This window comes from Pelodiscus sinensis, chromosome 15 (assembly GCF_049634645.1).
Source record: "Pelodiscus sinensis isolate JC-2024 chromosome 15, ASM4963464v1, whole genome shotgun sequence".
Taxonomy (NCBI): Eukaryota; Metazoa; Chordata; order Testudines; family Trionychidae; genus Pelodiscus; species Pelodiscus sinensis.
In genome coordinates, this window is record NC_134725.1 from 11,629,172 (window position 1) to 11,917,529 (window position 288,358).

Consider the following 288,358-nt stretch of genomic DNA (forward strand, 5'->3'; position numbering starts at 1 on the left):
AGTGCTGCATTCAGGACGGGGATCTGGACAGTGCATAGCATCCAAAAAAGGAGCTTTTATTCCAGATTTGTCTGGGAGATGGACAGACGTAAGAACAGTGACTTTTGCATGTTAATGCAGGGAAGCAGGGAAGTGGGGAGAAGATAGAGGGTTCTCTGATTCTTGAGAGTCCATCATTGTCATGATTTGAATAGGGTTCTCTGTAGAGCCTGTGAGATGAATTTATCAATTGATCTACATATCACTTGCCATCTTCCAGCACAACTGGGTCCCACAGTGCCAGAAGGCACTGTTAGCTGTATGGATTTTCCTTTAAAGCCAAGTGCTCTAACACTGCAGACCTGCGCATGACATGCGTCTTCCATACGGTGTGATATTTTTTGTCTTCGCTTCCAGCACTGCAGGAGAGGTATTTATGTGTATTGTTCCTTTGTCATGACACTGAGGCCCAATCAGAACATGCAGAATTGCAGTATTTTCTACAAATCCCAGCTGCTACTTGCTCTAATTCTGTTTCCCATTCCTGCTGAAATCTTATCTGCACTCAACTCTAAGAATTGTTTCTGTTGTGTCAGAATGGAAGAGAGAGGGGATGGACTTTGAATGGTCAGATTAGCTATTTGACCAAAAATCTGATCTAGTATATTTGGGTATGTCTACACTACCCCGCGAGTTCGAAATAGCGGGGTAATGTATGCATACCGAACTTGCTAATGAAGCCCGGGATTTGAATTTCAGTGGAGGTTCTGGGGCGGCTGCACACCCTCAGGGGGCTAGGGGTCGACGTCGTCGCCCCAGGACCGATACCAGCGGGGACATCAGGGCAAGCCCCAATTTTGACGCCCTGTTTGAGAGTCCCGTACCAATCTCCCGCCCTGGCCCCCCATTTTTGCCCATGCCCTTTTTGCCCATGCATGGGCCATAATAACATCAGATGCCTGGGTTCTGAACATAGTAAATGGAGGCTATACTATCCCATTCCTAGGCCCACTGCCCTCAAAACCCTCTTCTCCGTCCTTAGTAAGGGACACCCCTCACGAACACATCCTGTGTCAGGAGGTGTCTGCGCTCCTCGAAAAAGGAGCAATAGAGAAGGTTCCTCCGCATCTGCGATGAAGGGGTTTTTACTCCCGTTATTTTGTTGTCCCCAGGCTGAAGGGAGGGGTCCACCCCATCTTGGACCTCCGAGATTTAAACAAGGCGGTCATAAAACACAGGTTCTGAATGGTGACTTTGTTCCTCGGTCATCCCAGTGCTACAATTAGGAGACTGGTACACGACTCTCGACCTCAAGGACGCGTACTTTCACGTGTCGATCAGACCCAGCCACAGGAGGTTCCTCAGGTTTATGGTGGGCCAATACCATTTTCAGTTTAAGGTGCTCCCTTTTGGATTATGTATGGCACCAAGGGTATTCACAAAATGCATGGCGGTGGTTGCTGCATATCTCTGCAAACAAGGGGTGCACGTGTTTCCGTACCTCGATGACTGGCTGATCTGAGGTCGCGCGTACGAGCAGGTAGAAGCTCACGTGGCACTCACAAGAGCCTTTTTCCTAAGGTTGGGACTCATGATAAATGTTGAGAAGTCATCCCTGACTCCCTCCCAACAGATAGAATTTGTGGGGGCCCTCCTCGATTCGAGGGTGGCAAGGACGTTCCTGCCCAAGAGCAGGTTCCTCTCCATAGTGGAGCTGATCTCGGGGTTAACTCGGTCCCTATCACGACCCCTCGGGTCTGCTCCAGGCTCCTGGGCCATATGGCGGCGTGTACGTACACGGTCCGCCATGCCAGATTGCGGATGAGACCCATGCAGACGTGGTTGGCGAAGGCCTTCAGCCAGTCCAGGGGTCTTTGGGACTCGATAATTACGGTGCCCAAAGAAATTCTGGACTCCCTCCTATGGTGGACCCAGGAATCCGTGGTACACAGTGGGGTTCCTTTCAATGCCCCTCCCCCCTCCCTGACGCTGGTCACCAATGCATTCGACCTGGGCTAGGGAGCACACCTGGAGCAGCACAGGACTCAAGGCCTCTGGTCCCCCTGTGAGCGAGCCCTACACATAAACGTCCGGGAATTGCGGGCGGTGAGGCGAGCCTGCGAAGCCTTCCTGCCAAGACTCGCCCACCGCTCGATCCTGGTTCGTATGGACAACACAGCGGTGGTCTTTTATCTCAACAAGCAGGGTGGGGCGCGATCACCTTCCCTCTGCAAAGAGGCCCTGCAACTTTGGCATTTGTGCATCACGCACGGTATCACACCTCAAGCGGAGTACCTCCCGGGGTGCAAAAACCTGCTAGCAGACACGCTGAGCAGATCCTTTGAAGCGCACAAGTGGACCCTCAAGAACTCTGCTCTCCACCAGGTTTTCCGCAGGTGGGGTTATCCCTGCCTAGACCTGTTCGCCTCGGCACGCAATGCCAAGTGCAGGAACTACTGTTCCCTGCTGGGGCTGGAGAAATATTCCCTGAGGGATGCCCTGACGACCGTGTGGCCAGAGGGCATTCTCTATGCTTTTCCCCCGTTTCCCCTAATTTCCAGGGTATTGACCAGGACGAGGACCTTTCGGTCCTCGATCATCCTCATAGCCCCCAGGTGGCCCAGACAGTTCTGGTTCCCCATCCTGGTGGACATGCTTATCCAGGACCCAATAGCACTCCCTCTAGTCCGGGATATGCTAACTCAACCCTGGGGAAAGGGGATCATGGTTCACCTGGATCTCTGGTCTCTCCACCTAACGGCATGGTTTATCCGTGGTTGAACCAACCAGAAAGGGAATGTTCCCAAGAGGTTCAGATGGTTCTCCTCAGTAGCAGGAAACCTCTACTAGACGGTCGTACGCTGCCAAGTGGCGGCGCTTCTCGTCTTGGGCGTCCCGGAGAGGAGTACACCCGTCCTCGGCTCCTATTCCAACTATTCTTGACTACCTTTTCCAGCTTCGGTCTAGTGGCCTATCTTTTTCTTCTATCAAAGTTCATGTGGCATCTCTCTCTGCCTTCCACATTGGTATGGCAGGAGTCTCCCTTTTTTCTAACCCAGTGGTTGAAAGGTTTCTTACTGGCCTGGAAAAGCTGTACCCCTCGGTGAGGGCCCCGCTTCCCACCTGGGACCTTAACGTGGTCCTCCACAGGCTTATGCTACCTCCCTTTGAACCGCTGGCCACGTGTTCCCTGCAGCACCTTTCATTGAAGGTTGCTTTCATCATGGCCATTACATCGGCTCGAAGGGTGTCGGAACTAAGGGCGCTAACTGTAGACCCGCCCTACCTTGTTTTTTCTCATAACAATGTAAGGCTATGGCCTCATCCAGCCTTCCTCCTGAAGGTGGTATCACCATTCCACCTGTCCCAGGAGATTTATCTCCCGTTTTTTTCCCAAAACCTCACGCCTCCTCTAAGGAGCGGGTGCTTCACTCACTGGACGCCAAGCGGGCGCTGGCGTTCTACATTGATAGGACCAAGCCGTTCCATAAATCACAATTGTTTATTGCGTTTGGGGACAGGGTGAAAGGGTCGCCTATTTCGACACAAAGGCTATCAAGATGGGTGGTGCAATGCATCATAGAATGTTATCAACTGGCTGGTAAAACCCCACCCAGGGTGAAGGTGCACACTACCAGGGCGCAGGCGTCCTCGGTGGCCTTTGGTGCCCAGGTACCAATCACAGAAATTTGCAGGGCAGCCACATGGTCTTCCCTTCACACGTTTGCAACACACTATGCGCTACCTCAGCAGGCCAGGGAGGATGCAAGGGTGGGCTCTGCAGTCCTCGAATCTGTGATGTGAATATGTAAATATATATACATCCGGTTGTCTTTGTTCTTAATATGTGCCTTATCAGTGTTGGATTGTTCAAATAAATCCGTTTATTGTTCACCTTCCTTCATGACTCTGGTGGTATGACTGCTCCGACCCCTCCTACGTGGGGTTAGCTTGGTAGTCACCTACTTCGAATGGACATAAGCAACCACTTGAAGAAGAAAAGGACGGTTACTTATCTGTAACTGTTCTTCGAGATGTGTTGCTCATGTCCATTCGACTCCCACCCTACCTCGTTCCATGAGGTGTACCGGTAGTTCGGAATAGGAAGCCTAGTCCGAACTACCTAGTTCAAGCCCCGTGTAGCCGCGCTGCACGGGGTTCGAACCAGCGGGGTTTTAAAAATGGCGGCTCCCCGCTTATGCTAATGAAGCCCGGGAAATTCAAATCCCAGGCTTCATTTGCAAGTGCGGTATGCCCGCTAGTTTGAACTAGGAGGGTAGTGTAGACATACCCTTTGTTATTCCCCATCAAGCACATGACACTCCTACTTCTCCTGAGAATTCTGGCTGCAGTAACTCTGGGAGGGACCTGGATCTGTTTTGGGAAACTGTGCTCCTCATCTAGGGAAATGCAGTTCATCTTTTCATCACTCAGTTCCCTGACAAGCTCAGAATCTTGCTAGATCTGTAGAGTGCTTATTTCAAGGTCTTGGCTTCTCTGTCCCACTGTACTACAAATATGTCTTATTATTTACTCTTTGTTTACTAAGGAAACAGCAGACAGGATACGATTCCTGCTCAACTTCAGCTAATTTTTACACTTACAGCTGCTGGCTAGGAAGTACAGCTGAGGATAAGGCATAAGGCAACGAGCAGCAAGCATGTTAAAGAGATAAGATAAGAGAGCAACCAAAGAGAAGAAACACAGTTTAGCTTGAAGTCCGTGGTTGCCTGAAAGAGTTGAAAAAGGATGTGGAATCTGCTTACTCATGCTAATCAAGTGAGACAGCAGCATAGTTTTACACTGCTGTGGTCTCTAAACACCAGCAGACAAGCAACCCCTAAATGCTGATTCTTCGACATATTTTTTTCACAGAAAAATGTCAAGATGTTAAACTTCAGCAATGGAAATTCCTTTGGAGAGGGATTTTAATATATGCCTATCTCCCTTAATTTAACCTTTCTGGTGTTTGCTTTACGGTTCCTTGCTATCATAAGCAACCCGGGTTTCAAAAGTGATAGAAATGTAGCTGTGTTAGTCTGGTGTAGCTGAAACAAAATACAGGACTATGAAGCACTTTAAAGAGCTACATAGTCCTGTATTTTGTTTCTGGTTTCAAAAGGACGTGGATAATTTTGCAATAAAATCAATAATGGGGTGGTGCGCAGGTAAAGATTCAGAAATCAAATCTCATGTTTAGGCCATAAACTGACCCAGAGAGGATTGAGAAGTGTCTAGCCAATCTGTGTAGTAGGGCTGTGAAAGGAAGGATGGGTTGTTGGCCTTCATGGAGAAAGTGGGAAACATCTGTATTTTAAAGAAAATAGAAAGTGTTTTCCCTTTGATATAAAGGATAGTACATGACCCTTTGAGCCCTATAGACCTGTCAAGATTGGTATGGATAATCCGTCAACTTGTGAACAGAGCTACCTTGACTGCGGCCTCACCAATGCTGAATAAAGAGGAATAATCACTTCTCTAGATCTGTTGGCAATGCTCCTACTAATACATCCAAATATGCTGTCAACTTTCTTGGCTACCAGGGCACACTGCTGACTCTCATACAGCTTCTCATCCACTGTAATCCCCAGGTCTTTGGTTATGGAGCCTAGTATGCCCTGTCCCTCAGAGTGTGTCTAGACCAGTGGTCCCCAACCTTTCATGGCTGCTGGGCACCCGGAGGCGGGGCTGCTCACACACCGCGCTTCCAGGGGTGGGGCCACCCACGCGCCTGGGGAAGGAGCCGCACATGCACCACATGCCCGGGGCCAGCACCATGCATGTGCCATGCACCGGGGACGGGGTCAGCCCACATGTTTTGGCGGGTGCACATAAATGCCCCGGTGGGCACCATGGTGCCCACGGGCACCACATTGGGGACCACTGGTCTAGACTACAGGGTTTTGTTGACAAAAGTCCACTTTTGTCAACAAAACTATACCTGCGTGTACACTACCACCGAGTTCTGTTGATATAACGTCGAAAGAACTTCATTCTACTAGGAATAATGCCTTTTGTAGACAGAGTTCTGCTGACAGAAGGCATTATTGCATCTACACTGCCCTTTGCATCTACACTCTCATGTTGACAAAGCAGCTTGCTTTGTCAACAGAACTGGCTGTAGTCTAGATGCTCTTTGACAACAAAACAAAGCCTCTGTTGACAAAAGCCTGTAGTCTAGATGTACCCTCAGGGTACAAGCAGCATGAAGAGACAGTTCCTCTTTGTTGAGGATTTTTATTCCCTCCTCCTTTCCCCCGCCCTTGTTGAGCTGCAAACTCTGTTGACAGGAGGAATTCACTTCTAAGGTTCTTCTTCATGGGGGAGGGGCTGAAAAATAAGCTACAACATGTATTGGTCTCTGCATTATTCCCTCTAGTCTGTCCAGTGTGGATGGGCCTTCTTCAGCATCCAAGATTTAATGCCTTCTGCTGAGACTTAGCACTGTCAGGGTACATCTACACTGCAGCGTTATTTCAGAATAACTGACATCATTTCAAAATAACAAAGTGCCTGTCTGTAATCTGTAGAACTCCTTGCCAGAGGAGGCTGTGAAGGCTAGGACTATAATAGAGTTTAAAGAGAAGCTAGATAATTTCATGGAGGTTAGGTCCATAAAAGGCTATTAGCCAGGGGATAAAATTGTGTCCTTGGCCTTTGTTTGTCAGAGGCTGGAGAGGGATGGCAGGAGACAAATGGCTTGATCATTGTCTTCGGTCCACCCTCTCTGGGGCACCTGGTGCTGGCCACTATAAGCAGACAGGATACTGGGCTAGATGGACCTTTGGTCTGACCCAGTACAGCCGTTCTTATGTTCTAACCCACACACCTCGTGTGGTTCACTGTCCCATGCAGTGGCACCTAGACCACAGCAACAGATAAGACCAAGAGACTTCTACAGCATGGGCTGAGAGCCAGCTGGCTTTTAGCTCAAAGGGCAGAGGCTTCTAAACTAAGCTCCAGAGTCCCAGGTTCAAATCCACTCACAGGTCTACACAGCAAGCCTTTATTTCGGAATAATGTCAAGATGAAGGATTTATTACTCCAACTCCTGTAACCCTCATTTCACAGGAGTAAGGGAAGTTCGACTTCCTGCTGTGTAGACAGCGCCAAAATCCGAGTTCAGCAAACACGCAACTATTGCCTTAGATTATGGGGTACAGTTGTTATAGAGGAGACTAATGCTGGCTGATGTTCACAAGCATCCTGCAGAGTCTAATCACATTCTTATCCTTCTGAAAGTGTTTCTTTATGACACAGAGCTAAGCTGCATGTCTGTCACTGTTCAGTGGACACAGAGGTGGCCTTCGCACCTGATCTGCCCAGCATCACAGGCAAAACAGCCTCACTCAAAAATACACCTCAAGCTGACATTATTATTGTAAGTAAAGTAGGTGCGGAAAGAATGCAGAATGAAAAGATGTGTGTTGTCTTAAGGTCTTTGTAATAAAAGCCACCGGCGCTTGAGGTGTTTTACGAAAACCCTATTATTCATAAGGCAGCTAACTGTGTGTATTTTTTGATAAGCCATTGGGCTAGTGCCATGCAATGGTGACATTGCTGGTGCAGCCATGATCTGGCACTGGATTTATTTTCTGGACAGAAAGAAGCAACAGCATGACCTGGTGTGTGATAGGGGAGAACTTTTTAACTGTCTGGGTGCATTAATGAGACACTGAAGGAAATGCCTTGAGGAATAAGGCATCTCTCCCCCGGTCAGGTACTGACATAAGTGAAATCAAACAGCAGTGTTTTGATTTTACTGCTGCAGTGAGACACCATAGAACTAAATCAAAGGCTCTATAACACCATTGACACCAGTGTGGATTTAATCCAACAGAATGGTGATTTAAACCAGGGCAGAGTTGGCATTTGATGTTACTGCTGGAATTTGTACTGAGTCATTTCTGGGTCCCACTCCAGGCCCCTTTTCTCATGAAACACAGCTCATTTGCTGGTTTTCCTGGTATCTGGGTGCCACATCACTGTCCTTTTATCCACATAAATAGTTCTTCCACAGATGCCTTTTGCATTGAGTCAAACTGGGCAGCCTCCCCCATTCCCATTTCTTGCCGTTTGTTTGTAGTGGAGCCAAATCTCCCTGTGGGTTATGGGAAGGAGGTTAAGCTGCAGTATAATCCTCAAGGGAGCGTCTACACTGCACCCGTGGCTCAAAATAAGCTGCACAATATGAGCTATGCCAAGTGTGTAGCTTATTTTGAGTTAATTTCAAAATAGAGCGCTATTCCGAAACATTCCTTAATCCTTGTGCAACCAGGTTTACAGGGACATTGGAATAGTGTGCCCATTATTTTGAAAGATATTTTGAAATAATGGATGCGCTGTCAAGACATGAAAAATGCTATTTAGGGATACTGAAGTATCCTGAAATAGCACTGCTGTCTAGGAGTACTCCAAGTGACTCGGGATTTAAAAAATATACTCTGGAGGACTTGGAAAACTTTAGAATGTGTGAAGGGAAATTTATCAATGTTAGGTTATAATGGTGCTCCTACTCAGTGTTCCCTCTCTCTTTTTTTTTCCATCCATGTGTAGAATAAATCTTGTTATGTGCACCAATGAAGGTGTGGATGTGCACCACCAGTAGAAACACAAAGTGCCAGCTGCGGTCACTCTGCTAATCAGCAGGGTGGCATTTGAATCTCTCCTGGGTGGTCACCAGCTTATAGGGAACACTACTGGTTTTGTGGCACTAAAGTTAGTGGCAGTATTAGTTTTCATTGCTGATTTAAGTCCTGCATGGTTTATGTGATTAGATATTGTTGATAAACATTTCTCATATATCCGAGTGGCACAGAGCTTAAGGCTCTCATTGAATGAATCACAATCTAACAGAGTACGCTTAGGCAAAAGTCCAACCAATCAATAGAATGAAGTCTTAGAGGAGGATAGCAACCACTGGGACAGGTGGCTTACATGGCTTAATCCGCCCTTAGCTCATGGTTCTTCCCACTAAATTCTGTGGCTTTAAAGTGCATATACCGAGGCCTTGAGATCACAGAGGGTAAGGAGTACAATAGAACAGCATCCAGACACTGGCCATGTCTCATGTCTTTACACGTAATCTTCCCACAAAAGACATTTACATGGAGAATGCCTAATGCTGTAATGGTCCCTTTATGGTGACAAAGTGATGCAAAGGGATCAGTAGCATAAAGAAGGCTGCAAGCCTTTTCCACTCTGAATTTTCCAGCCTGGGGTTGAAATAGGTCAGTTTGTGGTAAATTGGTACGTTGTCACTGTTGTCTTATGCTTCAGAATCTGAGATTTCACTTAAAGAAAAAAAAAAGTTCTACAGATGAGAAGAGTAAAGTTAAGTGTGAAAACACATCTGGTGTGCAAGCAAATGCCATCCTGTCCCCTTAAGCAATAGCTCTGAGCAGAGTGGACTGCGTCACCATTTCTCTCGCTCGGGGATCAAAGTCTGACAGCGTGCTTACCAGGCTAGTGGGCTTGGGTTTCATAAACTGGACTGTGTGTACTTCCAAGCCCCCTGAGGCTGAATGCAGCCCAAGCCCTTCCTTCTGGTGTCAAGGCACACACTTTGGTCAGGGTACGGCTTGTCTGGCTGGCACCCTCTTTCTGACTTTGGCTAGCACCCCACAGTCCAGCTGCCATAAATAACCTCCACCCCGGATCATTGGTAACCTCCAAGACACTCCAGTTGTTTCTATATCCCTTCCCCCAAGCTCCTACCTTGTGGGATTACAGTTTGTCACCTTTCCAGGTACATGGAATAGCTGAAGCACTTAGGTCACAGGCTTTGCAGAAGTCATCTTGAATCATTACTTTTTATTTTAGACATCACAAGAGAGTTACAGGGCCAGGCAAATCAATAAAACATTTTCCCATCCTTCCTGGCCTCCATTTCCTCACCACTCTGGACCATTCTTCAGTGCAGAGTCTTGTAAGGAAACTAGGATCCTACATCTCCTTCTGTGCATGGTGTTTCCTCTGTTGTCTATACTCAGCCATCTGGTCTTTTTTTGTCACCCTACAATGTGACTCAATGAGAAACTTTTTTATATCCTCCAGACCCTGTAAGTGACCTCCTCAGGTGATCCAAGTCCCCCACCAGCTGATTCCTTACTTATTTACCAACCCATTTGAGTGGACTAGTTTTTTCTGAGCATAATAAGTCATTCCAAAGTGCATCCATGTGAGCAGAGACCCGTCATGGTTTAACAGTGTCCTTTGTAAGCCTATCACTGCCCCCTGGGAATTTCAATCCAGCATGGAGGTAAAAAGACCACAGTGACAGATTTATACAGAGTTTCATGATCTCTGACAAAATTAAGATGTTGTGAAATGACATATTACCACATCTGTTAACACTGAAACTTAATGGTAGATTAAGAATTTCCTCTGGCTATTTCTCTGGTGGTCAACTATGGTACAGCACCTACCCAAATCTTGGAGACATCTACTCTCCCCCCTTCCCCTGTGACATGTTTATTAAAGCGAGATGAAAACAAAACAGTGATAAGAACTAAGAAGAGAGCAACACATTTTTCTTCTCCTTTGCTTGCAAATGAAGAAGCTTGGATTGATGTTGGTGTAATGCAGCTTTTTAATCCTGGGAAACAATTGAGCTCCAGATCAGGGAAGCTTCTGTGCATGAAGAAAAGTTGCCTATAGTTAAAGCCACAACTGAGAGAGAAATCTCTCTCTGTGCCTTACAAAGTAGGAACACTACATCTGTCCCACTGAAGTATGGTAAGACTTGCTTAATTTAATTGCTTTGCAGTCCTTGAATGCCATGTACTATATAAGTGCAAAGCAGTACTAATAAATGTGACTATTTCACATCCTCCCTGCAAGCATGCCTTGCCACAAGGGGTGAATGCAGAGTAATATGTTTTTCTTGTTAATATAATGTCTTCCACTGCAGCTCTCAATGAAGAAATAATGAGCTGTATTGTAGGTTTCTAATCCCAAGTGATAAAGTGTGTAGGTAACAAATTATCTCCCTGCTGTCCTAAACCAGGTCTCTCTAAAACTTGGAGGACTCTTGGACCCTGAGGAAGCCTGGAGCTCTATAGATGTATGTATTATAATTAGTGCCTCACGCTTCCTCAAGGTTTAAACCGATGCACTGTACATTCATCCGGCTGGCAGTGCTGTTAGCCAACACCTTAAAACTCTCTTCGCAGAGCTACTTGCTTGTCTGTTCTCTTTGAATGTTTATTATTTCATTTGTTTTGGTTATACAACTTCCACCACCACTTTTTAATATTCCTCTCACCCTCAACCCTAGCTTGGGTTAACTGGATTTTACTTAGGCTGTTTTGTCTTATTACTTTATACATTTAAAGGGATGGGTTCCTCCAACTCTATGCCAGAAGAGATTCAAGAACTTGCTGATAAGACTGGTTGTGAGTACTGCTCTGTGTTTAGTTTCTTTATTTCCAATGTTTGATTTTTAATAATTGCAAATGGCTTTAATGGGAAACTGGCAAGGTCTCGCTTTCTTGTCTACTGCATCTCCAATAGACAGCTGTTTCCGCAAGGTTCAGTAAGCGTGGAACTGATGAAGAATGTGGTTTAACTGCATAAGTGACTCTCACCCAGACTTTCAGTTGCTCTATGTTGTTGCATTTTACAGTGGCTTTCGAAACCTAGACAAGTGTTAGCAGCAAGATGACAGTGCGGGTTTGAACAGGAAGGTTGTGTAAGTGAACTCGAAACACAAATCTTGTTCCCTCTGCTTTTTCTTGCCTCTCAGCCCTTTTAAGGGATCAGTTAGTTTTGTGTACCTCTCGCAGCTGATTATGCGACGGATGGGTTCACGAGGACAGCTAAGAGCTGAAAAATTGGAGACACAACCTTGCAGTGCTTTAATAACAGCTAGTTCTTCAAACTCTCTGTACCTTGACATCTCTGGCTACAAAATGAAGATGTCCCAACCTCCCAGGAGTGTGGAACTCTGATCATGAATGTTCCTAAATTGTGATGAGCTCCTTAGATGATAAGTAAATGAAAACTACTATTGCTGCTCATTGATTGTTCCAGTGAGACACATCTGACCATGTGAGCAAGGCAGAAGTGGAAATGCCTAGTGATTATATAATTCCTGGGTGTCTCGCCTTTGCCACTTAAGTGTTGGGAGCATTCTAACATAGGGTCCTGCAGGGATTGGTTCTTGGCCCTATCTTATTTTATGTTTTTATCAATGCGAATCTAAAATGGTCACTGATAAAGTTTGCCCGTGACACAAAATTTGGGGGAGTGAAAAATAACGAAGAGGAGAACAGTACACATTTTAGTATGGCTAAATACAAACGTGTATCTCCAGAACAAAGCACGAAGGCCACACTTCCATGGTGAGGAGACCTGGCTTGGTAAGCAGTGATTCTGAAAAAGATTTAAAGGTTTAGTGGATAATTGCCTGAACATTAGTGGCCAGTGCAAAGCCGTGGCCAAAGGAGCAGTCCTGGGAGGTATAAATGGGAATCTTGAGCAGGAGCCAGGAGATTATTTTACATCAGGATTTGGCACTGATGTGACCACTGCTAGAATCCTCTATCCAGTTCTAATGCCCACAATTCAAGAGTGATGTTTGATAAATTGAAAGAGTTCAGAGAAGAGCCAGGAGAATGATTAATGGGTTAAAAAAACCACTTTCTGGTGACAAATGCAAACAGAAGGTGAAGGAGTGTCTGGAAGGTATAACACAATGCAAGGGCTGGAAACTGAAGCCAGACACATTCGGACCGGAAATAAGGGTCACATTTTAACGGTGAGTGAATTTAACATTTTGAACAATTTACCCAGGGTCATAGTGGAGTCCCCATCACTGATGACAGTGAAAGCAAGACTGGATTTTTTGGTAAAAGGTCTGCTCTAGGAATTTATTCTTAGGGCAAACATGCACTTGGTAGCAATCTCTGGTAAGCTTTTCCTAACTCTCCAACCCAGTGCTCTTGTAGGGGGTGAGGGTCTCTGTGATTATTGAATCAAAAGCAAGACTGTCAGTTCAAGTTCATCCCAGTGTACCAAAAGCCCCTCCCACTGTTCCCTAATCTCTGCAAAACCCAGCCTAAACCTCTATATGCAAGAGGGGGGGTTGGTACCTCTCTGGGATTGTACAGTCTCAGGGGCACTCACCTCACCCCACTGCCCTCCCCCCAGAGTTTTGGGTTCTGGAGGAGCTATGGTACTCTTCCCCTGTGGAGCAGAGCACAATCCTACACGCACTCGTCATAAGTTTAGAGTCATGATGATCCCAAAAGACAATTCATGGGGTTGCCATAACTACTGCAATGAACACACATGTGTTCTAGCTGCTAACCTGATCCTAAACAACTTGCATCCAGGAGCTTCAAAATTCATTTCTCAACTTCATCCCCTGCACCCAAAGCTCAGAGTTTTATTCTGGGCCTTTTCATAGAGGGACAAAGTGTAACGTTTGGATCTAGCAGTAGAGTCGGATTCTGAACACTGAAATGTTAAGATCTGGGATCTTACGATGAGCGAGTTGTTTCATTTTTAAAAGTGGGTATGTAATATTAATATAAAAAATCACTTATATGCATTTTGTAATTAATACATTTGGGGAAGAATAACGTAGCTGCTTTCTAGATTCAAAAGCTCTGTCTTTTAATGCTACTCTGACCTTTTAAAGGTTGTTGTTTTCCCTCTAGTTCACTATTTGTATGCTTAGACCTTATTAGAATTTTTAGTACAAAATATTCTTAAATAGAAACAAGACACACGCACATCCAAAAAACAGTAATAGCTCTGCATGTGATGAAGCATTTTGATTACAGAAAAATTAGCCTGCCCATAGCAAGCAAGACAGAAACAACAAATTAAGTAAAACCACATAGAGCCAATTAATTAAAATCAGTTAACGTGGAATAATTTAAACAGACAATCTTCCAGATTCTCATCCAGATGATTAAACTATTAAACGTATAGGTAGGAAGATAACCAGTTTGCATACGAGGGACCTGGTTAGCAGATGAATAAATTTTACTCTGATTTGGTGCCTCAAGAAAAGAAAATACTGTCTTATGGCTACAAAATCAAATTCATTACTGTAAATACTCACAGTTTCAAGAAAGTCACTGGAGTTATACCATCATGAAAGTGTTTCTTTATAACCAATGAGAGGTATATTCAAGGTACACAATATGATACAGATGCTTGCTCCAGAACTTTTTCCCTCTATCCTATATTCCTTAAGATAGAAGGATTTACGTTGCATGGTGTAAATCATCCCAACAGAATTGCCCAGAAAATTGATCTAAGCTAGAGAGAAACTTTCTATCAATAAAACCCTTTCATGGAAATTCAGCCTGGTTGATTTAGAGTATTGTGTCATGATGGTTTGAAATCAGATAAGTCAATCTTATCCTGCCAACAGTGCAGGTGACAGAACTAAATGACCTCTCAAAGTCTCTCCCAAGTCTACAAATCTATGGTTCTATGATCAGCTGAGTTTTGGAATCAGCTGAAATTGCTGCTTGTCGCTCAGTTTCATAACCGAGCATGAGTGTCTGTGCAGCTCCAGCACACAAATGCACCAATACTTAGATGTGGGTTTATTTTAAACGAACCAAAAGCAAAACTTGGGCAGTGGAGTGGTGTGATAAACTGTGTGAAGCACCCCCAAAGACAATGTTTGTATGACATACTCACCCTGCCTCCCACCTTGAGAATCGTAATTGATGAGTTTCCCTGCAGAGTCGTCTGGCACTTGAGTCCCTTCTGGGGATGTGCCACCAAGGATTTTTCATTTTGTTTTGGGGGTTTTAAGGTGAATGATTTGTTTGAGGTTTTGAGATGTCATTGGTTCATTCATTTGTGCTGCAGTTGCATCCTAAAGCTGACAGCAAGAAAGCGAGGGCACATGGGAAGTGTAAAATGCCAACGTGATTACAAGCAGCAGGTCATCTTGGGCTGATTCATTCCATAAAATAGAGCTAGGGAAAGTATTAGGTTATTTTCCTTACTATTCCTAGTGTTAGTTAATAATAGCCTATTGCCCAGCACAGTGACAATTTCACAGAGATATCACAAAAGGAATCAAAACACTCACAGATGACTTAACCAGTCATTTGGTTTTACTCTTGATTTACAATTTTTTTCAGTGCATAATTTCAAAGATAAAATATGCAGGGGGCAGTTTGTGTAGCAGCTAGCACAATGAGGGTGTGGCTTATGAGTAGGACTCCTAAATGCTACCACAATATAAATGGGATGAGCTGAGAAATACTCACCATACAGCTATCCTCATTGCCCTCATAGCCGTCTGTAATAATAAGCAAAATGCAGGACAATGTAGCACTTTAAAGACTAACAAGATGGTTTATTAGATGATGAGCTTTCGTGGGCCAGACCCACTTCCTCATCATCTAATAAACCATCTTGTTAGTCTTTAAAGTGCTACATTGTCCTGCATTTTGCTTCAACTACCCCAGACTAACACGGCTACATTTCTATCACTGTAATAATAAGAATTGGTATGATCTAGGGATTAATTAGGCATGCAAACACACACATGCACAAAGATCAGTTTCGGCATGAGTAGAAACCTAAATAATATTAACCCTCTGAAAGTGAATTTGAGTGCAATGTTCAAATAATTTGGATGAAAGGTTATAAATGCAACTGCAACCAGAAGTTAAGCAGCAATTAATTAGTTTTGGCATCAAAAATATGTTCCCAATTCTAATTCTATTGCTGTTTGGATCTACAAATCAATAGATCATAAATCTTCCATACCACTTCATTTTGCAAAGAGTCTTTCATTCAGATTATATCCTAAGATACTTTATGGCATGAATACAAGTTACAGAGTTGAATAATACCTAATGAAATAGGAAGGAGAGATGCAATGTCTAGACAAGGGAGAAAACATTTTTCTGGCCATCTAGGATTTGACACGAGGAGAATCAATGTGGTACAGAGAAGCAGGGCAGCTGTTCCAAGTGTAAGGAGTGGCATAGAAGCAGCATGCTCACCTCCTCTGTTGGGACTTGATAAAGGAAGAGGGCTGGGGAGGCTGCAGCAAACCCAGGATTAATTCTAGGCACTGACTGATTTTTGAGCATGCTTCACAGGTTCAAGTGACAAAGATATTGCACCTGCCCCAAAGAACTTGTCTCATGGATGCTTCATACTGCATCAAGGAAGAGCTGTAAACAGCCAAAAGGGAGAGGCAGTGTGGTCTAGCGTATAGAGCCCTAGGAGACCTAGTTTGTATTCCTGGCTCTGCCATGAGCCTGCTGCATGATTCTGGGCAATTTGCCTCTCCCCGCTTTGCTTCTTTTTTCCCTTCCACTGTCTGTCCTATCCCTCTAGAACAGGGCAGGGGTTGGCTTGTACTATGCACTTGTACTGTACTGCCTAGATCTGGACTGATGTTGCTCTAAAGAGGCTACTCTAAATGAAATAACAATGGCAAGAGCCAGCCTTTATTTTAAAAAAAAAAGCAGCTTGTAGCAGGCCAATCTGATATTGAGTTATTTACAGCCAGCTCCTTTGTGAATGCAGTCACCTGACCCTCTGAGGCTTGGGGTCTGTGAAGTGGATCCTACCTTCTTATCAGAGCCTCTTGGTAGGCTACATTTAGAGTGAGTGACTCTGGAATGCCAGCAGCCTACACTGTATTCTGTCTTTAAAATCAAAAGTTCCATGCCATGTTCCCATGAGATCCTATATTGAGGGCCCTCCATAGACTGCATTCTGCTCTGAGTCTGAGCATGCTTATTGCGTTTGCGTGTTCTAATATACTAATGGGCTTTAATGAGGGGCTAATCTGGCTGCCTGTTAAGTGCCTGTGCTTGCAGACAGGTGGGTATGTTGGCCTGGTTGATATCTCTCCCTTCTTTATCTATTAGATTAACATTTAAGAGAGAGAGAGGCTGGAGCCTTTGGTTTTTCTTGTTGTCTCAGTGTGCGTCTGACTCAACCCTCAGTAGCACCAAACAAGGAAGGGATGTTTGTAGAGTGAGGAAATATATTTTAAATTACTGTAGGAATTTTTTAAAATCAAAACAAATTATTGAAAAAGGATCAGCAGGTTGGATTCCACCTTGATAAGGTTCACATGGTAGTGGAAACATCAGATACACATGACAAAGCATGGTCCCTGGTGGGGATGTGGCCTCCAGGGTCTATCATTGATGCTGAAATGTCATTTCTAAGGCTGAGATGGTGGAGGAGAGGCAGCAGAACTAATTGTCTCATTGGGGCTGGGAGATCCAAATTCTCTCAGGGCTAACTTATGCACTTAGGACACTCAAGCTCAACCCTCCCATTGATTGCAATGGAGGCAGGATTGCTGGGTAGGCGGTGTGCTGAACCCACGGTATAGTTTCTAGGGAGTTTCTGGTGCTCTCCCAGGTGACAATAGAGCAGCTCTGATTTTAAAGGAGGTAAAGTCCAATCTAGCTTTCCAGCACTAGGTGGGAGGGGGATGCTGTGATCTGCACAGGGACATTGCCAATGCACATATGCAAGTCCTACAATGTCATGTGTTCATGGTGGGCCTCTTGCTGCCTTAATTCTCAGCGAGGCACGGGGGTCATGGAGAGGGAAGGAGCAGAGAATGTGGAGGTGTTTTACAGGCTCCCAAATCCAGTGGGCTGTGCCCACGAAATCTCATGATACCCTCTCCATGTTTTGTTAGTCTATAAAGTGCTACCAGACCATTTGCTTGCTGTTTTTTTTCTGTAACAGACTAACTCGACTACCCCCTGAAAATCAAGTGTGTGTTTTTTTTTTTTTTTAACATTTCACTTGCAGATTGAGATGTCCAGAGAAGCTGGCCATGTCAATCCCTCAAGACAGTCACTGACAGGCTAAGCATAGCAGCTAAGGCAGCACAGCCCAACTGGAGACCAGCTCCCATGGAGGAGGGAGACACTAGTGGTGTCGTGGGAACTGTTGGCGCATGTTGCTCTCAGCCATGCCTTGAGCACTGCTCTGAAGTGTGCAAAGGCTTATGCCAGTTAACCAGTCATTAGAAAGAAAGGTCCTCATAACCCAGCTGATCCTTTCCATCTCTCTGGGGCTAGAAGCATGGAAGAGAGTAGATTCATGGTGGGGCTGGGTGAAATGTGACAATTGCCCAAAGGGTTTTTAGGGTGTGAATGCCAAGGTGGAGGAGAGATGACAAAAATGGGCTCAGGGGGCCTCAGTTCAAACAAGACCATTTCAGGATGATCCCTGGAAGACTTTCCTAACAATGCAGCTGTCAGACCATAAAAGTCTCCCAAGGGCAGGGGTGAAAGGCACATCCCTGGAGCTGTGTGCAACTGGACTAGATAAGGCCCTTCTGTGAATATCCTAAGGCACCATCCTTCCGTGGCTGGAGGATGTTCCAGATGACTCAGCAGGTCTCTGACTCCATGAACTGGCATGTGACTGTCACTGATAGTCTTCTCTGGCCTTCACCCTCCAAAGCAGGGGTGGGGAACCTCCGGCCTATGGGCTGAGTCCGGCCCATCAAACAATTTAATCCGGCCCTCGGGGGGGGGGGGGGGGGGGGAGAGGGATCCAGCGGCCATGAAATGCTGCGGGCGGGGGATGGGGAAGTGGGAGTTTCCTGGGGCTGCTTTCAAAACTTCCCCCAGACTCTCCTGCAGTGGGGGGCCGGACACTTCTGGTTCCTCTCTTGCAGATGGGAGAGGCACGTAGGAGACCTCGCCAGATGGGGAAAGCGCCGCATGTTGGAGTTCCTGAGTAAAAAAGAGCGCCAGCCTTTCTCTGCTTATTGTTCCCGCCCCGCACCAGGCAACTCTGAAGGGCTGGAGCACTTAAGGAAGTGTGCAGGGACGGGGAAGGAAGTGGGAGGGGGAAATTCATCACTGGAGTGAGAGGGAAGGAAAGATCCTGAGTCCCTTGCCTGCATGGGGGAGGCCACAGCAGTGTCAGCATCCCCCCTCTCCCTTCCTTGCATAGGGTGGCCACACACTTCTCACTTTTGTCTGGCCCCTGACTGATACCTCAGTTGACCCAAAAAAGGTTCCCTATCCCTGCTCTAAAGCATGAGGATAGAGAGAGCACACATTGCTACCACTGCCCAGTCACTCACCCATGATCTCTTTGGGCCGGATACCTTTTCTCTTGCAAGCATAAGGAGGAAGGAGTTTTGCTGTAGACTTCAGTGGCAGAAGGATCAAGCGCTTAAGAAGCAGGTGGCAGGAACACAAACTATAATTTATTTGCTTGCCCCATGATTAAAGGGAAAAATCCTCTCAGAGTCCTTTTTTTTGCTCAACAACTTTGGTCTTCCCTCCCCCCTTCTTTTCCCTTCAACAGAATTTTTTCCTGGTATTTTTTTGGGAGAGAAGGGAAGCGAGAGTGGGGGGTTGGTATTTTTGTTTCAACCATGTGGCAACCCTAAGGGTCGGACCTCAAGGCCTAAGTCAGTGGCCAGCTGGTGTGCCGGGTAGAACTATGGGAACACACTTCTTTCCACACAGGGAAGGACCTGGCTTTGGCTGGAGGAGAAATCGCATCATTTATGGACAGGTAGTGCAGTCTGCTTACCAGACTGAAGCAAAATGCAGGACAATGTAGCTTACCAGACTGTGACTCATGCAGGCCAGAACTCCTGAGCCAAAATATTAAATCAACCACCTGAGAAGTTAAAGGCTTACCCTGCCCAGGTGGGAAGAGACAGCAGTGTTTAGTCATTGCCAGCTGTCTGTTCGGTGGCTTTTGTGAAATGAGTTGATGAGCTCAAAGCCTTTTTCCAGGGCACAGGTGTTCTTTTTACCAAACTCGCTGTCAGGACAGGTTCATCAGCTGCAGAGTGGGCAGAAGAAACCTGGGCTGGCCCGTGTTTCTGTAGAGCAGCATTTAATCCAGCACCTTTCAATGGTACAAACATTCACTTAGGCAAAAATAACACAGCCTTCATCCTCGGCCATGATTCCTCTCTCTCATGTGAATACAAACAATGAAATGGTACAGCTTAGGTTCCCCTCTTCTACAGTGCACATCCAGGCTGTCAGAGGAACATATTAGGAGGTAAGATGGTGTCACATAATGCCCAAGAAGTAGCCCATTCAGCTAAATCACAACTCAAGCCCCAAATTTACAATATTGGTACCTGGCTGCTCTGCTATATAGGTAATATGTCTCTGTGGCATTTGTAACACGTCCATCATTGTGGCATCTAGGCACCAAAGTCAAGTCACAATGTTGTACGAGTGTGACAGGTGCTGTTTCCCAGTGCACTGTCAAAGCCACTGCCACTTGCATCCTTGCTCTCTGGGGCTCCTCACCAACCTGCCCTGCAGGACCAGATTGCCTGGTCTTCCCCCAACATATCACAGAGCTTCCCATGCCCCTCAACCCCACAAAGGACAATGCACTTCCATTCTGGGAGAATGCAGTTCAAGGGCACAATGGCCAGGAATTGAATCCCCAGATGGAATCAGAACCCCAAATAAATCTCTTTCATTGTGTGAGAGTTTCACACATTGAAAGCTCATTCAGGTTAGCCCCCCTTTAAAAATGAAAGAGAATATGCACACTGATTGTTTCCCCCGGGTAACAATTATTTACTCTGGGCTTGCTAGTAAATAAAAGTATTTTTATTATGTACAAACTGTAGGAGTTTGGTTGCAAGTGAAAAAAGGCAGATCAAAGTAAGTGACAGAGTTAAAAGAAAAGAAAACGCATAACTAGTTCTAATATACTAGGGCTCATTGAAAATTTTCTGTAACATTGCTCTTATTACAGGCAAGCCTTCAAGTCAGAGATCTTTTATTCTGACTCAGGTCTCTGGCTCTCCTTTTGGGTATGTCTCTCCAGTCAAAGAAAAAAGAGACTGATAGCTTTTCAGACTTCCTTTTAGGATGGATCCTTTGTTTCTATACCCCTCCCCTTCCATGGAAAATTACCTGGTTAAACAGTATATCAGTATAAGTTGGTTTGGTCACCTGTCTTTCCAGGCCCACGCACTTCTCAAACTTCAGACAGAAAATCGGGCTGTTTACAGGCCATTAAGTTGATCATCCAGTCATTAAAGTTGCCAGAGTATTGGAAACACTCTTGATGGCTTTCATTTGCATATTTAAAGCCATAAACCATTCCATATCCCAACTTTATACACAAGAATGATACATGGGCAGCAGGTTTAAAACAAATAAAAGGAAGTTCTTCTTCACACAGTGCATATTCAATCTGTGGAACTCCTTGCCTAAGGAGGTTGTGAAGTCTAGGACTATAACAGGGTTTAAAAGAGAACTAGATAAATTCATGGAGAGTCAGTCCATTAATGGCTATTAGCCAGGATGGGTAAGGAATGGTGTCCCTAGCTTCTATTTGTCAGAGGGTGGAGATGGATGGTAGGATAGAGATTGCTTGATCATTACCTGTTCGGTTCATTCCTTCTGGGACACCTGGCATTGGCCACTGTTGGCAGACAGGATACTGGACTGGATGGACCTTTGGTCTGACACAGTATAGACATTCTTATGTTTTTATGTTATGTTCACCAAAATAGGATATACAGAACCAGCAGATTGTGACATTAAATCTGATGAAGTATTTTGTCCAAAGCACCTTCGCGTTGTGCATATTTGTATCCATAAGGCTATTTCATAAAGCATGGGGGTGAGAACTGTGCCAATGGGTGTCTGCTAAGTTATTATCATACTTCATCTCTTCTTCCAAAAGAAAATATGTAAGTCTCTGCTGCACATGATACAAAATAGGAGGGAGGTTAGAGAGCGGGAAGGTGGGTCTAGTTCAAGCTGAATGTCTATCTGCATTTGGCATATATAGAGTACAATTATAATGAAAAGCAAGGGCAGCAGATATTAGGTGGGGGAATGCCTATTACAGCTGTACTGGGGGGCAGAGGGTTGCTGCTCCTAGCACCCTCCCTCCCCCCGCACGCGCACACACATACACCATGCTCCAGGGTTGGGGAGGCTGGGATCATGTGCTTTTCTCCCTCCCCGGTGCTCTGGGGCTGGGGTCACATTCTGCACTGTCTGCTCTCCCCATGGAGCTGGAATGAACCCCCACGGTGCAGGGGGTGGGGCTTGGGCAGATGAGGTGGGGTAGGGGACAGCCTGGGGACATCAACGTGAAGTAACAGGTCAAACATGAGTTGTTTTTAGAGTTGGCCCTCAGTGTTACCTACACAAACCTGCAGCTTGCTAGTGGAGCCATGCAAGGGAAGTTGGTGGGCTCGTAGCAAGAAGAAAACAAAACCCCCTCAGCTTTTCATTTGCAAACAGAGCAGGTTTGATCTGGAATCAGTGAACATTGGCTGGGTAACTAGATGAAGCTATTTGCTAAGGAGGGACATTGTGACCAACTGACGAGGTCACTGGACATGGCCTCAGGAGACCTGGGTGCCATTCCTGGCTCTGCTATTGGCCTGCTGGGTGATCGTGGGCAGGTCACATCACCCCTCCCCCCCATGCCTCAGTTTCCCCATCTGTCAAATGCTGTTGATGAAACCTGACCTTTATAAAACACTTCAAGATTGACTGATGGAAACTCTGTCTAAGAGTGGCTGTTGAATTAGAGTCACTTTTCAGGACTGAATCACATTGGCCAGTCCCCATCGTCAGGCCCTTGAGAGGCCGAGGCTCAAGAGGAACTCTGCTTCCTCCCTACTTCGCTCAGGAGCTGTGTATATTCAGAGGCTGACTCCCTCCAGCAGGGCTACTCAATACATGGCTCGGCCTGTTAGTTTGCGGCCCACAGTGCAGTTTGGGTTTACACAGGGCTCAACACGCGGCCCACAGGTGGGATCCTTTGAACATGGCCTCACTGGGAACATGCTCTGTAACGGCGAGGCATCTCCCAGGCCGGATGAGCATTGAAAGATGCAAGCGGACAGGCTGTCTTGACAGACGGGTGCAGAGTGTTGGTATTTCTAACCTCCAGGAAGGAGGTGCAGGGAGCACCAGGGCATTGTGGGAAGTGCTTTGTATTCATGCCTCTCAGTAAGAAAGAAGCTCTTTGCATATATTTGCAGATATATTTACATGTGTATACAACCACACTTAGGTTGTAACCCTCGGCATGTTCCATGAGTATCACTGTGGCCCCCGGGTTTCCAAAGTGGAGTATTCCTGAGAGCACACTGGCGGGAGTGAAAGACAGGTTTCCTGCATTGCCCTAAGTCTTGTAACAGCTATTGGTGGAGCAATGTTACTGTCATGCAGAGGCTGCCTACCCTCTGACATTTGTAGGATAACTGCAGCTAATGTTGGCTAGGGAGAGGGCTCCCACTGGGAGCAGAGGAGGACAAGAAGGGAGGGGAATGTTTGGAAAGGAGTGTGAAGTTCTAGCCTGCATGGCTGAAAAGACATCCCTCGCCAGGAAAAGGTAAGTCTGAAGCGCATTCTCCATTGAGATACATAAATTGGAGCAGTAGTTGGTGTGTGGATTGAGGCAGCTGTGCGTGTAAATCAGAATAAAACAGAAAGTTTGGCCTCTGGAGGGGTCATCACCCTGGCTTATTGTTCCTTCCCTGGCTGTTTATGTATGTGCATTAGTTGGCAGAGAGGAGAGGGGGAAGTTTCTGAAAGTTATATTAGAAGCCAAATCTATGTAGGGTTGGCCCAGACCCAGGATAAGCCAGGCTCTGAGAACTCCACTGGGAAGTGGATTCCCACGACTACAGCTAGACCTAGAATGTCATCTCTCTGGGGCAAGGCTGTGTTTGTATTGCACTTGGCTTGGGTGCCACCAGACTTCAAATACTGCCTAGGATCAACGACAACACAATGGGAACAGACAGACCCATTTCCACTGACTGTCTTCACTGCTCTGCTGGGACTCGGAGCCAAAGGGATCTGGAGATGCAGAGAAGCGCCTTGTGGGATTTCCAAGGTACCTAGAGGCTTACCTGTGTCTTCAGGCACCCAAGTGCCTTTAAAACACCAGCCCTGGCTCTGTGAGCAGTGACCTTGTCTGCCTGTGGAGCAGGAGCCCTTAGAAGTGCCATTGGAACTCAGCTCCTGATGATGCCCGGATGCCTACATCAGCCTGACTTTGTGGGAAAGGCACTGCAATTCTTTTGAACCCAGTGTGGAGGGCAACTGGTCATCTGCCTAGTCAAAAGGAGCGCTGGGTCCCTCCTTGTGCTGCCAATGGCAGCATGTGGAGGAGACCTGGCTTTGGGAGACCCCCTTTTGTTTTGTACCAGGGGCAGATGAGTCACCTGGGAGGGAGTGGTGAGCCCATATTGCAGCACACATAGCCATGCCAGCTTTTCACTAGCATGTGAAATGGCTGTCTAATGACCACTGGTGGTCCCTAATGCACAATAGTAGCACTGGGCACTCATTCTGCCCTCCATCTGTGCATCCCAAAGTGCTCCACAACCCTCTTGAGGTGTTCCCTCCATTTTACGTATGTGCAAAGCCGCATTACAGTGAAGTTGCAACGTGCCCAAACTCAGGTTATGTCTACCCTACAGAGTTTTGTCAGAAAAAACAGACTTTTTTCCAATAAAACTTGAGGAATGTCCACACTGCAAGAAAATGGAAAGAACGGAGGGGGGGTTCTGGCATTGGTAATCCTCATTCTACAAGGAAGAAGCCTTTTTCTGAGAGAGCTCTTTTGCAAAAAGGCGTGTGGACAGGGAAGAGGGAGTTCTTTCGAAAGAAGAGGAAAGAGGAGAAAGCACAGGTGCCCTGGTGGCCACTCCATCTGTAGCAATCACAGCTTTTTCGATGCACTTTGGCTGTGTGGACTCTGTCTTTCGGAAGAAGTTTTCTCAGAAGATCTCTTCCGTAAAAAGCTTCTTCCTAAAGAAGCCTGCAGTCTAGACGTAGCCTCACTGGTTGAGCTGAGAACAGAACACACCTGTCCTACTTCCAAATTCCCCGTGCTAATCACAGATTTGCTCGGAGCATCGTGATGGCTGGGAGAGTTAGAGGTACCATTTCACTGCCAGGAAGGTTTTTTGTCACTCTTTGTACATTCCCTGGGCTGTATAAGGTTCTGGTTTAAAACCAAGTTCCAGATGCTTAAGACTTCCTGGCCCCATTGTTTCCATGGTAATGGTGATGTCATCAAGTGGCAATGTGAAAGGACAACAACTGATCACTAAGCTTTGCAAGCAATGTGTAGGAAAAAAGTTTCCAGTAATGTGCCACCCTTGAAGAGAAGTAAAGCATAAACCAGAGCAGGATTTTAAAAGTACTACATGGCCATGCTGGAGACCTAAGAGTAACAGGGCGAGTCCCACTTTAAGAACTAGAGAACTGAAATACAACAGAGTCCTGATCATTCAAACAGTTTGGCCAAACCCATCACATTTGGCCAAGGGCGCCAATAGACAAGGACACAAGCTACTAATTTCAAGGGGCCCAGATGTTGGCCATCTGGATGTGTGCAATGGGTGTGGTCACAGGAGTCCCCTTGGGAATTTTCCCCAGTGTGCTGAACATGCCACTGGTGCCCACCTTCTTGCTGTCTGGGGCTCCCCTCCACCGCGTCCTGCTGGGCCAGATCCTCTGGCCTCTCCAGACAAGGCACAGAGTTGGGGTTACTGCCCCCTGCAAAGCAATGCAGACACCGAACCACTTCAACTGTGGGTGGACACAGTTCTAGGGCTCAGCATACAGGAACCCAACCTCCAAAAGGGACCAAAAGCCCTCAAATAATCCATCTTTCTCTGCATAAATGTTTTACGCAGGAAAAACTTATCAGGTAAGCTACTTTTATCAATAAAACAGAGATAGGCATAGTGGTTGCTCCCTTCAGCTAACAATTATTTACACTGGGCCTGAAAGTAAACAAACGTGTTTTTATTAAGTGCAAACAATAGGATTTAAGTGGTTGTAAAACAGACAGATCAAATAAGTTACCAAATTAAAATGAAAAGAAAACACATAGCTAGTTCTAATTCACTAAAACTTATTGCATGCAAATTCTCACCTTGAAAAGCCGTTCATATTTCAGGCATAATCTTCACGTCAGAGACAAAAATCTTTTGCTCTGATTTGGGTTCTCAACCCTCTTTAGAGTCCTTTGTATCCTTTTAGGGTATTCCGGGCAATTTTGCAAGCCCTCTTAAACAAAGGGCTGATCACGTCCCATTGCTTAAATAGACTTTTCCCCAGGGTGGGAATCTTCTGACTTACATCCTCCCTTCCGTGGATAAATACCAGGTTCAAAATTATTCAGGTTATTCCTGAAAATAATTGGCATAGCAGCATTGCGCAAGAGAGTTTTTCTTGTGCAAGAAGAGGCAGTGTAGACAGCTCCTTCTGGTGCAAGAGCCTCTTCTGCAAAAATGGCAGTTTATTAGGTATGCAAATGAGGCTCAGCGATATTCCACGCGTAGCCTCATTTGCATATTTCTCATGCAAGAAGCCATGAGTGTAGACATAGCCCTAGTATGGTTACTGAGCAATGCAAGTGGTACCTAGACCACAGCAAAAGCTAACATCAAGAGACCTCTACCGCGTGGGCTGGAAGGCAGCTAGCTTTTAGCTCAGTGGGTAGAAGCTCCTATATTCTGCTTCAGAGGTCCTAGGTTCAAATCCACCCTGTGGTGGTTACACAAACAAAGCAGAAGGCTTCTTTTCCCACTGCTAATAATTGCTATCGTCAATATTTATGCAAGTTTGAAAAGTACCAGCCCATGACTGGTTTGAGTTCTGTAAATGTGAACATGAGTTTCTGGCAAAAGATCAGCGAGTGAAAAGAAAAGAACTTCCACCAAGACATTCAGAAGTCAACCAATCAGTGATCGGTCTTGCCAGAATTTATTGCTGGTTCGTATTAAGGCAATTTCCTCTTGCAGTAGGAGGGGAGCACTGCTAGAGCATTGAATCTGAAGTTTGTCCAAGGCTCTGTAAGACTTGCAGTGTGGTGTTGTGTAATTTGACTTCCTGCTCTTGCCTCAGCTTTCCCATCTATAAATTGGGGATAATTCCTACTTATTTTGTGGCATGTGTTTTTGTAAATCTCCTTGAAGTTTGCAGCCAAGTGGTGCTCTATGCCAGTGAATGGAATAGAGTTCACTCCCAGGCATGGAGTTTTTACTAAGGTGGTAGCATTAGTTGTAAGCTCCATATGGTTGGGGTAAACGTCAGAGTTTTTGTTCTCCCTGCATAAACCGCCCTAGGCCTTTCCCCACATAGTTAGTACGTGGCTCAGATAGTATTTCATATGTTCAAAGCAATTTACAAACATGCCCTTCGCACACCCTTCTGAGATAAGCAAGTAATGACACCTGATTTACGGCTGGGAAAACAGAACTGCAGAGAGGCTAAGTGACATGCCTACTGCCACAGAGGGAGCCAGTGGCAGTGCTGGAATAGACGCTTCGTCTCCTGAAACCAGTCCTGCGCTCTTTGCATGATTCTTTGCATGAATCTTCTCTGCTGCTTTCCAAATAATGTAGCACTAGCACAAGGGTGGGCAATAATTTTTGATGGGGGGGATGCCAAGATTTTGGAAAAGTGGCATTCTTCCAGGATATCAATGGAGGAATTCCAGGGTCTGGCCGGAAACTTGGGGTAAGGGATTGGGGTGCAGGAGGGAGAATGGGGTCTGGGAGGGTGTTTGGATGAAGGAGGCAGTTGTGTCCTAGGGCAAGAACTGGGATGCAGGGTTTTGGGATGTGACCTAGGGTAGGAAGGGACTGTGATCTGGGGCAGGGGACTGGGTGCCAGATCTGAGAGAGGATTTGGATGCAGGAGGGGGCAGAAGGTTTGGGTATGTGGGGGGGGACAGAGGGTTGGGGAAGGGAGGGGCTGGGATGCCAGAGGCAGGCTCTGACTAGGAGGCACTTACCAGCTGAAACCTAAGGCAGACTGTCTGCTGCAGGCTGCTCACTGCTCCATGTGGCTCTGCTCTGGGCATGGGAGGGAGGGATAGGGGTAAGGGGTCGAGGAGGAAGGGAGAAGGCTTCCTATACTGCCTGTGCACCTAGCAAAAATTCTCATCTCCCATGGGCCAGAAACTGAGAAATGGAAGCTAAGAGATTTTGCTGGGGGATGGGAACGGCATGAAAAGTCTCCCTCCTCAGCCATCTGGAATGGAGAACAGCTGGCTTTTTAAAGTGTGAGCTGTTCTGCCGCAAACCAGATCTGCCCCGCTGGCAGCCTCTTGCCCACCTCTGCTCTAATGGGCGACTTTTCCAGAAAGTCACCCGAGTTGTGACAGAGCTGAGTATCAAGCCTACTCCAATGTCTCCTCTTAAGGAAGTGACACATTCCCAGTACTCCATGGCACCAACATGCAACTTTCAGGAGAGCTGCTTGGAGCATTGAATCGTGTCTACATTAGGCTGCGTCTACACTAGAAGCGCTCCAGTAGCACAGCTGCAGCTTCACTACTGTAACACTGTACTGAAGACATTCATTCCAGTGAGGAGGGGGCTTTTCCACTGCAGTAGTAAAGCCACCCCCTGGAGATATGGCAGTTTCCCAAAGACTTTGTCCATTGCCCTAGCAGTGTCTTAGTTTGATTTAATTCTGTCTCTCAGGCTATGTCTACACTACCGCCTTTTGTCTGCAGAGACAATGCAAATGAAATACTCATTAGCATTTGTCGCACTGTCATTTGCATATTCTCTGCCAATGCTTTTTGCAGAAGAGGTTTTTGCGCAAATACAAACAGTGTAGACAGGGCCATTTTGCGCAAAAGAACCCTTTTGCACAAGATTCTGTAGACCTCCTTTTTTGAGGCTTAAGGGATCTTGAGCAAAAGGGGGGTTTTGTGCAAAACTTCCCCGTCTACACTGCTTATTTTTGTGCAAAAACCTCTTCTGCAAAAAGGTCACAGTGTAGACGTAGCCTCAGGGGCATGGAGTTTTTGAGTTCCTGTGTGATGTAGCAGAGTCAACCTAAATTTTAGGTGCAGAGCAGGCCAAGGTGTCTGTATCCATTTTTTTCCATCTATTGTCTCTCCTCACTTCATCTCTCTCATATCCTGGGCCTGGCACAGTTACAATTACACTCTCTACATTAGGTCCACAAGTTGAATATGAGTCAACAGTGTGATGCTGTTGCAAAAAAAGCAAATATGATTCTAGGTTGTATCAACAGGTGTGTTGTAAGCAAAACTCGTGAAGTCATTCTGCCGCTCTACTCTGCACTAGTTAGGCCTCAGCTGGAGTACTGTGTCCAGTTCTGGGCACCACATTTCAAGAAAGATGTGGAGAAATTGGAAAAGGTACAGAGAAGAGCGACAAGAATGATTAAAGGTCTAGAGAACATGACCTATGAAGCCAGGCTTCATGAACTGGGCTTGTTTAGTTTGGAAAAAGGAAGATTAAGGGGGGACATGATAGCGGTTTTCAAATATCTAAAAGGGTGTCACAAGGAGGAAGGAGAAAATTTGTTCCTCTTGGTTTCTGAGGACAGGACAAGGAGTAATGGGCTTAAAGTGCAGCAGGGGTGGTTTAGATTGGACATTAGGAAAAAATTCCTAACTGTCAGGGTGGTCAAATATTGGAATAAATTGCCAAGGGAGGTGGTGGAATCTCCCTCTCTGGAGATATTTAAGAACAGGTTAGATAGACATCTGTCAGGGATGGTGTAGACGGAGCTTGGTCCTGCCTTGAGGGCGGGGGGCTGGACTCGATGACCTCTTGAGGTCCCTTCCAGTCCTATGATTCTATGATTCTATGATTATTCTAAAGGTGCCACTCATGAACCTGGATGCACAAAGAGATTTTCACTTTTACTGGTGGAGATGCACTAGCTGTGCTTTCCTCTGGAGTAAGATTTTCACCTGACAGGCTTTCTACTGGACTGATCGTCTGCGATTCCCCTAGATGCAAACGCTAGATTAACACACCTTCCTGTGAACACAGCATGGGGCTTTCTTTGCAGCACCAAAAATATGACCCTTGCTAGGAGTGCGTGCAGCAGAGGGGAGCAGGGAAGGAATGGGGAATGGAGATGTTCTGAAAATACCCACTGGGCGTGCAGCAGCAGTTAAAAAAGCAAACGGAATGTTGGGAATCATTTAAAAAGGGATGGAGAGTATCTTATTGCCTCTGTATAAAACCACAGTACACCCACACCTTGAATACTGCATGCAGATGTGTTCACCTCATCTCAGAAAAGATATATTGGCATTGGAAAAGGTTCAGAACAAGGCAACAAAAATTATTGGGGTTTGGAATGGGTGCCATATAAAGAGAGATTAAAAAGACTGGGGCTTTTCAGCTTAGAAAAGAGGAGTCTAAGGAGAGATATGATAGAGGTCTATACAATCATGACAGGTATGGAGAAAGTAAATGTTATTTACTTTTTCTCAAAACACAAGAACTGGGGGGAAGGGAGGGAATATCACCAATGGAAACTAATAGGTAGCAATTTAAAACAAACAAAAGGAAGTTTTTCTCCATGCAGCATATAGTCAACCTGTGGAACTCCTTGCCAGAGGAGGTTGTGAAGACCAGGACTTTAACAGGGTGCAAGAAAGAACTAGATAGATTCATGCAGGTTAGGTTCATCAATGACTATTAGCTAGGCTAGGTAGGAATGGTATCCCTAGCCTCTATTTGTCAGGGGATGGAAATGAATGACAGAAAAGGGCTCACTTGATAATTACCTGTTCCTGTTCACTCCCTCTGGGGCATCTGGCATTATGCTCTGGGTGTGTGATGTGATAGAGATGTTCCAGGTGTATTCTCTCTTGTGGGAGCTTTCTCTGAAGGCAAAAAAATATGATTATTATCAACAGTCAGTAGCTGTAACAGGAATGAGATCCAGGAAATCTGCCCAGCCCCTTTTCAGTGCATCTGCAGGAGGTGAAAACGTCCTGCTGTGAGTGTCCTCCATGCTAGTGCTGTTTCCCCCAGGGAACGTCTGGCAGGGTCTAGGAGCCCTATGCTGAGACCCCACCTGGTTGGAAAGTTTCCGCTACTGGCAAAGCAGATGAGGCAGAAGAAGTTAGTGACAAATGATCTTTCTGTCTTCCTAGTCACTTTGGAACAAATTGAGCACCTGCATCGGCGATTCAAGCAGATAAGTGGGGACCAGCCAACAATCCGGTAAGATGCTTCCTCTGTCTTTATTCTTTCTTCATTGCCCTGGCTGGGTTGTTTATAAACTCAGACCTTTAGGGCACTGGTGCTCTTCCTGTCTCTCCCTCTGGAATTACAGAAAACTACCTAGCACCATCCGGAGCACCGCACAATACCATGCGTTACAGGTGACTGGTTTTTGGAACTGCCCAGAGACAGAAAGGGAGAGAGAAAATGGACGTAGTATGTCATAGCAGGAAAAGACCATATTTAACTCAGAAGGGAATGGATGCCACAACATAGGCCGTGTCCAGACTCAGGGGTTTTTTCGGGAAAAGTAGCCTTTTCCCGAAAAAACTTCCCCTGCGTCCAGACTCAAGCCGCGTTCTTTCGAAATTATTTTGAAAGAACGCGGCTTTTCTTTCGATGGCGGTAAACCTCGTTTCACGAGGAAGAACGCCTTCTTTCGAAAGTTCCTCTTTCGAAAGAAGGCGTTCTACAATGTAAAGAGGCCGTCTTCGAAAGAGAGCATCCAGACTCGCTGGGTGCTCTCTTTCGAAAAAGCGGATTTCCTCTATCGAAAGATCCGCCTGCAGTCTAGACGCAATCTTTCGAAAGAGGCTCTTTCGAAAGATGCTTTTGAAAGAGCCTCTTTCGAAAGAAGCCTGCAGTCTAGACATAGCCATAGAGCTGCTGGAGGAACCATCCCATTTTTGGAATTAGACTTTCAAACTAAGTTCCGGGCCTCTCTTTGGTCACTAAAGAACCAATGATATTTTTCACAAGTCACTGGTGTCCATGTTGCATCTTTCTTCCTGGAGTTAACTAAGTACTGCTTTCCGTTTCTGCTACCAATGTATTTACTCCTTTCTTATCTTGCAGTGTACTGTTGTTATATGCTGTTAAACATTAGTCTTGTTTCCAGAGGTGCCTGCATTCCTCAGCTATTAAAATATTACAACAAATTGAGTTGAAACAGTTTTCCCCCAGCATAAAATAGTGTTTTGTCTAAAATGAATATTTTAAAAAAAAGACTAGAAATAAAATGAAATGAAAATGTTCAGTTTTTACAAAAACTTTTTGGCTACATCTAGACTGGCATGATTTTCCGCAAATGCTTTTAACAGAAAACTTTTCCGTTAAAAGCATTTGTGGAAAAGAGCATCTAGATTGGCACGGACGCTTTTCCGCAAAAGCACTTTGCCAATCTAGACGCGCTTTTCCACAAAAAAGCCCCGATCACCATTTTCGCGATCGGGGCTTTTTTGCGGAAAACAAATCAGAGCTGTCTACACTGGCCCTTTTGTGCAAAAGCTTTGCACAAAAGGGACTTTTGCCCGAACGGGAGCAGAATAGTATTTCCGCAAGAAGCACTGATTTCAGACAGTAGGAAGTCAGTGCTTTTGCGGAAATTCAAGCAGCCAGTGTAGACAGCAGGCAAGTTTTTCCAGAAAAGTGGCTGATTTTCCAGAAAAACTTTCCAGTCTAGACACAGCCTTTTTGTGTGTGCCAAAAGTCCCAATTTTTTGAAAAAAAAAAAAAAAGTGGTAGTGGGTTTTTTTTTGTTTTTCTTTTTTGTTTTGTTTTGGTTTTTTGTGTGTATGGAAAAGCAAGAGGCTCTTGTTTTTCAGTTTTGTTTTTCAATCTGTAAGCTGATAGGAAATTTTGAACAAAAAAAAAGATGTTTATGTGCATGTGCTTTGAGACCAATGCGGCGGTCAGAATGCTTTGCGCGGGGTTTTGCGGCTGGCTCGTATACAATGGAGCCACTTTCTCAAAACAATGAATTATGATGACACTCCATCTCTGCTTGTGACCTCTCAGGATATAAAGAATGTCAAAGCAGTGAGCTGTGCCTATCCGAGAGGGTAGAAAAAGAACCAGGAGAGGTAACAATCAGAAATCTGGTCTCCACTTCCTGTTATTGCAAAAGGTTCTCCGAGTCCCTTAAGTGATCTTATCCAATGGGGACACTTTATGCTTATAACTTGACTGTCCCTGTTAATAAGCTGTGGCTCTGGCAGGCAATGGTGCTTCTGAGGAAGCTTGTTTTATACACATCCAGATGTTTATCTCTCAGCACAGCCACTTATCAAAAAGTGACTGTGCAAAACGCAGTGAGATGGGGGTACGAGGCTGAGCCAAGAGAAAAGATGTAGTGGCATAAAAGGACTCGTCTCACTCTGTTAAGCCTGAAAGGGCCCCCATTCATCCTGGATCACTGTGACTGCTCCTCTTAATGCAAGACCTGGCCAGGCGAGGAGGCTTAGAACAACGGACAATTTTTAGCCAATTGTTACTGTTTCAGGTGCCATAAACCTGAGATTATTTTGCAAATGAAGCAGCACAGAGGAACTCCTCATGCCTCTGAGAACTTGGTCTGCAGAATTCAGGTGGGGATTTGTGTGTGTGATCATTGGACCACGAGGCTGCAGAATGCTGGAGGGGAGACCCTACAGGGCCTTTTTCCCTCGCGTGCGGGACTGATGAGAGGAGTGATATGTGGGAGAAAGGGAGTTTAAGGAGTCTTCAGAAATTCTTCCCAGATGAGGGAAGAGCATAAGGAAGTATGGATTCTGCAGAGAGGCCCTACATGGATATAAGAAAAGGGAATCCCTCTCTCCACTCCAGACACAAGGCCTGCTTCCCCACTGCCTCCCAGTGGGGGGAACCACCTACACCTGAAGGAAGTGGGTATAAATTGTTATCACCAGGGCAACAGTGTGTCAGGTTCTGCTATCCAGCTTGTCTCGCCCCACATCCCCATTTGCCCAGGTGTAAATGACTCCGGGGGCTGCAAGGCAGTGAGAAGATCGGGCGCTGGATGTAGACCAGGGGTTCAAGATCATTCCTAAAGCTCTCAGCGTCTGGGCTCTAAAATGGCAGAGGAATTTGCTAGCAGCCCCATTCCCAGCTCTGGACACTGGCCCACTAAGCGCTGTGCCACGAAGTGGTGTGGCACGTGGGAGACTGATGGTATCGAGTGGGGAGGACCCTTCCGGAAGGAACATGCTGCCATCAGGATGTGGTGAGCGCACACGCAGGGATATTGGTGGGGAATCGCAAGCTACCCACTTAGGAACTGGGAGGTTGACTCCTAACCTGACTCTTTGATGAAGGTGAAGGTGGTGGAGGAGTCCCCAAAGCCAGTGCCTGAAACTCATCCCATGTCCCAGCTAGATCCCCACCTCATCGCATATCCCAGCTTTGTTCCCTTGTTCCAGAGTTTTGCTCAGCTAGCCATGAGATTCCCACCGGGTTCTTCAGGAGACGCACTGACTGCAGGGACAGGTCCTTGAGCCTGCTGTGTCTCCCTCCACGGGAGACTGGCCCTGCTCAGTAAAAGCTGCTCAATCGATAGCATGTTTTCCTGCGCTGATGCAATCTCTCAGTAACCAGCCACCCCGCGTTCTCCAGGGCGCCGTGATGAGTCAGCCCTACCTGCAAGAAGCCACAGGTCTGACCTTTCTGCCACTGCACAGTCAGCTGGAGACTCAGCTGTGACAAGGTGGCAGTGCTCTGTGGTACAAGCTGACTGTCAGGAAGGTGCTGCAGCAGACCACAGAGAGGCACAGAAACCTGCTTTGCATAATTTGCCTGTCACTCTCTCCCCATGTCTTCAAGATAGAAAACAAACCTCAGCGGCCATGATGACCAAGAAAATAAATATTGCACGATGCAAATATCTAACCCTCCGGGGGCTCCCCCTGCTCTAGCCTGGGGGGGCGTGCACCAGGCTCATTAAAACGAGTGTCCCTGAAGCAGAGCACGGTGCTGCGGATTGGCACGCGGTGACTCCTGCCTGAGAGGCCCAGCACTGCTTTGCTGTCACTTGGTTGTGCCAGATGACTTCTTCTGCTGGAGGGAGGTGCAGTCTGTGCCCCTGGAGCAAGTGACCCGTCATTGCTGATGCCCTGTGTGGCTCTGTCCCCCTACAGCCTCTTCCACAGTCCGGCTTAGGAACCCCCTCAACAAGCACTGAGGTGGGTTAGTAATCAGAGTGCCTGGGCTACCTGCACCTCTGGCCCTTCAGGCTCTTGTCCAGTGCAGTCCATCCCAGGTCCTAGCCTGCCATCTGGCACCAGGGGGAATAATGTGAGCATGACCTGGGTTGCAATCCCCTCTCCAAGGGTGATTAGCTCGGCAGCCCTGAGAGACGCAGACCCTGATGTGCTGTTCCCTCCGGGGCAGTGACAAACAGCCTCCGTGTGTGCAGAACAACAGCGCGTCTGAGAGAACTTATCCTGCGAGAGCTGCCTAGCTATTGGGTGTCTAACCACCTTCCATGAGGGACCAGCTCCCTACGGATCCTTCCTAAGAACATCTCCCTTGCACCTCCCTGGGGAGCCTCTGACAACTGATACTTTCCACCCTCCCCCACAATTTCTCCTCTTCAAATAGGGTTGCCAGATGGTTTAACCAAAAATACCGAACACCCTTCCCCCCCCCCCCAAAAAAAAAACACCAGGGAAAAAAATCTGTGGAGGCAGGAAAAAGTTGTTGAGAAAAAAAAAGGGACCCCAAGAGTTATTAAGCAAGCAAGCAAATAAATAAATAAAACATTAAAACAGCATGGCCCCTTTAAGTGCATGCAGAGTCAGAATATGGATAGGAAGAGGAGAGGTTGAGCACTAAGACCCAGAGAAGGCATTGCTTCCCCTTCCTCAGGTCTTTAGGCTTTTTGCTGGTGGCCATCTTTTTTTCTTGGTCGAGCCAGAAGGGAGCTTCCCTGCGGAACCAGGTAAGCAGGGGCACCAGAGGCTGAGCCCAGTTGTTGAGTATGTCATAGGGTTGCCAGGTGTCCAGTATTTTCCCCTCCTGGCAGGGAAAAAAACCAGAAAATACCGGACATTTTAGGTGGCCACTATTTTCTGAATTTTTTCACTGGACAGGAGGTGAAAATGCCGGACTGTCTGGATGAATACCGGACACCTGGAAACCCTACGCTCAGAAAAGTTTAGCAGAAAAGTTTTTCCGTTAAAAGCATTTGCGGAAAAGAGCATCTAGATTGGCACGGACGCTTTTCCGCAAAAGTACTTGCGGATGCATGGGCCTGTTAACTCCTGTCGTGCATGCGCCTCTCTGCCACCCGAGCACCGGAGCCACCTTTGGGACAGCCTTTTCTCCCTCCCCATGAAGCAGGGGGGTGACAACTGCAGGGGAATGCCAAGCACAAAGGGAAGCAGCACTTTCCTGGAAAGGCTGCTGCGCTCTAGTTTTACACCTTGGCTGCTTCAGCCATTGGTGCACACATGCAGATGCAGAAAGGAGGTAGTGGAGTTGGCAGAATTGCTCCCCCAAGCTCGGACCAATAAAAAGTCATGAGTCAGGCCCCCTAAAATCATGCGTTTAAGAAAAAGCACATGTTGGGTTCTTTTAATTGGCTTTCTGGGGTACAAGCATTTTTTGAGATGATGCTCTCCAGCTTTGCTCTGCAGTAAGGATTAGAAACTTTTTCAAAAGCTTTCCTGCATGATCACATGACTGCAGGAGCTGTGACTTTAAGCAAATAGCATGACCAAGAAATGCTGGGTTTGAGGTAGCGTTGCTTCCATAACACACAGTACTGATAAACATCCTTTGTACAACCCATGCTGTTGCCAGGGAGTGTAGAACTAGCATAAAGCCAAACAAAAGCTGAGTGAATGGGGAAAAGCAGCCAAATGCAGAAAGCAACAAAGCACAAGGGGCAACAGAACAAGAACTGAGCAATGCAGCATCAGTGAAAGTGCCAGTGAAAGACACTATTTCCTCCAATCCTTTCCCAAACAGACCACACGTAGCCTGGGTATTAACTCCTGGTAGGGTGGGAGGGTCTGCAGCTCTGCTAGGCTGATGCAGCTGGCTGCTGATGACGTTCTGCTCACATTGCAGGACAGGTTCACGATAAGATAACTAATCTGCGTGGCATGCTAGAATATGAGAGCAGTGCCTGGCACATGTTGGATAAATGCTCTGTTACCAGAGGGGTTAAAATAATGGAGCCTTCATCAGTGAGGCTTTGGGGTGGTGTTTTTTGTTTGTTTGTTTTTTGTTTTTGTACATTGCAAGCATTTCTTACAGCAACTAAGTGCAACGGTCAGGTCTGGCTGTCCCATTAGCACACAGCTGCCAGTGATTGGCAAGGTCCTCTTTCAGTTTTGTGAGTTGTGTTGCACCTGTGTGGTGGTGTTCTACCTGCCTTTGCTCTGCTGGTTAATTAGCACAAGCAAGCTGAGCCTGAGGCAGGGGTGAATCTGACGAAGCTGCGTTGCTTGGGCACTGGAAAATGGATAGTTTGTCGTAGTCTGTGACCAAATGGTCTTGTGCACTTCATGGAACCAGATTCACTTTCCTGACCCAGCCTCTGGTGCCTTGTCTCTGTTTTCCTTTCTGCTCAGATTCACCTGCATGTTGGTGTTGTCTCTGTTTTCTTTACAGCAAAGAGAGTTTTGACAGGATCCCCGACCTGGAGTTCAATCCAATTAGGTCAAAAATTGTTCGTGCCTTTTTCGACAAGAGGTAAGACAAGCATCTCTGGCCACACTGGCCAGGGGGTTGTGTGTGCATCGGGTGGGGGGGAGAGGGCGGGGTTGTGTGTATGACCTTTTTCATTTCATTTAAACTCTAACATCCTCAAATAGTACTGGAGAGAAAACACAAGGGCTGCGTCTAGATTGGCATGATTTTCCGGAAATGCTTTTAACGGAAACGTTTTCTGTTAAAAGCATTTTCAAAACAGAGCGTCTAGATTGGCACAGATGCTTTTCCACAAAAGCACTTTTTGCAGAAAAGCGTCCGTGCCAATCTAGACGCGTTTTTCCGCAAAAAAGCCCCGATCGCCATTTTCGCAATCGGGGCTTTTTTGAGGAAAACAAATCTGAGCTGTCTATACTGGCCTGAACGGGAGCAGAATAGTATTTCTGTAAGAAGCACTGATTTCTTATAGTAGGAAGTCAGTTTTTGCAGAAATTCAAGCGGCCAGTGTAGACAGCTGGCAAATTTTTCCGGAAAAGCGGCTGATTTTCCGGAAAAACTGGCCAGTCTAGACACAGCCAAGAAGGGCATCCTGGCTGAAGCCCTGGCCAACCTCAGTTTGGAGTATAGAATCCCACCAGATAAAGTCTTGGGGGGAAAAACCCCAAATGATCATGCCTAGATGCATCAGGAACATTTAGAGGCACGTGTGCAGTTTGGGGTCTGAGACAGCACTGTTAAAGTCCCAAAGGATCTGAAAAGGGCAGGGCAATTTGTCTGCATCTGAACCTAGTGCGTGAATAATTGACTGGATAGTTCTAGCCCACCAGCTGATACTCAAAACTGTTTCAGTCCCTTGGGAATTTCATTTTCAGTGTTACTAACCACTGGTTATGGGAGTGGCCCTACAGTAGCGCTTGCGACAATCAGGGTCCAGACAACACAGACCAAGAGCAGGGGATCTGAACACCAACCGATTGTACACAGTGTCACTGTATTATAGACATACATCCTGCATTATACACATACACCAAGTTGGGTTTTTTATGAAAGCCAGGGATGCACTGGTGATCGTTACCATTGTGAAATGTCTGTATTAACATGAAAGCAGGTTATCAATGTCCTTATATAAAGTCAGTAAACAGACATGGGGAGAAACAGGTTTTCTCCCAGACAGGAGGGAAGCATTATGGAATCAAGTCAAGGGAAGTTCTATGACCTATCAATCAGCAGGTAGCGGGGGTGGCAACACAGAGAGGAACAGCAGGAATTCAGGCCAACACTTGAAACAGAGACAACAGACATTGGGTAATAGAAAGAAAAGAGACTGGAAGAGACAAAGAAGCCTAGCACTGAGTTCAGGGGAGCCGACAGAATTGCCAAGCCCCTGGGCAAAGGGTGTGCGTTGGCCTAGTTTTGTGCTCTAGGAAGAGGCAAGGCTCTAGTAAAAAGGGGTGTGGCTGGGGGGAGCCGGTCCTTAGTGCTGCTGGACCGCACGGTGTCATTCCCTCCCACCCCCAACCCGCCCAGGGCTCTGGCCACCAGCAGTAGTGGTGGCAGTGGCCAGGAGCGCCAGGACATTTTGAATCGCAGGGTCTCGGGACAGCTGCCCCCTTTGCCTCCCCTGTTGGCAGGCCTGGCTGTGTTGAATCCAGCGTAAGAATGGGCTGAAGGACAATTGAGGTGAGAACACGGCGCGAGTGTGTCAAGTTCGCTTTTACTTTTAGAAGTGTCGTTCTGTTTCCCGTCATTGGTAGCCAGCTCCAGTCCCTCACCTGAGTGTCACTTCCATCTCAGTTCTTTGGGAAGGGATTTCATGCTGTTGCTGGGTCACCAGTGAGCCGAACGAACAGGCCAGTGCTGCGAACTGCTGCTGTATGGGAGTAGCAAATTTGAGAGTGCCGCAGCAAACGGGGTGAGTTCTGCGAGAGAGAAGTTCTCGGAGCCATTGGTGTCACCCTGTCAGGAGTATCCAGGCTGGGGAAAGCCAGGGTGATGTCATTCTTACAGATAGGCAGAACAGACAGCTGTGTGGGGGCATCACCAGGTCTTAATGTCCACCCACTCGCCTCTTCCTATCCCTGTCCTGTGAGGCTGTAGTTAATTTAAAACTGAAATAGCCAGCCAGAGCTATTAGCAGGCCATCCAACCTGTGAAAGAGCCAATCAAGTGGTACCCAAGCCATGTAACAGGCATCTGCCAACCCCAGGCATAACCCGTCAGTTTCTGATTTGACTGTGTTAGTGCAGGACCTTGGTTTAAAATCTGCTTCAAAAACGTCATTAGTGTGTTGCTGAAGATCATAAAATCACATCTCTTAAAAAATCCTCACTCCTGTCAGGCATTTACTTTAATAGGACTGTATAGGGCCCCATAAATCCTAAAGACAGCCCTGAGAGCAGCCTGCTGATGCTGGTGGTGTCAGAACTTGGGAGGGATGTGACATTTGGGGGTTTGCATCACCACCTGCTCTGAAACTCTGGGTGCCCATGCTGTGCTGCTGTGATTCCAAGCCTGGATCCCACTAATCAGCCAGCCTGCAAGCTACCAGGTCACATCCTGGCTTCCCCTGCCCAGGTCCTTTTTCCAGACTCCAACAGTCGGTCTTGGTAGTGGCCAGCCCTCTCCCGGCCCCATCACAGAAACTATTCTGCTCCTATTACTCCTTTACAAAGTCAATATATGCGGCAGTATATCAATGGACCTAGAGACTGGCAGACACCTGTATTTCAAGCACAGCACTGAATTATAAGTTTATTAAGCAGAAAAGCAATAGGTTTAAGTGATACCAGATTGAAGGAGTATGGATAGAAACAGTCCCAAACAGAAGTAAAAATATGCTGCTAATTCTAAAACTTAGTTTCTGTGAGCTACAGTCTTTGCCTAAGGAGATTTCTCGCCTGTATCTTGTTCCCAGAGATTTCAATCCCATAGGCCCATTTTTCTCAGAGGTACAAGAGCCCTAGCCTCTTTTATGGGCCCTCTAATGTACAGCTATGGGTCTCTCCCCATTCTTCTTGTCCAGTAACTCTTTGAAATATATTCTTTGCAAAGTAAACTCAAGCAAAACATCGCTCTCCTGCTGGAGCATAATTGCCCATACTGTCTTCTTGCTCACTTGATAGCTTTATTCATCTCCTCAATGTTTCTGCCTGACAAGCAAACGCCCGTTCTAAGGCAGACATGGCTTATGCATTTTTTGCCAAACACGTTTTAAGAACATAATTTTAGCACATATTTACACCCAAGCACAGTGATGATCAGTAAGGCTGTGTCTACACTGGCATGAATTTCCGGAACTGCTTAAAACGGAATACTATTCCGTTTTCAGTTTTTCCGGAAAAGGAGCGTCTACATTGGCAGGCTGCTTTTCCGGAAAAGGCCTTTTTCCGGAAAAGCGTCTGAGGCCAATGTAGACGCGCTTTTCCGGAAAAGAGCCCCGATCGCCATTTTCGCAATCGGGGCTTTTTTCCAGAAAAGACTACTGGGCTGTCTACACTGGCCCTTTTCCAGAACAGTGTTCCGGAATAAGGACTTATGCCCGAGCGGGAGCAGAATAGTTTTTCCGGAATAGCGGCTGATTTTGTACAGTAGAGCATCGTTGCTTTTCCATAAATTCAAGGGCCAGTGTAGACAGCTCGCAGCTTATTCCGGAAAAGCGGCTGATTTTCCGGAATAAGTGGCCCAGTGTAGACACAGCTTAAGTGATTAATATCCCAAGGATATATTTCATGACACCTTTTGGGTATCCAGTAAAACTTCAGAGTTATGAACACCACAGGAATGGAGGTTGTTTATAATAGGGATGTAATAGTCTAGTTGATTAACTGATTAACCGATAAGCAAAAGTGTATAGGTTAATGCTACAGAGAACACACATTTCCTCCCACTCCTTGCCAGTAAATTTTTAGCAGGCTAGCCAGCAGCCCAGCTCAGACCCAGCTTGTACCAGGTCCTGAACCTATCCCCATTGCAGCTCTGCATTTAAAGTGTATTAGGAGCCTGGCTCAGTTCCAGCTCACCCTGGGTCCAGGAGCTCAACCTCCCCGCCTCCAGACAGGGGCTGCCCAGGGACTACAGAATAGTTGACTAACTGATAAGAATTCATGAGGTTAATCCACTATTCAGTTAACCAATATTGAACATCCCTAAGTTTATAACTCTGAAATGTTCGTAACTCTGAACAAAACGTTATGGTTCTTTCCGAAATGTATCCTCCAAATGCAGCTTTGAAACTTTCACTATTGAGATGAAAAAAACTATGTTCCCTTTTTTTAAAGTAGTTTACATTTAACACTGTATTGTAGTGTATCCTCCCCCTCTCCCCCGTCTCTGCTGCTGCCTGATTGCAAAGTTTTGATCCAAGTTCTGGTCCAAATAAGGGGTGGGGTTGACTGATCCGTTTGTAACACTGGTGTTTGCAACTCTACTGTAGGACATGACAAGAGCGTGTTCAATGTAGTGAATATGTTGGGTCTGACGAGTGGCTAAGCAACCATCAACCTCGGTGTCACAGACATTTCGTGTTAGACTGGTCAAAGCACTAGAAATATAGTGCAGAAATCTAGTCCAGACCAGCTTGCACTGACCTGGGTGGCATGGATGGAGAAGGTGAGCTAATCTTCTTCTAGTATCAGAGGGGTCGCCATGTTAGTCTGGATCTGCAAAAGCGACAAGGAGTCATGTAGCACCTTATAGACTAACTGAAGTGTTGGAGCGTAAGCTTTCGTGGGCAAAGACCCACTTCGTCAGATGCTAATCTTCTTCTAATCACTCTTCTGCTATGGAAAGCCACTTGCTGGCTGAATCACTGCCAGTAGCTTCATGCCTGTCCTCTCTGACCTTGTCATCATCTCATGCTTCTGCAGGAACCTACGGCAGGCATCGGTTGGGCTAACTGACGAGATCAACTTTGAAGATTTCCTGACTATCATGTCCTATTTCAGGCCTATTGAGATGAATATGGATGAAGAGCAGCTGGATCACTTTCGGAAAGAGAAACTCAAATGTGAGACTTACCAGAAGTCCCCTGCTCAGGGCCCTCCCCTCACAGTTTTCCGGGTGGGCTGTACAGACACACCACTTCACCCAATGCTCTCTTTGTAGTAGGGTGCTGGGCTCCAGGATTGTGATTTGGAGATGTCAGCTCCTGGCGCTCATAACTGAGCTCTCTTGTTTCCTAGTTCTCTTTCACATGTACGACTCGGACAACGACGGGAAGATCACCCTGCATGAATACAGAAAAGTAATGTATCGTTCTCGCTTCCGCCTCACCCCAAAAGCCTTCCCCCCAAGCAGTGCCACGCCACCCCTAACTCTGGTCCGACTTGCTTCCTGCTCCCCGCTAGGTGGTAGAAGAGCTGCTGTCAGGGAACCCACATCTGGAAAAGGAGTCAGCGAGGTCAATTGCAGATGGTGCCATGATGGAGGCTGCCAGCATCTGTGTGGGACAAATGGTGGGCCCCTTTGGATGTCATAGGAGTGTGCAGCTGTTGTGCCATGTCTGTGTGTGCCCTGCAGGATAATCTGGTACTGCTCAATGGGAGAGTGTACTGCCCAGCTCCAGTTTGTTCAGCACCTATGCACCACTGACTGCACTCTGGGGATGATTTTGGGTGGAGCACTGCAGGACCTTATGTACATGGAGCTGCCACTGCATTCCCTCTCGCTGTCTGATTGCAGCTGGTTGCATATCTGCAAAATGAGTGCACACAAACCCTGCTGGAGGAGTAAATGTCCCAGCTCTAACCACTGTGTGTGTATAGACAGCTCGGTTAGGTCTCCATTGGCAAGATTTTGTGCAAATACTCTTTAACACAAGAGTTCTTGCATTAGAGTATTTGCGCAAGAGAGCGTGTATACTGGCATGTGCTTTTGCGCAAGAGCATCCGTGCCAGTGTAGATGCTCTCTTGCGCAATAAAGCTCTGATGGCCATTTTAGCCATAGGGCTTTCTTGCACAAGAAATTCATGTTGCCTGTCTACACTGGCCTCTTGCGCAAGAACAGTTGCACAAGAGGGCTTATTCCTGAACGGGCGCATCATAGTTCTTGCACAAGAAGCCCTGATTTCTTACATTAGAACGTCTGGGTCCTTGCGCAAAAACTCATGGCCAGTGTAGACAGGCAGCAAGTTTTTGTGCAAAAGCAATTGCTTTTGCGCAAAATCTTGCCAATGTAGACACAGCCCTTAGGTCCCATTCTGCTTGCACTTAAGTCCCATTGCAGCCTAGGGGGTTTGAAGGCTGGAACTTCCAAGGCTCCTTGGGCTAAGAGGTCCAGAGTCCTGAACACGAAGGAATTTGTTTCCTTCCACTGTCCTAATGAGTCAGCGCTTGGTGCCTGCTCCTTTGGCTTGGCTCAGCTTTTGCTTCTGACTGAGACTTCTCCCTGAGGCTGAGAAGCAGGTGATAGTGGCAGGCTCTGATCTTGGCGCCATCAGAATTGCATTGCTTGTTTGCTCAGAGAGTGATACCATGGCATTCCGGTGCCAATCTACGTCCCAGCAGCCTCAGCCCCCACAAGGCCAAGTGCCTGGGCGCTGGCCTTCTACTCTGTAACTTTTGCAGCTGCATTCCTTTCCTCTAGCTTGATTAGTCTCCAAGCTTCTCCCCCCACAAATATCAGCCCATGCCAAAAACTAACTGGTTACACTTGTTTTCCCTCCTCCCCCTGGTCTTATGCAATGACAATCCTTTGCACCCTAGCACTCAGAGGTAGCTAGGTATTATTCCTGTTTTATGGGGGGAAACTGAGGCACAAATGGAGGAAGAGCCAGGTCTTCTGACTGCCAAGCCCCCAGCCAGACACCCTGTCTCTTCCCAATCTTTTCAGTGCTATGAACAGAACTGGAGTGGCGTTAATTCTGTGTCTCTTCCCAAACCCTAGGAGCCAGACCAGGTGTACGAGGGAATCACTTTTGAAGACTTTCTGAAGGTTAGCAAAGACTTCTGTGTTGGTCCGACTAACTTTTGCAATGGGAGCCTGAATGGGGTGGGAAGAGCCCCTAGGGCTAAATCCAGCAGGCAAATTCATTCCCCAGACTTGTCTTGTGCAGCTGTTGTGTCCCAATCCATTTTGCGGTTGTTGTGACAGCAAACGTACTTGCACGCAGCACCTAATCCTTTTGCACTAATCATGCAGTTCTTCCCAAACTTTTTGGCATCACGCCCCCCTTTCTGATTTTTGAGCCACACCCCCCCACCCCCAAATAGCAGCAAAACTTGTTGAGCAAAAAAAAAGGGGGGGGGCAAAAAGGAACTTGATTGGGGGGGAGGGAGACTGGGACACCTTGCATCCCCCCTGGAATTTCTTCATGCCCCCCAGATGGACACACACCCCAGTTTGGGAACCCATGCACTAATGTGTCTATGGTTCCTGTGCAGGGCTGGCTACCAGTGACCTTGCAAAGGCCTCATTTACCCACTGCCACCTGTCCTTTTGTTAGTAGCAAAGCCACACTGCCCCCGGCTTTTCTCCCCTCCAGCCCCTGCCAGTAGCATAGTAACAGCTTCCAGCGTGCAACACAGGCACTGGCTGGGCAGGTTTCCCATGCGCTGTCTCCTGCCAGTTGCTCAGCGTTGTTCTGAAGGGCACACTTCTAAGAGTAGTTTGGTCTCCACGGCCACTTTGATCTGATGGAGGCTGTCAGCGAGGGGTGCCAGATGGGAGAGTGGTTTGTGTGATGTGGACCTACGCCCCACATGAATTCAGCAGAGACAATGAACCTGCTTCACCATAGAGCTGCCAGGTGGTAGCAACACGTAGCCATTACCAGCCCTGGCACCATCCGTGGGCATCAGCGCAGGTGTGAAACCGATCAGCTCACGGCAGAAGGAATGAAAAGGGCCCCCTGCCTCTCAGGAGTGCCAGCCAAGTACACTCCTGTTGCGAGCTCTACCAGCCCCCCCACCCGTTGCATTTAACTCTGCCTGTTCCAATTCCAGATGTGGCAGGGGATTGACATTGACACCAAGATGCACGTCCGCTTTCTAAACATGGAGCCTATTGCCCATTGTCACTGACCTTCGCCCATCCCAGAGCCACTGGACTGCAGGGAAAGGGGAGCAAAGCCGCGGGCAGAGGAGCAAGGCCGGTGACTACTAATGGCAGGTCCATGCTTTGGGTACCAGATGTCTGTCGTTTTGCTGCGGATGCATGTGTGATGAAATCCTGTGAGATCCCTATGTTCCCACAGGCACAGTGTTGTGCTGTGTAGAAAATGTCTGATTGCAGATTCCTTCGTATAATAAAATTCCCTTTTGTTTTGTACACCTGCCTGAGGAAATGTTACCACCCTTCAAAGTGGCCTGGAACTTGGAAGGGCAGTTTCTCTGTAACTGCCTGTTGCAGAGCAACCCGAGGCTAGCGGCAAGGAGGGGGCATAGGCAGCCATTGGCCTCAGCTAGAAAGCAGCTGCTGCTGTTTCCAGGCACACTGCAAATACAGTAAACTGCTCTCTCCTGCCCTCCTCTAGCCAAGGATAAGCGCAAGCACCAAGCGCAGGTGCGGCTGGGGAAAGGGGGAATGTGTTTTCCTCAGTTTGCAATTTTCGCACTGGTCATTGATAACAGCAGCCAAAAAACCCCAAACCAAGAAGGGACTCGTGCTTAATGTTATAGGAAAACAAGTTAGACTGGGTCTTTGGATCTGCAAGATAACAATGCACAGATGGGCAGGCCTCCCACGTTCAACCTCTGACTCATTATTCCCCACCCTCCCCAATACACCTCCCCTCCCCGAATTGATCATGTGCCTCTGACTCACCTGTCCTCTGCCCACTAACCAATGGGCTTCTGACTCCCACCAGCTGAGCCGTTTCAGACAGCCCCTCCCATCTTTTTGCACAATAGGCTCTTGGGGCAAGTAGCAGCTCTTGCAAAGCAGTTACACAGCGTCTAACCTAGGGAGTGGCCCGTATCTTTGTTGGCATTTCTAGGTGCAGTCACACTACAAATGATAAAACCCCATTTTAAGAAATAAAATCATCTGCCTTAAAAAGTTTCCTTTTCTTCTCAGTTGTACATTTCCACCTCTAATGTGGGGATGGAACAATGACCCATTTAAAATGTTACCAAATGTAGGATCCAGGAATTGAAATTTTCTACCAATGAAAGGGGCTAAGATCCAATAGCCACATGGATGGTCACTTATTCCTAGGCCTGGCAGATTAAAGCAAACTGAGACTATCTTGTTGGCTGATATTAATAATATATATCTTCCTTTGGCGATCTGATACCAATGTAGTCTGTAGTGGGCAAAATAGGGGCAAAAATACCATTTTTAGAAACTCCAGACTGTTTTTAAATAGCTTTTTCTGCAAAATATGTGGCATGAGCAATCTAGGTGGCATACGCAAAAATGTTCCTGTGCCACAAATGAGCAGGTCAGCCCTTGTCCCTCCCCCTGCCTTTGGAAGCCAGTAAATCATTAGGCTGGCACACAGCGTGTGGGTGTACTAGAAATGGTGTAGTACATGTCTCTGCCTTACGCAAGCATCCTTGGGCCCCGTTATGTTTGGTAAGAGAGATTTGCTCTCATTTAAAAATGAGCAAATGTGTGCTGGGAATCTTGAAAATACTTGAGAGCTTAAGAGCAAGTGCTGTCTGGGAGGGGAAGCTTCCTAATTCAGGAGCATCCATGGTGAGTGTCACATGTTATGTTACATCACTCCGGGGTGTAAACCCCTCACTCTCCCGCATCATGCCTCCCACCTCTCCCAAGTGATGCAGGTTTCGTGCTGTCCATACCAGTGGTGACACCAGACACACCCTGCTGAAATGGGATTTTAAACAGGCTCTAGGCAGCATGTGAATGTCCAGGAACCACATGGAGTTGGGGAAGATGAATGCACCATTTACAAGGCGAAAGATCTCTTGTCCTTAGGGCTTAGTACTGCTGCCATGAAGCTCAACCCTCTATCCCTTCCTCCTCTAGAGGTTCTAGAATGGTACAAACCAGTACTGTCCTGCAGTGCTAGCAGCCACCCCAAACAAGGTTCCCTCTAAGATGCAGGGCAGCACAGCCCCTCAGCTGCTTAATGAGCCCCACCCAGTCACGGGCTCAGGGCTCCATGGGGAGCTGCCTAGCTGAGGGAGAGGCACTTCCCCTTCAGCCACAGCTCCCTGCTGAGGACAAAGCAGCAAGAAACTGGGCTGGGAGAGATTCCCTGCTCTGTCCTTAGCAGGGCGCTGCTGCTGTCTCTGAGGGAGAAGTACCCTTCCCCCAGCCAGGCAGCTCTGCATAGAGCCCCAAGCCCCTGGCCTGGCAAGGCTGATTAAGCAGCTGTGGCCATCCTGCTGTGCAGCTTGCAGGGAACCTGGATGCCAAACCTCTGCCCTTCTTCTTGCCAGCCCTGCTGCATGGCTGGACTAATGCACAGGGCTAGCTCAGGGCACGAACAAGCTGCGCTTTACTCTGCTACCAGCCAAGCTCAGCCCCAAAATATCTTGCCTCTATATAGAACTGTGTAATAGCATTGCCTGGTGTCTGGTGTTTGACTCGCACTACCCGTCAAAAAGGGAACTTGGCAGCTCCAGTTTGCACTGCTGAGCTGTTAAGAGTTGGTGGGGTATGGGAGGCTGCCACTAGCAGACTCCCCACCTGGCTCCACATGGCTCTTAGAAATGACCACACCCCCTTCTGGCTCCTAGGCAGGATGGTCGGAGGGGCGGGAAATCATGCACTGCCCCTGTCCTGTGCGCCAACTGTGCAGCTGCCATTGGCCAGGAACGGCAGCACAGCGCCACCTGGTCACGCCTCTTGCTAAGAACATGTCACCACTTCTCAAGAGTCCTCCAACGTAAGTGCCGCCCAGATCCTGCTCCCCACATTCTCTTCCACACCTCAGTCCCCTGGCCCTGCCCTGAGCCCCCTCCACTTCCTAAACACTCTCCCAGAGCCTGCACGTCACACCCCAGGCCAGACCTTAGCTTTTCCCAGGGCTCACACCCTGCACGGCCGATGACCTATATGTGATCGAGCAGGGTTTCCATTTGTTCCTTGTCCTCTTCCTTTCCCAGTCCTTGAACCCTTCAGAAATGTCTGCTGTTTGCAAACCGGGGTGGACTAGCCCTGCAGAGGGAGAGGTGAGTTCAGCAGCATGGAAGGTGACGGAGTAGTACTCTTGACTAATACCCCAGCTCTTTTGCATGAAAAGCTGCTCAGTAGAGGCAAAATCCCACCTCTCTCTCTCTCTCCTTCAAGCCCCACTCTCCCAACAAGAAGGGAACACTTACACCAGGGAACAGGCAAGATCCCGTCAGGAGAGCAGGGTCACTTGATGCCACTATTTCCCTCTTGCAAGCTCCATCCTGCCCAATAATATGTATCTGTGCTTATGGTTGTATTTTATAAGGTGCACACAAGGGTGGGGTGGGAGAAAAAAGGACACACCTAGGGCTGATTTACTCTGGCAAGCTAGTTCAGCAATAAGCTGGAGTTAAGTTGACTTAACCCCAAAAATATAGTCCTTAGGGGTACGGAACAGCTGCCCTATGAGGAGTGATTAATAAGACTGGGACTTTTCAGCTTAGAAAGAAGACAACTAAGGGAGGATATGATAGAGATCTATAAAATCTCCCTCTCCCTCTGCAGAGCCAGTCCTCACTGCTCTCCTGACGGGATCTTGCTTGTTCCCTAGTGTAAGTGTTCCCTTCTTGTTGGGAGAGGGGGGCTTGAAGGAGAGAGGTGGGATTTTGCCTCTACTGAGCAGCTTGTGGTGTGAGTTCTGGGAGAAGCTTAGGACTGGGCAGGAGTGTGGAGTACCGGTTCTGGGAGGGTTTTTAGGGGTGTGAAGAAAGTACATTAGGAAGTTATTTACTCCTCATAACACTAGATCTGGTGGTGTGGGTGTCACCAAATGAAATTAACAGGCAGCAGGTTTAAAACAAACAAAAGAATTTTTCACACAATGCAGTCAACCTATGGGACCTTGGATGCTGTGACAGAACCAAGATGATAACAGGGTTCAAAAAAGAACCTAAGTTGACAGAGGATAAGTCCATCAATGGCTATTAGCTGGGGCGGTGGCCCTAGCCCTGCCTGCCAGAAGCTGGGAATGGGTGTCAGAGGAGAGATCATGCAATGATTCCCTGTTCAGTTCACTCGCTCTGGGGCACCTGGCATTAGCCACTGTTGGCAGACAGGGTCCTGGGCTAGATGGACCTTTGATGTGACCCGGTACGGCCGTTCTTATGTAAAGAGAAGGCAAGGGAGGAATTATTCTGTTGATATAGCTACTGACAATGTTGCCAAAGACAAGGATGCAAGGTTAAGGAGAGGCCGAGTGACTCAGCATGGCATAAGGTTGAGCAAAGGCACAGCAACCATTGTATTCTATGGGGGACAGAGGTAACATACTTGTGTGTTCATCTCCTATATATTTGAGAGTGAGAGTTCTTGCTTGTGTGTGTCTGTTCAAGAACTCCCCCTAAGAGGTAAGAGCTGGGATCACCAAATTCGATATACAGCTTCCTCTTGTCCTAACTTAAAGCGAGGTCAAGGTTAGAATAGAGGGACATCTAGACCAGTTAATGAATAGCCTAGTTATAGCAGAAATGTTCTTCGGTAGATTTCTATTACATGTATGAATGAAACCAGTTGCCCTGGCAGTAGACCACAGAGCAGAAGGAGAGAAGTTAGGCATCTTCAGAATGGAAGGGATTGTTAAGTTACACTGCAAAGATCAGAAATAACAAGGGCTTCTTGAAAACATAAAATGTATTTTATTGTGTGGTCTCCTTGACTGAGTTTTTCCCTACACATTTCCAGTAATACAATGTATTAGAGAAAAGTAACAGGGTTGCTACAACTCAACAACACACAGAAATTTACTTGGGGGTCATGGAAAACATCACAAACAAATACAATAAATAATTGTAAACGATGTCTTTTCTCAGGCAGGAGACGTTACTCTGGGACTAATGTTTATGTGCAGAGACAACACAAAGAGAAACCATTTCACAAAAAGTTTCTCAGCCTGCTCTATACAAAAAATTGTGCTGATTTAAATAAAGGTATAATTTTAAACCCATTTAGCTAAACCAGTGAAAATATGTAGACACTCTGAATCCACTTAAACATGATTTATGTTGGTTTAGCTTTGCACTCAGAAAAGTACAGATGTAAGCTAAATGAACTACCACCAGTTTTAAACTGATGGCAGTTACAACCATGCAGGATTTGGCGCCAGCTTAGCCAAATCAGTTTTTAAACCAAATTTAGTTAAATCAACACAGGCTCTCTCTGTAGACAATGCCTTAGCTCTAACTTCTCTTATTCAGGGTCAGACCCAGCAATCCTTTAGCATGTACAATTCTCAGAGGTCAACATAGGTTAATCACACAGAGAAGATGAATGACAGAATTTGTATAATCATTTAGTTTGCCAGCTATGTCCTCTCTGCTTTGCTAAATGGGGATGATCAGTCTCTAATATCATGTTACCTCAGTGATTTTACGAAGGTTCATAGAATTACTCTTAGAGACATCCAGAGAATCAAATCAACTTCAGATATATATAGGGAGGCAGTTCAATACAAGGCACTGTACAGCAGAGACCAGGGGAATGACAGCCTTTCCCAGTACTACATAGGGATTAGCCAACCTTAAAACCTTTAAGAAGGCAAATCCTTACAATAGTAAATATTTATGAACCTTTAATGTACAGGTCTGGACATTTTTCAAATTAAAACGTCTTTTAAAAGAATTCTGAAGTGTACGGCAAGCTTAGTTTCCATGCTGCTCCAGCCTGGACGAGAGCGAGTTGCCGCCTGTGAAAAGTATACTGCGCTTCGTTCAGCTGCAGATTGTTGGACATGCCCTCCAAAACACACAGGCTGTTATGCAGGAAAGAGATCTCAAGGTTGCGGCTCTCCAGTAGGCCTTCTCCCAGTTCTCGTTCCTTTCACTCAGGACAGCCAAGCATATGCACAGGTTTGAGCTTCTCTGTGCCCTTATGATCCTGTTGAGAAAGCATTCTCTCTCATTTTGCCACTCAGGGGTCTCCTTTCCCACACCTTGACACATCGATCTGCCATGAGGATAATCAGCACTCTTCCTATGACCAGTAGGAATTGGACCATTTCCCCAGGTTTAAGTCTCCCACTTATTCTTCAATCTCCACTGACTAGAGCAAAGGTCATTCTGGATTATCAGTATGTTCTAGTGGTACTTTTGGGGACAGCCTCAGCATCAGTTCATATACCTTCAGTTTTCAGCAAGAACCCAGCTCACTAATTATGCTGTATCAAATCAATGCAATCATAGTAATCCCTTTTTTGTGATTCCCTATTTCCTTTCTGCTCCATGTTGGTTCATAGTGGACTGGACCACAGAAAATCAATGAAAAACCATTCCTAAATTACCTAAATGTTGTCATAGGGGACAGCAAGGCCAATGTTGTAGTTGTAACCAATCACTTCATCATAGGAAGAACGGCAAATAGGAAGGACACTCTCTCGAACCAACTGGTCCACTGAGAATTCGTAGGCATAGATGATTCCTCGATGCCTAGGCCAAAAAGAAAAAGAGGACAATGTGCTATTCTGACTTGTGTTACAAGCAAAGTTAAATCTTTACCAACACAAAAGAAGTCTGTATCCAGTTTCCAGAAGCAGCCAACATTGGTTGTTTCAAGAAAGCAAATAAGGCTCAAATCATCATGAACATCTGTGCAATATTGTAGGTAGAAGGAAATCCCTTCCCGGCCTCTGAAAGATTAAATTTGTTTCACTTACTTTAGCAACACATAGATATAACAGTTACTTGCTCTAAAATGATCTTATTCGGAGACACAAAAAATCCCTATATTACAGCTTGGTACTTGTTATCAGAAAGGCAAAAGTGAACAAATATGTAAATGACAAGACCTTAGTTTAGGTGTCAGCGTTTTCTCTTAGGGAATAGAGGCCATGACTAACATTTAAAGCCAGGCAAGGAGAGCTGCATTCCCTATGCTGTTTCAGTGGCTTGTGTGTTCCCCTACTGAAGAGGGGACTTCTAAGTTCAGAGGCAAATAATGAGCACATTATTTCCCGATAACTTGGAAGATTTATCTGCTTTAAATGCTGCACATTTGTCTGGTTACTGGTTTGGCATCAAAACCTGGGTTTTTTTAACCGACATTTTCATAAGTGTCTCCACTCCTCTTTAAGACTGAGTGTTCAGGTGCAGAAATTTCTGTCCTCCAGAGCCAATTCACTCACCTACGGTGAGCTGTCAGGTCATCATCCATGATGCTGGCACCCCGAGGGTTCTTCTCATCTGGGATATTTGCTGTGATGAGGCTGTGAGTATTGAACCAGATATGACGGACGGGGTGTCTGGAAAATAAACAGGAGAAGTGGGTTAGAGAATCTACTTACACATGCCAGATACCTAAATGACTTAATCAGGAACCCAGAAATTGTTCTATTGAATTAGCCAATGATCCATGTGACCAGCTCCATGTCTTTATTCACAGCCTGAGAAACTAGACTTCCATTCTTCTAGGCCATGGGTTCCCAAACTGGGGGGGGGGGGGGGCCTGGAGGGGCGCGTGAAGAAATTCCATGGGGGCGTGAGGCAACACAGTCTCCCCTATCCCCATCAAGTTTTGCTGCCCCAGTCAGTTTTGCTGTTGGGGGTGTGTGTGTGGGGGGGAGGTTTCAAAAATCAAAAAGGGGGCATGATGTGGGTGGGTGGGTGGGTTTTTCAAAAATCAAAAAGGGCGTGATGCCGAAAAGTTTGGGAACCAATGCTCTAGGCAGTACCAGAGAACATCAGAGTTACAAACATCTCGGGAAGGGAGGTTGTTCGTAATACTGGACAAACATCCTGATCGTTCTTTCGAAAGTTTACATATGAACATTGTCTTAATACAACTTTGAAATTTTACTATACAGAATAAAAATTCTGCTTTCCTTTTATTTTTTATTAACTTATATTTAACACAGTACTGTACTATATTTGCTTCTTCGTGCATGTTTTTCTCAGATGCTGCCTGACTGTGTATTTCCAGTTCCAAATGAGGTGTGTGGTTGACTGGTCAGTTGGCAAATCTGGTGTTCCTAACCTTGAGATTCTATAGCAGGATGTTAAGAGGTGGATAACTGACTAATTCTATAGTCGATACAATTTGTATCAACTAAATGATTACTCATTAAGGGAAGGCGCCCTGACCCAGCTCATGCGGGGTCCAGGAGCTATCCCCCTGTGGCGGCTCTGCAGTTTAAATGTAATAGGAGCCAGGCATGCAGGCAGTCCAGCTCCTACTAAATTTAAACTGCAGAGCCATAGTGGGGGTAGGTCCCGGTCCAGCATGGGCTGGGACAGAGCCGGGACCGCTGCGGCTCTGCATTTTAAATGTAGTAAGAGCCGCCCAGCTGGGTGGGATCCAGTTTGCACCAGGTCCATCAGCCTCTGCACATGGCCAACCTGGGCTGCTGCAGACAGGGGCTGCTTCATGGCAGCCTTCCCTACCTCCTGCCCCCGCCCGCTGCTGCCTCTAATAGAGTGGGGGCAGACAGCATCATGGAGATAGTGCAGGGGGGAACCGTGTTTTAAGCCAGTTCCCCCTCATCATTGGCTCCTCTTTCCCCGCCCCCATGCTGCCTTTGATGCAGAAGCAGCCGGGGTAGGAGAGGCAAGCGAGCAGTTGACTCGACTACCCAATAGGCTTAGGCTTATTGGGTGATTGACTATTCAGCGACTCACTTTCATCCTTAGTGCGGAACCTAAGGTCCAGGGGCCGAATGTGGCTCCCAGTTTCCTTGGATCCGGTCCCTAAAGCTCGGGACCGTCCCCTAGCATTGTGGAGCCCATGCTGGCTCTCCAGCCTCCCCCCTTGCACGGGTAGAACACATAAAATCTACTAGCCTGGGCCCCCTTGGTTCTGTGTGTTAGGGGAGGGAATATGCCGAGTGTTTGTCTCTCTTAGTCCGGGGCCACATTAGTGAGGGGTGTTTTTTCTTTTGGGTTGTGGTTTTTTTTTTTTGCTTCTCAGTTGCGTGCAGCCCCCAACTGATTTTTCTGTAGGTTAGTGGCCCCGACCCAAAAAAGATTCCTCATCCTTATTCTACAGTACCTATTTAAATATGAAAATGCTGCCTTTAGCACCACCTAGTGGAGTATTGTTAGAACACAGACAGAATGGAGAGCACGTTGCAGGCATGGTTATGAAGCAGAACAAATGCTTATCTTCTCTGTGAATGCACTAACATCCAAGCTAACAGTATCCACTTTGTGTGTGACACTTCGGGTGGAATCATGTGTTGCGAACGTTTCAGTCCTCCACTGCATGACACAAAGCTGAAGTGTTCCCCTCATCATACCCTTCACTTGTGTAGTTCTAAGTATTGACCTCAGAACTCTTGTACCAAGGCAGGACTCTTTCAGTATGAAATGACCCCAGAGGATGATAAAATAGCTTATCTCATTGGCTGTGTGTTATGCCTCCTGTCATTGTCCAACCAAACAAATCATCTCCACTGCTTTCCCATCTGTGGGTTAGGACACAGATACCTGATAATGCCTTCCCTTTCAGAGAAGGCCTCTTGGCACTATTTATTTCAATTATCCTTTCTGGCTCATCCACAGGTTAATAATTTTATAACTGCTAAATCGAATGACTTCAGTCATATGCTGTGTTTCCTCCTCCACCCCAAAGGCCCATCACATACAAATCGTCCTCTTCTCTGACATATTCATTAAGTGTTGCCTTGGAAAATAATCAATACAATAATGTCCCTAATGCATCAGATGGATCACAATGAACTTAACAACTCATGGGGTCAAAGAGAAGGGAACCACCTGAAATTAATCAATGACCTTACTTGAACTCTCCAGACAGTAAATACCTTGTCTCATCCACCTGGGTCTTGAGAAAGGGTCATTAAAATTAGGACACTTCTCTTCACTTTATCACGAGATAATAGTAGGATATCACTCTCACACGTATTAAAGGGTAAACTGTGTCGTCTTTGCTTGGGCAGAACTTAAATCGAATGGGAACTTTGCCTGATAAGAACTGCTTAAGGAAGCTGTCAAGATATGGCCCATGCACCTAATGAGTCTTTCTTCGTTTCCAAAGTATTGTTCAAACGTTGTGTGCTTTCAGAATAAAACAGCTATAGATATGTAAATCTGTAGGTTTCTGCCTACATATTTTTTTTTCCTACCGGTATTACTAAAGTAGTGCAGAAGCATCAGTTTGGCCCTCTGATTATTGTCCTTTTAAAGGTATGGGAGTATGCTGGTGGATGCGTGTGTGCTTAAAGATGGAATAATCTCCGTAGTTGAATAACCCTTTTTAAATGAAGCTCTCCTTTTTGACCTCTCCAAGCCATAGCAGGTGCAAACAGTTAGCACAACAGTAAAACAGACAAGAGACTGGTAAGCCAAAACTACCCAAAAGTCAGGGTTTGTAAAGTGAGATTTGACAAAAGCTAATACAAAAGAAATATTACCCAAACTCAATACCGTACACCAGTATAAGATACCCCTGCTCTGTCCCCCTGAACCAACCTAACAAAAACATTTCCCTTTGATAGTGTTTTCAAGCAATACGTGGCAACATTGTCCTATGGCAAGGAAGCAAATGAAATTAACAATTTATTGTCTAGTCTTAGAAAAATGAAAAAAAAAAACCATGAAAAATCAAACTTATAAAATTACCTTCATTGCAGTAATGATGTGCTAGAAGTAACCTATTTAAAGGATTTTGGCCATTACACATTTGTATTTTTTCAGTGCTCCTTTAAATTAAATGAGCAACAATCCCTATGAAAATTGTGGAGAACCCTTACACACACGATTAACCATTTGGATTCCTCTTTAACTTAAGAGTCCAACTGAACAGACCGTAGATTCCACTTGAGACTGAAAACAAACAGAACTACTGTGCTGTCTGCAGCAACTTTAGGCATAGGATGTTCAGGACTAAAGTGAACACTTGCCAGCTCAGTCATTCCTACTGCCACTGGATGTGGTAATGCCCTGGCAGAAAAGCTCCCCGAGCAGCTGAAGTTACCTGGCATGCATTTCCCAGAGCTTGGTGCCCATCCGCTGATCCCACACGCAGACCAGACCCTCCTCTCCTCCACTGACAATTTTCCAGTCATCCATCTGCACAGCAGACACTCCTAAATGGTGGGCATAGAGTGAGCACAAAGATTTGCTTTTTCGGAGGTCGTATACCCTGACCCTGAACAAATGGAAAGCAAGAACAAAGAGGCAGCAGTTATACTCCCGTCTGCAGCTCCTGAGAAGTCAAACATTGTTTGGATTATATTAGGATATTGATTACAGTTACATTACCCTTACAAAACCAGAATACTTTTAAAGAGCCTGCAATTCATTGGCAAAGGCAGAAATCCAACAAAATCAGCAGCTAAAAACTTTCAGCTAATCTGACTGCTCTATTGGCTATATGCCATCTGAAGTCGTGTCTATACTATGAGCACTATATACCATAGCTATGATATGGTAAACTAAATTCCAATCAACCAGGCAAACAAGGCCTACTACTATATCTGTTTTCTAAAAGGCCTTTTGACATCTACACCAAGATGTGATTCTATTGGGAGTGTTAAGATTTCTTCATTTGAAAACTATGAACATTATATTAAACATGCACCTTACTGACCAATTATTATAATACAGATTAGATATTACTGTTGAGAATGGAGATTTGTCCCATCAGGATTACTTATTAATATAATATGAAACAGTAGTCAATGCATTCCTAACTTGGGCTACAAAAATTGCTAATGCTTGCCTAGCAGTTCTTCTGGCCTTGAAAATACCCCTCACAGCAATGAGAGCATCTAGCATGAAATTCTCTTCTATGTCATATTTAAAATTACTCCAGTTCAGTGTCACGTGACTGATGGAATCAGAAGTAGATCTTTTGTACGTCTTTTTGCCCCACTGGATTTTCCCAGTGCAATATCCACTGTCAGTTGAAAGATTTTCTATCAGGGTTCTTCCCAAATGTTTGGAACTTGGCTTCTTTGCATGCATTATATAAATATTACAATTAAATATATAGAGAATTTCAGTCCAGAGATGATCTGTGTGCCTTATGAACGGCTAACAATGCAGTGAATCATAAATGGAAATGTATTGGAAGGAAGTATTTCTACAGTGCTTGTTTCCCTGGTATCTAGGTATCTAAGCACTGTCCATAAAAATGTCAGGACAATACCAAAATGCAGCTAAAGGACATGGAACCAAATGTTACAAAGAAAAAAAATCAAAGGAATTGTAGGTTAACATGCACAAGCGTGATTATTAACACTGAACAAAGCCATAGATGAGCCTGCAAACGGCTGCCTTTTTAAAGAACCTTTGGACTAGATTTTAAAAAATGACTAGTGACGTTGGGTGCTCAATTCAAGACAACTTAAAAAACTCTGATTTTCAGAAAGTACTGAGCACCCAAATAAGCTACCCCTTCAATTTAGCACACCACAGGTCAAACATTCAGAGCAACAGAGCTTTTGATGAACAGCTGAGGTTGTAACTGCTAGATCAATTAACCAAAATAGTCCATGTTTTCTATCCAAGGCAGCGGTGGACCACCTGAGGCCCATGGGGGTTCTATGAGTAGCCCACAAGACATTTTGTTACCACTGCCCATGTGAAAGGTTGCCAGATTTCACTGGTTTCCATCTACATATGTTTTTTCCTACCATTGTTACTAAAGTGACACGCACATAGGATAAGGGCACATGAAGTGAGGCGTGTGCTGATTGAACACAATATTGACCGTAAGAGTTGTGTGCTTCCTCTGCATTCAAACAAAGCACTGCTACAGTTCAAATAGCAGACACTGAAAATTTTAAGCTTCTGTAATGTCCTGGGACCAATATGGCTACAAGAAGATAGCATACAGTATTTTTATGAGTCAATGTGTATGTTAAAGCTTCTTATTAATAAGGGATCATTATAATTATAATGGTCTTCAAACAGATTGTAAAACAGAAGAAAAGTTAATTTCTGTTTGGATACCATCCTGCCTGAGAGAGAAAAATTCTGTTACGGGCTCCAATTCAGGAAATGCAGCCACATGCTTAGGTGCATTCTTGAATAAGGATGCTCTTCTGAATCAGAACCTTGACAGATGACTGGAACATACAAGTGGGTAGAAGAGAGAAAAGTTTCAAATGCATCCAAGGGAAAAGCGTCAGTTAGAGAGGGGGAAACTTTTATCAAGTCTATTCTGAGATAAATAATTGAGTTTATCAGCCACTTCTTCCCTTACAGACAGTGAGAATGGAAGTCTTTGTGCAGGGGAAGGATTACTTATACCAATTAAAATCTGTCTCAGAGAACTCAGCTGAATTCAAATCTATATCACTGCCTGACATGCCTAAGAAAACATCAAATCCAGCATTACAGTAAAAAAATGGTGTGTTTTTAAAAAACTTAATATTTCAAGATAACCTGATAAATGTCAGAAATGGAACGGGCAAGCAGATTGAAGTCCAAATTGTATTATGTTCAATATTCATGATTTGATACTTGTGCTGTTCCAAAAAGCCCTCCCCACTTTTCCCTGTTCTAATGAAAACCACACCATAGGAGTTTGCAAATAACTCTATTCCAACAATTAAAACAAAAGAAGTCAGAACCATCCAAAGACTCCAACAGGGTAGCATCCATCTGACAGGCAAGAAAACATGCTGGAACAGAGATGGGAGTACACTGAGGATTTTTCTGTAGCAACACCTATGGCATAGCTCATCAGAACACTCACAGAGTGAAAACAGCTCCTAGCTTTCTCCCACTTCAACAGTGAGAAAGAGCCTCTGGTGTGCATTAGAACTTTGGATAAGGGTATAATATTGCAGAAACTCTCTTATTTACAGCACTCTTCCCATATTTGGCTGCAAGTGCCCTGTATGATAATTAAGGTTTCTCCTATTAGTAAGCACAGCTGGAAACGAAACTCTGACTGCATCCCAGTTGATACATCAGCAAGGATCCAGCTTTCAGGCACATTTCCCTCCTGCATGCCCTCAGAAAATTAAAAAGAACTCTTGAGTTGTTTACGTTTGTTTTAAAAAGAAAAGGCATTTTACACACCCGAGATGAAGCTCTAAATAACTGGAGTCTCAGCTATTGCAGACTGCCATTCCCCTCCAGGCTCTGCCATGACAGTTATGCTCAGTGGGAATGCCTCAATTTTATACTAGTCCAAATGAGGGGTATATGTCTTTGTCTCTGATATTTGATTGCTCCAGAAATAAACCTAGCCAGGTTTAGGAATAGATGTAAACCAGTATCTGCTCAGCTAGTTTTCCCACAATGGCAGGTACCAGATTCCCCTGATATTTAGTTTTCCAGTGTTATCCACCATTTTAGGCACCTTCAAGAAAAGCGACGTAGCTGCTGTGGAGCGTGTGCACTTCTCATTCTTGTAATGCTATTTGGTTCTCGTTATCTGCTACCAAAGTGCACTTAGTCTAAGTTCTTTGGCTCCTCTCAAAGGAATCACTCCTTTCCCCAATGGAAGGGAGTTAGGGGTTTCTGGTTTTGTTTTTAACAGGTGATGTTGAAAGGAGGACTTTCCCTATCACATAGAAACGTGGTCAAATCCTGAGAATGTCCATTTTAAATCCAGCAGTAGGCTCCTCCATTGGCCGTTATTATTTAACATTCATATTGTGAATGCCCCATTGCAAATACTTACCCTGCAAAAGCAATCTAGGGTTATGAGGTCCACTTGACAGAGATAGGGGTCCAGTTAAGAAAATACTATGCTGCTGCTAATACCCTCCAAACAAACCTTCAAAGTAATTTGACTTTTGGTGGTGGGTGGTCCTTTTTCACAGGCCCTATTTAACTGTTGAACCGCTGGATTTCTGCTTTCCAATTGAGTTCCAATCAGGCCCTTATACACCAAAAAAATGGGCTGAAAAATTCAGAATAAAAAGCTTTTCATAATGATATTCTAAGAGGAGAGGACTTGTGCATTTATTCTCATATAAGAGGCGCTGCTTTAAATGTCTTACATGAACAGCGATATCAGATGTGCCTGTGCTCTTCTGTCTGCACCTGGGCATACTAACACTTCATTATGCAAAAGAATAAAAACTACATCAGATTTCTTGGGATTCACAGGATCCTAGCATACCCAGGAGAAATTTATACCTGTTAATTTAAGAAAAAAATCTTAAGGATTCACGTAAGCTGCTTCTTGTATTTTCTTTGCTGACAAAGTAGGCAGTTTGCTTACATTGCCTCTTTGCCGAAAAGAAAAAAATAGTTTGACAAAATAATCATTTTTGCAAGCTGCTGCACTGGCAGGACAGAGGTCTGGGATTTGGCAATGGAAAGTATCCGCCTCACAATCTGATACCCACCACTGAACCAGACTACCACCTGCAGCCACATGCCCAGCACTTAGGGGAGGAGGGAAAGAGTGGGAGCCATTAGAGACTGGCCTCTTGCCATCCCACATCTCTTTGGTGCAGTGGAGTGACCCTGCAGATCACCAGCCAAAAAAGAAAACCTAAAAATTGGACTCAAAGGGTCTTTTTAAGCACTTTAATCCTTTCACACTGACTGTTCCCAGCGCGTCCGTTTCTGGCACCAGATATCATGCAGGGAAAATCCAACTTGCCAAGCCAAGGAGTTAAAGAGAAGGCTGTTAATCAGCTAAATAGAAGCTGGAATCTGTTCACATGAAAGTCTCTTTGCTGTCACCTGAGGGACTCTGCAGTGTTCCGAAATACACTCTTGACATCATTTGGCAGGCGGGCCCATCTCGTCCTACATGATTCATCCCCGAGGTTATTTTTTTAATATCAGAAAGTGAGCTTTTAAATGCCAAACTAATTTTGTGGGTGGTGATGGGGGGAAGTGGAAGATATTCCAAGTGGTCTCGCTGGGCTGTACACCAACTGTGTCCACCAAATGGCTTAAAAAGAAAGTCTTCCCATTGTGCTTTCAGAGACAAAGCAAAATGGCAGCCCCCGCCAACTATTACCTAACACTGTACTCCTGAAGTTTATGCAGGCCGTGTTTGCAGTATACGAGGGAGAACATAAGCCAGCAGGGAATGAGGGACAGAAAGTTAACTAACTCTAGATAAGGTATTGCTCTTGCTTTTACATACCTCCTGTCTTTATTGCCTGTAACAAGCATCCATGGAGGACAATTCTGGAGGTTGACACATGTGAAGTCACCCAATGAGCTGCCTAGCTTTGTTAAACACTGACCTGTTTCCAGGTTGTAGAGCAGTATCTGGCGGAAGGAAGGAAAAAATGCACAAGGTGAAATATAACAGGAGCAAGTTGAGTGCATTTTGCTGTTGCATAAACCAAATAATGGTCATTACCACTCAGATTTTATTCAAGAAATAGTTTACAGCCCTACTTTTCAACCATCCAGTATGTAATCAGGATATACAGATACCACTACTGAGGACAGCAGCAATAAAATGCATTTTGGGGTGGCAGACAACCAGACTGGCACTATAGTAGACAATCATGAATTAGGGACATGTAGCTTGAACATTAGCTCTGGGAAAGATTCAAATTCTGTATTTGCTCAGGGCATATTGAAGTCAATATTGAAAATTGAATCTTCTCATGAACAGACTTTGAATTGTATTTGAAATAGTACTGGAAACTAAGCAAATACGTTTTAAAAGTGTATCAAAGAAAGAACTGCAAGAGAAAGAGTCCATGAACTATGGCAAGGAGAACAATAAAGGAACATAATTTACTTGGATCTTGCAGGAATGCAGAAAACTCCTGCTTAGATGGTCAACTTAAATCACAATTCTGTCTGGTTTTTTTAACCTACAGCTCACTGTTACAAAGATTAGAAAAAGTATTTGTCCTATTTGTGTACTTTTTGCATTTGAAAACACTATTTTGATAGTCAGCTGTTCTGCTTCTCTGGTTCAATCAGCTTCAGCTGTTTATATGGAACCTTCCCATAGCAACAGGAGACAGAAATTTTGTCATGAACAGGAAAAACATGTTTATCAAACTATAAAAATTGGCAAGGAGGCCCAAATGCAGGTATAGAACTAAACATACATGTAAGTCATTCTGTGAAGTTAACTAGATTACAAATTCATCACAAATCTACATCTATATAATATTACGGTTGTACAGTTAATGTCAGGCAAAAGAAAAAAACAAAGGTTTCTATAGGAACAATAACATGACCATGTGGTATATGTGTAGTATTTTCAACTCCTATTTTTTCTTGCAATAGCCGGTGTTGATTAATATATGTTACATAATGACTTTAACAAACATATGTGAAACACAGGCAAGTTAACCCTGTTGTAACCTTATTAGCATTGTAACTTTCAAATTTTAACTGAGCAACCTTGATGTTGCATTAGCATCTTAAAAAAAGCTACCCGGATATAATGCAGATAAGCATTTGAACAGCTTTTACTAGCTTTTCAGTTCACACCCCACAAGAAGAGCTCCCCCTTTTTTTCCCTCAAGATAGTTTTCTGCAATGCTGAAGTATAGCAGTAGCACATCTTTTGTGAGGACTCTTTTGGCAACAGTCTCCCCTCCCCTTTTTTTAATAATGAAAGTTTAGAAAAAGTGAGGAATGTAACAAAAATTGCAGAAAAATTGCATTTTTTTACTTTCCTTCTGGCCCTGAGGAGAAGGCAATAGTGTTTGCAGGGCGAACTTTGCACCTTGTATCACTGCAATTTTTAGAGAGTGCCCTCATGCATACTGCCCTAGCAACAGCCAATGTGCTTGACCCAACCCTTTTCCCATCCAGCCCAAAACACGCATTATGGTGATGCCATAAAAAAGACAGAGCTTCATTAGATTCTACTAATATATCTTAGCAGCAACCAAGAAAGGACCCATACGTGATTTTTCTTCAATAGTATGCAATGTTTATCATTACTCAACCAATCACTCCCCAATTCTTGGTCCCAGACTGTCTTTGTAGTGAGGGTTGCTGAAATTCCCCAGACCCACTGATGTGGGGGGTGGGAGGGAGGGGAGGTGAATAGCTGCCCTGGGGCCCAGTGATTCAAAAGGGCTCCTGCATGCCAATACTACCACTACAGGAGAAGCAGCAGCTGCTGGAGCCCTGGGCCATTTAAATCGCGGCCAGGGAGGCGTTCTGGGCAACTCTGAGGACTGCTGGGTGCGATGGAGAAAGGACACGCTCCAGGCAGCACTGAGGGCTAGCTGCCTAAACCCGCTCCTCCCACGAGCATGGATCTGCCCCGCCCCACCATGCCCACACGCCCAGCAAGTCTACTGGCCCCTCTGAAATTACTCCATTAGCTTCCATCAACACATTATTGATGTACAGGTCTCAAAATTAAGCCATTTTTAGTGGGTATATATTTTTTTTAATTAATGGAGATTGCCTATCTCCTAGAACTGGAAGGGACCTTGAAAGGTCATTGAGTCCAGTCCCCTGCCTTCACAGCAGGACCAAGTACCACCCCTGACAAATATTTGCCCCAGCAAGGATTGAGCTCACAACCCTGGGTTTAGCAGGCCAATGCTCAAACCACTGCCTCCTCCCCCCAATCATCATCACAGAAGTCGTATCTTCTTCTTTGTCTCTCACAATCTGGCACCAACAAGGCTACAACAACAATGCAAACATCACTGGTATTTCAATATCTCACCACGGAAATGCATCCCTTTCTGAAGTAAAGCACAGCAACCAATCAGAACACTGCACACAACACAAGAGGAAAAGGCATTTTGGCCAATACATTGTGGTACAACCACTAAAACTGCAGAAAAAGCTAATAGGCATGCTTGGCGGATCAGACTTCTGTCTTGAAGGTCTCATTTTAAAGACACAGGCAATAATCTCTATTGAATTCACTTTATTTATCTTGAGACAGATTAGTGACTGAGTTAACCCTCTCACGATTCTTGTAGTTCCAGAGAAACTAGACCACACCCTTCTGCATGCACTTAGTCCCTGGAGAGAAGATAGTGCCTCTTGTTGTTCTTGAGGAATTCCCTGCGGCTGCTACTTTGAGAATCTATAAACTATTAATTCACCTAATAGATCTCAGCTCTAACCAACCCTGTCAACATAAATCTGGAACACAATTTCCAGATATGTTTCAATATGAACAGAAATGACGTCTATTAAAACTTGTTAATGTGCAGGCATATAAATACCTTACACTATTTTTTAAGCAAATACTGAACCCGCTGTCCTAATCGCAATCAAAACAATTTACAGTTCTGTAGTAATTGGGAAACGGCATTTTTAAATTAACATTCATTTCTTATTTAACTCACGTAGTTTACAGACTGCCAAATGCTTTAATCTTTTTATCTGTAGCAAAAATCTGGAATCACCCTTTCCATATTTATTGACAATAATGATAGGATAAATGTCTGTTTCTCTTTCCACTTTCTAATCTCCCCTCTTTATAGAGATTTGTGTATGTTACATACATATATTTTTCTGACTTACTGGCTCATTGTCTACAAAAAAACAATGGTGTTATTGGCACATATGCTCATCTTTTCCTTGCTGAGTATAAGATTTTAATTTTTTAAACCCATCTCATTCAGTTTTACTGTCTCAGTCTACCACGCTTCAAACCAGAATGCAATTTTATACCTGAATTAAAAATCCTTTTAAAAAGAGGGGTTATAGCTGAAATGACAACACAATTTTGAAGTTGTTGTAACACTTCTAGTGAGCTCTGCCATAACTCCCTAAAGTAACTAGGATTTTCTTTATAAAGGCCAAGGATAAAGAATGAAAATATCTTTTCACTGGGGAGTTAAAATAAGGCTCACCATGTTAAAGGGCAAACAAAATATAAGATTCTCTAGGAGGTTTATAATCTTATATTGCACACAACAAATGGATTATCCTTTTAAAAATAGATATACCGGTAATCCTATAATGGACACACAAGGCTAGTGACTTAATGGGTACAAATCTGGTAAAGGTAAGTGAACCAAAAGCTTCTGGGTGTGAAATGGGGTACCCTAAAGTAATATTCTAATGAGGTGTCCTTTTCTTCCACAACACTTTTGGGACAAGAGGGGTGAATGGCATTACATGTAAACAGATACTATTTATATATGTATAATGATCTAAAAATCCAAAATTTTCAAATGCAGAAGTCTAAGTTACTGGATGAGAATCAAGCGTTCTCCCAAAATGTTTAATAATTCAGCAAGTCAGAAGTATCCAAAGAATACCTTTACCATTACATTTAGTTAAAGACCACAGAGATTAGAAAACACATTATCCATCTCAGAGGCGATTCTTTCCATGTTACAAGTCCCTTAACGACCTTTACCATCTCTCCCTCGCGCGCTCTCTCTCCCTTTTAATAAGGCTGAGCAAATGGGACTTCATTTTATCTGACTGCCACAGACTAGCGATATTAATTATTCATGATCCTACTCTCTTTTGTTAAGGCACTGCATTAGACTAATTTCCCTTTCTGTTGCACGAGTCTGGCAAGTCCCAGCCTGTGGCCACTGTTCTCAGAGAGATGTGCTGAGAAACTGGCTTACAGACTTATTAGAAGGAAAGAGGGGAGGTAGGAGAAAAAGAGAATGGAAAACTTACTGTAGCTAGGAACCCTTAAATCAGCAGGTGTGTGGAAATTTTAAAAAACACAGTCCAAGAACCTAACAGAGAATTAACAGACCAAAAAAAAATTAATTTCTGTAGCTAGACCAACTTCGGCAGTGAGCTTTGTTAGATCTTATAGCTGACTAAAGTCCAGCATGGCATAAATTCTATGGATAAAACACTTCCAAAAAAAACCAAAACAAAACACCATCACCACCCAGGGGCTGAAGAAAATGGTGTTGATGGAACTCTTCCATGCACATCCAATATCCCAGCATGGTGCTTGGGGTACTGTGCTCTTGGAGATGCCTTTTTTGGATGGAACATAAAAACAGAGTCCCCAAGCACTTGTTATCAAAGAGCCTGCAGTACTTTTCACAAGAGCAGAGGTGTTCACCCCAGTGTCCTGGCTAAAAGCCAACTCAGGCAATTGCATTCTGAAATAGCTGGATTTGCTCTGCAGGGAGTTATGTTTTTCCTTCTTGCAATAAGTTGTCGTGTTTTATTGCCAGTAACACCCAAAGAAGGGTTCTCCTTTCAGCAATGGGTGAAATGATCTTTATACATATAAGAGGTGATGGATAAGTGTAAATAATTAGAATAAATAAAATAAGGAAAAGGTATAACAATGGTCAACAGTATACTCAAATCATTAGCCCCTTCAATACTGAACAACATACTGGGCACACATGTTCTTTGAGCATCTTAACTTTCCATTCATTTGAAAGAAGAGATCTTAGATTAAATGACACTTGGCACTTACAGAACTGTCCTCAGATCTCAAAGTGCTCTACACAAGACACATAATATTACCCTATTTCACCGAGTGGCAAACCAAAGACTAGAAAAAAATTATAAACTTGCCAAAGACACAAAAGGACTCAATGCCAGGGTCAGGAACAGAATATGCATCAATTTGTTTTCAGTTCTGTGGCCTATCTGCTGGATTATGCTGTACACATTGCCTATATCCACCAGTCTTCACACAGCAATAAGGAAGATCATGGAATTGCTATTCAGACATTGCTTCCTTTAATAAAAGAACAGAACTCGTGAAGATTTTTTTTTAATCCATGGGTCAAGGCACATTCCACCTACATCTCCTCTACACACAGTGGAAACAGCGCTCTCAGATAATTTTTTTTACATCTCATCATCAAATTAAGCTTAGCTTCTGGTGGATGCTACTGCAAGTTCTGAATTTTATTTATAAGAAACATGTGGGGAAAATATAAAAAGTTTATAAGCCTTAGGGGGACAGTTTGATGATGCAAACTGTTAAAATGTGTACTGTAAATACAACACAGTATAGCAACATAAGAAATGTGGCTATTGTCAAATGCAAGGTCAGCATATAGAGCCTTGTACACAGAAACAAGTGTATTAGCTCCATAAATTTAAAGATGAGCTAAGATTTAAGAAGAGCAGAGGAGGGAGAGAGAGTTAAAAAAAATCAGAAAGCGAACCAGAGATTAAAAAAAAAGAGTAAATCATACATCAAACAGCCAGTAAAAATAAATAAATAAATAAATATGCGGTTAATACACATGAATAATGGATGTTTGATTTAAAAGCAGTTTACTCCAATATGATGTAATTTTTGACAATTAGCCAGAGAGACGATTTTGCAAGTCTTTGCCAGATACAAGTAACTGTGCAGGACTGGTAACATAACCATGTCTGTAAGCATGTGGAAAATTGACTTTCCTGCCATCCCAAAGGTGACTTTACACTGGTAAACAAAAACTCTTATCTGAGGTGCACTTAGCTGTCCTCCCTAGCCCTAAGCAGGGCTCAAAGGGGCAGCTCAGAGAATCCATGAAAGTAATGTTAGGATTCATCTAAAAAGCCTGTGGTGTTCCCAGCAGTGCAAGAGTCAGGTCTCTCTCACAATGCTCTTTACAAATACTTATGGCCTGCTATATAAATTATCTATGAAGCTATATGCAAATGTAGGTTTATTTTTCCTTCTAAGTTTTTATTTGAATAGAATAAAAAAATACTCAAAGCTGATAGCAGTAAGTAGAGCTAGACATAGTACAGACAGGCAGTGTACAAGCTTCAGCAACACAATTCTGCCAATGCACCTGCAACCCCTGCTGTTCCAGTACTGGACTCTTCCTGAATAGGGCCTGCCAATCATCCAACATTGTGCCAAACTTGATGGGTCTGTGATGTGGACAGATGTCTGCTAAGGACTGGAACGAGGTCAACAAAACTCATTTAACTTGTGGCTGAAGACCGATGCACAAGTTCAGATAGCCAGAAGTGAAAAGATATTGTTTGCCCACTAAACCATCTACCACATAGGAAAAAACAACAACAGTGTTTTTTTTCTCTTCTGCCTGATAAGATTAGGATGGATAACATGAAGGCAAGTTGGTCCTCAAAATGGAATGAATTATTTGCCTGGCTTTGCAGATAATCTCCTTAAATATTCATGATGTATCCTAAGGGCAATATTTTCAAAACCTGAGATACTTGTCTAAGCATTGTGCCAAGTCTCAATGCAGGCATATAAAAAGTGGCTTGTCATTTTCATTAGGAAATCTAAGTAAACATATTTCCCTAATTTTTATTAAAAGTTGCAAAAATGCATGGCTCTTTCAAGTTGGTAAACAATTTACAAGTTTTCAATGGAAAATTATGAAGGCAAATTAAATTATTCTTGGGCAAGATACTGGTCAAATACTATAGTCTGTGTGATGAAGTTTTCTTGACTTAAGTCATTCATCTTAGTTATATCAAGATGTTATTAAAGGTTTGAATTAGAAAGATAATTACAAGGTTCCTTTTGGGATGAAAAGGAAGGAGAGACAATTATACATAGGAATCAATACTAAATAATAAAAAGCGCAATATTATTTTAATAGTGTTTTTCATCCCAAAAGTTACCTTAACATTTTACAAGATAAGGCCCGGCTTCTAAGCCGGCTCTCCCCAGCACCGGCTCCTGCTCCCCTTCCTTGCTACCTCTCTGTGATAGAGGCAGCAGGAGGAGGGGAGCAACTAGTCTAGGGACTAGTAAACTATTCAATAAGCTCATGCTTATCAGATAATCGACCAGTCGCTTACATCCCTACACAGTACTTCTAGAAAGCAATACATTCTGCATTGGCCTGTTAGTGTCAAAAGGTTCACTATTGAAAAAAAAATTAATACTGAGCATCTAATGGCCAAAAATACTCCCACAAAAATGACCGCCAGCTAATAATCAACAGTATACTGAACATGAAACAAAATATGATGCAACTTTTATACTGGAATGATGTAGCTATTAGAAATAGCACTGAAATTCACTACCAATATGTTTGAGATCTAAAGCTCTTCTAAAGACAGGCCATCAACTTGCGACTAAAGCAATCAACCAATGCAAAGTCCCTTCACGTCTGTGTGTGGGGAATAATTATCATAATAGACATTAGTAATTAATTTCCGGCGTGATGTCAGCTGGTGTAGCAATGCCAAGCAAGCCTCCTTGTCAAACCACACCCCAGCCGTCTGGACTACTTCAGTCACATCACCCTGATTAGGATGCGCACTGATGCACTGCTTAATACAATCTGCCATCAAATGCCAAATACTTCAGAACTAAATTAGGAAATATGTCCGAATCCACAGAATGATGCTAAAGACTGTAAGTGAATTTCTCTATACCTTTATTGGACACAAAGGCAATAGCCAATGTAATGGTCCTGAATGAGGCAATCCCATCTTCTAACCTCCCACCTCTGTGCAGAAAAATATTGGATTAGGATGGCAAAGGTATTAATAAAGACAGTACAGCCTCATAGCACCTCTCACCCCTGGAGGTATTTATAGCTCTTTCAGTATTTTGTGTGCGAAAGGGACTCTTAAAGGGAAATTAGATGCAGATTTACATCAAGGGTGGAACTATACAGAAAAGAAGCTGCCCTATTCTATTTGGTTGTCACATGGGGAAGCCTGATAGCACTGCACTTGTGCGCCACTTGCCACAGTTCCCATCCCAGCAACAACCCCTTTGTTCCATGCCTTACCTTTCCCCATCAGCCCCCTTCACCTCTTTCCTACTAGCTCATTACACACCTGAGCTGGAGCAAAGGAATTAAATTAATCAGTGGAAAATTTAGACAAGGAAAAGAACCCAGAAAGATTTCTTAGCAATGAGATCTATTAACAGAGGAACCCTTTCTCCCAGGGGAAGTGACAGAAACCCCATTGCCTGAGTCATTTAAAATGGAACTGGGCAAGGCACTGACTAGACACTAGGGCTACGTCTACACTGGCCCCTTTTCCGGAAGGGGCATGTTAATTTCAGCTATCGTAATAGGGAAATCCGCAGGGAATTTAAATATCCCCCGCGGCATTTAAATAAAAATGTCCGCCGCTTTTTTCCGGCTTTTAATAAGATCCTCCGGAAAAGGGCACTTTTTCCGGAGGATCGGGGCCAGTGTAGACGCTCTTTTCCGGCTTTTCTAAAAGCCGGAAAAAAGCGGCGGACATTTTTATTTAAATGCCGCGGGGGATATTTAAATCCCCCGCGGATTTCCCTATTACGATAGCTGAAATTAACATGCCCCTTCCGGAAAAGGGGCCAGTGTAGACGTAGCCTAGGGGTTGAGTGGGGAACCTTTTTTGGGTCAGGGGCCATTGACCCACAGAAAAATCAGTTGGGAGATACACACAAGAAAGAAACCAAAAAACCCACCCCCCAAAAACAAAACCCCATAACCCACACTGACCTGGCCCCGTAGTGAAAAGGGGGAAAACCCCTCAGAGACATGGCTCCCGAAGACAAAAAAAAATCATCTCACTCTCCTCAAGGTCCAGCCCCACGGGGGAAAGAGAGGGAGGGCACAGAGGCTCAGGGCTTACCCCTAGGGCTGGATTAACTCTCCTGGGAGCCTGGGACTAGTAGATTTTGTGGGCCTCCCTAGGCTTTAGGGGTGGGGCCAAAATATTAGAGATTCAGTGTTTGGGAGAGAGATGCGGTGGAGCAGGCTGCAGGAGCAGGGTGAGGCCTAGGGAGCAGGCTCAGGATAGCGGGGCAGGGTCTGGGCCAAAGGTAGGGTGCAGAAGCAGTGGGGGGGGGGGGGGCTATTTGGGCTTCTATTTGGCACAGTTCCTGGCAGAGGGCACAGGTGACTCCACACCATCCTGCACTTGCAGGCACTGCCCCCTACCACTCCCACTGGCCACGATTCCCAGCCAGTGGGAGCAACAGGGATGGAAGTTGCAAGTGAACACAGGGACAGAGCTTCTCCGTGCTGCTGTTCCCAGAGCCGCTTCCTCCCACCTGCTAGGCACAGACTGCAGGTTGGATGCAGCCTGTGGCTTGCCTTGATCCAGCTCGCCAGGCTTGGGGCTCCAACCATGCAGAGGAGGGTGGAGCACCAAGCCTTCCGGGCCAGACCAAGGCAAGCCACAGACCTACTAGAGGTTACCATCCTTGCAGTAGGCTACGTAAAGAATCCGTATGCTGCCAGTAAAGTGGAACTAATACCTAATATGCCTTTATAATCTGTAACATTTTTGCTATTCAGCCACAATGAATATATAAAAGCGGCAAGGAGTCCTGTGGCACCTTATAGACTAACTGAAGTTAGTCTATAAGGTGCCACAGGACTCCTCGCCGCTTTTGCAGATTCAGACTAACACGGCTACCCCTCTGATAATGAATATATAGTAGCTGAATGTTTCTAATGAAGTCATCAGCAGTAAATAATTTAAACATTTAATTGGTCTTCATGCAGTTTCAGGATTACTACTCCAGTGAGATAAATGAGTCGATTCACATTATTCAGAGCTAGGTATGTTAAATATTGGTTAATTGAATAGACGAGTAACCTCGTGAATTTTGATTGGTTAGTCAACTATTCTATAATGCCCATGGGTGGGGCCAGTAGCCCCTGTATCAGAGGCAGCAGTGCAGGTTGCCAGGCAGAAGCTGGTCCATGAGGGGAGCCAGTTTAAAAACCAACTCCCCTTGTGGACCAGCTGCCTGTCTCCCAGTGCTGCTGCCTCTGATGAAGAGGCAGACACTTGGGGTGGCAGCAGCCCCTGTCTAAGGGGGGTCTGAGCTCCTGGACCCAGTGCAAGCCAGAACTGAGCGAGGCTGCCTGGGCACATAGCTCCTAATACACTTTAAATGAAGAGCCACAGCAGGGGTAGGTTCTGGACCCAGAACGAGCCAGAACTGAGCCGGGCTGCTGGCCAGCCTGCTAAAAAATTTATGGGCAGGGGAGGAGGGAAATGCATGTGGTCTATAGCATTAACCAATAAGCTTCTGCTTATTGGTTAACCGACTACACTATCACATCCCAATTCAGAGCCATTGCTTTAGTCTGTCTACAGCTCCTAGAGCAATGTTTCTGAAAGTGCTCTGCGAAATCACTTTGAGAAATACATTAACTGGCCACCCCAGTTTGTTTATTTACTAGCGTCGCGGCCACGGAGCCTCATGCTCCCTTTGGCTCCATTTCGCTCTTTTCAGCCAAGGGGAACCGCGGGAAGTGGCAGTCCAGATCTGATTCATGTTTGGGAAAAACCACCACCAAAAGAACTAGAAGCTTTCCGCGCTGTCCCCCCTCCCCCAGTGAAAGTTTAAATTCTACAGTAAATTTTTGTATATACTATGCCCATTCTGCAACATAAAGTTGTGATGAGTATGTCCAATGGACCAATCAAGATGCTAGCTCAAGAAAAAAATAAATATTTTATGATGTAGCTAATGACATATGTCAATCTCAATGAAAAATTAAAAGCTTTGTGGAGTCATTGGTTTCACTGGGGAATTCAGCCCATTTGATCTCTAAAGCACTAGTACCATAGTTTTAAAAGATACAGAACTTGCCTGAGCTAGGGATGTAAAATCCCATTTAATCAGTCAGCTGGCTAAACATTATGTCTAACTGGTTAAACACTTAAATTGGGGCGGGCAGAGACATTGCTCATGGTAGGCGGTGAGGCTGCTCCAGCACCCTTCAGTTAACTGTAACTGGTAAGCATCACCTGGTAACCTTTTTAAGCATAGATTCAGTGCAATTGCAAAAACAGAATCTGTAGCTTACTGACTCTGCCATTGACAAAAGATCTTCTAAAGGTACCAGAATGCATTATAGAAGGCTTCAGACACACAAAGATGATTTATCTATCCCCCTAGCAACATCTCACAAGTCGTATAGGCTTGGAAGTAAAACTTATCTTAAATACTAAAGTGAAAAATAATAATCTCCAAGCGACTACACAAGCAGGGTGTAACTTGTTATTTAGGATGTCTCCAGTAGGTTTATTTTTTAAAGAAAACAATTCCACTTAGAGAACTGCAGCAGTAGAAGATTCAGAGTATCTCCTGCAAATACAGTACAGAAGCTAGTATGGAGCCGTTTGCCCAAGAGCATATCTGCAAACACAGCACTGCAGCTGTATGAATGCAGATGTGCCACTGTGGTTATCTGGTGAACACACTCTATGCCAACGGGAGACAGCTCTCCCATTGGCATAAAAGAACACCTGAGAGTAGCAGTAGCTATGTTAGTGGGAGAAACTCTCCCTACGAATTCCATGGACTGTGGAGCACTCTGGTAGTGTCTAGAAGATAATCCCAGGACATAGTATTTCCGGAAAGCAGTACTTTCTTCATTGGCCTGTTAGTGCAACAGTTCCCAACCACTGTCCGTGGACCTATGGCTGTCGGGTCATGGCTGCTCTGTGGGCTGGGGTATACCACCCTCACCCCGGCTGTTGGGAGAGGTGTGTCCTGCCCCGCCTCTCAGCCAACCAGTGCTGGGCGGGGATCGAATCTCCTCCCGGATGCGGAAGAGCACTTCCTTGAGTGGTGGAAGGGATCTTCCTGCCATGCAGAGAAATGCTCTTCCATGGCTGAAAGGAGACCCCGCATGGCCCTCCCGCTGAGCAGTGAACTGCTCTTCTGCTGCTGGGAGGAGACCCTACCCCTGCCCAGTGTTGGAGGGTTGGGAGGTAGGACAGAAGACACCTCTCCCAATAGCCACAGCAGGAGGAGAGGCGCTGGGAGGTGTACCCCAGCCTCAGCCCCCAGAGCCGTCGCCCTGCAAGCAGCAATGAGGTGAGGGGTACAGAGCAGTCTTTGAGGGCTCCAGGGGCAGGACTAGTTCTGGGGGGCTCTGGAGGTTGAGCTAGTAGTGGGGAGTGGCTATAAGGGCAGGGCTGACATAGCAGGGCTCTGGAGACAGGGCTAACATTGGGGGCTGGCACTGGGGAAGGCTCAGGGGGGTTGACTGCAGTGGGCCTCTGGAAACAGGAGGCTGCTACTGGGGGGTCTGGTGGTTGGGGGCTCTAAGGTGCAGGAGGCTGGTACAGAGGTATTTTCAGATGGGGAGGTGGCACTGGAGGACACTGGGGTCAGTGGCTGGCAGCGGGGGTAGTGGAGGAGTAGGAGGCTCTAGGGATTAGGGCTGGTACTGGGGTCTCTGGGGACTGGGCTTTTAGTGGACCGGTAACATTTTATTTGCATATTTGCATATTCATCATCATTTGAATAAAGAATACGCAAATGTGCAAATACAATGTTACAGATCAGACAAAAGTTTGTGAATGGGTTTGCCAGTCCCGCTATCAAAAAGGTTGGGAACCACTGTGTTCGTGTCAAAAGGTTCAATATTAAAAAACAAATTATTTAGGAGGCTGGTTTATTCTTACTTCAACCAACATACAGAACACCAACATAAACTGCAGAGTAGCTTAAATTACCAAAATACTGGCATTTCCTCATTTCTTGCTCACGGAAACAAATACTGAAAGGCTATGCAAGTCTCAGAGCACTGTGTTAAGAAACTGACCTCCCATTCCATCCACAGAAAGATAATAACAATAACAACAATTTATTATTATTAATTATTATTGCCTTTAACTGTAGAAAGGGACCTGAGTTTTCCTCCTTGAGGTTCTGACTCTAAGAACCACTCAATGCCAACTAGGAAAGAATTCAATGTTTTGTAACAGCAACTCCTAGCAAGTCTGATAAACTCATTACATCTAACACACTTGTCACAGTATTTATCTATAAAGACTGTCATGCGAGTAGGAATGTGAACAAGTAGTTGACTAGTCGATTAACTGAGAAGCCTAGGCTCATCGGTTAACTAGTTGACTACTTGCATTTCCCCCCGCCCTTGTTGCCCCTGTATCAGAAGCAGAGGGAGGAAAGGGGAGGATGGACAGACACGGGTAGCAGAAGCCAGTGCTGGGGGAAGCCTGCTTAAAAGCCGGTTCCCACCAGCACTGGCTCCATGGTGCCACCTGCCCCTCTGACAGAGACAGCAGTGCAGAGAGTTGTGGGAGGCAGCCGCAAAGCAGCCCCTGCCTGCAGCGGTCCCAGACTCACTGCAGGTAGAGACTGTTCTGGCAGCAGCCCCAGTCCGTGGGGGCCTGGGACCCCCCCGCAGACAGGGGCTGCTGCCGCAAAGCAGTCTCTGTCCATGGCAATGTCAATGCTAGCCATGGACAGAGGTTGCTTCGGGGCAGCCTCCCCAGCTCTCCCCCCAGCTACCTCTCTCCGTAGGGACCTTGGACACCCCATGGACAGGGACTGCTGCCACCCTTTGCTGCTGCTTCTGTTTTTAAACTAGCTCCCTTTGCAGACCAGCTCCCACCTGCAGCAGTGTGGGGCAGCAGGGGGCTCCCCGGGAGCAGGGGCCAGAGTGCACAGGCTGCAGGCCCTGCTCCAGGGGACTATACAATAGTCAACTAATCACTAAGAATTCATGTGGTTAGTTGACTATTCAATTAACCGATAGCTAACATTCTACATGCGAGAACTTAAATCAGGGTTCTCAAATCCCGGGCCAGAACAATTGCTCAATCTGGTCTGGAAGTTCCAGCAGGCTCTGGGGGCCTGTTTGTTACCATTCCCCAAGCCCTGCCACCCATTTCTCCGTCCTTCCCCTTCTTCCCCCGATGGCACCCTGTTCCCAGAAGATGTGACTTTGGGGATCACTTGGGGCTGCAGGGACGTGGCGCTGCACAGCAGCAGCAGTTGGGTCCCCGGCAGTGGCAGGATCTATAGGGAAGCAGAGAAAGGAAAACTGATGCCTTAATAAATGTTAGAGTTTAAGGTGTCATCAGTCTTCTTGTTGTTTTAGCAGCTTATTGCATCATTGCCACCATTTGGAATTACAAACTATGACTCATCTGTGTCTATATTTTACCTGCTTTAACCTCTCAATAATATTTCTTTTTCTTAGCTAATAAACCTTTAGCTAGTTTATGACTGAATTAGCTACCAACATAATCTTTAGTGTAAGATCTAGAATGCAATTTGATGTGGGTGAGGGACTGATTTCTTGGGACTTGGAGTAACCGGATAGTGACATAAGGTAACTTATACCAAAAAAATCACACTAAGTCCAGTTTTTGGGTGGTAAAATAGAATACACAGTCTAAGGGGATGACTGTGTGACACCATAGTAAAACAGGAGTTCACATTTGTCACTGGCTTAGTGAAATCTAATTATCGACCATGCCACCAGTTTGGGGTATCTGCCCTGTTTTCTGACAGTCTGACCAGAGGCAGGCATTAATAGTCACAGCTCCCTCCACAGACCGTGACAATACCAGTTCTGGTTCCACTCAATCTAAGTATCACTTACATCTTAATCTCTGTTAAAAAAAGCATTTGTTTTCACTACAAGTAGATTATAGTGCTGGACCAGTCAAGAGGTGAAAACACGGTTTTGTTGGGAGCAACTTACCTGCTAATTACTGTAAGTGTCCAGTGACAGGCTGGAAACTGCTGCAAGTGCTCTGAGGATATGAGGGTTAGAGTGTACCTAGCAATAGCACGTATCATGAAGGTGAGGTTTACAGAAACCTGTAAGTCTGTGCTGGTGAGGCCAGAAGCTGTTGGTTTCAGTGAGATGAACCACAGAAGACATAGACAAGGCTATGTCAAACATAGGATGTGTCTAACCTACACCCCTCTGCCAACAAAGGGATGTAGATTAGGCACATCACTATTGCAAATGAAGCAGGGATTTAAATATCCCACGCTTCATTTGAATAGAAATGGCCACCGCTTTTTGCCAATGCGGCACTTTGCTGGTAAAAAGCGGCAGTCTAGACGCGGATTGGTCAACAAGGAAGGCCTTTTCCGACCAATCCCTTATGCCTCAAGCAGCATTTCCCTCTAATTTTGTATGTCCATGTGGGGAATGAATTTTATTAGTGCACTAATACGGAGATGGAGCGCGAATAAACTGCCTAGAAAAGTTCTGGAATCTCCCTGCCTGCACCTCTCCCTCCCCCACTTGGCACTCAGAAAAGCCCACTGCAGGGCCATATGTGCATTTCTGAATGTTGAGAGCCCAGGGGAGGAGGCGAGAGGCTTCTCACACTGTCCCCACCCCACATAGCTCCCATTGGCCAGTTTCTGACCAAAAGCCACTGCCTGTTTGCAGGACAGGCAGCATGTGAAGTGCCCTTCCCCTCTTATGTCTCCCAGCTCACAGTGTTCAGTTCGCAGCAGCAAACATGGCCCCTGGAGCTGCTCTGAGCACATACGGGGGCATGGAAGGCAGGGACCCTGGCTAACGAGCCTGCGAGGCTCCTGGCTGAGAGCCACCCAGGTAAGATCTCCCAGCCAAAGCCTGCCTCTGGCACCCCAGTCCCTCCCCAACTCTCTGCCCATAGCGCATGTAACCCAAATTTTCTGCACCCCTGCTCCAGCCCCATACATCTTTCCAGACACTCACTGTATTCCCTCCTACACCTCTCCTCAGGTCACAACCCCCTCCCAGAGCTTTTACCCCAATTCATTGTCTCGTCAAAACCCAAATCCCTGCACACCGTCCTGCACTCAGTCACAACTCCCTTTCAGACCCTGCACTCCACTCCTCCTACACCGCTCCCACCAATCCAGAATCCTTTCCTGCACCCATATCCCTCCCAGACCCTGCTCCCCTGTCCCAGGTCAGAACCCAAACTCCTGCAACCACTACCCCAGGTCACACTCCCCTCCCAGACCCTGCACCCAAGTCTGCTATCCCAGGTCATAATCCCCTCCTTCCCGCAATCCCCTCCTTCCCAGATACCGCACCCCAATTCCTTACCCCCAAATCCCTTCTGCATCTAAATTCCGTCCCAGGCGTGAGCACCTCCTCCATTAATATAATGGAAGAATGCGGCCCTCAACCACTTGCCAAATAGTTGGGAGTGGCTCCCATCAAAAATTATTGCCCACCCCAATCTAGACTGTGCTTGATCCTGCGTTGAGTGCAGGGAACTTGATGATGTCTTGAGGATTCCTTCTAGTTCTAGAATTCTATGGTTTTATAAGGGACTCCAGGTACAGGCTTCCCTAGCAGAGATGGCTCCTCTCAGCTCTCTCACACCCAGCAGCTGCAGGCCAGATGAGGGGCACCATTCTGCCAGCCGTGGCAGCTCTGGTGGGGCTGCACTAGGCCAGGCAACAGGAGATGTGCGTCTCCCCCAGTGCGGCAGGTACATACTGGGGCCAGAGGAATGCACCTCTCCTTTGGCCGCAGCATGTCTATGCTGCGGCTCACAAGCAGAGGCAGCACTCTGTGCTGAAGAAGAGGCATCTCTCTGTGTGGCAACCTTGAGCCTCTGCACAGGGTTTATTAGTCAGCTATGTGGCTGTGCAGATTAGAAATAACTTAGACTCTGAGTACTCCGGGAAGCAACACTGAAATTTACTGTGATGTAGATATGTGAAAGTGTAACTGTGTATACAATTAAACCATGAGCCAGGGCCCATCAGTTAACGTTCATGGTTACACGCAGACTCCCAGTATGTGCGGGGAGCCATCTTCAAAGCCAGCTCCCTGTGTGCACTGGCTCCAGGGGAGCCACCTGCCCCCCACATAAATCCATGTAAAAACTGAAATTTTCAGTAGTTACACAATTACTTAATTAAATGCATTTTAAAATCCCAATCGTTCTGAAAGTTTGGAAGTTTGACTTCTACAACAGAACACTACTACATAATCTAAGGTTTTCAGAATACCTTGTTGGTCTCATTCAACAGCCAGCCAAAGCCTTTTACTCCAAAGGCTGCCTCGTTGGCAGATACATCTAGACATGTGACAGGCTGGCCATATACAGAATGGAGAACTTTGCCTGGCTCTTCTGCTTTTAAGATGTAGACGGTATCTTCAGCAGCTGCTATAGGCACTGGACTCCCAACATCTGGAACCAGATGGAGAAATTTGACCTACAATAGCACAAACATTTCTTAGGTTTTTTTACACAAGGCATAATCATATGCTAATTAGGGCTCTTTACAACACCCTTCATCATTCTAAGGCTTTCATAATCAGCACATTTATTAAAAGAGAAGAATTAATCCTTAAAGAATTATGGAAAATCAACTGGGAGAAAATGTAGACTACCTACTGGGGGTTGCCCTGTCTTTGGGGACAGCCAAGGAAACTTTGGAGAACATAAGAGGAAGGCAAAAATACTCCTTTTTCCTGCACCTGAGGAATTAAATAGACACAACTTTTACATTAATAAAAAATAAGCTTTTAATCGAGCTCAGCTGTAACGTTGCAAAAGACTATTAGGGTGATAGAAATTTCTTTGGACATATGATTAATCACATTAAAGTTTAGTCTTTAAAATCAGTATTGTCTGCCAGGGGCCCGTATCCGAGATGTTACGGAGGCATTGTCGAGGATTATCCGGCCCTCTGACTACTACCCCATGCTACTCATCCACATGGGCACAAATGATACTGCCAGGTGTGACACTGAGCGGATCAAGTGTGACTACAGGGCTTTGGGAGTACGGGTGAAGGAGTTTGGAGCGCAGGTGGTATTCTCTTCTATCCTTCCTGTCAAAGGTAGGGGCCCGGGCAGAGAGAGGTGCATCCTGGAGGTGAATGCCTGGCTGCGACGATGGTGTCACCAGGAGGGATTCGGCTTCCTTGATCACGGGGTGCTCTTCTAGGAAGGACTGCTTGGCGGAGATGGAGTTCACCTTTCCAGGAGCGGGAAGGCCTTGTTTGGACACAGACTGGCTAACCTTGTGAGGAGGGCTTTAAACTAGGTTCGACGGGGGCAGGTGAGCAAAGCCCACAGGTAAGTGCTGGACTGGGAGATGGGTTGGAAATGGGGGGGACTACGGCCTATAATGGCAAGGAGAAAGGAGGGTCAGGGCACAACAGGGAGGCAAGATCAAATCAGTATCTTAGATGCCTATATACAAATGCAAGAAGTATGGGTAATAAGCAGGAAGAACTGGAATTGCTAACCAATAAATACAACTATGATATCATTGGTATTACAGAAACCTGGTGGGATGGGACGCATGATTGGAATGTTGGTATGGAAGGGTACGGCTTGCTCAGGAAGGACAAACAGGGAGGAGGGGTTGCCTTGTATATTAAAAATGTACACACTTGGACTGAAGTGGAGATGAACGTAGGAGATAGCTGTGTAGAGAGTCTCTGGGTTAAGCTAAAAGGGGTAAAAAACGAGGGTGATATCATGCTAGGAGTCTACTACAGGCCACCTAGCCAGGTGGAAGAGGTGGATGAGGCCTTTTTTAAACAATTAACAAAACTATCCAAAGCCCAAGATTTGGTGGTGATGGGGGACTTCAACTATCCAGACATATGTTGGGAAACTAACACAGCGAGGCACAGGCTATCCAATAAGTTTCTGGACTGCATTGGAGACAACTTTCTGTTTCAGAAGGTTGAAAAAGCTACCAGAGGAGAAGCTGTTCTGGATTTGGTTTTAACAAATAGGGAGGAACTAGTTGAGAACTTGAAAGTGGAAGACAGTATAGGGGACAGTGATCACGAAATAATAGAGTTCATGATCTTAAGGAAAGGTAGAAAGGAGACCAGCACAATTGAGGTAATGGATTTCAGGAAGGCAGATTTTGATAAGCTCAGAGAACTTGTAGGTAAGGTCCCATGGGAAGCAAGACTGAAGGGAAAAACAACTGAGGAGAGTTGGAAGTATTTCAAAGGGACGTTGTTAAGGGCCCAAAAGCAAACAATTCCGCTGTGTAGGAAAGATAGAAAAAATGGCAAAAGACCAGCTTGGCTTAACAAGGAGATCTTGCATGATCTCAAAATAAAAAAGGAGTCTCATAAAAAATGGAAACTAGGACAACTAACAAAGGATGAATATAGGCAAGCAACACGGGAATGCAGGGGCAAGATTAGAAAGGCAAAGGCACAAAATGAGATCAAACTAGCTACAGGCATAAAGGGAAACAAGAAGACCTTTTATAAATACATTAAAAGCAAGAGGAAAACCAAGGACAGGGTAGGCCCACTGCTTAGTGAGGAGGGAGAAGCAGTAACAGGAAACTTGGAAATGGCGGAGATGCTCAATGACTTCTTTGTTTCGGTCTTCACCGAGAAGTCTGGAGGTGTGCCTAACGTAGTGAATACAAGCAGAGAGAGGGTAAGTTTAGAAGATAGGATACACAAAGAACAAGTTAAAAATCACTTAGGAAAGTTAGATGTCAGCAAGTCACCAGGTCCTGATGAAATGCATCCCAGGATACTCAAGGAGCTGATAGAGGAGCTATCTGAGCCTTTAGCTATGATCTTTGAAAAATCATGGCAGACAGGGGAGATTCCAGAAGACTGGAAAAGGGCAAATATTGTGCCCATCTATAAAAAGGGGAATAAGAACAACCCAGGAAACTACAGACCGGTCAGTTTAACGTCTGTCCCAGAGAAGATAATGGAGCAGGTAATTAAGGAAATCGTATGCAAACACTTGGAAGGTAATAAAGTGATAGGGAATAGCCAGCATGGGTTTGTGAAGAACAAGTCATGCCAAACTAATCTGATAGCTTTCTTTGATAAGATAACGAGCCTTGTGGATAAGGGAGAAGCGGTGGATGTCATATACCTAGACTTTAGTAAGGCATTTGATACGGTCTCGCATGATATTCTTATTGATAAACTAGGCAAATATAACTTAGATAGGGCCACGATAAGGTGGGTGCATAATTGGCTGGATAACCGTAGTCAGAGAGTTGTTGTTAACGGTTCTAAATCCTGCTGGAAAGGGATAACAAGTGGAGTTCCTCAAGGGTCTGTTTTGGGACCCATACTGTTCAATATCTTCATCAATGATGTAGATATTGGGATAGAGAGTACGCTTATTAAGTTTGCAGATGATACCAAACTAGGTGGGGTTGCGACTTCTTTGGAGGATAGGAACATAATTCAAAATGACCTTAGCAAGTTAGAGAAATGGTCAGAGGTAAACAGGATGAGGTTTAATAAAGAGAAATGCAAAGTGCTCCACTTAGGAAGGAACAATCAGTTCCATACATACAAGATGGGAAGCGACTGTCTAGGAAGGAGCATGGAGGAAAGGGATCTAGGGGTCATAGTGGACCACAAGTTGAATATGAGTCAACAGTGTGATGCTGTTGCAAAAAAAGCAAATATGATTCTAGGTTGTATCAACAGGTGTGTTGTAAGCAAAACTCGTGAAGTCATTCTGCCGCTCTACTCTGCACTAGTTAGGCCTCAGCTGGAGTACTGTGTCCAGTTCTGGGTGCCACATTTCAAGAAAGATGTGGAGAAATTGGAAAGGGTACAGAGAAGAGCGACAAGAATGATTAAAGGTTTAGAGAACATGACCTATGAAGCCAGGCTTCATGAACTGGGCTTGTTTAGTTTGGAAAAAAGAAGATTAAGGGGGGACATGATAGCGGTTTTCAAATATCTAAAAGGGTGTCACAAGGAGGAAGGAGAAAATTTGTTCCTCTTGGTTTCTGAGGACAGGACAAGAAGTAATGGGCTTAAAGTGCAGCAGGGGAGGTTTAGATTGGACATTAGGAAAAAATTCCTAACTGTCAGGATGGTCAAATATTGGAATAAATTGCCAAGGGAGGTGGTGGAATCTCCCTCTCTGGAGATATTTAAGAACAGGTTAGATAGACATCTGTCAGGGATGGTGTAGACGGAGCTTGGTCCTGCCTTGAGGGCGGGGGACTGGACTCGATGACCTCTTGAGGTCCCTTCCAGTCCTATTATTCTATGATTCTATGATTATGATTGTTTTATATGTAATCTTTCTGCTCCCATTATCCTTACTCACTGTTTCGTAAATCTTAACCTTCGATAATAAGCATATGCTTGGTGTTACTATAAATCCACCTCAGTATTGTGAGGTGACACTGAAGCTGACCTGAGTTGAATGGTAAGTCCACTGCTCCTCTGGGGACAGCTGACCTGATCCTGGACAGGACTCTCACAGCCAAAAGGAGAATGAATGAATGGCTAAAACTGAAGGTGGCAGGGAACTACCAATTAAGCACAAGCAAGGGGGTAAGAAGGCAAGGGGGTAAGAAGGTGACTCCTGATCCTGGGCACCTCAAGAACTATCTCTACATCTCCTTAACAGAGTCATTTTACAGATGGAGAAACTGAAGCACCAAGAGGTTATATAAAGTGATCTGCACAAGGGCATAATAAATCAGTGGAAGAGGCAGGATTAGCATCCAGGAGTCCTGACTTTCAGTTCTCTGCTAGAACCACTAAGAGACTACAGCAACATTTCTAGGTTAAACAAATGTGCTGGTGAAACTGCTGAGGGGTTCTCAAACCAGGGGTGGGGGGCAGGGAAATCACAGTCAGGTGTGAAGATCACAGCCACTCTGCTTTTGCCATACTGATAAATGGGAAAGAGGATTGCTGGGACTTTCAGTATGGAAAGGGTTGAGATAGATAATTTCATGCTGTGGTTTCTAATCCAACCCAACTGACAGGATCTCCAGCGTTTCTTTCAAATACCAGAAATTGGTATTACATACAGAGGAAGGGGAAAGAATACTGACAATGGATCTCCTTCCATGGAGGCACAGAAATAATCATGAGGGAGCACTTCAGAACAGGGTGATCCAGTTCCAATGCAGTTATTTCTTTGTTGTTTTCTAGTCAAATACTAAAACATGTAAAAATCATCAGCTTCATCAGTAGTTTAAGGATGTTTCCAGGTAGAAGATTATTAGGGTTTGATTCATCAGAGCTCTACAGTTATTCCATGTACATTTAGTTTTCTTGTATTTGTCAGAAATCAGAAGATTTATACTTTAATAAGCTCATTTCCTCCCTCGCCATTTAACAGACTTGGCCCATAATAAACTTTGGATTTTTTTTAAAAGATAAAATAGCCTCAGAACTCCATAGACAGAAGGTGTAAACTAAAGAAGCTGTGCAACCCGTTACAGCTTCACAAGTGACAGCATTAGCTAGCTTGTGATATCCTGCCTCAGAACTCATCAGCTAGTGTTGATCTGAAATTCTATGTGAGAAAACCTTGATCCATAAATGAGCCAACTTAGTTTAATGTTGACAAAAAATAATTAAAAAACAACAAAACCTCCCACACCATATGGGCTCAGCTTCATTTTCACTTGTGGTTTAGGCCAGGATTTCATCCTAGCTCTTCAGGGATGAAAGGCTCATGCATTAACTCACTACAATCCCAGCTACCTGTTAATGCTCTCACATAGCCAATGCAACATCCTTAAGGACATTGTAAGATTTCACTTGGCCAGGAAGATTAGAAGATCTGGAACACCTGGAACCAAACTGGCCAGCTGGAAAATACTCACCAATTTCTGGATTTCAAACTGTGCAGTAGTCTGCCAATATCCCCTGTCATCAGCGCTTTCCACCTTGATCTGGAAGCCAGATGCAGTTGCTATGGCTGCACCCTCCGAGCCAAGGGCCAAAGCCTGTATCCTTTGATTGTGCTGGTAATGATGGATGGGTTCACGCCCTATCATGAGACTCCAAACATTAACAGTGCCTGCATACAAAAGGCAAAACAAATGCTTCTGTTACCCTATTTAATACACAAAAATAGCATGAAGATAGCAGTGTCTGTGTATTAGTGAAAGGGCTGACACATGGGAGGCAGATCCCGGAGCACCTGCAGGACTACAGCCACGAGAACTCCAGCGCACTGCCAAATGGGCTCCAGTGTGGGTAATAGTTGTACTTTCCCTGAACAAGTCTTACATTCTGACTTCCAGAGAACATTGCCTTGACCCTGTTCCTCTTGATGCACTAGGAATGAAACAAACCATTTGCTAGAATACAAGGAGTTCTTAAAAAAAAAAAGTTGCAAATGATAAGACTTAACTTTTTATACTTACCCTCATTTAATGACAAGGAACCACTATGGAGATCCAGGTTAAATGCTTGAAGTGACCGCCCCCTTACATTCTCGCACTCTAAGTGTCTTTGTACAGATTTGGATTGTGCACAGGAAGGGAGATTCTGTGCCCTTCTGAAAGTGGAATCAAAGGCCTTATCCTAGCAGGACAGTTACATTTAGCTTGCAATCAACACTTTATTCCCAATCTTGATGTTTCAAAGAATGGGGGAAATGCTGAGATGATTATCACTTTTTGAAAGCTAAAGAGAACAGTACCCCTGGCTAGGGAAAAGGAATGTTACTCCTTTCAGTGGTTCAGATCAGTGGATAACAGGTTGGCAATTGCACTAGCTTGCTGCGTGACTCAAAAGAATTCCACTTAAAAAGGAGAATACATAAAGTCAAGCACTTTAATTTCAATTTACAAGCGTAAATTGGAGTTATTAGTGTATTACAGACCAGCAGGGCTGAACACACAAAGTGAGCTAGAGCTCACTTTTAAGCTACCCCTGAACTGAAACGGAGCAGCAGTTCTTCAGTATGACAGGATCAGAGCTAGAGAAGCCTTCCCTCTACTTGAGCATGGCCATTAATGATGAAATGATTAATGGTGGCTTCTACTTCAAAAGGAGACATAAAAGCTCTAACAAGCAGCTGTGGATGGGCACCCATGCCAGTTTGCAAACGCCTCGCCTGCGTCCCAAAGGAGGCAAAGCGAGAGTGTGGTAATGAAACTGCTCATAGTGGAAATGGTATCTAAATGAGTTTAAATTGATTTATGTTCCCTTTTGTAAAGATTATTCAGTATCTTGAAAGTGCTACCACTATAAAATAATGTAGACATTCCTTAAGGACTCTCCCTAATGGCACTCCTGCAGAATATTTATATTCCTTGTCATGGGAATGAGAACAATAATGGAGACCATTTTTGTTTTATTAGGGATGCATATTTAAATTAATCTGCTATTTGTCTAAACAGTTAGCCACCTCTGTTTGTGTGCACAAAGCCAAAACTGCAATTAGGCTTCCATTAAAAAAATAAGTCCCAACTAAAACTGTCCCAGTGGAGTCATAAGGGCTCAGAGCAGAACTTCCAAAATTACTTCTTAGCCTAATGGTAATTATGTTAATTTCCTGAAAGGTAAATAACTGCTGAACTGGTTTTGAGAAACAGAATGTTAGCACATCATACATGCACACCCATGTTTAAAACAAGTGAACAGGTTTCAATGAATGGTGTAGACTATTGTTTGTTCTGGGAGTTGTAGCTTATGCATCATGGAGGAGTAAGGCTTTCGTGATTTTTGGTTACCTTACTTGGTAATTGACTGCAGTCCGTATCTCCATACTGATACAACAGGGCTGAGATCTCATGAACTTTAGATCAGCTACTGAGTACACCAATATTGTGATTAGCCAAGTTTTCGAGAAAAAAAAGAGGCGCATATTTCTAAGTACGAGAACTGGATGCTTGGACTTAATCTGTTCATTTGTAAGCTCACTGGAATCAGTCCTGTGTTCATATTTTTTGGCCGAAAATTGTAATGGTGTCATGACAGGTCTCCTGCTCCATCAATGACCATTTGGCTACATGTATATACGCTCCTCTGTGTATTGTGTTGGCTTTGTGCAAGCAGTCAACACAGCAGACTGCAAGAGAGACCCCCAAAGACCACAAAATTAGATAAGGATCAAAGGCCCTTGGTTCATTGTACTGTCAAATGAAGTACAGTAGGAGTTGAGAATAGACTCTATCGAACTACAAACCAACCTTTTGCACCTCTATGAACAAAAACACAGAAACATTTGTCAGAGAAGAGTATAACCAGAAACACAAAGAATGAGTTCCTTCTCTCTTCACAAAAGAATTGTTTTGCAAAAACCATAGAGTTTAAGGCAAGACAACATGAAATACGCCCACCATAGAGAAGCTGGTTCTATCCCATGAATAAAATGGAGAATTCGAGGACTCAATGTTTTGGTTTCAGACTCTGAGAAGCAAAAACCATTTCATGAAAATGTTTATGGCAGATGGTATCCATTAAAAGCATCAAAGGGGCTCCGGTTATGAGATGCAATTATATATACATAGTATAAAAACAATCTCATTTAACTAATCTTTAACGTACATACCATTTTACCAAATATTTAAAAGACAAAACTCCCTTCCCTAAGGCACTTACATTCCGAGCCAGAAAAATAAAATGTGCAGAAAGCTGGTTCCTGTACAAGCGAGTACGCAGACATCATTGATAAGATCAGAGAATGAAGGTTTTGTGAAGATACGGGGTTCCAAGTTTGCTTTAAATTATCAAGCCAAGAATAGAAGATGACCGAGGCAGAAGTTTGAAGAATGAATGCACAAAATGGGGAGCAAGGGTTGATTAGTATTTTCTTTCATTATGAGTGAACTGAATATCATGTGCACACATGATGCGTGATGTTTGGAAAATATGTATAGGGCTTGCTTGGTTCCAGGGAACAGTTAGAAATGCCTCCATCAGGGGCACCAAAAGGTAAGGAGCATATAACCTCTAAAGCAGGGATTCTTTCACAGAACAAGCCAGTGAAGTGACACCCCTTCCTCCTTATACATTACTAGGGATGTTAAATTGAGATTGCCTAATAGACTATTCGATGCAATTCACATTGACTATTTGATTAGTTGTTAAGGGTGCCTCCACTTTCCTGACTGTTGCTACACTTCTAAGGCAGTCCCCCACTGGCCCCGAGCTCTCCACAGGGTTTCAAAGTGGCAGCGCCACATTGAGCCCAGTGTTAGCTGGGGACTCAGAGTTGCCAGCTGGCCCTGGGCTACATGCGGCATTTCAAAGGGGCAGACCCTGGATTTCACACGGCATTGCCTCTTTCAAACACTGCATGCGACCCAGGCAAGCTGGGCTATATGCGGCGTTACAAAGTGGCAGTGCCACATGGAGCCAGGGTCTAACCCTGGGCTTAATCGACTAGCATGTCGACTATCCGATATGCATTTGCTTATTGGATAGTTGACTAGTCATTCACATCCCTATACATTACCAACTTTTTTTTTTCTATTTAATGATATTATAAATGCTGGAGGAGAAGTGGGACTTGGGGGTGGAGGCTAACAGCTGGTGACCCCCCATGAAATAATCTACCAATCCCTGAGGGGTCATGACCTCCTCTAAAGCAGCATTGCTATGAAGCACAGAAATGGAAGTGCAGGTTCTTCCATTCCAAAACATCAGATAATGCATTAATTAATGGGCAAGTCAGCCTCTGCTTTATTCACTTACATTGTATTTGATGGGATAAAATGGGGGAAGAGTCGTTCTTACATTTGAAATGATCTCTGTTGAGATAATGCACATTGAAAAGAAATCTTTTTTAAATATTGAAGCATAGGATTTGTCAGTGTGGATGAGATCACTGATCTACCCAGTCTGTCTTCCTGCCTCCAGCAGCAGCTCATATTTCATTTCCACACAAAAAGCTTTGCTAAGGTGAAGTTAAGGTTGTAAGCATATAACCATGTATAAGCACATATTACACTTCTGAGATCATTAAGGTTTAAAAAGTAAAACCCCATCAAGTGTTAGAAATGCACAAAATGGTGAGTAAAAATGGCACTTGCACAACAAGCCAGAGTTACACCACAACTTTCTGCTCTCCGGTTGAGCTGTGATAGTGCAGTATTCTCAGACTACTGAGAAACTTGCATACTTGCTTTCCTTTTTGGCTTAAGGAGACAGATGTTTATTTGTATTGTCTAAGTGCAAGTAATCAGCTAACACCAAGATAGTGTAGCTGCTATCTGCAATATTACAATCATTGTACTTGCACTTCCTGATGATCACTTAGTATAAACATGCACTCCTTTACACTGTTTGTACAGTGCCTCACACAATGCAGCCCAGATTCAAGATCGAGGCCTTTACATGCTGATTTAGAATCAGACAATTATATAGGTTTTTTTCCCTGAGTAAGAGTTTGAGTGAGATGTTCCCCATTTAGCAATGGAAGCTTCCCACACAACTAGTATTATGTAGTTTCACATATATTTGTCTCTAGTGCCACATATGATGCTTTGCCACCATACTAACCTGAACTGTTTTTCACATCAGTACTCTAATTTCATGACATGGTAGGTCTGCATAGGCAGACAGGCAAAATCCTTATCTGCAAAGTATTACATTGTAATCATGTGTCTGTCTGAGCTTGTTTATGCCAGCAGAGCCCCCTAGTGGAGATGCAGCATAAGCTGACAAATTCTGCCGACATAGCTACACCATCCCCCCAAATGACATTAGCTAAGCTTACAAAAGCGCTCCGCTGTTGGCAGAGTTTTATCTTCACAAGGGGCTTTGCTGGCATAGCTATGTTGGCTACAGGGTGTGGGTTTTTTCCACAACCCTCACTGATATAGCTATGCCAGAAAAACTTTGTCATGTAAACTAAAACTGTACCAGTGTTTGTTGCATCTTCCTTTTAGTAGATAATCAAAATAGGGGATAACTGCCTACTACTGCTACCAGCTAATAGTTAACAATCGTTTAAGTGGAATTGGACTGTGATTCGAATCTAAAGATCCTGGGTTGAAACACTGCTGATGACTCATGTTGGGGGGTTTACTTCAAGAGTTCTTACTCATTACGACAGTACTGTTAGTTGTTGCCGTAAACCTTGTAGACCGAGACATAGACCAGTCTAAATGCACATTATCTGCAAGGAACAAGGTAAGAAAATCATTCCTATGATTCCATATTGGAACAGAGTGCCTGGACATCGTGGTGATAGGGATCTAATATCCTCTCACTCCAGCTTCAAAGCCACACAGTCATGTAAGACTACCAGAACCATCTTGATATACAGTGTTTGGTTTTTTGATGGGTGGGTGGGTGTAAAAGGGATGCAATAATGTACCCATTTAAATGCTTAACTGATAAGTATGAGCTTAATGGTTACATGCCGGCTCCTGGCCCCATGGGGTGGCAGCCAGCTCCCTAGAAGCAGAGCCAGGAGCTATGCCAGGAGCTAGTACATGCTGGGAGCTGACTTAAAAGCCAGATCTTGGGGCTCACCGACTTCTGTCCCACACTGCTGCCTCCGTACCACAGGCAGCAGTGTAGAGCAGCAGCTGGCTCCCCAGGAATGGGGTAGCAGGCGGCGTGCGCAGGGAGCTTGTCTTGCAGAGCCCGCAGCGCAGCCAGCTCCTTGGGAGGAGGTTCAGGAGATGGCTTCCGGCACATGCTGGCTGCCGGCCTGCTCCAGGGGAGCCAGGTGTGCTGTGGGCTCTCCAGGATAAGCTGTATGCTGCAGAGCCTGCAGCACGTAACCACTAAGATTTTTAATGGTTACACAGTTACCTAATCAACCACTGTTTAACATCCTTTGTGTGTAAATGCTCATGTTAATGTTAATGCTCCTCTATTCTGTTTAAAACCCCCAACTCCCACCTTTCCTATCCAGATCCAAGTTAGTTTAAATATAAAACTTCTCATTTTAGAATACTGTATTTTACTTTCAAAAGGAGAAAACAGGAAAATATATGAACAGATAACTCATGTCATGGTCTGGAATACTAACTGCACTATATATAAGTATGAAAATGGCTGAAATTATAGAGAAATAAACCTTTAACGAAACAGGATTTTTTTTAATTGAGACTTCAGGCCAGTTCTAACTTGCTGTCTTGCATCCTAGACTTTTGCCAATAACCACTCATAAGCGGTATTGATACACAGCAAGACTGGATATCATCTAGGAATCTATATAAATATCAAACACATCTGGAAAGTTGAGATTCTCATTTAGGCGCAGTGAATCAGGCATAGAACTAGGAGAAAGATAACTTGGATTCTCCTCCCAGCTCTGTGACTCACTGGTGTTAAATTATTCCTTAATTCCTTTCTCTCATTTGTAAAATGGACTGGTTATAATTACACTGACCCCTTTATTTGACAACTGCAAAATAGAAGTAACCTTAGCCAACTAGTTTTAGATCTTCAGTACAGAAAGCTTGAAATTTCAGTTGATTACAATTGATTAAAATGTGAGTCTTATTTTTAAAATTTAAAATCAAGTTTTATTTACATACTTTTCACCAATGAAGAGGAACAGTAAATTCACAGCAACATTTATCCAGGCATCCTTCTTCTTCAAGGCGTGTGAAAGCTACACTATTTAGTGTTGTCACTCTTTTGTGCCATGTTTTGAAACTTAGAAGAGTGCAACACATAGACCTGTTCACTAGAACACTCCAATGGTTCACTAGAACCACATCCGATACTGTAAATACAGGGTGGAAGGTGGATGAGGAAATGGCTCTGAGAATCTCTCTCACTCACCCTTTTGCTTACTGACATGCCAGGTTTTCAGTTCAAAAGCACTGCTGCTTCACTTCTTAATAACTGAGAATGCATATAAGTAAGGGCATTCTGACCACTGCAGAAGTCATTTTCATTTGTTCTACACTACCCTATGAAAAATACTATTATATACTGCTGATAAGGTTTCAAAATATTAACCTAAATGGCATGAACATTTTTTCCCTTCTATACCCACAGACACAAATGACAATTTAAGTCTTAAAAAGTGGTACAAAAAGGACGTTCTATTTTACACCACAGCAGTTTTCCAATTCAAAGTACGAGATTCTGGGGGAGAGGGCAGTTAAATTAGACTTTACTTCCCCAAAAGCCGTGGCTTATGGCCAAAGTCAGGCAAGCATGGAGCAGATGGAGTCCTGGCAAGGCTGCCACTGTCTCTGCATTAGCAGCATCTGCTCATTACCCAGAACCCTCGCCTGCTTTATCTAATGCTCCAGGAAAAGCATTTTGATTTGATTCATTTCAGCACGGTAACGTGCAACACAATTAGTGGTAAAATCAAACTGGAGGACGGCCAGTGCTGACAATAGGAAACAAGGCAGAAGAAATACGAGGCCAGTGGGTTGGAATTCAAAAACCACAACTGTGGATCAAGTTGCCAAATCCCACTGCCCCAGGTGTACATATAGTGTGCCTACTGGACATAGGGAGAGGAGGATGGAACTTACATTTCCTCTCCATACTGTTTTCCCATCTACCTCTCCTTGCATATGGTTCCTCTGTGGTAGATTCCCAAAGAATATCCCTATGGATGCATTCGCCAGGACTCACAATTAAACTTTTCTTCAGTGCAGTCACAGAGCAAGTTTACCATAGTACACAGGCACAAATCACTGATAGCATCCCTACAGGATGCACTCTTTTCTTGCTATTATATTTTATTCTTTAGGAAATGTTAGCAACTGCTGTATCGGCAGATGCTGAATGAGTAGAATCTGCCTTAGCGTTTCTGCAATCAGATGTCAAGGACATCAGTGCTTGAGCACTGTTCAACTGGGAGAAACTGATGTTCTCTCAATGAGTCTGCTAGCCATGGATTCTTTGCCTGATAACACCCTCTTCAACACTCCAGCAGATGGTTTCTGTATATTAGTTAAACTTACAAAAGGAAGAGAGCTGGAAAAATACAACAAGCAAAAGCACATACTAATTTAGGAAGTTTTTGTCATCTCTCTATATATTAAAAAAAGTTTTTCCTGCGGGACAACAGAGTGACTTGATCACATCAGTCTGCGTCCTGCTTGCCTCCTCCTTCTCTCCCCACTTCTCCCCTCCCAGACTGAGTCCAACCTTGCTGCTTCCCCTCGCCACTTGGAATTGCTATTTTAAATCAAGCCCCTTCTCCTTTCCTCCACCTCCACCCCATAGGGCTTTCAACACCAAGAAACATGTCACAGTAGGCAGCAGGCCCACATCACAGTCATGACAATCCAGGGGCGGCAGGGGAGCTATGTTGCTCAAGAAGCAGCCTGGGGACAGGCGCTAGGAGCAGTGGTCCCAGCCGGGTTTATATGTCAGCAGCAGCCTCTTGGAGGTTCCCCTGCCACCAGGCTCTTCGGGAGCTGGAGCACAGTGCCTGATTGCTCCAAGTCCAGCTGCCCCTGTGGAAACTCATGCCCACCTCAGCGGCTGCACTTCCTGAAGCAGCCAAAGCACTTCCGAGCCATCTGGGGGAATCGTCGCGCTAACCTGTCTGCTCCTTCCCTTCCACGCCCAGTGGCCAGATGGGTGGCCCTGGACTCTGCGGGCAGGGCTGAAGCGGTGAGCAGCACAGGTGGGACTGCACGGGGGAGCAGCTGGGTGAGCAGCCCCCTGCGCTGCTGCTTTCCCCCACCTCAACAGGCTGCAGTGCCCCAGAGCGCCATGTGCACACGGCACAACCTGTGTATCACTGCGCCCCACGCAGGGCATGTAGGCACCTCTGGGCCTCCCCATTCACCGGAGTTAGAGCCGGGCCTGGTGCATGCTGTGGGTGGGGGAGGTTAGAGTTGGGGGGAAGGAGAGAAAGGGCCAAGGCTGGTTGGGTGGGGGAAAAGAAGGAAAAAGGAGGGGCCTGGGCTGTTGCAGCGGGTGAAAGAGAAGGGGCCAGGCTGGCGCAGCAGGGGGAGGAGGAAGGAGGAGAGCCTGAGCTGGCATGGAAAGGGAGAAGGAAGGGGCCCGGGCTGGCACAGCTGCAGCCCAGCCCTCCCTGGTGGCTGGGGAGAGGAGCCGGGATTGCCTTACCGCCCACAAGAGGGAGGTTGGCAAACGCTATGAACAGGGACACAGCCCCCTAGTTTAGATAAAAAATAATTCTCTCCAGTAAACCGACAATATGTGCCCTGTCACTCATGACAGTAAACAACTTAAAAACAATTAAAAAGCAAGTGTGTATGGAAACTAAGCTATTTTGATTGAGGCTTTCAAATGTGAATAATTACTGACCTGACACAAAGTCCATTAAGTAATGCATCCAGGAGAGTTAAGACATATAGCTATACTCATGACAGTTACTTATTCTCACATTGAAACACACAATTCAACACAAGGACCATGAGACAAACAGATAATTAGACCTGTAGTCAAAGAAAGACCAAAACACAAACTAATATAAAAACAGAGAACGCTGCTCTTTTACCTGTTTGCACAAACTGGATAGAAAGCCAGAGATCAGCTCCCTTGTGCTATAATACCCAGTGACTTAACTACCCAAGCACAATGTACAGATGTTAATCACAACAGAATGGCTGTTGTTAGGAAATATACCATTAACATTTTCTGGTTACAACAAATGACAGAATTAATGCTGCAAAAGACAAATACTACAATCAAAATACTTTGTTTCAAAGCAGAGATTTGGTTTGTTTAAAAAAAATATGTACAGATTTGGTTTCTCTGTCATACTTTGTGTTTTTTCCCCATCTGCCAGCTGGTGACATTACAGTGCATCAAAATCAGCACTTATATCATAGCTCTGTAACTAACAGGTTTTGGTTCTGACCAGATGTGAGGAATGGGTCCTTCGCATGTCAAATCGTGACAAGTTACATGGAGAATGCAGATTATAATAGTAATTAGTTTTGCTTAGATTCCTAAAGCAGAATCCCAATTACTTGAATTGATCTTATTCATGATTCCATTTTTTCAATGACCTGTCACCATGCATCTCTGACCTACTCACTCTCTGCCTCAACTTCTGGCACATAGAAGAACATAATTTGTTGGACAAAAGTCAACATGGTTTCTGTAAAGGGAAATCATGTCTTACTAATCTATTAGAGTTCTTTGAAGGGGTTAACAAACATGCAGACAAGGGGGATCCAGTAGATATAGTATACTTAGATTTTCAGAAAGCCTTTGACAAGGTCTCTCACCAAAGGCTCTTGTGTAAATTACATTGCCATGGGATAAGAGGGATGGTCCTTTCTTGGACTGAGAACTAAAAGACAGGAAACAAAGGGTAGGAATAAATGGTAAATTTTCAGAATGGAGAGGGGTAACTAGTGGTATCCCCCAAGGGTCAGTCCTGGGACCAATCCTTTTCAACTTATTCATAAATGATCTGGACAAAGGGGTAAGCAGTGAGGTGGTAAAGTTTGCGGATGATACCAAACTGTTTAGGATAGTCAAGACAGAAGCAGACTGTGAGGGACTCCAAAAAAATCTCATCAAACTGAAGCAAAATGCAGGACAATGTAGCACTTTAAAGACTAACAAGATGGCTTATTAGATGATATATATGGTTGTGACTATTTTCTTTCACTATTTGATCTGAGGAAGTGGGTCTGGCCCACGAAAGCTCATCATCTAATAAGCCATCTTGTTAGTCTTTAAAGTGCTACATTGTACTGCATTTTGCTTCAGCTACCCCAGACTAACAGGGCTACATTTCTATCACTATTCATCAAACTGAGTGATTGGGCAACAAAATGGCAAATGAAATTTAATGTGGATAAGTGTAAAGTAATGCACATCGGGAAAAATAACCCCAACTATACGTACAGTATGATGGGGGCTAATTTGGCTATGGTGGGGGCAAATCAGGAAAGAGATCTTGCAGTTATCGTGGATAGTTCTCTGAAAACTTCGACCCTGTGTGCAGCGGCGGTCAAAAAGGCAAATAGGATGCTAGGAATTATTAAGAAAGGGATAGAAAATAAGACACAGAATATCTTACTACCCCTGTATAAAACTATAGTACGTCCACATCTTGAATATTGTGTACAGAATATATTGTGTACCTCAAAAAAGATATTTTGGCCTTGGAAAGGGTTCAGAAAAGGGCAACTAAAATGATTAGGGGTTTGGAATGGGTCCCATTTGAAGAGCGGTTAAAGCAACTGGGACTTCTCAGTTTAGAAAAGAGGAGACTGAGGGGGGATATGATACAGGTATATAAAATCCTGAGTGGTGTGGAGAGGGTGAATAAAGAAAAGTTATCTATTACTTCCCGTAATAGAAGAACTAGAGGACACTAAATGAAGTTAATGGGTAGCAGGTTTAAAACTAATAAAAGAAAGTTCTTCTTCACACAGCGTGTAGTCAACCTGTGGAACTCCTTGCCAGAGGAAGCTGTGAAGGCTAGGACCATAACAGAGTTTAAAGAAAAGATAGATAATTTCATGGAGGTTAGGTCCATAAAAGGCTATTAGCCAGGGGATAGAAATGGTGTCCCTGGCCTCTGTTTGTCAGAGATTGGAGAAGGATGGCAGGAGACAAATCATTGTCTTCGGTCCGCCCTCTCTGAGGCACCTGGTGCTGGCCACTGTCGGCAGACAGGCTACTGGGCTAGATGGACCTTTGATCTGACCCAGTACGGCCGTTCTTATGTTAACTCTATCTCACACACATCTGATAGATCCTAAGCAGGAAAAGATTATTAGGATTATAGTAGATTCCTAACGAAAACATAATTAGGCTTTTTTTTTCCAGATAAGAGTACGTGATAAAATAAGCAACTGGTATTGTTTACAAAAAGAAATTTTCCTTCTTCGCCACATACCATAGTCCAATACCAGTGAAAATTAAGGGACCAGTACAGGCAATATTCTTTACATACTCCCTAGATAGACTACACATAGGGTCTTATGAGAGACGATACAGAATTCTGATTAACCGGGTACTGAAAGTTTAGCCATATATCCATAAACATGCCTCAGGGTGCCCTAAGAAAAACAAGGCTGCTGAAGAATATTTTACAGCAAACAATTTATTTGCTTAAGACGGCTTGGTTGGATCACTGCCTGGCACTCAAACCCTGTGCAGCAGTTCCAGTAGGAATTACACATCAGTTTTAATGGGTGCTGTGTTCCAATGCTTTCTAATGCATTTAGGGTTATTGGCCAACTTCTTCACATAAAAGCAAGTGTGTGTGCAAGTGTGTGTGTATACAGAGGATTATAGATCCACAAAAAGCTGAGCACAGCTGCTTCATTTTTGTTAAGCTTTGTTTATCACAAAAAAAAGGGGGGGGGAGGAGAGTTGTGGGTTACTTACCGTCCTCATAAGCTGCTACAGCCAGAGAGCTGTTTATCCTCACAAAGGAGACATGTGGCTGAGGTCCAGGATCAGCAGAGCCATGCACTGGTTCCAGGATGGGGGCTGTGTAGTCCCAGGTGCGGGTGTCCCACAACCTCACATCTCCTGATGTATATCTGGAAGGGAAGAATATTATTAATTCAGAAAACGTTTGAAAAGATTTGGGAAAACAGAGCTGGGCGGAAAGGAAACAAAAAGAGTCCTAAAACCAAACCCCATAGGAATGGGACTCCCTCTGTTTAAGTTCATTGCATTGCAACATAACTAAGACATCTTAGATATAGGATCTGAGCCGCCTCTCACTTATTCTGATTAGATATTGGCATAAGTTCACTGATTTCAGTGGAGTTATTTCCAATTCATACTACTGTTATATATAGAAACTGGTCAATTAAGTCTTTCAAACAGTCTAGAAATTAAAGTGATCCCAATGTAGTTATAGAAAAATGCTAAAACAACATATAACTTTCTAGAAAGGGTGTAAGGCGAGATGAATCAGTGCTCATTACATTACACCACGCATGGTGAAACCTATATTGTAGTTTATGTATCAATCCTCCTTTGTCCTTAAGACCTGCCTTTACTGCAAGGGTCATGTACAGACATTTTTAATCAACAGCAATATTTTCACATGCACAGATGACAGACAGTGAAAACTAATGCTTTTGGTAGGCACAAGCTTTCCAATGTCTCATCCATGCATCAAAGTTGACTGAGTCAAGTCCCTGAAGACTAATTGATTTGTTCATACAATAAAGTCACGGCTTTAGATTCAAAGCAGTGCTGCCTTCACACGGAAAGCTCTTTTGCTGGAACATGTGGCAATCTCTAGTTTTACTCCACTTAAGAAGATAAAAAACCAAAACAAGCCTCTCAGATTACAAGAGCTGTACCTAATAGATCAATTAAGGCCACAAAGATGAGAGTAGCACAGAACCTGACTTACAGGGTATGTTTTAAGGCACCAACAATAAAATTGGGGGAAGGGAGAGAGTAAAGAATGTTGTATGCAGAGTGGAACAGTCTGCAAAAAGAATGACACACCAGCTCCCTTACTATTTGTCAAAGAGGAATATCAGTCTGAAATGGAAAAAATAAAGCTATGGTGCACAGCAGTGGCTAGTATGAAATCACAGTGGGACAGGCAACAATAAAAACTTTAAACCAGTTTCTTTATCTCTTTTTCCATAATGCTTAGAAGCACACAGTGTTTTATAAATAAAAGACAAACCCCTTTCTCGTTAATTTTGACATTCGCCATAACATTTGAAGAACAGTTTCTTTTATAACAACATTTTTCATTAAACTGAAAGCTTCTCAGGGCACAGGACTAGTTTTCTTCTTGTTTATAAAGTGTATAACACACTTTTCCTGCTACATAAGTTAATAAATACTAATTGTAAATGAAAGGAAGGATGGTCCTGTGGTTAAAGCACTGGCCACGACTACACTAGCACTTATGTTAGCATATCACTCCAGAAGCTAGCGCTTTAAGAGATGCATGCTAGTGCTGGCAGCATTGAGCAGTAGAGTATTTACCTCCACGCTTAACAGAAGGAAAAACAATAACATCTTCTTCCTGCACAAATGCATATTTGTTGGCATTTATTCAGATGTGGGAATGTAAATAAAAAGTGCAGGAGTCTGGAATGGAAGGCCGAAAGGTTTGAGCAAAATTAGGAGGAAAAAAAACAGATTTTTTTTTATTTCTATAAGCACTAAACTTAACTTCTCTGTATAGCATGCAAGATAATCACTCTGGGTCTTGAACCATGCTACTACACAAGAGGATAAAAACGATTGGTGTTGGATTCCTTAACAGTGAATTCTAGAACAAAAATAAGCTTTAACTTTATTCTAAAGGACAATACAGTCTCAATGTTAGCAACTTAAACATTGTTGAAGTACTAGAAGAAAAGGAAAGCAGATTTTCTACTTAAAGCAATTAATTTTTACATCAAGGGATTTGTTGCACAAGGCAAAACTTCATGTTCTTGTGGCTGTTTTGCCTACCAGAGGTTGGCTCAGCAGAAAGACATGCTGAACAATACATAAACTGCTCCTAGATGAAAGATTAATGCCAACATTCCAATTAAAGACTCTCCCACCAACCTCAGTAATTTTTAGAGTTCTCATGCAAATTTTCTTCTGATGACTTATATTAAACTGAGAGAATCACAAAATGAAGTAATTTATACACAGACGAGGTACAGAAACTCTTAAGACTATTCACATTGGCTTCTCTTGCTGGAAGGATATAACAATGGGGTTCTGCAGGGGTCTGTTTTGGGACAGGTTCTGTTCAACAGCTTCACCAATCATTTAGATCAGTGGTCCCTAACCTTTTGGGGCTGCCGGGCACCCAGGGGTGGGGCCGCTCACGAGCCGCATGCCCAGAGCCGCCCATGTGCCACGTGCCCAGGGCCGGCACCATGCATGTACCACGCGCCCAAGGCAGGAGCCACCCATGCACCACGTGCCCGAGGCACGGGCTGCCCATGCGCTACACGCCAGAGGCCAGCACTGTGCATGTGCTGTGCACCAAGGGCAGAGGGCACCCATGCGCCATGTGGGGTCGGCCCAGATCATTCCGCACGTGCATGTAAATGCCCCGGCGGATGCCATGGCGCCAGCAGGCACCACATTGGGGACTACTGATTTAGATGATGGCATAGAGAGTACATTTATTAAGTTTGTAGATGATACCAAGCTGGGAGGGATTGCAAGTGTTTTGGAATTTAGGGTCAAAATTCAAAATAATCTGGACAAACTAGAGAAATGGTCTGAGGTAAACAGGATGAAGTTTAATAAGAACAAATGCAAAGTACTCCACTTAGGAAGGAACAATCAGTTTCCCACATATAGAATGGGAAGCGATTGTCTAAGAAGGAGCACGAGTGAAAGAGATTCAGGGGTCATAGTGGATGACAAGCTAAACATGAGTCAACAGTGTGATACTGTTGTAAAAATAAAAGCAAACATGATTCTGGGATGCATTAACATGAGTGTTATGAGCAAGATACAAGAAGTCATTCTTCCGCTCTACTCTGTGCTGATTAGGCCTCAATTGGAGTGTTGTGATCAGTTTGGGCACCACATTTCAAGAAAGATGTGAAGAAATTGGAGAAGGTCAAGAGAAGATCAACAAAATTTATTAAAGGACTAGAGAACATAAGCTACGAGGGAAGACTGAAAGAATTCTGCATGTTTAGTTCCAGACCAGATATTCTTTACTTACTCTCTGTGGTCTTGTTGAAACTTCTAAGGACCCTTTCTCTGGCTAATTCTCAGCCAAGCCTAGTATTCTACAAGAACACACCTCCTGTGCCACAATCTGCTACTTTACCAACAGTGGTGAGAAAGCCTTTGCTTCTGAAACTCCTGCTATCCCCCTTACCTACCTCATCACTTACCACCTCTAAAAGCAATCTTTTTTTGACATAACCATATTATTTATTCTAATACAATTTTTGGTAAGGCTATTGCATAATTCTGAAAAGCAGCCTGTAATACACCTTGAAGGAAGTCACAAAATCAGAACCACATCGAGTTAATTTGCTTATGTTAATTAAACCTATTTTTAATCCTACAGTGAACATGTGATATTTAGCATATTCTTTACATCAAAATACTTCACAAAATTAATTAATTCTTGAAACACTCATTGAGGCAGATAAGGATTATGATCCATATTTTATAGACGTGAAAATAGAGCCAGAGAAGTTAAGGCTCAGATTTGTAAAGATATTTAGGATTGGTGTGATCAGCACTGTAATGCCTAATTAAAAGGAGCCTAAATCTTATTTTCAAGAAAAAATTAGGTATTCAGAAGTCTAAATTCTATTTAATCTCTTTTGAAAATGGGATTTAGGCTCCTAAATCAGTTAGGCATTGTGACAATCAGTGCAGCAAAGCCTAAATACTTTGAAAACTCTAGGTCTGTCTAGCCCATGGCTAAAAGTGTTACAGTCAAAGCTGAATGCACACTACAAATGAGCCTTTTAAAAATCTGTTTACTTATGGAGATAATTTAACTGCATTTACTAGTAGTATCTTTACCAGAAGGTAAGCAATATCTTCCTTAAACTCTTTTATGATGTTGAAAGTGGAAGACAGGTGCTTAGGAAAAACAAACTGTGGCCTGCTTTAGCAGGTACTCCATGCTGACTCAGCAGTGGGCAGTGAAATGCAGCACACGTGGAAGAACACAAAAGTGTGGGAGTTGGACACTGTTCTAATGAAGAGGTACTGAAGAAGCAGACAATTTCATAAGCACAAAAACTGGGAAACTGGACAAAAACAAAATCAGATCTGAAAAAGCTTAACTATATCGGATAGCAAGAGCCAGAACAAATTTGGGGAAGGGGGAGGAAGACTGATCTCTCTCCAGAGCCCCAGATGTCTTTATGGTTACCTAATGACAATTACCTTCAACCAATTAAGACACTGCTATCACAGTTGCATTGTTAGTAAGCCTTTGGCCCTCAGTGTTTATGGCTGTCTAATTAGTGTTTGTGCAAAGTAAAACTGCAACAAATACATAAGCTAACAAATACAAAAAAGATAAACTGTTACCAGGAGCATTTTCAAAACAGTAGTGAAATTGTTCATTCCGTCCATTTGCAACTGTGCAGACAAACTGTTTCCTTCTTAATGTTCTCAGTACTGGCAGGACAGATTTTCACTCCAAACAAATAGGTCATATGGGCCATTACTTCTTTTCTATTTTTCTAGGATATTGGGATAGCTCCTTGATTTGGGCTACCCCAACTACATCATACCACAGCACCTAGCTAACCTTGAATGGTTTAATACCACAGACCTCAGATATGCAGGCTCACAATTAAATTTAGTATTCTCATAATTCCTCTAAAGAATATGTAACAAGAAAAAAGGGGGAAAAATGCCTCGCACTTAGGTTTAATTTCCAGAAGGCAAAGTCTGTTCAGTTTCCAGATACCTGTGGTGATCAACAAAACAAAAAAAACCCAACAACTTTGTTTCAGGCAGTCAATGACCATCTGTTAATACTCAAAAGATCTGATTATGAAATCCTTATTAAGTCACAACTCCTACTGAAGTCAGTGGGAATTTTGCTCAAGTAATGATCCACAGTCATAGCACAGAGTTTAAACAGTGCCTGTTGATAAGCAAATTAAATAATAATGAGCACTTTGTACGGTCATGCTGCACTGAACAGCTCAAATCTTTCATCTTTATTCTTCTAACAGTAATTAACCAGTCCTTCACGAAGTTAATGAAGGTGCCTAGTCAGTGGGTTCTGGCATAGCGTTGTTTATTTGGGGGGAGTGAGGGAAGGTTTATTTGAGAACAAAATGCAGTTAAACATGCAAAACCAGTCCACAAAATCCATAGCCTCACTTATTCAAACCACATACATCTTATCACTCATATCTCAGGTATTTATATGGTACCAATACCATAGTAGCTGAGTGACTCATAGTCTTTAATGCATTTATCGTCAATTCCTGTGAAATATGGCAGTGCTATCAAACCCATTTTACAGATAGAAAAATTAGACATACATAGACTAAAGTGCTTGTCCAATGTGCAAGATAATGACCTTCTGCAATGCCCATGTTACAAGGTGACAGATTATATATTCAGTTCCGAATACCTCATCAAAATTATGACATATTCGGAGTCCATCAAAAAGCAACACACACAGAGTGATTAAACAGATTCCATGGCCTTTGTCTATATTGATATAGGACCCTCAAATCTTCACTGCTATCAGAAACAGTGCAAGCTATAGCACAGGCATAGCTTGGGTCTGAGTACCAGTGTCTTCTGACCCTGCATAGAGTAAGGTTAGATGACAGAGGGATAACAGTGCCCAACCCTTACCTATGGTCCAGCTTCCTCTAAAGCAGTTATTTGTGAATATTAATTTGTCACAGTTTATGACACATTTAAAGACAGAAAGCTTGGTTCAATAATGACTTAAGAGGAAAGAGAGCAAAACTGAGCTACAAATATAAAAATATAAATGACGCAAACCCAAGGGGAGGGGAAGGAATTATTTATGAGGGGACAAAAGTATAAGTAGAATATGATGAAAATAAGAAAAAGAAATTTAAGCTTAATTTCAGGAAAGGAGAATGATGGATGTTCCATCACTTAAAAGAACAGTAGACAAATGTAAAAGGTGGAGGGAGAGATAAAGCACATGGAACAAACCTTGCAACTGGTAAAAGAATAAGTTGAATTATCGTTTTCATTTTTAATGTCCACAATTCCATCCCACACTTAGTTTTGAGTGGCTTGTTGTTATTCAAAACAGATGTCTCAGTTTACAGCCAAAAAGTAAATATGGATCATTTTGGCGTTGGAGTGTGTGCGACTTTGTACCCAGCAAAATAATTGTGGGCATCACTTTACTCCAATCCCTAGGAAACAAGGTCTAATAGCACTCAATGATGTGCTGTTGGGGAAGGCATGTAGTTCTTTTGTTGAGAATCTATACTGAATGTAACAAAATAACATTTCAAAAGAGCATGCAGAAATATTTACAAAAGCTACAGATATTAAACAACTTTTCTATTCATTTATTAAGTGCACACAGCTGATATTCCATGGCAGTCGGAACAAAGAATTCAACAGCATCCAGAACATTTCTTGTTCAAAGTGAGTAACCTGCCCTTAAAAAAATATTTCACAGCAAATTTAATTTTAACATTTTATTATAATTCCTCCTTTAAATCCAAGGCAAAACATGATTTTTTATAAGGTAGTTGGTTTCTATAACACTCAAGTTTTCCACTGTGATATAATCTTTGGTTGGTATAAATAAGAAAATACCCAAACAACCAAATTAATTAATAGTGCTGGACTGTGACTGTCACGTAACTGGCATTCACCTCTTCCACAGCATCACTGCACAGGGCTACTGGTACATATGCATAATAGTTTCCAAAGGGGACAAAAAAACAATGCAAGAAACACACAATAATTGCTCAGACTTTAGGTTGGGATAGGGGAGAAATGACAGCTCCATTTAAGAAGATACAAAGTAATGTTCTTACATCAGCAAGATACGCAAATTTCAACAAAAAGTGAAAAAGAGAAAGTGCGAATTTAACTTTAATATTTATAACAATCAAGAAGGCATAAGGATATTATAATTTTACTAGGGGGCTGTGCCCCCTGCTCGCTATGCTTGCCAACCACCCTCTCCCTGGGGGTAGATGTGTGGCCGGAGGAAGGTGGTAGGAGAAGACTGGGGGTGCAGGGAGGGTGCAAGAGACGGGGAGGGGCAGAAGCAGGCTGGAGGGTTCTAGGTCTTGGTGGACAGGGTAAGGGGCCTGAGGGTACAAGGTCTCAGCAGTGTGGTAAGGGGGCTGGGAGTGTGGGATCTTAGCCAAGGGGTTGTGAGAGGGGGTTGGGAGTACAGCGTCTTGGCCAAGGGTGTGTGTGATGGGGTTAGGAGTGTAGGGAGGTGGGAGATCTTGTGGCACCTGGCCTACCCCACTCCCTGCAAGGGGAGAGGCCTCCCAGCTCCCAGACTCCCCTCCCACAAAGGGGGAGGGGGCAGTTTGCATAGCTCCGCATGCTAGAGTACTGGGAAGGGAGGAGGTAGAGTAGCTAAGGGCATAGGGAGGGGCTGTGGGATGCAGTGTGACATGACAACATCATTCTGTCATCCCACAGGAAAAGTTTTTCTATGCAGCGAGAAAGAGAAAATGAAATATATGAATTTGCTTATTTTATTAAATTTAATTTTAAAGCAAGGTAAACTAAGCTAGTCCAGCAGAAAATTGGTCTTTACAAAGTGTTGAGAATTTAGGAGTATTACACATCATTGCAGCTCAAAACAGCCATGCCCTCCTAGAAACCTGATGAAAAGCTTTGTGTAAACCAATAGCTTAATGGTCAGACAAAATGAAGGGGGAGCTTTTACAAAGGGCAAGTCTCAGGTTTCTCTTGCCAGTTTCACCTGAAAGAATCTTTTTCAGTAGGTGGAGGTTAAGTGAACACACTTGTAATCTGAACTCTCTCACATGTTTTGTAATTCTATCTGAACTCGTGATGTCATTTGTTTTCTACTCACTGAAAGCTGACCTGCAAAAGGAAACAATATTAAGCTTAGGCTTTTTTTTTTTTTTTTTTTTTAATAATGAGCAATATGCACTTGAAAGCTTTTTTTGTCTATTAAATGTCTCCTTTCTTGTTTGTGTTTTTGCATTCAGTCCCCACTCCATATGAAAAAGAAGTGCCAAAATGGCTTACAAGAGTAGAGAGTGAAAAGTGGGTAATTAAAAAAGTAAAGGATTTTAATGTGACCGTTTAGAACTTTTGTTTGTTAAAAAGTATTCAAATTTAATGACGAAATATTTTGGGGAAACATCTGTGAAATGTTTTCAAACATTTCTGTCCCTTCAGTTAAGGTGCGAAAGCTACCGATATTAAGGATGTAAAAGTGTAAACATGTACACGGTTAACCAGTAAGTGTAAACATGTACATCGGTTAATGTGCACAGTTACAGGCAGCTCACCTATGCTACTGCCTCTATCATAGGCAGCAGCGCAGAGGGGATGGAGCAGGCGGGAGCCAGTGTATGCAAAGAGCTGGCTTTTAAGCTGGCTCCCCACAAGCACTGGCTCCCAGGGAGCTGCCTCCCATCCTGCTGTACAGAGGCATCAACGCGGGATGGAAGGCATGCCTCACCCCACATGTATGTGTAGCCTCTGAAAATTTCAGATGTTACATGTTTACTTAAATAAGCACATTTTAACATACTTAGCTCTCAGAATGCTTATCGAGTATCTACAGAACCTTACAGCAAAACCAAGAATCAGAGCAGATAAGAGAAAAAACCCAAGAGTTTTAAACACAACAAACAAGTTAGGAGGTGAGGCAGAATGTCATGCAGGAACAAGACATAGAAATAGCCAACTCAGGCTACAGTTTATGTTTACTGCTCATAACTAAAAATAAAGAACAACTCCAGGATATTGAGTGGCCTTTGGACACTGACCCCCAGCTTGTGCTGTGGGTAACGCAGTGACTCAACATGTCACACCCTTAGTTAAACTTTGTGGCACACAATGTGAAGTAATGTCTAATTCTCCACACATAAATATGCGCTGCAACAAGATAACTTTTCTACCACCCCTTCTCTCATACAAAGAAATTTAAAACAGAGGGATCATCCCTTCATTTCCCAGTGATTGAGTGCTGTTTATGGACATTTTACTTGATGCACAGCATTTTCAAAAATATGTACAATAGCAGTAAATGCTATGCCAAATAAAGTACTATTTCCAAAAAACCACATTCTATCAGGCTACACAGAGAGAGAGAAAAATCCTTAAGGGGAAGATCACAGATTTTTGTTTATTGTTGGGTTTGTGGTTTTGCAAGGGAAAGAGATGAAGCAGACTTGCAGCAAAGTAAGTGTTAGCATAGATGTGAAAGTTGAAAGAAGCCTCCAACACAGTTCAAGAATGTCTTCCTCTAAGAACCCCACATACAGTCTATCAGGCAGCAATGAAACAACTGCTGTTGTATTACCAGAGCAGTGCTCTGTGATACTGGCAGGATAGTCTACCTAGAAATAACCCATTGTTCTAATGAATGCCAAATGACTTGTTAAGCAGGACTTTGACTATTTGTGTTTTGGGGATTCACTGTGCTAGCAAAATGGGTGTGATTAACAACTGACTGCAACGCCTGTCAGGTAAAGCCCTATCACAGCCATGGTCCATTATAAATGTCACAATTTCTTTTAAATCTGAAATTTCACTGTGTTTTAATTGTAGGGGTCCTGACCCAATAAGGTCTTGAGGGTATTTGGTGTTGCGGTATAGCTGTCCTTACCTCTGGACTGCTGCTGGTGGAAACACTGCCTTCGGAGTTGGGCAGCTGAAGAGCAGTGGCTGTTGGCCAGGAGCCCAGCTCTGAAAACAGAGATGCTGCCAGCAGCAATGCAGAAGTAGGGATTGCATTGTACGGTCACCCTTATTTCTCCACTACTTCTGGTGTGGCACTACTACTTCCGAGCTAGATGCCCAGCCAACAGCCACTATTCTGTTGCTACTTAGGTGTAAAGGTAGCACAGTAAGGGTGACAAGAATATAATCCTCCTAAATAGTGATGTGAGGTGAGAATATTCTCTGGAGAATATTCTCCAAGAACGAGAATATTCTGAGAATATTCTACAAAGATTATTTCTCGAGAATTTGAGAATTTTCTAATTTTTCATTTCCTCTTGACATAATACATTATATTCAACTTTTAGAACACTCTGAATGTTAAAAAGCTTTCTGATCATTCAAGATAGTTTGAGAGCATTATAGAACGTTCCAGAATGTTATGGAACTTTCTAGAACATTCACAAGTCAGGAATTCTGACTGTTATGGAACTTTCTGGAAGCATCACAAAAAGTATATAAAGAGGCAATAACACATTTATTCTCTTTTGTGAAAGATGTAATTGTGTTTTCATCAGTATGAAAAGAAAAACTAAGCCTTGAAGTGATGTGTGGATTATTTCCTTCATAAAACAGTTAAAGACAAAGTGGTATATGAATGTAAGTACTACAAGGCTGAGTACATCAGAAATGCGACAAGGATGAGAAAGCTTATTTCCAATTGTTTGAAGACTCCTGCTTACATCAAGGAAAAGGCAACAAAATTCTCAGAGTCCAGAAGCAGATCACCTCAATCATCAACTACATCAACATCTATAGAACACTGTGATAGTGCTAGTGAATTTATATCACCACCTGACACATCTAGTTCAGCTAAGGTGTGTCATTCTATAAGTTGCTACTGTGATTCTATGAATGAAACTGAAAACAAAGTTTTGGATGAATTTTTTGCACGAGCTATATTTTCCATCGGGATTGCCACTTTCACTGGTTGAAAACGAAGATTGGATTACTTTCATGCAAAAATTAAGACCATTTACAAGATGCCATCCAGGTACACACTTTCTAACACACCTTTGGAAGCTGAATATCAACGTGTTAATGCTATTATAAAAACAAAAATTGCTGAAGCCTCTTCTCTTGCACTGCAGTGTAATGCCTGGAGCAACCAAATAAATGAATGTTATAAATTTTATTATAGCAACACCCCAACCAGTGTTTTACAAGACAGTGGCAACCAATGTTGAACGCCATACTGCTGAGTATATGGCATTCCGTATGGAAGAAATAATGACAAATAGGCACTGAAAAATGTGGTGCCGTTGTCATGGATAATGCTGCAGCAATGGTGACATCTTTATCAATGGTTAACGAAAAATACAATCACATTGCTATGTACACTTGTGCTGTTCATACACTAAATTTGTTAATTGGTGACATCAATAACTTAAAATCTGTTCAAGAAACTGAAGCTACCTGTAAAACTATTGTGAAGGAAATTAAATTGCAAGTTTTACGAGCTCATTTTACTGCATTTCAAAAAGAGAAAAAAAATCAAACTTGTGCACTTAAATTGCCAATTAAAACTAGGTGGGGTTCCATTTTATATTGTTTGAAAAGCTTATTGAAATAAAAAATATGTTTTAAAATGCCTTGCTGTCCATGAAGATTTACAGACTTAACTGAGCAAACGTACTAGGAATTCAATCCTGGATGAAGATATATTTTGAGTACGGGTCCAAAAACTGCATGCACTGATAAGTCCTGTTGTTAAATGGATTACACTGCTTGAATCTGACCAGCCAAAAATGAGCAAAATTCCTGAATGTTTCAGGGAATTAAGCAATCATTTTGATAGGCTATTTCCCAAAAGTCCACTTACCAACTAAGAAAAAGAGGAAGTGATGAAAAGTTTTGAAAAAAGAAAAGATATGGATCTAAAACACATTCACTATGCTGCAAATATTCTAGATCCAAAATTCGATGGTGAATGCCTTACTAGAAATGAAAAAATACAAGTAAATGAATTCATCGATAACTTAGCCACAAGAATGTATGGCACTGATCACTCAGCAAAAGTCATTGCAGAGCTTGCAGAGTATTGTGTTAAAGAAGAGTTTTTTTGAAATATCATATGTAACAAAATCAGCTGACTCAGTAGATGCAGTAACATGGTGGAAAGGTATTTGCTATGGATCAAAATTAGGGAAAGCAGTGATCAACATATTAAATATTCCACCAACAACAGCAGCAACTGAAAGAAGTTTCAGTACTTACAGACTCAGTATCATTCATAATGCAAAAAAAAACAAGTTAATACAAGAAAGGGCAGGCAAGCAGACATTCATAGCCCATAATATAAAGCTTCTTAAAAACCCAAATGATGCTCCGTTGAAATCCTCAAGAGAAAAAAGGAAACAGAACCAGAGAAATGAGGAAGAAGAAATTGATGATGCTGAAGAGAAAGAAGTCGAAGAAGAGGATATGTATGAGGAAGAAGAAGAGATAGAAATATATGGGTCAGATTCAGAAAGTGCAGATTCTGATTAGACTTGTATTTAATCCAGAAAGTTAAAAATCTTTGTACCCTGCAACAGAAGATTAGTAATAAAAGTTCTAATAATTTAAACCTCTGTCTTTTTTTCTTTACTTTCCCAAATTTTCATTTTAATAATTGGAAACTTTCATGATTCTTGAAGTTTTATTAAAGAAAGACATTATTATAATTAGTAAAATTCTTTAAAACCTATTGAACAAGTATTTAAGAGAAAACTCTCAAAAATTCTCGCAGTGGAGAATATTCTCAAGAACATTCTTGAGAATATTCTCTGAAAGTTTATTCCCGAGAATTAACATCACTACTCCTAAAATTACCTAGTAATGCCTCCCCACTGCAACTCTCTTTTAGATCAGGATGTCCAATTTAAGAAATGCTGATCTCCAATGTGAAATCTCTGTAGCAGGGGTGGCCAACTTATTTAACAGAGAGCCAAAACAGCGGCAGAAAAATGCAAAGAGCCACACCAAAATTATCAACCCCCCCCCCCCCAAAAAAAGCCCCCTGAACAGAATTGTCAAGCAAATGACTTTTTTTAAACTTTTTAAAAAGAAGGTTGCCCCTTTAAGATGGCCGCCATCTTGGATACCATTTTTAAAACCCCGCAGCTCTGACCCGGTAAGCACAGGAAAGCTGGGGGGGAGCTGATGAGGGTCGGGAGCCATTTGGGGGGGAGCGCGCAGGAGCCACTTTGCGAGCTGCACTTTTGGGGGGCAAGATCCGCATGGGACTCGTGAGCCGCAGGTTGGCCATGGCAGCTGGGTAGCATTGGGTAAAAGCACACACAAAACCAGATTTCATGGGAGAAAGCCAGATTACATGGACCATGATGCATTTTTCATGTTTGTGAATTTGTTAGGGCTCTACTAATAGGTTATGTCAATGGTAGCAAAAGAGATTACTCTGAACGGTATACGTTAGCTTAGATGATTGTGATGGATATTTCTGGAATACTATACTGATGGAAGGAAAAACTGCTGTAGAACTCAGCTGTACTACACATAACTATTGCATAACAGATTATGTATTGAAAATTAATGTATTCAGAAATAGTGAAATATTTTCCATGCCAATTTATAAGAGGCACTTATACAGATAAGCTACTGCTTAGTCCAGTTTTGACCTTTACATGTTAATAAAAACGCCAATTATGTTTGCTAGAGACATTGGGAGTGGGTAGAAGGCCAGTGTTTCTTTAAGTGGATCCTTTGAGACACGTAACTGTAGAAAGGCTGGTGTGTACAACATTGATTGGGAGTGAGGTAACCACAAACATCACTGTCTCAAATGAAAAGGAATTCAAGGCCTGACCCAGAAAACAAGCATCGTAACCACTAGATAAAATTTTAATGATAAACACAAGATGCTCCACACATAGGCCAACCTGAATGATCTGATGTCAAAGCCATAAATGCAATGTCCTTTTAGAAAGAAGAAATCTGAGCAGCCACCTTTGACTCACAGCTCAAGCTGCACTTTATCAGTCCTTGATATTCTGCCATTTTCTGGCTTAGGCCTTAGCAGCAAGAAAGAGAGAATGGGGAAGATGGAGATAAACTATGGGTTCCCAATCCCCATACAGGAACAAGTTGCAATCTGTTCATGTTTTGCTTCTTTATACAAGGCGGGTAACAAACAATGTCTCAACCTATTTGGTTCCAGATGACTGCATACTCCTGAACTAGTTTAGACAGGTTAACCATAAAATTTGCATAATACAGTTCAGAATAAAAGTGGTAAGTCACCCTCTTAGAATTATTTGTCTTTCACTTGTTCAAGTTCCCTTTCAGACAAGTTTAGAAATCCATTCTAGCAAGTGAAAGAGATGAAGCAGAGCCATAAAATGACTCTATAACAGTTAGCACGCTAAGTGCCACTGTTTTCAAAACAGTAAAATATTGATTAAAATGCCACTCGTTGCAGTTTTAAGATTACAAAAGTAATAGTTAATGTCCCAATCTTGTGGAAAGTTATGCACAAGCTGAACTTTAGGTACATGGTGAGTTTCATTGACTTCACATGTGTAAAGTTAAGCATAAGTCTTTACAAGGCTGTAAAAGATTACTGATATTTACATCCAGAAGTAAACTGACTTCTGTTAACCTCTGCTATTAAATTACTCATTCACTACTAGGATGCAACAGCTAAATATTGATCACTAGATTCATTATAGTTTTATGACTTATAAATCTGAAAGATGTGATGCCATTAACCACAATACTATTAAAGGTTTTTTGAGGGGTTTTTTAATGTTTGGAATCCAATAACCACCTATTTCAATTAAAGCAGTATATTTCAATAATTCTGTTCATCATGTGACATAAGATATTTTCTTATATATCTAGCAGCTTGTATGTTCTAGCTACTCTTTTTTTAGGTTCTTCTTGCTTTTATTCCTATTATTTCTAAAGACAGTGGTGTCTAAGCTTGACTCTTTCATTAACAGAAGTTGGTTCAATGAAGATATTCATACTACCTTATCCACCTGGTCTGTCTAAATAAACACCAAAATGGAAACACGGATAATAAAAAAGAAAAAAAATCTGAAATTACCAATATACCAGGCCAAAGTCCTTCTGAAATAAAGTATTTTAAAACTCAGATGGAAGGAACGAGGAACTGCAGACTCCACACAGACAGACAGACAGACAAACACACACACACGCACACGCACACACACACAAAATTTAAAAGAGCAGGAGAGCATAAAAGGCAAGATACTTAGGAAAGAAAGCCATAGACAGGAAGCTGAAGACACTGAACAAATGGCAAACATAATTATAGGTTGTGAAAGCAGTACCAATGGTCTCATTTAAAAAACAACTATTCTTAAAAACAGCAGGACAGTTTTAGGATGGTATGATATTTTGTGCTATCTTGAAAGAATCAGGACTTGAATGTCACTGGTAGAATGCCAGCTGCATCTTCTCTTTTGAAAAATTGTGTTAGGTATATGGAATACACTTGTGAATGTGGCCAGTTACAGGAATATTTTCTGGGAGCTTACCAAAGAAAAGTGAATTACAAGTAAAAATAAACAAAGAAAACGAAGAAACAAATGTATTAAAATATGTTTTAATATCCTAAATGGTTGTTAGTAATATATGTAAGAAAAGTGAATTAAGTATGATTTCACCTAATAGTGTCCTCTTACCGCTGTTCCTTATAGCCTTGTAGAAGATTACAAAGTTTCTTTAGAAGGCTAAAATACATGTACAGCCCAGTCCCCCTGAACTCTTACTGAATTTTGGACTTACATTTTGCTGCAATACTCACTGATTTCTGGGGCACTCTAATGCAGAATTTTAAGAAAACTGCAACAGCTTCAGAAAAATTAAGAAGTGAGATTATATGTGAAACAGATTGCTACAATCAGGACATTAGGCATTTTTATTTTGAAATTAAAAATCTTCTGGTCTCAACATTGTCAGTTTTCTATGTGCAGCAGATAATTACACAATGTATAAATGCAGTGTAAATGTTACTAAGGAATGAATGAGAAAAAGAGAATCTGGATATTTTGGCAGCTGTACAGTAGTCAACTGTGGCTTCAGGCACCCAAAAAATTCTATTCGAGACCGATATAAATACACTATATCCTGAAGTAAAGCCAAGGAGTACACTGTACAAGTTACTGGGTGCAAAGATGTGTCACGTTCTAGACTGATATACTGCAAACCTGTTTTTCAGCTATATGCCAGAGCAGAACTGCTGTAACTATACCAGCTGCTATTGCTCAAGGCAGCTAAGGCAGTCCAGAACTGACCCAACTTAGGGACACCCTAAATCCATTCAGCTTCCTCCAGCGCCTTCCCTATATAACAGTAGCATAGGGTGGCAAATATGCTAATCTAGAGGATCCTCCATACAGTGGGGAATGGAAGAGTGTGAAATCTTCCCATTGCCTGTGGCTTTATGGTCAGAATCCACCAGTGTTGCTGTGCAGAGCAGCCACAATGCACCCTGAGTTCTGACCCGGATAGTTGCTACTGCTACAATGAAATGGTTAAAACTGGTATTGTACAGTTTCAAAGCTAACTGGCTGACAAGAATATGCACAAGTCAGGCCTCTGAGAATTGTTTTTCAGGTGATTTGCAGATGAATATAACTATGTCAGTTTACACACAGTTTCTGTTGCTTAGGGTTGCAAGGTTGTGCCTTACAACCAGGCACTTAATAAAAAAAAAAGCAAAAACTTTGTAACACACTAGCCCAACAAGAAGCTGGTTCACAGGAAATTCTGCAACTGTGGGATCACAGAACACATTGGAGCACAGCCCCTTTGCTAGTAAACTGAAAACCACGGAAGTAACTGCAACAGCAAAAAAATAGACATCCTGTCATTAAATAAAAATTGCTGGAGTTAAAAAAGAAGAAAAAAGTAAGGAAGTTTAAGAAAAGGAATGGGATACAAAAGGGAACATGCAAATAGAAACCAAGTAGGGAGGGTTTTTAATTTATGAAAGAAAAAAAGTAGAAGTAGAAAGTAAGTGTTTGGGTAACATCCCCTTTCACTCGTTTCCTTTTGATTTAGATATCACCTCTCTCACACAGCCATACGATTCGAAGATATTTCGTTGCTCCGTACCGAAGAATCTGGTATGTGGGGAAGTGTTTCCTCTAAAATTTTCCAACCATGAGCGGAGAGAGTTTTGTCTTGTGTGCCAACAAGGAGGGCATGTGTGCTTGTTTGGGTGGGTGCTATTGTGGCACCCACCAGCAACGTGACTACCCGAGAGATTCTCCCAGATAGTGCCCTCCAACACCTCATGGGAAGAGGGTGAGACATGCCCCCCTCCCCAGGGAGCACTGCTCCCCAGGTAGCCTGTGTGCAGGGCAGAGGAGGCCCCGGGCTACCACTCAGAGGGCTGGCTGAGAGTCCCCACCTGGGGCAGATGGAAGCTGCTGCCAGCACCCAGGGTTTGCAGGGAGTGAGGTGCTGTTGGTGGAGCAACAACATGTGTGAAGGGAGTTGTGGGGAGAGAGTTGGGGACGGGGGCTCTGAGGGAAGAAGGAAAGGTGCAGGAGGGGGAGAAACGGAGATGCATGGGGCCCCAGCCCCAGGAGCCGCTGAACCGCAGCCCAGCTCCAGCCCTGGGGAAGGGCTGGACCTGGCCCCAGGAGCAGCCCGGCCACTGGGACAGACCTGGCCACCCACGATGCAGCAGGCCCTGGCCAGGCCCCCAACACACGGCCTCATGGCAGGCCTCCAATCACCAAACCAGGGCCCCAACTGCCAGGGCATACCCCAACCCACACCTTCCCCCCCATGTGCCCGCAGCAGGCCCTGACCCCCGGAGTAGGCCCTGGCTCCCCACTGGGATAGGGCCTCACCACCACCACGCAGCCAGTGCCAGCCTCCCGAGCAAGCTCCAGCCGTCAGAGCAGGCCCCGATCTCCTCACCATGCAACTAGAGCAGGCCCCAACTGGCCCTCACCACATGGCCTCAGCACAGAACCCAGCCTCCGGACCAGGCCCTGGTCCCCCTCCCAACTACATGGCCACAACAGGCCACAGCTCTCCCACTAAGCGGCCCCGGTTGCCAGAGGAAGCCCCATCTCCCCTGATAGCACCCCCCACCACAAAGTCTCCTCCAGCCCCGCCCGCCAGAGCAGCCACCTGCCGCACCACTCACCTTCCAGCAAACTCTGCAAAGGAGGGGCTGGAGTTACAGGTGACAACTTTCCACTGGGCAAGGGGGGTGCTCACTGTTCCACCCCCAGCTCTGCCCTAGGCGCTGTCCCCCTCCACCCTTTCTCCCCCTAGGTTCCTGCCACTTCCTACCCTCTCCAGTGAGCCTGTTACACCCATGCTTCCCCCCTCCCGTGTCTCCCACTGAGAAAGAGCTGATCCCAGCGGGCAGGAGAAAAAGGAGAAGAAGGCACTGACCAGTGGGGCTGCCAGTGGGCAGGATGTGCTGAGAGCAGTGGTAGGGAGATGATCAGGGCTGGTGACATAACGGTTGCTCTTCGGCAATGTACATTGGTAAATTCTGGCTCTCTCAGGTTTAGAATCATAGAATCACAGAATACTAGGACTGGAAGGGACCTCGAGAGGTCATCGAGTCCAGTCCCCTGCCCTCCTAGCAGGACCCAGTACTGTCTCCATCCCTGATAGACATTTATCTAACCTACTCTTAAATATCTCCAGAGATGGGGATTCCACAACCTCCCTGGGCAATTTATTCCAGTGTTTGACTACCCTGATAGTTAGGAACTTTTTCCTAATGTCCAACCTAAACCTCCCTTGCTGCAGTTTAAGCCCACTGCTTCTTGTTCTATCCTCACAGGCCAAGATGAACAAGTTTTCTCCCTCCTCCTTACAGTTATCATGTCCACCCTCAATCTTCTCTTTTCCAAACTAAACAAACCCAATTTTTTCAGCCTTCCTTCATAGGTCACGTTTTCTAGACCTTTAATCATTCTTGTTGCTCTTCTCTGGACCCTCTCCAGTTTCTCCACATCCTTCTTGAAATGTGGTGCCCAGAACTGGACACAATACTCCAACTGAGGCCTAACCAGCGTAGAGTAGAGTGGAAGAATGATTTCTCGTGTCTTGCTCATAACACACCTGTTCATGCATCCCAGAATCATGTTTGCTTTTTTTGCAACAGCATCACACTGCTGACTCATATTCAGCTTGTGGTCCACTATAACCCCTAGATCCCTTTATGCCATACTCTTTCCTAGACAGTCGCTTCCCATTCTGTATGTGTGAAACTGATTGTTACTTCCTAAGTGGAGCTCTTTGCATTTGCCTTTATTAAACTTCATTCTGTTTACCTCAGACCATTTCTCCAACTTGCCCAGATCATTTTGAATTATGACCCTATCCTCCAGAGAAGTTGCAACCCCTCCCAGCTTGGTATCTTCTGCAAACTTAGGTTGGCCACCCCTGTACTATTGTGACTTCTTCTAAAAGGACAATAATTACAAAATCTGCAAAATATAACTAGTTTCAATTTAAAATCATACATCCATTGGAATACTCAGGGTAATGCAATCAGCAAGTCTGGGATGAGCTAAGAGTCAAAAACACTTTTTCAGTACCATAGAGATGAATAATAGCAGACCAAACAGAGGTGGCAATAAAGCTGGAAGAACTGAATATAAATGGAATTCCTGAAAACTAAATATTTAGGTCTGCATCTTAAATAAGGTCACATCACAACCCTGTAGTGCTTCCAGATGTAAACAAAAATAGTCCCCCTGGAATACTCTTACTATAGGAAACACAACCATCTCTCCTGTAATTCAGGAAGAGTCGTTTTGGGGGAAATAACAAATATTGAAACGTTTTCCTGGAGGTCTGTTTGGCTCTTTACACACTCTAGGTGCTACTGCAATATAAATAATAGTTTTATCTAATCAAAAGCTCCTTACGTGTGTACAAAAATTACAATGAAATTAGAAAACCTTTCAATTGAAGTATTGCAACGACCGTTTCAAAACAGAAACAGCAATAACAAGAAGGTAAGTTCTTTACTCCATCAATATCCTGGCTCTTGCTAAATCATGTTGCTTCTTCCTCTTGAATATTAAGATGTCCGTCCTTTCTTTTAATTTCAATCTGTTTGTTTCTGTCCTCTACTCAAAACCCGGTCCCTGTGTTAGTAACAGTAACGCCTTCCTCTCTCATCTTCCACTTTTCATAAATCTCTGTGCCAACATTTATTCCAAAAATAACTGCTGCATTTATAGGGTTGCCAGGTGTCTGATATTGACCCAGACAGTTCAGTATTTTTGCCTTCTGTCCGGTAAAAAAAATCAGAAAATACTGGACACCTAAAATGTCCAGTATTTTCTGATCTTTTTTTCCCCACCAGGAGGCAAAAATACCAGACACCTGGCAACCCTACACACACTCAGCAACCGAGCCCAGTCCCCGCCCCCTCCCCAGGCCCCTGCACTCCCTCCCAGACCCCCCACTTACCTGGTTCTGCAGGGAAGATGCCTTCTGGCTCCGATCAAGAAAACAAGAAGGCTGCTGGCAAAAAGCCTAAAGCCTCTTCTTAAAGGGGCCATGCTGTTTAATGCTGTTTTATTTTTTTTAGCTTAACTGTTGGGGGTCCTCCCCTTTATTTTTGCTCAATAACTTCAGTCTTCCCCTTTTTCTTTCCTCAACAGAATTTTTTCCCCAATGGTTTTTTTTTTTGGGGGGGGGGGGAGGGGAAGGTGGGGGGGTCAGTATTTTTTGGTTAAACCATCTGGCAACCCTATGCATTTATCTTCCGGTTAAACTATATGTTTAATTAATTGGTTTACTGGCCTGCTGCATCTTGTAGCCAGCTGGGACCGCAGGAGCAGTCCCTTGCCCATTGTGCAGTGGGTTCTACCAGGCTGGAGTAGCTCCCAACCCTAAGAGGGCTGCATCAGGTAAAGCCTGCCACACCATGCCACAGGCGAGGGGCTGCTCCAGCTAAGCCAGGCACCAGTTAACTACTTACTCTAGTATTCATGCTGGTAAGGTAACTGGGTAATCAATTACCCTTTTATATTGCTATCTTGAATCCAATCACCTTTTTTACTATGTCCAGGTAAACATTTGTTCCCACCCTCACAGCCTTACACATCCTTAAATCTGTCTGTCTTGTACATACTAAAAAGTCGCCCTATAACAGGGGTGGGTAAGTCAGCCTCCACTGGCCGGATGCAGTTCACCAAGCCAGTCGATCCAGCCCACAGCTACCCTGCCAGACCTCCACCCCCAAGCCAACCAAGACCTGGGGACGAGGGATCTGGTGGTTCTCTCTAAGTACTGGGGGCGGGGCCAAAGACTTCACAAGCTCCCCTGTCTCCAGGCCAATCAGAGTCTGTGGGCAGGAGAGCACAGGAAGCCTCCTGGCCCTGCCCCTCCTGTGTAAGGCCCCACTCCTTCTAGGGCGGGTGAATGACCACTTCAGAAATTTGTGAAGTGGCTCCCCTTCAAAAATTATTGCCCACCCTTGCCCTAGAGCATCTGCTTTAGAGGCTCATGCTGCTTTTACTAGTTTAACTACATCTATTTAAAAGCGGTCAACTTTTCTAGAACAGAAGTAGTTTTACGTGCCTCTTTTTCCCAACACTTCTCCTAGACTTCTCTCTTTACTCCTTTCTTCATTTCCTTCTCTTAGTAATGGGTACTTGTTTTTATTATTATTGACTATCATGCATCCTGCTGTACATGAAAGTCTCCTACACTTACTGTCTCTCCTTAAAACCCAAAAATCTTTCAGACGCCATTCACATGTGTAATCTCCTTCCATTTTTCTTCTTTCATTTGTGGTCCCATAGTGTCTCATATTTGAGCTTTCCAACATGGGGAAGGATGGGGGTGAACTGGATTTGGGGAAGGTGGCAATGGTGTAGCTGCACTAGTGTAATTGCAATGCACTAGTGTAAAAAGTAGCCTGAAGGAAAACTGCACTGATGTAAAAAAATAGGGATGCTGATGGGTAACCGCTAACCTGGTAAGTGTGCTTACTGGATAACAGTTACCCAGTACTCAGGGAGCAGGCCACCACCCATGGTCCATTGCACATGGAGAGCTGCTCCAGTATTGCCGGGCTCCTGCCTTCCAGCTTATGTCAGAAGCACCTGGGCTGGAGCTGCCCACCCCGGTATAATCAATTAACTAGTTAAAATTTAGGTTTAACTGGTTAACTAATAAAATGGGATTTTACATCCCAGGTAAAAATGATTTTTGGTGCAGCTTACCTCCAAGTCACTTTTTATGTACACATTTGCAACTTGTCGATGCTATGTGTTCATATTGATGCAACTACAAACAAAACCAAAAATAGCAAAAGCAAAGCCTTAGTCAATCTTATCTGTCTCAGACTGCCAACAATCTTTCATCCTGGTGACAGTACATCTTAACAGGAAAAGAGCTGCTGCTGGAAAACATAACTCCTCTCTACTATGTCTGTCTGGATTTACTAGTGTATCAATCAAAATACAGCATGCAAGAAGTCACAATAAGAAAGACTACACAAACATTAAACAATTCCATACTTACCCAGCAATGACAACTCCGTCACAGGAATGAACATCACACAAAACTTTACCCAACTCGTATTGCAGCTGGCTCACAGCACCGATGCGGTTCTGCATAGAAATACAGGGACACGCTATTTTTCCTTTAATAGGCTCATCTAACACCAGATTCTCCTGGAAGCACACACCCTCCTACGTTTTTTATTGGTCAAGATTTCATTTTAATGGCCATTAGAGGAAATAATATCCATCCACTATTTGCCGATCCCCTGTGCGTTTCAGAGTCTCTACTTCCCCATGTGTTCCCTTGATAAGAAGAATGACATTGATTTACTATGCAAGAAATAACCTGTAGAAGTCTACATGCATCTCCCACTCATCAAATTACAAGGTGACTTGGGATGGGCTGGAAAAGGGGATAGAATTACCTGCACAGACTAATTCCAGTGGGGACTCTTCTCAAAAGCAACAACTGAAAAACCTGGACTTTAAGTGGTGATTACATAGGGCGTAGAAGCTATGGTCCAGAGTCAGAGCACATTTTCAAAGTGAAAGCAAAACAGGCAAGCAAGAGGGCACATTAAACCCTGCACTGCCTTCACTATCTTATTGGCAAAAAAGGCAGCAGTCAGAGGTTCACTTTTCACTAAGGCTGTGTCTACACTGGCGCGATCTTGCGCCATAGTGACCGCTCTTGCGCAAAAACTTGCTACCTGTCTACACTGGGCGTGTGTTCTTGTGCAAGTAAACTGATGTTCTACTGTATGAAATCAGGGCTTCTTGCGCAAGAACTATGATGCTCCCGCTCAGGAATAAGCCCTTTTGCGCAACTGTTCTTGCACAAGAGGCCAGTGTAGACAGGCAACATTAATTTCTTGCGCAAGAAATCCCTATGGTTAAAATGGCTATCAGAGCTTTCTTGCACAAGAGAGCGTCTACAGTGGCGTGGATGCTCTACGCTGGCATGTGCTCTTGCGCAAAAGCATCCACGCCAGTGTGGACGTTCTCTTGCACAACTACTTTAATGCAAGAACTCTTGCGCTAAAGAGTTTTTGTGAAAGATCACACCAGTGTAGACGTAGCCTAACAGTAGAACAACTGATTTGATTGTGTTACATGGTCATCACTAGGTACTGTTTTAAAAAATCCTTTCATTTTACCTTCCAATTGGTTCTTAAAGTCCGCTCTTTGGCACGGCAATCTTGAAGGGCAAGTTTCCAGCAGGAACAATCAGAGATGCTGGCATCAGGCAGGTACCCTTCCTGTTGGCACAGTCTGAACCACAGCACTTCATCTTCTGCAAGTATTTTCCATGTCTTGCTCACCTAAAAGCAGACAAAAAATGAAATATATACCAGATTAGGAAATTATCCAGGCCCAACTGTCATCCAAATTCAATGCATTTATTTTGCTCTACCTCTGTGATAACATGCCCTTTTAGAATTTGAGGGGGAAAAAGGAGGTAGTATTTTTAAAGATTCAACATAAATTCATATTCAAAATTGCATTTGCACATTTATAGGATAAAGATAATTCTGATGCAAGCATCATCCCTTTAAAGTCTTGCTGACAATGATTGATTAGTAAGGTGACAGCAGTGAGATATAAAATACTGAATTACAGATTGCATCAATAAGAATGAAGTATTAAGCAAAAAATTGTAAGTAGCCTCAAGTTGCTGTCTATTTCAAACAGAAATGTTTCACCACAATTAACTGCATCTAGAACTTCCATTTTAAACAATTCAATAAAATGCTTTGAGTGGTGATTCTACAATTTTTGCATGAAAGAGAACAGCAAAATACAAGTGAAATATCTCCACGTGAGAGATGCGATCGCCAATGAAATCAGTGATAAGCCACACACTGATTAAGAAACATAAATGCAACCTGAAGGTTGCACTATATTTTAGTGAGTTATAATCAAATGTCTAGAGCCTATTTTCAATCCTAAATTGTATCTCATGTCTAAGTGTCATTTAACAAGTAACCCAGAATTTATTGCATCCAGTTCATTTACACATGTCACGGCCAATCATTAAATATGCCAGATAAAAACTAGAAAATCCAGACTGAAAATAGAAACGCTTTACAGAAATGCAGTTATATTTTTGCTCATGGGAATCAAACAACTAGAAATATCAAACAAGACAATGATCTAGGTTACAGTTATTCTCTTAGAAGTGAGGAAACGTGCACTGTTTCTTCTCTGGCTATACATGTCTTAAAACAACAATAACAAGAGCTTCACAAAAGCTTTTGTTAGTCTTTAAGGTACCATACAACTTCATAGACTTCAATGGCCATCATCATGTCCATCCTAAAGGAACACGGCCATGCAGCTCTGGAGAAACAAAATGATGCCAAAACTTAAAACTGTTCTAACCCAGTAGGGAATCACCTTTCAATTCCAGTTATTTGAAAGTAATACAAATCTACACACTGTTGCCTAGACAAAGACAAAAGTTACCATTTTTTGCTGGCACAACAAAAAAGCAGCTGTTCTGCGGGAGTTAAAACTCTGGGCAAACATGGTGGATAGGAAACAAACCTCTCTGTCTCTTTAGCTGGAACTCATTTTTGCTGACATTAATGAGGCAGGTTTGTGCACAAATGGAGAAGTAAACAAAACAAAACCATGCCAACTTCTGCCCTGCTACCATTATATTGAAGAAAAAAAAATTAAGTGTTGCCAAAATGGATAACATTTGCTGAGACATTTCCAATTTTAAGTTTAAGTTGGTTTTAAGTAGTAAAAAAAAATTAAAACTGTAATAAACGATATCTAACATAACCTTTCCTTAATGCACCAAAACTGGCATGACAATCCCTAGTAAAAGCCCCACTGAGCGAGCCTCAGCTGCAAGAAGTCTCTAATAAAAGTGTCTCAAGCATTTCACTTCACAACACTACTGTGAGCTGCAGCATTAAAAACCATCTATTGGCTTGAAATCAGCTTTATTAGCTCGGCTTGAGTTAGAAATTCAGGTGAGGCCTTGGGAGCCAAAAAATCATGGCTTTATTTGTGTACATGTACACACATTCACAAACTGCTTGCTAAAGGCTAGTCAAAGAGCTCAGTCAAAACACTCAAAATTCTCATTAAAAATTAAACTAGGACCATAATTATTTTCCAAGTTTCTTTATGTAAATCTCCAAAGTTTTTCATCAATAAAATCTTGCAGGGTTTTCCCTGTATCTAGAAACTATTTTTTTTATTTAACCTTTTATGTCACCATTATCTTTTTATCACGTTACATCAGACTATATCAGAGAAAATTCAGTTTCCCCTCAGCTCCACACAGGAGCATCACTACATCTTTCTTACACACAAATGTGCATGAAAGCGGTGTTCATGAATTTCGAATTTTCACCTAATTTAAAGCCATCTGCAGTGTTTAATAAAACCTACAGTTCTCTTTCCATTAGATTCCAGACTTCTGTCTTGACTGAACAAAATTCAGTTGAACACTTTATCCATCCCTTTTAAGTTTTATCTCTTCCACAACCACACTGCACAAAGCCATTACAAAGCTACCTCCCAAGGACTTCAACGGAAAAGTATAGGCTGCAATGTGGTGCAAAATTTAGCCTAAATTTAAATGCTAATATGGTAATTTCATCAAGAGCTATTGAGACTGATTTTGTTAATAACAAAAGAGTTATCAGTTCTTTTCAAACACCAAGTTCAGGAAATCTCTATACATCTGCTTTTCCACTTTCTCTCTCATCCTCCTGACTCGCTTGAGTTTAGCTCATTGAATGTAAGGAAACAGGTTAAGTCTCATGCTCCATGCTTCAGAACTGTACTGTACTTGAAAAAGCTGAGACAATACCAAACCATGTGTGTCTTTTAAAATAGATCTTAAAAGCATTATTAAATAACTCAAGGTAGATCTCAATTATTCAGGTTAATAACTCTACTGGTAACATAACCATGCAACTGAAAATTCTTGTCTCAAAGGACAATTCATTCTTGAAATACAAGACTCAGCTCCTCCAGTGACAGCCTTAAAATTAGATTAGTGGTTCTAAGTCACTCTGAAGATGAAAAGCATGACGTTAGGTGATAAACATACTTAGATCAAATGACTCACCAACATATTTACAAACAGAACTCAATCCCACTCTAGCTATAGCTTTTAATATACCTCACATAGGAGCATTTCCACCTCAAAATGCAAGTGTTGAATGCTGTCTTATTAATAACTATAAAACATTTAAATAGTACCAAAAATTCACACAACATTTTACCAAACACAGACAAGATACATTGATCCCACTAGTTTCAGGCAATGACTTCCCTTTGCAGGATCAGGAAATGAGTTACGTTACTCTCACACATCTGTAGGATCAGGCCCTCCATATTATACTTATTAAAAAAAACTGTTTACAATTCTTGACACATGCACAGCTCACCAAGGGCCTCATTCTTCTCATTCCTATTCACTATCAGTATTAAGAGAAACAAGCACGTTTAGTGACTTCTCAAAATGCAACTGCCATCAATGGTACCAGAAAAGAACAGCTAGAATACTAGAACCGAAAGGAACCTCGAGGTCATCAAATCCAGTCCCCTACCCGCAGCTGTGCAGCATATAACAATATGGATATTTCAGATGGCCAATGAAACCATAGGAGTTCAAGGAATTGATGACACCATTAATTTACTTGATGCACATGACCTTATAGTGTCTAAAATACCATACAGACACCTTTCCCTTTCATAGCATTAGTTTGAAGAAATCAAAGAGCAGCTGTAGGCAAGAAAGGAGGATGGTGAGGGAGGGGGGAATCACGATAAAATTAAAGTTCTTCCAAGCAGTCTGTGGTGTGATTAAATCTCAAAGAGACTCAGCAGTCAGGCTACTTTACTGTTAGTCAGTTACCAATTTGGCATAAAGAACTAAGCAAAGAGGTTTTCTCCAAAGGCACTTGCATAGTTCATGATGCCAATTCCACTAACTGGCCCAATTTTACTAAAATCCCAAGACACCTTAATAAAGAAAATCTTCCTACAAAACCCTATAAAGCAGCAGGGCATTCCATTTAAGAGGGTGGAGATTTTCTTTTAGAACACAATTATGAAGAAAAAAATGAAAACAATATTTATTTGTATTGGTTTGCTTTTTACTTGAACACTTAAAGAAGCCAGTTCTGCACTAACGCACTAGATATTCCTCATTTTGAATCCTTTGAAAAATATTGGGCCTTTGCTCATCTGTTAGCCACTGTATAATATCCTCTGTATTTTTCAAACGATACTTTGCACATCTCACTTTTAACTTCTGCCTAAAAATGGGCTTTGATTTTTTTTTAAAGAAAGATCTGATAAAAAGTAGCCTTTTGGTAGCTAATACTACCACATGCTACTATGCTGCAAAGTAAATAGTTTATGACAGCACAAAAATTAGTCTGGTCTTCTTGAAAACCACTCTGAAAGGCTGCCCTGATCCATTTTTATAGGATGGCTGACAAATAGGACCAGATGTGAAAGTTTCGTGGCCTTCTACAAAGCACGTCAGCACAAAGTAATGAGACAGAAACTTTTTGAAGTAGAACTCTTGAAAGAGGAAATCTTTTTCTACTATGGTTACTTTTTTGCTGTTTTTAAGTGACACAAATTTTTAAACAACAGCTATCCATATATGCCTAATATCTTAGATTATTAAAACTGAAAAAAGATTAAAATGTAAAATTTAATCATTCATGCTGGTTACAAATAGTTACCATTTAGTTCAGCTAATCAATTTTATATGTTGGCTGATGAGTAATAATATGATGTTTTACTGTTGCAAACAGGACTACTCATTGTTTTTAAAGTTACAGACTAACACAGTTATCCACCCCTCTCAGACTTTAGAGGATGTTTAAGTCCACCCCCAAAACACTGCTTTTATTGGATTGTTTTTATTGACATTTATGACAACAATCCTAAATGCCACGTCCCAAAACATCTGACAGTATCCATGTAATAAACTGGCAATGAATGCCTGAAACATTGCACCCTGTTAACGTTCCCCATGCTAACTGGCATTTGCTAAGTGGGTTCTGGTGATTCAGTGAAGCAGGTGACACATTGTTCAATCTATATGGACAGGAGGGCAACAGGGCTCCCTGGAGAGAGAGGATCAAGGGCGTGGACTGAACAGTCTGTGAGTACAAACCCAAGAGGGGAGCCCAAGGTAACTTTATGCAGTATTAGCCTTAAATTTCCATGTTAACAATACCAAATCTCAAGTCAGAGATGAGTGTGAGCTACTGTATACATACAGTATGAGAGGTCCTCAAGAATAGACTGATAACACCTCTTAATAATTCCTCAAAGGAACAGGATGAATTTGAAAAAAAAATCTTCACCCTAGGTTAGCTTACTAAACTACCAGAAGTGACAGAATTGTTAAGATTCCATTTTTCACTATCTTATTTGTCTACTTTCTACGTATCTTGAGAAAAATCAATTTTTCAATCAGTTCCACTTCCAGGTTCTCAGTGCTGCATTGTTTGTGTTTCAAACACTGCAGGAAATGTTCATTTGTTTATAAACAACTATACTGACTGGAATTGAAAATCCAAGCAAACATTTCTTTTGCTCTTACATTTTCATGCTATCAAACCTTCAACATTTTGGTTCAGCATACACAGAAGCAAACCATTAATCAAGTCTAATGAATACTTTTTTCAATTTTCAGCTTTTGAACTATATTTTAATACGTAAAGAATTATAAATTAAGTCTGTGATAGAGGAAAATGTCATTTAGGGCTACTGCACAGTGTAGTAGTTGAAATGCATCACAGTGAGCACCCATGCTGATCTTACATGGAATGAGACAAGAAAATCTTGGCTAGTACTTACCTGAGCACATCTGCCCAGCTCAGTCCTTCCCAGGTACTGAAAAATGTTTAATGCCAATTCATAAGGTAGCTGGATATCAAAGAAAGGAACCTCATTTATCTCATTCTGAGAAGAAAAAGGAAAATAAATTAAGTCTTTTTGTAATGCAGGAATAAATTGCACATTGTAAGTAGCAAGGCAGTAATAGTCTTATAGTAAAATCAAGAAGAGATCATAAGAACTCTTGGTGATCTAGCTAAAATCAGGCAGACATTCTATGCTCTTCCACCCTACAACTCTACTATACCAGAATGCCAGGCTGTCACTCCTACATGAAGGTGCAGAGCTATTCTCATCCTAACAGTCAGATCAGGCAAGTCACATTAGTTCCATTTGGGAACCTCTCTCCCAGACTAGAGAGACCTAAGGCCTATCTAGATGATTCATGAGGAGTTTCTAATCACAAAAAAGGATTATAAACATGAAGAAAACACAAATTTTAGCTTTCCCGAGCAACACTTCTTTTTTGTACTCAGATGGTTATACTGGTTGCAAAGAGAAGGCCAATGAGAAACATTTTCCTTGTCAATTGTTAATGCTCAGAAATTAGAGTTTTTCAAGTCTTTTATCTGATTATACAGGCTGCACTTCCCTTGTCCAGCACCCTCAGGACCTGACCAGTCCTGAACAAGGGAGGGAGGTTTACCAGACCTCTGCGCCGGGGGATGCCAGTTGGGTTCCGCTCCCTACCTCCGGAGTTGCTGGCAGCCGACCCCTAGGACACTAGACTGCATCAACAGCTGCAAGAGGTTCTCTGGCACAGAGGCTCTCTGCTCCAGCAAATCCATGGTCCTACTGGACTACAGATGTTGCCAGACCAGAGTCTCCCAGGCCAGAAAGGTTCAACCTATAGTTGAATAAGCATGAAGTAACACGGCCATGAAGATATACAAGATTCATGCACACTCATTTTAACATCAAAATCTAAAACAAAAACCAGAAGGATCTTGAAGACAAGTTTCTAACAAAAAAAAATTCAAAATTTCAGTCATAAGCGTAAAATGAATGCACTTGAAAAGAATATACCCTCAACACTTTCATTCACTGAGGTTTTAACTACAGTGTGTAAAAATGTAGCGTTCTAATATCTTGATTCACTTAATAGATCAAAATGAAATTATACTCTATGGCAGAGATTTTTCAATCTATTTCTTTCTGAACCCACCCTCTCTCCTCCCATTATGCTATAAAAACTCCATGGCACACTTGCGTTATAACTGTTTTTCTGCATATAAAAGATTGGGCAGCCATCAGGGAGTAGTAAACAGTATTCCCTCTAATTTTTCCCACCCCGGAACAGAATGGATTTTCTTATGTGCACCAATGTGGTTTGTTGTGTGACATATCACTTGCATATTGGCACACATAATAAAATTAATGTGGCAAGAGATTCTGGGCATGAGAGGGGGCTCAGGCTTAGGAAAGAAGGCTGAGTATAGGGGCATGAGGGCTCAGGCTAAGGGAGCAGGTTCTAGGGTGGGTCTAGAGTTGAGGGGCTTAGGGCTAGGACAGAGGTTTGGGGTACAAGCGCTCTGGCTGAAGGTGCGGGCTCTGGGGCAAGGTTTGGGATGAGGGGTTTGGAATGCAGAAAGGAAACTCCAGGTTTGGGGAGAGGATCAGGGCAAGACACAGAGATGCAGGAAGGGTACTGGCTCGGGGCTGAGGTACAGGAGGGGAGTACAGGTTCCAGGCTGGGGGAGGGGAGTGGGCTTTGGGTACTCAGGGCTGGAGGAAATAAGGTGGGGCAAAGATCTGGAGCTCAGACTAATCTTGGTAGCTCCCTGCTGTGGATGGTGAGGAGTGGCCTCTTTCTCTTAGCCAGAAAAATTTGGTATTGCAGCCAGCACGGAAGAGCTGCAGCCCTGAGCCCCTGCTTGGCCATGCAGCTTAGGGGGAAACTTAGGTTACTGAATTATGAAGGGGTAATTTTACAATGTAATGTTGCACTGAGATCTGCAGCTAAAGCAAGATTAAATTCCCTTATATCCAATCACAACTCTCAGCTTCAGTCTTCATGCTTAACTTACAAGCAGATCATAACTGAAATTTTCAGACACTTTTCATATCATAATAATGGCAATCTTGGCAAATCTGTAATATTCAAGAAAATCTATTATTTCTAAAATTTTGCTCTTCAATTTTTTTTGTTTCTATAATACTTACATACCAAACATCAAGAGTCTCATACATCTTTGTTACATCTCTCACATAAAATAATTATTGAAATTTAACTAACAAAATGAATCCCATTTATTCATTATCTCTGCCAAAGTCAAGCATATTCTGATTCTTCAGCTTTGTCTGCTCTCCAGTACTGCTGCTGCAGTGCACAGCTTGCCTTACCTACCACCTCTACTTGATCACTCCCATCATTGCCAATACCTCATTTAAGTTTATGCCCTCTGCAGCCCGATAAAGGAAATGCAGAACAAAAAAAAATAGTAAAATGGGCAACGTTGAGCTTACTTCAGACAAATGCTTCCTACTTTCCAGCCCAATAAAACCAAATTTCAGTACAGACAAAAAATGTCTAGGTCTAAAGCAGTGTTCCCTGTAAGCTGTGCACTTGGACAGCCATTCAGGAGAGATTCAAATGCCGTCCACTGATTAGCAGAGCACTCTCAGCCAGTAGCATGTGTTTCTACTGATGGTGCACATCTGCATCTGCTTTGGGGCACATAAAACTTATTCCATACCTGGATAAAAAAATAGAGAGAACTTTGATATTATGTGCATATTTATGGTCACACTGTAGCATCAGAGTCAAAGCACAGATAGTGACTTAATTACTGGAAAACAAAAAAAAATTCCATTTCCAGTGACAAATAGCAGAACTTGCTAACTCCTAATATCGGATGCCAAGCAGAATGCATGTTCAATGGTACAAACGGTCAAAATCCCCAATTAATTTGTCAGTAGGAGAGTGCTCAGCATAGCACATGAAGCAAAACCGATAAAGGAACAATATTATATTAAATCAGCACTGGTCTGTCTAAAAGTCTATTGGAATGAATCCAAAACTCTAATACTATCATCCCCTCTGAGAGGGATTTGCACTCTTGTGTGCTAATGGAGCACTAATTCTGTAAACAGATTAATGTGTGTCTAGCTGTCAGAAGTATAATTTGCTTTTTTATTTTTATTTTTTTAAGGAAAGAATAATTAGTCATAGCTAAGTTAGTAAGCAGCAAAGGCTTTCCCCCGATTTCTCTCAGACTGTAAAATAAAATCTCTAATGCAGTGAGAGAACACAAGAAGAACGTACCTAAATAGCTTTTAACTTGTTCAGAATAGTAATTAGCACTACTTTCAAATTAACTGCTTCATTTATACAATTAATATTGGTTTCTTTGGTGAAAGGAATGCTAATCCACTGAGATACAATTTAACAAAATATTCGTCTAGGCAAACTAATTAAGTAGCCACTATCTTGAGATAAAAGATTAGATTTTATTTAACAGAAAAAAGTTCATCTGCAACCTCTTCATAACACTGAAGAGCAAACACTTTGGTGTCAAAGAAAAACTGTTATAAAAAGACCATGTATTTAGAAACCAAGGTAAAATAGGCTTAGAGTAATTAAAAACTCAATAGTTACAATCTAAAGTATTTACATATAAACCTTCCTAATCCCATAACAGAGAAATTGTTCAAGTATAAAGGAGTGTAAATAATGGTAACTCCTGTTGAAGGCAGCCATGTATAGTTTTGGTTTAAAAGCAGTCCCTGTCATTAGTCAAGTGCTTCTATGATTCCTGGAGTACATAAACCTTCAGAAAGAGGTTGTTGTGGTGTTGTTTTTTTTTTAAAGAACACATAATTCCCATGTGACTCGAATCTTGATCTAGGGTATTAAGTCAGTTTTGAGTAAAAAAAAAAATCTTTCACCTTTTTGGGTGAAGGTTCAAAAGAGAGTTTTTCTTGTTATCATTCTTCCTTTTCCTCATCAACTATAGAAGCAACATCATGACCATGGGGGTTATTTCAGGACCTACTTAAAAAATTTAGGCCTTGATTTTACAAATGTACTCATGCAGGGTTCCAATAAAGTCAATGGAATATTAACAAAGATATAAAGGGCCACTTGTATCATGCACAGCTCCAACTAAATGACAGTGACTGGAGGTGACATTTTTGTTTAAGTGCATCCTATCACATATTCTTACCAGTTTCATGAAGCTGAACATATTTTAACATTTAAGATTAAAAACTGAAAATAAACTTGCTCAGACTTTTGATAACAAAACTGCCAACATGCAACACCAGACTCAGCAGATCCAGTCTGTAGTCCTATTTAACTACAGATTTCTCAACTGACAAACTATCCTTCACACAAACTAATCCAAAACCATGAAGGAGAAAAACAGAAGTGTACAATTCTACTTCTGTGAATTACTTATTTCTGAAGGCAGCAGCAGGTCCAGAACGGAGTTACTTTGTGTGCTAGAGGCAAACTTAAAATACATAGCAGGCCTTTTATGAAGTCACAAGGTGCCTCAAAAAACTACAAGCTACTTTTGAATTGGTGTTATCCCATGAAATGTTACAAGAGCTTCTCACACCGAAAGAAAGAGAAAACCCTCTTATCGTCTACCCAGGAGCAGCCTGGCCCACATTATGCCATGAGAGCTGCGCTTTGTGGTTGGCACAGGAAGCAGAAGAAATGCGAAGGAAGGAGCCGGGACTGCTCCAGCAAAAGCCAGCGCAGAATGTGCAAGAGGCCCCTGGCACCGCACTCTGCACACAACCCCGGGACAGGACAAAGTACCCAGCCCCTGCTGAAACCCCAAGAGAGGAGCGAGGGGAGGAGGGGGGGGTATTGGAAGGAGAAGCTCGACGGGATCACGGGGGAGCGGGGAGCAAGGCGGCCGGTGCTGTGGTCTGCACCTGGCCGGCGAGCACAGAGCGGGGGCGAAGCCATGGAGGGTGGGGCAATGAGAAGCGGGGCGAACGGGGGGGGGCGCAGAGAGCCCAGGAGCTGGGGGGAGATGCAGCGGCGGAAAGGGGGGCAGGGCGGTGCGGCGGACCGGCAAGAGAAGCCCCCCCCCCCCCGTTGCCGGGAGGGGGGGGTCCCGTACCAGGTCCCGGATGAGCTGCCCCAGCAGGTCGTTGTCTCCCCCGGGCTCGGCGGCGGGCTGGGCCGGCGGCGGGGGGGCCGGGCGGGGGTGGCGGTGGCGGCGGCTCCGGGCCCCGGGGGCCTTCCCGTCCAGCAAGCTGCGGGCCAGCGCGAAGTACCCGGCCCCTCGCCGCCCCCCCTCGCCGCCGCCCTCCTGGGGCGCGGCCAGCGGGACCCCCCCGCAGCTGCTCCAGCCGGAAACGGGCTCCCGGCGGCTCGGGCCGCTCCCGGGCTCCCCCGCCCGCCGCCGCTTCCTCCCCGGGCGGGCCCCGGCCAGCTCGGCCCGCCAGCGGCGGCGGAAGAGCTCCAGCTCGCTCGGCCCGGCGGCCATCACGGCCCGGGCCTGTCCCGGCAACCCCGGCACGCGGGATTCCCGGCCGGGCGGGAAACCGCGGCCGCCGCCACTCGGTTCCGCCGCACAAAGGTTCCTACCCTGCTCTCGCCGCTGCCCTGCGCGCGCCTGCAGGGCCAATCCCCTCCCCCACCGCCGCCCAGGCTGGGCCCCCTGCGTGCGGGCTGCGCTCAAGCGCCTGTCATATTCGCGGCGCATTGCTTGCCCCGGGAAGTCCTTGCTTTGTTCCACTAGCCCCGGTCCTGCCTGGCCCTGGGACACCCTGGCGCTCCGATGAGTACACACAGGTGCTTGCAGGATCCGTGCATGGGGAGCTTGCGCTTGCAAATTTGGCCCACCGCAGGCAGACCCATGCCCTGGGAAGCCCCTGCTTGCAAGGGTGCGGGCTCCACCTTGCACGTCCTATGGGTGCGGGGAGTGTGCATGTATTATCTCTTTGTCATGCCCCGCAGCAAAATGAGGTCCTGGCCCCAGGCAACTGTGCCAGCGTGAGTGAATGAATAGATCAATATGCTTGCAATAGGGGGACTGCTTGTCTCGTGTCTTGAGAGACAATGCTTATTCCTGCTCTTTGTCTCTCCCGCCCTATTATCAAGTTATTACAAGAGAGTCTTCGTCCCATGTTTCCGGAATAGCCATGACCCTTCGGTCATGCATTATATTCAAATAAGCCCATTATAATATTGATTTTTTTTTTTTTTTTTACCAGAGGAGCCAGTGCTAGGCAGAGCACCAGGAAGAAGTGTAGGTCGGTGGCCGTGGGGGTCTTTCAGGACACATCATGCCCAAATAGCCATGATGGCAAAGAACCCAGTTCCAAATGCAATTGGCCAGAACACCGCTCTTCATTCTGTTGGACACAGATGAGGCCGTGGTGATGGATGCATTCATGATTTCCAGCCTTGATTATTACAACTCATTATCTCTAGGACTGAAGCCACACATCCTGAAAAAACTCCAAATGATACAAACAGCAGCCTGCATGTTTAGCAACACAGGATGCGGGGAGCACATTACCTCTTTTCTGCCCTCTGAATTAGTTCCCTACTGAATATTAGAGCGCAGCTCAAACTCACTGCCCTCATATCCAAAACACTGCATGGGATTGGCTCCCAACTACCTGAGATACTCCTCTCCCTCCATGCTCATGGCGATCTCCTTCAGACAGCTGCACCCTATCGGAACAATAAAATCATCGCCCACGCAAGGCAGATTCCTCAGTGCAGGAGAAAGGGTCTATCTGAATGTCCTGACAATGACCATCAGTCTCACCACTTCCAGAACTAAATGGAAAACTGGTTTCTTCATCTTAGTTTTTCTGCACTTTCTTCTCCCTCTGCACGTCCACATGTGAACATAGAACAGTAAACGAATACAGATGAGATTGTTCCTAGTTCTAATTTTACATAACGGAGAAGCATTCATGTACTTCAAGGATGGGAGGGGGGACGACTCTCTAAGTCCCTACATAGAATCTTAGTGTGCTAAAATGCATTTGGAAGCCCGTGCAATAGCTGAAACCGTGGTGTAATGTACTCCTGCTAACCACCGATCCTCAGAGTTCTTCCAAATGAGCTCGGAGGGTAGCCTGCACATTGCCATAAGGGGGACAAATTCTCTGCTGGTGTAAATGGATGCAGCTGCACTGACTTCATTGGAATTTCCCTTCGTTTATATCAGAAGAGTTTCTGAGTGGTCTTCATTGCATAGAGCTGTCTAATACTCTAGACTCTAGTCGGAGTTCATAAGGGAATACATAACTGCCAAGGCCAACATCGAAGAGAAATGGTTTCAGCTGTTGTCCCTAGCTCCGGTCACTGAGGACCTATTTGAAATCATGGGATGGTGAGACCTGAGACTCCAAAAGCAATGGAGGACCCAGGAATATCCCTCAACTGAAAACTTGATTGAGAAGGGATTGACAAACCCTGAAAGTCACGGGGGCAGAAACCAGACGTGTAGATATTTTTTGCCTCGTTGAAGTGTCAGCTAGTTTCCTCTGATCCACGTCCTGTCATGGCCAGGCAACTGGGAAAGACACTGCATTGTCTGGGTTTACTATAGAGAGCACAGTTGTCACCTGCACATTGATGGAACTACAGCCATGAATGTCGTGTACACCAGGGAATATAAATGTCTTGAGTAGGGTTCTAATGAATTCTCCTTTGAAGGAAACTGGCATATCTCGGTCAGCATCAGATTCTGTACCTCCCTGCTTCGCCACGAGGAGCGGGAGTTCAACTTGCATGGAGATGCCTGCTAGCACCGTACATCCAGAACTCTCTTGACTATATCTCAGCCAAGGAAGAGGTGGCTCTGGATAGCGGGGGGTTGTGCTATTATTCTGCACAGATGCACCGAGATCCTTGAAATCTCGTCACCTGCAGGTTTGTGGAAGAGACAATCTTTCACCTTCTGCTTTGAAGTGGGTCCTCCAGCAAGTGTAGAGATGTCACCATTCCTTAGATACTTTCACCTTGTCTCGGGGGTCCTACAGCCACAGCATAATAGAAAGTTTCATTACTTGTCTTCTGTATATAGTTTCCAGGATTAATAAAGGTTTATCTTTAAACTGATTATCTGGCCGGAAAGATACCACACAAGCCACAGAGTGATCAATGAGGAAGTTTTTTTTTTCAACTTTAAATCAGATTTTCCTTTTGCACACCACTCTATGGACCTATCATTAGGAAACATCTTCCATACCACCCAGTTGAAGATGGATGAATATATCAGAGAATCCCACTGTGCCTGACTTTTGCATTGGGCACTCTGGGAACCTCCCAAGTTCCAACTTGGATACATCTTCAACTGAGTTTCTTTGCAGGAAAACATGCTCTCTGTGTGATTAATAATCCTCTGTTTCTTTGCCGTCTTCAGTTCTACTTTCTGCAGTTGCAGACTGAAACCTAGCACTGAACTATGGCCTACGGGCACTTACCGTTTGCTACTGGAGGTGCAGCAGTATGGACTAATGTAAATCTGTCCATTGCACATGCCATCTGAAACCAGGTGCCAACAAAATCAAACAACCAAAAATCCTCAGGAAGTCTAACTCTTTGGATCGATTTCAAGTTACAGCACAGGTGCGCTGTCCTTTCCCCTTGAAAGCGAAATAGTTTTTTTCCCTTGTAAAGTGAGCAAAATTATATTTGTTTAAATTGGTAAAACAGTGGATCTTCACTGAGGGCTAATTGCTGGCAAAGCTGTGTGTTAATAGGGTGTAGCGATGGGATAGTGGCGAGAATTTTCTCTCTCTCTCCCTTGAAATATTCCCATATCCCCGCATTTGTGCTCAGCAGCAAGTTGCTGCTTCTTAGTTCTGCTCCGTTGGCAACTACGTGCTTTTTTATTATTTTTTTCAGCGCGCTGCTTCCAATCCCAATTAAAAGATAATCGAACACACCCCGAAGAAGCCGTGTGGATTCCAAGCGCTGGCTTTGGGGGATTCCTCTCACTCAGAAACTCCTCTCACGGTGGAGAGCTCCTACGGCAAGTTTCAGTCCTCACAAAATGCGCCTTGTAGTTACAAACCCACGCAAATAAAAGGTCTGTGCCGGGACAGCCTCTGAGATGATAACGTTGCCGCTGCGCCAGGAGGAAGCTGGTACAAAAGAATAGAGACTTGCTGAGACGAGGGAGATATTAGTTAAAGGGGGGCTTGAAACGGCCCTGAACCTAGACCTCCAATTCACCCCGGCCCTCCTCCGGTGGCAGTCAGTAGAGTTACAACGGGGATAGAGCTGCCCTGAACCTGCAGGGAAGCTGAGCAGTTTGTTTTTAAAACGACCCGGGGAAAGGCTACATGAAGGGGCATGCTTCAAAACAGAGGGAGGTTAGCCCTGTTGCGGGACCGAAACCCACAAAAAAGGTTGCGCCTCGCAGCTAAGTTTACCCATTGGGGAAAAGAGAGCCCGTTTGCCCACCGATTTTAAGGCTGCCCAAGAAGCAGCAGAAACCTCCTCTGTCCTGCACAGCTAGTGAAAGGCTCTGCCGGTTTGTTTTCTGGGGCAGATCGGATTCGGATAACGGTGAACCCAGGGACAGGGGTGTGCGAGTTAGAATAATACCCAAAGAAGAGCAGGACACACACACACCCCTTTTCGCTCCCCAGAGGACAACAAATCTCTAGTGATTATAACTCTTGTAGGCCCCGCGAATGGGCCCGATCATGCTCCCAGGTCACTGACAGCTTTGCCATGACTCGCTATGGATCGAGCCTCTCGACGGTCTGTGGTAAAAGAAGTGACTTTTTTTTTGTTCACGGTGTCACAGACCAGTGTGAGAGGGTTTGCCTAGCCTGCTGTACGAGTCAGTGTTCTCTCTTCTTTAATCAGCTCCTGTAACCCCCAGCTCCTGTCCCTGGAGACACCCGTCTCCTGGAAAGCTTCAAACTCAAGGATCACAATTGTGGGTGATTTTACATTTTTAACAACTTTTTTAAAACTCAGATGCTCTAAGATCTCCTCTCGCCCTGGGGAGTCATTTCTGGGGGAGGTTAAGGTTTTTGTCTCTTGAATTTTCGCTTTAGTTGATTCTCAGTGGGAAGCAGAAAAGAAGAAACGCTTCTTTTTCTCTTTCATGTAAAACTCACCTGCCTTCTGTTTAAAGTAGGAGGAGAATATTCCACACCTGTTTTGGATCGTGGATTCTCATTCGGAGTACAACAGGCACACATATCACTTTTCAGTGACAAAGCAGGCACAAACAGGACCTCTCCTACAATACTGGACTTTGTGTCTCCTTCCCAGCAGGGATAAAAACTGAGCACGGATCAGAATTAAAAAAGAAAAAAAAACCTCTCGCAAAAAAACAGAAAACATGCCCTCATTTCATGTCCATTTCAGGGAAGCCTCTGGTATTTTAAGAGAGAACCTCTTATTTAGGCACAAAAAATCAAAATTGGAGGAGATGAGGGAGGGCGCAAAGTCCGAATACAGATCAAGTCCCAGGAAAGGCCTTTCCAACTTCCCGGTCCTTCCATAAAATAGGTATAAAATATTTTCAAGACGAAGGTTGGAAATAAAACGTCTCCAAGCCGGGGGGGCAGGGTTTATAAAATGTCTCCAAGCGAGAAGGAGGGGTATAAAACATCCCGAAGACACCTCATTGGGGTAAAACATCCCCAAGGGGATATAAAATAACCCCAAGGGGGGGGCGATAGAACATCCCTAAGCAGGAGGGGAGGAAAGGGAAGGAAGAGGTAGAACATCCCCAAGCGGGGTGGGTGTGTAGAACATTCCTAAGCAGGAGGGGGGAAGGGAGTAGGACACTCCCAAGGGGGGTGTAGAAAATCCCCAAGCGGGGGAAGGGTAGAACACCCCAAGGGTGGGGGATGGAAAGGGGTAGAACATCCCCTCGCCACGTGGGCTTGGCTGTCGCTCGGGTCGGCTTTGCCAGACTCGCGGCGAAGTTGGAGGCCGGACGGCGCAGCTGGTGGCTGCTCCAGCCGGCGCGGCACGAGTTAAAAGTTACCTTTCCTGCTGCCTTCTGCCCGCATCCCCGACGGGGAAGGATGATGTAACCCCCTCCTCACCATGTGACACTTTAATTAATACTCGCGCAGTTCGCACAACAACAGCACAGCGCACGTTAACTCCAGCCGGCCGCTCCCGGGCTCTGCGCGGGACCCGCCGGGCGCAGCGCAGCCATGTGCCCCTGCGCGCAGCACGGCGGCCCCCCGTCGGCTTGTCTCTGCAGCCCTGCCCGGAGCGGGGAGCCCCTCTCCGGGGCGCAGCTGCTGGCGGCCCGCCTGAAGCTGGTGGGGGATGAGCTGCAGGAGCGCACCGCGTGGAGGCGGGCGCGGAGCCGGGGGGCCGCGGCCGGGAGAAGCCTGGCCACCGGCCTATGTGTGCTGTGCGCCGCCGCGCAGATGGCCGCGCTGGTCTGGCTGATCCGCAAGAGGAGCGGGTAGGGACGAGGGCTCTGGCAGGAGCTGAGAGCAACCGGGAAGAGCAACAGGTAAGGGACATCCAGCGAGCGACATCCAGCAACCCTAGAGGGGAGGGAGGAAGCTTTGCAAAACCACCGGGCCGGTGACAGCTGAGGGGGCTTGGTACGAAATGTCCAAGGACAAAGGCGCAAGTCTGCAGCCGCTGACCTCTGCTTTTCCCCCTTCCCAGCCCCTCTCTGCCTCACAGCGCCCCTAGCTGGGGGAAATCTAGTCCAGGAGAGAATCTGGCCGGGGGCACCAGCTGGGGAGCCCCTGGACCAGAGAACATAAGACCAGCCACACTGGGTCAGCCAAAGGTCCATCCAGCCCAGCATCCTGTCTGCTGACAGTGACCAATGCCAGGTGTCCCAGAGGGAGTGAATCGAACAGGTACTGATCAAGCGATCTCTCCCCTGCCATCCATCTCCACCCTCTGACACACAGAGGCTAGGGACACCAAAAAGAGCAGGGTCCTTATCCCCATCGCGCAGGGGAAGGAAACTGAGGCAGGGACAGGGCACGAGGCTCGGCTGGGAATCACACCGTGCCACCGAGCAGAGTCCAGAATGAAAACCTGCCCTCCCTGCCGCCGAGTCCATCGGTGTGGGAATCACTCCCCGCGCCAGCTGCGGTCCGGAACGCGCGCGCCGCGTGCGAAGCTGATGTAAGGCGTGTGTGTGTGTAAGGGGAGAGGGGAGGTTCCCTGTGAGTGCTTGGCGCGCCAGGAGAACTCACAGTCCGCCCGCAATGGGAGCTGCAGATTTGGTCAACTGCGCCTGAGTTACAGTTGGTAGAGCCTGGAGCTGGAAGGCAAAGGTGGGCATGGAGTTGGGTAGCCAGGCGCTCGCTTGCCACACTCCAGCGCGCAAAAGCCGGGGCGCGTCAGGAGGGGACGGGGAGGTTTCCTTGTGATGGTGTAAACCTTGTGCTGGGGAAACACCCAGGAACGGTCTGTCGCTGCCCCGTGGAAGTAACATCCAGCCTGGCAAGTCCCCATCTCCCCCGCCACTTACGCCCTCTGCTTTCAAAGACTTTAACTCTGCGCCTGGAGTTGAAATTCCAAGGCGCCAGCTGCCTTGGCTGACGTTTCTTTCGGGCACTTTTCCGAGGGGCCCGGCTTCACACCCGCACTTGTCTGTGCTGACATCGTTTGTCAGCTGCGCCTTATTTACCAGCCGGACAGTTTCTCTTCCCATTTTGCAAACCCGGTGGAAGTACCAGGGCTCGACACTTCCCACCCTCTCGCCAGGACAATGCAGAGTGAGTCGCCGGGCGCTCGCGCTGGAAACCCCGGTGCAGGTTCAGAACGCAGGTCGGTGCCGGGGAAGCAAAGGGGCGCTCCCTGTGGAGTGTGAGTGGGTGCCTGGCTTGGGCTGGCGGACTTTACAGGCTCGAAGGGCAAGCGACACCCACTGTGTCACCTTTCGCTTCAGTCTTTGCCACAGCCCAAGAGGGCGATGACTCCTGCGGAGCCGCAGCCAAGAGAGCGCGGAATGTCTGCTCAACAGAAGCAGGGAACAGCTCCGGGGCTGTCTCCAAACGCACGCGCACGCACCCACCCTCACTCACAGAGGTGGCCCCGTCTCCTTTCAACACCCCCCTCTCCCCGCTTGCTGCCGGCGCCCAGTCGCAGCGGCACGCCGGCAGGGAGCAGGAGGCTTGGGACCCTTCTGTGCGCTTTGTGCGAGTGAGAAACTTCAGCTACTTCTTCGCGCCTCCCAGGCAGCCCAAGCCCGGAGCTGGAAGCGCGGTCAGGAGCCTGCGCCGGGCAGAGCGGGTGCGCCACAGAGTAGGTAGGTGGGCTGAAACCGGAGGGTTTAGTCCCAGTTCCTCTCCTGGCCCCAGCCCATGTGCCTTTGTTTTCGTGGGAGGGTTTGGATGACACGTGTTCTCTGCCTCCTCGGACCGTGCCGGCAGGAGTGGGACCGAGCGGTCTCTTCTCTCACACACCCCGCCTGGGAATAGGGTCTGGGGGTACCGGTGCAGGATGTCTCCCGACTCCAGAGCACTGTCCAGCCTGAGTACACAAGCGATCCCAGCTTCAGAACTGTATATCCCTGGCAGCCGGGCAGTGGTCAATCCCCTCCACTCCTCTATGGCCACACCGTGCCAGGCAGCAACATTTTCAGGGAGTTTGCTGGGAGGAGGGGGGGAGGAATCCCTGAAATGGATTCAGTGGAAAGTTGCTTTCTCAGCTGGTCATGCTATAGAGTTCTGCGGTGGCCGTATTCTCTCCCCCCACTCCCTCGCAATATATGGATTGTCCCTGTAGACTCAGCCAGATGCATAGAAAGCTCTCTCAATTCTAGCGCATCAGTTTCTCTCTTCCTTGAGTGCCTGTGGGATTCACAAAGGCACTTAGGTATCTAAACCCCTACATGCCAGTTTTAGGCTCCACTGTGATTCACAAGCTGTAGGGGCTTAAACTCGGTGCCTAACTTTTTTTGCTTAAAAGTTCCTAAGCACCCCAGTTTCTGCTTTGGTGCAAGCACACTGCCACCTCCCCACAGTTGACAGGATGCTTCTCTCCGGCTCAAGCCTTCCAGGGAATAACAAACTGGGGGAAGACAGGAATTCAGCTACTTCTCTCACAGGTCAGATAGACATGCTTAATGACAGGATAGGGTCCTACTCCAAACCTGGCTGGAGGAGGGGGCTGTGGTGCTGCCCATCTTAAAACTTGTAGCCCAGTGGTTAGAACACTCCCCTGAGAAGCAGGAGACCCTTTGTTCAAATCCTTTCCCCCTCTGGTCAAGGGAGGAATTGAACCAATATCCCCCAAATTCCTAGAGTGTGTTCTAATGCTGGGCTGAAAGTTATACATTAAGCAACACAACCAACATTTCCTTCTCCTCATCACTGTGTGTGGCATTAAGCCACTGCCCTCAGGGGTTCTCAAACTTTGTGATAATGCAACCCCCCCTAAGTTGCTTGCAACCCCTGGGGGGGGGGGAGGGCGGTCAGGACCCACAGTTTAAGAAATGTGGGCTTAACTCATTCTCACAAGATATATCTTAACAAAAGAATGGCCATACTGGGTCAGACCAAAGGTCCATCCAGTCCAGTATCCTGTCTTCCTGTTTTCCGACAGTGGCCAATGCCAGGTGGCCCAGAGGGAGTGAACAGAACAGGTAATCATCAAGTGATCATCCCCTATCATCCATTCCCTGCTTTTGACAAATGAAAGCTAGGGACACTATCCCTGCCCATCCTGGCTTAATAGCCATTGGTGGACCTATCCTCCATGAATTTATCTATTCCTGTTTTGAATCCTGTTAAAGTCCTGACCTTCACAACATCCTCTAGCAAGGAGTTCCACAGGTCGACTGTGGGTAGTGTGAATAAATGCTTCCTCATTTGACAATCCCTTGTTTTTGTGTTATGAATAAATAACTCTATTCACTTTCTCCTCACCTGTCATGATTTTATAAACCTTTATCATAATCCCCCTTATTCATCTGTTTTCTAAGATGAAGAATCCCATTTTTATTAATCTCTCCTTATATGGCAGCCGCTCAATATTGCTAATCATTTTTGTTGCCCTTTTCTGAACATTTTCCAATGTCAACTTCCAAGATATCTTTTTTGAGATGAGATGAGATGACCACATCTGCACAGACTATTCAAGATATGGACCATGGATTTATATAAAGGCAATATTATATTTTTTGTCTTATTCTCTAGCCTTTTCTTAATGATACCCAACATTGTTTGCTTTTGTGACTGCCACTGCACATTGACTGGATGTTTTCAGAGAACTATCCACAATGATTCCAAGATATCTCTCTTGAGTAGTAACAGCTAATTTAGTCCCCATCATTTTATATATATAGTAGCGATTATGTTTTCTGATGTGCATTACTTTGCATTTATCAATGATGAATTTTACATGTTATTTTGTTGCCTAGTCACTCAATTTCATGAGATCTTTTTAAAGATCTTCACAGTCTGCTTTGGATTTAATTATCTCGAGCCGTTTCATATCATCTGCACTTTTTGCTGCTTGACTATTTACCCCTTTCTTCAGATCATTTATGAATATGTTGAATAGAACTGGTCCCAATATGGACCCCTTTGGGACACTACTAGTTACCTCTCATCATTCTGAAAAATAACCGTTTATTCCTACCCCTTGTTTCCTGTCTTTTAATCAGTTACCAATCCATGAGAGGACTTTAGGCTCTTAATCCACAGAGCTGCAGGACAGGGTTCCCTGCTGCTGAATTGCTAGCACAGATAGATGCCTCCATCCAGCACAGGCATAGGCCTTGAAAGGAGCTGGTTTAGAACACCCCCTGGCTGTTCACATTTCCTATTGGATAGCTTTGCTGATTCTTTGCCTAATATGTCAGCTTTTGTAGATCACATTCTTAGGCACTTCTCTCTCTCTCCAGTGCATATGGAGCTCAGGGTCCTCACTCAGGCTTTGTGAATCCTTGTCTTGTTTCTGTGATTTTCTAGGCACCTAAAGGTTAGGTGCTGCCATGGTGAGTGTCATAAGGCCAGAGTCCTAGCCCTATAATCTCATCAATCTGGTCTCACTTTTTAAATTATGTTCATCAATATAAACATTATTTCTTTATTAAATAAACCATAACTAATTATTTTAAAAATCAAATACTAAGTACCACATTGCTCTTTACTGGCGATCTCCCTTCTGTTAAACAAAAGAAGCCCATTTCTGTACTTCCCAGTTGCTATGCTAAAATGCTGACTTCTTAACCCCTGATTTGTACTTTGTGGGAGTTTGCACTAGCTATATGCTGGATGGTTCTGCTAAAATGATCAGCAGTGAAACAGTCAATAATTTAGCCATTTAAATCCTCATAATTATTCTTCAAAGTTAACATTTTATTGAGATGTCTGGAGCAAATCTCACTTCTCAAAGCTAATTGTATTATAACTGTTATTTATATAACACCATAGATACGATAGATATTTTATGGTTCCAATAAAGAGGGAATTTTACTTCTTGTCCATCAGAGTTTACAACTTGTTTCAAGATGACAGTTATGCAAATATTTAATGCTATGTTCAGGAAAGCACTTAAATGTGCATACTTAATAAGTTCCATTGATCTCAACTCATTTATATGTGATTAAAAGCTTTCCTAAACTGAAGCCTTAGTGGCAATAAAAACAGAATGAAATGACAATAACGAGAACGGCAGAAGAAGGGAGGGCCAACGGAGAAGAAAATATTATTGTTCTTTCCTTTCCTTCTCCTACATCCCCTTGTTCATTTGTAATCCTTAGCTGCAGTGTCATATGGACTCAAGACTGAACTGCTACTTGTTAGTAAGGTGCCTGGCAGTGGCACATTTTTAGATATCTAAATAATAATAAATATAAATTTGATTACGTGGGAGGCTTCTGTATTCATGTGGAGTGTTTTAGAGCAGGGTTTCCGATAGAGAGATGTGTGTTTATACTCTGTGCGTGTATTTATTTTTTAAACTCAAACTTTACATTCTACATAGCTGGCAGTGCGTCCTCTGCAGAGATGGCATGTGCCTAAACACAGCTCAGCTTGCTGGACAAAACTGCAGTCAACTCTATTGCTGACATCCATTACTGTTCTCTAGCCTCCAGGGTTCAGTTTCTTAGGACGTTCATGAACCAAGCTATGTGGTATGGTTCATAGTTTTTGGAAAGCAATATCCCTCTGAGATCCACTTGTAGGTTTGAGCTCAACAAACTCAAGCCTCCAAGGGAAACATTAAAACTGTGATGTAATGTAATGTAATGAAATTTAACGATGTTATGTATGTTAGCATCTCATTTGCTCCATTCTTTTTAGCATAGGAACTCACTTATTTTCTTATGGTGTTGAAGTGCTGGAATGTAGAGAGGGCAACTATAGGAAGAGATGGAGCTGGTGAAGTTGACTGGAGCATAGAAAATATTTAGCAGCCTCAGATCCACTCAATGCAGGCTCACCAGGAGAAGGTCCACAAAATTCCGCCAAACCTCAGATCTAAGGCGCAGTGAAACTGAGTTTGAAGTTAATTGCAAATATTTGCATAGCTTAATATGGGCAATCCGAGTTCTGTCCCTACTTGGTTTTGACATTGATTTACTATGTAACCTTTGCCCCAATTTCCCCATCTATAAAATACGTTTAATGATACTTACCGTCTAGGGATGTAAACATCTCTTAAAATATTAACTGATCACATGATATAATTTTAATTGTTACTGGTTAACTGGGGTCCTGATAGCCCACAGTGGGCAAGGAGCTCCTTCCAGGGATGGTGGGGCTGCTCCAGCTGGCTGGGGTCCCACTGCACCGCACTGCACCATGGGCAGGAGGTTGCTCCATGCATGGTTGCTCCATGCATGATAACAGCATAGAGAGTACTTTCATAGAATTTATAGACAATAACAACCTGGAAAGGGTTGCAAGTCCTTTGGAGGAAAAAATTAGAACTCAAAATGATCTTGACAGACTGGAGGAATGGTCTGAAATAAATAGGGATGAAATCCAATAAGGACAAATGCAAAATACACCGCTTAGGAAGGAACATAGGCATGGGAAGTAGGGATGTGGGGGATGCTGCAGTGCACCCAGGGGGCTGTTCCCACCACGGGGTTCACCAGATCCATGTCCCGGCCTCCAGGCAGCCTCTCCAGTCCCTGCCAGCTTCAGCAGCCCTTAGAGTCCTGCTGCCCTCTGTTCCCATGGATTCTGCAGTCTACCATCCATGGGCTCCATAGCCTCCTCTAGCTGTGGCTGGTGTGTCAAATCTCCGGTCTGGATGCCATTAGAGGCAATGGCATCTGGTCCATCCAGTCCAGGAGAGTTGGCAACTCTAGGTCTGACCCCCGTCTGGGGCTGTGAGAGGCACTAAAAGGTTTGGAGGTGTAGCTCAGCACCCCCATCTTAAAAATAGAACCAGTGCCATTGGGAAGGAACAATAAATTGCAGAAATACAAAATAGGAATTGAACGCCTAGGAAGGAATACTACAGACATGCATCTCGGGGTTATAGAGTATCACAAATGAAATATAAGTCAGCAGTGTAATATTGTAGCAAAAAAGACCAAATATCATTCTGGAATGCATTAGCAGGAGTGTTGTAGGCAAAACAAAAGAGAAATTCTTCCACTCTACTCACCACTGAACTGGAGTACTATGTCCAATTCTGGGCATCACATTTCAGGAGAGGTGAATACAAATAGAAGAATGTCCAGAAGAGAGCAACAAATATGATTAAACATAATCTCTGAGGAAAGATTTAAAAAGCTGAGGTTTTAGTCTGGAGAAAAGAAGACCGAGGAGAAACATAATGATTTTCAAGTAGGTAAAAGATTGTTATATGGAAGTGAGAGGTTCTCTTCAACCACACAGGACAGGACAAGAAGTAGTGGCCTTAAATTGCAGCAATGGAGAATTGGGTTAGACATTAGGAAAAATGCCCTTCCTGTAATGCTGTGTAAACACCAAAACAAATTACCTACGGATGTTACAGAATCTCAGTTATTGGATGTTTTAAGAACAAGTTAGACAAATACCTGTCCTGGATAGTTTAGATAGTTTAGGCTTTAGTGCAGGAGGACTGAACTACTAGATGACCTATCATGGTCTCTTCCACTCCTACATTTCTATGCTTCTATGATGCTGAAGTGATGAGCATGGTAATGAAAACTTAGAAGATATATAGAAAGAGCAGTACTTTATGAGTGCTGTAGAATGTGTGTTTTTGAACCAATATTTATTATTTCCTTTCCCCCATACATCTAGGCTACGTCTAGACTGGCATGATTTTCTGCAAATGCTTTTAACGGAAAAGTTTTCCGTTAAAAGCATTTGCGGAAAAGAGCGTCTAGATTGGCACAGATGCTTTTCCGCAAAAGCACTTTTTGCGGAAAAGCGTCTGTGCCAATCTAGATGCGCTTTTGCGCAAAAAAGCCCCGGCCGCCATTTACGCAATCGGGGCTTTTTTGCGCAAAACAAATCTGAGCTGTCTACGCTGGCCCTTTTGCGCAAAAGGGACTTTTGCCCGAATGGGAGCAGCATAGTATTTCCGCAAGAAGCACTGATTTCAGACAGTAGGAAGTCAGTGTTCTTGTGGAAATTGAAGCGGCCAGTGTAGACAGATGGCAAGTTTTTCTGCAAAAGCAACTGCTTTTGCGGAAAAACTTGCCAGTCTCGACACAGCCCTACAAAGAAACTCTTCAGAGATAAACTTCTTGCACAATAACATAAATCCTTGGACCTGACCACTCAGGTTATTAGGGATTGCATGGCACAGTTAATAAGAACAGGGGAGTTAGCTTGTACCACTTAATACTTACTCACTTAGCCCAATCTCTGGTTGAATCACTTGTAGTCTTATGGTTAGAGAAACAGAACGGTGCTCACAATAGGGACAAATTCCAGCTCAGCTAATTGCTTACTGCTCCTCTACATTCTCTCCAGGAGTTTGAAATGGACACGGTATTTCTCACTCTCTCTCACACTCCACACATGTATGTGCCTGTTTCTAGCTATCTCCTGTGATGTGCAGCTCTCTCAGTTGTGGAACAAGGTAGAAGTTTAATACTGCACAGCAGCTTTATATAGCAGTTTACACTAAGAAATGATCTCTCTGTATTGGGGGATGCTTCCAGGAATCAGGTTTTAAAGGACATTTGGGCCTTGGCTCACTTAGCATTCCAAGGCTTATGTGATTTAGATGTCTATGCCCCACTTTCAAAAATGGTATAGGCATTTGTGAGCCTATGTCTCAATGGGACTTGGGCTCCTAAGTGCCTAAATCACTTTTGAGCATGCCACTTAACCACTTAGACCTTCCAGTACTGAGCAACATATCAATACTTCTAAAAACTTAGGCCCAAGAATCTTCAATAGAGGCAAGACTGTGTTCATGGGGTGAAACTAGTTTGTAGTGTCCGTGTGACATGTTGGGATCTTTGGATGAAAAGTGCTCTGAAAATGACAGCTTTGTAGTATATAAGCTGACATCACCTTGAAACACCCAGCCAGCGTATGAAGTGTAGTTAGCATGTGCCAGTTTGGCATGCAGTGCCATTTACATTTTGCTCTATTAGTCTAGAAGTAGAAGAGTATTAAATTAACCCACATCTCTTCCTGCCAGCAACACCAGCCCGGTTCTATGCTCCTTGTGTTGCCAATAATTTCCTCCAATGTCAGCTGCTAGATTCATGCAGAGCTGCTCTGTCAAACATCGCAGTGTTGTTAATTAGCTGTATTAAAATGGAGGTGATAGGATTTTTAGAGATGTTTTATCGAACTGTGTGGCAATCCTCAAAAGAGTAAGGACTGGAGGCAGAACTACAGTTATGGGACTAGTCTGCCAACCCAGCAACAGACTACAGTTTTGTACAATGAACAAATTGAACATTCATGTTGCAGATTGTGTTTATTCTGTGCTTTCCTGAGTCTGACACCTGGAAAAAAGCTTTGCTGCTTATTTTCCTGAAAAACTAAGAATTTTCCATCTTATGCCCTTCAGAGGCCCTCACTGCTAACCTTGCAAAAGAGAAAACCCTCATCCCTAAGGGTATGTCTACACTACCCCGCTAGTTCGAACTAGCGGGGTAATGTAGGCATACCGCACTTGCAAATGAAGCCCGGGATTTGAATTTCCCGGGCTTCATTTGCATAAGCCGGCCGGCGCCATTTTTAAATGCCGGCTTGTTCGAACCCCGTGCCGCGAGGTGTACAGATAGTTCGGAATGGCTTGCTAGTTCGAACTATCTAGCCCGTGCTGCGTGTAGCTGCGCGGCACGGGGTTCGAACAAGCCGGCATTTAAAAATGGCGCCGGCCGGCTTATGCAAATGAAGCCCGGGAAATTCAAATCCCGGGCTTCATTTGCAAGTGCAGTATGCCTACATTACCACCCTAGTTCGAACTAGGGTGGTAGTGTAGACATACCCTAAGTCTCTAATAAGCCAGTAGCAAAGAAGCATATTATTGTTAGAGCTATACAGCAGCCAAGATGCACCTCTTTCTAGGGATGGATTAAGGCTAACAGGACCCATATCTTCTAGAACTTTGGAGTTGCCCCCAAAACTTTCCCCCTTGGCCTCTGGCCTCCTTGATCTTGCTATCCTAAAATCTCTTAAATAGGCTGTTCCTCTGAGCCTCTCTGCAATGGATCAACTCTTCTTTCCTGTTGCCACTCCTTGCCCCATAGCGTATTTCTGGATCTTCCTTTCCTAAATATCCCTTCTACCTCCCTCACAAACAAATCCAAAAAGCCCTGATGTAAGTGGTTGGATCTCCCATGGATTTCAATGGGAATTTCATTCACTCATTCCAAAGCTCAATAAGGCCTTTGGTTTCTCACTAGCTTACTGCTGCATCAGGCTGAAATCCCAGGTTTTGCCATGTTGCTGACCTTTCCATGGACAATCCAATTTCCCTAATATTTCCCCTTTGCATATATTATTTATAATTATTTTATGTATTAAGCATGGACGAAATGCAAAATTAATCACAGGGGGAAGTAGGTATAATTCCATGTTAGTGGGGAACTGGGCTCTATGTACCCAATGCTTTACAAACCATGTAGAAAGTCAGCTTCTTCTATGGTTTCAATAGTGCTAGAACTGAGCATACAACTCTGGCTTGACTCTCTGTCTCTGAATAAAGAAAAGCCATAGAAGTGCTGAGCAAGGGTGAGTAACGTCCTATCTGAGCCACTTGAATCCCATTCCTATGAAACTGTCTCTCCTTCAGCAGGGCAATTTTCCTGTCTGGTAGAAACACCATCTAGTCCAGGGGTGGGCAATAAATTTTGCTCGGGGCCACTTCAAAAATTTCTGAAGTAGCCCCAGGCCACCCTGGAAGGGACAGGGCCTAAACAGGAAGGGGTGGGGCTACACCACTCCCAGACCATGGTTGGTCTGGGAGTGAGGGAGCCCTATTGCCCCCTCTTTCCACTAGGCACCCATGCCCTGGAAGAGACTTGGCATGCCCCCCCACCCCAAGGCCAATCAGAGCATGGGGGTGGGGTAGCGAGGGAGCGGGGGAAGCCTTCTCCCACCCTGAGAGGAGCACGTGGCACTTTGAAGTGGCTCAGGCTCCTCTCAGGGCCAGGGCAGGGTGAAAGAAGCTTCACGTAGCTCCCCCACCCCCAGACCCTGATTGGTGCTATGTGGTGGAGAGGTGCTATGTAATATGAAGGACTGAAAGATTTTCAAAGCTGGCTAGGTTTTTGGATGCCCAAATGCCATTAAAATCACTGGGAATGAGCTGTCCAGTCCACTACCTTTGAAAATCTCACAACTTTTGAAAATTTCAGTCTAAAAACTTTTCTTTGTGTCCTTGGCTCTTGTTTACGAAGTGAAATTAAAGGGGGCCAATTCAGTGAACTGAAAATCAAAAAGGAATTCGATACAAAGTGGAAACATGGATGAACTGTTAAAGGAGTACAAAAGAATAGTACCCGCAGGGTACAAAATCAGAAAGGCGAAGGCACAAAATGAATTACACTTAGCAAGGAGCAAACAAGGCAAAAAAAAGAGATTCTTCAAATACAGTAAGAGCAAGAGAAAGACAACAGAAAGTAAAGATCGTCTACTTAGTGGAGAAGAAGGGCTAATAACTGATGATATCAAGAAGACTAAGGTGTTTATGTCTATTTTGTTTCAGTCTTCTTTAAAAAGGTTAATGGTCTCCAGATTCTCAACACAATATTAACAACACCGAGGAAGGAATATAAGTTAAAATAGGAAAGAATATGTCAAGGAATATTTAGATAAATTAGATGTATTCAAGTTAGCAGAACCTGATGAAATTAATCCTTGTGTACTTAAGGAAATAGCTGAAGCAATCTGAAAACCATTAGTAATTATCTTCAAGACCTCATGGAGGACAGCTGAAGTCCCTGAGGACTGGAAAAGGCTAAACATAGTACCTATCTTTAAAAAGAGGAACAAAGGGGACCCAGGAAATTATAGGCCAGTCAGACTTATTTGGTACATAAGAATATAAGAATGGCCATCCTGGGTCAGACCAAAGGTCCATCTAGCCCAGTGTCCTGTCTGCCGGCAGTGGCCAGTGCTAGGTGCTCCAGAGGGGGTGTACCGAAGACAAGATACTGGAACAAATGATTAAGCAATCAGTTAGTAAGCATTTAGAGCAGGGGCGTGAAACCTTTTTTGGAACCTCAGGCCTATGGGCTCCTGGATTCAGCCCCCAAGGCATTGGGAGACTGTGCTGACACTTCCTCCCCTTCTCCCTGCTACCTCACTACGGCGGTGGGGGAGGGGGCACTGACCCAAGTAAAATCAGTCAAGGGCCACAAAAAATCCTCACTGACGTAGTGCCCAAATGAGAAGGAGAAAGACACTCCCCACATTCCTTTCACATGCCAGAGCCTAGAGGGGCCCAGCCTAGTATATTTTGTACGCTCAAACCCCGTAGTGGGATAGCGGGGGGAAGGGGGAATGGCTGGAGTGCCAGCACAGGCTCCCCAATGCCTTGGGGGCTGGATCTAGGAGCCCCTAAGCCTGAGGTTCCCCACCCCTGATCTGGTAATAGCCTTATAAGGAATAGCCAGCATGAATTGGTCAAGAAAAAAATCATGCCAAAGCAACTTAATTTCCATCTTTGACAGTGTTATTGGTCTCTCATATATGGGGAAAGAGGTAGATGTGATATATTGCAATTTTACAAAGGGTTTTGAAATAATCCCACATGACATTCTCATAAGCAAACTAAGGAAATGGAGTCTAGATTAAAATAGTATGAGGTCCGTGCACAGCTGGTTGACAGAGTAGTTATTAATAATTCACTGTCAAACTAGGAAAGCATATCTAGTGAGGGCATGAAGGGGTTAATTCTTATCCAGTATTATTTACCATTTTCATTAATGGTTCAGATAATGGAATAGAGAATATGCTTATAACATTTAAGGTTGACCTTAAGTTCAGAGGGGTTGCAAGAACTTTGGAACACAAGACAACAATTCCAAATTACCACAACAAACTGGAAAATAGGTCTGAACTCAACAAAATGAAATTAAAAAAAAGACAAGTGCAAAGAACTTCACAATTACAAAATGGGGATAATTGGCTAGCTGGTAGTACTTCTGAAAAGTCTCTAAGGATTAGAGAGGATCACAAATTGAATGTCAACAATGTGATGCATTTTGGGGCATATCAATAGGATAATTATATGTAAGACATGGAAGGTAAATTGTCCCACTCCGCTTAGCACTGGAGAGACCTTAGCTGGAGCACTCTGTCCAGTTCTGGGCACTATACTTTAGGAATGATTGGACAAACTGGTGTGTGTCAGAGAAGAAGAAAAAGGGATTGGGGGAGTTTAGAAAACTTGACCTATGAGGAAAAGTTAAATAAAAATGGGCATGTTTATTCTGTAGAAAAGGTGGCTGAGGTATGATCTGATAACAGTCTTCAACTGGGCTCAGTTGTTCTCCATGTCCACTGAAGATAGGACAAGCAGCAGTGGGCTTCATCTGCAGTTAGGCAGTTAAGTTAGACACTAGATAACACTTTTTAACTAGAAGGGTAGTTAAATTTTAGAACAGGCTTCCAAAGGAAGTTGTGGAATCTCTGTCACTGGAGGTTTTCAAGAAGAAGTTGGACAAATACCAGTCAAGGATGATCTAGGTTTACTCAATGCACAAGACTGAACTGGATATCTGCCTGAGATCTCTTCCATCACTATGATTCTAGGTTGTGATTAGAATTTGAGCATCCGTAAGTGGATAGACAGCAATGTACAGATCAAAAGTACGTTAGTTTTCCTGAAAAATGTCAAAGGAAATGAAAATTTTTCCATAATTTTTCCCACATCATTTTGGTTATGGGTTGTTGTTTTTTTTGTTGAAAACCAAAGATATTTCAGGGTTTTTTGTTTTTGAAACCCAAGAAATATTTTTTTTAAATAAAAATCTGAAGACATTTATCAGGAAAATGTCTGTTTTCGACACAAAAAGCACCAGTTTTAATTTTTTAAAAATTGCTAGGAACATGTTTTGCATTCTACAGAGAGGACATGCAGGCACTCCCTCCCTCCTTGTAAACACTCTAATACTGGGTGGAGTCTGGCTTTTTCCAGCTCCTTTCATACTTAAAGACCCAAATTCCAATCTATCTATCTGTCGAATGCTTTGTGTTAAAATTGGAGTAACTCTACTGATGTCCATTTGAATGGTTCTGCATTGATAGTGCTGTAAATGAGATCAGAATTTGGCTCCAAGTATAATCCATTAATGAGTCACATAATGGAAATGCAGCCAATATGCACCCAGGAATGGCTTTAACACAGCCTTCAATATTCAAAGTTGTTTTATTGAGAGATGGGATGCAGGCCAGGATCCTGGAGTTTTCACTCTTCGAGTGAAATTCATCCCTATGCAGAGAGTCAGCATGAAGCCTGTGCAAAACTTAAGTAGCACTGAAGCCCTCAATGTCTATCTACACTATGAGCTTTGCTGCAAGAGGCAATGCAAATAAAGCACTGATTAGCATTTTGTCGTGCTTCATTTGCATAATCTATTCCAAGCCGTTTTTGTGCAAGTGTATTTGTGTAAAATGAACACAGCCACGCTGCTTGTTTTTGTGCAAAAACCCCTCGTGCAAAAATGGCTCGGAATAGATTATGCGAATGAAACGCAACAAAATGCTAATCAGAGCTTCATTTGCATTGCTTCTTCTGGCAAAGCGCATAGTGTAGACATAGCCTCAGAATGAACAAGCATTATGGTGGGTATTTGTCTGCACACAGATTTTTTTCCCCTTGGAGCTTAATAAGTTTTTGAATTAAAAAACGTTTGAAAACTTAGTCAATGTTTTCTTCTGTTTAGGGGAAAGAGAGAAAATGGTGGTGGAATGTAAGACCTTCAGGTGGTAGGCTCTCTCATGCTGTGTTTGTAAAACTTTTAAGATAGTTGGGCCATGATCTTTGGTTGGTGCTACCACAGCACAAGTAAAGTTCTTTGTAAAACTTGAGTAAAACCCTAATACTCTCATTTAGATTTTACTCAGGCAAAGATCCCACTTCAGTTTATTTAATCTCTCATAGACATTTCTCTGAATCTCATCTCCTTTGATTCCAGGTACTAAAATCAATGAGATTTTTCCTTTATTATGGTCTTCACCCCCTATGTAACTCATCCTTTTTCTTCTAAAGATGTGGGTTCAGGTGTATTTTAGATCACAGTGCAAATGGCTAAGGCACTCTCAGGCTCTCTCTAAAGATTGCACACATACAAAAAGCACTGCACAGTTGTTAGTCTTTGCTCAGCAGAAGCCTAGAAAGAAAACATACAGGAGTTCTATAAACTGAGGCTGAGGTGCATTGGCAGGATTGTAGGTAGGAACCTATTCTGTCACTCGCATAGATTAGAAGGACTGACGTGAACTGTGTGGTGACATCTGTCCTCTGGTATGTTTTGACTCTGAGGCCATGTCTACACTGCAATTAAAACCCCACAGCTGACCCTTGCTCGCTAACTTCGGCTTGTGGGGGTCAGGCTAAGGAACTGTTTAACTGTGATATATGTTCAGCATAGAGGCCAGGTTCTAAGACCCAGTGAGGTGAAAGGCTCTCACAGCTTGAGCTGAGTCCAACCCCAATGTCTATACTGTAATTAAACAGTCCCTCAGTAGGGCTACATCTACACTGCTGCAGCAGCTATTTCGAGATACTGGAGGTATCCAAAAATAGCTATTCCACATCTTTTGAGTGCGCCTCTTATTTTGAAATATGATATTGCTACTCCTATTTCCCTGTAAACCTCATTCCACGAGGAGTAAGGGACATTTCAGAATAATTTATTTTGAAATAAGTGCTGTGTAGACAGTGCCAAATTTCAAAATAACATCGATATAAGCTATGCAATTGCGTAGCTCAAATTGTGTCACTTATTTTGAGCTACAGGTGCAGTGTAGACACACTCCAAGAGGCTCTTAGCCCAAACCAGCTGGCACAGCCTCGGGTGTGTCTTAACTGCAAGGTAGACATACTCTAAGTCAATAGTATGTTCCCATTCCATTCAGCACTAAACATCTTTCCCCCTTTTTCCTCACCAGCAAAAAGTTCCTAAAGTATAAGCAGATCTGAAGAAAAGGTGAAGTCTCTCTCTCTCTCTCTCTCTCTCTCTCTCTCTCTCTCTCTCACACACACACACACACACACACACACACACACACACACACACACACACACACACACGTTAGGCAACTTGCATTGCTTCAGTCCTGGTTGATTCAATTTGGACTCAGTTCTTCTAACTTTGTTCATAGTTGGGTTAGGTATCTTAGTCTTGACAGCAGAAGCCATGGATGAGGAGTGAAAACGGGAATAATTGCTGCAGTTCCATGTAGACTGGGAACTCAGCCTACTTTTTGAAAGTGGTGTGTTTACACAGAAACAGAACAATCTCCTGTCACTGAAACAACAGTTCAGGAGTTACACAGCAAAGACATTAAAATTGAGAATTTAATGGAAAAGATCTAGGGTCAGATTTTGATAATATATGTACCAGTGTAAATATAAAGTAACAATACTGAAGACAATGGAATTATTCTGGATTTACATTGGTGTAACAGACCAGAATCTGCCTCATAACTTGCTGTCAACCCTAATCACTCTTAGATGACACAGCTGGATGTTTTACTGCTCACAGCGTGTGAAATTCTTCTGATGTAGAGGGCCAACATAGATTTCTCTAGTGAGGTTTTTATGCAGTTACTCATCACTCTGGGATCTGAGAGCTATGAACCTTGTAAATCCCTTAAAGACCCCATTAATGGGTATTAATGAGACTTAAAAAGCATGTAGACCGGAGATGCAAATATGACATGGAAACTTTATTTTAAAAGTTTTTCCACAAACTGTTCTTGAGAACTGGTATTTATATCTGCAAATGCCTGTATCAATGAATGCAGTGTCCTGGGACACTGTGGGTACGTCTTAGACTACAGGGTTTTGTCGACAGAAGTTTTGTCGACAGATACTGTCTACAAAGCTTCTGTCGACAAAGAGCATCTAGTCTACATCCAGTTCTGTCAACAAAGCAAGCCACTTTGTCGACATGACAGTGTAGATGCAAAGGACAGTGTAGATGCAATAACGCCTTCTGTCAACAGAACTCTGTCGACAAAAGGCGTTATTCCTCATAAAATGAGGTAGTTTCAATTTTGAGTGACTAAGGCCACTCAAAGTATAGATATGGCCTTAGTCACTCAAAATTGAAACCACACAGGAATTGTGATAGCATTTTGAATAAAAGCCAGATCTCTTGATCTCCTTTCCTTTAACCACAAAATGGTCTTCCCCATAAATTACATATACAGTACTTCCTAGCCAGCAAATTCTTGCATAAACAAGAAGATTCATGCCTACATTTAGAATATATTTTTATTGTAAAAACTGCATCAGTATAATAAAAAAAAAAACCCTTATTTTGCTTTTTCAGGCTGGAGAAACCTCTGCATCCTTGGAGAAAATCATTTCCCCTTTTCCTGCAGGGAGTACAGTCTGAGCAGCAGCTGTGAAGTATGGAGATAAGAAAGAAGAGGAGGAGGATGAAAGAGGCTTGAGCAATGGGAAAGAAGATTTGTACTGAAGGAGCTGTTCAAGTGTGCAACAGCAAAACAGAGACACATATGTGCTTCTATAGAGAGAATACGTTAATACATGCATGCCTTGTTGAAAACGTAAGAAACATTCCTTTTAGATTACTGTGGTCTGAGCGCTTGTGCGCCTGCAGTTTGAGTCAAAAAATTAGTGATGTTCTTGCTGTAGCGCTAACACCTTCCCCACCGGGCATTGTCTATGGTATGGCACACCTCTGCCCCTTTAAATGTAGAAGTGTGAAAAATCACTTGCAAACCCAGGGCTAAATAATATCTGCAAGTAGTACATTTGCTGCAAATAAGCAGCTGCTTACTGTGGGAGGTGGAGGAAAGGGGGTGTTCAGCTGTTTTGACATGAGACAGTTTGTGTGTGTATATATTTTAAGCTCTATGAAACCAGGTGAGATATGCTTTTCTTACAACAGTACTTTCTCTGGTGCTACATTTAATATTTATCTGGGGCTAAATTGTTTCTTTGTGGTGCTACAGTTTTACCAGCATAATGTTCTGAAACATAGAGCTGGGGAAAAGATATTTTGATTATTAATATTTATACACAAAAATAGGTTGACAAGGTGCTATTTTCCTTTCTATCTGTAAATAAACTAACAAACACCAGCCAATCCAACCCTTTCTAAATTAACTCACTTTGGGGCAGTTCATCTCTTGTTTTGTTGGAAAGTACCATGTGATGATATTAGTCAGGCAGAACAGGAGATTCCTTTCACCCCTACATATTAAAAAAAGACTGAAGGATTAGGCCCCATAATCAGCTATGTTAGAACTTTGTGGTGGGGAGCTGGTAGGGTTACAGGCCAAAGTCCTGGCTACTCTTTGAAACTTAGAAATTTAGAGAGCCACAAAATGCTCATAGTCTGTAAGGTCATGGGGCAATTATAACTATTCCTACTAGTGCTGCGATAGCTGATATTCCATTACCAACACTTTCAGAAGTTTCATAAAAACAGCAATGAAATTACTCTGGGCTGGAAATTTAGCAGCCAAGTTTCATCCAATTAGCCATTATTCTTATTAAACCTTTAAAAAAGACTGGGTCTGACACATCCACATTAAACAAGCACATTCTGTTGTTTCAGAGCTGGTATGCTGGATGATCAGAACACAAAAGAATCAAACACAGAAAACATCACTGAATATAAACTACCTTGTGATAACATTGTGTATTACAGGTGTAAATAGGCACATATGACACAAGGAACCAATCTGAGCAAAAATATTTACAAGGAAATGCAATCAAATTTACAAACAAATACATGTTCACCAGAACAGGGGCATAAAACCAATACTGCAGAATGCATACCAAAAGCCAATGGTGGGTTTGTTATTGGGGTATCTGCACCAGAAGATTTTATAGGTTAGGGGTGAGATTTTCACAAGGCACAAGGGACATCAGATGCCCAACTTCCATTGCCTTGCAATGCAAATTGGGCCCATACCTGCTCTTTGTGACTTTGAAAATCTCCCTGTACTTTCATCCCACCACGGAACAGAAATGTATTGTATGTCTTTTATGTCTAATCAGAATGACTTGGATTTTGGATACTCGCAGAGAAGAATTTTGGTGCAGTCTCTAGGCTAAAATCTTGCATCAAACATTCAAGCACACCTGCATGTTTGAGAAAATTACTGGTTTCCAAACAATTGACAAATAGGGAAAAGGGTGTACATATAAAGAATACATTTTCATGGTGAATAATGTTGCCCAGCTTAAATGATGGCATGCAGTGGGTGAAGAATGACAGAATTCCTTCGTTGAGGAGACTTAAGTGGGACATGGCTACCAGTGGACCTCAGACACTACCACATATTGGTAGAGTTTCTTCCATATCACTTTTGGGGGCTGATGCTGAGAGGTGCTGAACACCTTAAGCTCCCCTTGGCCTCTATCATTCTCCTACTGAAGTAAAGGAAAGGTTTGCCATTGACTTCAATGTGAGCAGCCTTAGGCCTGCTGATTTCAATGGAAAGCGTGGGTGCTCAGCTCTCCTCTAGGGCTGGCCTAGTCTTTAAAAACTATACACAGCTATGAAAATAAATCACAAAGGAAATGAAATTGTATCTTTATATATTTCTGCATGATATTCTGTACAAGACAGGAATCCTGTAAGGAGATGGCCAGGAGGCAAGGTCACCGCAAGTGGTATATGATCTGGTTTGTTTATTTGTACAGGAGAGGCAGGAACCTTCCCTCACACAAAATCACTTTTCCATTCTAAAAGACCAGCCTCCTGCTTCTAAACACTCAGTAACTTCCCATCTGGAGAGGGTATTAGTCCCCTTCCCCTGAAATGTGTGTGGTTTGCATGATCATTTGCTAACTGCATTGTGACCCCAGAGGCTCCCTCAGTCTGCAGCTCCCAGACCTTATGTGGCTTTCGCTCCATCAAGGAGTTTTCATAAGTCAATCACAGATAAGCCACAGCCCGATGATACAATGAGACAGATTAAGGACATAAAGGGCAGATTCTACTCCCAATGGCGTGTCCCTGGTCAGCGGGAACTACTTCAATCAAGGGTACTGAGACTCAGTGATGAGGCACATAGCTCTGAGATTTATCAATTAATAGATATCCACACAGAACTGACTAAACCCCCAAAGTCCCTTAGCAGAGACAGGGCTTGATGTAAAAATCAGGAAGGGTTCTCTGGAGGATGACGGGGGGAGGGGAAAAGGCAGGAAGAAGAGAGATAGGGACCTCTTTGGCTCTTCCCAATAAATTACTCAAGAATACAAAAGGATACGACACTCGGTTAAGCTCCAACTATATCAAGAACATTTCACAAGTTTACACGAGAACAGAATTTGGCACAAAGGTTCTGCTTTAACTCCAACTTGTCTGGCTTTTGTAGGCTTATATCAGATGTTTTGTGTGAACGGAATATTAAGTGCATGGAGATTTACTCTAATAGCAGAATCAAGGAAACTTTGCGAGAGAAGCCTCCTGACAGAAGTTTCACAGATCAAATTCTCTGTATATAAATTCAGTGATTTATAAAGGGTTTGTACGTATGTGTCCAAAGCCTTACATTTTCTGATATAAATTGCTATACTTGAATGCCTCCATCTTTTGACAAGGAGTGTTTTTATGCCTTTTTAAAAAAAATAACCAGATTCAACTCTGTTTGAGATTTGTATTTTGCAACGAATACTTTATGTATTCCCCACCATCATTCTTGTTCGTTACAAGGACCGTGCAGGATGGTGGTGGTGGTGAAGAGGGGTTGTACTTTCCTAATGGGTAGGAAGCCTGCACAGTGCCTCTCTCTCTCTCTCTCTCCTCTCCTGCAGCAGCCAAGAAGCCATTGATTTTGATTAGCTTTGCAGTGGAGCCTCTGCGAAACGCAGGAGTGCTCTCTAAATGAAAAAAGACCTCATCTTAGGTTTCAGCAGACAGCGTGTATGCAAGCCCGGGAAGGAGGTTATGAGATCATAGTCTGTATGGAACACTGCATAATGTGACTGAGAAGAAAGTCTTTATTAATTTTTAAAGCAGCACTTGAACGAGATAGATCCCATAGCATATTGGAACGTCACATTTCAAGTTAGAAATTCAAGTAAGAGTGGGGTAATACTGCCCCCTCCATCACTTAGCCAAATTTATTCTTGGTGTAAGTTCAATGAAACTTGGAATCAGTGGGGTTATATCCAGGGTTGAATATGATCTGCTGTTTCTAGATTTCTGCTCTCTTTCCTGGAAAGATTTTCATCAGCTAAAGGGGAAGGTGTATAAGTCATTCTACCCCTTGTATATTACAAGGCTATATGCACTTACCTACATTATTTTGTCTTAGGACAAATGTTATCAGTTGGAGAAAGAGCAAATCATCAAAATATACATGGTTTTGTGCTGATGAGGCTTAATAGATTCCCCTGATCCACTCTCTGCTTGTGTGAACATCAAAACTGCACGAATTTAACTAAATCTTTTCCTATGTCAATGTAGTTAAATCAGTGAAGCTCTCTTCCATGGACACTCTTAGGAAAGTTTTAAACACTTATTTTGGTTTGTTACCTATTTAAATTAAATAGAGATAAGACCCTAAAGTCCATTTTAGAGTTTTCAAAAAGAAGGCAGCAGCAATTTAATTAAACTGATTTTGAAACAGGTTTATTTGAAGTGGGCACAGTTTGTGTGTGTAGGAAGGGCCTGCCCTAGACTTTCTTTGTTCTTTAGCAACTGGAAAACCTTTGAGTGCTGCTATAGCCATATTCCTCAGTCTATAAACATAGGAGTTAAGGAAAGAAGCAACTCCCTATGGAAACTAGTAGAGAACAGAAGTGAGGCAGCAGGAAACCCTTCTTTTGAGAAGCCAATTTCCAGTGTAGAAAAAGTGTTGATAATGAGGCTGAGTCCCATGTTGTCAGGTCAAGTCTTATTTTTCCAGATTTCTTTATGATATGGCTGCAGAGGGGACAGTTATTACTTCAAAATAAACCCAAGCTAAAAATAACAGAACTAGAGGCTGCTTCAAACCAAAGCCCTGGAGCCAAACATGCCCAACCTTGTGGCATTTTGGATACAGAACCACACTTCACAGCTAGAACTGTACTTGTCGCATGTTCCCATATCTACATTCCCGTCTTTTGGGCAGGTTTAATTCTGCGGTTCAGCCTCAGCTATACAAGCTGCTGTATGTGGCACATGTTCATCTCGTGGGACAGAAGCTTGAAAACTCAGCATGATTGATTACGACTATGTTAATCAAAGTCAAAACCCACATAAAACGTGAACAATGGGTGACTTTACTTTCCTCAGAAGAATGCCATGACATTACATACTCTGAAGGAAGGAGAGAAACCTGCATGTGTCATCTCTAGTCTCCCCTGCTCACTCTGTTCAGGACTGAACTTGTAACCTCTTTGACTCTGGAGCCCTCTTTCCTTGTAGCATAGTACTTGCTAACCTGTCTCCTACAGGGTTGAATAATGCTCCCTTTGCCTTTACAATGATCTCCACCTAGCCCAGAATAATTTCCAACCTCCAGTCTTCTAAAGAACAGTATCTTTTACTAGCAGCTATGGGACAGGGCTTAGAGTGCTATTAAAAACTGTAGAATTAGCATTCCCACAATATACAAGAGGTTGGTAAGATTTATTAGAGCTCAGCATCCAACAGAATTTTTTTTCTATCAAGGTTCATTCAAATGCAAAAGCAGATTTTGAGGTCATCATACTTGTACTCCTTCACTGCAGGTATTCGAGCCCTTGCACTTTCCCGGTGTGCAAGTACCTACCAAAAGTTAATTTGCAGCTTAATGCTCAAGTATTCAAGAAAGGCAGATTTCAAACTATATATGTGACTCTCAGCATTCAAGGTCATATTATATCATTGTTCCCATTCAGTCAGAGAGCAGAAATTATGCCACCTGACTTAATTTGCAATCATATTCACAACTCTCTTTACGATCAACCTGGAGGCCTTGATTTATTTGCTGAAGAAATTTGCCCATAATTTCCAAGAGCGAATTACATTTCAGAATTTTCTAGTCTGCTGCCCTATGCACTCTAACAACAGATCAAAAAAATGAAATGTATCAAATACAGTATATTCATTTTACATTACTGGGTATGTGAAGGACCCTGTAGAGTAACTGTGCAAGTTTCTTCCCACACCAAACCGAAGGCAAGACATGTGCTTACTGGCTCTTGTGTATAGCTAGATATGGCTTCTTTTCCTCTTTTGTAAAAGGAATTTCATATGCTGGAGACTCTTTGTACATATTTGTAATGACTTTATTAAAAAAAAATCAATTGTTCACTGGGAAAAAAAGGTCTTTTTATTTCCTTTCAAAAATAGAGATAACTGTCTCTGAGTTCTTTTCCCAACTATGCTCCTACTCCCACTGAAATTGATGGAAGTTTTAGAACTGACTTCCAACAGAGCAGGAGCCAGCCCTGTGTTACCTTCTGAAAGGTTAAAATACCACTTCTAGGAAAATGACTTTTCTGCCCCATGGACTTCACCAAAATTAACATAAAAAGGAGTGGCTCAAAGAACAGCTGATTTGTTTGGTGGCTTATGTGTGAAATGAGTTGGCCTCTGTTTTTCAAGTGTAACCAGTATCCACAGTATAAAAGCACCACTATATTGGGTTCTAAACAATCGTAAGAGGGAGAATGAGCTAGTCTCTCACGCTAGACGTGGCCCTTCCACATCAGAGCTGAGGTTCATTGGCAGGAATCAGCATGAAGAAAGTTATGTTGCTGCTGAATGTGCAGTACCTGTTCTTGCAGCAAAATGGAGGCCTTCAGTCTCCACGAGTGTCAAACCAACTCCTTCATGTGTTTCCAGAACTGAGAGACATTGGGAGCCTACAACGACTTGCTCACTCAGAGCTTCCTGATTACACATGTGGTCTAACACACTGAAGCTGGACATAGGAGAACCATGCACATGTATCTGAATCCAGATCGATAGCAGAGAGGGAAAATAAGCTTCAGACTGTGGTGACACAAAAACAGAAAAATTAGCTCATCTCTCACAACAAATTAAGAATGTGGTGGCAGGTGTTCAATTCTACAGAAAGCTTCAACTTAGAGATTTTCCCCACTGAGTAGCAGTATCAAGCCCAGCAGTAAGTTTTTCTGGAGTGTTTTGGCAGAAGTGGAGAGTTTTAATTCTACAGGTTGAACCTCTGTGGTCTGGGACTCTCTAGTCTGGCAGCTTCCATGGTCTGGCAGGGCCATGGATGTCATTGCACTATAGAACCCCCATGGCAGATGTTGCCAGCGGCTCGCAGTGGAACTGACTGGCAGGGCCAGCAGGGTGGCAGAGCCCATAGGATATCACAGCCTGTAGCTGGTGGTGGTGGGGGGGGGGGCGGAGCTCATGGGGCCACCGACAGGACTGCTGGGGCCATGGGAGCACATGGGGCAACAGAACCCTGGCACCTGGGCTGCAGCAGCTCGCAGGGCTGTGAGGCTGGGGGAAGAGCCCAGGTGGCTAGAGAGAAGAACCCTGCCTTCCCAAATCTCCCCTGATCCTGCAAATTCCCCTGTCCTGTACCAGCCAGGTCCCGAGGGTGCTGGAGCAGGGAGGTTCAACCTGTAGCAATTTACTATTAAGATACCAATTCTTTTTCTCATGTTCCACCCAGAAGATAATAGTGGGATGGTGAGAGGGGGGCGAAAAAAAAAAAGATCAACATCAACAGGGAAATCTTGCATCTATTGATGGCAGGGGGAGGAGACACTAGATAAACAAACAGAGCTTATTTACATTCAGAATGTCAAATACCATCAGTAGTTTTAATCTTTCTCCTACTATCACTCTGATGCACTTCATCATTCCCCACAACACTGATTTTTGCAATATCAATGAAAGGCAGGCAAAGAAAGAGCCACTCCTAACTAGAACTAAGTTTTCAGAGCAGCCATGAGACTCTAGGAAGCAAAAACTATACATTAAGCTATTCCTTTCACTTAGTGGTATTACACACAGAATTCAAGATGAACCCCTCCATACTACATGCACCTCTGCTTTCTTGTCAGCTGTTTGCCTTTCCATCCAGATAAAAGTTCACCCAAGCTATGATACACATACCAAAAATTTGATGACAATAGGAAATCTCTCCTATTTCTAACAGAATCTAAGGCTCTTCCTTTGGAAGCAAGTAGAGGATTGACTGGCTTAGTTCATGCTTTTCTACAGCAGCTTATAGCAAAGGCACCTCACCTCATTTTGTTGGGCTCCTCTCCCTTCATCCCATCTCTCTCAATTCAAGATTGATTCATATGCTGCCTCCATCATTTCTTCCCTGCTTAGCTATTTTCTTTTTCAAAGAAAAGTTGAGGCAAAACTCAATTGCCATTAGCTCTTCTTTGCTTTAATTTTTCCCCCAAGGAGGCTCTACGGTAGGAGGGGAGGAAAGTAACCAATACCTACATGCAGCCCTATTTCCCAGAGGTATAGTTCTTCCTGCTTGATTATCCAGTCAAGGGGGATTGTAACCTTACAGCCATTTCCATAGTAATGAGCATGGAAGATGTCATGATTGCTTTAATGAAGCAGTTTCCCCTGGCGTTCAGCAAAAAGTAAACTGTCTAGTGAAAGAGAAATCTCCAGCTCAAGATACAGTGAACAAACATCAAATCCATTTGCATCCTTGTGTGCCAGTGTAAGATGCTCTACAAACACCCTGATAGTAAAATACAGACTTGTGCTACTCCAGCATACAGGATGTTTCTGTGCCTATTAAAGGTACACGCTGCTGTTCTGGAAAAGCTTTGTCTGAAGTGAGCCATTTGCTTGTTTTGGTGAGATGGGGTTTTATCAATAGAGAATGTTTGTTCCAGAATACCCTCGAAGTTGGAACCTGACTGCAGGGTCTTCATAACAAACAGCCCTTCAAGTTTGTTTCACACAGCTCTCATAAAAGGAGGGGACCTCCAATTGCTTCCATTAAAGGAGTTGTCACCATGATAGGAGATCTAGAAATATTGCCTCTTTGCAGCCAGGCTGGCCAGATCCAGGTACATACCCTAGATCTAGGAGAAATCTTAACATGAGCTAATGGATCATCTTTGGACATCTCAAAAGAATCCAAATTCCTTACATCTGTACCAGGCTGGGAGCATTTGCATGGAATGCTGAACCCTGTTAGCAGGCATCAAACCTGCTGGGGGGGGGGGGGGGAGGGAGTAGGGGGAAAAGGTGGACTCTGCTGATTCACTGAGACAAGTGGGAACAGCTCTCTACAGAGGAAGGATCTAAGGTGTGGACTGAGCAACCCTAAGGAAGGAATCCTAGGAACACCCACGCCTACGAAGAAAGTTTTGAGTAAAACCATAGGTTATCTGACTGCTGATTTGCTTTTTAATAAAACCAACCCCCAGGAAACAGCACGAGGTGCCTTTTTAAAAAGTTACCTCTGTACTGTTTGAGGGCTGTGCTTGAGAAAGCCATCTCCTTACATGGTCTTCTGTTAGCCCTTGAACTAAAATTCAGACCTGGCTTTAATTTCTCCCCTGACTCTCACACTCTCCCGTCTGCAGAGGAAGCAGATAATCTGACCACAAACACCAAAGAGGAAACATTTCAAAACTGAGGAAATGCCACCTGCTTTGGTTTCTTTAGTGTGACCCTGTCCTCATTTGCTTGTGATTTCATAAAGATCAAGACGGCAACCCATGTGTTTTATGGTATCAATGACAACAACAGGGATATGGGCTACTAACCTCTCCCCAAACCCTATGAATGTCTGAACCAGTGGCACTGAAGTAGTGACTTTGAAGCATTTCCCCAGGTGATATAATAGCGGCAGTGTAACTATATGGCGACAGATTTAGGGAAGTCAGGAGGTGGGTTTTAATGACACAGACCCAATCTGCTGACTTCTCATAAGTCAGCTGAGGAAGGCTTTCCTCCAATATTGTGGACTGTGCACATACAATGGGAAATTTTCTTAACACATTCTCTACAAACACAACATTTATTTACACAGAGAGAATATACAAAGAGGAACTAGCCTGGGGTAATCTGTGCAGTAGACAGCAAATTCACACAAGGATTACAGCTCTATGTTAGCAAAGAAGAGTGGCAGGAATGGGATCTGATGGGGAAGAGTTGAAAACCCTCTCCCTGTCCCCCTCCTTAGCAGATTTTTTTATGCTAACAGACTCTGATGCCTGCTACAGATGTCACAACATGCTAATTTGCTTCCCCAGTTGCATGGCGGGAGAGAGCTGGGTGAAAGACGAAGACAACAACCCACTCAGTTCTCGGAAGCAAGGCGTTTCGCAGCTTTTTCCTTCTGTTTGCTAACGTCATCTTGACACTGGTACGTGCATTGGGGTTAATAAACCTGGAAATGAGCTGAGGTGGTGCCGTCTTTCCAGCAGCGCAGAGTCTCCACTGCGATGGAGCGACACAAAGGGCAGGTCTTCTCCCTGTCAAACCACAGGCAGAGGCACTCCTCACAAAACACATGCTGTGGAGAAAAAGGGGAGGCTGTCAGGCTGAGCGGGGCATGAGAAGGGGGAACTGCCCTGCCGCCCAGGGCATGCGTGGAACACAGAAGCTTTTGTACAGGAAGCAATATAAGTTTGAAAGGAGAGGACTGTCACATAAAAGTCATATGGGGGTCCTGCAGCTTAACAGGCCTGGGATGGAAGTTTCCATCCCTGTTGTCCCCAGCTTAGCATGGCCTGGGACCCTGCAAGCCCAAACAGCAGCTGAGCTTTATCATCTTTTAGCCATGTCTTGAGCTGGGAAACTACTAAGCAATCAACAAGTTTGGCCTCGGTCTCAGCTCATAAGAGTGATAAGAATGGCATTGAGCCAGGTACATGCACACCCGGTAAACAGCTGTTGTATAACTAGTGTAGGGAGTCCCATGCTCATTGAGTCTCACCAGGGACCTAGATCTTGAAGGGTGCCCTGGATCCCCCTAGCTGGACCCATGTCCGCTGTGGTGGGGTGCGGGGTGACCAGAATGGAACTTCCTGCAGATTGAAGGGGCGTAAGCATTTCTAAGTGCCTATTACTCTTTTATGCATTTCTCTGCTTATACTTATTGGTGTATTACTTTGCAGTAGTTGTGTAACCATCTGGCAGATTAAGCCTGTAACAGCAGTGACATAGTGAAATTAATAAAAGCAACTATCCCTAATCAACTCTGTCTTGAAGTGAATCCACAACTCTGTTGGGCCCTGGCCTTGTGAATTGACAGGGACAACCTGTAGGATCAAGCTCATCCATCAGCATGAAAAATAAAAGCTAAATATGAGCATACTGGCCCTGCACAGGCAATAACGGAGACAGCAGCATGCCTTAATGAAACACACATGTCCAAAACACAGCTCTTGTAAGTGTGGGGTTTGTTTGAAGACATAACAGCAGGTTTCTGTGCTCTGCACTAGATATCTGTTCTCTTCAATGTGCAGGCCAGGCTCTCAAAAACTGAAGGGTAAATCTATGCAGTATTTTGGAACCAGTGGCCGCAAGTCTGTCAGCCAGAGCCCAGGCACTGATGCTGTGGAGGGAGGTTGGCTTCAGAGTCTGAGCTGCAGCTTCAAAGCACTGTCTACAAAGCTACTTCTAGCCCAAGTCTGTCGACTCTCTGTGTGGACCAGCACGAGAGCAGGATGAGAGAAGGAAGGTATTCACTGACAGTACAGAAATGGAGACTCTTGGGTATCTTGGCTATATTCTAGGCCAGAGGCAAGCAAAATATGGGCCATTGGCCAAATCTGGCCTCCCAAGCTGCCAGATCCAGCCCACAGGAGCTTCCACCAGGTCAAACCAGCATGCTACTCAGAGCAACTCTCACACACTGCTCCCACCTCAAGCACAATCTACAGCTCTCATTGGCCAGTTTCTGGCCCATAGGAGCCGCCTGTTTGCAGGACAGGCAGTGCATGAAGTACCCCTCCTCCTCCAGGCTTGCAGCATTCACAGCTGCACGTGGCTCCCGTAACTAGTGTAGGGGCATGGAAGGCAGGGAGCCATGGCTGAGGAACCAGCTAGGCTGCTGGCCAGGTGCTGCCCAGGTTAGTGTCTTCCAGCCAGAGCATGACCCCAACCCTGTGCCCCACTCTTGCAACCCTACCTCCTCCCAGAATCTGCACCCCAATCCCCTGCACCCCTTCTTCAGATCAGAATCCTTTTCAGCACCCATACTCTTTTCCAGACCCTGCACACCAGTCTGCACCCTACTCTCCTGCCCAGGTTCACAACTCCGCCCTCACCCAAATTCCTTCCCGGAGCACCCCTTCCCTCCCCACACCTCAGTCCCTTATCCCAAGCTTTCTCCTGCACTCAATCTCCACCATAAATCCTGTATCCACTTCATAAATGTCATGGAAGAGTTCAGCTCTTGACCAATTACCAAATTCTTGGAGTGCCCCCATCCTTATTCTAAGCACTGAAGGGGAGTATGTGCCAATGGTCACAAATCCTTCTGCTTGTCTCCCCCCTGCAAACTTGACCTGTTCTGCTCCCTTTTTCACAGCCTGTCCTCATCTCAGTCCTCTCACCCAAGACCTACTCTAGTCAACTGGTCAGACTCCATCTCCACTTCACAGGCTTCTCTTCCTAGTCCCAAGCTTCTTGTCCAGCAAGTCCTAGTCCCCCCTTCCTCCCCCAGGACTCTCCATCTTAGTCTCTCCTCTCCTGCTCCCAGTGTCTTTTGCCAGCCAGCCCTAGTTCCCTTACCTGACCCACCCAATCTGCCTCACCCCCCATTCTTCATCCCCACTATTCCAGTCCAGTCTCCTGCCCTGGCAATTCCATCTCTGTCCACTTCTCCTGGTGCCTGTTTCTCTCTTCTTCCAATCTCCCCCCTCCAGCTTTCAATCCAAATTTTCTCCCTCTGCCCTCTTTCCTAAATCCCCATTTCCAGCTTTTGTCCCATCTGCATTTGAATCATGTGGCATCTTCCTCCATCTTGCCTGGGTGCCACCAGGGATTTCACTGTGAGCACAGGGGAGACAGATTCCCTGCTCTCATTTTTGGTACCTATCCCCACCCCAGGAGCAGCCATTACAGGGGAAGTCTGGTTTTGTCTACGTAGCCTTAGGCTGGATGCCACACATTCACTTGCACTGTGAGGATGGCATATGCGCAGTCTGGATGGCACTACATGCTGTGATAGATTTGAGCATGCTCAACCCACACAGAAACTTAAGAGAATTTAGAGGTTAAAATCTATGAAGTTTCTCATGCAAACAGTATAAATTGAGATTTTTCCAAAGGCTTATAACTTGGCCAGATTTGGATGGCTTTAAACAGGAAAAGCAAAAGGTGCATCCCTAACACAAAGGCTACCCACCCACCTCCAGATCTGAAGTCTGTAGCTCCAAAGCGAGGGGATATGACAGTTTTAAAATGCTTTAGTTTTTCAAAAGAAAGTTCTCCAGTACTTTTAAGAACTTTGTTTTGCAATGTATTCTTTCAAGCCTCATTCCCTAAAATAGCTGAATTGCTTCAGCTGAAATTTTACAGAAAATAATCATCAAAAGGGAAACATCAGGCATGGAAAATTTGAACTCAAGTTTGACAAAAAATGATAAGCAACATAAAACAGGATCTTATAAAGGAAAGTGTTAAGCAAGCATAATAGGCAGTGCTACCAGCCTCACATATATGAATGAAATGTGTGAAATGTTGTAAAGGGTTTATCAGCATCAGATCTATATTGGCAAGATTTTGTGCAAAAGCAGATGCATTGTGCAAAATCTTACCACCTGTCTACACTGGCCACAAGTATTTGCACAAGAACACTGATGTTGTAATGTACAAAATCAGTGGTCCTTGTGCAAATACGCTGACGCTCCCACTCAGGGATAAGCCCTCTTGCACAAGTATTCTTGCGCAAGAGGCCAGTGTAGACAGGCAACGTTAATTTCTTGCGCAAGAAAGCCCAATGGCTAAAATGGCCATCAGAGCTTTCTTGCGCAAGAGAGCATCTTCACTAGCACGGATGCTTTTGCGCAAAAGCACATCTCTTACGCAAAGGCACATGCCAGTGTAGACGCTCTCTTGCGCAAGAAAGCTCTGATGGTGCAAATACTTTAACGCAAAAACTCTTCCGTTAAAAGTATTTGTGCAATATCATGCCAGTGTAGACGTAGCCCAGGTGTATTATTCACAGAGTGCTGTTATTAATTTTTGCTTAATACACAATGTCAGTGCTTAGCAAATATGAAGTAAAAACTCCTCTGCACTGGCAGGGGGAAGGACTGGATGATAGAATAAGTATTTTCCACCATTATCTATAGGATTCCACCCCCCGGAATAATATAGTAATGTGACTCATATGGCTGAGCTGTACCCAATTATTAAGTATTGTTGGGGACTTTGGTGACTTAGGCAGATGTCCACTGGGCGTGAGACAGAGACCTATAAAATAGAGCTTGGAAGTCACTACACTGAGTTTGATGGCAGCACTCATTTGGCAAGCCTGGTATTCTCACCTGGCACAAAAGGATCAAAGGTTCCCTGAACTCCACTTGGCAAATAGCACAGATATCTCCAGCCTCACTGCACTGCTGGCTGGTTGCACGAACTCCGTAAGTCTGTTAGGGAGAGGGAAGAAGAAAAACCTTTCTTTGCAAAAGGGTTTACATTAAGGACGTTAAAAGCCAGTTAATTGGATAGTCGAGTAACCTCATGAATTTTTATCAGTCGACTATTCTATAATCCCTAAGGGCAGGGCCGGCAGCCGCTGTATCAGAGGCAGCAGCGCAGGGTGCCAGGTGGGAGCTGGTCCACAAGGGAAGCCAGTTTAAAAACCAGCTGCCTGTTGCCCACTGCTGCTGCCTCTGATAAAGCAGCAGCAGCAGCATGTGGCAGCAGCAGCCCCTGACTATGGGATGGGGGTCTGAGTTCCTGGACCTAGGGCAAGCCGGAATTGAGCCGAACTGCCTTCTCCTAATACACAGAGCTGCAGCAGGGGGCAGGTTCTGGACCTGGCATGAGCCAGAACTGAGTGGGGCTGCTGGCCAGCCTGCTAAAAAATTTACTGGCAGGTGTGGGGGGAGGTAAATGTGTGTAGTCTACAGCATTAACCGATAATCAGTTAATCTGTTACAGCTTATCAGTTAATCGGTTACTACACTATCACATCCCTAGTTTAAATTACCTGGTTTGCTCTCATGCTTGGACACAAATGCTTCCTCTCATGTCCAGCTTTACTTCACTGAATAGAGCTCACTGGAAACTAACCCAAACCCAAAGTTATGCCATACACTTCAATCTGTCTGCAGAAAAGGGATGCAGCATCTCACAATAAACTAGCCATGCCAGGATCCATTAACATTGCTGGGGAAGGGCAGAAGTCAGGAATTGCTTCCCCATTCAAAAGGATGGGAACTAGTTACAGCTACTTATCACAGACCTGGAGTGGTGGGTGACGTTTTTCAAAAGTACCATAAATCTAGCATCCTGAGCAATTTTTTACTGAACCTTTTTTTTTTTTACTGAACCGTTCCTGAATCAAGCTGGTCACACACACTGACAACTTACCTGAGGGGTGCAGAGGACCTTCAATGCCTTCCGGACACTCCCCACCCGGCCACAGATGTCAAAAGACTGTAATGGAAACACTGAACGTTAGACACTGCTTACAGGGTGATGACAGACATAGAGTCCTATAACTTGGCAAACTTCTCGGGAGAGATGATATCCAAAGAGATATTCATAGGATAGGAGCAAGTCTGGGAAGCAGTCATGCACATGAATCTTTGGGGTGACCAGGAGCAGAGAAACAGACATGTGTTTATACAGTCGGTCCCTGACTTACAAACGTGTTATGAACCAAACACTTGGTCGTAACTCGAAGTGTTCGTAAGTCAGACCCCATTCATTTACATGCAACCGCGCTGTTCATAAGCGCGAATCACGTTCATAACTTGGAGATCACCTTTACGACTGCTTAATGGAAGGTTTGGTCATAAGTACGAACGGTCGTAAATCGACCGTGCGTAACTTGGGGACCAGCTGTATTGCAATGTGGCAAATAAGAACAGCCATACTGGTTCAGACCAAAGGTCCATCTAGCCCAATATCCTGCCTTCTGAGATTGGCTCATGCTAACTACCCCAGAGGGAATGAACTGAATAGGCAGTCACCAAGTGATTCCCGCTCCGCCATCCATTCCCAGCTTCTGGCAAACAGAGGCTAGAGACATCATCCCGGCCTATCCCGGCTAAGAGCCATTGATGGGCTTATCTTCCATGAATTTATCTAGGTCAGTGTTTCTCAAACTGGAGTCCTAAGGCAGGCTTCCTTATCCTGGTTCTGCACAGCTGCTGGAAGCGGCCACCAGATCCCTGCAACTACTAGGCACATGGGCAGCCAGGGAGGCTCTGCATGCTGTCCCCCACCCCACCCCCAGAGCTGACTCTGTAGCTCCCATGGTCAGGACCTGTAATCAATGGGAGCTGCAGGGGCTGCACCAGTGGGCTCAAGGGCAGTGCACACAGCCTTGTGTGCATTGCGGGACCACTTCTGGGAGCTGCAGTCAGCACTGCCAACACTTTGAACCCCCTCTTCACCCCAACCCCTATGTTCCAGCCCAGTCTTCTCCTGCACCCAAACTCCCTCCTCGAGCAGGCATCCTCTGTCCTCCTCATACACCAGCCCTCAGCCACAACCCTCCAGAGCCTGCACCCCTAGCTGGTGCCCTCACCATGTGGCCTGTTCTAAGACTGCATATGAATGCTGGGTTACCACCTTAAGGGTTTACAGGCTTTGTCCCAGGATCAGGTCCAGTATTCAATTATTTTATGGTTGGGAACCCTGATGTGCACCGTTGCAACACTCACACGATAGGAACTCTTGTATATATTTACAAATGTAGTTTATTAATACAATTAGCACAGTCCAATTTCGTAGGATGGATAGGGAATGTACAGTCATATTTCCCTACCATATACTCACACTATTTCTCCTAGAGAACAACCTGAGGTGTTAGCCATCATTTTACTCGTTACCTTTGCCTTCCCCATCATCACCAGGGGCCATCATTCTCGCTCCTTCCATGGACTACATCTCCTCCTCCTCCCACTCCCAGGTTGGGACACTACTTTTATCATATGTTATGCTGACATTGCTATATTGGATGCATATTCTGTAGGGGATGTTTTCTTTTCTTCTTATTTGTATTTCCTTATCTTACAAATCTCTTTTTCCAAGAGATTAATTTATTACTGATCTCAACTTATTATCCTATGTATCAGTTCGTTACCATCAACCTTTTGTGGTCGTTTGTCACATTTATTATTTCTGTCCTACTTGGTTATTAGGTCTGGTCTCAACTAGTTATTTTGGGTTTTTCCAAGTAACGATATGCCTGATAAGTTTGAGGGTATTCTTGGAAGTGCCTATACCATGGAAAGTCCCTTGATCTTACTGCCATCTAGATTAACAGTCCCGAGAACACATGAGCTAACTGTGCAATATGGGTGAAAGATCCCAGGCACAAATACTAACTTTGCCTTAGCTCAACATACAGGACATGGTCTTTAATCCCAACCCCCTCTTCCAGCCTGGTGAATGTGAAGGTAAGGGAGGGTGAGCAAGTCTGGAACAAGCAGGGGGCAGGGGCAGAGAATCAGTGAAGGAGCAGGGAAGGTCCCATAAACTTTTAATCAAAATGTGGACCCTCCAGTTGCTAAAGTTTGAGAACTGCTGATCTAGTTCTTTTAACCCTCCTATAGTCTTGGTCTTCACAACACCACTGAGAAGACTATAACTTTAAGCAGGGCACACATGTTAGAAGAAAGGGGGACAAAACAGTCCCTCACGGTCTGATCTCTGATATGCCTGCTAGTGGAATAGTCCATTCATTTCTGGATGTTTCATTATCAACTGGAAGGAGTTCAGAGAAGAGCAACCAAAAGCAGTGTAGGCTGATTTCTGAAATACATACAGACTGGCTAAGTGGTGACAATGGGTGAGTCAGTGTGTGTGGTGGGGGGCACAACTCAGTAACTGTCTACAAATATATCAAGAAGGATAAATACCCAGGAGCCAGAAAAGTTATTTAGCATAACACAGCAGTGAGGAGAGAGCTAAAAGTCTAATGGAATATCAGAGATAGATTTCAGAGAGTTTAATTTATCAGCTGGTGGGATGGTGTCCCAAGACAAACAGAGAAAGCCATACTGCAAATGAGACTAAACAAGATGTGAGAAAAGGCCCCACAGGGAATAGTTCTGCATTAGCAAGGAGTGGGGTTGCATGGCGTTAACAGGACTTTTCCATCTCTAACTTGCTTAGATATGGAGTGAGTGGGAGGGCCAGGGGAAGATCTAACATGAAGAACGGTATTAGACTTACAGGAGATGCATACACATCAGAAAAATAGGATGTTTTTTTGGGGGGAGGAGTGGGGGATTTTTTGGTCAGTGTGATTTAGTGGTGTCTCTGCAGAGAATGCCAGTGAGATCACTGTGCAATAGATGTGGAATCAAATGGAGGCAGCAGTAATGCTTCCAGTCAGCAGATAAAAGGGCTCCCAGGGTCCTTCCAGTAATGTTTCCAATCAGCTCCTCGGGTTTGAGGCTGTGGACTGTTACGGATTTTTAAACATTACTGATCCCTTGGTAGGCAACAGCTCTCTCACAACCCCACTCTCTCTCTCAGGCTTATTTATGTCTCTGCTGGAGCCCCAGAGTCTCTTCCAGTATCCTCCCAGCTACATTTATTTCTCTTGCTACCCACCGAAATCTAAATTGCAGACACCATCTATCTGGCCCAAGAATGGTTTCACTTCTGTTCACAACTAGCCAATGCTGCTCCTTACTGAGCTGGAAGGGTACAACACTATGTACATTCAGTCTAAACTGATTCAAGGAGAGAGACTGGGATGGGATTCAGATCCAGGTCCCTAACCTGGCAATTAAAATCCATTCCTTCCAGTGAGCCAGCCTTTCCATTCTGTTTTCCTACCCCTGCCCTCTCCTCTCCTCAGAAAGCAAGCAGCTCTCTGGGAAGGACTCGTCTCTCTGGCCGGGCATTCAGACATGGTGCACGCACACATATTAACAAAATACCAAAATCAGAGCCCTGTGTTTACAAATCAGTCAGGTATCTGTACTGAGATGACCACTGCCAGCTGTCACACACCACCTCACTCTAACGTGGACCTGCAGGGCCTACCCTTCATGTCCTGGAGAGGCATTTCAGTCCAAGCAAAGCCTTGGAATCCTGCCAAGAGCACAGAAGAGCTGAGCACCAAATAGGCTTTTGTGGTTTTTCCAGTGTGGTTTGTGGCTTTGCTAATGTGGGCTCCTAGGGGTATATTTTCAGAGAGTCGGGCATGGAATTAGACTTGCAACTTCTGTGACTGTAAATGGGATCCAAGCACCTAATATTTCATGCACTGCACTGGAAATGAATAACAGCTTATTCCCTCTCTCAACCCACACCCTATCCTCTCACACAGTATCCCCAGGAAAAAGGAGAGTTGAGCTCCCCAGCCTGATCGCCCCAGCACTCCAAACCCTGGATATGGCCATGGATACAAAAAGCATCATGATCCGCAGCACATTCCTGGACTTTCAGCCACTGGGCTGTACTATCTTCCCACTTAAACTGGTTTAACTCTACGGACTTCAATGGCGTTATCCCGATTTACTTAGGTGCAGAATGAGAGGAGAATCAGGCCATGTTTTGCCCAAATTTTTGGCTTTTCCCAACATGAGGCTGTAGATGAGAGGCCTTCATTGCAAGCAGACTTTTAGGTTTAAAACAGATCTTTTCTGGTTAATAGTAGCAGATATTTGCTTAAAGCAGGAGAGCCTGGTCTAAAGAGATTACAAGATAAATAGATGAGCCAGTTCCCTCTCATTCCTGACCTCTGCTGTTGGTTATCAGCCATGCCTTGGCAGCATCATGAGTGGGACGGTGCAGAACTGGCAGTTAGAACTATGCAAACTAAGAATTCCTAAAAGATGTCAAAGAAGGGCAGCATAAGCGGTGGCGAAGCAAGGTGCTGATCTGTTACAAAGACGCTCTTCTGAAGTAACGGCATTGAAGTCCCTCCTCATACCACGTTCGTCCTTGTAGATCAGCAGGGTCTGTGGCTAAAGAAGAAGGGGAAGAAACTTGCCTGCTAATAGCATATGCAGAGAGACTTCAACAGAAAGGCACTCTGCAGCCCTACTCCTGTGCCACAGTGAAGGGCCGTAGATCACTTTGATTCTCCTTTGATACCGCAGCTGCGAAATCATAAAAAAGGAGAACTTCTCAGAACAATCGACAGCTTCATCAACTCGGATTGCCATCCCGCTACCTCAGAAGTCAGCCCCTCCTCCTGTGGAGAAATGACAACCTACGCCATAGAGAAAAACGGCCTGAACCCGGGATGCTCTCTCCGGACTACAGGAGCCATGTTTGGAGCCCAAGACTGGAAACATCCCTTCCCTTTCACAAGGGGATTTACACAAGAGACACTCAAAGCATTTCAAGAAATCAGAGTCACGACATAGGACTCAGAACTGTGCCCCTCATAGTGCAGGAAACGCAGATAGGATCATTTAGGTCCCCTCTTGGAGGCTACGGTCAACGCCCTTCCACACCAAACCATGAAACCGTTTAATGCTCAAAAGCACAACTGACAGCACAGACAGGTACTGCGGTCCAGTGAATAAGCATTACTCTAGGATGCTACTGTTCTGCCCACTGTTCTGTTGCGACCATGGGGAAATCACGTCCCCTTTCTGCCTCAGTTTCTCTTCCCACCATTTGTCTGGTCTATTTATTTTGTGATCTCTTTAGACCAGGGACTGTCCCTCACTAACGTTTGTGCAATACCAAGCATAAATGGAGTCCTCTAGGCGAGCGGTTCTCCAACTTTTTGGGCTCCGGAGCCCTTTACATGCGTAAAAATTTATGCGGCGCCCCAGCAGTCCACTGATTGTACGTGTTGTACCTATCGAAGTTTCCAGCTTGTCAACCTCGGGGAGCCCCTGGAGATGTCTCACAGAGCCCTGGGGCTCCGCAGAGCAGAGTTTGAGAAACACTGCTCTAGGCAATACAAATATATTGTAAGCAGCAGCTGTCTCCGGACTTTATAGACATAGGTCAAATCTAGCTGAGCCACTTCAGTTACCAACTTCAGTTAAATTAGTACAACTCCCTTGTGTGGACAGACTGACTCTGGTTTAACAGCATTTACACTGTTGTAATTTAAATCAGTGATGTATCTTTTTTGGTTTGGACAAGGCTCCAGGCAGTGGCTCTTAACCTGCAGTATGTGGTTCACTAGTGGTCCATGACTGCCTTGCAGATAGGCCTTGGCTTGAGCTCAGCCTTCCCTCTCCCTATAGCAGGGAGTCCATGCTGGCGCTCCAGCCTCGCAGCCAGCACTGGCTTCCCACTAAGAGGGGAGTGCAGACGGCCTCAAGCCTCCCCACTGCATCCAGCTCTGGGGAGAGCAAGCAACTCTTCGCGTTGCCACTTCTCCTCCCCCCTGGCTGGGGAAACAGCAGCACATGGAATATCGGTCAATGGGAGCAGCGGGAGCCTGCACCTGGACACAGTGCCTGGGAGGACCGGGATTGCAAAACTAGGTATGCGCCCCCCGTGCCCAGATCCTGTACTCTCAACCCCTCACTCACACTCCCTCACCGAGACCCCACATGCCCAGCCTGCTCCTGCACCCTCCCTTGCTCCTGAGCCTTCCCTCGTGACCAGACTCTGCAACCACCTTTGCTCCTGCATCCTCCCTCCGATGCAGACCCCCCTCACTCTCAGCCCGCTCATCCACCCAAACTCCCTCCTAGTCTGCTATCCCACTCTCAGCGCACTCCTGTGACCATTCTCCCAGACCGATCCTCCATTCTACCCTCAATCCCACTTCTGCGACCAACCTACTGGCCAGACCCCACCACACCCTCAGCCCACCCCTGCACTCAGCTTCCTGGTCATCAACCCACCTTAGCCCTCTCATGCATTCCACCTCCCACCCAGATCCCTCCCCCCATCCTCAGCCTGCTCCTATGCCCAACCTCCAACCCAGACCTCCTCCCCCAGCCTGCTCCTGCACCCTACCTCCCGGCCAGAGCTGGCACCTTCTGCCTGCTCCTGCACCCATTTTATCATGGGTAGTAAGTTGGTGATCCCTGGAAAGGACTGTGTTAAGCAGGATGGGCCATGGGCCAAAAAATTTGAGAACCACTAGACTCAGCATTCAGCCTGCCTTTCTTAAACAAACCAATGGAAAGCATGCCAAAACCAGTCTTCATTTATCTCTTTCGACCGCTAGGCTCCTGGATCCCCATCAGCCAGGTATCAGGCCCGAACACTGACTAGAAATTGCATTACTCATTTTGTCCATATGGGGATAACGGGAGGAGAGATTTATGGTCCTATCACTAGACCCTTCTTCTGCAGGCACAGCTGTTGATAACACTATAAAAGGATAGACTTGTAGGACTGGAAGGAACCTTGTGAGGTTATCTAGCTCAGTCCCCTGAACTCATGGCAGGTGTGAACATTAGATATCTTTATCCTGCCTTGCAGGACGAACAGAGATCAATGAGAAACTGGGCTGATGGCAGTCTTTCCACTGGGCCTGTATTCTGAGAGAACGGTGATGGGTAATTTCTCCTTGTGCTACCATGCATCTGATCCACAATGTTTCTCAAGGTCCTAGACTGTCTCCCATCCTCTTCTATTGTTTATATGAAACCATGGGGAGAAAGGATGGCACACTGGAGACTCAAAATTGTCAACAATATGCAGGCAATCCCATGTCTACATCTCACTCCCCACCACTGACCAACTATCTCAGTACTTGGCCAATACCAGGAAGTAGAGTAAAACTCTCTCTGAACACTGAGTCTGCCATTAACTGCCAGTTCAGTTCCTAGCCTGGCAATTCTCCTGGACTCATCACAGCTTCTACATATTCTGAGAGCTATAGCTGCTCGAACCAGCTTTTTCCATCTGAAATTGCCTAGGGGCTGTCTCTCAAGGACCTGAGAGAAGCAATCCATGCCTTTGGGATTTCCAGGGCTGGCTATCCCAACTCATTGTACTTGGGAATACGCACACTGACCTTACAAAACTCCAGCTTGCCCAGAATGGAACAATCTGATCCATTTGTAATACCAGCCACTAACGACACGAGCCACTCGAATCGCTACTCTGGCTCCCCAGGCAGAACTGGTGAACTTCACAATCTCAGTCCTCATCTTGAAGTTTCATCCATAGCGACAGACCAAACTAACCAAGAGCAGGAGCTCCCTTAGCGGTTACGTTCCATAGGAACAATAAAATAGTCCAATTTCCAAAAGCGGGGCACAATGCTTGGTTGGCAACCCACTCACAGCAATGGTAAGAATCACATTACAGACCTCACATCCTTCAGAAGTAACTGCAAAACTCACTTCTTTCCCCCCTCATCTTGCCTCTAGTGAAAAGGAAAGAGAAAGGCTATGTCTAGACTCCGCTGTTAAGTCGGAAAAAGATACGCAGATGGCGTACCTTTTTCCAATCTACTTTTTTCTAAAATTAGTCTTCTGACAAAGCAATGCAGTCTAGACCTATTCAAAGAGGAGAAACTCTTACACACACAGAAACCTCCTGCAGAAGAAGGCAAAATCTAGTCCATTTGCTGCCCATTTAGGTTGAGGATCAAGGTTTATCCTGCCCAAAAGCCTGGTTATTGTAATTAAGAACAACGGCAAAATCCAAGAAACTTCCTGTCTGGACAAGATCCATCAAGCTGATGGGGCTGTTAGCTTGAGTTACTGGTGGCATTAAACCAGTATCTTCCATACAACTATATCCATCTATCAGAGTCCAGACATCATTCTGGCTGCCCTTGTATGATGTTCTCACAGTCATGTATCTACTCATGGCTGCTTTCATAAGGTAGAAGGATGGTCCAGTCATTAGGGCGTCAGCTTGATACATGGGGCTTGTTCACATGAACTTTTAGATTGTGGCAACCTGGGATGTGAATCTGCTTTGTGAGAGCCAGCTGTGGTCTCACTGTCTGTGTGGACCTTTGTGAGGTGTATGACCAGTTAGCTAAAGCACTCTAAGCTAGATCAAAGCGCTCTGAGGAGTTGTTACTGCACATCAGCATGGTACACACAGACAGATAGTGGCAGGCTAGTGAGGGAGGATTCATAACCCATCTTGCTGAGTTCTAACTGTTCATGTAGATTCGGCCTGGGGGGATCAGGATTCAATTCTCAGCTCCACAAAGCCTTCCTGTGGGATCTTAGGCCACTCACTTAAATCTCTCTGAACCTCAGTTTCACCATCAGCAAAACGGGGAGAATTGTATGATAATAGATACTATATAGATAATATATGATATGGGTGTTGGGTGGATAAAACACTTGGAAGAGCATGAAGTGTTCAGATATAATATAGCCACATTAGTACCGCATCTAAAACAGGACATGTTTTAAAAAGTTATTTTTTTAATCATAAAAAATAAAAATCAGGGATTTTGCGGTCATGTACAGAGCCTACCGCCTTGGTCCCCCTTACCTTGCAGAGGCTATACAGTATGATCAGGATCCCTCCTAGGAAATAGCTGCTGGATGGATCATCCCCCATGATGTATTTATACCACAGCTGGATGGGGACAAGGGAACGGAACAGCTGGCTCAGCTCTTCAATAATCAAATAAAACTTTCCCTGTAAAACATAAATTATACAAATTATCTGTGTTGCCAGGAAGCCACGAGGAGAAGCAAAAGGCTCTGATGTGAGAGTTAAATGTTATGAGGAGTTCTGGATGTCCATCACCTCTCAGGCTCTTTGCTAATGGTAGCACAGACCAGTATTGTTGAGTTGCAACTAAGGCCCTCTTCAGGGCCACCTAATTTAGCACTGAGAAAGGGACAAGTATCTAATTTCTTCCTTGCGCTCCCCTGGGAAGTTCGTTTTATCCAGCTCTCGTCTACAGTCCGACACTTAGCAGCTTTTCAGGAAAGGACTTTCTCTTTGTGATGTTTGGAGAGTGTCAAAAGGAAGACAGCCTGCTGGCATAAAAAAGAAAAGGCGTGCAAGACTTTCCCTGGCCCCATCTCTGTGCTGAAGGCAGAGTATTACTATTGTACAACCAGCTTGGCAGTCCTATGTTGCAGAGAATCCTAGTGAATCAACTTGCAATGCACGGGGCAAGAGAATTCATCCATCTCTCTGCTCTCCATTAGAGAGCCATGCATCTTGCAGGAATGGGCCTTGTGCCTTTTCTAAAACTCCACTGAAACAATTCTCTCATCTTGGTATTTCCTCGAGATTTTAAACCTTTTATGCTTACTAAGGACACCATTAAGGTGCCATGGTTTACCTTCAGGTTCATCATATCCCTGAGAGGTCACAATAGAAGTATGTTTACTAACTCCATTTTCCTTTGCTACCCACCAGCCAGAACCAGCACCGAGAAGCTGGCTACATAAATAGGATTTAATTTCTGATCTCCCAACCTTGATGAGTATCCATTTTTGTTTTGTCACTTATCACTTGCAAGGAAGAATTAATGCCAGGGCAAAGGGATGGGACCAGGGGTCATGAACATAAACTGAGAGATCAGCTGTAAGGGCATTAACACTCTAAAAGTTTTAAATTTTAAGATGTCAAGATTTTCAATTTGATAAAGATAGGGAAGGAAGGGAAAATTCCCCTAGAATTCAGCTGCGTGCACCACAGGAATAGTATCACTGATGTCATCATCACAGGTCGCTGTCATTAATCGCCATCGGTGGGGAGTGGGGATTGAGTCCTCTACAGTCCAGGAAAAAAAGCAGCAGCCAGCACCCTCCCCCTGGGTTTCAGAGATGAGATCACTTGGCAGGCTGTCCTGCTGTGCTGAACAAATCGAATCCTTCAGAGAGCTCTGGCATTCTCATGATCTCATATCTCCCATGGGACAGCAAGTGAGGTCACACCAGCGGTTGCTAAAGGACCTGGGCTTTTTTCTCCCCACCTCCTTCGCCCTCCCCCCCCCCCCCCCACCGCTTCTCTTTTTAATCCCATGTGGCATCACATAGCAAAAATGTAACAGCAACAATCAGGGATTCTAAATGTAAGCAATTTATTAAATTAGCAAGAAGGGCTTGCTAGCCAGACTCACACTTCTGTACAATCATCATTTATTTCATAAGCCCCTGTGACAGAGGGTCGCAGTTTGCTAATGAGTAGTCTATCACTTTCTTTAGCAGAGGCAGCTCTTCATCCTCCTCTCAGCATCCAATCCCTGAACAAAAACAACTGGCAAGCAAAATGCACTGAACATTTCTAAAGCAAGCACTTTGCTGCCTCTCTTTTGTAATTCTCTCTCCCACCAGACTCAGACTTTTCCTCAGACAGTTCAGCATCCATAATAGACGGTCTTGTTCTAGGTCAACACTTGTCCTGTATCTTCACACAAAACATCAGAAATCTACCAATGATCAAAACATCCCTGCTCCTGAGATACTTAGGAGCTGGGCAGGGCTAAAACTAATCTCCTGCAGAGTTTCTGAATTTCCCAGGGTAGAGCAGAGGGCTGGGAAACAATCAGGTAAGCTCTGGCCAAGAAGATGAATTAGACGAGGTAGAACTGTGTAGAGATGAAATTGCGGCAAATGGAAAATTCTGGTTCTGTTAACTAAGGCTAGGAAGTGTTAAGGTAATTTCAGTTCACTCACTTCCCCTAGGCTAGCCCTTGCCACAGAGATGGACTTCTCAGCAGCCTGCAGCTATGTTAATAGCCTTCAAAAGAGTGCATCTACCAGCATGAAATGGGTATGCACCATCCAGCATGACTTATACCACCAGAATGACCATCCAAGAGAGCCTTCCAATAAGATTCATCATCACAGCCACACTGGCTACAGCTACAAATGAGACTTAATACAAGGAAATAGTTGCCAAATAAGATGTTGTTCCAGCAAAATTAAAGCAGTGCCTTTTAGGGTTGTGGAGCCACATTTCAACCCTCCTGTGAGGGTTTTTTTCTTTTTAACTGTGCTTTTTTAAATTTAGGGGGAAAAATCCCAAAATAGACACAAAACACAAGCAGAGAGATGACCCTGAAAAGAAGTGAGGGCTTTCTCTTTCAGCAAGTATAGAGTCAGCTACAAAATTTAGTATTTCTGATGTTATCACAGGCATTACTATGAGCTCTGCCTAATAAGATTGGTTGTCATGTCCCATTATAAAAGCCTGTTTCCAGCTGCTTATAAAACTGTGCTGAACTTCAATCATTTGAGCTGAAATTTTCTATGCCACCTATCTTCCTCATGCTCTGTGCTATTTATTTAATGAATTTCTAAATTTCAGCCATTTCTGACAATGAAGTGTGGGTAAAGTCCATTGCTTTGCCAGGGTTAAAAATAAATAGTCCATACAACCATTTTGCAGAGAGGGTGCAGCACGACCACTCTTTGGAGCAGGGGCCCAGAGGTGGCAGGTCCTTCATGTGACTGGACTGCACATGTGGCATCCCAACAGAGCAGATGTGCATGCACCAAACCAGGGCTGCAAGAGGACTTTTCCCTGAAACTGCAGCTCTTAGCTGCTCCAGGACAGGGCGAGGCAAAGAATCAGAACTCAGAGCAGAGCTTCTATCTCTCCTGTGCTGTCACTGATCTCTGGCTGGTGTCAAAGCAGTATGAAGGAGGAAGTAAGTGCCTGGGTAGAAAAATAAATTGAGGTGAGGGGAAATTGGAATGGCAGTTCAAGTGAGACTGGGACTAGGACTGACTGGAAAAGGAAACTGGTACTGGGATAAAAACCTGGAAAAGCGGAGACTGGGAATGGGATGAGGAGTCAACGGTGAGGAAGAGATATGGCTAGTACAGTGACAAAAAGAAGGAGACAAAAGGGCTTGCGACCACTAGGGAACACTCCTCTCCAGAGTGTGGAATGGAACCCAACACCGCAGAGTCTCACCATTCCTCTACTTTCAGCAACTATCTGTGAAACTTGCTGGCAAAGTATGTGCCTCATTTCCCTCTGACACTGGTCCACAGAGGACAACAACTTACTATTGCTACCAGTTACTCCACTAGCTCAAAGAGCAGAGGCCTGTGTGGTAGATTTAAAGGGGATGAGAGAGGATGGAATTAGCTCTGTCACTTTGCTTTTTTTGTTTGTTTCCTAAACAGAGAAAATGACACAAAATCAGGGGAACCCATTAAAGTTGCAATGCGAAACACTAAGAAGTTATCAAAAGCCAGAAGTTAAGTTGCCAGTACAAGGTTAATTCATGCCACTTGTGATCAGGGCTTGAAAAATAATGATCATACAACCCAGAAGAGCCGGTGCAGAGTGATCTGCGCATGCACAGAACGACCTACGCATCCACAGAGCGCAGAACCACGTGGCTGGCGAGCCTTGATTATGATACAGTCTTTAATGACATGATCACCTAGTTTTTCCCCCACCAGCCTTCTGCTTCATTCAGTGCACAGGATGGATGGTGTTCAATAGTTTGTCATTCCATGTGTGGTCCCAGGACTCATGTACTGTGCCTTGTTCAAACCCTGCCCTGAAGCCAGAGTTATTAATCTCCTCAAAGCCTTTTCTGTGGCTCCCCTCCCCTTAGCATCTGACTGCTTTACAAACATTAATTAATTTTTGTTCCACAACACCCCTGTGTGGTGAGGGGGTGCTATCCCCATTTCACAGACGCAGAACGGAGGCACAGTGATGCTAAGACCAAACCTCAGTTTGAGAGGCCTATGACCTAATGTGTCTGAATGCTTCCCATCATATAAAATTGTATTTGTTCTAAGCGCAGCTCCCATTGACCTGAGTTGCATTGGTGAGTGCTCCACATTTGTGTCAGCCCACAGAGACTTAAATCAGCAACCTGAAAATGAGGCACGCACACTTACTGACCCGCCCCAAATGAAAAATCCGTTCAAGTGACTTTTCCAGCATTGCACAGGCACTCTGTGGCAGAGCCAAAGAAAGAATCCAGTTCCCCAGGGCAGCATTCAGCTTATCCATGAAGCCGTCCTCATTCCATTCGCTCTACAACTCCAGCTTGTGCAAGAAATGAGGCAGAGGATCTACAGAGATAAGTAGATGCTTCCCTACACAACCCTGATTCACGGATTCTTTCCCACAGCAGGCCAAGCCACGGCAATGCACTGAGAGTGAGGAATCCAGAGGAGAAAATGACATAGGCCCACGTAATTAAAAATTACCCTAACACATGTGTGTAAACCTGCTACACTGAGGTTGCACGGGAAACCTTAACTCTGGTATTTCTTAACTTCTGAGCACTTGATTCTCTTTCTGAGAGAGACAGTTGTAAAATGGGATTTGAAAGTTAGAAAAGTTCAGGGTCTCCATTGCCGGCATTGTTAGGACATATAAAAGAAAAGGACACTGAAGAAATCTATCGGACAGTGGTTCACAAATGTTTTGGCCCATGGCATGCCCTGCCCAATGAAACCTTTCTGCAGAGCACCAGCCAACCACCGATGGTGACAAAAAGGATGAAGGGGGGGGAGGGGTGTCTCTGTTCCCTGTAAGCAGACTGCTTGGGTGGCCACCCAGTAGAGATTCAGGTATCACCCCGCTGATTGGCAGATTGCCCAGAGCTGCCCTCAGCCAACAGCATGTGTTTCTATTGGTGGTACACATCTGCACATGCCTTGGTGCACATAACAAAATGTATTCCACACATGGATGGAAAAATCTCAGCGGGATAATTGGTGGGGGTGCAGGGTCTGGGTGGGAGGTTGGGAGCAGGAGTGAAGTGGGGGTCTTGGAAGGAGAATGTAGGAGCAAGGTGGGTCTGGGGTCTTAATGGGAGAGGAATGAGTGACGGGAATGGGGATGTGAGATCTGAGCACGAGGATGGGGGGAGGTGCTAACCTGGCTCCGTGTCTCCCACAGCCCACAGGCACTGCTCTCCTTCCCCCCCTCCCCGTTCCTGCTGCTCCCATTGACTGCAATTCCAGCCAATGGGAACAGTGGGGAAAGCTACAGGCCAGCAGTTTCTTGTGCTGCTGTTACCCCAGCTGGAGGGAAAGCAAGCAGCAGCGCACCAAGTGGTTTCCTCCCCCCACGAGCTGGATCCAGCCTGCAAGATTCAGCCCTCACCCCACACTGGGAAGCCAGCATTGGCAGCGGCGGATTTAGGGCAGGGTGAGCGGAGTGGCTGCCCCAGGCCCCGCACTTCCCAAGGCGCCGCGCATGCGCCGTGGTGCCACGGCGCATGCACCATGTCAAAGGAGAGGCCCTGCAAAATTTCACTGTCTGGGGCCCCACGGTGCTCTCATTCACCCCTGAGCACTGGTGCTCCAACCTAGTAAGGAGAAGAGGTGCAGGGCTGTAGGTGAGGATGAGCCTCACTGAGAGAGAGGATGAGCCCCAAGACTGCAGCCACTTGCAAGATGGTTCACACTTTGAGAACCACTGCTCTAGGAGAAATCTTTCAGATCGCAGGACAGCAGGGAGATAGGTTCTAAAGGAGAGGATGTTGGAGAGGATGACAAGAAAGGACTATTACCAGTATCTAAAGGCAGGTGAAAAGGATGAACAGAGCACTGAAAACCCACAGATATCTGCTTTATATCCATGGGTATCTACATGTGTGGATGTGGATCTCCCCAGCTCACTTTTGCAGATATGGATGAGGATACATATTAGTATCTAGAACCATGCAACTTTGCAGACATCCACTTTATATTCGTGCTCATTGCCTCAGATACAGATGTGGATATGAATACAAAATTTTGGATCCATGCAGGGCTCAAGCTAATAATTCAAAAAAGGGGGGAGGGAGGTGTTCTTTTTTTTTAATCTCAGTAAATGTGAGCAAATCTTTACTGCACCTATGGTTCGTCAGTGGGAGCTGCAGGTCTCAAAACTTCTGAAGATCAGGCCCCAAGAGATCTCAAGTTGTGAAGTCAAAAAACTGAGGTACCAAGACCAATGGCCACCTTTGAAAATGGCTCAGAGAGACAGGAAGCTGGTCTGCAAGGAAACTGGCTCTCCTCGTGGACCAGCTCCCACCTGGCACCCTGTGCAGAGTGGCAGAAGACTCCTCGGGAGTGGGGAGGGAGTGCATTGGCTGCCAGGCCCGCTCTGGGGACTATAGAATATTCAGCTAACCGATAAGAATTCCTGAGGTTACTCAACTATTAAATTAACCGATATTTAACATCCCTAAAGCAGATGGCCCAGGCTAGCACTGCTATAGGAACAGACCATTGTTCTTCCAGCCGTGTTGCTGTGGACAAGTGGGGAAAAATCTTAGTCATGAAACGTGAGTTACACAGAAGAACACTCCTGCGTCTCCAAGACCATATCCCGGCCAATACTGAAGCCACAAATTGTGAGAAAAACTAAGGCCCTGCCATGTGTGGGGAGAGGGGGAAGGGGGAGAAAAGAGGGGGACTGGATTAACTGGAGCAGTGGACGGGTGGCAAGTCCAGGCATAGGGTCTGATCCTGCAACTTTGAAGCCAGTGGGGACTTTAATGGGAGCAAGATCAAGCCTAAAACTAAAAAGCCTTCTTTTTCCATGTAAAAAAAGCCCAGTGGAGCACAGCAGAAATTTAAATAGCAGCTGGGCTCCTCATTTCCACAGGAAAGGCGGGGGAGGGGGGGGGGGAAGGTTTGGCTGTGGCCCCACATATTGAAAGCTCTCCATTAAAAAAAAAACCCAACAAATATCATTTGGTTCAATATAAAATGAATTAAAGTAAATTAAACTGCAGGAGACATGTGGCCGGTGAAGGCCTTCATTGTTGTAGATCTATAAATGGCAGCTTTTCATTTTCACTGCTAAGAAACGACAGCTTGGTGGGTGTGGAATTAAAAGTAAATAAATAGGAAAGACACGGTTACTGAAAGATTGCCGTTTAGGAAATCCCAGGTGTCTGTAGGACTCCCCCATCCCCTCCCCATGTGGCTAATCAACAATTTTTGTTGCTCTTTTTCGAAAATGTAATAAAAAAGGGGGAGAGAAAGATGAAACCCCCCACAATATGAGAAAGGAAGCAGGCTTCTACGGGGGCAGACATCTGTACTGCAACATCCCTTTTTAGCGTGCTGGACACACTAGCTTCGCTTGAGCTATCTACCCAGGCTGGAAGGCATGTTCCCAGCTGCAGTATAGTCATACCAGAAGGCTGATGCACCTAAGGTGCCATATGTTCTTTAATGCTCCTAAATGATCAAGAGCTTGGGTCCTCCTCAGAAAATGGCGAATCCAGCATCCCATGGCCCCCTAAATCTAAGCTGGGGTGTCAGCACAGCAAAAACCACTGTCCTCCATCACTAACGGCACTTCCTCTAGTGTGCTGGATTCTTCTTCAAGGTCTCCCATTCAGGTCAGATCCTGCTTAGTTTTCGAGATCAGAACAGATCACAGATGGCTTAATGGAGAGAACAGTGGGGGTAAACACACACATGTTTATAAGAGCCATGATTAAGTGGTAGCAACAGAGCCTCAGATGTCAAGGGACAGAGAAACCATCAACATCTCAAGACAAAAAAGGACTTAAAAACTGGAGAAATATTGCTGTACAGAAAAAGGTATTAAAAATGAAGCATCTGTGCTGCAAGCCATTATAGGCCCTTGACAGATGTGATCTTACCAGCCTCCCACTATAGCTGCAAATAAAGACCAAGTCTCTTTCTTCTCCCCCGACAAGGATTAATGAGTACTTGGGATAGCGCTCAGACAAGCAAGCAAAGGCTGTGAACCTTTTCCAGCATAGCAATTTATCTTGGAATGACTATTCACATCACTTTTTTTTGCAGGCTGGATTATGCTCTGACCCAGAACATTAATCTCCCAAAATAAAATAATAACAATAATAGAAAAAAGAACTGGACAATCGCCAAAGATAAATTAATAACCATCTTGAGTACCCCGAGTGAGCAGGAACAAACAGCTCAGCTCCCCTGCCACCCATGTTATTAAGCATAACTATTCACGGTTTAAAAATTCCCTTTAAGTGCTTTGCCCGAGACTTTCAGTGAGGGATGATGATAGTAATATTTTGCATTTATATGGTGTCTTTTATGTCAAAGGTTGCCAAAGTGTCTTTTTACAAAGTTTAACTGATCTACACACTATACTGTACTTACCACTTTCACCACTGGTGGAGGGTCGGGGCCAAGGGAAACATGACAACTCTAATAGTGAACGGGAACTTCACACAACAGCTTAGGACAGGAAGTGAAAACCATCATATACTCAGATGTGGCCTACACATAGTTTTTGTACTGATAGAATGTTAGGACTGAAACGTTCTCCCAAAATAGTTTGTCACTCCTACTTTGGGTGCAATTATATCACTGTAAAGGAGCTTTTCCACTTTCCCTTACAAAAATAAGCTGTACCCATGCACGTTCGCACCCATATAACAGCCCTTTTCAGGTTGCCCCTGCTATATTTACTTGCACCTCCATGGGTATGGAACTCCTGCTGTGGGAAGCACCACGGACCAGGACGCTGCAGCCCACAGCTCCCATTGGCCGGGATCGGCGATCCACAGCCAATGGGAGCTGCAATCAGATGCAGATAAATATAGTGATAGCAGCCTGCCGGGGCTAACTCTGGGGAACCAGATCTGACCTGTGGACTGGTATCTGCCAACCCCTGGACAAAACAGTACAAATTGCTCATAGTCTGTAATAAGGGGCAGTTCTTCATACTCACCCATTATCGTCAGCTTTCATTTAGCCCGTCTCTTCCCTTCCCTTTTTGGGGCAATGGGAGATAAGAAGGGAGGCAGCCAAGAGCGCCCAGCCTATCTTGAACATAGGAATGAAAATCTGTCTGGTCCTTACACAAATCATGCAAAGGTTTGGAGAGATGGAGATGCCCTTTCTGTGGCACACCCAGAGAAGGACCGAGCAGAATCTGTATCTAACATCACAGGCATGGTTTCACTGGCTGGCTCCCATCAGGTAAGATTAGGAAGAAAGTGGAAGTCCTTTACCTTTGCCTTGACAGCAAGAATGATTTTTGGCAGGGCAACGACCAGGCATTTCAAAGAGATGGTGAGGTACTTCAGCACAAAGTCCACAATCCCCACAGTCCACATCAGGTCAAAGAAATCCAGGCTCTCCAGATTGGGTTTCAGAAATATCAGGCTGAAAAGTAGGACAGTCAGAACCAAACATTAGCAAGTGTCACATCCTCTGCCCTTCGTCAAAGCCCCAGTATAAAGAATGGGCTCTTAGACCCCACCAAACATGAGCACAGGTTCATAACAATAAGTATCACAGAAGCATAGTCAACAAATTAATCTCACTGTTCCACTGGGCCTTCAACCTACACCCGCTCTTATCCAGCCCCACTGAGTCTATAGCTTCAGACTTGCCCATTTTCAGTAAAGGGAACAGTAGAAGTTAGCTCCTACACTCCATGCTGATGAAAGAAACTTCACTGGCAGAGCGGGGTGGGACACTCCACATTTTCCTTCTTCAAATTGATTCGGGTGTGTCTACACAGCAAAATTGTTTTCGGAATAATGGCTGTTATTACGAAATAACAATGCGAGCGTCTACACAGCAATTCCGTTATTTCAAAATAATTTTGAAATAACAGGAGGCTTATTCCGACTTCTGTAAGCCTCATTCTATGAAGAATAATGCCTATTCCAAAATAGTTATTTTGGAATAGGGGTGTGTGTCGATGCTCCACTGCTGCTATTTCAAAACAGCCCCTCACCAGGGCCATTCTAAGTTATTCCTCCTAGGGCTCTAAATCAAGATAGCACATCTACATTAGGGAAGCCTGCCTTGGACTAATTATGAGGCTTTCCTGCAATGTAGACGTGCTATTTTGAAATAAGCTATGTCAGAATAACTATTCTGGAATAGCTTATTCTGAAATAACTGTGTAGTGTGTTATTCCGAAATAACCGTAGCCTTCTGGAAGTAAAAGCCACCGATTAAACATGGGGTCTTGGGGGTTTGCTCCAGACTTCCCCCAACCCCCGGCCCACTATGGCTGGGCTAGAGAGGTCCCCTTGCCATAGTCAGGGCCTGCTCTAGCCAAGTCAGGCCCACTGTGGGCAGGGGCTACTCTGGCCCCCGCTGGTTACCCGGTACACATCACCCGGTAAGGTAACCATTCACATCCCTGTTTGGCATGGGATGATTGCACAGAGATGGCATCTCACCGACTTTGAAGGCACACTTAGGCTATGTCTAGACTGCAAGCCTCTTTCGAAAGAGAGCGTCTAGACTGCACACGGAACTTTCGAAAGAGCAAGCCGCTTTTTCGAAAGAAAGCACCCAGTGAGTCTGGATGCTCTCTTTCGAAGAAGCCCTATTTACATTCAAGAACGCCTTCTTTCGAAAGAAGCACTTTCGAAAGAAGGCGTTCTTCCTCGTGGAATGAGGTTTACCGCCGTCGAAAGAAAAGCCGCGTTCTTTCGATTTAATTTCGAAAGAACGCGGCTGCAGTCTAGACACAGGTGAAGTTTTTTCGGAAAAAGGCTACTTTTCCCCAAAAAAACCCTGAGTCTGGACACAGCCTAATAGTATCTCCTATTTAAGTCTACGTATTCCAAACTTATGGAAAGGGCAGTCCCAGCTCCGTCACAGCTTCCAAGCAACTAATGGGAGGTGGAGAGCAGTGACACAGCAGGCCTCCGTATGCAGGCCCTGCAGCTGCAAAAGTTCCAGGGGCAGCAGGACCAGCATGGTTCTGTCACACAAACACAGAAGGCTGGTTTCCAGGGGCTGTGCCCCAGGCGCGCCATTCCACCCAGAAGCTCAAGCTGAACAGGAAGGAACAGGGCCTGAGCATGGAAGGGTCAGAATGTCTACACACTTTGATTAGACCCCACACATGTGTTGAGGATAGGGATGTAAAATCCCAGTTAGTTGGCTAACCGGTTAAACCGTAGGTGTGATCAGTTAACCGATTAAGTGGTATCTGCTCCCTGCCCTCTTCCTCCCCCTGCATATGGGACTATCGGCAAAAGGAACTGGCAGCCCAAAGCATGAGAGATCAACTTCTGCTTCCATGTGCTGCTCCCCCCCATGCATGGGGCAGACAGCTCCCAACCCCAGCAGGACTGGAGCAGCCCTCTGCCTGCAGTGGGTAGGGGGCTGCCCCTAGGTACCAATTATCTGGTACCCAGTAAACATGACCCGGTAAGGCTGATTCTTACCGGGTAACTGGTTACTCTCTCACATCCCTAGTTGAGAACTCAACAGTCATGATTTCAGTCATGGAGCAAGAATAGCCTTCACAGAGTAGTAGAAAGATGCCTCTGCTTTTTCTCCTCCCGCCACCCACAGTAACTGGGGCAGGCACTGAGTTTTATTTGCTTCTTAAGTAGGAAAAAGCGAGGGTGCCAGTACTTCATGATTGGAAACCACTGTGTGGATTACCAATGAAATCAAGACCATCTTAAGCACTACAAAGGGGCTTCTTTTCATGGTTACTAAGTCCATGAGTCCACTAAGCTCTCTCATGTGAAAAGCAAAAACTAAACAATAAGTAAAACCCAAAACAAAAAGCCTAGGCATGAAATTAAAATACTCACAACACTGGCACAGCACAACTGGTAAAATTAAATCCTAAAAACAGAAACAAAATTAGAGGCTTAAATATTACTGGGCTAGGAAAAGAAAACATAAAAAAAACCCAGCAAAATCAGGAAATGAAAATAACTGAAAGGGACAAAAAGTGAATGGCGATGTCTAACCTCACAAGCCTGGATAGGACTCTGAGCCCCAATGCAGCCAAGGTCTCCTCACAGACAGACCTCTCCATCCATGTGGAGCATTGCTGAAGTCAAAGGACTCTGCATGGGGCTGCTTGGCAGATCAGGCCTTGGTGTGGAACTCTTTGTCAGCATTTTCAATATATTTAACCCTTTTGGCATCTACACACGGGTCCCCAGACAAATAATGCTCCTATTTGGCTGAAACCCTTTGAACTAATCTACTTCTCTTCCAGTCCACTTCTGCTGTTCCTTTCCAAATCTGTCTGGCCTCATCAGCTCCCCTATCTTGCTGTCCAGATATCCATGCTGCTCAGAGCCTCCTACCAGCCTACTTGCTGCCTTCTGTATCCCAGCCACCCACTAGGGCAGCCTTTCCAGCGCATTCTCCTGATCGGTTTCTCCCGTTCCACTCTGACCCAAACTGTGCTCTTGCCAGTGGCTGGGCTGCAGCTTTCCCCAAACATCCTGACACTCATCTGTTTCCAGGCTGAGTCACACTGCAGTACCCTCTTCCCTTCAAATACCCAGTCAGAACCCCAGAGGAAAGTTGCAATTTTAAAAATGAAATAATTCAGAGGTGTTGGGGGGTCAAAGGAAATGCTCCTTCCTCCAAGCAACAGTGAAAGACACAGGTATTGTGAATTGCTGTTAGGGATGAATTTGGATCAAAGAAGCAGATTCAGATGGGTGCCACAGTTCTGAGCATGCAATCGTTCTATCAGGCAGTATGCACTTTTTCCAGAGGAGAGATGGTTCCATTACCGCAGCCTTGTCACCATTAGAAATGGAAAGGCTACCTATGAGGTCATCTAAGCTATTGATGATCATTTGCTGCAAGACTGTTTGATACAAGGCGTGTTCCAATGATACCTTGAATATACAAAGTTCCAAGCCTCAGTCAGTGGGACTTACACAATTTTGCCTTAGGAAACAATTCCAGAGGGGAACAGCTCTCACTGTCAGACCAATTTTCCTAGCATTTCCCTTTTATCACTCCATTTATCCCAGTTACACTCATCTAGCCCAATGCCAAAAGCTTCTCCCATTTGGGGCATTTAATTCTTCCTTTATCATTGTAATAACAGATTGACCCAAATGTGGCTATTAACACCTCTCAGCTTTGGAGAAGTTAAGCCCCATATCTAACTTTGGATACTGGCCCCTCTCAAGGCTGTTCCCCACTCTGACACTCTGAGTGCAGAAGGTACGGGCCTGCAAGAAGACTTTAAAATACCCGACCACTAAAAGCTTGTGTTTAAAAACTCCCCCCAGTCAAAGACTCCCTGGACTTACATTGGTATTGCTGCTGACACCCAAAAGCTGAAACCCCTTTGAGAAACCTTGGAAATTCCTTCGCTCGAGCTCTTTATCCCTTCCTCTGGAAACAGCTTAAAAATTGGTAATTTCTCTTTGTATAGGTTGACTCTCTGAAGTCTGGCACTCTCTGAACTAGCATAAGGTTCCTCCTAAGCTGCACAGCTGCAGGCCCATCTTGGTCTGGCATGATTTTAGTCATCTGGATGTCCACTTATCATGGGTGTGGCCAAGTTTCCCACGGTTCCATAAAGTTTGTGTATAGTCACCAATCCTGGCTCTCAATGTTCTGTGCTGTTTTTAGCTCTAATTTGCCCCTACCTATCTTCTAAGACAGTGTTTCTCAAAGTGGTTCACCGGGTCACACCACTTCCATGGCTCTCATTCGCTGAAAACAGCAAACTGGAGTCAATGGGAGCTGCGAGGCTCCACAGTTATAGATCCTTTAGGTAAACAAGCTGGTGCAGGCCACCTTGAGAAAGACTGTTCTAAGAGCCCAGTAAGCAATGGAAGCATTGGCAATGCTGCTAGACAATACTGACCTCCTGTGTTTTGGCAAATTCTCTGGTTTGGCACCAGTCAGGTCCCAAGGGTGCCGCACTAGAGATATTCATCCTGTAGTAGGACTTACAGTCTTAGGCACATGCACACAGAACCTCCTGCCTTCTAGGACACAGGAATCAGATCATAGCATTACAAAGGTGATTTCTTTTTATCAACAAAACCAAAAAAATCCCTGGGATTCAGTCTGGAAAGTAACAGCATAAAGGGGTTAGCACAGAGAAGTCCAACAAACCCCAAAATAATGAAAATAATCTGATCACACCTAACAAAACATTCCCTGTTCTACTTATGTATCATTAATTTCAAGATTTAGTCCTTCCCTAGGCATGGATGTCACTGGATTCTCCATCCCTTGCTTCCTGGCTTAATTCGTGTCTCCTAGCTCTGCTCTGGTTACACAAGACAGTAACAGGCAGGGATCCTGCTTCCAATTCAAAAGCCCACACTGTTTCCATTGGCTCTTCTGGCCTCCTGCCAACTCACTTCCTGCTTCCTTAGCATCCCTAGGAACTCTCCAAGACCCACTGTCCTATGGTTTTAACCCTTACAGGCAAGAGATTTAGGGTTAGGTCTCAAGAGTTAACCACTGTGAGAAGACTTGGGTGAACTGAATGGCTGGAAAGTCCAGTAAAGGGTATTACTCCAACCAATCATTATAGCCTCTATGTGCAACAGATCCAAATACCACTAAATACTGGGAACATTTGCATCTGTTTCCAAATCCAAACGTCATTACTCAATTCCATCTCTAGTAGCAGGGTAAAAGCCTGATACACACAAGGAAAGAATCTCTTGTGGAAAGGGAAGACGAATGTCATTCCCTTCTGGTTCCGGCCCCAGAGCTCTTTGTATCTCAATTATACCACGATACACAATCCCAGCTTCCATGGGCAAGAAGTGACCCACATGTTTTTCCTCCTCTGCAGAGGTGGCAGATTCCACGGAACTACACTTCTATCTCTTAAAACGGTGAGTAGAGGTAAGCTTGCTTTGTTCCACCCTGGCAATTATTGCTGCTTTCCACCAGGTAGGATTTACCACTTACCCACCTGTTGTACAGCTGCTGGGAGTTGAAAGTGTAAAGCAAGTATAAAGTATTCCCCAGGAGGAAAGCCAGGATCCAGAAGACAATCAGCACTGACCTCTTCTCCTGAGCAAAAACAAGAGGCAGACAAGACAGATTCAAAAGTCTAAAGGGAACACGCATATTGTGCGCCACGCCTTGAACTGTTGAAAAATGTGAGACCAGCCCAGGGGACAGACACACACTTCTAGGCATTCAGTAATTAGTTATTTACATGGGAGTGAGATATAAAAATAGGCAGCACAGTACAGACATAAACAAGAATCTGCTCTCGTGTACTTTCTCAAGCAGAGTTACTGCATTGAAATCAAGGGTTTTACATTGGCAGAAAGCAACAGACAAACCCAGAGGTCCTGGTTTTCAAAGGTGGATGCCTCAACAGGATATGCAAATCCTGCATGCTTACACTCAGCTTGATGAATAGTAGCTGATATTCTCTACCACAAGTTAAGCTTCCACAAGCAGGATCTGGACAGTCTAATAAGGGGACACATTTAATAACTGGACCTATCACCTCTAAGCATGTAGCTTTAAAAAGAGCTATTATCTAGACTCTAATGTAGACCAGCGTAAGATATAGAAAATCCTGCACAGAGCATGGATGGATACTGTTTGGATAAAGGGAAGTTTTAGAGCATATTTTCTCTCTCTCTCCCCCTCTCCCTCCCCCTCCCTCCCTCTGGAGTTGGCGAGAGTAGTGAGCAGTGGGTGTAGCCCCTTAGTTTATAATACAAAAAAAAAACCCAACTGAACCAATGAAAGAACCAACAGTCGCCTAAATTCTACATTCTTGAAGATGGGGATGTTACAGAATATTAGATCCTAAGCTCAGCACTTGTGAAAGTCTGAAGGTTGCCTCTTCTGAGCCTGGGACCAGTGTAATTTTGAGAAGTCCATAACTGGGAGGGAAAATGAGGCAGTATTTCTGTAGCAAGTTGAAAAGGTGGCTCTTTGAAGCAGTTCAGAGGAATGCTACCTTGAGCCTTCAGGCAATGGATTAATGGGCAGGGTAAGGTTAGCAACCAAATTTGCAAGTTAAAGATAATTAATACAGAGTTGTGCAATTTATCCCATCAGTCTGCATTGTGTCACATTTATTTCATTACTACATGTGTATAATTATATATTTACGCCACTTACATTCTCTCTATCTGCTAATGCAGCCCAAAACCTGCAGTACAATACTGTTGAGGTATCTCAGGGTATGTCTACACTACCACCCTAGTTCGAACTAGGGTGGTAATGTAGGCAACCGGAGTTGCAAATGAAGCCCGGGATTTGAATTTCCCAGGCTTCATTTGCATCTTGCTGGGCGACGCCAATTTTAAATGTCCGCTAGTGCGGACTCCGTGCCGCGCGGCTACATGTGGCACGGACTAGGTAGTTCGGACTAGGCTTCCTATTCCGAACTACCGTTACTCCTCGTTTCACTGGAAGCACTGTGAGATGCCTCGGCCCCCACCCCCAGGCTCTCACACTCATAGAAGCACCTGGCTCTGCAGGAGCTAGCTTCACTGAGCGCAGAGTGGGAACGAGGCAGACAGGGAGCTGGCTGAGGTCATACTATGAGATCATATTTTGCCCAGGCCTGATCTAATCACGATTATTTTTAACACTTACGTGATTAGTATTTTTAAACCTTTTTTACATCCAAAAATTCCAACGTGACTAAAAACCATGGTATCTTAAAGAGGCCAACTGGTTTATTTAAGATGCAGCCAGAACACCAAGATAACACGTAAGTATTAGTAAATAATATTTCAATAGTATCTTTAATCTCCATGCACTCCATAAAGTGCTAATAAATTAAGTCTCCCACCATCCTAGTGAAAGGGGCATTATCACTATCATTTTTACATATGGGGAAACTGAGGCCCAGAACTGTTGCTTGAAGTTGCAGTGCAAGTCAGTGGCAGGGACAGGAACTGAAACCTGTTCTGATTTTTCAATCTGTAACCGCTAAATCAGACTTCTTGCAAAACAGGTCAGTGGTGGGAGGCAAGTAGAGAACAAAGCATTCATATACGCAAAGGAATTTGTGCATACTCTGATGATCTGGGATCAGCATTATTTTGCACATTAAGAGCAAAGGCTCTGGAACATCATTGTACTCACTTTCAATGAGACCTGTTCTCGGAGAGTTGAGTTAGCATATGCAAATGTGCTGGCCATACCAATGCACACAGCAATCCCTGCAAGGAAAGACACCTGTCAAAGGGCTGTTGGCCTGAGGAGGAAGTATTCACATTATTAATTTTTTTTAATACTCCACACTTTAGGTTTAAAAACAACACAACACAAACTCAACACCTGTAATTGCAGCAGATAGTGGGGGACAGGTAACATACTGAACGCTGAGCTCTATAGAGCAGGGTTCAGCTCACAAGCAAAATTAATATGAATGTTACAATATTGAACAAACAGCAGCCTCTGTTCATGGGAGACTCAGGAAAGATACTGCAGGTCATGGCTGAGTTGCACTAACAGAGATAGGAAAAGAGGGAAGACTGGAAGAGCAGCTGGTTTGGTAGAGCAAGACTGAGGGGCACAGGCAAAGCTATGTTGCGATACAGGGTTGAGGTTCTGCAGACAAAGACTGATGTGTATTATTGGGAATGTGTGTCCACATGAATAAACATGAATATTGTGGCTTCCTCTAGTGAGTGATATCTCACTTCCATAAAGACAAACATTCACTAGTCACATACTCTGTCTATAAATTACTGTTTAAAAGGAAGATTGTGGTCTGAGATCTTTCGAGGATATCTGCAGCTCACTATTATGAATACAGAGTAAGGATGTTAAAAATCGGGTAATTGACTAATTGAACTCTGCCCCTTCCCCGTGCTCACTGGAGTGGCGATTCAAAATGGTGCTCAAGATGGCGGCCATTGACAGGAGCCTGATATGGCTCAAAAGCCTAAGCTTGTTTCTTAAAGGGGCAGACTCCTTTTCTTTCTTTTTTTGTTTTTTGCTTGACAATTCTGGTGCAGCTCTTTGCAGTTTTTCCACCACTGTTTTGGCTCTCTTTGTTAAATGGATTGGTCACCCCAGGACTATTTGATTAGTTGATAGGGTGCCTCCACCTTTGAAGTGCAGCAAGAGCCCTAGGGCTGTTGCTACACTTCAAAAAGTAAAAGCGCCGCGTGGAGCCCAGGGCCATCTGGGGACTCGCTGACCCCAGGCTACATGTGGTGCTGCTGCTCTGAAATACTGAGGCGGCGTTTCAAAGTGGCAGCACTGCACAGAGTCCCTAGCTGATCCTGGGCTCCATGTGCTACTTTGAAATGACTGATGCTGGGATCCCTGCAGCATTTCAAAAGCGGTAGCACCACACAGAGCCCAAGGTCAGCTGGGGAGTCCACAGCTGATCATGGCTTCTTCCCGTCCCTCCCCCTTCATTGCTGTCTCTATCTGATAAAAGCAGCCGGGGGCGGGGGGCGAGAGCGACTAGTCAACTATCCTGTTGACTATCCAATAAGCATTTGCTTATCAGATAGTTGACTAGTCCTTCACATCTCGAATACAGAGACGGATGCAAATAAAAAAATTGGTATCTGCTCAGGGCTCTATGCATCTTCCCATGAGGATTCCTCGTGGCCCCTCAGTCCCCAGTGGAGAGGAACAGAAAGAGAGGCCAAGACGAGGAAAATGAGTAGTCCCGTGGCACCTCAGAGACTAACAAATATATTCAGAGACAATATATACAAGGAACAGAACCAGAGTCGATCACACAACAGGAAAGGACATCAAACATGAGGCTTGCGCTCAGCTGTAAGAGCCAGTAATGAGATTAAAGAGGAAGAAAAGGCAGGATGCTAAAGACAGGTAGCTTCACCCTGACCACCCAGGTCCCCTTTGCTCACTGACTTTTCTGCCTGGAACAAATTGTACAGAAATGAACACAGTGGACACTGCGACCAAACCCAGCTGCTGAGCCTCCCTCTCTCAACCAAAGAGCCAAACGAGGATGGAGAGTCGGCTGCTTACCAAGCGTATGCTGAAAGCACACTTTGGCCAGGAGGATCAGGATGAAGGGAAGCCCTTTTTGGAGCCAGCAGATCACAGCCTTCAACTCTGAGAGGGCAGGGGCGGGAGTCCCAGGCTGGTCCTCAGGACTGTCTTCAGCATGCCCATGCCGGTCTCCACTGGCCATGTGCAGTAGAGAGGACCCCCGATGGTGGCCATGGTGATAGTGATGAGACTGCTGCCGGTGGTGGAATGCAGCCCCTTCTGTTCGGCTGGCCCCTTCTTCCCTTGGGGCTGGCATCTGAATGAACACATCCCCACCTCCTGCTGAGGAACCCAGGACCAGGCCTGCCTGGAATGGGGTAGCTGGAAGGGTACCAGATGGGATGCCTGCCAGTCCCGAGAAAAGCTGCTGGGGAGAGGGAGTTTCAGCCTTCAGACCTTCGAACACGCCTCCTTCATCCACGCTGGTCTCAGAACTCACGGTCTGACTCCGGCTTCTGCAATGGGAAGAGATACCCCACAGTGGGAAACATCAAGCTGTGCATTGGAAAAAGCATCCTCCTCAGGACCCAGGCTGGATTCGATTCATCTTGCCATGGCTGCAATAGTCAGGCAATTTGATGGTGCTGATTCCCCTTCCACCCCACCCCGAAAGGCCATAAAGTGATTGAGCAGGTCTAGACTAGGGATGTAAAATCCCCTTTAATCCATTAACTGGAGGACCCGCCTACCTCCTGTCCGCTGCAACCGCCCATGCTGCTCCAGCCAGTCTAGGCCTGCCACACACACACACGGGCTGCTCTGGCCAAATTGCAATGACCCCACGCATGGCGCACTGCTCTAGCTGAGCCGGGCTCACTGCAGACAGGGGCTGCTCTGGCCAGGCTGAAATGCCCCTGCCTGTGGAGCACTGGACCAGGTTCACCACAGGCAGGGGCTGCCCTGGCTGGTTTGGAGCACCCCTCGCCCGCTGCAGGATCAACAGCCCCGCTGCCTTAACTATAACCCGTAAGCACCACCCAGTAAGGGCGATACTTACTGGTTAACCATTCACATCCCTCGTCTAGATGGTGCATGGTCTAGGGATGTTAAATTTAGATTAACTGACTATTCAAATAGTCAATGCGATTTGCATCAACTATTCGATTAGTCGATAAGGGCGCCTCTACCTTTAAAGTGTAGCAACAGCGCTGCAGGGAGCACAGGTCCAGCAGGGTACTCAAGCAGTTCCCCACTAGCCCCATGCTCCCCATGGTGTTTCAAAGTGTCAGCTCTAAAATAGCTTTGAGGGTAAATGCGTAATGTGTGCAAAACACCATTTGCTGGGGGGGGGGGGGGAAGGCTACATTTTTTAGGGATATGAATCTGAGATGGCTACACTACTCAGGAGTAAATTAATTCGCAGCTCCAGTTACTAGGCTCTTCCCATTTTCTTTAGGGGTGGCTAACTGCCCTCCTAGCACAGTCTGGAAGGAAAGCCAAATGATAAGAACATGGGGCAAAACCACCCAGAAAGAGGCTAAGAACTTTTCCTGTCACATGACCCAGCAGGAGAGGTGTAAGGGAAGAGAATGTCCACCTGCATTTGTTTGTTACACCCGAATTTTCTGTTTAACTGATAATTACACCCCCGAGGCAAGGGTCTGAAACAGACATGGACACTGCTTTTGTTCCTTCCTGAGCTGAGGAGGTACCCCACCAGCTTAGAGAGAGTTTCCAAGAAGTTTGGGAATCTCATTATTTCATCCTAATGCCACGTGCCAAGGGAAAATATGCTTTGTTTGTCTGTGCTCAGTGGCATGGCACTAAAGTGAACATCCAGAAGGGCTGACCCCACATGGCAGTGAGGACAGAGGAGACAAATCCCAAAGCAAGTCACTAGCCAAAAAAATGCCGAGTACAAAATAAACACATATCTAACTGATAAACAGAGAGTAAGGAACAAACACAAAGATCGGCAGTATGTCGAACCCACAAATAGACACTCAGCACAGTGCTACAGTCTCTCCAGATCCTAATCCCTGGAAGCCTCCAACTTTAGAAACAGTGATCATTGCCCTGTGCCAACACCTTCCCGTAGCCCATCTCCCCCATGAGACCATAACTCTCCCCAGACCTCTTATTTGGTGCACAGCTTTGCATTTCATCTCACTCTGAAACCAGCTTGAACTCTCTCTTGGGCACTTCTCCACCAAGCAAGCGCTAAACAAGGCTTTTCATAGCTATATGCTACTCCCAGAGTCTCCATTCAGGCACCCGCAAGGAATCAAAGCAACAAGATACTCTACTTTTTTCTGTGGCTCAGAATTAACCAGACGCATACTGGATGACACACGTAATGCCGTGAAACAGGGTCGGACACAGCAGTGATACCAGCAGCAGCTCCATATTTATCGCCAGAAACATGAATGCAGACAATAAAGCATACTGGGCAGTTACACATGGCAATCAAATACAATGATGCTGTTTGGAAAAGTGCTGCTAGGATATATGATACATGACTATTTCTCCAGCAGGGAAGGGGTTCACTAGAAACATAGTTAAAAAGGGACACTATGAACGTAAATACTAAGGATGAAATCTTGGCTCTGCTGAAGTCAATAGGAGCTCTGCCGTTGACTTCAAGGGAGCCAGTATTTTAGTACATATACTAAAATAACCCTCGCCCAGGTTAGTGATGATACTACAGGCAGTCCCCGGGTTACGTACAAGATAGGGACTGTAGGTTTGTTCTTAAGTTGAATCTGTATGTAAGTCGGAACTGGCGTCCAGATTCAGCCGCTGCTGAAACTGATCAGTTTCAACAGCGGCTGAATCTGGACGCCAGTTCCGACTTACATACAGATTCAACTTAAGAACCCCAGGCATCCCCAAGTCAGCTGCTGCTGAAACTGATCAGCGGCTGATTCCAGGAAGCCCGGGGCAGGGGCTTCCTGTAGTCAGCCACTGGTCAGTTTCAGCAGCGGCTGACTTGGGGACGCCTGGGGCAGACCAGCTGGGGTGCTGCTGGGTTGGTCCAGTAGTGCCGCCGCTCCTCAGCGCTACTGGACGAACCCAGCAGCACCCAAGCTGCTCTGCCCCAGGCGTCCTGATTCAGCTGCTGCTGAAACTGACCAGCAGCGGCTGAATCAGGACGCCTGGGGCAGAGCAGCTGGGGTGCTGCCGGGTTGGTCCAGTAGCGCCCAGAGCGGCGCTACGGGACCAACCGGCAGCGCCCCAGCTGCTGTACCACAGGCGTCCGGAGCAAAGCCGCGGAGCACGGGGGCAGCGGGACAGCCCAGACGCGCCGTGGCTGTCCTGCTGCCCTCGGGCTCCACGGCTTTGCTCTGCTTTGCTCCCCATCTCCCTGGTCTGCATACCAGGGGGGCGGGGAGCAAAGCCGCGGAACATGCGGGCAGCGGACAGCCCAGACGCATCTGGGCTGTCCGCTGCCCGCGTGCTCCGCCGCTTTGCTTCCTCTCCCTGGTCTGCTGGAGACCAGGGAGACGGGCCCCGTTCGTAACTGCGGATCCGACGTAAGTTGGATCCGCGTAACTCGGGGACTGCCTGTATATTGTATTAAAATGAAGTTTTTTGAGCCCGGTATACTTTACACTGCTTCCCTTTTGCATTTGCGGATATAAATCTTGAATTTGTACAGCAGCTTTCACCCTCACCAGAGTTCCCTCTAACTTTTTATGTCTGTGTGGAATGTTTTTTGGGATGTGTCATTCCAGACTTGGAAGTGAGTGGCGGGGTGGAGACAAGAGGTTAGAATGGGGGGAAGGAACCCAGGGCTGGGACAGAAAGATCAGGTGCAGAAGTGTGAGGGCTTAGGCTGAAGGTACAGGCTCTGAGGTGAGATCAGGAATCAGGGCTAGGAGTGCTGGAGGGGGCTCAGGATTGGGACAGATGGTCAGGGTGTAGGCTGAGAGTTCTGGCTGGAAATAGAGGCTCTGGGGCAGTGGTTCCCAAACTTTTCGGCATCACGCCCCCTTTTTGATTTTTGAGAAACCTCACATGCTCCCCTCCCTCCCCCCCCAAAAAAATAGCAGCATAAATTGTTGAGCAAAAAAACCCCCCAACAACAAAAAAGGGAGATTGATGGGGGGGGGGTCGTGGCTGGGTCACCTCGCACCCCCCCTCGAATTTGGGTTAGCAAGAGGTGGCGCCTCTGCCCCCAGCCACGGTTGCTCCGGGGTTCTGAGGAGAGGCACCTCTACCTACTGCAGCCCTGAGCCTCTACACAGGGCTTGGCTGTGCAGCTTAGAAGGAACTTGGACCCTAACCAGTCCTGATCTGTAAAGCCCTTTTTTTCCTGGAAGCGGGCAAGCCACACCTCAGTATAGAAGGTCCATCCAAGATCCTATGAATCATTCAAGTCCCAAAGCATCTGTTCTAATGCTCAGCCCACACTCCATGCCAGCTAGCATCGTAGGAGATGCGAGATGACAAAATTAGGGTATGACTACACTACCCTCCTAGTTCGAACTAGGAGGGTAATGTAGGCATACCGCACTTGCAAATGAAGCCCGGGATTTGAATTTCCCGGGCTTCATTTGCATAAGCGGGGAGCCGCCATTTTTAAAACCCCGCTGGTTCGAACCCCGTGCAGCGCGGCTACACGGGGCACGAACTAGGTAGTTCGAACTAGGCTTCCTAGTTCGAACTACCGTAGTTTGAACTAGGAAGCCTAGTTCGAACTACCTAGTTCGTGCCGCGTGTAGCCGCGCTGCACGGGATTCGAACCAGCGAGGTTTTAAAAATAGCGGCTCCCCACTTATGCAAATGAAGCCCGGGAAATTCAAATCCTGGGCTTCATTTGCAAGTGCGGTATGCCTACATTACCCCGCTAGTTCAAACTAGCGGGGTAGTGTAGACATACCCTTAGAGGCTGGGCAACATGAAAATTTGACCAGGAGATCCGACTTAACCTGCTCTTATGAAAAACAATTATGGGATCCTTAACATGGTCAGGAACATTTGCTTCACATTTCCTCAACTTCACAGAAAAATCTGGACGGGTTAGTTGCAGTTTTGCTCCTGATTAATTTTATTTCCCCATTCTCATGCACTAGTCCAAGAAAAATTGAAGGTTAAAAACCACAGCAACAAGAAACCTGTGTTCACTGGAGTTATAAAAAAAACAACAATACAGCAAGCTACCTTTATCTAGTCACGTACAAAGGGATAAACTCTGATTTAAAGCAAGTCTCAGGGATCATCTAAAATCTTCATAAAATTTATGGTTGTGCTAACCATGAACTTTAGCCACCTATGCTCTGGTGAGCTGCAGTTAAGTTCTTGAGTAGTTCCACATTAACATCTCAAGAACAGAGGTCGTAAAGGACCTTCATACCTACGGAGCTCACTTCCAAATCTTCAGTGCTTAGGACCCCCGTAGAACAGTAGCCTGAAGCTCTCCTATGAGTTTAGGAGTTCCACAAAAGTAGAACCACAATCAGTAGAATTCTGAGGGATGTAACTCTGGCTTATCTAAAGTTTGGTTATCAGGAGTCTGAGCTAGGCTGAATGTGAAAAATGTTTATTGCATATATACAAAGCTACATGTTGAGCTTAAACTAAATTGACTGTGTCTCTTTAAAAAACAACTCTAGGAATCATGGTATTGGATTTGCAGCAGTGAACTGACCCACTGGACCATCAGATCTGATATTCTGCATCAGGGAACTACAAATGGTTTCACTTTTCCATGAAATATCAGCTCTCTTAACTCATGCAGCATGGTCGGCCATGTTATAGATATCGGAAAATATTCCTTTTTCACTTTATTGCTTTTACCTTTTAAAAAGGTATTAGATGCACCAAACAAATAAATCAAAATATTGCCTTTTGGAAAGGAACATGGAAGAAACATGGGAGGAAAGACAACTTACCTTTCAGGAGGAAGGCTATCGGTGTTGCTGCTATGCCGTCTCTGCATTTTCCTTAACACTTTGAAACACAGCACACTTAACATTAACGTGTCAGATCAGCTATCCCCAGTGATCCTTAGTAACAAAGGCCCAGAGGGTTGGAGAGCTGTGACACCCATTCACCCAGGGACATGGTTAGAAAAAAAAATCAATTGCCTGTTTCTCTGAATAGTGATTCAGGAGTGTATCAGTTTTTTAGTACGCTAGCAAAGAAACATCTCTGGAAATGTTCGCCACTGACATTTGGTAGCACACAAAAACAGCACTCTGGTCAGGGCAAGAAGGAGCCAGACCACTTTCTATAGTACTGGGAACACAGCAGAAAAACACATGGACTTTAGAATCCTACAATGAGGTGACAGAAGAAGGGACTCCAAGACATCAGATGATAACCCGAGATGTGACATACGAATTGGCTGTTTGTTCTCCAGGAGCTCTTTTGCACTGCCTCTTCTGAAGGAATTTGCAAGGCACAAAAGGATAGGGAAAAAAAGTAATATTTTATGAAAAATGCAGTCAAATCAGAACACAAGTTTTGTTTTTTGCTACATAGAGCATCCCTAGTAAATCACATAATTCCCACTAGTAAACTCGCTAAGTGACCCTTAAATATGTGCATGCATGAGAGATCAGATCTTCTGGGCAATGTCAAGTTATTTAATAAACTAGTAAACACAGGGATTATAATAATCTTAGACCCTTGGCTACAACAGCCTTTCACAGAATTGGAATAAGGTTTTATTTATTTTTTATTCTCTTTCAAGCAGCAATTTAGGATCTTTGAACCTATTTTTTTTAAAGTAATCATTCTGAAAGCAGAAACAAACATCATCACTTCAGCATCAATGGGTCACACAGACATGAATGAGAAAGGCTAGCAAAGTCCATTTTACTACAGGGAAACCAAGACTGGAGATGTAAAAGATTAATGGGTAAAGCCTACCAGTGCTGGTTAATCAGAGGGGCTGGAGCAGCTGTCCGCCTGCACTGGGTGCCCCTATCTCCCACCCCCCAACATGTTACATGTTGCTGACCTGCTCCCAGGGAGCTGGCTACAGAGCCCAGCAGCCCGTACTAGGGATGTGAAGGACTAGATTGACTTGAAGGACTAGAGTCAGTGGTCTCCAACCTTTTTACACCCAAGATCACTTTTTAAGTCTCAGAACAGACGAAGATCTACTGCCCCGCCCCTTACTTGAAGCTCCGCCTACATTACATGAGGAAATGTAATGTAAATGTACTGCGCAGGTGCGCAGTTCAGAGAGGGCTCAAGAGCTACTCTTGGAGCCCATGAGATCTTCCGGTAGATCGCGATCTACTGGTAGATCGCGATCTACTGGTTGGTGACCACGGGACTAGACTGACTATCTGATAAGCAAATGCTTATCAGATAGTCAACAGGATAGTAGATTAGTTGCTTCCCCCTTCCCCCCTTGCTGCCTCTGTCAGAAAGAGGCAGCAAGGGGCGGCAGGGGGAGAAGAGGAGGTACTTGAAAGCGGCAGTGCCCCTTGAAGCCTGGGGTCAGACCCTGGGCTTCACATGGCTGCTTTGAAATGCCACGTCCAGCCTGGGGCCAGCTGGGGTGTCCCCAGGCTGCCTGAGGTATTTCAAAGCGGCAGTGCCACGTAGAACCTGGGATCAGCTGGGGACTCGCCCGCTGACTCAGGCTCCATGCGGCACTGCCGCTCTGAAACGCCGCGGAGAACCTGGCTCCGGGCTCTTGGCAGCGTTTCAAAGCAGCAGCACCACACAGAGCCTGGGGTCAGCAGAGGAGTCCTCAGCTGAACCTGGGCTCCACACGGCTCTTTCTCCTTTGAAATATAGCAACAGTCCTAGAGCGCCCTATCAGCTAAACGAATAGTCAATGCAAAATGCACTGACTATTCGATTAGTCAGTCAGTCAATATTTAACATCCTTAGCTAGTACCTGCCCCACTTCCAGGGAAACCTCCCCTAGGAGCAGGGTTGGTGGCAGCAAAACCTCCCCCAGCAGGCGTGGAACCCACTGCAGTCACCTCCTGTGCAGGTGCAGATAGAATGTTTTCATTTCAGTCACAGGCTGAACCTCTCTAACCTGGGACTCTGGTGCAGCAACATCCGTGGTCAGGCAGGATCATGGATGTTCCTGGAACAGAGAGTCCCAGTGGAGAGCCGGTGGCCAAGAGCCCTTCCAGGGGTGGGAACCCAGCCAGTTGGGTGGCAGGGGGCCAGCAGCTGGGAGCCCTGCCGTGGGATTCCAGCTTGGGCTGGGGGAAGAGGGACTGCCGTCCAAGAGCTCGGTGGGGTGGCAGAAGAGCAGACTCCAACAGGGCCAGCGCAGTCAGAAGCCCTGCTTGTCACGAGCCCAGCTTACCTGGTGGCATAGGGGGGGCCAGCCAGGAAGTCTGAGGTTTAGCCAGGAGTAGTCAGTGGCAGGGGTCCTGAATTGACTTTCCCTCATCCACCAAACTCTCCTGTTTGGCACTGGTCAAGTCCCGAGGGTGCTGGATCAGGGAGGTCCAATCTGTATATAAACTGGCTCTGTTGAATGATTAAGGGCATAACTACACTATATCATTGCTGCGGCACCGCTGTGATGTGGGCAGCGTAATCATGTTTTACCAGTGTGGAAGAGCTCTCGTGGCAATAAAAAAGTCCACTCTAAAGGAGGGGTGAGAGCACTAAATCAAATTGGCTAGGGGTGTGTTTTTTCATACCCCTGAATGACTATAAGTTTTAGCACTGAAAGTGGCACTGTAGACAAAGCCTAGTTCATTCAGCACTAAGAAACCAATTGAAAACTTGAAAAAGCAGGAAATCTTGTTTTCCTCTTGCATTCTTAGAACAAAAACTAGGCAAAAAAGAGATCAATCTATTATTCTAAAATCTTGAATCTTGACCAGAAACAAATCAATTCAGGTAACTATAGATAATATTTCCTTTGTTTGATAAATTACTTGATTTTAAATGTAAGCGCATGTGGATGAGCTTCTTAATACATAAGAAAAAGAAAGCGTATCCAGCATCGTAAAAGTAGTTTTTATTTAATACAACAAAATTGAAATGTGCATTTTAACTGAATTTACACCCAAATAGAGCTGACACAAATCAAAAGTAAAAATGATTATCTAGTAAATAAGATGTGTCATTCACAATTTTCTAACCTAATCACAAAGGTAAAAATTAAGACTCTGAATAAATGTAAATTAATCTAAACAATTCTTAAATAAATGTGTCTACATGTGTGTATCCTCCAGATTAGCAATAAGAAGCACAAAATGTAGTGAAAAGGCTAAGCAGCTACAAATCAACATGTTTTAATGGGAACTAAAAAGAATGAACAAAAATAACTAGAAAGTTCAAATGCAAAACAAGAATAAAATCAGCGGTTTAAATCAAGGTTTCCTGCTTGCTGATTTAAATGACAATTAAAATCAGTGATTTAAAAAAAAAAAACTTGATTTAACTCAATCCACCCTGATCAACACATACCTTTATTCTGTGAGGATAGTTGTTCTGGTGATATTTCCCAACACTCCCTCAAATATCCTAACCTTGTTTGAAGTGTAGCCTATACTTGTAGGAAGCTATGCAAGAAAAAAAACAACACAAAGATTTAATGTGGAAACTGTTCTGCTCATTTTACCTATGTTACCACATTCCTAGTCCCTCATTCTTTATTCTTAAGAACAGACATGGAACCAGAATAAACAGTTCTTTGGCAAAGATGGAAAAGGCCATGCAAAAGATATCAAATACAGACTTTATACATAAAGGTATAAATACCTTCCCCTCTCACACACATGTATAACCCTAACACTGAAACACAACCAGCTCAGAGGTGGAGCTAAGGGACAAACCAATGAAGAGAGAAAGGGTATTTTGACTAGAATACACAAGCAGATGCCTGTACTATTAAAGAGTAGCACAGGGTTTTGAAATCTACAAAAGCCAGAGAGGACCTTAGTTTGTAAATCTGATCCTGAAGATTACAGTCTATTATGTGTATCCTCGTCCTATATAGAAGGATGAAGAGCCAGCAGCAAAAATGGTTTCTCAGCATTTCAAACAGCCATTCTGTCTGACATTCCTTTATTTTCTAATTAGAGAGAGAGAGTTGGGACAGCCATAAACTGCATATGAACATGGCTGAAACTACATTACACAAAGAGTATACAGATAAGTTGACATACTCATGAGCTCCAAGTAAGTAATTCCATTCAAGAGCTCTGATTAACACCCCAAACCACAAGCACTGTTCAAATTACAAACTTTTTTTGTAACTCATGACAGCCCTTTTGTATATACATTTTTAAATCCAATAATGTGTTTTAGGGTTCAAAACATATTACAAAAGACATTCCTCTCTGCAGCCCCCAAATAAAATTGAAGTTGCAACAGTCACAATTCACGGTGACAATACTTATAACAACAATTTGCTTTTACTCACTCCAAATACAGTGTAAATGTTCATCCATTCCCTGCAAGATGCATATGCAATATTCTTGCCATTTTACAAATGGAGCGAGACAGAGGGAGATTAAGTGACTTTCCCTAGGCCTATGCACCGCCACAAGGCTCCATATGCTAGCAGAAATCTGCTCATGCAGGTTGGATTGCAGGAGGAAGGCAGAAGTTAATGTCAGAACTCAGGAGTTCTTGAGTTCCACTAGCTTATGCTGTATGATAACTATCCACCAATTTGTCTTTTCAAATGTTTCCTCTTATCAAAGCCTTTGCAGAGGGGAACCCTTTTAGGCATTCACAATCATGGGAGCAATGTAGAGAACCCAAGGGGTTAGGAACCAAGAAAGCACAGCTCCAATAAGAAAACTGAGCTTCGGCCATATACACAGTATGAACCTAAGACCAGATACCACTGATGTCATCTCAAGACACCTAATTTGAACCCTGAATGGTTGAGCTGGGTCTGGACTTGGCAGTTCCACATCTTGTGACACACTGTAATTTTCCACTCGCAGTGCTGTATGCCCACAAGCATTTATATCGGGGGAAAAAATCAGGCTACCTACATCTTGCTAACAGAGGAATGTGGATGTTCAAAGATAGCACAGTATTCAAATGTTGATATCACAGGCAATGAGTACCATACCAACTACATATTAAGTAGGTATATGAACAAAATGCTCTAATGGGTCATATCTGCAAAAATGTTTTTTATTTTTAGTATTTGTACTTCAGTACTACCTAGAAGCCCCAGGCAAGGGCTAACTCCACACTGTGTTAGGGGCTGTACAAATACAGAATAAAAAGGCATAACTAGGGTGCACACATCCTGGTCTGTTTATTATGCCCCCACGCACAACAGGAAAGGTCTGCCTCTATGCCCCCCACAAAGTCATTGTAATCTGAAGATAACCTAACAAGGTTTAAGACTGGGGCGTGCTCGATTTGATACGAAATGATTATTTCCCTCTGGCTGTGCTCAGCCTTCCCCAGCTAGAGTGAGGTCTGGAAAAATGGCATTTACGATGGAAGAGAATGGCTAAACAACTCCATGGGGGAGGAGGAAAGGAATTTTCCCCTTCTTTGAACGCAGCAGCACCGTATATAGACACGGCTCGCAACTAGTCACAATCCCACCCTTTCAAAATGCAGTCTCACGGTACAAACAAAACCCCACATCACGTTAGATAGGAGGATAAAAGCACAGAGCCTCTTCACCTACCCTGGGTGTCCAGCACTCACAAGGGCCATCCTCCAAACCCTGCCAGACCCACAGGAATAAACAAAGCCACCCATGTGACGGCTGACTTCCGACTCCCCCACCTCTTCCAGGAGAGACACAAAGTAACTCCCTCCCTTCCTCTTCTTCTGCAGCCTATCAGCCTTCCAGCGGATCATGTGCTGGGATCCGGAGGGCAGCTGGAGCGGAAGCACTTAGCGGATGTGTTTAGGTTCCTTTGCTGCAAGCAGCAGAAGCAGGAAATAACCCCACTTTTGCTTCAGATTTGGTGGGTCTGGACCTAATAGGGTGTGTGGGGTTTTTTTTTTTTTTTTTTTTTTTTGCATTGATCCTTTTCTGAGAAAGAAGGAGAGGTGACAGGCTGAGGAGACTCCTGCAATCCCCGGATCCGTCCTAGGATGCTCTTTTAGGAGCATGTCACGGTGGGGAATGGGGCTAGCTACAGAGGTACGGGCTGGTGCGATGGTTTCTTTTTCTGAAGACTGCATGGCACGTTGGCTTAGCAAAGGTTCCCTCTCTAAGCTAGAATGCTCTGTTAGATTCCCTCCGTTTCCTGCTAAATATCTGAGTAAAGATAGTTAGGTGGTCCTAAGTGTAGCTGTGTTTGTATTTTCGGGTGAGAGAACCCCCTCAAAAGTGTACCTCCTAAACAGCTCTGTTTAAATAGTTGCTCACGAAGGAAGAGCTGCGGCTTTTCTTTCTGTGTTCGGTCCTAGACTTCTTGTTAGGATTTAAGCCATAGTGCTTTTCTTTTAATAACGTTCTTCCAACTTCTCCAGAGTCTTCCCAAACTAGTTTGATTTGCAGCTGAAAAGTGCAGTCCTGAAAAAATTAGTTTATATCTGGAGGTTCTTTTCATTCCCCAGATAACAGGAAGTGGAGTGATTGGAGGATAAATAAGAAAAAATCTAGGGAAAATCTGAACCTGCTGTAGGTAGAACGAGAAGAGGGAAAAAATCCAGCAGTTCCAGAGCACAGCAGTGTTAGCAAAGGTGCATATGGGAATGGTGCACTTTATGTCAATGGTGTGGCGAAGGCTGCTGAGGAAACGTTGGGTCCTTGGTATTGTATTTGGACTCTCCCTCATCTATTTCCTTACCAGTACCTTCAAACAGGTCAGTATTGCCTTTCTTCTTTCCCCCTTGCTGCCTCATTTCACTCCTTCTCTGTAGATCAAGGCCCAATCCCCCAGAAATACTTAATGCCAAATATGGTGCTTATTACTACTGGAAGTCCTCCCATTGTATGACCACACATTATAGTAATTGCTGCAGGTTTGGACCTCTTGTCTCTGAGCTCCTTAAGGCAGAAAATACCCCACGCCCTGTGTAAACTTGCAGTAAAAAGTCTGGGATTTTAAACATGATTTCTGTTGCAGTTTGTAAATTATTTACAATGTTTTGCAGAGAGACTTAAAATAATATGCTGATGTACTATTTTTGTAAAACTTGCATTAATGATGGATCTCAAAATCTTATTCTAGGGTTCCTTTTGTTCAGCCCGCCTCATCAGTAATATTTAAGGGGACTGTGCGGAGCCTAAATCTGAAATTTTGTGCAAAGGGAAAGTTTTACATCAGCAATGTGTTCATGGAATCTAAAGGGCAACTGAAAAATGTTATGGGATCAAAGAGTCCTCTTGTGATGTCTGCTGTGAACCACTATTCCACCCAGGATAGCAGCATTGTGTATGGCTCAGGAGGGAGAAAAAGTGTCACTAGCTGCTCCAAGCAATGTCCCTAATGGTTTATTACAATCTATGCATGTGTAAATCTGTTCCAAGGATTGGGACCTCAGTGAGCTGCAAAAAAAAAAAAAAAAAAAAAAAAAAAAAAAAGGCAAATATAAATGGTGAAAACTAATGAGAGTACTTAACTCCTTTGGGTAACGTTAAAATGTCTACATCTGTGAACTGTTTATTTTTTTTAATGAACTAACCATCTATTATTAAAGACCAGGGAATTTCCCTTCCCTTGTAAATGATCTCTGTTCAATTATCCATGTAATTTAAATCTTTGTTTAAAGAAAAATATATTCTTCTGATGGTGATACTTGCCGTAGAATTGTTATAGTCTTACGATAAGTCCAATGTAAGGCCCACATTTCTTGACATCTGTTCTTTTTTAAGCAATGCCCACATAAAACCTGGATTGTTTTATTCTTTTGGTATGCACAGCAGATGTAAAAGTAAAGAACAACAAAAGATCTGGTAGCACTTAATAGACTAACAAAACATGTATATGGTATTTTTGTTGTTTTTTAAGTTTATCCTGTACAGACTAACTCGGCTACCCCCTGAAGCAGATTTAAAAGTGCATTCTATAATATGATTTTCCAAAGGCAATCCAAATGTTTTATAAATCTGGCCATTGTTCTTGATTTGTCTCCATTACATATCACAACATCTCTATTTTAAGCGAATAGAAAAAGCAGCTTTGAATGCCTGGAGGATTAGCAGATTTTGTTTCAGTGATTAGAGTCGGGATTCTTAGTTTCAGAATCTGCCATAACTGCCCAACTGACTTCCTATATGTTAAGCTAAGCCAATTTTTTTACAAGTGGCCAGTGATTTGGGATGTCAGAGATCCTCAGAACCTGATTTTCAGAGGTTCTGAGAAACTGCAGTTCTATACGACTCCAGTTCAGGTCAAAAAAGGGCTGTATCAGTGAAAATTAAGCCCAGCATGTCTCAGATTGGGCACCCAAAGTTAGCAGACGTTTCTGGGAAAGCTAGATTTAAATACTATCCTCCTCATTTTCTCCCATCCTTAACCTGGGAACAACAACATTTAGTAAACTTGTCAGGAGTAGGTTGCAAGGCTTAATTTAAAGTGAATGTTGACAAAGTGCTTTGGGTTCCTTGTATAATTGCACATTTTATTGTGGTTGGTGACCCTGTTTTGTAAAGAAGACTGATGGCCGGTGGAAAGGAAAAAGAGAGAAGATGGCAAAATAACTTTTAATACATGTTAGTTACTTAGTGAAGGGAATGCTACTTTTATGGTATAAAATAATGTCTGAGTTATGACATGTTAAATAGTCCTGCTATTAATATCTACAACTCCCTTTATCTTCATTATGTTGGTTTAATGTTATACGCAGTATATGGTAAACTAGTGTCTCTGACTGTTGGAGCGATAGCTCATGCTGCTTTAGTTTCTTGCAGTTTCACCTCTGTATTGGAAATTGCAACAGTTACGAGCTCAGCAGAGTGAAGGGTGCATAGAGTTGAGTAAGAGACAGGAACTGCATGTTAACTTCCATTGCTGTGTTTCACTGCAGGAAGAGAGGACGGTACACGATCGGAATCTTCTCCAAGTTCAGGAACATGAGCCCATCGTCTGGAAAGTGCAGTTCAGCCTGGGTAACAGCAGTCAGCTGAGTAACCAGTGCAGAAATTCTGTTCAGGGGAAGCTGTTCATTACAGACGAGCTAGGTAAGATCAATGATCAGAGCCTCTCTGGTAAACCAAGATTCTCAGCACTGTGTGTACTCTCTTTGCTGATAGCAATTCCTTCCACGCTCCTACATTCCCATAAGAGTAAATTCTTCTCTTGTGGAAATGTCTGATACTCTTTCCTTACAGTGAGTACTACCTGGAATTGAAGCCAGGCTGTTCAGTAATGGCAACAGGTAGATCTGGAATGAATGCAGTTATCCGAACAGCACTCCAGACATAATTGCCTACATTCCCGAACACTCTATGGGTATGTCTAGACTACATGCCTCTGGCGACAGAGGCATGTAAATTAGACTACTCGACATAGGCAATGAAGTGGGGATTTAAATATCCCCCGCTTCATTAAAATAAAAATGACTGCCGTGTTGTGCCTGCTCAGCTGATCGTCGACACAACACGACAGTCAAGACGCAGATCAGTCGATGAGGAGAGCCTTTGCCAACGATCCCTTATGCCTCCTGAAAAGAAGTTTACAGGATCAGTCGGCAAAGGCTTTCCTCGTCGACCAGTCCATGTCTTGACTGCCGCATTGTGCCAACGATCAGCTGAGCCGGCACAGTGCGGCGACCATTTTTATTTTAATGAAGACAGAGGCATGTAGATTAGGCTACCAGGCCTAGGAAAATGAAGCGGTGATTTAAATAATCGCCGCTTCATTTAAATTTACATGGCTGCCACGCTGAGCTGACAAACAGCTGATTAGCTGTTTGTCGGCTCAGCGCAGTAGTCTGGACGCGCGGGGGTCGACATCAAAGGCATTTGTCGACCACCCAGGTATGCCTCCCTATATGTCATCTGGAGACAGTGTTCTATTGTAGGGAAGTAGCATGTGAAACAACATTTCCTACAGCAGAAGAATTTACGCTAGTGGAAATTTACTTGACATTTGAATTTAGTCAGGACTTCAGTAATTTCACTTTTATGTATTTTTAAGAGTGCCAGACTTGGAATTTGGCTAAGTATTGCCTTGGAGAAATGAGTAGAATACTTTCTGCAGGATTTAGTTTCTGCAGAACCTAAAAGGACCCATCTAAGTTCTGAAGATGACCCTAGCCCACCTTAGTTTTTGAGGGCAGATGTACACTAGGGATGTGTACATGGTTAACATTCATGGTTACACGCAGGCTCCCGGTACATGCTGGGAGATAGATTAAAAGCCATCTCTTCACATATCCTGGCTCCCGGGGGCTGCCTGCCTCCCTCCCCCTGCACTGCTGTATCACAGGCAAGAGTGCAGGGGAGCCAACTTTTAAGTCAACTCCCTGCATGTACTGGCTCCAGGGGGCTGCCTGCTTTGTCCTCTCCCTCTTCACTGCTGCTTCTGTATCAGAGGCTGTAGCTTGGAGGGGTGTGTGTGTGGGAGCTGGTACGCATGGGAGGGACATCTTAAAAGCTGGCTCCCCTGTGTTGCTTTCTCTTAAAAGCTGGCTCCCCACCCCTCACTTGCAACAGTGTGGGGGGCAGATGGGAGCCAACTGCTGCCCCATGTGTAATTGTGTAAACTGCTGAAATTCTCAGCGGTTACACGGTTACTTAATTACATACATTGTACACTATGGCAGTGTTTCCCAATTGGTGCTCCGTGGAACCCCAGGGTTCCGCAAAGTGAAAGTAAGGGTTCCGCGAGAACGCAGCCTTGCCCTGCCCCCTCTTAAAGAGACAGAGTATTTTGCAGGTTTTTTTGCTCAACCAAGTCTGGTGGGGCTTTTTTTTTTTTTTTTGCTTGCCAAATTTTACTCTGGGAACCCTAGGGGTTCCTTGAAATTATTTTAAGCTGAAAAGGGTTCCGTGGCCAAATAAAATCAGGAAACACTGCACTATGGGGCAATGCTAAGCTACGGTGCACAACTCCGGCTATGTGAATAGTGTGGCTAGAGCTGACAATACCATAGGTAAAATTGCCGCAGGGTCTCAACTGTGGGGGTCAATGGAAGAAACTCTCCCATGGACTTCGTTTTCACGTCTCATTCTGGGGGAATACCGGAATCCACGAGAGAGCAATCAGCCGTCAATTTAGCATGTCTTTACTAGGGATGTAAAATCCCATTTAATTGGCTAACATGTTGTTTAACCAGTTAACTGATTTAATGGGGACCAGGAGGGGGGCTGCACCTATCTACCACTGGGCTGGAACACATTTCCTCCCCACTGTAGGCAAGAGTAGCTCCAGCCTAGCCAGATCAGTTCCTGCCCATGTTGTTCCCTGCCACTGGCAGGGCCTGCACCAGCCAAGACACCAGAGCCGCCCCTGTCCTCTGTGGGCCCCCTTCAGGCCTGGAGCTGGCTGTCAGCTGCTCCTGCCCCATTGGTTAACCTTAACCGGTAAGCCTAACCCATTAAGGGTGAGGCTTAATGGTTAACTAATTAAATCTTCACATCTCTAGAATTTACTAGACCCACTAAACCGATACTGGGATGCCTGATTGCTATGATCTTTGGGTAGGTGGGGGTCCACCCTGAGATCTGACTGGTTCATAATGTGAGGTGGCGCAGCTGTAGTCTAACTACCTTAGTTCCTTTTTGTGTTCAATTGAACAGAGCTCTAAGGCCACTGGCCACTCACCCTTATCAAATGGTCATTGTTAAGTTGTTTGAATATATCTAGCTGTACCAACCATTATCCTGCCCCCAAATATATGGCATTATGAAACATTTTGGAAGCGTGTGAGTTTTGATCCTTAGAATGTATTTTAGTACAATGTATTTTATCTACAAATTGCTGAGTTTTGAGACAGACTGGCCAAGAGTGATTATTTCCAAAGGGCATCTGCTGGGCCACTTGGGTGTTGAGGGATAGCAGCATTTCTCAAACTTGCCCATTCTCAGATGACAGGGTCCTGAACATGTGCATGCTCTCTCTCTTTCAGTCCCATTGCTTTACTTCACCCTGCTCCAACAGAAGGAGCACCAGAGAGACTTCTGTAAATGGCTTCTATTTCCTCTGTTTTTCAGGCTACATCTGTGAAAGGAAGGACCTGTTGGTGAACGGCTGTTGTAACGTCAATGTGCCTAGTACAAAGCTCTATAGTTGTGACAGCTGCCTGCCCAACGGTTGTTGCAGCGTGTACGAGTACTGCGTTTCCTGCTGTCTGCAGCCCAACAAGGTACATGAAAAGCCAGCAGCGCTCCATGTGCTTATGCTGTTCAGTCGGCTGAGCATCCTAATTTGCTAACTGGCCAAGTGTGCCCTTGTCATTGGGGAGCCTGAAAACAGGGAAAACCTGCTAGGACCATGTAAGAAATTGTCTTACAATAACAGCTAGGGTTGTGTGTGTGTGTGTGGACAATGGAAAGTCCATTTTGCCAGGGATTTTGAGATTTCTTCATTCCGGCTAAAGAAGAGACTGGTACTTTTTCAAAATTCTGTAGGAAAGATTTTTTTTTAAATGCATTTGTAACCATCCTCCCTGCAAGTTATAGTGCTTTCTTTGGGCAGCATCGGGTAGTCAGTACGTCTGTCAGCCTTTCTACCCAGCTACACAGGTCCCCATCAAGGAGGAAATGACATACCAGAAATCATCTGGCAGCCCTGGCCTTTGGTGGCGCACTACAGACTCTAAGGCACTGGCCCTCTTTCAATGGGCGAAGCTTTTCAGCAGTCTGTGGCCCTCTGCCTCCCGGCTTGGGCATGTAACCATAAGTTAGGGCCCTGGCCCACTCTGCTTGGGCAGAGCAATTAAACAGTTTATAGCCCGTAGCCTCCTGGATGGGGCAAATAGCAAGAATTAAAGTTTTTGGTGCTAGCCTTCTGGCCTAAAGGTTAGTGAAGTGCCAAACAGCGCCCACCCACCCTCTTTCACCAGGTCCCGGCTCAGGGCCCTAGCTATGGGTGGAGAAACATGTGGTTGCTATCTCACATCCCAGCAACAAAACTGGACCAGAATCTTGTTTCCCTGGGCTACTTCTTACCAACTGTTCCTGCTTCGTTGCCATTAGGACCTGGCTCTCAATCTTGTAATCAAGCAGCCTTTCCCCCGTCTCTTCCTCTTGCATCTCCTGGGGTAGTGGGTTGCCTTTTCCACTTTCAGGCTCTCTCTCACCATTAAACTGCAAGCTTATGTCCTTTGACTATCCTAACATTCAGATACCTACCCTATAGAGATGCAGATCAGACCAGATGTGCATCAAAACTGGCATCAGACTTTCAAAGGGAAGGACTTCTTCTTTGTTGCTTCTCTGTGTAGTGTTTAACTCAGCAGCAGGACTAGAGTGAAGCTGAGAAGGTTGCTACTGCTTCCAGCATGTCAGGTTAAGTGCTGTGTGCCTACTTTTTGGCCTTTGTCCTGGGGATGCACTGTGTGTGTAACAGAAAAGGCATGATTCTGGGCTGCTGAATGAGCTCTCTAGGAGGAACGTCTGTCTCCTCCGGTCTGGCCACAACTGTAGAGTCCTATACATCCATGGATATCTGCAGGTATCTGCTTCTGCATATGAAAATGTGCTTAGCTGCAGATTCTTTTTATAGATACGGATACAGATACCAATTTTGTATCTAGAACCCTGCAAATTTGTGGATATCCACTTTATAGCTGTGGGTATCCACATCCATGGATGTGGCTGCGGATATCCATGGCTCACTTTTGCCGATGCAGATGCGGAGGTAGATACACCTTTTCTAACCACACTGGTTCTATACAATTGAGCTGCACTGCTCTTTTCTTATACTTCCTGCAAGAGGAATGGAGTGGATTGGGTAGTAACTCTCTCTATATGGAAGAAAAGCCACTTTGCCTTACCACACCATTATTTTGGGTTAAATTGATACATTTCCTCTTGATAAGATTAAAATGTTTCCATTCGCCTTTTTAATATAATATAAAACTTAAAAAAAATAAATTTTATATAATACAACATTTTTAAAAAATCAAAACAAAAAGTCATTTCCAAAGAGAGAAAAATCAGTGTTTCATTCCAGCTGTTTTTGGATACTCCTTTTTTTCTCCAAAATAAAATGTTGGCAAAATGACATGATTTTTGTGACGTATTCTGACTTTCATCGAACTGTTTTTCAGTGAATACAGTTCTGTGAAAGTTTTTTCCAACCAACTATAGTAACAACCATGTCTTATGCTTAGATCCCTGTGCAGATACAAAATTTATATCTATATCCACACAAATGACCCCCAGATATACACATCTACATCTGTGGATATAGATACCTGTGGACATAAAGTGGATATCCATGGATTTGCATGACTCTACTTATGCTTCTACTACATCTGTTATCCCAGAAAAATCTAATTATAACTTTCCACTGCTTGTGAAACTTCTTTTTGGACACTTATTAATAACCGAATGTCTGGAATGTGGGATGCCAACAGATGTCACTGTTAGACTGCAAATTTATGCCCTTTGATTATTCTGGCATTCAGATTAGGGATGTAAAATCCCAATTAACTGGTTAACCAGTTAAACATAGTGTCTAGCACTTTGTTTAACCAGTTAACAGATTAAAGGGGGGGACAGGAAGGGGAGGTGATGCTGGTTACCCATTGACTTCCCTAATTCAGATGCAGATCAGGTGTGCAACAAAACTGGCATCAGACTTCAAAGGGAAGGACTGCATCTTTGCTGCTCCTCCAAGTAGTTCTTAACTCAAGGTGAAGGTGGCAGCAGTGCTAGAGTGGAACTGAGATGACTGTTGCTGCTTTCTGTGTCAGATTAAGTGCCACGGGCCTGCTTTTTGGCATTTGTTTTGGGGATGCACGGTGTATGTAACAACAGAGGCATGATTCCGTGCTGCTGAATTAGCTTGGGAGTAATGTCTAGTAGCAGGGGATGTTGGCTTGGGCAAACACAAATCGACTTACTGCCTCCATCCCTGTAGCGTCTGAGTTGTAAGCACTGATGAAGCATCTCATGAAGTATCCCTATTTTACTGATGAGGCATCAGAAGCTGGGAGGGACTTTGAGTCAGGAAATGAAACCAGATTTCCTTCTTCTACCTTGGAGCAATGGCCACCAGACTGTTAATGATCCTTGTTTGTTGGCACTGCAGCACTTGACTATATTCCACTAAGCAAGCACAATCCAAGGCCACTTTGAATTCAATCATTAACAAATGGAGAATGCATTGCTAGCAAACTTCTAAGAAGAGAAAGTAACAAGAACAGTTTGGAGAAACTGTTCTGCTGTCACCTTAATAGTCCAACTCCCAGTTCAAAACCCCTCAAAAAATAAACAAAAAAAATCCACCGTTCTCCATTCCCTTTCCTTAACTAGCTGACTTGGATGCTTATTTTTTCTGCCTTTCTCAGCAACTGCTCCTGGAGCGGTTCCTAAACCGTGCAGCTATTGCTTTTCAGAACCTCTTCATGGCAGTGGAAGACCACTTTGAGTTGTGCTTGGCCAAGTGCAGGACTTCATCCCAGGTCAGATGCGGTGGCATGGGAAGGGTGGTGTTGATGTATGAATGTATATTTCTTATACATACATGTTTGTGGGCTCATGTTCTTGTTCTAATCAGTCCGACTTGGGGGAATATGTGAGCAGCTTTCTCTCTAAACTAGGGGCATGATGCTCTCCTAGAGCAATGTAGAAACGGACACTGATTTCTTCTTAGCACTAGGGACACACCGTAAAGGGAATTCTAAGCTGGAATGTGGCCAATCAACTGTATTAGTATGCCTGTTTTCCCAGCAGCTTTAGCAATCCTGTATTGTTTACTTCACAGTACAATACATCTGGGTAATCACCTCTGTAAGTCTGCTGACTATAGAAATTTTAACTGATGTTAAAAATACACAAACCAGTGCTGGGTACCTGTAATTGAAACCACCGCCAATTCAAGGCTTCTTGGTTAGCAGAGTCTTGTTCTAAGCAGACACTCTACCTGTTGGAAGGGGGTGGTGAGGGTGATGCTTCCACCTGTGTAGGATGCACTTAAGCAGATGCTCCTGCTATAAAGTAAAGATGATGCCTGCACCATAAATCAAGGATAATTGATCCAAATGTCTCTAGAGCATTGAGGGAGAAACGCCTTTGTCTCTAGCCCGGATTTGTTTTGTTTTTCCTATGACATTTGATTAGAATGTGTTCCTGGGAACTTGAGCAGTCTGACTCCAGCCCACTTGGTATTTAATTCTGGCTACACTTCAGCAACAGAATGGTGTAAAGTTGCAACTAAATTTTTTTAAGTTATGTTAGAATACCTAGATACCAAGATGGCGTGCCTGTGAAATAGTCATTGGCATATAATAGGGATGTTAGATGTTGTTTAATTTAATAATCATGTAACCGCATCAAATTTTAGTGTTTACATGATTATTTGATAGTCCCTGGGGGCAGGGCTGGCAGCCAGTGTGCTCCGCAATTTGTGTACCTTTTTCCAATGGTTTTGTTGGAAGAAGCTTTTCCGAAATCCATCTACACTGGTCCAAATTTCAGAAAAGCCTCCTCTTTTGGAAGAGCCCTTCTTCCTCGTGGGAGGAGGAAGACGGGGCTTCCGAAAGAGTACATCTGCTCTTCCGCACAAAAAAGCGGAAGAGCAGACGTGTTCCCTGGACACAGCGGAGTTTTTCTGGGATACCAGGAAAATCCAATAGTGTAGACATAGCCTCTGATCCATAGGCAGCAGTACATGGCAGCAAAAGGCCCTGTTCACTGGGGGTCCAAGCTCTCTGCAGACAGGGGCTGTTCTAGCATTCCGCCAGCCACCTCTCCCTCCCACTGCCTATGTGGGAGGCTGGAAGGAGTGGGGGCAGGCAGTTCCGCAGCATTGGCATGCTTGGAGAGCCATCTTAAAAGCCAGCTCCCCACGTATATCAGCTCCTGCCAGCTACCCCCTCCCCATGCTGATACAGAGGCAGCAGTGTGAGGATGGCGGGGCAGGCGGCTCTGCAGGATCCAGTGCTTGAGGGGAGCTACCTCCTTGCAAGCACCAGCTTTGCCTTCCTCGGCTTGCTGCCTCTGATACAGAGGCAGCAGGTTCGGGGAGAGCATGTGGTCCTTAGGATTAACCGATCAGCCCAGTCTTATCAGTTAATCATTTACATGACTATAGGCTAACATCCCTATCCTATAAACACCTCTGCCTTGTGTGGAAGAGGAGTGAGGTATTTTACACTGGAGAGCTGCTTTTTAGTAACACATGTTCCTAAGGGCTGTTCCTAAGGGCTTTTCCTTCTCTTCCCAACAGAGCGTGCAGCACGAAAACACATACAGAGACCCTGTTGCAAAGTACTGCTACGGCGAGTATCCCCCGGAGCTTCTGCCTGTTTGAAAGCTGCCTAATCGGAACTCGTGTGGGGAAAGCAACCTGGGGATTTGTGTCTAGAGCAGCAAGACAAGAGCTGCTCATCCAAGAGCTTAAACTCTCCTCCTGAGATTTCCAAAGACAAAGAGAGCGATTTACAGTCTAAGCTTCGGATTTATTTCTTTGGGAAAACCTCTCCTATTTAGATGGAAAAACACTGTAGACCTGCCATGGAGGGGTGGGAGGAAATCCTTTGAAGGGTTAATCTAGTTGAAGGGCTACCTTTTAGGATGCACACAATGGATTTGATCTATAGATCAGCTTAGAAAAGGACATAATAGAGCTTTCATCTGTACATTGAAGTTAAACGATATCCCCAAAGAACATGGACTTTAGACTAACTGCTGGAGATATGAAGAAGGATTTTTTGTGCTTAAAAGGTAAAGAATCCCTATTGAGCTTATCTCTTGGAGGACCTTTCAGCATCCATAATGCAGCCTTTATACGTAACTATGAATTATTTATTGGGTTTATGTGGAATTGCTGAAAATATTGATGCTTCTTGTAGCCATTGGCTGACTCCTTTCAATCCATAGATTATCTCCGAGAAAAGCATCCTTCATCTTGACCAAAATCACTCATTTCCCTCTTCTGTCAGGGTTTTTTTCTACTCATCATCATGGTGTATGTGTGCCTTCCAATTTAAACAGGCCTAGCCAAGTCTCCTTTGGAATGCATGGAGCCTTTGGTTCCTATATCATGAAAGAGAAAAGAGAACTCTGCATGTTTTTGTGAGTGGATGCATTTGCCGTCTTGGTTAGAGAAGTTTAACCCAAGAAGAAGTACTGAGGTTTCTGCTGCTTGTATTGCACACCACCATAACTCCAAAACTCTTCACTCCTGGTTGTGCAGCGCACGAAGCAAAAGGACCGAGGTGTTTGGGAATCCTGATTTTAATGAGATCCTGATGTAATTAGACTAAAATGTCAGGATTTGTGGTTCTAGCCTTCCTCTGAAGTTAGATTAGCAGCCAGTTTTGCAGTAGTTCTATTAACAGCTTATTAATGATATTCCAGCATGGGGTTGTGACCTTGCTGCTCGGAGGACCCTCTAGCCTGAGATGTCAATCTAATTAATATGCTAATTGAATACAATGTTGGTTCCCCCTGCAGTTTCCTATCACTCCTGTAGGCTGCAGTTTAAATGATGCCTCTGTGAGGCCAGTCTACAAGAAGAAAGTTGGGAGAAAGGTTTTTCCATTGCTTCTAAATGCTGAGCAAATTTATGTTTTCTGAAAGTCAAAGTCCCAGGACTGAGGCAAACTATGCTGTTCTAGTGTATATAACAGCTCACTCCTAGTGTCTTCTGCCTTTATCATATCTGTGCACCTAGTGTTCTGCCAATGTTTTTGACTTTATGCTCATGAATGTTAATCAGTACCTCTTATTTCTTCCTTGGGATAAAGCAATTTACTCAATTAAGAAATGAGACTAATGTGGCCAGTATTCTATGACATCCCTTTGTTAAAATATTATTTATTCCATTGTAGGGTATTCTGTTGTGATAATCATTAAACTGTATGTGGCATAAGTGAAAATTAAAAAATTATGATACGTGAAATTGTGAAAATTCACTTGCATTTTTTCCTGCATTCTTTTCCAAAAGATTTCAAGTGAGATAAGGTCTTGGAAAATATAATATGCATGCCACCAAGTCCCTATGAAAAGTCTTAAAATTTATATCTCATGGATCTGTGACAGCAGTTTTATCAACTCATATCAATCCCTTTCTCCTATTTGCTGCCTTCCGATGGCAACTTGCTCCAACAATCATCACAGTATACAAGGTTATACCCTGGAAAGTGCTTTTGGTGGGCTCGGGGAAGCATGATTATGGAGGCATGGCAACTGCCCGCTGATGGGCAGATATAGCTATACCAATAAAGCTATATTGGCTAAAACCCTGAGTGGAAATGCAACTTTTAGGACTACAGTAAAACTCGGATGATCCGGCATCTGATGGTCTGGTACTCCTGATGGTCCGGCACCATTAGGAACCCAGAAGTGCTCCGGGCAGCCGGACCATTGGAGCTGCTCTGCCCCCAGGTTCCCCGATTCAGCCGCTGCTAAAACTGCCCAGCGGCTGAATCGGGGACGCATAGGGCAGAGCAGCTGGGGCGCTGCCAGGTAGGTCCCGTGGCGCTGCCCCTCGGGGCTGTGGGACCCAACCCGGCAGCGCCCCAGCTGTCCCCAATTCAGCCACTGCTGAAACTGACCAGCAGCTGACTCCAGGAAGCCGGAGGCAGAGCTGCTTTGCCCCGGACTTCCTGGAATCAGCCCCTGATCAGTTTCAACAGCGGCTGACTTGGGAGCACCTGGGACAGAGCAGCTGGGGTGCTGCCGGGTTGGTCTCGCAGCGCCAAGAGTTGGTGCTACCAGACCAACCCGGCAGCACCCCAGCTGCTCTGCCCCAGGCCTCCTGATTCAGCCGCTGCTGAAACTGACCAGCGGCTGACTCCAGGAAGCCTGGGGCAGAGCAGCTCTACCTCCGGCTTCCTGGAGTCAGCCGCTGGTCAGTATCAGCAGTGGCTGACTTGGGGACACCTGGGGCAGAGCAGCGCTACCGGACCAACCCGGCAGCACTCCAGCTGCTCTGCTGCAGGCGTCACTGATTCAGCCGCTTCTGAAACTGACCAGCAGCGGCTGAATCAGGGACGCTTGGGGCAGAGCCGGACTATCGGAAGGGGGGGCTATGAGTCTGGGGTGGCATCCCCCCCCCACTCCAGACCCCTCATAGCCCCCTCCTTCTGATAGTCTGGCAAATCTGATAATCCGGCACCCCCTGGGTCCTAAAGGTGACGTATTATCGGAAGTTTACTGTATTTTGCCAGTACAACTGCATCTACCACAAAGCCTGGCCTGAACCTAAAATTTGAAGTCGTCCTAGCTCCATTACTCAGAGATGTGAAAAATTCACCACTTGAAAGATGTAGTTAAGACAACCTAACGTACTGCACCATGTACTGTGTGGAGAACGACCATGCTGGGCCGGGACCCCCCCCCCCAGGAAAAAAAACCCCACCTCTGACACAGCTAGGTTGATGGAAGCCTTCTTCATGGGCCTAGCTACTGCCTCTCAGAGGAGTGGATTAACACCAGTAATGGAACAATCCCCCTCCTGGATGTAGCACATGTCTATCCTACAGTGCTACAGATGCAGCACTGTAACTATGATAGTAGCCTCTGTCATATATATATATATACAGCCTCAGGTTTTTGCACACCTAGCTGTGTTGGTTAGGAATGTGAAAAAAAATCACACCTCTGACCATTGTGGCTATGCTAGCAAACAAATTTAGACCAAGACTTTGAGAGAGCCAGTGTGATCACAATTTCTCCCTGGCTTGTGAGACCCTTCAGTATGGAAAATAAGACCAGATAGCAAGCGCTATGTGGTTTGAGAAAGCAGAATTTCATATGGGCAGGGAAGACCACAAATTACTGTTATAGATGGTACTGAGCAGCAGAAAGGGGATTCCAAGTATGTGGTGCACATAGCTGAGATTGCAGATAGCTAATTGTAGAGACAGATCATATCTGATCTTCTGTCAGTTTTGTGGGAGCTTGAAATTGGGCCCTGCTCTCCTGATATAAAGTAAATATTTTCTCTCAATGTACTGAGTGACCAGTGGACAGAGAACTGAAGTGAAAGGCAAGGAACTTGAGTTTTATTCCCAGCCCTGTCACTGATCTGCTGTGTCCTCCTTGGTAAGTCACTCATCTCTCTGTGCTTCTATTTCCCCTCCCGTAGGGCAAGGTCTTTATTGTATCTACAGTTCCTCCTACGATTAGCCTTGATCCCAGCTGGGGCCTCTTTGTATGAGTGTAATACAAATTATATCTCGCTCTTTTAGAGCTTTGTAAGTAGAAAGTTCAACATTCTGATAAGGTGATACGATAAAGGAAGGAATAACTGAGTGCAGGGCCAGACCGAGCCATTCTGGAGCCCCGGGCAGACAATTTAATTGCGCCCTGGGTTGGGGGAGTGTGTATGCGTGACCCTTGCCCCGTGCCAGCACGTGTGGGAGGACGCATGCACAGCCCTGTCCCGGCGCGTGGAGGAGGGCACATGGAGCTGGTGGCGGCAGGATGCCTGTGTCCAGCCCAGCCCAGCTACCCCCGCTGGCACGCAGCCTGGGACCGCCCGGGGCAGTCCATGCAGGGCCCCGTGGCTGCGGGGGGAAGGGCGCTGCTGGCTGGCACTGTGGGGGTTAGCGCGGCCCCCGCCCCAAGCGGCTGCTGCAGGGTGGCCAGTGGAAGCTGCTGCAGCCCACAATCCAGGAGCCGGGTGCGCGGTGCCTGATGGAAGTTGTAAGTTCCACTATGCGCCCCTTATTGCTGCCATCAGGTGCCTTCCATAGGTTGACGTCCCGGGCAACCGTCCGGCTAGCCCCCTCCTTAATCCGGCCCTGACTGAGTGGGAAACTGCCTGGGCAGCTCAATCAGTTTTGAAAAAAGTCAGTCCTGATCCACACATGGCATGAAAAACGAAGCTTCCAGATGTACAGACTCTGTATGGACTGTGGAGAATTGCATCCCCTCTCAAATGTTTGCAAATTGCATTTTCAGGGCCACCCCATCATGATTTTCATGGCTCTGTCATCCCAGCAAATAAACTCATTCCAGGATGGCAGGACCATTTATGGTTTGCATAATATACAAACTTGGAATCCCAGTGTATTTAAAAAGTCCATACCAATTATGAGTAATTAACTTCAACATGCTTCCTACAATCTCAGCTGTCTTCTTATGTTTAGTCTTTGTTGGGACCAACTGCTACAGAGGGAGGCTGTGAGGCCAACACCAGTGTAACGCTTTTGATCAACCAGCAGAGGTTACCATAAGACAGAAGTTCTCAAACTTTTTGGCCTGCAGCCCACCCTGCTCAAAGCAAACCTTTCCATGGACCACAAGCCAACCATCCATGATGACAAAATGCCTTTACTTATCTCTAAATACCTTAAATACTAAATTATTCATATTAGGTTTCTAGAGCTATAACGTAAGGAGACATATATAACTTGTAAGAAAGGAAGTATTATTAATCAGAATAATTAAATAGATTAAGCGCTTTGACTTTCTCATGTTAGTTTACCAAGCTTCATTTTAAATAAAGTAAAATATTAATTGATGTCCAAAATGAAAGGTTTCAATGTTGTCGTTATTTAGCTGGAATGGGAGACCTTTTTTGGGTTGGAGCCACTGATCCACAGAAACATCAGTCAAGGGTCATACAACAGTGAGAGGCAAACCTACCCCACAAATCCCAACCCCAACTGAGACACCTCACTCCCCTGGTGCTCCGGCTCCATAGTGGAGGGAGAAAGAGGGTCAGGGAAGACCAAGGTTAAGGACTTTCCATAGGCCAGATTAACTCTTTTGGGATTCTGGAGTTAGTAGATTTTGTGAGCCCCTCCCAGGCTCTAGGGTGAGGCAAAAAGTGAGGGGTTCAGTGTGTGGGAGCAAATAAAGCACAACGTGGAATATTGCTATGCTTCATTTGCATCATTTGAAAAAATGAGGAAGAATGGCTCTTGTGCAAGAGGGGGGTTTTGCGCAATAAGGAGCCATCTACACAGCTCCTTTTTGCACAAAAGCCTCTTGCGCAAAAGCGGCTTCTAATTAATTATGCAAATGAAGCATAGCGTGGAATATCTTGCGCAAAAGTGGCTTCTAATTAATTATGCAAATAAAGCACAGCAATATTCCACGATGTGCTTCATTTGCATAAGCTTTTCTGGAAGAAGGCTATAGTGTAGCTGTAGCCTCAGTTTCAGAGTCCTGATTTCTCATTGACCCTTCCCTTTCCTTTTGGTACTGGGAGCTGTGTAAACAAAAACCTTTCTGAGGTTCAGTAGGGGGCCAAAAATCATAGAATATTAGAACTGAAAGGGAACCTGAGTGGTCATCAAGTCCAGTCAGTTGCCTTAATTTAGATTGAAAAGTTATTCTCTAAAAGTATCAAGAGGCTTTGTGATTTTTGTGTCTCAGGTGACTTCAGAGCAAATTTTTCTGGGTATGTCTACACTGCAAAGTTAATTCAAAATAACAGCCGTTATTTCGAATTAACTTTAATAGCATCTATACATGCAAACCACTATTTCAAAATTAATTCGAAATAGCAGAACGCTTAATTCGAATTTGGTAATCCTCATTCTGTGAGGAGTAACGCCAAATTCGAAATAGCTAATTCAAAATGAGTGCTGTGTAGATACTTAATTCGAATTAGCTGGCCTCCAGCCCTTCCCAGTTTCCCCTGGTGGCCACTTTGGGCCAAACAAGGAAAACTCCTCTCCTCTCCCACAGCCCTGGAGCCCTTAAAGGGGTAGACTCTGGCCAGACTGCACATGCCAGATCCAGGCCTGCCAGCAGTCTCTGCCACTGACCCAGTGGCCCCACCATGAGCCAGGCAGCCAGTGCCAGCGAGCCATCCTCTTCCCAGTCCCCCAGCGCCCAAGAGCCAGCCAGGGGTCATAGACGCCATGCTCCCTCCTGGACTAGTGGGGAGATTATGGACCTCATTGAGGTTTGGGGGCAGGCCCCCAATGTGCATGATATCCACACTAGATAGAGGAACGTGGCTGTCTACAGTCGCATAGCGGCCACTATGGCCCAGAAAGGCCAAAGGTGCACCCAGGAGCTGTGGCAGGGGTACGCCAGGGCCACTCAGGGCAGCTCCTCAGCAGGGGCAAACACCTGCCCCATTTTGACGCCCTGGACCACATCCTGGGGGCAGTGTGGTCCGTGCCACCCTGGGGAGACCACGAGCTGGGACTGGAGGACCCTGACCAGGGTCTGAAGGAGGAGTTGCCATGCCAGCAGGACCCCCCAAGCAGTCCCAGGAGTGGAGTCACCAGGGTCGTCCGGGGAGGCCTCACCATGTAAGTGCCAGCACTGTCACCTTCCTGGAGGAGGGGCGGGAAGGGAGACCAGGGACTGCGTGCATGGGCCTTGCCTACCACGGATCATGCAGCAACCTGTGCATGTGTGAGCATGTGCCGTGCCATGCCACCCCTGGGCAGGTCCCTCCAGCTGTGCACCACACGGGCTGTGGCCTGATAGCCACACGCATGTGTGAAGAGACCTGACATGCTCCTGACCCCGAGGCAGGACACAGCAGGACACCCTCCCTGCACAAGTCCCCTCTAACATCTCCCCCCACCTCACCCATACTATACACAGCACAGGGGCATGGGTGCAGCGTGGGGGCAGCTCCCACTACCAGGGATAGCCAGACATTCCGACCATGGCCTCTGTGGAAGCACATCGGCTCTGACGGTGCAGGGCATGGTCATCCTCACCTCACAGAGGGGGCTGGGCTTCACCCACTGTGTCCCCAGAGAGAACTGACCACTTCTCTTCTTTCTCCACAGCCGCACCAGCTGCACATGCAGGGCGCACCATCCCACATGAGACATCTTCCCACACCCGAGGGTTCCACAGGATGACCGCAACACGACAGGGGCACTGAGAGCAGCACCTGGGGGCCCTGCGAGCCCTGACCCGCATCATGGAGAAGCGGGCACAGGAAGAATGGGAGTTCCGGAGGGGGCTGCTTGCCCAGGGTCGTGCCATCTGTACCCATCTGTAGACCCTGGTGCAGAGCGTGCTGCCTCGTGCCGCTCCAGCGCCTGCTGCCCCCCAAGCTACTGTTCCTCCTCCCACTGCTCCTCCCCCTCCTGCCTCTCCCTCCTCAACCTCCACACCCTCCTCCCCTTCCTCCCACGGATGCCGAGGCCCCCGCACCTGCCGTGCTGGAAGACATGTGGCCCGACGAGACCCCCACTCTTGAGCGTTGAGCTTCCCCTCACCCTTCCTCCCCTTGCTTCTCCCTTCCAGCTCCCTCGACCCAATTTTCCCCCTCCCCTCTCCCAGCCTCTCTCCTCCCGTCTCCTGCCTCCTTTCCCCTGCCTCCTCAGAAGTTCATCCCCCTCTCTCCTGCTGTTTTGTTAAATAAACAGAGTTTCTATTTTTGAAAAAAAAATGTATTTTATTTGACTTCAGGAAGGGGGGGCTAGGGAGGGGTAAGTGGAAGGATATGAGGGAGGAATGGGGCACGAGGAATGGGGCGGACCAGGGAGACTGTTAGTGCTCCTTGGGGTTGAAGCTCTCCCGCAGGGCCCCCTGGATACTGACAGTCCCCCCGATGAACCTCCCAGATGGCAGCCTGCGGTGAGTGCAGCCAGGCTGATGGCAACAACCCCCGAGACGCACCAGCGTGCCCAGGGGCAGCTCTGGCTCCATGTAGCCAAGTGCTGTGGTGTCCCGAGTATGGGCACTTAGGGCACTCCAAGACAGGACTGCTTTGCTGTCTCTCATCAAGATAGACAAGCAAGCGGGGAACCCTGAGAACTGTCTGTCCGGGGTGGAGGGTAGGGTCCCTTTAAGCACGGAGCTCAGCTATCCTCAGGCAGCAGCCCCACACACTAAGTCCTAACCTGATGCCCTGCCGGCATGGTTCTGGCCTGCCATAACTTTGGTTCAGGGTCCACTCAGTGTGGACGCACTATTTTGAAATAGCAAAACGCTATTTTGAAATAGTTTTTGTGTCTAGATGCATTATTTCGAATTAGCTTAATTCGAATTAACTATTTCGAATAAAGTTAACTCAAATTAACACTGTAGTGTAGACATACCCTCTCAGAGTAAAGAGGCTTTTTTCGAACTGCTTGTTCTGTAAACCCAAACTGGGATTGGAGAGTCAAGTGAGATCTTTCTGGACCATGCTAAAGGTTCTGCAGCTGTAAATGAGTTAATAATTCTGCTGATGATAGATGAACCAGAATAAAATCCAATTCAGTTTAATCAAACCTGAATACTCAATAATCATGGGTTAAAAACTCAAGAAATTGCCTTAAATCATAAGATTTTTTTTAAAAGCTTAAAATTTATTTTTATTTGCATTCTGGTGCTGGATCTCTTAATGTTCAGGGTTTGAAGCTTTTCTTTGCAACTATGAGGCCTACAATATTTTTCTTAAATGGAAGTTGAAATTGTCAGGTGAATGATTTGATTCCAGAAACTGGGACTTGGGGGGGGGGGGGGGGTGGAGGGGGAGATGTTACAAGACTCATAATAAAATTATAAGAGACCATCACTACTGAGACCAAATTTTGTTCTTCAGATTAATGACACTAAAAGCCAGCTTCCTCTCTGTTCTGTCTTTGTTCTGTAAAGATAATAGGAATACATTTAATTGTCACAAACAATGAGAAGTCCTGTAGCACCTTATAGACTAACACATTTACTGGAGCAAAGCTTTCATGGGCAAAGACCCACTTCTTCAGATGCATGCAGTCTTTGCCCATGAAAGTTTATGCTCCAATAAATCTGTTAGTGCCATTTAATTGTCACTAAATGAGAAGAGAATTGGAACATGCACCAGGAGCAGATCTGTTAAATAAGCTGTCACTTATACAAAGTCACTTTTCTGACCCTAATAAATGGTCTTTGAGTCCTACAAAATTGTTTAAGGACCAAATCCAGAAGACAGGCTAAATTCCTTTGAAAGTTAATGAGTATTTTGGTTGGGTACGGGATACAGGCTTTGGACCGAACAGGGATTTTCAATGTCATCAAGCTTTCCACTTGATCTTATTTCCCACAGCTGAGAGATTCAATCCTGAAAAGTAAGGTTTGTGATAGAAACTCTGCAAGGGACCAGGCCATTAAAATAAACTAAGCTGTCTATTTGTGAGCACAGATTAAATGTTTTTGATGATCCACTATGTGCACTCGTCACAGCCCTGCTACATCAAGGTTAAAGGGGGAAAGGTGACTGGCTGGAAGTCATTTAATCAAATGGAGATGTTGATTTTCAGGTACCCCATTAGGGTGAGGTTTGCAAGCTCTGTCACTTTTAACAGCCGTATAATGAATATGCTTTCCAAAATTCTTGTTTCTCATAGCAGCGGCAGCAGTGGCATGTGATATGTGTCACCGTCAAAAGGAAAGTGAGATGTAGTTAATATAGAGCTGCACAACAAATAAATATTGATCAGTTCTCTCCATGCTATGCTTGAGCATCTGCAGTGACAATAGACACTGTAGCAAATGGGGATGGAAGAACAAAAAACACTGTGTTCCAAGGACATGATGGGGGAAGGCTAGTGTGGGAACAATTCAGCTTCCCCATTCAAGTGTTTCTCCCAAGACACTAAATCCAAGTGAACTGAGAGACACTTTATTCATGTCACGAATGTGTCTCAGATGTACTAGCTATAGTGTTAAAATCAGAGGCTCACAAAAGACAAGCTAGAACAGATTATTGTCTCCAGAGTCCCCCTACTAAAATAAAATCAACCAGTTTATACTTTGGTCAGTCCAGATGAAGAATACTTTGGATAAGGCATTAAGCAGATTTAGGAGTTACCACAGCACTTCAAGGCAGTTGTAAAATGGGGTTTGTTCTGCACCATACTGCACTATCTACAATGGTTATATTTTAGTTGGAATGGACTATTATATATTTTGACATGATGTTTCATTCTAAGATATGTGGTTTCTTTGTGGGTTTTCTAAAATTCTCTTCTTTAAAAGAAAAACAAACACTTTAAATGTTAGTAATCAAAATACAGACTGCTAAAGTTAACTTTCTTTAACTTGATTCTTAACTTGTGTTTTTTAACTATATTGTCAAAAGCATTCCGAATTTTGGATTCTTTGCTTTGGAATTTTTATGAGCTACATAAATTGAAAATTTGTGCTTCTAAGGTCATAGATTGCTATTTAAATAAGTACCCTCACTTATTTTCCCTCAGTAGTTCCCATTATAATGAGTCTTCAGCACTTCTGAAAAATGAGGACATTTATTTAGGAGCCTAATTTAAGAGTTTGAATTTATGGCTGTGGCTTTAAACAATAAAGTAGCCTACAGTCATCACATGCGATCATAATATTTCACAACTATTTTTATTAACTAACAACTGACAAAGGGGCCCCAAAGTTGTCTGCAAATGCAACATATCTAACTGTTCCTTTCAATTTTACTTATCAATAGAGGCTTTATTTTTGGTTTTATGCTGTAGGAGGGGAATTGTATCCTAATGGATCTGCTAATTTTCCTCAAATCTTTCCAACCCTAATTCTAGGTGGAAAACTATTATTCAAAGTAACAGAGCTGCAATAGTAATGTGTTTTCATGCTACTTCCCAACCCACCTTTATCCCCTCTAGTCCTGTAGCTCTCTTTCTATTAGTGGATTTGACCTTCTGGTCTACATTTAAATCATAGGTTGATCTAGCTATGTTGCTCAGGGCTATGAAAAATTTTGCACCCTGAGCAAGGTAGCTAGGTCAAACTAAGCCCCACTGTAGACAAGACTAACATGACAGCACTTAGGGAGTCTTCCATTGACATAGTTACCATGTCATGGAGTGATAGATTAACTATATGGATAGAAAAACACTTTCTATTGGCATAAGAAACATCCATGCTATGACAGCTCAGGTGCTATACAGGCAGTCCCCGGGTTACGTACAAGATAGGGACTGTAGGTTTGTTCTTAAGTTGAATTTGTATGTAAGTCGGAACTGGTACATGTTGTAGGGGAAACTCTAGCCAAACATTTCTCCAGAGCTCAGTTTTATTCTCCCACACCTCACTTCCCTCAGTCCTTTATTCTTAAGCTTAGGTGTCTGCTGAGAAAAGCCGCTCCGCGTCTCCCTGGTCTGCTGGGGCGGGAGAGGGGGGCGCTAGCTTCGCGTCTCCCTGGTCTGCTGGGGGGAAGCAGCTAGTGCGGGGTTGCCTCACCCCGTTTGTAAGTAGGGATCCGATGTAAGTCAGATCCATGTAACCCGGGGACTTCCTGTACCTGTGAAGCCATAGTTTAGATACCCCCATGATCATCCCTATGTTATTCCTCATTATCTTCAAAGGCTCAATCATGGAAATTCTCTTTTTCTAGTGGCTTCAGTGGAAGTTGAGAATGCTGAGTATTCTCACTGTCTCCATCCTATCCATGACTAGTGTCTTTGTCCTTCATAGCTATGCTAATGCTGTTCCTTATCATCCTTTATTATTGCACACTGAAGCATGATCTTCAACCTCACTTCATCATTTTGCCTCTGACACCTGTTCTGCCAGCCTCAGTGTAATCTATCAATGCTGTCAGTGTCATCCTCCGGAACAGTATTTATTGCAGCATGCCTGTGTCTCATCGCTGTGATTATGTGAGCTTCTGTGATTGTACTACATCTATCACCTCATTACTGAAATAAAGTTAACAGTAATAGGAGTCATACAGCTAACCCCCTGCTCACCATGCTGGAAATTTATTCTCAGGATAAAAAGGAAATGCATATGGATCCATTTAAAACTGAGCCAGCCATGCAGTTAATCCAGAGTTAAAACATTTTTAGATGTATAGAGTGCTTGTCATGCAGAAGTTCCCAACACGCTTATAAACCTTACACCATTAAGGAAGAAGGAGGAAGTTTCTGGTAAAGCACTGCAGAAAATCTGAGTTCCAGTCTTTGTTTGGGGACAGGCTTCCTGCGTGACCCACATTTCTTCATAGTTATAATATTTTCACTCCTACACATGTTGACGAGGATCAATTTATTGTCATTGTGTGATCCTTGCATGGAGGGATGAAAGAAATGCAAGTTATTACTACATCAAACCATTTCACCCATTGATAAAAGCAATCTCCTTTGAGGAAACATGGCAATGATGTGTGAATAGCACATAGCAAACAATTTAGGACAGAAACAGAAAACACTGTTTTCAAGAGGCATGGAATGTTGAAGTTAGATCAGCAAAATAGAATGGCCAGATTCACAAGGTGGCTAGAACAATGGGTCATACACATCTCCTTATATGAAATGAATTGTGAAATCTTTAGTGACCATAAGCAAGCAGGAACAATTCTGGCTTTCTAGTAGTCGGGATCCTTTTTCCCTCTCATCATTGGGGTATATGTTTTTTCTTAGATTTTGAATCAATTGCCTCAGCAACCATCTTTTCACTGTGGCTGTGTCTAGACTGGCCACTTTTTCTGGAAAAGCAGCCGTTTTTCCGGAAAAACTTGCCAGCTGTCTACACTGGCTGCTTGAATTTCCGCAAAAGCACTGATGATCTCATGTAAGATTGTCAGTGCTTTTGCAGAAATACTATGCTGCTCCTGTTCAGGCAAAAGTCTTTTTCCGAAAAACTTTTGCGCAAAAGGACCAGTGTAGACAGCAGAGATTTGTTTTCCGCAAAAAAGCCCCGATCGTGAAAATGGCGATTGGGGCTTTTTTGCGGAAAAGCGCGTCTAGATTGGCCACGGATGCTTTTCCGCAAAAAGTGCTTTTGCGGAAAAGCGTCGTGCCAATCTAGACGCGCTTTTCCGAAAATGCTTTTAACGAAAAAGTTTTCCGTTAAAAGCATTTCCGGAAAATCATGCCAGGGTAGACGTAGCCTGTGTGTGTATGTACAGTGTCATGTCAATAATGAGTGAGGCCTTTAGGCACTGGTGCATAGAGCTGTGCCAATCCAGAGGTATCTGCTTTATAGCCATGGATAGCCATGGTTCATTTTTGGGGATATGGACACAAAATTTTGTATCTGCACAGGGCTCTACTAGTGCAATCCCAGTTCATGATAGGAATACTATTGACTGAAAGGGACAAATATCGCCCACTGAATGTTTTCCTTCATTATCTCCCATTCACCTAGGACACTGCACAGTTATTTTGGAATAAATTATTCCAGACTAGTTATTCCAAAATAGCTTATTTTGACATAGCACGTCTACATTGTAGGAAAGCCTCAAAATTAGTACGAGGCAGGCTTCCCTAATGTAGATGTGCTATGTCAAAATAAGCTATTTTGGAATAACTATTCCCCCCCAAATCAAAGAATTACCAAGGCAAAGATGCATACTAAAATAAGCTTGAAGTACTGCTGGTAGGCGTAATGCTTTGCATCTATTACACCTTCCACCCGAGGATCTCAACGTATTTTCAAAAGCAAGTAAATCTCTTCATTGCAGAGATACAGGAATTTCACTTGTATCATAAAAATGAAGGACTGGAAAAGACCTCGATAGATGATCTAGTTGAGTACTTTGCACTGAGACAAGTCTAAGTGGTATCTAGACCATGGGTGGAGAACCTATAACCCCCTTCGGTAGCCTCCAAGTCACAAGCCAGTGGTTTTGCTCTAGCCATGGTGTGGCTGGCACACTGCTGTGTGGGAAGAGCGAGTCTTGACCCTCATGGGCCGGATCCAGGCAAGCCACAGGCCAAATTCAATCCTGTGGGCTCTGACTGGCATGAGGAGGAAGCGGTTCTGCCCACCGCAGGGAATTGCTCTGTGACGGCACCACCTCCGCCTTTGCTGGTAGCCTGGAATCGCAGCTTAAAGGAGCAGCAGAGGGGGAAAACGGGTGGGCCTGCAGAGAGCATTTTCCTTCAGTGCACAAAACCATGTGGAGACTCTTGTGCTCTCTCAGGAGCTGTGCCACAAAAGTGCCCCAATCCCTTGCCCTCTCCCGTCCAGATCCTGCACCCCCAACCCACTCCCGACCTCCCAGACCTCACACTCCTACCCCATCCCGGACGCTCCACCATGACCCTGTTCCTGCATCTCCTTCCTCCCAGACCCTCCACCCGACTCCTGCACCCTCCTATCCTCTCAGATCCCTCACTACTCCCCGCTCCTGCACCCTCCCTCCCACCCACCCACCCAGGTAGCCCCCACACCTTCACCCTTCCTCCCAGCTTGATCCTGCACCCTACTTTCTGCTCAGACCCTGCACTCTCACTCTCACCACCAGCCCACTCCTGCACCCTAACACTAGCCCAGACCCTGCACCCCCAACCCCAGCATGCTCCCTGGCAGCCCCTCCCTCACACTGAACCCCTCATTTTTGGCCTCACTCTAGAGCCTAGGCATGCTCCACAACATCTATTAGCTCCAAGCCCCCAGAAGAATTATCTGGCCCTGGGGCTAAGCCCTGCTTAACTACCCTATGTTAGTTAGGAAATTTTTCCTAATGTCCACCCTGTATTTCCCTCGCTTTCTCATGCTGTGTGTCCTCTCTCTAATACCCACTGAGCATTTCAAAGCCTGATGCAAAGGATGTTATGTAGCATTGCCTCCTCTTTTGCAGCTGGAGAAACAAATAGAGTTGAGGTCATTTGCACAAGCAGAGCTAGGAATAGAAGCCAGAACTCCCAGTTCCCAGACTAGTGTACTCACCAATGAACCCTATTCCTGCTCTGAATTCATGCACTTTGCACTTCAGAGATTCTCACTATTGTGTCTGAAGGCAGCAGGCACAATGCTTCATGTACTGTCTATAGTTTGTAAAGCACTGTGGGGTATTTCAGGATGAAAAGTGGTTTATAAACAAAGATTATCATATGATTATATTAAAGAGCTTTTTAAAAAACCCAGCTGTTGGTGTTTTTTTAAAAACACTTTTTTTTTTTGGCTTGGACAAGGTAGAGTTATTGATCTTCCACTTGCTGTCCTTCGGGTCTGAAAATAGCCCCCATCAGCAGCATGTATTAGCATCCCCACATTTTTTGCGAAGTGTACAACTCCCCAGCCCCACCTGCTTTCTGGCTTGGTTTTTCCTCTTCTAGGTACCCACCAAATGCCAATGTCTGGTTGAGTTAACTCTGCTATAAATCAAAGTCTCACCATTTAGCTGATTTAATTAATGTGTTGTGCCATCCCCAGAGTCTCTCCCCACTTGACTGCTAATCAGCCTTCATCAGCAGGAGGAAAACACAGCCCTTCTTCGAACCACACAGGAGAAATGGAAGAAAAGACAGTTAATTGCAGCTGTGGAGATGAGTCTATTGCTCATCTCTAAACCATAGTCTGCTTCTTCAGATGCTGCTGTCTCTGACCAACAGGAGAAAAGACGAAGCACATTAATACAGACATTATTTAATGTCCTATTGGAAATAATTTCTGTCTTGGAAGCATGTTGTTTCTGAAACGCTTCACGGAATCCTTCTATGTTCATAAGTATTTTGAGCCACTTTAACAGCCTGCATATCAAATCAGATGAAATAATCAGTTTACCATATAAACTGGGGGAAGGCTTAGGTGCCAGATGCAGCCTCCTGGCTCTCCTAAATCTAGCCCCCGAGGCTTGGGGCTTCCTACTGCCATTGTAACATTGGCTCTCCTGTCTTCCTCAGAACCCCTCTATGGGGCTGGAATACACAAAATCGACTAGCCTGGGCCCCCTTAGGCTCTTGTGTGCAAGAGGAATAGGGGGAGCGTCTTTCTTCTTAGTCGGGGACCATGTCAGTGAGGGTTTCTTTGGTTTTTTTGGGGGGGGGGAGTTGTTTTACTTCTCACTTGTGTGTGGCCTTGTAGCGGGGCAGCATCTGGTATGACCGCACCCCGCACTCAGGCCAACCCCGGGGCCCACTGGGAGGATCCGGAGGTGCGGTCAGGCGGGGACACTGCCAGCGCGGCTGCAATGGCCGGCGAGGGACAGGAGGGGCAAGCCCCAGCGCCAGCTGATGACGTCTCTGGCGTCCCCGCGCCGGGGGTGGGGCCACCGGACGAGAGTGACGCTGTGAAGGGTCGGGGCCACGGGCCGGCGGCGGGAGATTTAAAAGGGGGCCAGGAAGGCCCTCAGGGGGGAGAGAGCAGAGGCAGACAGGGACAGAGGGAGGAGGCCGAGTCGGGTAAGGGCCTCCCTCGGATGTGGGTGAATTAAATCTCTCAAAGGGAGGGGGGGAAGAAGTGGTCCAGGGCGGGGCCGTGGAACCCGAGAACGGAGGGTTTGGGGTCGGCTATCCCCTCCGTTGAGTGAGGACGTTGACCTCACCTTAGGGCGCTGGGCTGGGGTCCGGAGCGAGGGTGGGCCCGGACCCCCTTCCCTCCCCTCCTGGTGGCAAGTGGAGGGAAAATCAACGGATCACTCACCATAGGCAGCTTAGTTCCTATTGGGCTGGCCAGGGGCTGTGTAAGGGACTTTGGGACCCCACGGCACCCCAGGCGCGTTTCCCCGCAGCAGGTGGGAGACCCGTGACAGGCCCCCAACTGATTTTTATGTAGGTCAGTGGCGCTCAACCCTAAAAGGGATCTCTACCCCTGATATAAACCCTGTGCATATACACTGGACACATTTCATAGTTCTACAGCACAATTATCACTACAGATCACTGAGCCAAAGATGACCAAGCCAGTAAAAAATTATAGGTAAGACCAGTGGTTCTCAAACTTTCGAAACTCCTCTTTCCCTTTCAAGAGTCTAATTTGTCTTGTATATCCTGAAGTTTCACCTGACTTTTAAAAACTTACAAAATCAGACATTAAAATACAATCACAGTACATTCTCACTGAGAAATAACGGTCTTTCTCATTTTTACCATATAATTGTAAAATAAATCAACTGGAAATATAAATATTATACTTACATTTTAGTGTTTAGTATATAGATTAGTGTAAACAAATCAGTCTATATAATTTTAGTTTGTACTGACTTCACTGCTGGTTTTTAGGTAGCCTGGTGTAACACAAGGAAATTAAACAGGTGAGTTGATGTAGCCCCCAGAACATCCCTGAGTATCTCCAGACACACACATAGCTCTGTCCGAGAACCGCTGGGGTAGCCTATGTAATGCAATAGTTCCCTTGGAGTCTTTTCTTGTACTAGATAAATGATAGCTAATTTTAAAATTAGATTATACACATGTCACAACAGTGATTTTATTGCTGAAAGACCCTCTGACCTGACGGAAAAGCTTGGTGTACTGAAAAACAAAGCATAAAACAATGAAATTGGAGAGGATTGAAAGCATGATCTGTATTTGGCATTCTTGAACCCATGACTAACTATAATAATAAACAACCCTCTTAAACAATAGAAAGGGACTGAAAAAAAGTGGAGAGGAGAATTTATAAAGAGCCAGCTGCCCTCTAGAAAAAAATTGCACTGCATGTTTGTGTCACTTAACAGTTGAAAAGGAGATTAGAGGAGCAACCCTAAAGCCCCAGAGTTCCTTGCAGCTAAGCCTAGCTGCTGACTTCATACACAATGATGGGCTCTCTGAATGTGTGATGTTGCCATATGATAGACTGTATGTGTCAATAATTAGGGTTCTGCCACCGATTACCTATGGGACCTTTAGCACGTCACTTCACTGCTCTGCGCTACAGTTCTTCCAGCTGCTAAAAAAGGGAAGAGAAACAAGTATAATGAAAGGAAGGTCCTGAGAATTTCTTCTGTTGGGGTTCCCATGGCATCACTTGATGTTCTTATACAATGAATCGTAGAGGCCATGTCGACTCAAGGAAACTATTTCAAAATTACTAAAATAAATTTTACTTCCAATTTAACAAAATCAAAATAATGTGCCTCCACTATGGGGAGGCATAAAAATTAGTTCCGACATCAATGTCAGCTGGTCGGGGAAAGAACATGATGCCTGCATCTTCCAGACCTGTTGCCTATTCCAACAGATGCACGTCGGCACTTTCTCCTTCACTACACCATCAGAATCAGGGAGGTGGATATGCCCATAGTCATCCTGGGCAGGGCTGGCTTGAGCCATTCCTGTGTCCCGGGCAGTGGGCGCACGACACATGCGTGGCTCCGCCCCCGGGCACACGACACATGCGTGGCTCCGCCCTGGGCACATGACACATGCGTGGATCCGCCCCCGGGCGCTCGGTGCATGCGTGGATCCGCCCCCAGGCACATGACACATGTGTGGCTCCACCCCCGGGAACATGGTGCATGCATGGCCCCACCCCCCGGCGCGCTGCACACCTTACAGCTGCAATCGGGCACTCGGTGCCTGATGGCAGCTCTAAGGGGCGCCAGCCACATGTGAGACACCCTTCTTCTCCTGGGACTTTTCAGTCCCATAGGAGGAGGGGAGCAATGGAAATGCCAGCTGCGAGAGGCCTCAGGAGCCCTATTATTTTAAATAGCTTCACTGGCGCAGTCAGTGGGGCTGCTTTGGTCAGCCAGTATTTGGACAAGTTTCTTTGGCCAAGTATATACTGAGCGATAAGGTCAAATGTATTCAGGTTGATTTTTTTAGCACCTGATTTTCTAAAGACAAAGATACATGTCCCAACTATGTGCAATAATTCAACCTAATTCAAAGTAGTGCATCCCAGTAGGATGGCTACTGTTGTTTTCAAAAGTGATGCACTTGACTATACCACAGCGCCTCTGTCCCTTTGCATTCTGGGTCATGCTCCCAGTGCACACTGAGTCAAAAACTGCAGCAGGTAGATCTGGGCACATGGTGTCAGTGGCCCATAATGCACTCATTTCCTCCCTCACCCCTTGCTCAAGAGGAAACCTGGGTCTTATCCTGCAATGCTTTGTGCTGCAAAGATGCCGGACCACTTATTGCCTCGCTTGGCATGGAAAGGTGTCCTCCCAGAATAAGGCTGGCCTGCACAGACACCTTATGAGAAGAATCAAAAAGTTCCTATTTGAGAGCTTCAGGGTGATGTGCAGGGAGGATTGTTGTTCCATCTCCAGGCACATTAACAAGTTGGGGATCTCCCATTGCGTAGGCACAGTGGCCACCAGATCACACCCAATCACCTTTACCCACTTTTAACAAGATAAAAAAATGTGAATTCCCCAGAAGTGCCCCCCCCCCCCGAATCAGTGTCAGACTGTGAGCAGTCCTAGAAGGAGGGGATTGTCTCCAAGGCAAGAAAAATGTTTTGGTTCTTAGTGATATTGGTTGCGCTACTAATCATTCTCCTTCTCCTCCTCTTCCTCATCCACATTGTCCCCTTCACTGCTGCCTGAGGCTGCCAGAGGAGTGTCTTGGGAGGAATCCACAGACTGGCTAGGGAAGCTGGTCAAATTCCCTCCTAGGATCATGTGCAGCTGCTTACGGCAGCAGCATGTCTGTGGTGATGCTCCAGATTGTCCATTTGTCTCCTTTGTCTTTTGGTACACTTGCTTCAGCTCCTTAATTTTCATGCTGGGCGATCGTGGCATATCATTTCTCCTCCATGCCCTTTGCGATCTTGGCATAGATCTCAGCATTTCTCTTGCTGCCTCGTTGTTCTGCGAGAGCATATTCTCCCCACACAGCAATGAGGTTCAGGATCTTCTGCATGCTTCATGCTGGTGCCATGCATGTGACTCTGGGAACTCGTGGTCAGGTGTGCTGCTTGAGGTCTGCTTGCCATGCTGGCCACACAGGAAATAAAATTCAAATTTTCCTGCGGTTTTTCCTGTTCACCTGGAGAGCAGTCGAGTTGAAAGTCCTGGCCAGAGCTGTCCCCGCAGGGCACGGTGGAACACCTCCCAAAGGCCAAAAATGTCAACTTTCACAGCACGGAGTCTGTACTACTGCAAAGTCAACCATGAAAGGTTGAATTTAGCATTGCTCCTCATGAAAGCAGGAGAACAGAAATAGACTTGAATGATCCTTTAAGTCAATGGAACAGGTGTGGTGGGATGGACTCATTGTTTAAAAATCGATTTAAAGTATCTAAGTTAGACCTACCCTGCCATTGTAGACCAAGCCTTTGAGTTCCTCATGTGATTGGCACTGCGTAAGTTCAATGCATTAATTCTTCAGCCATTGTGCCTGCAGACTCAACAAGGCTCAGAGTGGCTTATTCCAGGAACGCTCTGCCTAGCCAGAAAAGGCTTTACATAGCGTAGATCCGAGCTCACAGGGAGGTGTGTCAGATATCCCTAATTCTGCAGTTCCACAGCTGTTCCTAGAGAGACAGAGTCATCGACCACAGTTGGAAGATTCAGTGCCCTGCAGTTCTTCTAGCACTGCCTAATGGAGCCATTGCAATTATGAGCAAGCATCTGTATCCATTGTAAATTCCTAATTTCAAGGATTTATAACTTGGCCATAAAAATCCTCTCCAGGCAGAGATTTGGACAAAAAGGCTTAGCCAGGGAGCTATTTGTTTGTTTATTTTTGAACACATGTTAAAAAACATTGTTGGATAATATTTTGTATTTTATGTAGAAGGCCGGGAAAATATGAGCATGGTATCTCTCGGATTTCTTAGCTACTTTTAAAACATTTCTTTTTTAGGAGACCTAGGTCTTGGTTTTTATTTTATCAATCACATTTTATTTGGCACCTTTGAGGGACTAACAAATTTATTAGGGCATAAATTTATAAATCTGTTAGTATCTAAGGGTATGTCTACACAGCAGGGCTAAAACTGAATTAAGCTATGCAACTTCAACTACATCACTTGTATGGTTTAAGTCAAAATAGCTTAATTCGGTTTATGGCACTGTCTACACATCAGGAAAGTCAAAGGATGATTACTCTTCCTTCAACTTCCCTTAGGCTATGTCTACACAGAAGAGCTATTTCAGGAAACCCCTTGTGTCTTTAAATGCACCAAATTTCAAAATAAGCTATTTCACGGTAAGGGTGCTGTGTAGATGCACAAGAGTTGATGCAGGAGTCAGAGTAAGAAGTCCTGCAGCTCGCCTTTATTTCAAAATAATAGCTTGTTGTGTAGACACGCTCTTCATTTTTTTAGAATAACGTCAGTTATTCTGAAATAACGCTGCTGTGTACCCTCAGGTGCTACAGGACTCATTTTTTCAGTTATAGACTAACACAGCTACCCAGCTGAAATTTTATTTGACAAAAAAAAGGTGATATTATTATGCTCCCAATTAAAATAGTGTGAAAACAGGCATACCAAATATTTAAGAAGGAAGTCTTTCCCTGACAGTGTTAATTTTCTAGGTTAATTCATGTGTTTTGTTTTATTTGTCCCCCATAAACTCTAAGGGTACTTATAGACTGGCAGGTTTTTCCGGGATACCGGAGGTATCCCGGAAAAACTCTGCTGCATCCAAGGAACACGTTTGCTCTTCTGCTTTTTTTGTGTGTACTTCATTCTTGAGGAATAAGGTTCCCCCAAAAGAGGAGGCTTTTGCGTCATTTGGCCAAATGGTGGAAAAGCCTCTTCCAGAAAAGCAATTGGAAAAAATTGCGGAGCACAATTTGCGTAGCTTTTTCCAAAAAACGGTGATAGTGTAGACCTAGCCTAAGGCAACATCAAATCCCCCTTCCTATTGCTTATTTTGATGGTCTTTTGTTTTGCACCTTAATGTCCCTTTGGAAACTTACTCTCTGTGAAAGCAAATTCTTACTCTGCTCTGCCTTTCAGCATCAGTCATCTGCAGGAGAAACTGTCTAATTTCTGAAGTAGTAAAGTGCCTTACCTCATCATAATTATTAAATGAACCAGTAGACAAAGAAATACTTGTTTACACTTTTTCTGCCCTCCCTACCCTTTTCCCAAATTTCTCAAGGGAACTGAAAAATTGGCACCGAGGTAGATTGGTAGCAAGCCGTAAAAATTCACCATAGGGAAAGATTTTGTTCTTAAAATGGTTTAAACTGGGAATCAGTCCAGTTAAATCAGTGGATTCACACTAGTGTAACTGAGAACAGATTCTGACTCAGAAGGGCTTTTTTAAATATCTCTTCTGAGAATTTGCTCTCCTATGGGAAGCAGAGTCCAGGCCTTCTGAATTCTACAGACACAGCCCTTTTCTAGTCTTTAAACTGCCACTAGGGTCCTTATTTAGGTAAAGTGGAATAGCTTCAACTGGAGGGACTGAAGGAACACCATGTCAGAGTATCCCTCAGCACAGTGGCTACAGTATGCACCTGCAGGGTGTGGAATATCCAAATTCACATCCTGCAGAAAGAGGATTTGCCGTCGCACTCCCAAGTCCCAGGGCCAGATGTTATGAAGGCCAGTGCCTTCTCCTCCTGTAAAATGAAGTAGGTGCCTACATTCATTCTCACCAAAATGACATATGTGATGAAGCTTCCTGAGTCCAACTGAAAGAGATTCCCATTTGTACATTGCTAGCAGAGACAGGAGCCTCCCTGCTACCTGGATTGAGGCACCGACCTCTGATAGCGTTGGGATTTAGGACAAACCTCTCTGCTTGGCATCTTCCAGAGGTTACTTTGGGTGGCTCCCTGCTGAGTACACAGGCTTTTATGAATTGCCTTCTTAGGTATTCTCTGCCCCCATTCAGTGTATAGGGAGGGTAAGTGCCCAACTTAGTGCAACTTTGTGCATCCCAGTATTGCTTCTGTGATTTTTCTAGGCTTTTAAAAAGTTAGGCCTTGATTCAGTTTTGGACCAAAAAAAAAAAAAAAAATGGTTTCTGCTTTTTCAATGAAAAATCAACATTTTCTATAGATGAACTTCCAATGGTTGTTTTTTAAATTTTTGTTGAAAATATTTGGGGTGTGGGTAATTTTTCTACCTTACAAGCAATATTATGAGCTCTCTGGTCATTATAACTGACTGTTTATTATAGAAAAAAAAGGGGGTAGGGAATTATAGGTAAAATGCAAAAGTGGCAACTATTTTTTAAAGTTATTTTTATTTTGTGTTTTTATTACTGCAGTGCCTAAGCATTCCGATAAGGGCCTTGGGCCCAGCACGGTACAAACCTTCAATAAAAAGACAGCCCTCGTCCCAGATAACTTGCAGTTTATAATGGTACACAAAATTAAACTCTTCTGGGAAATTATGTAAAAGCTGGGACAACACCCTTTACAATCCACATTATTTACTCACTTACAGTGGGATTTTCAAAAATGAAAATCCACAGAGGTATTTAGGTGTTTAACTCCCATTGAATGGGAAATGGAAATTAAACATCCAAACATCTTTGAAGATCTGGGCCTAAATAACTGTAAGAACATAAGCTTCAGGGGGTAGCCGAGTTAGTCTGTACATGTAAACTGAAAAAACAACAAATGGTCTGGTAGCACTTCATAGACTAACAAAACATGTGGATGGTGTCATGAGCTTTCGTGGGCACAGCCCACTTCTTCAGATGACTGGCATGCTCCCCTCCCTATGACTGGAAGGTAGGAGCACGCATGCCATCCTGACTCCCTGTGGGTGTGCAGGAAAGGAAGGGGGTCTCAACAGAAGGGGCGAGGCTGGAGGTGGGGCTGAGGGCTTGCCTTCCCCAGCCCTGCTTTGACCAATTGCCCATGGTTTGAACCATGGTTTGAGGACTTCAGTAATGCAGCCAGACGGTAAGGGGTCTATTACAGGAATGAGGTTTTGTGGCCTGCTATGTGGTGGAAGTCAAAGCAGATGATCATGATGGGGCCTTGTGACTTTAAAGTGTGAGCTACCAATTATGAGTGTAGATGAAAAATTTCAGATATTTCCATTTTGCATCACTGAAAGTCATGACCAGCACACAGCCTCACTTTTAAAAATATAAGAACATAAGAACGGCCATACTGCGTAAGACCAAAGGTCCACGTAGCCCAGTATCCTGTCTGCCAACAGTGGCCAAGACCAGATGTCCCAGAGGGAGGAATCACAACGGGTAATCCTCACATGATCCCTCCCCTGTCACCCACCTCCAGAGAAACAAAGGCCAGGAATACCACTCCTACCCATTCTGGCTAATAGCCATTGATGGACCTAACCTCCATGAATCTAACTAGCTCTTTTTTGGACTCTGGTAAAATTCTAGCCTTCACCACATCCTTTGGCAAGGAGTTCCACAGGTTGACTGTGCGCTAAGTGAAGAAAAACTTCATTTTGTTTGTTTTAAACCTGCTGCCTATTAAAGAATTTTAAAGGATTAAAACAGAGAGGGCTATAAAAAGTCTGTGAAAAGTGGTCTGCGGCACTCACGTTATAAGTACCAAGGTATGAGCTGCTGTGAACCAAGTCACCTCAGCACTGAAACGGGATTCTTCTTGCTCTGGATAAGCATGTGCAAAAGTAACTTCCTGCATTCTTGGTTCTCTTCTTCTTGGCTGAGATCAAAATACATTCAAAATCACACTTATGATATCACATGATATTCATCATGGTAGTTTTGGAAAGAAGATGCTGAAGGAGGAGCAGGAAAAATGCTAAGGCCCCTCTCCCCCAATTCAAACAAGCCATAATAAATGAAGGAGGAATGGATTGACAGCTCCTCTTAGAGCTCCGAGCATCTTTCCCAGTGAGAGAGTTATGCATTAATTTTTGGACACATTGTCATTTCTGAAGGAATCAGCACTATGGAGGGTTTTGTTATTGGTTTTTGTTTTCAGGTTTTTTAACTTTTTCTGCCACATTTCAGTGTCTCCCACTTTCTCGTTTCTGTGTGCGTATTAAGTGGCACATGCTGAGTTCAGCCGTGGTATGTGTCCTCGTGATAAATCACTTTTGGTGGGCTTTTTTTTCTCTTTCTCAACTGAAGCAGCCACCACACATTTTAATAATTGCAAGTGAAAGTCTTCAACATCCTCTGCCACTTCCTCTTTCCATACCCTGAGAATATTAAATAATTTCTCAGTATCTGCCTTTAGGGAAATTTGTCCTGTTTTAATTCTAACCCCCGGGGAATAAATCCAATAGTGGTGTCTAGTAGCTATCAGCACTGGTCACATGCCCTCTGCATAGGTGGGCAAGTCTGTTTCTCCGCCCCCCTCTGCTGCTCTAGGATCTCAACGTTCTTTACAGCATTAATGAATGAAGCCTCACAGCTTTCCAATTAAGTGGGTATTATCCCTATCTTACCAACTGGGAAATCAAGGCACAGAAGAATGACTTGGCTGAAAAGAAAATTATGGCAGGGCTGCAGGAAGACGACTCTGGGGTTCTCATGCTAAATCCTATGGTCTAACAAGTGTGACCAGATGTCCCAGTTTTGCAGGGGCAGTCAAGGTATTTGGGGCTTTGTCTTGTAGGGGCCCCTGTTATCTCTCACCCCATGTCCTGATTTTTCACACTTGCTATCTAGATCTATCTAACCACCAGAACAGACTCCTTGGTGTTTCAGAGAAAACCAGAGAAATGTCTTTCACATCAGAAAAGAAGTAAAGTGAATAAATACAAATGAATTCTGCACCTTTGGGTGTTTTTAAAACTGTACGAAATAAGAGGATGAGATGGTGTCATGCACTCATAGGACTTTTGCCGTCTCTTGACTTTGTACGGTTCCCAAGGAACCCTCTTCAGTGCAACAACCCTTCCCGGGGGTCCACTCTGTTTCAGGGGGTTAAACCATAGGCCCCTCCACCTCCTGGAAGCATATCTCTCTGACCCTTCAACATGCCTCTCTTGGCCCCTCAGGGAATCTGATCTCTCTGGATTCCTGGGGCCTGTCTGCAACAGAGAGAATAATGGAACCCTTATCTCTAGACCCCAGGGACTCTCAGCCAGAAGGAAGCAGAGGGGTTACTGAGCATCTGAACACAGCATAGGAAACTCTCTGGGCTCAGGCCTAATGTCCCTCAGCTCCAGCCTGCAGGTGGGATCTGGCTGCTCTCTCTCTGCAGTCCAGAATCCCCTCCCCCTTCCAGCCGAGCATCCAGCAGCACCATCCCCCAAGTCCTACCTCTGTCCTTAGTCTACTGTCCCAGATAAACAAGTTGTCTGGGCCTCCTCTCCTCTCTGCATCTCCTTTCGTTCACCCTTTGTTTCCACCCTGGCAGAGGCCGGAGCCCTCTCCCCACAGCCTGTTGTCCTCATACCAGCCAGAACTGGCTATGACTCCCAAGTGGAGCCTCCTGGTTGCCAGTCGCTGGGATCAGGGGCGGCCCATGACTATAGAGGTCGACTTGGCCGTCGCCTGGGGCGCCCGATGATGATGTCAGTCCATTGACGGCCCTGCAGGCAGGGGCTCCGATTGCGCGTTCTGCCGGGGGCGTCAGCTGTCACAGTCCACCTCGGACCACTCCTGGCTGGGGTATTTATTCTCCAGTCCATTTGCTGGTCCTTTTTAACAACAAACTCCCTGTCTCTCCATCTCTTTAAACCTGTAACAAACAGGGACACAGAGCCCCACATCCTCTACATATAAACCAGTTGCAGGGGAGAAACTCCCCACTTCATCACATAGTTTTGGGGCCGTTACTAGAAGGAGATGCTTTCACCCCTATTGCTCCCTCTGAAATCTGTTTGCGCATACCTCAGTAGGTCACAGTCCAGTTCCCCCGGAGAACTGTGGTCATATCCTAGCAGCAATACAGATGGATAAGTTAAGCAGTGAGGAATAGGACTGAATAGACATGGAACACGATGTTGCCTCTTTTGCCTACATGTGGCGGGTCCCTCCAGATCAGGGCCGACATACAGTTGGGGGAACTTCTCTTGCTGCTGTCTATGCTGTACTTTTTTGGTAAATAAATAGCAAACTAAAGTCTCCAGGTTCTCAGGTTGTTTTTTCCTATCTACAGTTATCTACTCAGGGTTGCTTTTCTTGCCTTGTTCTAAAACGTATGACCCTACTTCCATACCACTTATCTCTTTTATTTGTCCCCGTACTTACTCCATGGTTTTTTGACCTCTGCCTCCTTTGAGAGGAAGGTCACTATCATCCCTGTAAGTGGAGTCTCCTGGGTTTCTATCTCCCGCTCCAGTTGTTTAATTGCCTGGCACCTTACACCTGCTCTAAACTCACACCCATACAAGTCATTTAAAAAGTCCCCGGATTCCTTTGTGGTTCAGGGTTCTTTTAGAATTTCATTCCTATTGTCGATTTCTTTTGAACTTTGCATTGAAACTCGGGGCAATCAGTAGCTGTGTTGGTTTCCAATTTTTTATTTTCTTGTAGCCATCTTGAAAAATACTTCTCACCCACATCCTTAGAAATGTTCTGCCTTATCACCTGCTGATTGTTCCTTTCCCACTCCCTTTGAGCACAATGTATTCTGTAGGGAACAGGACATGAACCATTGATCTATCTTAATCTCTGCATTTTTTTGGAGTCCATAAGAAAGTAAAACGGTTCTATTTGCCCCCTTTAAAATTACAGGGGTTGTATTAGAGCTGATAAAACTTAAGAGGCAGATAGCACTGTTTTGAGGTGGGTGTTTTAAGATGAAGGACACAGATATATCATAGCAGATCCTTACAAACTTCTTTCCTTCTGCCCCCCATTCTAGATTTGGCTCTGTAACTCAGTACTTATATGCACTCCCCCCACTATTTAATATAAATGCCTAGTTACTCTAAAGGGTTTTCCATCAGTAGATGTCAGAGATTTTTAAAAGCACTTCATTATCATCCCCATTTTACATACTGAGAAACTGAGGCATGAAGAGGCAAAAGCTGGCCATCACCAAAGCCAGGAATAGAGCGCTTCTCTTCTGGGTCCTGACCTACCCAATATGTCAACCCTGAAACTTCCAGTCTCTGTGGCATTTTCTTTGGATAATTAAGGAGTGATGCTAACATGCTCTGAAGAGAAATCACACACAAGACATCTGGTAGAAATAACCTAACTATGAGGCAGCGCCTTGGGGAGCTAAAAAGCTTACAGCAAAGAGAACTAGCAGATACAAAACACGTAGTCCATCAAAGCTGACAAGGACTCCTGGACTAGAATGGAAAGCCCTATCACTCTTCATAGTGAACGGTACTAACCAAATAAGCCATTAGCATTGCACAATTGCATAAATGGGCTGTACACCTTAATGCACTAAATGCATTTGTGCCTCAGATCCCCAGGTTAACACTGCCCCACAGCAGAAAAAACAACTGCCTGCTCTAAGTATCAGAGTAGACCAACTACAGTAAATTAAGCAATTACATCAGCGGCCTATGAAATAAATGTATTCTAAGGTGTAGATGTCTGCTTGCCAGAATCCTTGGTTTTATGACGATGTTATTTTGGGTTTAGCATTCAGAGCAAATTAACATTTTTGGCTGCTTACTTAAAAAGCCATGACCAGGAAAAGAGTTTATTTTGACCAGAATCCGTCGGCCTGGGTCTACTGGTCAGTTGTTCAACATTGTGTGACCTTGATTGTTTGCGCCTCTTCCAGTATGCAATACTTGAATTGCCACAGCCTTTCATAAACTCATAAGGCAGTATATTCTGAAATAATGTAGGCTGTGAGCGAGGATGGATGACTGCTTTACTTTGAAGGCTGTGAGCACAGATGTTTAGCTCAGTGGATGGCAGCCCCTTCCTAGCAGTAGGCCACAAATATCATGCAGTGTTTTCCTTGCACCTATTGCTCCAGCAGAGGGAGATGCCTAGAAGGAAGTGGGTTCTGCTTGTATTTGAGTGGTCCCACAAACATGCCCTTCCATCTGTGTGGTAGGTGCTGTTCTGCTCTCAGGTTGGCACGTTGCTGTATAGAATCTAGGAATCTTGGCTGGCTGTCAGATTGAGGCTTTTTCTGTACTAGTTTTTTTGCTTTTCGCAGCCCTCCCTCCCCCACTTCCTAGATATTTAACTTTACTAAAGAGTGAGCCGAGGTGAGAAAAAGGAGCCCAGCTGTGGTGTATAGACATGGTGTCTAGCGTTGTTTCATAGCCATGCATTTGTCAAAAGAAAGTACCCTTGTATATCTACCATTGATTTTAAAGATGCAGAGGGTTGTAAAACAACAGTCAAGGCCTCTGGCACCTAGTTTGACCACCAATGAAAGTGTTAGGGATGAAAGGAGCAACACACCTATATTAATATAGAAACAATAGTAAAGAATAAAATTGTGAGGCACGTAAAAGAACATAATTTGTTGGGCAAAAGTCAACATGGTTTCTATAAAGGGAAATCATGTCTTACTAATCTATTAGAGTTCTTTGAAGGGGTTAACAAACATGCAGACAAGGGGGATCCAGTAGATATAGTATACTTAGATTTTCAGAAAGCCTTTGACAAAGTCCCTCACCAAAGGCTCTTGTGTAAATTACATTGCCATGGGATAAGAGGGAAGGTCTTTTCTTGGATTGAGAACTGGTTAAAAGACAGGAAACAAAGGGTAGGAATAAATGGTAAATTTTCAGAATGGAGAGGGGTAACTAGTGGTGTCCCCCAAGGGTCAGACCTGGGACCAATCCTGTTCAACTTATTCATAAATGATCTGGAGAAAGGGGTAAGCAGTGAGGTGGTAAAGTTTGCGCATGATACCAAACTGTTTAGGATAGTCAAGACAGAAGCAGACTGTGAGGGACTCCAGAAAGATCTCACCAAACTGAGTGATTGGGCAACAAAATGGCAAATGGAATGTAATGTGGGTAAGTGTAAAGTAATGCAAATCGGGAAAAATAACCCCAACTATATGTACAGTATGATGGGGGCTAATTTGGCTATGACAAATCAGGAAAGAGATCTTGGAATTATCGTAGATAGTTCCCTGAAAACTTCCACACAGTGTGCAGTGGTGGTCAAAAAGGCAAATAGGATGCTAGGAATTATTAGGAAAGGGATAGAAAATAAGACACAGAATATCTTACTGCTCCTGTATAAAACTATGGTATGTCGACATCTTGAATACTGTGTACACATGTGGTCTCCTCACCTCAAAAAAGATATTTTGGCCTTGGAAAGGGTTCAGAAAAGGGCAACTAAAATGATTAGGGGTTTGGAACAGGTCCCATATGAAGAGAGGTTAAAACAACTGGGACTTTTCAGTTTAGAAAAGATGAGACTGAGGGGGGATATGATAGAGGTATATAAAATCATGAGTAGTGTGGAAAGGGCGAATAAAGAAAAGTTATTTATTAGTTCCCATAATAGAAGAACTAGAGGACACCAAATGAAGTTAATGGGTAGCAGGTTTAAAACTAATAAAAGAAAGTTCTTCTTCACACAGCGTGTTGTAAACCTGTGGAACTCCTTGCCAGAGGAGGTTGTGAAGGCTAGGACTATAACAGAGTTTAAAGAGAAGCTAGATAATTTCATGCAGGTTAGGTCCATAAAAGGCTATTAGCCAGGGAATAGAAATGGTGTCCCTGGCCTCTGTTTGTCAGAGGCTGAAGAAGGATGGCAGGAGACAAATCGCTTGATCAATGTCTTCGGTCCACCCTCTCTGGAGCACCTGGTGCTGGCCACTGTGGGCAGACAGGCTACCGGGCTAGATGGACCTTTGGTCTGACCCAGTATGGCCATTCTTATGTTTTTATGTTCTAATATGTGAGCCTTTCATGCATCAGTTCAGGGCAACTAGCATATGGTTGCTACCTGTCCCCAATGCAGTGACAGCAAGTGAAATGTGTCCCTCATGGCGATTTGGGTGCCACAGCAGGGTAGTTTTGTTTCTTGCTGGGTTGGTAGACTGGGATCTGTTCCAGAGGCAAAGGAGCTATTGCCTCATGCTGAAAAGCAAAGCACCCACTGTGGCCAGGGAAGTAAGCATGCTTGTCTATGTAGCTAGAAACATTTCCCTGTCACTGGGCAGCCAAATAGTGAAAGTGATGCTGCATTATAAGGAATGGTTATTTACTCACTCCTGGGGAATTCTTGTTTTCCATAAGGGGTTGTGTCACAAAGTTCACTCTCCGCTGATGGTATCTCCTGCAGTCCATCCTGGGGATTCATTCCAGCCAGATAGCGTGTCCTATCCTGGCAGTTTTGTTATCTCACCCTATGTAGCCCCCATTTTAGCAGCTGCCGCCCGCTCTGCAGGACTTAACTCTCGAACTATGCACATTTCCCCCTCTTCTAGAGGGTGAGTCTTTCCAGAACACATCATCCCAGGCCATGTCTATATCACATCCCCAGTCACTGGTAGAAACCCAGGCCTATCCTCTACACTGGTCTCCTGAGCTATCTTTCCGACTTCACTCTGGGTTTGCCAGCCTCCCCACGTCCTTCTCTCAGGGATTAAACATGAACTGTCTCCTAGGCTGTGAGACTAGCCCCCTATAGAGGCTTCCTGCCTATTTTTTTTTCAGCTGAGACAGTTCTACTTAAATCTCTGCTCACTCTCTCCTTCTCCAGATGCAGCGCAGACAGTTAATTGGACCACTTTGTCATCCTGTCTTAACTCTTCCAGGCCTTGAGGGGGAGGGGTTCACTCTGCATCATAGGTGGGAAGAGGGAGTCCTTTGCTTGGGGGTGGAGAGGAAGGGAGTGAAGCCCTGTTTCTGAATGTCTGGCAATTTGCTAGTGTTTTGGATAACTACCACTACCTATACTTCCTTGAATATGAAGTCTGTCCTGACACAGTAATGTGCTTACAGTTTAAAGGAGTTCCCTGAATGACCAGCTTACATCCCCATCTCTGAATGGGAGGATTTCTGTATCTTGTGGAGGAGAGATGGGGAGACTTACTAAATGGAACAGCCAACCCATTCCCTATCATGTTTCTACGTGGCTACTTGAGATATTCAATAAATAAATCAATACATTAAATAAATCATTTTCTCCCTCTTGTATGCCAAACACTGTGAATCAGCTTTGCTTTGTCTGCATGTCCCTTGAGTATTTTTCTCTGCTTCCCAAATGCTTAATGGTTGTAAGCTCCCAAATAGGAATCAGAGGTCCAATATGCCAAGTAATTACTTTTTGTTTGTCGCACATACTATTATAGATCAGGGGCGGCCCTAGACTAGCTGCCAGCAACTGGCGCCCTAGGCAAACCATGCAATCGGCACCCCCACCTCCAAATCCCTCAATGATATTGCACCACCATTTGGTGTCCCGTTTAAGTTGGCACCCTACGTGACCACCTAGTTCGCCTATATGGACAGGCCGGTCCTGTTATAGATCGAACAGCCTTCTTAATAAAAGGAGAAGGGGAACACTTTGGCCTTCTATCTACTACCACTGTTATTTCACACTGCCTAAAAATAAATACTTCCGGGTAATGTTAGAGACTCCACACCAGTATCATTTTGACAGCTGTCTTCATCATGCATTAAATCAACAAAGGGGAGCACTAAGGAAGCCTGCAGCAGAAAAAGCACCTTATGGTAGGAAATCTAAGACAAAGAGATGAGCTGAGCTGCAAAAGGAGCGACCTTTTAATTCTGACCTCCAAATGTGCACTGATTGCCAAAGGTGGGTCAGACTCAGGATGCCGTTGAAGTTCCCAATGGTATGCTAGCTGGTCACAGGACTAGATTCTCCAATATATTGAGTGCCTAATTCCCTATTGCCACACTAGATAGGACCACGTATCCTCCTAGTTCAGGATTCTATCTCCCTCCATGGCCAGCATGAGACTTTAAAAGAGAAGGTGAAAAGAGCCTTGCAGTAGACCATTAAGGAATAATAATGTGTTCATATGGAGAGCTTCTCCCTTCTCTCTAAACTCTATTGGCTGTGTCTAGACTGGCCAGTTTTTCTGGAAAATCAGCTGCTTTTCAGGAAAAAATTGCCAGCTGTCTACACTGGCCGCTTGAATTTCCGCAAAAGCACTGACTTCCTACTGTAAGAAATCAGTGCTTTTTGCGGAAATACTATGCTGCTCCCGTTCAGGCAAAAGTCTGTAGACAGTGTAGACAACTCAGATTTGTTTTGTGCAAAAAAGCCCCGATCGCGAAAATGGCAAGTGCTTTTGCGGAAAAGCGTCAGTGCCAATCTAGACGCTCTTTTCCGAAAATGCTTTTAACGGAAAAGTTTTCCGTTAAAAGCATTTCTGGAAAATCATGCCAGTCTAGACGTAGCCTACTAGTTAGAGATATGATCCTGAAGCAAGAAGCTTTTATGATCCTGAAAGACAGGTCAACTCAACTTCCTGCTTTCCCTCTGGAACAGCTTAGTAGCTTGAAGAGAAGCATCCTTACAGACAGATCTTCAAAAGAGCTTGGGTTAGGTTTTCAAAAGATGCCAGCACACACATTCAAGGACAAACTTTTGAGAGAACACAGCCTGACTTTGAGTGCTGCGTTCTGTCTTGAAACTCTGACCTTTAATGTTTTGACAAAGACAAATACCTGGGTGTCACAGCTTTCTCTTTCCCAAAGATTAAATGTTGTAGTTGCTAAACCAGTGAAGCCATAGGAAACAAAGTTAGAATCATAGAATCATAGAACACTAGAACTGGAAAGGATCCCGAGAGGTCGTCGAGTCCAGTCCCCTGCCCTTATGGCAGAACCAAGCACTGTCTAGATCGGGGTGGGCAATAATTTTGGCAGGGGGCCACTTCAAGATTTTGGAAAGTGGTCAAGGGCAGCACTTTTCTGTGGGAGGGATGCAGGGTCTAGGATGGAGGTTGGGCACAGAAGGGCATACAGGAAAGGGACTGGAGTGCAGGAGACAGTGTGAGGTCTGAGAGGAAGTTTGGGCAAAAGAGAGGGTTGTGACTTGGGTCACGGGATGGGGATGTACGACCAGGGAGAGGGTATGGGTGCAGGAGAGGATTCTGGACTGGGAGAGGGACACTAGGTGGGGGTGCAAAGTCTGGGAGGGAGCTGTGACCTGGGAGAAAGGCAAAAGGGGATGCAGACTACAGAGGCTGTGGGTGATGACTTGAGGCAGGGAATGGGGTGCAGGGTCTGAGAGGGAGTTGTGATCTGGAGCTGGGGGGTGGATGGTGACCTGGGGTGGGGAGTTGGGAGGAGGGGCTATGGTGCCAGAGGCAGCACCCCAAGGTAAGCTGGGTTCCCTGCCTGCTGCAGCCCCACGCTGCAAATCCCACGTTGCTCTCAGCTTGGGGAGGGGGAAGAGACTTGCATTGCTCCCATCCTCCAGGCCAATCTCTCAGATCTTATTGGCTGGTTGTTTCTGGCCACTAGGAGCTGAGAGATTTGCTGGGGTCAGTTCCTATTGGCCCATTATTTCTGGCCAATTGGAGCTGAGGATTGGACTGGGATGGGGAGATCGCACAAAGCCTCCCCCTTTCTGCAGAGTAGAGAAATGCAGACTGAACTTTAAGCTGCGTCCCCGCAGAGGGGTTCGAGGGCTGGATCCAGTGGCTTGCCGGGTTAGATTTGGCCCCCAGGCCATATTTTGCCCAGCCCAGGGGTCAGCAACTTTTCAGAAGTGGCGTGCTGAGATTTAACTTATTCACTTCTATTTATAATCTGCATGCCTCTGATATTTCTTAAAGTCAATAATAGTCCTACTTACATTTTTGCCGCTTTATTAATCTCTCTTGGTTGCCTCAAGTGTGCACCGCATCCTCCTTTACTCCCTCCCTTGCCCCTACATCCCTTTGCCCCAAGCACACACACTGGCAGGCAGCAGTACTGGGACTTGCAGCCCCCAGGAGCAGCACTGGAGCGAGGAGGCTGGGGCAGAGAGGGCCAAACCTGGCCATGAATGTCCTGGCCCAGCCTAATGCCCCAGCGGCCAGAGGAGGAGAGGGCCGAGCGTGGCCATGTGCAGCTTTGGCCCAGCCCAACCTCCTGGATACCAGGGATGTAAGAGGGCTGAGCCTGGCTGCACGCAGCTTCGGCCAGGCCCAAGCCCCCAGAGGCTGGGGGGAGAGGGCCAAGCTTTGCGTGCACAGATTCCAGAGCAGGCGGCGGCTGCGTGCCCCTCAAAATCATCTTGCATATCACTTATGGCACATGTGGTGTATGCTGCTGACCCCTGGTCTAGACCATCCCTGACAGGTGTCTGTCCAGCCAGCTCTTAAAAATCTCCAGAAACGGAGATTCCACAAACGCCCTAGGCAATTTATTACAGTGTTTAATCACCCGGACACGAAGTTTTTCCTAAGGTCCAACCTAAACTTCCCTTGCTGCAGTTTAAGCTCATTGTTTCTTGTCCTATCCTCAGAGGCCAAGGAGAACAATTTTTCTCCCTCCTCCTTATAACACCCTTTTGGATACTTGAAAACCACCATCATGTCCCCTTTCAGTCTTCTACTTTCCAACTAAACAAGCAGAATTCTTTCAGTCTTCCCTCATAGTTCATATTTTCTTGTCCTTTCATCATTTTTATTGCTCTTCTCTGGGCCTTGTGGTCCAGTTGTACTGAATGGCTTCTTATCAAAGTAGAGTGAAGACAATAGAGGTATGTCCTAGTGGGCAGGTATTTTAAACAGACTAATGGCTTGAAGGCAATGGACACGATGTTGCTGAAGCTTGTGGGTGAGTCTGTTTGGGTTTAAATAATGCAAGCTATGAAGGTTTGCCATACCCAATTAGGCAAAGCAAATCAGGAGGCCAAGCCTTATAACTACGTATTAAATTCATTTGCTGTCAAGTCGTAAGACTTCTTCATCACAAATTAATGGCCTGAAACGCCCTCCAAGCCTCACCTTTATAGATATCCATTAACTTATTGCAATCAAATTTCATTCCGGTTGCACGCATCTTTTTTTTTTGTCTTTAACTTAATTACTTTCATTATGATTAAGATTATCAGCAGATTGAGGCCCGGTTTAGAGGAAATAGTAGGCAAGGAAGAGTGCTACTTCAGACCAGTTTGAAGATGAATTGATCAGATATTCACTCTATACAATTGATTTGGGGGAAGGACAGGTCTGCTGAGGGGAGAGAGGGGCAGGAAGGGGGCAATTGCTCCAGGCCCTGGTGATTCCACTACAGTAGGAGCAGTGCCCAAAGCCCTGGGCCCTTTAGAATCACTACAGGAATGTTGCAGGGCACGCACCAGAATCCCAGCTCTGAGTGCTAGCAGGGGGAGAGGTGCTGCACCATCTGGGAGCACAGAACTGAACCCCTCCCCCCCACACACACAAACACACACACATTGCTCAGGGTCCTGGCAATCCTATTGGCTCCTCTGGGGGAGGAGCAAAACATCTGGAGATTAAAATGTTTTCTGTTTTCATCAACTTCACAAAGACATTTGCTTTGAGTTACTCTTTACAATTGATTTGGGGAAAGGATAGGCTCAGTGTGCAGCTGCAATAAAAATAGCAAACAGAATGTTGGGAATCATTAAGAAAGGGATAGAGAATAAGACAGAGAATATCTTATTGCCTCTATAAATCCCTGGTAAGCCCACATCTTGAATACTGAGTACACATGTGGTCACCTCATCTCAAAAAGATATATTGGCATTGGAAAAGGATCGGAAAAGGGCATAAAAATGATTAGGGGTTTGGAATGGGTTCCAGATGAAGAGAGATTAAAAATACTAGGACTTTTCAACTTAGAAAAGAGGAGACTAAGGGGGGATATGATAGAGGTCTATACAATCATGACTGGTGCGGAAAAAGTGAATAAGGAAAAGTTATTTACTTATTCAAACAATATAAGAACTAGGGGTCACCAAATGAAATTAGTAGGCATCAAGTTTAAAACAAATAAGATGAAGTATTTCTTCACTCAGCGCAGTCAACCTGTGGAACTCCTTGCCAGAGGATGTGGTGAAGGCCAGGACTTTAACAGGGTTCAAAAAGAGCTATAAAGATTCATGGAGGTTAGGTCCATCAATGGCTATAAGTCAGGATGAGTAGGAATGGTGTCCCTAGCTTCTGTTTGTCTGGAAATGGGCGACAGGAGAGGTATTATGTGAGGATTACCTGTTGTTCCTTCCCTCTGGGGCATCTGGTATTGGCCACTGTCAGCAGACAAGATACTGGGCTAGATGGACCTTTGGTCTGACCCAATATGGCCGTTCTTATGTTCTTATGTTGACAGGAAAGCAATATGGAAACAGGAGAGCCAGATAAGATAAAAGCAATTATAACAGCTATGTATGAAGACTTCTGCAACGCTGTAAGAAATAGTGGAAAAGTACCCAACTGGTTAAAGTCAAAATTTGCTGTAAGATAAGGCAGCATGAAATCACTGCCACTTGTTGTCTTGTTCTTAAACTGGACATTAAGAATGTTACATGAGTCGCGGGAAGGGAGAGGACCATGGCATTAGATGATCTTGAGTTAAACTCTTTAGTTTATGCAAATAATATGTTTGAATTAATGATGATACTTTCACTCTTTTGGAAAACTGGATTTACCATCAATATGAAGCAGGCTAAGCAATTGCATCTTGGGAAAGGGACAATTGATAAAATGTTGAAATAGAGTAGTGGGGAAGTCACAGAAAAATGCAATTTTATGTGTACTTCAGCAGCTGGATCAGTATCTGTAATGCCATCAAGAATTAGATTAAAAGATGTGCTTTAGCTACAAGTGCTGCATAGAAATTGGCAAAATTATGGGCTGATAAGAAGCAGTACCTTTGGTACTGAAGTGAAAAATTATCAAACTGGTGTACTAATAGTACCCGTCTATGGTGTGGACAGAGCTGCATCGGAAGGCTGAAAGGAGTGTAGAGGAAAGTTCTTCAAAAGTTGACAGATGTAAAGAAGAATGATTTTAAGAAACAAAGAAAGCAATTGGAAGGAGAGTAGGATGTGAAACTAGAATTTGACATTGACTCCAGTTTAAACTACTATGATGGAGGGATGCAGCTTAAGACAAACAGATGATAGAATACCAAAAAAATAAAATAAAGCAAACAAAACAATTGAGTCTGTCCTAGAGGCCAATCACTGGCTAGTTGTCTGCAAAGATCCATGTCTGCAAAGATACTCCAGGATGAAAAGAAGTGCCGACTATTATATGCAGGCAAAAATAATCTAAACTTCTCATATGCAGCATGCTAATGAGCTCTGAGTTGTCAGTATTTTTAAGTAAAGACCAAGCAATCAATATGAATAGTTAGATAAGTAAAGATATCTAATTGATGATCAGCAGTACAAGTCACCCTGGTATACATCTGTTCCACACTAAAGTCATTGATGCTTGTAGGAACTGATGCACTAGAAGTCCTCCCATTCCCTGCTCTTAAGTCATGCAACCTCTCCCCTCTCCTCCCCTCCCCCGCCCCAAATTGCTCAAATGGAAGTCATCTGTGGGGAAAAAATTCCCCACTTTAAGTTGTTTTGCTATAAGTCCAAGTGTTTTGGAGCATATCTTGGACTTATAGCATGGACAGTCTGTAGTAACAAAGCATTTAAGATACTTGGATATGTTGTAAATGGGAGAGACAGTTATACACATCAGAATGGTATTATGTCACCATGCCAAGCAATCCTATGTCCTGGTTTTCATCCCTTCTGACCTACAGTGGTTGATGAACTCAGATCTGTCCCCTGTCATATAAAAAGCTATTATTGGTTTACAGCCTCTGCAGCCTTTTCAGCCCCAGAGTGCATTTGGACATCTAAGTAGCCCATGCTGCAAAAAAATTCCACTTGCAGCAGGCCAGAGAGATGCAGATTTGGCCAGCTGACTTACACATTCATGACCTGCAGCTCCTGTCTAGAAATGAAGCCAGAAAGCCTGGAAAAGATCCCAACTAGCACAAAATGCAGAAGTTGACATAGTAACATTGGTCGCTCTTGCCACTTCACCCCAATGCCCTGCTGGATACCCACAGCCTATAGAGTCCAATGTAATGTCTTTCTTTCCTGATATTCAGAGTGAATCAGGGAATCAGTCTTAGCTCCCTGAGGTCATCTCTTTGGCTGCATCTAGACTGCTTTCCTCTTTTGAAAGAGGAAATGCAAACAAGGAAAACGGAAATGCAAATGAAGCACCGATTAACATGTTCACATGCTTCATTTGCATATCCTTTTCCGATCCTTTTTCAGAAGAGGGTTTTTTGGAAAAAAAAAACAGTCTAGACATAGTTCTTTCGGAAAAAAAACCTTTTTCGAAAGAACCCTGTAAACCTCATTTTTTGAGGAAGAAGGGTGCTTTCGGAAAAGGTTGGTTTTTTTCTCGAAAGAACCTCATCTAGACTGCTATTTTTTTTCTTCAAAAAAACCTCTTCCAAAAAAAGGATCAGAAGAAGATATGCAAATGAAGCAAGTGAACATGCTAATCAGCACTTCATTTGTATTTCCATTTTCCTCATTTGCATTTCCTCTTTTGGAAGAGGAAAGCAGTCTAGACACGGCGGCTATGTCTAGACTGCCATGATTTTCCGCAAATGCTTTTAACGGAAAAATGTTTCTGTTAAAAGCATTTGCGGAAAAGAGCATCTTGATTGGCACGGACGCTTTTCCGCAAAAGCACTTTTTGCGGAAAAGCGTCCGTGCCAATCTAGATGCGGTTTTGTGCAAGAAAGCCCCGATTGCCATTTTCGCCATCAGGGCTTTTTTGTGCAAAACAATACTGCGTTGTCTACACTGGCCCTCTTGCGCAAAAGCATTTGCGCAAGAGGGCTTTTGCCCGAATGGGAGCAGCATAGTATTTCAGCAAGAACACTGACAATCTTACATGAGATCGTCAGTGTTCTTGTGGAAATTCAAGTGGCCAGTGTAGACAGCTGGCAAGTTTTTCCGCAAAAGCACCTGCTTTTGCGAAAAAACTTGCTAGTCTAGACGCAGCCAGCATGTTTGCACAGACATAGCTGTGAGGGCTCCTCATTTGCAGAACCTAGAAAAGTAAAAAAAATAATTCAAGTTTTCATTTACAAAAAAAAAAGCCTTGGAAATGTAGCTGATGCAAACCCAAGACTAGGGTTGAAGGCCTCTTGTTGATCTTCCCTAAAGAGCATGGGTTATTCACAGCCCTGGTTTCTGGGGACTAGAAAGAAACCAATAGGAGTGTTTTCATTACAACACAGTACTTGGAGTTTTCACAGATCTTTAGTTTTTTTACAAAACACCTAGAATGTGACCTCCAGAAATGTCCACTGGGTAAATAGCATAGAGGCCAATAGATGGGATGGGAGGCCAATGGATCTAATTGGGAGCATGGGCACTGCAAAACTGAAGCTTAGCCTGCAAAGCCGTCCCCCCTGCCCTGCATACACATGCAGATAACCCATGGTATCTTACAGTGGGTTAATCAAGTGATGCACTCTAAGGTAAACTTTTTTAATTCAAGTTGTCTCAGCTTTTTTGAACATATCTCTACTGCTTGTGTATCTGCACAACACTAACTAAACTCTAAAAGTCTTTTTCAGTAGTTGGTGCAAAGAATCTGGGTTTGTTCCAAGTCCTACTCTGGCATTTTAAAGGGGATTTTCCAGGACATTACATTCACACAGCTATCATTACATAATGACTATGCTTGTTTTCCCAAAGGCTTTCATGCCTTAAACAACATATTTTTGCATAAAGTAAAAATATCCCACTAAGCGTTTCCTAGAGCATATAAAGCTGGAAGAAGGCAAACCTTACCAAAGATCTTAATGACAAATACCAAACTATTCTGAAATGCTTTCTCTCCCCACCTTACCTTTAGGCTTCCTGAGATATTCAAGGTTCTGGTGCTATTGTTTCATCCAGAGTATATTGTTCATGATGGCTGATGGTGGCTGCACCTGTATAGCTGTGGACAGCTTCCGTGGTGCAGAAGAAAAACAATGCTACTTATTTTGAATATCAAGGACTTAATGTGAAAAAGAAAAGTACTTCTCATTGCCATGTACCAATTCTACCTACTGTCTGAAAAGCTTCTAAGCTTTGCCGAACTTTAATAATTAGAAGGCATGTAAAATATGGAGGTTTAGGGAGCACCTTCTAGAAAAGTGAAAGATGGATCCAATTCTGGGGAAGCTAAAATAAGAAGGTATCTAATGCTGCAGTAGGATGAAGTTATACAACAATAAAATTATGCCACTGGGAAAAATGTATTCATAATGATTAATAATTTAAGCACTCTTTCCTTGTGGACTGAATGTTGTAGAATAAGTAATCTAAAATCAATCACTCTTAATGGACAGTTTTTAAAAAACTACTTTAAATACAAACTTTTGTCAAAGCTCAGGGGGAAAAATTGTTCATCTCTAAGAGGCACTGATAGAAAGTCTACCTCACTCTGTTCCTTGAGCATTTTTCACCCAGTCCAGCCCGATCCATAATGCAGACCAGCACAAAGCGTTTAAAACACACATTATAGCTGTCGGCATGAAGTTGATGTCCATTGAACAGAGTCTCTTGGGTCAAACTCTTAAACCCTAGCACTGCCCACTACTGCTTCAAAAGAAGACTGGCTGCCTTCCTGGACGATGTGCTTTCACCAAACCCAAGTTTTTAGGCTCCATGCTGAGTTAACTGAATAAAATGTAATGGGCTGAGATATCCAGAAGTGTGGCTAGATTTTCAAGTTTTGAGCTGCAGTTCAGCAGGGTCAGCTGCAGGGGGCGAATAGAGGGGGTTATGAGACACTTCGTTTGCCTGATGGTCCACAGGCATGGCTCCTTGCGGCTTCATGTGAATGTGGATCACCACTCCTGGCCAATGAGAGCTGTAGGGAGTCATGGCCCAGCCTGCACTGCTTCCCAAGGCTCCCATTGGCTGGGAACTGTGAACCGTGGCCACTGGGAACTGCAAGCAGCCGTGCCTGCGGACAGTCAGGCACACAAAGCATCTTGCAGCTGGTCAGCGGCTTGCCTTGATGAGATGTGGCCCAAAGTTTGAAAACCCCTGACCTAGTGGATCTGATTTTATATATGATCTGGTGATCTGCTGAGACCAAATCATAGACTCCAAGGTCAGAAGGGACCATTATAGTCATCTAGTCTGACCCCCTGTATAAATGCAGACGACAGAATAATGCCCGCTGGCCATAGCATTGCACAGGGAGCTCCTGGCCAGCTGATTATCAACCAAGATCCCTCAAACCTTTTCCAAAGTCGCTTCACAGCTCTCAGATGGTTCTGTCCTTGAATGCTTTCACCAAGCGCACTTTATATGTATGCTATGGTAAGTGCATCGCTGAATGCAGCCTCCTGCTGTTAACCAGTCTGGCATTGGATGGTAGCTCTGATACAAACAGTACTGCAGCCATCCGATCTCCATCATCTTACCCCTTAGTTCTCTATTTTCCAAGCTGAAAAGTCTCCATCTTATTAGTATCTCCTCATATGGCAACTGCTCCATATTCCTAATAACGTTTTTTGCCCTTTTCTGAACCTTGTCTAATGCCGATATATCTTTTCTGAGATGAGGTGAACACATCTGCACGCAGTATTCAAGGTGTGGGTGTACTGTGGTTTTATACAGAGGCAATAAGATATTCTCTGCCTTATTCTCTAACCCTTTCTTAATGATTCCCAACATTCTGCTTACTTTTTTGATTGCTGCTGCCTCTCAGATCTCTTTCTTGAGTCATAACAGCTAATTTAGACCATGTCGTTTTATATATATTGTTGGGATTATGTTTTCCAATATGTATTACTTTGCATTTATCAGCACTGAATTTCATGTGCCATTTTGTTGTTCAGTCACCTAGTTTTGTGAAGTATCAGAGGGGTAGCCATGTTAGTCTGAATCTGAAAAAGCGGCAAGGAGTCCTGTGGCACCTTATAGACTAACCGAAGTGTTGGAGCATAAGCTTTCATGGGCAAAGACCCACTTTGTCAGATGCATGTCACATCCTGTAAGCTTATGCTCCAACACTTCCATTAGTCTGTAAGGTGCCACAGGACTCCTCGCTGCTTTTCTAGTTTTGTGAGATCCTTTTGAAGCTCTTTGCAGTCTTCTTTTAGACTTAATTATCTTGTATCACCTGCAAATTTTGCCACTTAATTGTTTACTCTTTTCTCCATACCATTTATGAATATGTTGAATAGGAATGATCTCATTAGAGATCCTTAGGGAATACCACTAGTTACCTTTCTCTGTTCTGAAAACTGAACATTTATTCCTACTCTGTGTTTCCTATATTTTTGTCAGTTACCAGTTCATGAGAGTACCTTCCCTCTTATCCCATGACAGCTTACTTTACTTAAGAGCCATTGATACGGGTCCTTGTTGAAGATATTCTGAAAAGCTAAGTACCCTATACCCACTGAATCCCCTTTATGCAGAGTGGACAGTGCTGCAGCTGCAAAAGGCCTCCAGAGGACAATTATTTTGAATTAGCAGCACCGGAGCATCCACACTAAAGCTATTTCGAAATAACTATTTCAAAATTAGCATTATTCCCTGAGGAAAGCAGCAGCACAGATTTTGAAATAACCAGCCCGTTATTTCAAAATAATGGGCTTGGTAGAGTGGATGCTCTGCTTATTATTTTGACCTAGGGGGAGTTATTTCAAAATAACTTCCCTAGTATAGACGTGGGGTATGTCTACCCAGTAGTGAAAACCTTGAAATAAGCTATGCAATTTGAGCTACACAAATTGTGTAGCTTATTTTGAAATAGCTTATTTTGAAATTTGGCGCTGTCTACACAGCACTAATTTGAAAATAAATCACTATTCCAGCATCTTCCTTAATCCTTGTGGAATAAGACTTACAGGAAGTTGGAATAAGAAGCCTGTTATTTCGAATGTATTTCGAAATAACGGGCATGCTGTTCAGAGGCGCAGAATACTATTTCGGTATACCAGACATTATACCGAAATAGCACTGCTGTGTAGACGTACCCTTCAAGACTTAATGTAAAATAAAAGGTCATTCTGGAAGAACATAAGGAGTGATAATGATCAGCTCACTAGAGATGCAAATGGAAAAATAAATCAGTTTGCTTAAAAAAGGACATTTCTTTCTCTTTTCTTTTCCTCCTTCATCAGAATAGATGGTTTCACAATGCAGGAAATAAATGTTTCCTGAAAGACAAGCCATAGTGACATGCTCAGCTGCACCATCTTCAAAATTTATGGAAACCCTGCTCGCCAAAAAGCACGTTGAAAAAGTGTATTTCATGCATGTCTCCACTCAAAGTGGAACTGAAGTAACTAAGTCAGTTTTAAGACATCCTTAATCCAAAGGAAGTATATCTACATACAGACTTGCTCTGAAATGAGTTCAGGTGTGAATTAAAACTGACTGAAGTATTTCTATGAGACAAGGAGGAAGAAGTAACATATTTTATTGTACTAGCTTCAGTTTGTGAAAGAGACAAGCTTTTGAGCTACACAGAGCTTTTCTTCCTGTCTGTCTCAAGTCTCTTTCACCAATAGAAATCCACCTTTCTCCCTCATATCATGGCTACAACCCCACTGCAAACAATAATGAAAGGTATTAGATTATTTCAGTTCCAGTTTGTGTGTAGGCAAGCACTTATTTTGCAGGCCCACTGGGAAAAACAAAGAAAACGTGACTCCAAACAAGACAGCCAGCCAATATTTAGATGTGCCCAGGACCCTACTAAACTAGAAGATCTGAAATCCACGAGGCAGAATCACTGACCTCATGCAAATAATAATGGGGAAAAAACCTCAATGACATTCATCATTTTCTTTTAAAATGTCAAACAAAGAAAGTAAGACTGATAGCCCAGCTACGTTGCCGCTGCTGTCTGTCAGCAATTCATTTAATCAATGGAGACATTCCTTCTAATAATGCTCTGGATTCCATTTAATTTCCATTACATCATTGTTTTGTCTTGGTAAAACAGAACACTGCTTAGGTTTACAAATAAATACTTTAAGGATAACATCTCCCTCACATTTTCCCTCTTGCATCTTTTCTCCACCACTTATACTTTCAGTTTCACAGTTGAATGTGTGTCTTTTGGGTAAGAGATTGAAAACTGAAGTCCTGTTTCTTCTGTAGAAATCCTGAAGATTCCACTGCATGTTTATTTTTGAGAAGCAATTTGCCCATAGTTTCCACCCATGCACCCGGCTCAGGGTTTGCTGGTTGCCTAGCACCTTTCCTTCCCTTTCAAGGTGTTGACATTTCAGTGATGCTATCTAATTGTGAAATAGTATGATTTTTGACATGTCTTCTATTCCTGTGCTCTGAAATTCCCTCCCCCACCCCCCACCCCACACACCATTTGCACACCTTCTTTACCCTAACACCAATAATCTAAGCTAAACTAAAGTCCACATCAAGAGGAAAAGTAACTCTAGGCTGCAAATGATAAAAGAAAACCATCTATTTGCTATTTGAGAGTTTCATATTTTGGCAGCTGGTATGAAAGCAAATAAAGCAATCTCAGTATCTGAAGCCTGGTATGTTGTTCCCTTCAGGAGATGAGCCCTGAATGACTGGTATAGAGGTTGAAATGATGGCTTCTGGAAAGGTTATCAGCCTCTTCTATTACTTTCCCTGTGGGAAATGGATGTAGAGCAAAGGATGTATAAAAGCATTAAAGCAGGGATCTCAAACTCCCAGACTGGCTAGTCCTGGCTGAATTGACCATGCAAGACTAGACTCCTCATGTGCTGGAGGAGTGGCTTATTCATTACCGACCCCCAACCACTGCCCTCCTGTCGCCCATCCACTGCTCTCTGCTTCCCCCATTGCTTCTGCCACTACAGAGAGTGGAGGGGGAGGGCATGAACACTGCCATCTCAAGGTGCCAGGCACTCGGGGGACCCCCACAAAACTGCATGCACAGGCATGGGGAGCCAGGGGGTGAGAGAGATGAGGGTGATGGCAGGAAGGGGCGGGGCTTGGGAGGCAGTAATGGACATTGCCCCTTTCCTCAGCCAGTGGGCGTCCCAGGGCAGATTGCGCAGACTGAGGAGTTTGAGACCGTTGCATTAATGGACCTTGCTTGTGTGGGTGATATTCTCTAATACACAAATATTGTCTAAAATGTGAGGCTAAATATAGAGGGAAACTGGTCAGAAGGAGTCGGGGAGAAGAAATTAGAATGAGCAAAACCCAAGCAAACAAAGAGGCTAAATTGGAGACAGATGTACTATTCATTGAAAAACAACTCTTATGGTGAGTTCAAGACTTCTTATCCATTCTGGCTATACCCAAATAATCATCACTTCTCCTGGAGAATTGACTGACGTGACTGCAGTTCTCACCATCAATAACCATGCTGCCAAAGTGAGGTGGCCAAATTTGCAGGTGATACAAAACTGCTCAAGATAGCTAAGTCTAAAGCAGAGTGTGAAGAGCTTCCAAAGAATCTCACAAAATTAAGTGACTGGGCAACAAAATTTCAGATGAATTTTAATTTTGATAAATGCAAAGTAATGGATATTGGAAAACATAATCCCAGCAATATGCGGGGACAAAATTACCTGTTACCTCTCCAGAGAGAGATCTTGGAGTCACTGTGAATAGTTCTCTGCAAATAGTCACTCAGAGTGCAGCAACAGTCAAAAAAGCAAACAGAACGTTAGGAATAATTTAAAAAAGGATAGAGAATAAAACAGAGAATATCCTATTGCCCCTATGTAAATCCATCGTATGTTCACATCTTGAATACTGTGTGCAGATGTAGTCACCTTATTTCAAAAAAGATTTCATCAGAGTGGAAAAAGTTCAGAAAAGGGCAACAGAAATGATTAGGAATATGGAACAGCTGTCATATGGGGAGAAATTATTAAGTCTGGGACTTTTCTGCTTGAATAAGAGATGACTAAGGGGGGCTATAACATAGGTCTATAATTCATGATTTGTGTGGAGAATGTAAATAAGGAAACATTATTTACTTGTTCCCATAACAGAAGAGGGGGTCACCAAGTTAAATTAATAGGTAAAAAGTTTAAAACAAACAACAGGAAGTGAAGGAGGAATGGGGCACGAGCCCCTGATGGGGAGTTCCAAAGTAGCTCTGAGGGTTCCTCAGGGTGGACGCTCTCCCTCAGGGCCTTCTGGATCCTGACAGCCCCCCCGATGGACCTTCTCGGATGGCAGCCTGCAGCAAGTGCAGCCGGGCTGATGGCAACGACCCCACAAGACACACCGGCGTGCCCAGGGTCAGGTCTGGTTCCATGTTGCAGAGTGCCGTGGTGTCCCGACTGAGGGCAAGCAGATCACTCCAAGACACAAATGCTTTGCTGTCCCTCAGCGAGGTAGACCAGCAAGCAGAGAAACCTGAGAACTGACTGTCCGGGGTGGAAGGTAGGGTCCCTTTAAGCACTGACCTCGGATAGCCTGAGGCAGCAGCCCCACACACTAAGTCCAACCGTGATGCCCTGCCAGCACTGGTTCTGGCCAGCCTTACCTACGATTCAGGGTCCACTCAATATGGACGCACTATTTCGAATTAGAAAAATGCTATTTCGAATTAGTTTTTGTGTCTAGATGCGTTATTTTGAATTTGCTTAATTCGAATTAACTATTTCAAATTAAGTTAATTCAAAATAGCGCTGTAGTGTAGACATATCCTAAGTCCCTAGTGCAGGGCACAGCTTGCTAGTGACCTCTGGTGGAATCACATAATGACAATGCAATGTATGCATCCTTATTGATGTATAATGAACCACTTCAGACCATTCTTAGATAGAATGCACTTGCTCTTTTATAATTTACCCCATTTATACAACAATTTAAAGCACCAAGTTACATATAATAATGCGCCTAGAGTGGGAATGGAGGTAGATAGAATGTAGCTATCTAACTTGTCCAGGACCAACCAGAGTGAACATTTTTACCCTTGCAAAAATTGCTTTGAAATCTTTACTGTTGAGAAGGGTTTAGGTATTTTGATTTTGCATTTCATCCAAAAGAGGGCAACTCAAGTGACATTGAGTTTGTGGGTTGTGCAATATCATATTCCTGAGGATGACCTGATTACCTTGGGAGAAGTGATTGCTCAAGGTGATATGCCCGTGATTGGTTTTTGGAAAATAGGCCACGCACATGCTCCCAGATCTGTCAAGTGCGGCATTTCAAAGTGGCAGGGCTGCACAGAGCCCGGGGTCAGCGGGGAGTCCCCAGCTGATTCCAGGCTCCACACAGAGCTGCCGCTTTGAAACACTGACTTGTGGCATTTTAAAGTGGCAGCGTTGTATGGAGCCCGGGATCAGTTAGGGACTGATCCCGGGCTCCACACAATGCTGCTGCTTTGAAATGCTGGGAGGAACCTGATTCTGGACTCCCGTGGCATTTCAAAGAGGAAGCACTCCACGAAGTCTGGGATTAGTGGGGGAGTGCCCAGCTGACCCTGGGCTCCACGCAGTGCTGCCACTTTGAAATGCTGAGAGGGCTCCCATGGCAGTGTTTCAAAGCGGCAGCACCACATGGAGCCAGGGGCCTGGCTCCATGCGGCGCTGACTCTTTGAAGTACCCCCTCCTCCACCTTTCCCCCTTGCTGCCTCTTTCTGATAGAGGCAGCAAAGGGGCGGGGGGACTAGTTGACAAGCTTGTCAACTATCCAATAAAGCATTTGCTTATTGGATAGTCGACTAGTCCTTCATATCCCTAGTTGAGATCAAAGAGCAAGTCCAATAGTTTAGGGGGTAGTTGTATATCTCTGCCTCTTAACTGAATATTGAGGTGCTAGTCTTGGTCTTCTGATAGTATGGGCACCTCTCTCCCCCTACCTGCCATGCTTCAATCTACACTTGCTGCATTCTTAGTATTCTGCGGCTGGGCTTCTCTTCAACAGAAGTTGTCATTTAACTAGATCTAGTCAAGCTGCAGAATGGTTTGGCAATATGGCAGGCCTTCAGATGCTGGGGAGATGGTTGTCAGTATAAAATCTAAGATAGAACAGTTGTGGCTCAGACCAAAGCTACCAAACTGGCTTTCGTTTGTGCCCTCAGTCAGGTTGGAACTCTGGGTCTTGCATGGTAGTCTTCCGTACAACCATAATCTCTCTCTTTCTTGTGTCTTTGCCTCCTCGCCTCAGGGTAAAAACGCAGCGACAGAAGAATACAGAGAGCTTGTTGCCTTCCCATCCCTGTTAACTGATTCCCTATCCATTGTGTACACACTTCATGACTCATTAAGGCTCTGCCCCTCATGGCTTCTCCTTAGTATCTCCTAATCCAGAGGTGGGCAGTAATTTTTGACCGGGGGCTACTTCAGAAATTTTTGAAGTGGCCCCAGGCCACTCTGGAAGGGGCAGGATCTCAAGCAAAAGGGGTGGAGCCCTGCTTCCCTGCCCACTGGCCCTGATTGGTCTGTGGGTGGGGGAATAGGTGAAGTCTTTGCCCTCGCCCTCAGAGAGAACCTCCAGCTGTGCTGAACAGCTGGCAGTTCCCTCTAGGCACCCACGAACCTGGCAATGGGAGAAGACTTTGTGCACTCCCCACTGCCCCCAGGTCAATCAGAGCAGCAGTTGACTCTAAGTGCTGAGCCCCTTGCAGAGTGGGAGGAGACTTTGCACGCTCCCCTGCCCCCAAGCCAATCAGGGCTTGGGGGTGAGGGGAGCACATGAAGTTTCCTCCCATCCTGCCCTCCAGCATGCATCGCTTAGAGTCAATCACTAGGGATAACTCTACGCACCGCACACTCCCCCATCCCTGATTGGCTTGGGGGCGGGAGAGTGGCAGGACCTCTATGGGCTGTATCAACCTGCTTGGTTGTCCTAATCACTAATAAGGGTCAGATTCACCCAGTTTTTCAGTCTTGCACTCTATTGCTTTTATGAGTCCTCTAGTACACCATTCTCTGAAGTATACAGATTAGCCCCATTTATTACATTATAATCTCTTTCTAGGCTTCCAAAAAGGGAAGGCCTCAGCACTATATGGTACTGCTGAGCAGGAAGCTTTTTGCATGGTCCATTAGGGCAGTGACAGCTGAGACCAGCCATAGCAGATTGGAACAAATTGTTCTTACTTTGTTTCTTTACTATGTATTTTGAGAACAGACTCTAGTGCACGCATGCGGTTTCTCTGCCAGCAGACAGTGTTAAAATAGGGACAAAAAGACACTGGAAACAGAGGCCAATGGGATGCCAAAGAGAGGAGGAATGGCTATTTCTATTCTGCTTCCTGTGCTAAAAAGGAATGAGCAGCTGCAGGAGACAACCAGGAACATACAAGACTCCCACTCTGTCCCAGCGCTGCAGAGAGAGGCCGTTGCCCTGTGGCTGCACAATGTTCTAAAGTCCCATTGAGATTCGGGAGGGGATTTTTAAAGGCACAAAGAACAGTTTGGTGACCAACTCTCATTAAAAGTCAATTTGTGACTTTGAAAATCTCCCTCTCCTTTCTTTACAATAGGCACTAAACTTCCAAGAACAGCCTTGGAGGCTGAGAAGTGTATACTAACTAGATCAAGGAGTGACCACGTGTAATACAAGGGATAAGTGAGGCAACCTGTAACATGCCTGTAGTTATCTGTGGGGTCAGTATAGGCTTGATCCAAAGCCCTCCGGAGTCCAAGAGCATCTTTCCATTGACACCAGTGGGATTTGCATCTATTCCGATCTTCAACACCTTCTTCCTGACAGGTAAATATTTGCAGATTAGGTGTGGTACTCAAGGTGTCTGAGTAGTTTGCCAATGTAGGCCTGTTGGTGTGAGTATAGGAATCACTGCACTAGACAAGAATTTGTAAGGAGTAATATAACAATGACTATTTCTTACCTAGCACTTTCTCTCACAGCACGTAACAACCTTTAATGTATTTATCCTCCGAACACCTGTCAGAGGCAGGAAAGCTTTATTGCCCCCATTTTACAGATGTAGAACTGAAGCAGACAGAGTGACTTTGCTCAGCACACACAGGACATCTGTAGTAGAGCAGGGACTTGAACCCAGCTCTTCCAAAGCCTAGGGCTGTGCCCTTTCCTCTACTGATAAGGGAAGGATTGCAGCTGTTTGCTGGCGGCCTTCAAGACATTAACCCTTTGTGTGCTAGGGTGTTAAGGTTTCACCCCCATTTAATATGTCACAGTTAGTAATTGCTGTACAATGCAACATGGGATTCCTGCTTCCCAGACGCTTTGTGCATCTATAGAGCATTGAAAGAGTTAAATATAGCTGTTATTGACAGTGTATGGCATGTCTGAGGATTAGGGTTTATTTTAGCTGCTTTTCCTAAACATAGCAAAGGTCATGAGGGAACTGGCTTCTTTGCTAAGTCTTATTGGCCTTGTTCCTTCTGTGGGTTTTTCTGCAGGATGGGACTGTCTCACTTACAAGGATAATAGATGGTGAGCCTGATGCCAATTAACCTCATTTTAATTGATAATTAATTTTAAGCCCTATTTACTTTCCCTGGAACAGCTGAGACATCAAGGAAACCACACTGAGGGCTCACAAGGACTGAAATCTTTTCCAAAGGAATGGGAGGAGGGATATAGACTTATATTCACAGTCAGTCTCTATTCCCATTATGACTTTAGAGATTGAGTGAATTTGTGTCTTGTGAAAGAGAAGGGACTATCAGCTTTGGCTAGAAGGAGGTACAGTGCAGATACATCCAGTTTATACTTCTCATGGTTGGCTCCCCTAATGTCATTCAAATCCAGATTGGGTCTCCTCTGGTTCTGTCAATGCACTTAGTTTACCACAATCCCAGTTATTCCAGACCTGATGAACAGATTGACAATGTGTTTGAATATCCTTCCAGGACCCTGATGGTTGTTCAGCTTCTTGGAAAGCTGCCCCAAATATATGGGTTGTTCCATAGTACTTATAACTTGAGATTGTATTTAAAGACATTCTTATTTAGAGTCCCATTCTTTCCCCATTCTGATCTTTGTTCTGTGAGTCTCACCAACCCACATGATCCTCTAATTAGCTGTGTTGAGTTTCCTAACACCACGCACATGCAGGGGCTCTCCTAACCACAGCTACAATCTACTGAGTAGCCCTACTGCCTACTGTAATACTTTGTCCTTCTGCAGCACCTTTCACCCAGTGACCTCAAACATCTTAAAACCGTTCAAGAAGTAAGTCTCATAACACCTGTGAGGCAGGTATTATCCTTATTTTACTGATAAACTAAGAGGCTACGTCTACACTGGCCCCTTTTCCGGTAGGGGCATGTAAATTTCACTAGTCGTCGTAGGGAAATCCGCGGGGGATTTAATCCGCGTAGGAATAAGACCCTCCGGAAAAGGGCACTTTTTCCGGAGGATCAGGGCCAGTCTAGATGCTCTTTTCCGGCTTTTTTAAAAGCCGGAAAAAAGCGGCGGACATTTTTATTTAAATGCCGCGGGGGATATTTAAATCCCCCGCGGATTTCCCTACGACGACTAGTGAAATTTACATGCCCCTTCCGGAAAAGGGGCCAGTGTAGACGTAGCCAGAGGCTCTGAAAAAAAGAAACCTTAAAAAATAGTCCAATAGCAATTTAGAGACTAGCAACATTTGTAGATGGTATCATGAACTTTTGTGGGCACAATTCACTTCTTCAGATGAATGGAGTTAAGTGTCCCAGGGTACAAATACTTAGCAGAGAAAAAGACGGGATAGGGAGGGAAAAAGAAGGAAAAATATAGTCAATTATGCTACGTCTAGACTGGCATGATTTTCCAGAAATGCTTTTAACGGAAAAGTTTTCCGTTAAAAGCATTTTCAGAAAAGCGTGTCTAGATTGGCACAGACGCTTTTCCACAAGAGCACTTTTTGCGGAAAAGAGTCCGTGCCAATCTAGACGCGCTTTTCTGCAAAAAAGCCCCGAAAGCCATTTTCGCGATCCGGGCTTTTTTGTGGAAAACAAATCTGGGCTGTCTACACTGGCCCTTTTGCGCAAAAGTTTTGTGCAAAAGGACTTTTGCCTGAATGGGAGCAGCATAGTATTTCCGCAAGAACACTGACAATCTTACATGAGATTGTCAGTGCTTTTGCGGAAATTCAAGCAGCCAGTGTAGACAGCTAGCAAGTTTTTCCACAAAAGCAGCTGATTTTGTGGAAAAACTGGCCAGTCTAGACACAGCCTTAGAGTGCCTGTGCTAACTAAGGCTAATAGAATGGGCTGTAAGTACCCAGTGCTTGGCTTTTTACATCATTAAGGTATAGAATGTAGAGGCCCAGCCATGTCAGGTCCTTAATCTGACTTCGTTTCCAGGTGTCAAACTGGTACATGAAACCCAATTCTGCAGCTTCTCTCTCCCGTTAGTTTTTGAAATTGCTTTGTAGTAATACAATTACTTTTAGATCCATTAATGAGTGCCCAGGCAATCATACGAGGCTATGTTTTGCTCAAGGTCACATCAGCGAATCTGTGCCAAGGCAGCACTAGGTCCCAGCAATACTGATTCCTTTAAGCTAAAGGCACTGGGGTAAGCTCCTTTCCAGTACAGCACACGGCTGATATGAGTTAAATTTAAATTACTTTGTATATCATAAGATATCCTAACATCTCAACCGATGCTATGTTTCATAGACTTGCATTCAGTGATACTAAGTCCTAAAATGTAGCATCTAGGTATTGTGGTGGATACTCCACCACCAATGGTAATTAATGCAGATGCAGAGGGCTACATATTCACAATGTCATTCCCAGATATTCCATCAGCTGGGACATAAACCGTTGCCTTTCTGTTCTTCCTTTGTCTCTCACATGCTGCTGAATGGAAGATAGGGCTCTGAGTCCTGGCAAAAGCTGCCAAACGGACTGATCTTTGGAATGTGCAGATGCATAAAAAAGGCCTCACTGGGTTCTTGCACTCTCCATGGGGTTTCTGCATTAGAGCAAATAGGTTAAAAATAGCTATTGTCAAATCAGATAGAATTAGAAATGCTCATTTAAAGAGTGCTTGCCACTCTAGGCAATTTCATCCTTTGTAATCTAGCTGACCTCCACTTTCACCGCATCTGTTACAGAGAATGATTGAGAATTCCTTTTAAAGTGTGCATCTGCTCTGAGAAGTGACTCTTAAAAATAACATTGTGTGATGCCAAGCTTGTCTGTGAGTGTCTTCAGAGCAGCTTTGCTCCATTACCAGTAGAAAGTACTTCCTCTGACCCTCAGTTGCCAGCCCTACAAAATCAGAATGGAATCTGAAAAGCAAGCTGGGTTCTCTCTTGCTTTGCATTATCACCAATAAAAAAACAACAACCAAATCCTTCTATTTTATATCTGGCTTAGGGTTTATTTGCCAGCTGAGCAGAAGAGCACTCTTGGTAGGGCCAGATTTTCATTGCTGTTCAGGCAGGCTTCCAAAAGTGCCCAGCACCAACAAATAAAGCCAGTCTTTCAAAAAAGCTTTGTATGCAGTAGATCCCATTGTTCTCAACTGAAGCAGCGAGATGCTAAGCCCTTTTGAAAAAGCTGACCTTCGTGACTGCTTTGACCTTCCCTCTCCAGTAACGTATTCCTGCCACAGCTCCTACTAATGTATTAGCTATTTAAGGGATGGAATGTGATATAGTAATTAAAGCAACGAGGCTGATACTCAGGATTACACATTTTAGACACAGCTTTGACATAGACTGTGTGTGTGACTGTGGTCAATTCCCTTGACCTCTCTGTGTGTCTGTCTCACCATGTGTAAAATGGGGATAATTCTTACCTGCCTCCTAAGTATCCTGTGACATTTCGTTCTCATTTGTAAAGGAATTTGAGATGCACGAGTGAAAGGAACTGTAGAAATTTTATTAGCGGAAGTTAATACTGATAGGGTCAGAAGGAATCAGGTTTTATTACTGGCTATGAGAGGAGCAAGACCTGATCAAGCTGAGGCAGAGGACATTAAAGATGATGGTACAATGATTTCCATAAACCCCTCCTACATCTAACAACAGTTCCAGTATTACAAGTGTGGAGTGGCTGGCTGCTACACCAAACAGAACAGCTAGCTAGCCTATTCCAACATACACAAAATGTTCATAAACTGGATGCGCTGGGGGATTTTCCATAAAAACTTTGCCCACCCCTCTTCCCTTTGAGTTGGAGAGGAGACGTTTTCCTATTGGCTTTCTCCATAAATACTGCTACATATTTTTAGCTGTTCAGGATGTCTCCGAGTACATACTGGCTCTGAACTTGCTATGTCAGCCTTCCCTTTAAACTCCTTCTCCGAAGGTTTATGACTGGCATTTTTGCAGCTTTGCTGATACAGCTTGTAATATTTATATCAGCAATCAAATATCAGCTGAAACCCAAAGCTGGGAGTTTTCTTTCTTTCTTTCTTACATCAACACTGCATACACACAATGGGTGTGTCTAGACTACAGGGTTTTGTTGACAAAACTATACCTGAATCTACATTGCCACTGAGTTCTGTTGACATAACGTCAACAGAACTCAGCAGTTTTGTCAATGGCTGTAAACCTCATTCTACAAGGAATAACGCTTTTTGTTAACAGAGTTCTGTCGACAGAAGGCATTATTGCATCTACACTGTCCTTTGCATCTACACTCTCATGTCGACAAAGTGGCTTGCTTTGTCGACAGAACTGGATGTAGTCTAGATGCTCTTTGTCGACAGAGGCTTTGTCGACAGTATCTATCGACAAAACTTCTGTCGAAAAAAGCCTGTAGTCTAGACATACCCATAGTGACAGTCTTGGAGTTTTATATTATAGATAGGTGACATTGCATTATGGAAATCTGTAGGGTAGAGAGATGAAACCAGGATTCTACCATTGTGTCTAATCCTGATCTGAGCTCATGGCATGGTAGTAAAAATATTTAAGTTTTGTCTAAATAGCTGCATTATAGTTGGAAAATGGGTAAACAAAATTATAAAGTAGACAAATTTCAACAAAGCATCAAGCCTGAAGCCTTAAGCAAGTCTTCCATCTTCCTGAAGTTTAAACTGATCTCAGATGAGGTTATCTTACCCTCATCAGGACAGGTGTTTATCCCCTCAGCTTCCCGTTTTGGAACTCCCCAATACACTCATGCTTCAAGTAAAATCCACTTTTGGGGATTTGTTTATTTGTTTATTATAACAAAATGGTTCATTGCATTGTGAGGAAGATGTGTCTTTGAGTTGATGAACGTCACCATTCCTTACCATACCTATGGCCTAGTGTGTGACCTTCCCTAAAGCCTTTCATTGCTGAGTCTGCTGCTCAAATTCTCCAGAAGAACCGCTATTCTCTATCTCAGCCAGCTCCCTCTAAAGGGCAAAACCTTCTGTGTCTGAGTTGCTGTCATGTGACATTTGCTCACCTGATCTGGTCAGTTAGGACCTTTAAAGAGAGAGCAAGGAAGCATGCATAATATAGTTGCATAAGGACCAGTCCAGTGTTACATCATCCTCTGGTTTATAGGAAATTTCATGCTAATGTTGCTCCTGGTGACTGGGCAGTGATTTCCGTAGTTAAGACTTCTTGGCAATGGTACGAGCTTGTAAAGTTTCCATGACAGTTGTCATGTTTCTCATTCACAAAGGGCAGCCACATAGTTCACTCTAAAACCTGTGAACAGCAACACAGTAGATGAGTAAAAGCCTCCAGGGAAATTCCAATGTGCCTGCATCTTCCAAGTCACAGGGCTCCTCGCAGTTATGAGAACAAATTGGCTGCTTTCTCAGGAAAGCTGTGGAGAGAGGAGTCCTTTAAAGATTTGGTGAAAAATATGTGTCTCAGTGAGCAGCTACATACCCCCGTAAAAATGAATTTAGTGTGCCTATGTGTGTGTTAGCAAGCGTGGGGGTCAGATGAGGAGAGTAGCCTGGCTTTCTTTTCCAAACTTTTATCCCTCAGCTAAGTGAGCTCCACATTTGAATCCCTTCTGTTTTCTTGTGCATCTGCAAGCACTGAGGCAGCCCCTCCATTTTGTAGTTCCCCCCTCCACCCACCTTTCAGGTATGTGGCCTATCTATACTGCAGTATGTTTTTAACAATAATGTACTGCAATCCAGAGAGACCTTTGGGTGGTGCCATTCAGGGTGTGTCGAGACTACAGGGTTTTGTCGACAAAAGTGGATTTTTGTCGATAAAACTACACCTGCGTCTACACTGCCACTGAGTTCTGTCGACATAACGTCAACAGAACTCAGCAATTTTGTTGATGGCAGTAAACCTCATTTTATAAGGAATAACGCCTTTTGTCAACAGTTCTGTCGACAGAAGGTGTTATTGCATCTACACTGCCCTTTGCGTCTACGCTCTCATGTCGACAAAGTGGTTTGATTGTCGACAGAACTGGCTGTAGTCTAGACGCTCTTTGTCGACAGAAGCTTTGTCTACAGAACTGGATGCAGTCTAGACACTCTTTGTCGACAGAAGCCTGTAGTCTAGACGTACCCTGTGTTATTTCACAGACCTTGAGAAAGGGACTTGGAGGTGGTCAGAGGATATAGACAGCAATTCTCAATGGTCAAACTGCTCATCAGAGAAGAAAGCTTCAGGGAATATATTTCACAGTGACACACTATGCCAGTACAGGGTGGGATCATGGGAGTCTCTCCAAGCTGTAGTTGCATAGAGATCCAAGTGGGTGGGGGGGAGAGATGTGAATAAGAGACTGGGAGTGAGAGGAGGAGCAAGAACTAGGCAAGAAATGAAAGAAGTAGTTTTTTATGTCAATAGTAACTGGGAACTCTATGCTTTCAAGCGTCTTTTGTGTGACTCCTTGTTACATGCTTTATTGGTCACATCACATATCAGCAGGGCATAGCTTGCATAGCCACACAGAACTGACTAAAGCTCCCAAAGGCCTGTCCTACCACCTGTTGGTCTCTGTGTAAATCCTTGGGCGGGGGTGGGGGAATGTTTTCTTTCTTAGCTGCAGAGGTCCAGCTCCTGGAAGGATTTTAGGCTTCTAACTTCCACTGAAATCAATGGACATTAATTGCCTAAATATCTTAGAGAATCTGGACCAAAGTCCTGCACAAGAATCTGGTGGAGATATTCCTCAGGGCATTTATAAGACCACGCAATGGACAGAAATGGCAGGGAGAGGCGCTTGCAATGAAGGGATAGAGACCCTTTCAAACGTTCACTGCATTTCAGGTGTGGTGTAGTGGGAGGCTGTCTGCTCTGTAACCCGGTGTCCCCCTGTGCTGGGATGTGTGATTCCCACTGACTCACCCACATGTGTATTAACCCAGACACCTAGGACCAGCCTCCCAGGGAGAGAGACAAAGGGAGGAAGGTGAAGACCAACACCTGGCTGGGGGGCAGGGCTTTGGGGGGAGGCAGTAGCTGTCTGGGAAGCATTGAGAGAACAGGCTAAGCTGGGAACTAGGGGTGATGGACCCCTAACCCTAGGGGCCTGTGCCACCCTGCCGCTGCCCCTGGTACCCACATCACCTATGTGCTGTGATGTAGTCTGGAAAATCAATAAACCCCTCTCTATTCCACTGGCTGGTGGAGACTGTTCTGGCTGCTACGGGGGTGCAGGATCGGGCAAACCCCAACTTGCCGTCACATCAGGAATGAAGTTGAATAGACAAGACCTTAATGCAAAGAGAATCCCATGTGTGCTCCAGCTTGAACATCCCTGGGGTGGTCCTCTGACCTTATTTGCTATGATAGAACTTTGGCTAATGACTGTTCTACAAGCACCTCTCTTCTAGGTTACAATCAACTCTGTCATCCTCTACTATATCGTTGAGAGTGTTTGTCTGTCGGTCCATCCGTCTGACTTTGTGTTCAAAAACTCCTCCCAAGTGGTAAGAGCTAGGACCACCACATTCAGTACGCAGCTTCCTCTTATCCTAACTTAAAGCAAGGTCAGGGTTTGGTTGTGCCAGGACAATGGGGTGTGCGTTAAATGTGAATGCTTCTCATTAAATGACAGAGGGGAAAAAAGAGTCTGAGTTAGCAGGCAGGCCAAGAGGCTGGCTGGGGGTGTTCCTCCTCTCCAGGACTGCCCCAGCACCAAGCCTTCCACCTCCACAGGCGTCCTTTAGGGAAGGCAGGGAGACAGGTTGAAGCTTCCTTACCCTCTCCTCCCCCCCCCCCCCCCCGAATTGTATGGGGACACACAAAACCATACAGAAAAGAGACAGAATCACCAGGTAGGAGAAAGGGGCTGGCTGGAGGCATCCCTTCTGCTCTGGGACCGCCTCACCCCCCCAAGCTTCCCCCTTTAGAGGAAGTTGGGGGTGGGGACTGAAGCTCCCTCCCCAGTTCATATGAGAACTCTGCTGGCTGTTCCCCTTTGTCAGAGATTGAGAGGAAAGTGCACAGTTTGCTGCATTCACCAATCTGGCAGAGGAGCACAGGGAGCAGATGAATTGGACCTGCCCCAGCTCAGGGACATGCACCCCTCCCCCAGCTGTGCCCACTGTAGCTGAAGCAGCAATGGCACTTGGCTCCCAGCTGCTGCAGAATGAGAGGATTAGGGTAGTTCTGTCTTCCTAGGGCAGCCTGCCTACTAAACCCCTCATCTCCAGCCCCACCCCAGAGCAACGATTCATAGGAAGCAGGTACGTTTTCATTTTATTTTCCAAAACCAAAAACTGAGATAAGGATCCGAGAAATGCTGGGTAAATCTTCTAGTGTTAAAATTAAAAAAAACAAAACTAAACAAACAAACCTGATTTGGTGGGAGTTGTGGAGAAATTCCCAGCCTTTGCCTGGCTGCAAAGGTAAAAATGTAGGCTGATAGTAATGTGAGGAGACAACATTGCCACCTGCCTCCAGAACAGTGGTTCTAAAAGTGCTTTCCACGGACCACGAGTGGTCCACAGCCACCTCCCAGGTGGTCTGTGGCTCAAGTTCTGCCCCCACGCAGCGGGGAGCCTGCACGGCCATGAGGCTTGGAGCCCCATCTCTGGTTTCCAGATGGGAGGGCGTGTGTGTGGGAGAAGGTAAAGAAAGCTCAGACCTTCCCTGCCAGACCCAGATCCCCAAGCGAGTCTGCCCCTGGTGCTCCTGATAGCTGCCCCAGCTCCCTGCCTGCTGCTCCCAAGTGCCACTGGGACCCCACACAGATCTGGTACCCTCCCCACACCCCATGGGATTGAGGTCCTGCATGCACCACCGCTCTTCCAGCTGCTCTGGCCCTGCTGGCACATGGCAGGGACTGCGCCTGAGCCTGCTTCTGCACCCTACCTCCCGCCCTCAACCCCTCATTTTTGTCCCCACCCCTGAGCCTAAGAGGGTCCACAAAATCCATTAACTCTGGAACCCCAGGAAAGTAAATCTGGACTATGGGAAGCCCTGAACCTCAGTCCTCACTGTCTCTTCCCTTTGCCCCGTAAGGCTGGAGCACCAGAGGAGTGAGGTGTCTCAGTTGGGGGCCACACCAGTAAGGGTTGGGAGTTTGGGGAGGAGTTTTTTTGCTTTTCACATGTGTGGTCCGCAAATGATTTTTCTGTGGGTCAGTGGCTTCTGACCCAGAAAAGGTTCCCCACTCCTACCATAAATAAAGAAAACATTGAAACCTTTTGTGTTGGACTTAAATTAATATTTTACTTTATTTAAAATGAAGTTTGATAAACTAACACGAGAAAGTTAAAACTCTTAATCTGTATAATAACTTAAATTAAACCGGTCTCCTTAGATGGAGCACTAGCAAACTGGCTCAGGCATAATTATGTAATTAATGCCGAGTTTCCTTTAGCAAATGGTGATCCACGGAAAGGTTTGCATGGAGTCAGGTGGTCCATGGACCAAAAAGTTTGAAAACCACTGCTCCAGAATGAAGGCTTTCCACTCTGGTTAGGGCCAAAACCTGCTTCCTTTCTTGGGTTTGGCTTTAGTAGCAAGATACACAAAGTGCAACACAACCTTGCCTTGTGACTCATTGGCTGATGGTCTGGCATGTTATCATGTGACAATTCAAAGACCCTTCCATGAGTGCAGACATGGAATATTGCCTGGAAGAGTCAGATTTTCAAAAGAGCTCCCATTATGACACTCATGGCTAGATTTTCAAAACTGTGCAAGCTTCACTAAAAGACTCCCAGTGTTATTGGGCCATTTCCATGACAGTTTGAGTATTTATGTAGAACATTCAGAACAGCCACAAAACCAAAATCTTTGATATATTCCTTTTGTATACTGATTTTTTTTAAAACATAACAAAATCTTAAGCTATTGGCATTGACAACACATACCTGACTCATTCAGCAAGTAGCTGATTGATTATGGTTTTTCCACCCTTTTAAAAATTTTATTACCACAAATGTGTGTATATTGGGGGTGGGGAGGGTATGTGTGTGGAGGATGGTGGGCAGGGAGGTTAAATAATCTTTTTTAAGCTGTGGTGTTTATTTTTGTAGCTCTAGCAATACACAGGGGGGCTGTGTCTAGACTGGCAAGTTTTTCCGCAAAATCATCTGCTTTTGCGGAAAAACTTGCCAGCTGTCTACACTGGCCGCTTGAATTGCCGCAAAAGCACTGACGATCTCATGTAAGATTGTCACTGCTTTTGCAGAAATACTATGCTGCTCCCGTTTGGGCAAAAGTCTTTTTCCGAAAAACTTTTGTGCAAAAGGGCCAGTGTAGACAGCAGAGATTTGTTTTCCTCAAAAAAGCCCCGATCGCAAAAATGGTGATTGGGGCTTTTTTGCGGAAAAGTGCGTCTAGATTGGCCACGGACACTTTTCCGCAAAAAGTGCTTTTGCAGAAAAGCGTCCTGCCAATCTAGACGCGCTTTTCTGAAAATGCTTTTAATGGGAAACTTTTCAGTTAAAAGCATTTCCGGAAAATCATGCCAGTCTAGACGCAGACAGGGAGCTTTACAGACCGAATATAAGAGGCCAAATGCCGCACTGGCTGAAATGACTATAATTCTATCAAAATCAGTGAAGTTACTTCAGATCTATGCCACTATAAATGCAATCAGAATTTGACCCTGGAAGAATTAGCTTGACCAAGGAATAGTTCCAAACAGCATCAGACTTTATTTACTGCTCTGCTGCAACTTTGGAGAACTCCAGAACCAAATTTGGCAGCTCTAGCTCATCTCAAATTAGACTTCACAATTTTGCCTGCATGTTAGGTCTGTGTTCAGTTCTCTGGGAACCTAATCATAGGAAAAGGACTAACATGGACAGAGATAGTATAAGAAAAGTGAAATGAGTCCTGTTCCTGAGGATCAGTTTCAGGAGAAAAGGTTTAGCATTGTCCCTGGGTTTCTTTTTCACAGCACAAACTTTAAAGTGCTTCACTAGTTGCCTGCAAAGCTCATGGGCAGGAAATGTGTAAGAGCTGATTCAGGCAAGTTATTACCTCTGGAGACAGGATTTTTTAAAAAACGCCTAAAAATAGTCTCAGTGCCACTTCTGAATCATATTTTGTATATGGCCCTCTGGCCCTGTTTAATTCCGCACACCCTCCTATGCACTGAAGTTCCTCTTCTCAAGAGTATTCTAGGTATTAGTCTAAATTTCCCTTGAATACCTAGAGTCTAGTGACTATGCCTCAATGTCTTCCCATGGGAGCGTATAGTAAAGAGACGCTATAGGATGGTTTATTGAATGTCTATTGAAAAAAAGGATATAGAAAAATCCAAGCAATATGATTGCCATGGAGGAGAAAAATGGTCCAATTTGGTGTGAGGTTTATTTTAAAGTATGATTCATTTGTTCCTTTATAGTACACGTTGAACCTCTCTTCTCCAGAGCCCTTGTGACCTGAGTGGTCCTGAAACACAGAGTTTGCCAGACACGGGGAGATTAACGCTCCCTACTCAGCTGTCAGTATTGCTCCCAACTGGAGCTGCACGCCCTGCCACTGCCCAGCTGCCTCCAGTCCTGGACAGAGGCTGGCCTTGCTGTCTCCAAGCTCAACTGGTGCTCTGCTCCCTGTCGCCAGCTCCAACTAGGACTACTCTCCAGACTGCCAGCCTTGCTGCCTCCTACCCCAGATAGGCCTGTGCTCTTTGCCCTCAGTGCTGGGCAGGGCTGTGCTTTCCATCATGCTGGCCTTTCTGGGGCTGCACTCCTCATTTCAGAACCTGGCCAGCTGGGGCTCTCTGGTCCAGCAATATTCTGACCAGAGAGTCCCAGATTTTAGAGGTTCAACCTGTAATTTTACCTTTTCCTCTCCCCTCATAACGGGCCCGGCTGTGTCTAGACAGAGAGATGTAGATTAGGCACATCGAAATTGCTAATGAAGCAGGGATTGTAATATCCCGTGCTTCATTAGCATAAACATGGCCGCTACTTTTTTTCGAAAAGGAGCTTTTTCAGGGGGGGGAAAAAAAAAACCTGGCAATCTAGACGCGGATCTGTCAAAAATAAACCTTTTTTCAACAGATCCTGTATTCCTCAAGAAATGAGGTTTACAGGATTTGTTGAAAAAAGGTTTATTTTCAACAGATCTGCCTCTATCCTGCCAGGTTTTTTTCAAAAAAGCTGCATTTGAAAAAAAAGCAGAGGCCATGTATATGCTAATGAAATGTAACCCCCTTTTTCCTCCCCGGGTTACTGGGGAGCAGGTCACACTCACAGGTGTGCCTGGGCACCTGGGCTACGTCTACACTGGCCCCTTTTTCGAAAGGGTCATGCTAATTTTAAACTTCGGAATAGGGAAATCCACGGGGGATTTAAATATCCCCCGTGGGATTTAAATAAAGATGTCCGCCGCTTTTTTCCGGCTTGGGGGAAAGCCGGAAAAAAGCGTCTAGACTGGCCCGATCCTCCGGAATAAAGCCCTATTCCGGAGGATCTCTTATTCCTACTTTGATGTAGCGCTTTATTCTGGAGGATCGGGCCAGTCTAGACGCTTTTTTCCGGCTTTTCTCCAAGCCAGAAAAAAGCGGCGGACATCTTTATTTAAATCCCACGGGGGATATTTAAATCCCCCGCGGATTTCCCTATTCCGAAGTTTAAAATTAGCATGCCCCTTTCGAAAAAGGGGCCAGTGTAGTCGTAGCCCTGGTGTTTTAACCCAAAAGAGATCCTGAGCACCCCAGTGGTGATGGTGTTTAGTTGGGGAAAGCCCTATCCACCCCCTTGCTGCAGTCCCTTGCTGGCAATGAATGTAAACTGGCGGTGCCTCCACCTGGCTGGCCTTGTACACACACTGGTGCCTTGAGAGCCTCCAGGAACATACTCATTCCAACTATAATATGGATCCAAAACAACAACTACAAATCATATACAGCTAATGGAATACTTTAAAATAAACAATCTTTACTTAACTTAAATAAACTGGGATTAACAGAATTAGAAATGAATAGCATTACCAAAACACATATCAATAATTTAAGTTTATATAGCTAGACAACAGAGACCCCACCCCAGAGTGTGCACACCCTTAGACTCAGTCCCAGACACTTGCTTGCGTGGGCGCTGATGTTGCAGCTGTAGTGAGGATTTGTTCCAGGCTAAACAGCAGCTCTGTCCCAGGCAGCACTTTTCCAACAAGGCCCAAACTTACTGCCTCATGGTGTGCCTATCGGAAGCAGCCTGCTAGATCCCAGTTCCAACAGGCATCTAGTAGCTGCATCCAACAGCCCCTCCACTGGGTCAATGACCTCGGCGGCAGCCTGGCTCCCTCTCTGGTTCCAAACTCCAAGGCAGAGTCCCAGACTGCTAGGCCCCTTTCTTCAAGCACATGGAGAGAGCAGCCCTCTCCCACACAAGAGTCCTTTCTTCCTGTTTTTTTCCAAAGGCTCATGGGAATTGTAGTCTGGATTGTAGCACACGGGGTCTTTTCAGAATAAAACAGAGGCCCCTTTAGTAAGGGGACTACAGAAGCATGGGATATTTCAATCCCTACTTCATTAGCAATTTCAGCGTGCCTAATCTACACCTTTCTGTCAACAGAGAGGTGTATCAAGACAAACCCAGGGAAAGGAGGAAAGGAGGGAATAGGTTGGGAGGAAAGGAAGGAGTGAGTCTTTGTTAGACTTGGTTTCAGTATGGTCAGATGCTAAATCCAAAGGCCAACTGGAACAGTGAGAGACCGGGAATTTTTGGACATTCCTCCAGGAAAATGCCTCTCCTCTTTTTGGATGTTCTGAATCTGACACATCCAGGCATTTCCATTAATTTAAAATTGCCTCCCGCAGAAAACCTCCTTCGGTTGCTTGGAACACATGCACATGCATACCTTGTTTCAGGGAAATAGAGACCCAAGTCCGAGTGGCATGCACATACTGGCTCTTACCAACACTGGGTAACTTTGTGCTCATCTCTTCACCAAGGGTTGGACCAGGGGCAGGTGGGTGGAGGTAAAAGCAGAGAGTAGCTACTTTTCCTATCAGGCTTGGTTAAAGCAGCATTTCTCTGCATTTCCCCTTCACCACTTCCTGGACTGGCATGTTGAGACTTCACCTGTTTCAATCTATTTTAGCCAGCGCTTTACCCCCATTCCTCATGTCTTTTAGCTTTTTGAAAATTAATGAACAAAGTATGGACAGAGAGAGGTGTGTAGTTGTTTTTCTCATTCTGATGGTGTTTGTCTTATAGTTCTACATGAGAGAAGTATTCAAAGTAGTGTTTGGGGAAGGGGAGAAAGAAGTTCTTAGTATAACACACAACATTTCTAGAGTAGATTGATGCCCTAAATTGCTGCAGTCTTTATTGGGTGTCACCTACCAAAGTGACACTAGCAACTACAGGCAGCAGGTGTCGCTGTGGTCCTTGTTTACCAAAGAACCAGAGAGAAATTGGGAAGAGAAAGCTGTGGAACACAGGCATTTAGAAAAGGAACAGTTTGTTCCAAAACATTTACTTTGTAATGGGGTCATCTATAAATTCTGGGATTTCCTGTTTGCTTAATGGTAAACCTTCTTTTTTTCAAGCTGCAGTCTGGAATCATTTTATTACAGCTCACTGCAAGCCTCTTTCCTATCCATGCCTAGATTTGCAGACTTTGCTCAGAAATTTCCCAGCTTTTGAAGGTTTTAAGTCAGATCCTTCAGTGCTGTCCTCTGGAGTCATGCTTTAATTTCCTTTGGGCTTTGGAGGTGATGAGATCATGGTAGTTTTAAGAGGAAAGTGCTGGATGTATTAATGACTTCTTTTCATGCTGATGTATGTTTGTTCTGGATACAAAGGAAGAAAAATATGCTTGTTCTGGAGACAAAGAAGTCAGAGAAATCGGGATTGCTTGGTAAATTGGATGCAAGCAAACAAAATGTTTTAATATGATTAAATGTAAAAGTATATGTCTGTGAACAAGGAAAGTAAGCCATAACAAAGCAAGGCTACCATCCTGGGTAGCAGTGACTGAAAAAAATTAGGGGTGCCTGAATACAAGCTCCCATGTTGACATTGGGGCCAAAAGAGCTAAAGCAATTCTTGGGTGCATAAGCAGAGGAATCTTTAGCACAGTGAGGTTATTTTACCGCTGAATCTGACATTAGTACAATCCCTGCTGGAATCGTGTGCCCGGTGTTCACAGTTCAAAAAAGGGAATGATAAATTGGAGAGGGTTCGGAGAAGAGCCATGAGAATGATTAAAGGACTGTAAACCCTGCCTCAGAGTGTTAGACTCAAAGGGTGTGTCTAGACTACATGACTCCGTTGACAGAGCGATGTAGATGAGTGTACTCGGCAAAGGGAAATGAAGCGGCGATTTAAATAATCGCCGCTTCATTTACATCAAAATGGCCATCACGCTGTGCCGATCAGCTGACTGTCGGCACAGCGCAGTAGTCTAGACGGGGATCAGCCGACCCCAGAACCCTTTGTCATAAGATCCTGTAAGCCTTGTTTAAATCGCTGCTTCATTTCCCTTTGCGGAGTACACTCATCTACATGGCTCTATCGACGGAGTCATGTAGTCTAGACACACCCAAAGAGCTCAATTTAATTAGCTT

At 44.7% G+C, this 288,358-nt stretch overlaps 5 protein-coding genes across 16 annotated transcripts; 3 read left to right on the forward strand and 2 right to left on the reverse strand.

Annotated features, from left to right (window-relative positions):
• Positions 1–11,071: 11,071 nt before the first annotated feature.
• On the forward strand, positions 11,072–51,835 carry TESC (tescalcin). Of its 2 annotated transcripts, none has more exons than XM_075898176.1 (8): positions 11,072–11,375; positions 30,886–30,955; positions 37,349–37,429; positions 42,331–42,392; positions 42,568–42,629; positions 42,733–42,840; positions 44,271–44,318; positions 45,329–51,835. In XM_075898176.1, exons 1-8 carry the CDS (start codon positions 11,318–11,320, stop codon positions 45,404–45,406), a joined length of 567 nt encoding a protein of 188 aa, XP_075754291.1. In that variant the 5' UTR covers positions 11,072–11,317; the 3' UTR covers positions 45,407–51,835. The 2 variants fall into 2 exon arrangements, with proteins under 2 accessions (XP_075754291.1, XP_006128375.1); XM_006128313.4 differs by having other exon boundaries at positions 11,074–11,375; positions 42,253–42,392.
• FBXW8 (F-box and WD repeat domain containing 8) lies at positions 50,085–131,762 on the reverse strand. Its single transcript, XM_075898175.1, has 12 exons — positions 131,356–131,762; positions 126,239–126,343; positions 120,544–120,708; positions 119,406–119,494; positions 96,915–97,072; positions 84,521–84,717; positions 78,927–79,133; positions 61,485–61,612; positions 56,391–56,564; positions 52,588–52,704; positions 51,748–51,892; positions 50,085–51,344 (listed from the first exon to the last, which is right to left on the reverse strand). Exons 1-11 carry the CDS (start codon positions 131,722–131,724, stop codon positions 51,748–51,750), a joined length of 1,854 nt encoding a protein of 617 aa, XP_075754290.1. The 5' UTR covers positions 131,725–131,762; the 3' UTR covers positions 50,085–51,344.
• A 5,633-nt stretch (positions 131,763–137,395) lies between these two features.
• On the forward strand, positions 137,396–155,590 carry HRK (harakiri, BCL2 interacting protein). Its single transcript, XM_075898185.1, has 2 exons — positions 137,396–137,706; positions 155,101–155,590. Exon 1 carries the CDS (start codon positions 137,396–137,398, stop codon positions 137,657–137,659), a length of 264 nt encoding a protein of 87 aa, XP_075754300.1. The 3' UTR covers positions 137,660–137,706; positions 155,101–155,590.
• A 6,921-nt stretch (positions 155,591–162,511) lies between these two features.
• RNFT2 (ring finger protein, transmembrane 2) lies at positions 162,512–210,064 on the reverse strand. 6 transcript variants are annotated; one of them, XM_006128314.3, is made up of 11 exons: positions 209,920–210,057; positions 207,723–207,817; positions 204,212–204,703; positions 198,354–198,832; positions 196,479–196,555; positions 194,329–194,429; positions 188,654–188,807; positions 179,239–179,388; positions 170,248–170,313; positions 169,197–169,298; positions 162,512–165,211 (listed from the first exon to the last, which is right to left on the reverse strand). In XM_006128314.3, exons 3-11 carry the CDS (start codon positions 204,292–204,294, stop codon positions 165,077–165,079), a joined length of 1,347 nt encoding a protein of 448 aa, XP_006128376.1. In that variant the 5' UTR covers positions 204,295–204,703; positions 207,723–207,817; positions 209,920–210,057; the 3' UTR covers positions 162,512–165,076. The 6 variants fall into 6 exon arrangements, with proteins under 6 accessions (XP_006128376.1, XP_075754296.1, XP_075754295.1 ...); XM_075898181.1 differs by having other exon boundaries at positions 204,212–206,754; XM_075898180.1 differs by having other exon boundaries at positions 204,212–206,771.
• A 3-nt stretch (positions 210,065–210,067) lies between these two features.
• SPRING1 (SREBF pathway regulator in golgi 1) lies at positions 210,068–223,210 on the forward strand. 6 transcript variants are annotated; one of them, XM_006128318.4, is made up of 6 exons: positions 210,068–210,205; positions 210,804–211,052; positions 213,219–213,372; positions 216,349–216,500; positions 219,654–219,767; positions 221,534–223,210. In XM_006128318.4, exons 2-6 carry the CDS (start codon positions 210,936–210,938, stop codon positions 221,615–221,617), a joined length of 621 nt encoding a protein of 206 aa, XP_006128380.1. In that variant the 5' UTR covers positions 210,068–210,205; positions 210,804–210,935; the 3' UTR covers positions 221,618–223,210. The 6 variants fall into 6 exon arrangements, with proteins under 6 accessions (XP_006128380.1, XP_006128381.1, XP_075754298.1 ...); XM_006128317.4 differs by lacking the exon at positions 210,068–210,205 and adding an exon at positions 210,233–210,384; XM_006128319.4 differs by lacking the exons at positions 210,068–210,205; positions 210,804–211,052 and adding an exon at positions 210,224–210,384.
• Positions 223,211–288,358: the final 65,148 nt, after the last annotated feature.

Bases quoted from the DNA above. Each gene is read 5' to 3' on its own strand.
- HRK (XM_075898185.1), top strand. From the start codon at position 137,396: ATGTGCCCCTGCGCGCAGCACGGCGGCCCCCCGTCGGCTTGTCTCTGC.
- SPRING1 (XM_006128318.4), top strand. From the start codon at position 210,936: ATGGGAATGGTGCACTTTATGTCAATGGTGTGGCGAAGGCTGCTGAGG. The intron at 216,501-219,653 runs GTACATGAAAAG...TGCCTTTCTCAG, and splicing joins GCTGTCTGCAGCCCAACAAG to CAACTGCTCCTGGAGCGGTT. The intron at 219,768-221,533 runs GTCAGATGCGGT...TCTTCCCAACAG, and splicing joins AGTGCAGGACTTCATCCCAG to AGCGTGCAGCACGAAAACAC.
- FBXW8 (XM_075898175.1), bottom strand. From the start codon at position 131,724: ATGGCCGCCGGGCCGAGCGAGCTGGAGCTCTTCCGCCGCCGCTGGCGG. The intron at 126,344-131,355 runs GTACGGGACCCC...TTTTCTTCTCAG, and splicing joins GGCAGCTCATCCGGGACCTG to AATGAGATAAATGAGGTTCC. The intron at 61,613-78,926 runs GTATTCTGAAAA...TCCTTCCGCCAG, and splicing joins TGTTGAATGAGACCAACAAG to ATACTGCTCTACAACCTGGA.
- TESC (XM_006128313.4), top strand. From the start codon at position 11,318: ATGGGTTCCTCCAACTCTATGCCAGAAGAGATTCAAGAACTTGCTGAT. The intron at 30,956-37,348 runs GTAAGATGCTTC...TTTTCTTTACAG, and splicing joins GGGGACCAGCCAACAATCCG to CAAAGAGAGTTTTGACAGGA. The intron at 42,630-42,732 runs GTAATGTATCGT...GCTCCCCGCTAG, and splicing joins CCCTGCATGAATACAGAAAA to GTGGTAGAAGAGCTGCTGTC.
- RNFT2 (XM_006128314.3), bottom strand. From the start codon at position 204,294: ATGTTAAGTGTGCTGTGTTTCAAAGTGTTAAGGAAAATGCAGAGACGG. The intron at 179,389-188,653 runs GTAAAGGACTTC...TATGTTTTACAG, and splicing joins TTCTTGCTGTCAAGGCAAAG to GGAAAGTTTTATTTGATTAT. The intron at 169,299-170,247 runs GTAAGTTGTCAG...TCTCCCTAACAG, and splicing joins AGGTCCTCTGCACCCCTCAG to ACTTACGGAGTTCGTGCAAC.